A 288,358-nucleotide genomic window follows, 5' to 3' on the forward strand; every position below is an offset into this window, starting at 1 on the left:
AATAATACAGAATCTTAATAGATATACTATTTTGTAACTTGCTTTTTCATTTACCATCCTGTAAACATCTTTCCATGTAAAATTACCTCCAAAACCATAATTTTAAATGGCTCCTTAGAACCGCATATGCGGATGGAGAATAACCGACTTCTCTGGTCCTTAAGCTCCATACATGTGATGGAAAGCTGGTGTGTGGGAGGAGTACTGAGCGGGGTGGATGATCTTTGAAGTGCTGGCTGGTGTTTAGGCCGGATCCCTAGGAAGAAGGCTTGGGAGAAAAGTGCTCACTTTTTTGGGAAACTTGTTTCTTGAGTCTTTCACTGTGCATTGTTATGTTGAACAGCAGAGGAGATTGGAAGATTGGGAGAAAGGAGACAGAGCTTCATTGCTTTGCATTATAAAGGAATTTGGGAGGCATTGTCTGCCTGCAATGCAGCTCCTGAGCTCTGGGAGGTGGTTGGGCTAATGGAGGGCGCACAGGGTCCAGCCACCTGGAGGAGGCCCAGGGCGGGCCAGCTAAGGCTGCAGACCTTGGTGGGTGGCATGGTGGCATTTAGTGACTCCCCTGAGTCCTGCTCTGCTCTGTCCAAGACGCCCCACCTCAAACCTTCAGGGCCTACTATGCACCCTGATCTCGGGGAAATGGTATCTAGTACTCAGTGCACCACAGTCCTGGAAGTGCCTAGTCCACAGGGGTCAGGAAGCTTGGACTGACTGTGCAAGCGAGGCTCTAGGGATCCTCAGGAATCTTTGCCGGAGGCACAGCAAATCCAGCTATTTTGCTTAGATACTGTAGAAAGCCCCAGAACTTGGAAGCACAGAGACTTGATGCATTAGATGGATTTACATCTGCACTCTACTAAACTGTGCTCAGGAAAGCTGAATCAGGCACATCTTCCCCAACCCTCGCCAGCCCCGATTCATTTTCTTACATCCTCTCATGTGTGAGAAGTGAAAATGCTCTTTCTTGTTTAAATACATTTATATGATTACAGGTGAGGTTGAGCATCTTTCACCTATTTGTTAGTCTTCTGTTTCTTTGTGACTGTCCTGTGTGTTTCCTTTGCACATGAGAAAAAAAATTGCTCCATTTGTCTTTTTCTTGTAGATTTGTAAGAATGCTTTACATATTAAAGATACTAACCCTTTGTGATAAACGGTGTCCTGTTTGTCTTTTAACTACTTTTCCCCTAAGTCCTTATTTTGAGAATGTTTCAAAGGCACAGAAATGTTGAAGGGTTAATAACCACATCTGCGACCCCTTCCCCTAGTCTCACAGGTGGGATTCTGGCTCAGATGGAGACTGGTGATGGGCAGGAAGTTTTTTAGGCATTACCTGGGCAGAGAGTGCTGACTTGGGATGCAGTCTGCAATCATGGCAGAGGCCCCAGCCCTTTGCAGGGGGAGCTCTGGAGCTGGCATGGCCCTTCCAAGTCGTCCTGAATTGGCAGGAGGTGGGGGTGGGCCTTTTACACTCCACATTGACCAGTCACTGGATGTAGGCTACCTGACCTTGGGTGCTACACCTCCCTGTCTTCAGAGAGGGTAAGCAGGGCTGCAGGCTGCCAGCTTTCTCAGCAGCTGCAGAGTAAGTAAGCACTTAGTCCCTGAGCATCCCACCCTCGACCCCAGAGGGCAGCTGGGTTGTACACCACAGATGCCCGGCACAGCTGTGAACACTCTGCCACCTTTGTTTTACCCTCTCTCTCGTTCTCTGTTTCTGTGTTTTTTCCTTGAAACATTTAAGAGTTAGTTGTAGATATCATGATCCTTCATTCTGAATACTTCAGCATGTACCTCCTTCGAATGAGAGCATTCTCCTACTGTATTAGTCCGTTTCACACTGCTATAAAGATGTACCCAAGACTGAGTAATTTATAAAGGAAAGAGGTTTAATTGACTCACAGTTCAGCATGGCTGGGGAGGCCTCAGGGAACTTACAATCATGGCAGAAGCTGAAAGGGAAGCAAGGAACCTTTTTCACAAGGCAGCAGGAAGAAGTGCCAAGAGAAGGGGGAAAAGCCCCTTACAAAAACATCAGATCTCATGAGAACTCACTCATTATCACGAGAACAGCATGGGAAAAACTGTCTCATGATTCAGTTACCTCCACCTGGTGTCTCCCTTGACATGTGGGAATGATGAGGATTACAATTCAAGATGAGATTTGGGTGGGGACACAAAGCCTAACCATATCACCTCCATAACCACAATGCAATGATCATGCTCAGGAAAGTTGCCATTGATACAACAGTCTAATATACCATCTGTGTTCCAATTTCTCCATTCGTCCAAACAATGTCTTTACTAACAACTGCTCCCCATACCTTCCCATCCCTACATCCCACCCCCAATGAGGACTCTAACTGAAAATCCTGCATTGCATTTAATTATCACATTCTTTTAGTCTCCTTTATTCTAAAATGGGCTTTTTCATCTTTCCTGACATTGACATCTTTGAAGAGTTTAGGTCAGTGGTTCAGAATATGCCTCTGTTTGGATTTGTCTAATTGTTGCTCACGGTTACGTGCAGATGAACCTTTGGCAGAAGTGCCACACTGAGGAATCACTTTCAAGAGCACGTGATGCCAATTTCCCCCATGATTAGTGACGTTAAGTTTGATGATTTGGTTAAGGTCAATTCTGTTTTTTGAATTTTCTTACAAGCATGTTTTAAGATTTTTATGAAGTTCCAACCATCGACATAATTTTTGCTGGTTTCTACAATGAACTCATACTTCGAAAAGCATCCCTTACACAGACCGTATAAATATTTACATATTTTCTCCAAATACGCTTATAATAGTTTCATTTTCTACAATAAAATCTTTGATTCACTAGGAATTCATTTTGGTTTATGTCACAAGAGTCCATTTCCCCCTCTAAATACTTAATCGAACATCTAGTGTCATTCGCTGGTAAGTTTTATTAAACAATTCATTCTTTTCCCTTACTGGAATTGTCACTATTTTTCTACATATTTTCAAACATTGTTATTTGTTTCTGGATTCTGTTCTGTTCCCATGATCTGTCAATCCTCCTTCCAGTGCTATATGGAAATTGGTTTATTTTGATATCTGATAATGAAGATCTCCAAGGAGGATTTATTGTTTTACGATGTGAAATGTGAGTAAAAGCAGAAAGAAGAAAGAGAGAGTCCCAAGGAGGTTTGAGGGCTGGGGTGGCAGGGCAGTGACAGGTGGACAGAAACACATCCATCCGCGTGCCTTTGGCTTGGGTGTGAACGACTGAAAATCAACCCTTTGCCCCACTTCTCTACTCTGCCCACCCCGTGTTTCAGTGTAATATACCATGGCATCTTTCCAAGTTATGCATGTGGATCTAACTCAGTCTCACACTGGGGGAATCATAATTCACTGTAAGGGTGTGTTATAATTTTGTCCTTACTAGATTAGGTATCATCTACTCCACTTTTCATTATTACCTCAGTTTTAAACCTTGTATGTTTATCTTCACGTATGCAAGTATAGCTATAAATGAAACCAAATTTCTCCAAGTGAAAAGTGAAAGTGCTGAATCAAAGCATTTCCTTCTTTAAAATGTTGATGCTAACAGTTCTTGAAAAATCTTTTTTTTTTTTTTTAAATTTATATAGCCTGTACTTCACAACCCATGTTCTTGAAAAATCTCTACGAACTTACATTCCTGCAAAGGTATATGTAGGTGTGCCCACTTGCCCATCCTTTCGCCAATAACGGGTTTTATATTTTTCAGTTTTGCTAGCTTTAGAGAGGAAAAAAGTGCTATCTCATTATTCTTTCAATTTTGCAGTGATTTGCTAACGACTTTTTGGATGTTGATTCTGTAACCCAATGTTTTTACTAACTTCCAGATTTGTGTCCCCAGCAATGAGGAGAAGCATTTTGATTAGCGTCCTCTAGCTCCTCATTCAAGCCAGGAATGAAGTCTTGGAGGACAGAACCTAGCTGGGCTCTGTTTCAGTTGCCCTAAATTAACACATTATTAAGGATGGATCCGCTACCTAGTGAGGGTGAGAGGGCACATGGGGGAGTCATAGCCTAGGGCCAGGTCCCCAGTTTTGTAGGTGCCCCCTTCTTTGCAGGGCAGCGTCAGAGACTGCCTCCTGCAGACAAATCTCACAGACACCTTTGCTATGTGGACCAGAAGAGCTGAGATAGCCAGTCCCCAGACATCAGGATCCGGTCAGCCCTGTGATCCTCCTGGCCAACACTCTGTTTCAGGAACCGGGGGATCACTTGTTCCCAGTATTCTCATCCTCAGGGGTGGCTGCAAGCTCTCACGTCCTAGATCATGGACACATCTTCTGGTTCCTCCAACTCTGTTCCTGTCAGCTCCTATCTTCCCAGGCTGCAGATAATTTGGTTCCTCTAATCATTGTGGGCCTAGAACAGAAACGCTGGGCTCTATCTAAGCAAGATTGGAGTGCTGGGCATTCCAAATTATTGCACAAAGAGTCAGCAGCTTTTATTCCAAAAGTAGTTTTTTGTTTGTTTTGTTTTGTTTTTTTGTTGTTGTTTTTTAATCTCATGTGTCCACAAAGGTCTCCAAGAAAACCTGCTGGACACACAACTGCAGAGCATTCAGAACACTGAAATCCATGGTGAGCAAGTCACAGAGGGGAAATGCTGCCAAGACAGTGGCCACACCCAGAGACTGAACGGACAAGCTAGATGAACCGGCCTTCCAACTGGTTAAACCAGGACTTACCCAGATAGCACAAAATGCCATTTTTTTTTTTTTTTACTGAGGCAGCACTGGGGTAAGGACTTTCCCTACTTGATTTAATCTACTCTTTGGCACACCCCTTATAAGTAGGCAACTCTGTCCCTGTTTAAAGACAAGGAGACAGAAGATGACAGAGATTAATTAGGGTCGCAAAGCTCGAACACAGCAAAAGTGGATTGGAAGCCAGGTCTTTACCATGACCCTATACTGTAGTCTTTTTCCTGAGTCAATGGAAGCGTATGGTCCTTGCCCCCAGGACACCTTACAGCCCCAGGAGAGCTTGTTCACCTGCAGAGGCCCAGAGCACTGGTTCCTGAGCCTCCCCTCGCAGTAGGTAGGAAGTTCCTCAACACTGCACTGCTGTTACAACAAGTGACCAGCAGATGGCAATGTCCACCAGTCCTCCCTGATTTGTCCCAAACCCAAAGGGCTCTGAGATGTCCCTTTTGGAAGGCTTCTGGGAAAGAAGCTACCTTTCTCCCTTCTTCTCTGTTGCCTCTCCTCCCCCTCCCAGTGGCCTGGGGCACAGGGGCAGGCCACGCCCAGCGGCCTGGGGCCAGAGCTGTGGCTGACCCCAGTGTGGATGCCAGAGCTGTTGCTCTGAGTAACCTGGGGCCGGGTAGCACCAATCGAGCCTGGGAAATTCCTCTAGCTTCAGGAAGCCCAGCCCTGGGCATCCTACGGGGCTGAGCCAGAGCCTGTTGGAATCTTCCCACCTCGCTGTCCCAGGTCTTTCTATGGGAGACATTTGCAGCAGATCTCTGGACTGAGAGGAGTCCAGCATCACCAGACCCAGAGAGGGTAGATGGCTCTGCAGGCTGTTGTCATCAACTTCTGTCCTTTGCCTTCCCTGGGAGACCTAACCCAGGGCCCTATCTCCTCACCTCCAACCCTTTCTCCAGCCGTGAGTCAAAAGGCCCAGAGGCTATGGTGGGTCCAGACGGAGGACAGGCTCCTGGCTGGGTCCCAGGCAGTGGACCCATCTCACACTCTCCCTGTCTTTCACTGCAAATCCAGTGGACGTCTGATTGTCAGCCTCACTGCACATCTGGGGCCAAAGCCAGGAAGGGCGAGGAACTTGCAGTCCAAGGTTATAGGCACGATTTGAATTGAGATCTCTTGACTTCCAGGATGATCAGTTTTATGTTCCAAATGAGTGCACCCAGCATCCCCAGCAGAGGAGAGGGCAGGGGAGAGGCTGACCCTCATCATGCTGCACCCACAGGGTGCCCTAAGCAGAGGTGAGTCAAGACCCTCTGGGCTGCAATGGGGAACAAAGGCCCCTGATCACAGGATAGCAGATGGCTGTGATGCCAAATGAAGGCTACTGATCACGCCCCCTTGTTGGGGACTTGGCTTCTGCATGTGGACAATGTAAAGTAGGTCACCTCTAAGGGATCTTTCAGTTGTCTTGTCATCAGACATGGGGCCAGGTGTCTCGGTGTGGCAGGAGACCCTGGGCAAGGCTGAGTAGGTGACAGCTGGGGCTTGCCCAAGTTCCCATGCCTAACAGTCACCTCAACGTGGCTCTAGCTGGGGGATCCAAGACTAACTCCCTAAGTGGTATCAGTGTTCCCAGATGACAGGCAAACTCCCCACAGCAAAGGTACCTTCGAGAGATGTGGCTCTCCTAGGAGTAGCAGAGAGGACTTCCTCACAACCAGGTGCAGGAAAGCACAAATACAATCCCAGAACTTTGGGAGACCAAGTCTGGGCTCAAGAGGATCCTTTGAGGCCACCTTGCCAACACAGCAAGACCCCATCTCTACAAAATATTTTGTAAAATTTGCTGGGTGTGGTGGCATGTGCTTGTAGTCCCAGCTACTAGGGAGGCTGAGGTAGGAAGATCACTTGAGCCCAGGAATTTGAGTTACCGTAAGCCATGATTCTGCCACTGCACTTCGGTCTGGGCCACAGAGGGAGACCCTATCTCTTAAAACAAAACAAAACAAAACAAACTTCCTCCCATTCACAGCTATCAGAGGCTGCCTTGGATAGGGAGTTCCCCACCTCTGCAGGCATGCAAGCGCAGCCCAGGAAGCAGTTTGTTATGATTCAGGCATGTATGGCAAGTTGGCTTAAATAATAACCCAAAAGTTATTTTCAGCTCCTTGGGTTCTATGACTGAGTCAGGGATGTGGTGCTGAGAGAAAGTAAGAACAGCTTCTGCAAGGGGCGGAAGAGCAGCAAAGTGCTCTGGGATAAGGATGTGGGAACTGGGGTGGGGATGTGGGAACTGCCCCTCCTTACCCCCCAAGTTGTGAAACATCGCCCCAAGCAGGCTGCTTTTTCCCTCCTTCCTCTGTTGGAGTCAATCTCACCTTCTCTCTCTGAGGAGGACTCACCTGGAGCCTGGAGGTCTGGGGTTTGGGGGTGATCAGATGGATGAAGAACTAAAGTTAGGGCTTTCAGACCCCAGTTTTCTCCCAACCTCCTCTGACCTTTGCTCCTGACATCTGCCTCTGGGTCTCATCTGCTCTCCAGCGATGGCTGGGGCAACACAGAGGAAGGAGGTTTTCATTCTTAAGGCTCTTAGTGCAGTTAGCATGTGGCGCACAGCTTCAAGGGCTCCAGGCTGTGTGCACTAGCTCTCTCATGCCCAGCCCATCGACCTAAGATCCCTCGCATCCCCCAAGAGGAAGTCCCAACTGGGCGGGCACCTGGAGACCTGGGTCATGGGCAGGTCCTGCTGCTGGTGTGACGGACTATTTTCCATGGCAAGTGTTTTCCGTTTCCAGTTGCAAGCAGTGGCAGGCAAGAGGCCCCTGGGTAACACTTTCATAGTCTTCACCTGGACTGGAGAGGTCCTTTCTTTGCCAAGAATTTTCTAGAAAGCCAGAGAGGAAAGGCAGGCATACTCTGCCTCTCCACGGGGTCTGGGGAGCAGGGCGGCAGAACAAAGCCCCTCACATTCCCATCCCCCAGCCCCAAGCCAAGGGTTGAGCAAGGACAGATGATGACTCCAGGCTCTGCCACTCCCCAGGTGCCACTACACAAGGTGTTGAATTCTTTAGTTCAACTTTCCTTTTCTATAGAATGGGAAGAATACCCATCTCACAGCATAGAGTAGTTGTGAGAATGAAATGGCATGAGGTGTGTGGAGCAGCAGGCAAGGTGCCTGGCATTCAAGAGATAACGAATGGGCACTATCATTATTTACTGGGAGCAAGGGAGACAGGCATGGCCCACGCATCCTCTCTGCCTCCTCCTTCTGGGCCCTGCTCCAATGTGTCCTCCGCTGATCACAGAGATCCCCAGCCCATCACTTTACTCGGAACCACTGGACAGCACACTGGGCATTTATGCGCTTCCTGTTGGCTGTCTCCTGCATCCATCCTAAAGTTCCATGTGCTTGCCCTGCGCATTGCTCAATACACAATGTACCGAAGGCTACCTGGCCGTGAGCATTTACATCAAAGAAGAAATGAATGGAGGGACGGCTAAATAAATGAATGACTATGCCTTCACTATACAGAACAAGAAGCACAGGTGGGAACACGGGTTCCGGGTTGGAACACACGCAGCGGGAGGACAGTGGCTCCAGCAGCATCAGCCCACCCCGGTTGTGTCCTCCAAAGCCCTCCAGGTGCATAGAAGCTGCTTCTCTCTCTGCCATGATCACCCCTGGCACTGGGAACACACTGGAGGTTGGGGGGCAAGACTACGTCACCTCCTCTGTGCCGGCCTGTTATGCCAACCACACACAGGATGAGTTGAGAATCCGCTCATTTTATAGATGAGGAAATTCGGTCTCCAAGAAGCTAAGTGGCCTACTCCCACAAGGACAGCAAGGTGCAGGGATTCCAACCCATCCCTCATTCCTAAGCCCCAACGTGGCAGGGGTGTCACGTAATCAACAAACGTTTATTTGTAACTGGCTGTGCCAAGAATGTGCTAGGACCCCTCCGCTCTCTGCTCTACACAGCCGGGTAAACTGAAGCCAAGACAAGGCAAGCGACTTGCTGTCACCCAGGACTCCCCGCGCCTTTGCACAAATCTTAGCAGAGGGCGCATGGCTGTAGGGGGAAAGAAGCCAAGTAACATAGTAGGACCCAGCATCGCGTCAGGGAGAGACGGGGGGCTGGCAGGGTGGGGGCGGCGGTGTTTGTCACCGACTCTCCAACCCCAGTCCCGAAGGCAGGGTGGACTATCCAAGCTCGGTTATCCCAGATCCCCCAGGTTCTTGCTACGAGAAGTCCCTCAGCGCCGGCAGCGCTGACCCTGGCCTGGGGGTCTGCCCTTCCCGGCAATGTCAGGCCTTTCTCCTTGGCATCCATCGACCTTGGGGTCTGCGAGGACTGAACCTCACTAGGCCTCTCTCTCCCACCTGCAAACGTTCTCTAGTGTTATGCGGCTCAAAGCCCCAAGCTGAGCAGGCGCCGCGTCTCCGCGGTGGCCGAGAGGGCGATGGCCGAGGAGTTCGTTTGGGACGAAGCAGCGGAGTAGGGGAACTGGGGAGCCTGGGCCGGAGTCGGCCCAGTAACTCCATAGGCCGGGCCTCTCTGTGGGTCCCAGCGCAGCGCAGCCAGGCGGGCGTCGGGACCCACGCGGCTTTGGATTCGGCGAGCGACCTTGCTTTGAAGCTGATCACCCGCTCAAGGTGATCACGACGTGCCCACCCGGTCTAGATTTTGAGTTCTGCAGCAAATGCAATTTTAAAGGAAAAGGACCCGCCTGTCCTTCTCCGGCAGTTCGTTTGGCCCAGGCCTTCGATCTGCTGAAAGTTTCCGATCTAGGGGGATGTCCAGGCTGCCGGCGGAGCAGAGCCGATAACCCTCCCTTCCGGCGCGTTCCCCTGAGACTTGGCCTCCGCAACCTGTCCTGCCAGCCGCGGAGCAAAGTGCTCTGCCGCCCGCGCGAGTGCGCCCCGGGGCCTCGCAGCTGCCGGGCGTCCCAGCCATCCACCCCGGGCCCCACGCCATCACCGCGGCGAGGGAAGAAGCTCGGAGGCACCATCCCGGGGCTCTGCGCCGTCCGCTCTCCGGGATCCTGGCCGCTCACGGACAAAGCCGGTAGCTGGTTTCCGTTAGCTGCTGCCCTCACCCCGAAGGCGGGCGGAAGGTCGCCAGTTGGACGCACAGCCAAACTCTCAGCGCACTCCCGCGCGAGATCCCATATCACCCGGGAGTGCCGTCCCCATTCCGAGCTCCTTCTAGAGCTTGGCTCCCGCTGAAGCGCAACTTCCGCGCCCAAACCTTGCTTTTCCGACGGGCCGTCCGCGTCCAGCCGTCTCTTTCCGGCCTGCCCTTTCAGCCCCTCGCCCCCCCTTCCTCCCCTATCGGCCCCCTCCCCTGCTCTGGCCGCCCGCTGCGATCCTTTGGTGGCTGTGGCTAAGTGGGGAACCGCCGACCCGCGATCCGAAACGCGCCTTTGCGGCCGCCGGGCGCATCCTGTGGCCTCTTGCGCGGCCACCGGGACGCGGCGCGAAGCGGTCTGGAGGGCGAGTCCTTCTGCGGTCCCACCTCTGCCGCCCCGTCCCTGACACTGGGAACCAGAGCGGGGAGGGGCGGGTGTTTCTCTGTGGGGGAGTAGGGAAGAAGCTAGGCGGGTACGCGCGGTGCCCCAAGCCTGGAACCAAGGAGTGCGCGTTGGTCTTGGGCCCCGCGCGGGTGGAGGGGGGTCGCCCTGCCGCGGGGAGGGGAGGCGGGGCACCGGGGCGTGTCGGGAGGCTGGGGCCGGTGACACTCGCTTGGCGAGGGTGGGGGCGAAGCGCTGCGGTAGTGGGGGGAGGCTCCGGCCCTGGTCTCCACTCTAGGCCCTGGTGGGGGGCGCATCGCGGTCGCCGGAGCTTTCAGCAGGGGGCGCTGCTCCGGGCGTTGGGCGGGGGTGGGGTGGGCCAGGAGGGGGGGCCGCGGCTGGCCGCGCACACTTCCCCCATTATTAAACACTATGTTCAAAAGGCGCCGGGGGACTTCCCGGAGCCACGGAGCCCGCGCCGCCCGCCCTCCCGGCCCACGGAGCCCATGGACCTGAGTGCCGCCGCCGCGCTGTGCCTCTGGCTGCTGAGTGCCTGCCGCCCCCGCGACGGGCTGGAAGCGGCCGCCGTGCTACGAGCGGCGGGGGCTGGGCCGGTCCGGAGCCCGGGGGGCGGCGGCGGCGGCGGGCGGACTCTTGCCGAGGCTGCGGGCGCCGCGGCTGTCCCGGCCGCCGCGGTTTCCCGGGCCCGCGCCCCGCGCCGCGCCGCGGGCTCCGGCTTCAGGAACGGCTCGGTGGTGCCGCACCACTTCATGATGTCGCTTTACTGGAGCCTGGCCGGGAGGGCTCCGGCCGGGGCAGCCGCTGTCTCCGCCTCGGGCCATGGTCGCGCGGACACGATCACCGGCTTCACAGACCAGGCGACCCAAGGTACTTACACCTCTTATGTGCCCGCCCATCCAGTCAGGTCCTGGGCTGAGACCAGCCCCGCAGCCATGCCGCCGCTCCGTTACATTTGGGGCCGCGGCCCACCCTCAGGTGATAGAAACTTCGCTGAGGCCAACACTTTCCAGCCCGCTGCACCTGGACTGTGGCGAGAGTCGCGGCAGCTCCCGGGGCCCGGTCCCGGAGGGCTGACTGGTCCCTCTCCCAGGTCGCCCTGGCCTTGCAAGCCGGCGGGTCACTCTCGAGGCGGCAGGCAGAGGCTAAGATTCGCTTCTTGGGGAAGGGTCTGGAGTGGCCTCGGGCTTAGAGCCCTCGGAGAAGAAAGGAGGGCAAGAGTTGTGTTCCCTGGAGTCACACCGAGAGGAGACTGCACAGTGGTGAGGGTGATGGCTGCTTCCTTGCAGCAATTTCTGCAGCTTCCAGCCTCCTGGAGGCCACACAAATTGGGGGAAGCCCAGGGAAAACTAGGGCAGAGGCAGGTATCAGACTAAAGTAAATCGCCCTGGAGAGGCTGGTGGCATCACCAGGTATGAGGAGTGCCCTGCTCAGCAGGTTGGTTTGGGTGGTCATGGCTTGTATGTGTGTGACGTGTGTAGCTATGGGTGTCTGTGTCTGGTGCTGGGCCCCTGGGAGAACCAGAGGTCAAGGATTCTGGTGGTGCGGGGAGGAGAGGCCTGCTGGGGACCCTGCAGGAATGCAGGCCTCTCTTAGACAAGCACCCCACCTTGTTCTGCCCTGGGCCTTCCAAAGGTAGGATGTAGGTGAGGCTGTGGTGTGGCTGCTGTATGTCATCTGGATTTTATTAATCTCCATTGAAATCACTAAAGCAGACAGATAGAGAAAATTTAACTAATTTCAGGCGGAAATGCAAGTAATTTCGGCTTTAATTCTATCCAGCCAGAGACCCAGCATGGAGGGCAGGAGGGAAAGAAAGGCGAATAGGGTTGGGAAGTGAGCGGGTGGGGCTGAGGCTCCCTGCTTGGGAGCCACTGAGTCAGTACACCTCAGATCCTAGCCTGGGAAGGCAGGCAGAGGCCTTGCAGTGACCAGGTCATCCATCCCCGCCAGCACATGCCCAGTGCCTAGCACAGACTGCTTTATTTTGGGTACCTGGACATCCTGGTACTCAATCTCCAAATGGCCCTATGGTTCGGTTAGAACTATCAAGGCTTCTCTGACGGCCTGAGGTGGTCCCTGGGCTGGATGCTGGGATACTTACAGGAAGCCCTAGTTCTGGTGCACAGGGACAGGGAATACTCTAGACTGAAAGGTGCCCTGTAGGCTCCCAGGCTGCAGAAGGGAGAGTGCTGGGCTCTAAGCGGGCACAGGCACCAGAGTCTTCTTAAGGTTGAGCTAGTTCTAGCATGGTCTCAGATAGGAGATAAATCCTTTCTGGGGAGCTCAGCTTGGCTGGTTGAGCCTGAGAGGCCTCCTCTCCCTCCTCCCTCTTGGGGGAAATGGAGTGGCAGGGCTGGTGAACAGGGAGAGGCAGAGGATCTGCAGGGAATCTCAGAGAAAGTGCTCCTTGTGTGGCCCCAAGTGTGCTTCTCCAGCTTCCCTCTCCACCCTGAGTCTCAACTTGGAGCAGGGATGCTTGAGGTCCTCAGAAGCCATTGACAGGGACAGAACCAAGACCTCAGGGCCTGACATTCGTGGCTGGTGAGCAAATCCCCAGTGGTGGGGGGAGTCTGCACAGTCTCTCCGAGTTTAGGGGCAAAACGAAACCATATGACCTCCTTCAAAGGGAGCTCCTTATCTGCTGCGTGGTGGAATTTTAAATTTTTTTTTTTTTCTGAGCCCAAAAAGGAAAAAAAAAGGAGTGTCCACATTGGAAATAAAACCCCTAAGCCCGAGATAAGTCACTACGGAGGGAAGAATGAGCTCGCGAAGGGACAGACAGGCGGCTCCTGGAAGCGAGACCTCATTCGGGACGCTGCCCTCACTGCAGCAAGGTCATTCGGGGATGCCCCGCACCCCGCCGGGAGGTTCCTTTGCCGCCTTTGCCCCTCTTTCGGAGGCCGCGGGAGCACCGAGAGGAGGTGCGTTTGGGATTGCGGTCGCGAGCAGCAGCTCCCATTGCTGTAAGACCTGAGACCTTGGGCGAGTCTGGCCCCTACCTAGGCCTCGGTTCCCCTTCGGCAGAGCGAGGTTGGACTAGAGGGTTTTTGTGGCCGTGCAGACGAATTCTCCTGGACGAATCGCCGATCTCCAGCCTGCATGGGAGACCGAGGCCAGCGGTGATGTCCAGGCTGGGTTGGGGGAACAGTGGTAGCGGAAGAGTTTTCAGGAGACAAGAATTTTCCGTTTTCGCACAGCTGGGACTTTCGGCTCTCCTGGGGGATCAGCAGGGCAATAACGATAAGTCTCCTTAAGGCCCAGGACCTCAGGAGTGGGCGCACGACTTCTTTTCACCACCGGAACTCTGATCTCGGATTCTGGCCCCGCAAATCCATGGCTCTGGGTCAGGCCGCGGAACTGTAGCCACCTTCAGTCCTGGTCTTGGGTGTAGGGGTGCGCTCCTGGTCCCGCGGCTCAGGGATATGCAGTGATGTGGGTTGTTGGGGTGACGGGACTTTTGGCTTCCTAAACCAAAGCCCGGTTCCGATAGCCTGGGCGAAGGCGTCTGCTGCTCTGGGCCAGGCTGGCAGCGTTCAGGCTGGGGCAGAGACGCGGGGTTGGGCGCTGGCTCCAACAGGCCTCGCTCCCATATCGAGGGCAGCTGGGCCATTTGCTGTTAGGAGGCCCCGCGCCGACAGTGTGCAGTATTCGCTCTTACTCAGCTCTTTCTCTCTGTCCCTGCCGGTCCCTCGCAGACGAATCTGCAGCCGAAACAGGCCAGAGCTTCCTGTTCGACGTGTCCAGCCTTAACGACGCAGACGAGGTGGTGGGTGCAGAGCTGCGCGTGCTGCGCCGGGGATCTCCAGAGCCGGGTCCAGGCAGCTCGACTTCCCCGCCGCTGCTGCTGCTGTCCACGTGCCCAGGCGCCGCCCGAGCGCCACGCCTGCTGTACTCGCGGGCAGCTGAGCCCCTGGTCGGTCAGCGATGGGAGGTGTTCGACGTGGCGGACGCCATGAGGCGCCACCGTCGTGAACCGCGCCCCCCCCGCGCGTTCTGCCTCTTGCTTCGCGCAGTGACAGGCCCTGTGCGGAGCCCTTTGGCACTGCGGCGTTTGGGCTTCGGCTGGCCGGGCGGAGGGGGCTCTGCGCCAGAGGAGCGCGCGCTGCTAGTCGTCTCCTCCCGCACGCAGAGGAAGGAGAGCTTGTTCCGGGAGATGCGCGCCCAGGCCCGCGCACTCGGGGCCGCTCTGGCGGCACAGCCGCCGCCAGACCCAGGAACCGGCACCGGGTCGCCAAGGGCAGTCACTGCGGGCCGCAGACGGAGGAGGACGGCTTTGGCCGGCACGCGGACAGCGCAAGGCAGCGGCGGGGGCGCGGGCCGGGGCCACGGACGCAGGGGCCGGAGCCGCTGCAGCCGTAAGCCGCTGCACGTGGACTTCAAGGAGCTCGGCTGGGACGACTGGATCATTGCGCCGCTAGACTACGAAGCGTACCACTGCGAGGGCGTTTGCGACTTCCCTCTGCGCTCGCACCTCGAGCCCACCAACCACGCAATCATTCAGACGCTGCTCAACTCCATGGCGCCAGACGCGGCGCCGGCCTCCTGCTGTGTGCCCGCGCGCCTCAGCCCCATCAGCATCCTCTACATCGACGCCGCCAACAATGTTGTCTACAAGCAATACGAGGACATGGTGGTGGAGGCCTGCGGCTGCAGGTAGCGCGCGGGCCGGGGACGGGGCAGCCGCGCGGCCGAGGACCCCCAGCTGATGAGCAGCAGAGGGCCAGCCTGTCACCGAGCGTGGGTGCAAGTCCGATGTGACCCAGCGCCCTCTCGGAGGAGGGAGAGCACACGTTCACACTGACACACACTCGTGCAGTCACACACACATTTACTGGGGACAGCATGTGAAAGCCTTGAGAAGAGATGCCCTGCCGGTACCGAATGTCAGAGCCTTGTGTATTTTGCAAACAGATAACCGTGGCGCCCACTGCCTCCATTTGGGGAGAGGAAGGTGTTTGTGCTTACGTTGCAGTAACAGGCACGAAAATCAGGTAGAAACAGGTTAGGAAATTGGAAGCTCCAGAATGGGAGAACCAAAGGGGTACTCGAGCATGTTTTATCTCACCCCTTCTTGTCTCCGGCCCGACGTGGGGGCATCGCTTCCCTGGGTGGCTGAGCGCTGCGTGGTGCACTCCGTGATCCACTGCAAGGCTGTAATGCCCTTTCCGAGGGTTTGTGTTGCATGGGGCCGTTTGCTCTGGAACTGTTGCAAAAAGCATCTTTTTTTTTTCTTTTTTAACTTTTAAAATTTAACGTGCCCCTGCTTCATTTTTGAAAGGGAAGTTTTGTCTGAAAGAAGGTGTTGTGGAGCTTCCCAGATTTGTGCAAAGGTCGGTACCGCCCCGCCCCCCCCGCCTTTTTTTTTTTTTTTTTTTTTTTATTCCAATTGGAAATGTTCTGGAAAGTGGAAAGGATATTTTTCTTTTTGTGGGGAAGTGAAATGGGGGAGGGGTTGAAACGGCTGAGTCTGATCTAACAGGATATTGGGGTGGGATAGGATCTGCCAAGTTCAGAAGCTCCCCAGCTGGTCAGGGGGAGATGGTACCCATGCTTTGGGTGGCTTAGGAGGAAGTTAGTGCAATGGCTGGGAATGGGGAAGGTGGGGATGGGGGAGGGGAGCTACTGCTTTTCCTAGAGACCTGCCAGGAGGTTTTCCTAAGAAGCCGGGGAAGAGGCTCTCAGGGCTTGAGAGGCAGGGAGGTGTCCTGGGTCCCACTCCAGCCGAGGACTCTGCCACGTAGGTGCAAGCTCCCAGGGGCCGACCCGGGCTTGTGCTAGTTATCAAGTAAGTCGGCCTCTGCTTTTTACCTGCATTCGCTATGTTGTTGCTGTAGTTTTTGGCAGTGCGATAGTAACGGGAAGTGAAGCCACACAAAAGTGCTTTTGTCAGACTTCAGCTCACAACCCAGATCTTTAGAGCAGGGGGAAGGTCTGCCCCTTCCCCTCATCAGCTCCTTGGCTTGGCTGCTGTGCCCTTGGAAGGGCAGGGCCTTGGTGTAGGGGAGCAGAGGTGGAAGCCTATCCCCCAGTTGCCAGATTTTGCCCCGAAGAGTCTTATCGATGGGAGGATTTTCTAGGCATGTAAAAGTGAGTTCGAACATTCAGCCTTCACTGTTTGGTTTGATTTGTTTATGCCTGGGAATCCTTTGTGGCTTTTTGTCAGTAGGCTGGGAGAGGGAAACTAGTTGGACTCCACCTGTCTGGGGTGAGGGCTTCTTAGAATAGCCCCGCAGCCCTCCCAGTGCATCTGTGTGATGTGCAGGACTTTCCCCTTCAGAGTCCTGGGGAGCATTAATTCCACCCTGTGTTGGATGCAGGACAATTCATACACATTTTGATTCTCAGTGATTACACTCTTGAGAGAGAGAAGACAGACATAGGATTTAGATACAGCTAATTTACTTATGGGCCCCACCTGAAGCAATTGGTTTTCATCCTGTAAAATTCTCCCAAAAGAAAAAAAAAGCACGTGTTACTCTTAAAATTAAGATGTCCCCCTTCCTACTATGTGAATTTATATTCTGTGGCTGTATGAGTAGCTATAAATAACCAGAAAATGAACAGTGTCTTCAGGTTAAAAATTTGAAAAATATCCCAAAGTGGCTGCGCTGGTACAATTCCACCTTATTTTAGTGACTGGGCAAAGATTGTCCCTAAATTTGTGGATTTTGCCAGAGACGCCTCACTCTCGTTTTCTAAACGAAGCTTGTCATAATGAAGAATTATATAAAAATATAGCACTAAAGTGTTAAAAGTTGTAGTATTAGAAGGTTTAGAAAGGAAGTTAATGACAAAGTGCAGTTAAATGTTATTTTGAAGAAAGTCTAGGGTATTTAATATCTTTGAATAAAAGCAAACATTTTGATAGTTTTTTAGTGACTAGGAAAAACAATTTTTTGGGCAGAAATGTCTTTAGCCTGGCTTTTTTATGGTAGGGAAAAGAACTGTCAATTTCCCCTCATTCCTTCTGATGACCTCCTTCTAACGAGATGTGTTGTGAGTGGTGTGGGAAGTAGGTACCTTCCTGCATCCTGAGTTCAGGTGGCACCAGGGGGAGGGGTGTTGTCCTTGGACAATGACCGTTCCTTCCATGGCCCCATACCCTCAGTGTGCTCTTTGTTTACTGGATAAAAGGAATGCTTCCCAGATTTCTCTGGAGCAGGTGAAGCCCCCAGGGGCCACTCTGCCCAACCCTCTGGCATCTCAGTCCATTCACTAGGTGAATGCAGAGGATCCATTTCACTTTGTAAAAATGACAACAAAGGGCCAACACATGTGGGACAGACGGCTTTTTGCTGCTAAGATGTGGTTTAACTAGCATTGCCAAGATGTGGAGAAAAGCGTTCTGCCAACACAGTTGGTAGTAGCACCCTGAGCTCTCTTCTAGGTAGTGGGGGACAGGCCTGGGTGACTGGCGTGAACTCAGCTTCTCTGTTGCAACCCCCAGCTGGAATCTCCAGTCACTATGGATGGGAGAACTGACAGGCAGAGAGAAAGCATGTCAAGACTGTGAGTAAAGGCTGTCCCCTCAACCCCAGTCTGAGCTCACCAAAGTCTCCCTCCTAAAGTAAACAGAATTTTCCATTTCGTTGGGAGAATTGTGCACTACTAGTTGACATCATTTGAACCATGATTTCCAGGTGGTGAGTAGGATTTGGTATCCCTTAGGGAGCTCGGGGCAGGCCAGCTGGGGCCCAAGGGGGACTGGTGCTGGGTCTGTCAAACACGAAGATAGTCTGGTCACTGCTGCTTGAAGCCAAGGCTTTCGTGTTAAGGAGGATCACCCACACTGGCAGGCGGGCATTTCCACTGATGCCCAAACACACTTGCCTTGTTGAATCCTGACTTTCCAAGCAGCTGCGCTGGGTCTTCCAGAGAAGGTGGCAGGCTTTGCCGTCTTAGCTTGGGGAAGTCAGGCTGGAGCTGTGCTAAGTCATTGTATCCATGCTCCCCTTCACCGTACCCTCCTGGCAACAATATGAGGTGTGGATTTTGTGATAGGAGAATCCAGACTCCACGAAGCCCAGGGCAGTCTCTTCTCCCTGGCAGCTCTCATGATGTCGGCAGGAGTGGGCGCCTCACCTCGGGTACTGAAGAGAATACCGATAATCCCGTGGATGGAACAGGACGGAGTGTAATTCAGTCCCTACACATTGTATATGCTGTCGTCAATTTCATTTAAACCCACAGCAGAAAACAACTAGGATTTGTAGACTGATTTTCTTCTTAGAGCAGGGAGAAAAATGACGTTCTTTCCAAAAGCAGCTAGTGCAGAGATAAAGTCAGGCTCTTCCTGTGCTTGAATCTGGTCTCCAGGAAATCCAGTGGCAGGAAGAGAGTGTCCTGCGGCTGCCTCTGGGTGCACAGCATCACTGGGCCTCGCTGATTCTCATGAGAACCTGTCATCTCAGGGAGACAGACCTCCCCCTGGCCCTCAGTGGGCCATAGGCCAAGAGGCCTGAGTCAGATCGCGCAGTGAGCCGGAGGGAGCAAGGCTCTGAAAGCGGCAGTCTAGCAGAGGGAGCTTGGGCCTGCGCTTGCCCCTCAGAAAGTGTCTGGATTGGGAAGGGAAGAGAAGAGAAGCTGCCGCCGAGTGAACCCAACAGCCAAACTTTGGGCGAGTGGAAAGTAACTAGATCCCTCTGGGGGACGGTACATCTGAGCTGCACCAGAGTCAGAGCCCACTGTGGGCTTCCGAGTGCCCAGAGGCAGCTGCTCCCACAGCATGGCCTGCGCCCGCCTCAGGGGAGGCCACTTGGGCCAGGGCACCACAGGGCGTCTCCTGAGAGAGGTCTGAGGCTAGTTATGGGCAGTCACCTCCCTGCTGGAGCTTCATCTTCTGTCCTGTAAAATGATGCCCTCTCCAGTTCCAAGGTTCTAGGATTTTACCTTGCCCTAAAACCCACTCAGACAGCTTGAAGGCAGAGCAAATGTGACGGCTCCTGGAGAAGGTCCTCTCCCAATCCCAGTCCCAGAGCCATGTCTTACAGGTTTCGCAGCTCTTGCCTGTGCGTGTGCATGTGTGTGTGTGTGTCCATTTTACTCCTATCCTCAGTAGGTGCCTCATGGATGTGCTTTGAATTCCCCTGGGCTGAGGCAGGTGCGGGGAAGGCCCGCACCTTGAGGGTGGGGTTCAGCTACCCAGAGCCAGGAGCTGGCTGAGGGCACTGCCCACCCAGCTGCAGTTCCTCCTGTGCTCAGTGGGGTGCGTACAGCCACACTCAAGCTGAGACTCTGAGAGAGCTAGTGCTGGGAAGGGCTCTACCTGCTGCCGGGGCCTCTGCAGGCAGAAGAGGAAAGGCAAGGCTCTGCCTGGTTGGTCACCCAGACAGGGACCTGGGACTGTCCCAGAAGCCCTGGACGAGGCAGGCAGGACTGTCCCAGAATGGACTCCTTGGGTCCCCACCCCCTCCTCACCACCATGCCCATGTCTGGCTCTTAGGTCCCCTTGCAGCTTCCCAGGAGAGTGACCCTGGGGTAGCATCAGACAAGCTTATCTCTCTCTTCCTTTTTATGATCTGGAAAATGGTGGGAGAGATTAACATAAAGAAGCACCAGAAGGGAGGACCGAAAAAGATGTTTATTTCTAAGTTTTCAGACAGCCTGGCATCTTGTACCTGGAACCTCCTGACCATATAGACTGGAGCAGAGCTGTCTTCCTCCCTCTGTGCTTTTATGGGCTTTAATCTGTGTGCACAGCTTAGTACATCACAAATAGTAACTCAGAGTGAGGCTGTAGTGAAAGAAGCCTATTTTTTTTTTTTTCAGGAGGGCCACCGTCCTAGCCTGAGGAGACACCTGGTGGACACAGACTGCAGGGAGAGGGTTGAGAGTTGGCCTAGTGAATCACAGGGGTGACTGAGGGCCCAGAAGTTGCCACATGAGCTCTGATCATCATTCATGGGTGCTGTCTGCCCATCACCTGCAGGTACCCACCTTAACCAGAGCTTGGCTTGTGGCCTGCAACTTGGCGACAGGCCTTTGGCTGGGCAAAGTTTGGGCTGGTGCTTCATAGTGGCAGGAGCAATTACAGCAGAGCAACCCAGGATGGGTGGTCATTGAAAAATGGGTGTGAAGTCACTGAAAAATCAGACCGAGTTTCAAGTTATGCTCACAGTTGCTGAAAAAGCAAAAATATGCCCTTAGAGCAGCAGAGCAGCAGAGCAGCGTGCGGCGGTCCACTTCCTCCTCCTGTGCAGAGCTTGCAGGCCCCTTCTAGCATCTGTGCATGGTGCGCATGTGTCTGTGACAACAGAAAGGGCTGGTTTCTCTCACACATTTCCCTGACAATGGCAGGGGGGCTGCAGCGGTCACAGAAACTTCCGGAGAGACATGTTTCTGTACAGTCAGGTGAATTTGTTGGCAGGACAGCTCGGTGACGATATAAGAAGTACCGTTTCACTTTTTTTGTCAGATGAACTTCCTTCTGCTAGTTTAGAAATGCTTCACTCCAGAGAGGGCCACCTGGTAGAAGCTGTATTACAGAAACTTTTAATCCCTTTTCTATGTCAGGGGATGCTGAGATAAACTGTCTAGAAAAACAAGGAGAAGCTTCTGACTGTCACACCCAGGCCACTTCCGGCAGAGTGGTACAGAGCTGCCAGGGCGTGGCCAGCTGCTTTGCATCTGCATTCCTGTTTCATGACCTTTTGTGTTGTGGGCCAACAGGAGTGCCACGTAGTGGGGGTTGGAGATTTGGCCTGGCAGGAGGTGGGCACATAGCTGTCTTCTCTGCAGAATACCTGCACTGCTCCATCTGACCAGCAGTGGCAACAGCCACACCCAGTTCTGCATCTAGCTCCTGCCCAGACCTTTGGCTGCCAGAATCTAGAACCATGGCTGACCAAAGCGAGACTTCCGAGTAAGGTTAGTTCACAGGCATCCTGCTGAATTAGGAGACAGGAACTAATCCGAAGTACACGGGGCTAAACTTCCCTCGAGGACATTTCCTGAGCTGCAAGATGGGAAGGGACAGCACTGAAGCTGGTGAGCTGGTGCAACTGCACACACCTTTTCTCTGTTTTTCAGTACTCACAGGTCATCCTGGGGAGATCTCTCATGGGCCATGGGCAGCCCATGCCTGGATTTTTTGGTGAATGAGTCCAAAAAGCAGTGACCAGGTGGGGCTGAGGGCCTCCCCTTACTTGCGCCTTTTTATCTCTGAGTGACTGAGGGCTGCCAAGGCCAGACAATGCACATGTGTCCTGCATCCTCCCCTGGCCTGGGGCAGCAGCAGCCGGGCTTGGGGTGAGTAGGCTGGCTTGAGGAAGGGGATGCCCACAAGCAGGGCTCATTTCCTGGGTCAGGGCCTGTCAGACTCAAAGTCAGCCCTCTAGCATTCTGTTTAAAAAATGATGACGCAGTTCAGTGAGAAAGAAAGCTCAGGATAAAATGTGTTTTCTGGCGGGGAAATACTCACGTGTTCTAAGCCAGGAACAGAGACTCTCAAGAGAGGCATTCTCTGGCATTCTCTGCCTTGGATAAATCATGGATTAAACATGAGCATCCTTAGAATAATTTTATTTTTGTATTTCACTTTACACTGTAATGCAAACAGCTTTTATGTTTTCTTTGACAAAGAATCATAATTGAGTCACTTTCGGTCTTTTAGCTAGAAGCATTTCACCCTAAATGAAAAGTTAATGCATTTTTTACAAGGATTAACATGCTAACTACAACTTGCTCTTTCAGCAGATGACAATAGGGGTTCTGAAAAGTTTGGACAAAGTCTTTTTCTTTTTGCATACAAATAAAGCAGCAGATCATTTCTCTGAAGGTTGTTGCAGAGTTCCCGTACCAGCTTACAAAATGATGCTGTTTAAGTAGGCCTTGGGTGGGCAGCAGAATTCTGCACGTGACGAGTGGCCTGCAGCTTAAAAAGCAAATTTCATCTGATTCCAGTACTGTGATTTTAAGGAAATGGTAAAACTCAAAGTGCTGGTAATGCCATCAAGGCTCAACACGCCATTTCCTCAGCAGCTAAAGACAAAAATAATTATTTTGGTGAGGGGATAGAAGTCCTTTCGCTTTGCAGTGACACCCACTTTTTCTTAGCTTGGCTTGGGAGTAATGAGATTGGGGTGGGGGGGGACATTAAAAACTCATTTAAGGCAAACTGAAATTTCCTTCGTCAGCATTCTTCCTGCTGGTGTAGCCAGAGCAGAACTCCGAGGCTTGCAGGCTGGGCTGTCTCCTTGCTGCCTGGCCTGGGTGTTTATTTGGGCAATGCAAGCTGACGTCGTGAGGTGTTGCCGATGCCTAGGCCAGCTAGCAGGGAGCCCTCCCAGGGCTGGTAGAAACCTATGTGTATATGTATTCTCAAATTTAAATAGATTGTACATAGTGAAATGTAAATGACATGTAAAACAGCAATCTCTATTTTTCTTATTATATAGCAGTATATATTTGTTAAACGTGCTTGTATACTCTTCATTAACCATTTTAATATTTTGTACATTTAAGTTGATTAAATATTTGATTCATAAAACCGCTCATGACTGGTCTCTAAAGGAAAACATTTTTAGCTTTTGTTACTCAGCCTTTCTGTGTTACTGTAGTCCTCAACTCATTAATAGAATAGCGGCCAGCTATTGAGGCATTAGGACTGACTGCATTTTAACAGTGGGAGTGACATAGCAGGCCTGGCTCTACTTGCCTTTGTGCCGATCATTCCCTGCGATCATTCTCCTGTGTTGTCAGATCAGGTGTAAGGCTGGGGCCTTCTGGCATGGGGGGCCGCACCCTGGGTCTTGGTTACTGGTACGAAACTGCATAGGATGCTGCTGCACACAGCCTCACATGGCATGAAGTCACTGCACAGCAAGGTAAAAAACATCAAGCCTGGGTTCAGGAAAGGAGGCCAAAATACAGTGGAAAACATTTTCTCTTTGGGAAGTGAGCATGATAATGTGTAGAGTGAGCGCTGTCATTCCAAATGCAGTTTGAGTGGACAGGTTTTCTGTGTTTATACATCTCAGGCTGCTGCAGGACCTGTCTCACTCCAGAAAGCATGAGCCCTCCCCTCCTGGAGGCTGCACAGTTAAGTCTCTGAAATCCCAAGGCATAAAGTCCCATGGAAGCCGCTTCCTCTGCAAGGCCAATTACATACTTCACAGAACCCAATAAGGTCCTACAGCAAATCTGACAGGGCCTTTTTTGCCCAGTACTCTTCGAGACAAGTACAAAAGCCTGTGCTCGGTGACACCACGAAGAATGCAGCAGGACAGGATCAACCACACAGCATCTGTTGCTATCCCAGCTCTTGCACCTGACTTTTGCCTACAGATGAAGGAGAAATCTATTTAATGTGTTACTTAAATATTTCTGGGAGAAGACTAATGACAGAGCAGCAACTGTAGGAAGTTGACAAGGACTTGGCCTTATTAGTGACTTGTTACCAGGATTACCTCTTTTGGGATATGGAGCCTGCTGGATATCCAGCAGCCCATGTTCATGGTGAATCCAATAGCCCACAGTTTGTTAATGCAGGTTCCTATGGTCATGTGACTTTCTGGTGAAAGATCAAGAAAGCCTGCTTTCTTTTCACTACTCCATTTCATATTACTAAATAAAGGAATCTCTTTCTTTGGAAGAAAAATTGTGTTCCCCTTTCAACTAACTCATTTGGCAGGTAAAATAAATGTGTAAGTTCTACGACCGTGTCATTGAAAACTGGAAGGTCTTGTCATGCTTTGTTTATAAGCATCTTTTTTCATTTTCTTATTTTTCAGTCTCCATTTGACCTACCACAGCATTCTGTGGTTAGAGTACACATTCAGTAGAGTAGTAGTCACAGAGAGAAAGGAAAGTCGGGGATGGCATTTAAAATTTTATCTAATTTCCCAGACACTGATAAGAGCACATCTAAAAGGCCTGTCCATGACTAATGGTGAAGGCGGCTAAGACTGACTTCTCCACTCCTTCCCTGGTCCTGTCAGGTCCTGGATCTGCCTCTGATACCTGCTCATTTCCAAGCAGGCCAAGGCAGAGATGCCTCCAACTGCTGTTCCATTGATGGTGGTGCCCAACATGGTCATGGATGCATGTGTTCTTGTGCCCTAGGAACCCTGTGACTATCTGCTCAGAAGGGACAATGATCTGGGGAGAAACTTGTCCACTGCGATGTGCCACCAGCATGCAGCCCTATAGGCTGTGGGTGTTTGCCGAGTCCTAATCACATGCAGGTGCGCAGCCCTTTGCAGTGGCCAGTAGTAGGAGGAAGCCCAGATGTTCTGCAGAGCCTGAGCTGGGTGGATTTGCAGAGGCGGGATTCTAGTCCCTCTGTGAGGGAGGGAGACCCTGCAGGTGCACCGCGCCCCCTGACTGTAATGGGCGCCCAGTCACAGGGTCACATTCTCATCCCAGGGAAGAGGAATTTTCCCATAGACTTACGCAGCAAGGAAATCTATCCCTGTGTGGGGAGGTCAGCACAGGCCCCTTTGCCAGAATGTTTGAGGAATGCAACACAAAATGAAAATGCTCGATTATCCCAGAGCACAGTCGTGTGTATTGTTGCTGTAATTCCCATTTGGGGTGCTGCGCAGGGTTAGTGCTCAACGAATAATAAACTACATATTTGGTAGTTGCTAATACCCAAACTCCAGAGGTTTTCTAATTGTAGAAGAATGGAAGTAACAGTTGCAGCCGTATCAGACAAGATGAATGGGACACAAGGGATAGTGGCCTTGCTTCCTTGCAGTCCCCCAGTGCCAGACACAAACAGTCTGCAAGGATTCAGACATCCTTGAATCTATCTGACCCAGTTGTGCACAGCTCTGCTGGGGAAACTCTTAAGGGACGAAAGAGCAAATGTCCATGTCTGCACTCCCACTGATGTGTCAGTTTTAAGATGAAGAGGCCCTGAGATGCGATTTCCTGGTAGTCTGATCCAATGTGAGAATTGCACTTTTTCATAGCTTGCCTATTAGGCATGGTATAAACTTTTTATTAATTTAGATAACAAAATTTATAGACTACCCTGAATAGCAGGGTATGCCATTCAGGAGGGAAGGGCCCTCATTACTCAGACACTTCCCATTAGGACCCATATTCGATATGCCCTGACAGTACAGAGATGACTAAGACAGAAGGCCATCTTCTAGGACTCTCCTGAGGGAAGGGGTGTTGGTGGAAGCAGGGAGGAACAGACTTCAGAGACACAATTCCCGCAGCAATGATAAGTCATTCAGTAGACATAGGCCAGGCCAGGGGTCATGAAGGCTGGCAGGGCATGGGAGGGTGGGAAGGACTGCTCCGGGAGGCAGGAGCAGTTGGTATTTTGGGCCATGTCTCATGGGGTGGGGTAGAGGATGGGTGTTATCAAAGCTGGAACAGTGATTCCTGTACAGGGGAGCCCACAGGAAGCTCCCATGCCTAGCATGAGACCAGGTGGCTATGGAAGAGTTGCAGAGGTGCCGGCCATGTGACTGCAGCCACAGCACTGACTCCCAGTATGTGGGCTTGCTTTTTCTCAATCCACTGCCTTATGCATTTTTTTGCCCTTTGAAAACTGGTCTCTGTTATAGCTTTCATTCTTTTAAAACTACTCATTTATTACCAACTATCTACTCTTCACTTCCTCTGTCAATCGGGTCCTCATTTGCCCTTTGCGTGGCTCTCTTTGCTGGCTCTCCACTTTTGCTAGGCTTGCCCCCTGTGGCCTCCAGGAGGCAGCATGATGCAGTGGAAAGAGGGGATGAAGTGGTGGCTCTGGAGTAGAGGCCTGAATTGGAATATGGCTTAGTTCATTTTCTGTTGCTATAATGGAGTACCAGAGACTGGGTAATTTATAAAGAAGAGATTTATTTCTTACAGTTCTGGAGGCTGGAAAGTCCAAGATTGAGGGGCTGCCATCTGGTGAGGACCTTTGTGCTGCATCCTCCCTGGCAGAAGGTGGAAGGGCAAGAGAGCATGATAGAACAACAGATCATACTCGCAGCCTAAGAGCATGCCTTTTATTACTGGCATTAAACCATTCAGGAGGGAAGGGCCCTCATGATTCAGACACTTCCCATTAGGACCCACCTCCCAGCAGTTGCCTTGGGGATTACGTTTCTAACACATGAACTTTGGAGGACACATGCAACTACAGCAGAATCCCAGCTCTGTCATCTACTAGCTGTGAGGTTCTTAGCAAGGCACCTCAGTGGTGATGTGTATAATGGGCATAGTGAGAACATCACAGGATTGGGAGGCCTAACTGAGACACTGTAAAGGTGTAGGGGTGAGCAGCGGGGGTAAGAGATAATCCTTATCTGGATTAGCTCTCATCCACTCCAAACCACCTATCCAAGTTCTACCTGTTCTAGGACTAGGGGCAACCTCATCCTCTTCTCTTTTCCAAGAGCTTTCTCTTTATAGAACCGTAGAACCACCCAGAGCTTTCTCTGTCTCTCACTCATGCTCTGAGGATGCTCACCCAGCATCACACTCAGTGACACCAGTCTTGCTATAGAGATGCCTTCAGCCTGGTGGGAAGGACCAGACCCATGTCCTACAGATACTCCTCACCTGGGCCAGTATGATCACTTACCCATGTCTGTATGGGGCACAGGCAGGAATTTCAGTCCTCTTAAAAAGTGATTAGAAGAACACTCATATGAGCTTCGCTGTCCTCAGCATTCCTGCAGAAGAGCTTCATTCAAGGCCCTACAGATGCATTTGTTCACAGAGCACACTCAGTCCCAGCCTCCAACCTCTCCTTAAGGCCCACCCCCAAGGGAAGGAGCAGCCCAAATATATCCTTGCCCCTTCTCTTCTGCAAGAGAAGGCCAGGCACAGAGATGTCTCATGCCACCTAAGAAATGCTTTGCTTCCCACATCTGTTTTTTTTTTTTTTTTTTTTTTTGAGACGGAGTCTTGCTCTGTTGCCCAGGCTGGAGTGCAGCGGCCGGATCTCAGCTCACTGCAAGCTCCGCCTCCCGGGTTTACGCCATTCTCCTGCCTCAGCCTCTGGAGTAGCTGGGACTACAGGTGCCCGCCACCTCGCCCGGCTAGTTTTTTGTATTTTTTAGTAGAGATGGGGTTTCACCGTGTTAGCCAGGATGGTCTCGATCTCCTGACCTCGTGATCCGCCTGTCTCGGCCTCCCAAAGTGCTGGGATTACAGGCTTGAGCCACCGCGCCTGGCCTACTTCCCACATCTTTTCTAAATCGACGTTAGAACATCCTGGGCTGTGTGCAGGGAGGCCTACATGGGCTGAGGCCAGAAAGCTAAGCCAGGTGAGCAAGTGTTATCCCTGCATAAGAGCCAAAATGCTGACTGCTGGAATCAAGTTACAAGCCTGGTGAAACAGTGCAGGGACTGAGATACCACAGGGTCCTCCGCTATACTAAAGAGAAGAGAAATGAAAGGAAAAAGGAAAAACACGTTTGCTGTCCTCCTTTAGGTAACATTTTATAAAGCATCTACCATATGCCAGGCAACATACTAAATGCTATATGCATGACCTCATTTTATCTCCCTTAAAAAAAATGAGGAGCAGGGAGGTGAAGTCTTATGTCACAAACCTAACAAATGACAGATCTGGGATTTGAACCCAGGTCTTCATTTACTGTGTACAAGAGGAAATAGCCTTTCTGGAAAAGAAGCAATGAGACACCAATGCAGGAGATAGCATGGTGGGATTTTAAAATAATTATTTTTACAAATTCTAAAACATCTCAAACTTCCAAAAAATCTGCAAGTACAAAGAACATTATTTTCCCCTCAACCATCTGACAGTAAACAGACATGATGCCCTCACCCCCAGATACTTGCGTGTCTCCAGTACAAACAAGGACACTCTCTTACTTCTCCCCAGTACAACCACTGAAATCAGAAAATTAACAGTGGCATCTTACTCCCAACTAATCTTCAGACCTCATTCAAGTTGTGCAAATTGTCCCAACAATGTCTTTTATAACAAAAACATCCAATTCACAATCAGATGTTGTGTCCAATTGTCACGTCTCTTTAGTCTCCTTTAATCTGAAATTTTTTTTTTTTTTGCTCTTTTTAAAAAATTATTTTAGACACAGAGGCCTTGTTTTTTACACAGGCTGGTCTCAAACTCCTAGCCTCAAGCGACCTTCCCAGCTTGTCCTCCCAAAGTGCTGGGATCACAGGTGTGAGCTACGGCACCCAGCCTGGTTTTGTTTTAAATATAATGTAGGATGAAGAAAAATCAAGCCTTTGGTGGTCCCTGTCTCTCCAAAGGTTGAGTGGAGAAGCGTATGGTGAGAGGCCCTTGGTGGCCATGGACATCAGGCCACACAAGCCACAGAGGGCTTGTGGAGATTCTGATGGCTCAGAACAGACTAGGAACAAACATGGGCATGGTCAAGGCTCAATCGCTGAGCACTAGGTAACTCTGCAGGAAGTTAAAACTTTCACAAAGACCATCTATGTGGTTGACTGGGACATACAGCCAGAGCTGCTTCTGGAAAATGGATTTCATCCACTGTCCATTTTAGTCTAATCCCTAATGAAACAGAATGAACTTCAGTCTCTTGAAATCTGATTCTTCCACCTATGAAAAAAGCAATGAGAAAGGTGGCTTTTCATTTTAAAAGAGAGACTTTGAGCTGAGTCTAACTCAGGAGAACTGCTCAAATTGTACCCTCTCTTCCCAACCCAGAGATCAGGCCAGATGAGATCAGAAATGCTGGTAAAACATTTATTTCAAAAATTAATTTGGTGCTCAGATGATAAATACAAATTAAGAACCAGTATCTTTCTTAGGCTCTAAAAACCAGAAATAAGACACAATTTCATACATGCAGACTTTTGAAACATGGAGTAATGTTTAAAATAACAGCTAAAAGAAAAGCTCTGAATGTTACTCTTTATTCTGGTAGGTATGATTTACCCAGTATTGTTTATGTGCCTTGATTTAGTATTAGTGAGTATCTCCTGTATGCAAGGCACTCAGAGCCATGATTCCTAGTTTCTAATATCCAATTTCTAGGCCTCTCATGCAGATGCCAATAAAGGCTCTGTGTGCAGCCCTGTGCTTATGGCCTGTGTATCTATTAGCTCTTCCCCTTGGGCTAATAGCACTCCTTGTCTAGAGCTTGGCTTTTCCCCTCTGAGAAGTTACTTGCTGTGATGTAGAAGCTATGCCAAAGCACAGTAACTCATTCAGCACTTAGCAGTAAGTTGGCAGCAAATCAGAGCTGAATCTTTCATCAGGGGGCTTTAGGTTTTGAGGGGAGGGACATCTCATTGTCCTTAGGGAATGATAATGCCATGAGGGATTTCCTCTAGGAGAAAAAGGAATATTTCTGATACATCATCAACTGTCACTGCAGTATGTGTTTCTCAAGATTGAGTCAATTTAGGGGAGGCAGCAATATTGTCAGCCCAGGCCAGGGAACACGTGTCTTCTCTGCCAGACCTCAATGTGTCTAGAGAAGGTGAATTCACATAACTTAATGGCTGAGTTTGGTTCATTAACAAAATTTCTTTCCAGCAAGTGAAGTTAATGCAGAAATAGAGAACTAATGTATGGTAATGCTTTACTCAGCAGTTTAAAAGATGCTTTTAAAAATTATTCACTAGAAGATTTCCAGAAGAAAAGAATCATTAAGTAGCTAAGAACTCTATCCTTGATGGCTAGCACACTATTTGGCTCACTGATGGTCTTTAATAGAGTTTTAGTACAAGAATTACAGAAGGAGCAACTGCATGTTGGCACATCCAAACCTGCTTCGGGACAGCCCAGTGCCTCACCATCCTGGCTCTGGAGAGGAGGAGCCTGCAGGGAGCTTACAACCTGGCAGGCTAAAGCTCACCATAGAACTTGCTGGTTGTCTTGTGGCAGGAGGCACAGTTGGGGTCCTTCAACAACTCTATCTGGTTAGCTGACCACGGTAATGTCTGGTGAACCTTATTCTCTGTCTAGTGCAGGTACATTAGACGTCACACTGATAATCTCAGCCAAGATCTATGCTAAGTTAGTCTGGGCTCATCTTCATCTTCTGTCTTAAAGGAGACCCAGGTTCACTTCCTGCTCCTGGAATGTGAGTGTATCCTTGTCATAATCACATACACTTCACATGTCTAACTATACTCTTAACATTCACTGATTTCTTTTACATTTTCTAGTAGGTATTTCATAATTTCCTCCAGAAGAGCCTATTCTACAATGTAATTCAATTAAAATCAAGTACATGTAGACTTTTTTTTCATCTGCAAAGATCCCGCCTACCAAAATAAACCATATGGTGCCACTGGGCATCTCGTGCAAACATGAGACTCTGTGTAGATCACTGTGTTCCCTGAGTCTTGGAAAATGTATGGTTAAACCTATGGAATGATTCATCAACTGTGTTTACTTGAGCCTGTAACATGGCGAGCTGAGAGATGGTTTGTAAGACAAGGGTTCTCACTTTCTTCATTTCTAGTAGCAGTCTTCAAAATTAAACATTTACCTACTAAGTCTAGTACACTGACTGCCTCCATGTACGGGCAGTGGGGGCTTGTTCCTCAGGCCAATTTACATTTTGGACAGGTCATCCTTTAGGGAGTCAGCAATCATGTTTGCCACTTCCTGGTTAAAATGGGTGATGAAAGCATGAGGTATGTTTTTCTCACAGAGTCGAATGTCTCCTTCTGGAAAATCCTTCTTAATGTCTTCATAGTATTCTTTTGGACACCAGGGATCTATAGTACCATAATAAAATGTAAGCTGAAAGACAAGACAAAAACATTTTATTAGAAAACACATTCCTTTCCTGACACAGATATGACACCAGCAGCCGGCAGTGCTCTGAGGACAGCACCTATGCCTGGCCCTGGGAGCTAGTCCCTAAGCGCTCTCCAGAGTGTGGCTCTCTCAAGGTAGCAAGGCTTCGCAATGTACAGGGGTGCACTTAGAAGAATTTGGTGGGAAGATACCCATGCTGGGAGACTCTTGTGTGATAGATCCCTCATAATTCACTGAAAGGACTTACCAGGAAAGTTTTGTGTACTGAGGTTGGGATGGACACTGGAATGAAGGCCGGTGAGGATGACGAAGAGAGTTATTGAGACACAGTCACCAAATGACTAATGACCAGTTAATAAACTTAGTTGTTTCCAAATAGCCACATGGTAGTCATATGGGATATATTTGTTGAATGAATACAAACATGGATCAGATAGACTCAGGCTTTCCAATGTAGCTGATGAAATGTGATCAGAATCCTAAGAAAAGGTTCTATGCAGCCTGTATGTTGATTCAGTGGCGAAGTGCAATAATCATACTTTAGTTGACAGCAAGCAGCTGAATGGAGACAGAGCCTCCTCTGTGGCATTACTAAGACCCTGAATGGATATCTACCTAAACCTGCATGTGATATGTGTGTATACATTGCTCTAGGCTGCTGTGTTTCACTGAAAAACTGCTATGTTCTAGTTCTGTTAGTTCTAAAAATAAAGGCGAAAAAGCAATATCTTATATTCCGAAGGATAGATAGTGGCAATTTCTACAAAAACCAAGAACTAAATCTTAAAGATCCTTTGACCTCTGTTATCACTGAAAGAAAGAGTTGTGCCCAGCTCCAGCTCCTAGCTGGCCAGCTGTAGTCACTTGCAGCTTCCCTAATATACCAAATGTGCTCCCTCACTCACTGAATTGCTTACTCATTCCTTGGATCAGCAAATACACATGGAACACCCACTTTGTATTAGGAACCTGGAACATAGAGATAAGACAGTCTTGGGGGAGGGGAGAAGGGGACCCCATGTACACAAAACAATTTGAGAGCTCAGGTGAGGCGCAGCTGGTCAGAAGTGGTGGGCAGGAAAGATTCCCCAGAGTTGATGCCAGAGTTGAGTCTTCAAGCTGGGGAAGCACACTGTGGGGAGAAGATCAAGCAAACCAAAGCCTGAAAGAGCATGGCATGTGTGGGGAACTAGAATTCCACATGGCTGGAATATAGGGTGGTGGGAGATAACACTGGAGGGGCGGAGAGGGATGAGGTCATGGACAGCATTTTCTATGCATGCCAAGGAGGTTGCACTTTATCCTGAAGTCCACAAGCAAAAAAAGACTGCACAATGAGGTGACATGCTCAGGTCCCTATGTCAGGAAAACCGCTCTGGCCACAACAGGAAGAGGGATTGGAGGGGATCAAGTGGTGGGGGAGGAGGGTGCGGGGAAACAGGCGTTATTGCTTACTGGATAGTTTTAGTGTATCAATTATTAAATCCATGACCTGAATATGGGACAGATGAGACTGATCTTACAAAAACAATGGCCTTTATTACAATAGCATGATGTCTTAACCAATATTTAAAGACAGAGTTCGTTAAAAACACTTTATAGAGGAAAAAATTTACTCCAGAGAGTAAATTATGAACAAGTAAACCTCAAGTAGCAGACTTACTGTGAATTGCTTCATGGAGGTTTCCTTTTTTTAAAATTATATTTCAAATTCTGGGGTACATGTGCAGAGCGTGCAGGTTTGTGGCATAGGTATACATGTGCCATGGTGGTTTGCTGTACCCATCAACCCGTCATCTTCATTAGGTATTTCTCCTAATGGTATCCCTCCCCTAGCCCCCTACCCCTCGACAGGCCCTGGTATGTGATGTTCCCCTCCCTGTGTCCATGTGTTCTTATTGTTCAACTCCCACTTATGAGTGAGAACATGCCATGTTTGGTTTTCTGTTCCTGTGTTAGTTTGCTGAAAATGATGGTTTCCAGCTTCATCCATGTCCCTGCAAAGGCCATGAACTCATTCTTTTTTATGACTGCACAGTATTCCAGCTTCATGGAGGTTTTCTTGGTTGTTACCTGGGGTTCCAGTTTTGCACGCTGCAGAGGGCCTGCAACTTACAGATTTATCACTTAATTCATTCTTCACATTCTCCTACTTTTCCTTACTGCAACCATTTCCGGGCATTCCAAAGCCCCTAAAGCCAAAATTCATTTTGCCATGGTTCTTAGCAGAGTAAGAACTTCTTTTGTTTCCTGGAGAGTGTGAGAGCCTAGCAGTTGCCTGGTTCTTCCTCCTGGTCTCAGCTCTTTCTATAGCTCTAAAATGCTGCAACCTCACAAACACTGGGAGACTATCCTGTCCAGTAGTAGAAAAACAAGTTTCTCAGGATCTCTCAGCAACTACCCTACTATAGCTTTGCCTTGAAATACTATCAAGAGTACAAACTATTTGCAGGTATCAATTATCTACCAATAGTGCTGATAACATTAGGCTCTCTCTAAGCTACTCCCTACACTTACCACCAGCAATCTTTTCTATTGTATTCAGGAAATAGGATAAGGAACAGTCGCTATGCAGTTAACTCAGCACTTCCTCAGAACAGGGAACACTGCTGAGAAATCTGGAAAGTCAGACTTGGGTTCATGCCCATCAGGTCTGTTCCTCTGCTCCAGGGCATGCTCTCGCCTCAAAATCTCTGGACCTTGAGGCAGCTACTCTAGGACCCTCACTCCAGTACAAGCTACAGTGTGAAGTCCTATGATAATGGCAGTCAGCTTAAAGGAAAGCCAGATAGAAAAGACCTCATCTAATACAGTCTCCTCGACAAGAAGAGCGTCACTGTACACACCACTGTTGCTTTCTGCCTGACATTTCAGACTGTTTCCATGAAGAACGTACCATTTACTTTTCTGTGATGCAATTACAACTTGAAATGCTTCCAATGAGAAGTCCAGCTTGATGAGCCCTCAGCACTGAGCATCCCTGTGCATGCAGTTAAAGCAGTGATTTGAGCAGGGGTGATCAACATGGATTAAGGGACCTGACACCCACCTTGGGGTATCAAGAGACAAATATGTCCAAGTAATTATGGGGCACATGTCCAAGGCATGTGCTGGGAACCTCAACAAAGAGTGGTGTCAGTGTTCAAGACAGCAGAACAGTGAGGAGTCTAGACCTCCCGTATGCTTATCTGATTTTATTTCTCAATTCTCTACAATTGTTAACCGTTTGAAGTGGGCCCCATTCGGTTAAACGCCCAACTGATGATGGTGGGCTCACATTTTTTAAAATTTTGTTTTCTTTTACTAGTTCTTTTTCAGGCTATATTCTCTAAAGGGCTTCCTATGAAAGTCTTGGCTTACAAGTAAAACACGTGGTTATCTAATGCCTTTACGTACACTGGCTTGAGATACTTCCTTTTCCCTATAAATTATAAATCACAGGCAATAGATCTGACCAGAGGACTCTGCACCTGCAGCCCTGGACAGGAAAATGAGAAAGTATGGAGTGTGTGGTGGCACTGGCGGGGGATGGGGGAGGAGGGGTGAAGTAGAAAGAAAGAGAAACAACTGGACACCAAAAACATAGTGGTTAACAGTGCATACTCTTATTTAATGGTATGTAAAAATGAATCGCAATGCAACATGATGAACCGATGGGCTGAGAGTAATGGCCAGGCTCTGTGCTAAGTAAGCACTTTATATGTATTATCTTGTTGTATCCTCCCAACAATACTCTAAGGAAAGTACTGTATCCATATTTTACAGAAAAGGAAACTGAGGCTTAGCAAGATTAACCTGCTTATTTCAAGCAATTCTGCATTGAAGAGCTGGGCTACAAATCCACAGACAACATTCCTAACCTGTACCTTTTGCTACTATTTACAATTCCAGTAAATAGACCCATGTTATAAAAACACAAAACCTGACAACTGACAGGTCTTAAACTGGATATGAAAACTAACAGAGTGTGAGAGTTGTCAACAGGAGCTAACCCAGCCATCTTTATTTTTATTTACTTATTTATTTTGAGGCAAAGTCTTACTCTGGGCCCAGCCTAGAGTGCAGTGGTGTGATCTCAGCTCACTGGAGCCTTGATCTCCTGAGCGCAAGTGACCCTCACACCTCAGCTTCCAGGGTAGCTGGAACCACAAGTGCATGCCACCATGCTCAGCTAATTTTTAAATTTTTTTTGTAAAGACGAGATCTCCCTATGCTTCCCAGGCTGGTCTCCAACTCCTGGGCTCAAGTGATCCACCTACCTCAGCCTCACAAAGTACTTAAATTACAGGCATGAGCCACAGCACCCAGCCTTCCCAACTAACTACCTTTATTTAAAGCCTTCTCACAGTCTATGTAGCTCTTCTGAGGTACTGTGTGTCATGGGGGTGATAACCGCTGTGAAAGTACTGGTATTGTTAACAAAGAATCACAGGCAATCAGCAGGATGTTTACATTCAAAGGTTTAGAAGAAAATAAATTATTTCCTGTAGTGTATTTCTCCTTAGCACTTGTTTTGGTACTCATGAGAGTTGATAAAAAGTATACATCATTGTGATAGAAACTTTTCTGTTTCCAAATTGTCATGTTAAGTAACCCATTGTTTTCTATTAAGCACAAAATGTAACTTTTTCAGTTCTAAATTTTGATTCCCCAGAACCACGCTTTAGCTTTTCCTCCTGTGTTTTCTGCAGGAAAGTGGATTTATGGTTACTATGGTCTCTTTGCTCATAGATGAACTTCCCTTTAACTCTTTAGTGTGTGCCTAAGGAGACACGTCCCTCCTAAAATATCCCTGCAGGTTGCTACAGCTTGTCCCCATGTTTGTCCTTTCTCCTCCGTGCTTTCTCTTTCTTCCACTTTTTGGGGGTCTACAAGTGGGTACTTTTGGACAGTGAATTACTTAAGCTGATAGATTAAAATGAGTTGCACCAAAAATGACTCTGAATCTATCCCATATCTGGTACTGGGCTAAGTGGCTGACATTCAGAAGTGTGTAAGACGGTCTCTGCCCTGGAGCAGCTCACAGACTGGGTGAGAGAACAGGCCTGTATAAACTGGCTCTCAAACACAACAGGCAGACAGAGGTATGGACAAAGCCCTACGGGACCCCAAAGCATGAAAACCCAAATTCTGCCCTGAGGGAGTGAACGTGAACAAAGCTTTGTTTTAGTATAATGTGGAGTTGTGAGCTTTTATGCATTACTAATAGCGGACTTATAGTACGAACAAAGAAATATTAGAAAGCATCTTATGACTTAGCTAATAACTAACAAAACTCACTTTCAGTGACATAGCAACATCTTAAAATAATAAAAATTTTAAAAGCCACAAATAAAAATATCTATCTGAATTATTTCTGTCTATTCAATAGGACAGTAGGACTACAGGCATTACAGGAATAAAAGGGCTAATAAAATGAAAGTTTTACATATATATTTGCATATATATTTGTTTTGCATATATATTTATATATAGAAAAATATATATATAGTTGTTGTTAACCTTATGGATAAACTGAATTTTAGAAGCTCTTTAAGTCATAATTCATCACAAAGTCTAGTTTGGTACAAATGAGATCTCATCAATACAACTTGAAATGTTTCCAATGAGAAATTCCGTTTGATGAGCCCTTGGCACAGACTACTTCGGGTAGTCAATTTGTGGGCTGCCTGTTTTGTAATACAGTGCAGGCCTGAGCAGGGTGGTAAATGGCATTTCTGGGGGTGTCACGTTGAGAGTGAAAGGGCTTCTCATAATGTCTTTATATCACAGTGTGGTAAAGTAATTTTATTATATTATTCTAAAGTAATTTATGAAAATACTCAAGCTCCTTATGCAGCCAGAAGAGCGTAGTGCAGTGAGTGCAGTGTTAAGACTGTACGGGTCACTGAGCCATATCCACCTGGACTGGAATCTTGGTTCTGCCATTTATTGGTGCTGTGACCCTGGACCAGTTACTTAGCCTCCCTGTGCCTGTTTACTCATCTGTAAAGTAAGACAGAACTAGTTACCAGTGGGCTAGTTCTGAGGACTGGAAAACAAAGTATATCAAGTGCTTTACACATAGTGGGAACTCTTAAAGGCTGCTGCTTTACAGGTGAGGACAAAGGGAGCTCCTCGACACAGACTGGGCAATAGTGGGGTGGGCTGGCATGGGAGCTGTGCCCTGGTCAAGGAAAAAGAATCCACATGACCTTAAATCAGCCTTCGAGAAAAGATATTCTATTCTGATAAGTTGCTTTTGACATAGTCAGGCTCAGAAAATACATGAGTATTAAACATTTTTTACAATCTAAAGCAAAGTTGTTTTACCATATACTTACCCATTTTCTAAAAAATGTATATGTCGTATTCCCCAGACATGATTGCAGAGAAAGACAGATGGGGTCGAAGGTAAGTCACCAACCAAATAAACAGTGAAGCACATCCCTGTTGGCAAGCCACCACTAACAGTCAGCTCCTGGAGTGGATTCTCTGCTTCTACTTTTATAATAAAACCTACTTTTCCTCATAAAGGAGACCTAGAGCCTAAGCTATAGTGCCCTTTGGCTATCCTTGGTTGAGCATCTTCCAAATGAAGGAAGACACATTCTGGGAGTTACTTTTCTTCCTGGTGGGCTCACAGGGTGAGCCTGTGGGTTCCTGCAGCAGTGAAGGTAATGCCCACTGCTTTTCTGAGCAATGCAAGGCTTTCTGTTAGCACTTCATAAACAGCTGTAGCTCCCTGGCAGCTTACACTGCACGGCAGGGCAACCAGGAAGCCAGCACCAGAGACAGTGACCAAAGAGGAGTGACGCAGATGCTCAGAGAGATCTATCTTCTCGCCTTTCTTCCAGAGGTCTAAGAAAAACATGTCATTCCTGCTTTCTCCAGGTTTTCTTTCCTTCTTTGAAATAATTCCCACTAGAACGGGTTTTTTGTTTGTTTCATTGTTTGTGAAAAAAGCAAAAGGTCAGATATAAAGCAGTCGGTTGCATACCAAGGGATCAAATTAGTACCTACACATATAGGCCCCCTACTTCTCAGCTAGGGCCCCCTACCAGCCTTTATCTTCTGTTTTCATCCCCTTGCAGCTTTCCCGGGCTCAGGATATAAACTATTAGGTCCTCCAATGCATGCCCATTTCTGGGGAGAGTCCAGATAGTCTGGATGACAGCAGCAGGTTTCTACCTCTCCCCTCCCTTCAGAGTCAAAGACATGTAAGCCCCAATCTTGCAATGTTAAAGGAAACCAATTCTGTGATATAAGCATCTCCTTTCAGTTACTTAAAAATCTTATCCCTGTTGGGAACACAGGCAGTTGCAAAGTGTCAACATTTCACTGCAGTCTTTCTGAGCCCCTGTTTTTAGGAACTTGCAGAACTGCTAAAGAAAGGGAGATGGTTTAGGGACTTCATTTTTTCCAGTTACCTTGTTTCCTCTCTTCCGTTTATTCCTAACTGGCTCAATTACCATTCGTGAGAAAATGAGAACGGAAATCTCCAAAGATTTTTAAAAAGTGGCTGAGGATGGAGGTGAAAACACAAATGCTTCCGGCCCACGAACCCTGCTTCTCTCTGAGGGGAGCAGCAGGAATAGGAGCGCCAAAGGAGGAGTAGGTCCCATGGGGCACTGTGTGGCTCACTCTCCAATAGCTGGAACAACCATCTGTGTATACAGTGGTGTGCAGAGCAGCACTCTCCTTTCTGTGTGGCTAAGATGTAAAGGGCCAGGATCCTCTCCCTCCCACATACAAGCCACGAGGCCATTGAGTGACTGGCTTGTCTCTTTCTCATGTGAGACTGCAGTGAGACGCTAACCCAGGGCCTCTGCTTTCCTCTGGCGAGGCCCTCTGGCAAAGTAAGAGGCCCTGGGCGCCAGTCTCCTCCTGTGTTTCTGTCTTTCCCTGGATCTGTGCCCCAAGAAGGGGGCAGATATACTGGAATGGTTTTACTCAACTAACTGAGAGAAAGGCCAAGTCCAGTTCATCAGACTTCTCTGGACTAGAATAATGGGCCCAAGTCTTGGTAAAAATCAAGTACTATTGTGTTTTCCCTCATTATGGTTCCTATACAACAGCTCCTTGAGGCATCTTATGCAGAGTGGTGGCTGTTATTTAGAATGGCATTGGGCATTCTGGGGTCTCTTGGCCACATACTCAGCATCACTAACACCTTTCCTTAACACAATGAAAATATCTGAAAAGGGGATGTGAGAGGAGGAACAGTTAGGCAAATAATCTTTTTAAAGTACTCAGAAGCATAACTAGGCTATAATTAACTTTGTAATAGTAATAAAAACATTTATTTAATGCTTAGTACATTCCAGATACTCTTTCTTTTTTTTTTTTTTTTGAGATGGAGTCTCGCTCTGTCGCCCACGCAGTGGCATGATCTCGGCTCACTGCAACCTCTGCCTCCCAGGTTCAAGCAATTCTTCTGCCTCAGCCTCCCAAGTAGCTGGGACTACAAGCATGCACCACCATGCTCGGCTAATATTTGTATTTTTAGTAGAGATGGGGTTTCACCATGTTGGCCAGGCTGGTCTTGAACTCCTGACCTCATGATCCACCCACCTCGGCCTCCCAAAGTGCTGGGATTACAGGTGTGAGCCACTGTGCCCAGCATGGATACTCTTATAAGGTCTGAATTACAAGGTCTGAATTATAGCATATTTTTGGAATAACTGTATGAGGCTAGATACTATTATTAAACCATTGTATTGATGAACAAAGGAGGCACAGTGAGGTCCAGTAACTTACGCAGGGTCATGAGCAAGGGTGGATTTGGTGTTTGAAGCTCGGCTGAGACTCTGGGAGCCCGGCTCTCCAGCACGTTTGCCTTCCCTCAGTCACCAGGCTCCACTGGAGAACCGCAGGGTGTGTTAACAGAATTGCCCAAATAAAGCTTTCAAGGTCAAAATACTGAGATAAAAACAAACCTATCTATTTTCAGGATGATTAGGACATTCTGGACAGGCTTCAAATTAAACAGGCAGAACTAACACAATCCGTTTCAGAACACCGAGGCTTGGCGGAAAGGCAGTCCTGGTGAGCCGGTCCAGGGAGCACTTCCTATGCTGCACCCGGCAGGACGTGTACATGTCAGAAGGATTTGCATGCCCCAGTCTGCAAACAACTACACAAGGTTTGCTCCCAAAGGCAACATACATCTCTGGGCTAAGGCAGGCTACGAAGAATGGGGAGAGAGCAATAGCAGAGGAGTTCCTGTTCTTGAGGACACTTGCCCCTTTCCCAAGCCACACTGTAGGCCTAGCCTGGCCTTCTGGGGATAGGGGCAGCACCACCTTGCAGGCAGCCCCTCCACCACTGCCTAACGTCATCTGAAAGCTGCACTCCATGTGTTCTCTTTGGAACAATTTCAGATTCCTACTTACTGATAGTGATGCTCAGATTCAGTCTGGCAGTAGCACACAACAGCTGTTTCCATAAGCCTGGGCCAAACGTGGTCATGGCAGTTTAGAATTTCCCCCCTAAGTGAGTTTGAATTGAAAACTTCAAGTTTATAAACCAAACATGAGTTCACTTTTCAATGAATGAGACATGCATCCCTTATGGCTTAGAACAGTGACAGAACAAGGCAGTGCTGACCTCTTACTTGCCTCCAACACACCAGGTGCCTCATAAAACAGAGAATACTCCAGAGGCTTCCAGACAAACTGGGACTGGGGTGGCGAAAACGCACAGTTGATTCTCTTCCTTTGGTTTATTTCATCCTGGTTCTCATTCCCACCCTTGTTACCTCCCCTCCCATCCTATTCATTCATTGGCTCCTTGTCTTCCTCCCAACCCTTAAGCTGGGTTCCCCAACGATCAATCATTAGAAGTCCTCTCTCCTTATTCTGTATACTTCTTTAGGCTGCTATTACCCATGTTCCTGGCTTTAACTACAGCCTCATCACTCCCCAATCAAAAGTCAGCCCCAAATACCTTTCTAAGCTTTCTAAGCTTTATACCCATACATCCAGGGCCTGCCAGACACAGATCCACTTGCATGTCCCACTGGCATCTCAAATACAAGTACTAAAATGAACCACTTGTTAAGCCATCTCCCATAACTTGCTGCTGCTTCTCCTCCCATATTCCCTATCTTATTACCAAGTCCAGATACAGAGAAATAATCTTAGATTCCTCCTCTCCATTCCCCGATATCCTGTGAGTACTCAATACCTTTGATTCTATCTCCTAAATCTTTCCATTCTCAATCCCAATGCCTTAGTTCTTATAAAAGCCTTGTAAACAGGCTCCCCAACTCATATTTCATCCTTTTCCAGTATTATACCACACATTTTCCCTCAAAATAATCCCTCTCATTTGTTAGTCTCACTAGGGCTAACTGATATGAACTAGTGCCCCTGAACTGGCTGTTCATAGCTGGCATACATTCTGATTGGTCAATGCCTATATCACATGGTTGTCAAATGTTTTGACTGTCCCCCTGTTACCCCCACACTTAGATCCTTCTATAGCTCCCCAAAACAGTCTCTTTAGTGTGGCATATCATGACTTCTTGTTCTCAGGCCAGTGCCTAAGCCACAACATCATGCTACCTAACCCTTTCTAGTTTCTCTAATGCAGGGCTTCTTTGCTTGCGGTGTACAGGTGCAGGGGTTTGCAGGAGGGGTTATGTGAACTTGGGAAACATTTACACGTTTAGTTTTGTTAATCTCTAACCAAAATTTAGTATTTCTTTCAATTATGAATACAGGCAACAAGCCATAATATTAGTAATGCCTATATTTTGTCATCTATAAAAATGGTAAGTATTTTCAAATCACACTAACTTGCTCAAGGTAACTAAAAAATTATTTATACTCATCATTACAAATTTAAAAAAAGTAATTCTGACTGCTATTATATCTCATTATCCAACAACTTCTTTCTTTTGTAATCTTGTATATTTTATGCACTTAAGAACATCATTGTGAGTAGAATCCAAAAACTTTATGAGAGAGTGAAAGAGATGCATGGCACAAAAAAGATTTAGAATCCACACTCTAATTAATGGCTTCCCCAACCATCCATCTCTCTAGCACATATTTATTGACTGTTTACCAGGTATGAATTATGCTAGGCCCTAGGGGATGTAAAGATGAAGAAGACACAGTTCCTTACCTCAAAGTGGGGAAAGGTGAAGGCTGATCGTTTAAAAACTGTGTGATAAATGCAATGTAACTTTACATAGGAAGTGACATCTAACCAAAACCAAGGACCGGGAAGGCCTCTTGGGGATGACACTGGACAAGCAGGATTTAGTTAAATGACAAAATAACCTATAGGCTGGGCTCAGTGGCTCATGTCCGTAATCCCAGCACCTTGGGAGCCCGAGGTGGGTGAATCACAAGGTCAGGAGTTTGAGACCAGCCTGAACAACATGGTGAAACCCTCTCTCTAGTAAAAATACAAAAAATTAGCTGGGTGTGGTGGCGGGCACCTGCAATCCCAGCTACTCGGGAGGCTGAGGCAAAAGAATTGCTTGAACCTGGTAAGTGGAGGTTGCAGTGAGCTGAGATCATGCCACTGTACTCTAGTCCGGGTGACAGTGCGAGACTCTGTCTCAAAAAAACAAAAAAAGGAAAAAGAAATAACCTATGATGCCATAAACCATGGTATACTCCTTTGGAAACAACTATGAGTCTGTTATATTTGCTCCAGGAAAGAAAAATTATTTTAATAAAATAAATAACTTTATGACCAATACTGTGTATAAAGTCACTGGACCTCAGAAGGAGGATAATCAGCCCAACAGATCTTTTAGAGCTAAAAATGCCCATTTTCCTCAAGCATATAAAAAGCTCTCTTCTTGTGTCAAATGGAAATCCAGTGGTAGAAAATTTGGATTTAGAACCAAAGCCTGCAGATTATGGTATGATAGTTCTCTTGGGGAGGAGAAAGAAGTAGAAAACTGTCTGCATGATACAGTAGAAAGCTTATTCTTAGACTAACTTTCCTATGACATTCTGGCTGGATGGCACAAAGATGTACTTTTCAGAACTATTTTTAGTTGAATACTGAGATATAGGAAATGATTTTTCAACAAATGTGTGGCTCGACGACTATTCACACTGGACAGTCCTGGATAGTTCTGCAGTTTCTGAATGCCTTTGTTTGGGTGGAAATGGGAACTAATATCCTTGATTAAGACACCTAAATAGGAATATTTCTAATCCTGGACATTGGTTTTAGTTTGACTAGTTATTGGGGGTGTTTGGAAGGTAGGAGGCAATGCCCATTATCTTCCTAGAACTATGTGCACTTTTAAGTTTCCTTATTTTCTCAAGCAGATTGGGACATATGTTGATTCAACTTCTACCAATATTAAATTACAGCATGTTTCCTCTTTTTATTACAGAAACAAAAAGTTGCAATAAACTTCCTGTCTCTCTGTACCTAGTTTCACTTAGGAGCTGTAATTGTATTATTCTAGCGGAGGGCTTGAATTTTGCTGGTGGAAAGGATAATGAATTAACTGCAAGGTAGTTTTGCGTGATTAAATGAAACAATGCTTTGTTTCCCCATATTCTACAAGTACATTTAACGCTATCTCAAAAACAAAACTATTGCCTGGAGTTGAAAAAGTTTAGTCCTATGACTGTGTGTTAATACTAACCTTGAAATGTCTACCATCTACCATTATACCCCCATATCTACCCCATAAAATTTCAGTAAACTTACAGTCCTGACATAATTACCACGAACAGTCCTCTATCTGGGAATGATTACACTTGCATATGGATTTCACTTAGGACAGGAATAAGTTAGCACCTTTCTTTGACCTTTTTCTGAGCACAACACACAAGCTGAATCCAGAAATGATGAGTATTTTATAGCAGCTGGCTTCCACAGGTGGTAAGGCAGGCTCTGACCCATGATGGGTCTAGTCGTTCAGCAAGTGTGAATTTTGGAAGTGAGCATCTGCCAGTCTTATTATTAACTGAGAGTTGAGCTATTTTTATGAACTCCCAACCTGGAAGAACTTAAATGCATTTTTGAAACAGATTCACTTATAGTTTAAATGAAAAATAAAATACTGTTTTTCTTGTATTTTCACATCGCTCAATGACTGGAAGTAGCTGAAAGCCCCGGAGAGAGGGCCCCCCTGAAGCCCCAGCACACTCCCTTCGGCTAGTGAGAGCTTCCTTCTGGTTTCCAAATTTCAATCTCTAGCCAGTTGCTATTTTAGAAATATGATGACTACTATGGCCATGAGACAAAAACACATTGGCATTTTCAAAAGTCCTCTACGGGTGAATATTTTAAATATTCTAAAAAAAAATTTTAAGAACATATACATTTCTTGTTTTAAGATAATTGTATTGGGAGGTTATGGAATTAAGAATTAACAAGGTAGAAAAGTTTAAGTCAAATGTATCAAGGTTTATAAAGACATTCTAAGTCCAGTGGGTTGTCTCGTATTTCAGTTGTGGATTGCTCCTGAGTCCTGTGAGAGTTTGCCACTCAGCAGGGATCATTTCAGCAGGTGTCATAGTTCAGCACCAATTGTAAAGTTCAAGGTTAGTGCTGTCCAACAGAAGTCTAAAGAAAGGTACATATGCAATTTTAGAATTTCCTAGTTACAATGTTTAAAAAAGTATAAAGGAATGGGTGAAATTATTTTTAATAATATGTTTTACTTAATCCACTATATCTAAGGTAGTATCATTTCAGCAGGTAATCAATATAAAATTAATGAAATATTTTGCTTTTGGGGGAACTAAACTTTTGAAATCCAATGTGTGTTTTACACTTATGGCACATCTCAATTAAGGCTAGCCACAAATAACCACATGTGGCTAGTGGCTATAGTATTAGTACAGCTCTGTCCTACTCAGAATGGACAGCCAGACAAATGATGCCACAGGAGTACCACAGTCATTCAAATTCTAGGGTGACCTTAGACATATATACTAAACCCTAGTCTTATAGTTTCAGAGACTGGTGCTTCCAAATGTGTGTGTATTTGCAGAATAACTCCCAAATGTTGAATATTTCACAAAACTGATCTTAGGGTCAGAGCAGGACATTCCTACTCCAATACATTAGAGAATAAGAAAGGCTCACTAGTCATGAGGTCATATAACATATAATGTATTTTCTACTGTTTCATTTTATTCTAACATAATTCATTTATTCTATAAATATTATGGAGTTTTCTCAGTAGAAGGCCTAGAGAGGCTAAAATATATTGACAAAATAGAGAAGTATTGATTCTAAAATTAGTTCAACAAAAACAGGTGATAAAAAAATATTTAAGTTACTATGCAATCAGCTTTACTACTCTCTACGCAACCTTCAAGGATAATTTCAATTTTAACTGGAAGTAGAACTCTGTGTCATTCTACAAACCCTTAAAGTCTTACAGATTCTAACTAGTTCTAGTCCTTTGCCCTCATAAATATATCTGCCCATCTACTTCTTATCTATCCCCTTACAGCACTAAAGTGATTACCTTACATAAATGCTCCTTTATGGTTTCGTCATCTCTCTTCACCACCTCCATCATTTCTTGGCCCCCAAGGTAGGCGGCATTAGCTACATTTAAAAAATAAAAAGTCAAACATTTAGAATATATAGAACAAACACAAATTTCAAGTTAATTTTAGTAAATTCATGTTCCTCCTTTCTTTTGGCATGTGCTATCTGATGAGAGATACGGGTGAGGCCAACAGAGGAATGTGAGTCAGGCAACATGCACACAGTCTCTGGAAACAAGAGCATTTCATTTAAAAGAACCTTCTTCCAACCTCATCTAGCTTCTCCATAGCAAAAGTTTAACAGTTCCACAGCCCAATGTCAGATACCACAGCAGATGATGTGTGCAATTGTACCAGATCAATATGTGCTATTTCGATTTAAGGCTTAGAAGCACAAATTGTTACCAATAAATGATGTATGCCAAGAAAATGCAAACAGTTACTAACATGAAAATATCCTGGCTTTTTTTTTTTTTTTTTTTAAAGGAAACAAAAGGATTATTTATTTTTAAAAATACATTTAAAGATCTCTAGGAGTTTTCAATAAGGGTTAGTCCCATTATACTGGCTGCAAAATAAGCAAAGTGATGCTCACATGCTCACTTTCAAGATGTCAAATACCTAGGAAAGAGGAAGAAAGTCAGAGATAACATGAATGTATGTGGCTTTCTTGTACTGGTAAGAACATTTGCATTCAATGCTTTGTACCTTCAATTCCATTTTGACTGGGATTATTATTGTTATCTTGCTTTCTTTTTTTGCCAGCATCTCTCCTTCCCTTCATTTTCAATCTTTTGTCATTTTGTTTCAAGTATGTCTCTTGAAATCATGTAAGCGAACTTCTTTAAAAATGCAGTTTGAAAGTCTCTGTTTCTTAAATAGAGGGACTAAACATATTCACATATATTGAGATCAAAGCTATTTGGTCTGACTCCAGTCATCTTGCTTTATATATCCTATGCTTTCTTGTTATTTCTGACTCTTATCTTTAGCGTGAATGATGAATTTTCCTCCCCACCCAGGATTTAACAAATTTATTTTCATTAACAATCTGAAAGTATAAATTCCATTTTTATTCATCTAGTGGTAAGCCTTACCTAAGAACTGCAAACTTACTTTTTATTTTCTCTTGCTGTCCGGAATTACTCATCTAAACAAGGCATGACCTTAGCATACTTGCACTTTCCCCGTGCCTTCCTCCCATCCTGCCTCCATCCCTGTGGCTTCAACCATCTGTAATTTTAGTTCCAGATTATTATTATTTTTTTTTTAAACAGAGTTTCGCTCTTTATTGCCCGGGCTGGAGTGCAATGGCACGATCTTGGCTCACTGCAACCTCCACCTCCCGGGTTCAAGCAATTCTCCTACCTCAGCCTCCAGAGTAGCTGGGATTATAGGCATGTGCCACCACGCTCAGCTAATTTTGTATTTTTAGTAGAGACAGGGTTTTGCCATGTTGGTCAGGCTGGTCTTGAACTCCTGACCTCAGATGATCTGCCCGCCTTGGCCTCTCAAAGTGCTAGGATTACAGATGTGAGCCACCATGCCCAATCCCCAGATTATTAATTTTTACATTTTGCCTCTACTTTCCTTGTTTAAAGTTTTATCAAGGTAACACACACACATATATAGTTTCATATCAAATATCACAGAAATGGTTCTAGTGCAAAACCATAGTTTCCTTTTCCATCATTTCCCATTTCTAGACCCGTTTCCTAGAGGAAGCCTCTCTTAACTCTTTTAGCTGTCCTTCCACTAGTTATCTTCAAACATCTAAACACTTAACGATCATCTTGCCATTTCTTGATAACTTATTTGTTACCCTTGCTGAGTTGCTGTGAGAGATGAGGATTTAGCTCACTTTTACAGCCCTACCATTCCTTCCTGCCATCTTCTCAACATGTTTATATCTTATTTTGAATTATTCTATTCTTACTTAAATAATATACTTACACTTTTACTTCTAAATATTGTTCACTGCTGAGCCAACTGGTATCTAGAACGACACTTCCATTTTTACAAGTCTCTGTCTTCCAATATTTGTTTTTGTTACAGTTACCTTTTTTTCCCCCCTAACTCTACTCAATATTTTTCTGAGTCAATTATTCCTGGAGACCTCCTTTCCAGGACCCTTAGACCTTCTGCTCTAATCTGCACTACTGTCGACTTAGAATTTCCCTTCCCTGCCTTCTTGGGTTGCTCCCATTGTTTTCTAAGTCCCAGTTAATTAACTCATTCATTTGTTTGTTCATTCAAAGATGACTGAACACCTACTTACTTTATGCCAGGCATTATTTTAGGTGCCAGAGATGGAGCAACAAACAAGACAGAAAAGCTATTCTTGAGATACAGCTTTTGGGATGATAGATGATAGATGGTGAGAAAGTGCTATGGAGAAAAATAAAATCAGCTTAGGAGATAAGTCTGCGCAGTGACAGAGGTGGCCTATTTTATGTAAAGTTCACTGAAAAGACCTTCCTGATAAGGGCTTGTGTGAACAGAGAACTTGAATGAAATGAGAAAATGGACCCAGCAGACACTTGGGTTAGCAGCACTCTAGACAGAGAACAGGGTAGGAGATGCTCCCTTAAATATAGCCATGATGTAATCCTAAAAAGTAGCACTTTAATCATTCTTGTCTGTCTGTGATATTAGCATGAATACATATAGGAGTAAATATTCTGCATTTTCTTGGCCTAATCTCCTAAATCAGGACAGGATATTTAGTCGCAGTTATACACTAAGAAGCTGGACTTTATAAGTCCTGGTTCCAAAACCAGAGCTGTCTTTGTTTTACTGTATTTCGGGGAATTTATAAGGACCAACTAAATTAAAGCAACAGGGATTTGATTAATACTTATGGCTTATTCACTAAATTAATTATTCTATAACCTATTATCCTGCAGAATATATAATGTCAAATACATATTTAAAAATAATAGTAACTGACAAAAAGCAAACCATGAAATAGTACAGTATGATCCCACTATTGTAAAGATACATGTGTATGGTACAGATTTATTTGAAAAGATAAACAATAAAATAATAACACATTATCTCTGGTTCATGGAATCCCAGGTGATCTGCTTGTCCTTTCTTCCCTCTCACTTCCCTGCCTCCCTTTCAATAGGTTATAGTTTCTTTCTTTGTACATCATTTTGTCTCTCCTAGAATTATTTATTGCATTTGATTTTCTTTTTTCATGGGTAGACAATGAAAATTCTCTCCTTTCTTCAAAAATGCATCAGATTTTATTCCCAAATGTGCAAACACATCCAATAATTCATTTATTCTGTCCCTCCCCCCACAGAGCCTTCCATTGTTTTGATCCAATCTTGGACGGGTCGCTCTCCAGGCCTGCTGCATAGCTGTCATCCTTGGACTTCCCTTTGCCACTTCTCTGGACTGAATTCCCTGTTTTATGGATTCTGTTCATGACTTTCTCATTCTTGGTTTATTCCCTTACTTTACTGAAGCACATTTTCCAGTAACTAATAAAAAGATACACAGGAATTTTTATAAATGTTTACATGTCTAATTTTTGTTTCTTTTCCCACATGAATAGCATAGTTTGGCTCTATATAGAATTTTAAGCTGAAAGGGGCTTACCCTCCAATTCATTATCTTCCAGCATCCAAGGTTAATGATTTTAATTTTAGTTTCTTGGAATGTGACTACTTCCCTTTGCCCTGCCCCTATCCCATCTCCTTATCCTCAAACTCAGCTCCCTTAGCTCTGGAATCCTGAAGTTTCACAGGAATATGCCCTAATACAAGTCTTCTATTCGGTAATTAGACTGGAAATCCAGTGGGCCCACTCACTGTTTGGACTTAGCAACTTTCTTTCTGGAAATTTTTCTTTTATTATTTCTTTGATAATTTCTTCCCCTGTTTTCTCCATCCCCTCTTTCTGGAACTCCTACTAGTAGGATATTGGATCTCTCAGATTAATCCTCTAAGTCATTTTTCTTCAATAGCCCTTCTCTTTTTCAATTTGTATTACTTTCTAAGAGATTTCAACTTTCCCTTCTGTGTTGAATTCTCTATTGAATTTTTATTTTGGCTGTGAAAATTTCAATTTCCAAGAACATTTTCTTGTTCTCTTTCCTTTTTTACAGCATTCTGTTTTTTGTTTTACAGATGTTATATCATCTTTCTGAGATTACAGGGCTGTTTTATAAGAAAGATTTTTTTTCTTTTTCCTGTCATTTTATTATTCATTTCCTGACCTCCCCTTCCCGCAGTCTGTTTTTCTGGTTTGGTCTCTCTCTCATGTTGAGGAAATGTCTGATACACTTGCATTGTATAAAGCCATGTGCTCTAAAAGTTATGTCTGATGACCTCATCTGTATTTGTTAGCTGTGAACTCATGAAGAAAGGTTGTCATGCCAATTTGAAAAGTTTTCATTTAAGATACTTGTCAGAGGAAGGGCCATGTTTTCCTATTAGGATATTTGTTTTCTATTTTATTTTTGACAAACTGGGCTTCTATATCCCATTATTTCCCCTACAAATATAAGAGCTATAAAGTTCAGGAAAATAATTTCTTCATGCTTCCTCCTTTAGCCTTGACTTTTCAGGATTCTTTGTCCCTGGACATGAGATACCCTGTTTGCTTATGGGTAGAAGAATGTTTTTCCTTTTAGATGCAGTCAGAGTGACCTGCTTCTTTCCTGTTACAGCAGCCCCTGATAAACAGCCACACACTTACCAGCTTTCCTGTGTAATGTGGCTATTACTGAGTATCATATGAACAAGCTAGCCCCAGCTAAGATTCTAATTTCTTGACACAGTGTTTCAAAGACACTTTATTTGCAGTGTAGCCAAGATTGGTGGACAAGACTTATTTTCTCACACTCCCTGCAGACAGACCAGGTTTGAGTTTCTCTCTTGTTGCCATGAGGCTGAGTACTATGCCCCAAGGAGTGAAAGCACAAGTGCCTTCTTGTACATGACAGAAGAACCCCAAGCGGCAGGCCTCATTATGTGCAAGAATGACTCATGTGGTCCATGTTGCCTTAGTTGGATCTTTCTCATTGTAATTCAGAGCACCTGAAATTCAACACAGAACACTCTGATCATCAATAAAGCATTATTCTGTAATTGTAAAGAGTAGATTTACCTTTCCAGATTCCTTTACAGAGATTTCAGTTGTAAATTACGTTCATAATCAAGGTATCTCAATTTCTGTTTCTTTTCTATATATATTAATTATAATAGAAACACAAAATGTCCATAGAACAACACAATCCTACTTAGTCCTTCTATAAAAATGCCATTATATGGCCATACTGCCCAAGGTAATTTATAGATTCAATGCCATCCCCATTAAGCTACCAATGACTTTCTTCACAGAATTGGAAAAAACTACTTTAAAGCTCATATAGAACCAAAAAAGAGCCCGCATTCCCAAGACAATCCTAAGCAAAAAGAACAAAGCTGGAGGCATCACACTGACATCAAACTATACTACAAGGCTACAGTAACCAAAACAGCATGGTACTGGTACCAAAACAGAGATATAGACCAATGGAACAGAACAGAGTCCTCAGAAATAATACCACACATCTACAATCATCTGATTTTTTACAAACCTGACAAAAACAAGAAATGGGGAAAGGATTCCCTATTTAATGAGTGGTGCTGGGAAAACTGGCTAGCCATAAGTAGAAAGCTAAAACTGGATCCCTTCTTCACACCTTATACAAAAATTAATTCAAGATGGATTAGAGACTTAAATGTTAGACCTGAAACCATAAAAACCCTAGAAGAAAACCTAGGCAATACCATTCAGAACATAGGCATGGGCAAGGACTTCATGTCTAAAACAATAAAAGCAATGGCAACAAAAGTCAAAATTGACAAATGGGATCTAATTAAACTAAAGAGCTTCTGCACAGCAAAAGAAACTACCATCAGAGTGAACAGGCAACCTACAGAAGGGGAGAAAATTTTTGCAATCTACTCATCTGACAAAGGGCTCATATCCAGATCCTACAAAGAACTCAAACAAATTTACAAGAAAAAAACAACCCCATCAAAAAGTGCGCAAAGGATATGAACAGACACTTCTCAAAAGAAGACATTTATGCAGCCAACAGACACATGAAAAAATGCTCATCATCACTGGCCATCAGAGAAATGCAAATCAAAACCACAGTGAGATACCGTTTCACACCAGTTAGAATGGCGATCATTAAAAAGTCAGGAAACAACAGGTTCTGGAGAGGATGTGGAGAAATAGGAATACTTTGGTGGGACTGTAAACTAGTTTAACCACTGTGGAAGACAGTGTGGATATTCCTCAAGGATCTAGAACTAGAAATACCATTTGACCCAGCCATCCCATTACTGGGTATATACCCAAAGGATTACAAATCATGCTGCTATAAAGACACATGCACACGTATGTTTATTGCGGCACTATTCACAATAGCAAAGATAGCAAAGACTTGGAACAAACCCAAATGTCCATCAGTGATAGACTGGATTAAGAAAATGTGGCACATATACACCATGGAATACTATGCAGCCATGAAAAAGGATGAGTTCACATCCTTTGTAGGGACATGGATGCAGCTGGAAACCATCATTCTCAGCAAACCATCGCAAGAGCAGAAAACCAAACACCTCATGTTCTCACTCATAGGTGGGAATTGAACAATGAGAACACTTGGACACAGGAAGGGGAACATCACACACTGGGGCCTGTTGTGGCGTCGGGGGAGGGAGGAGGGATAGCATTAGGAGATATACCTAATGTAAATGATGAGTTAATGGGTGCAGCACACCAACATGGCACATGTATACATACGTAACAAACCTGCACGTTGTGCACATGTACCCTAAAACATAAAGTATAATAAAAAAAATGTCATTATAGACAGTCTAGAACTACAAAAGTTGCAGAAGTTCAACTCTAGACCACTTGTGTTGAATTTGTTACTTGTTTCACCATGGAAACAATACTGATGAGATGACAAGCTTGCCTGGGTTCTTTAAAGGGAGCTAGCTGAATGAATTTGGTATGCAGGAGTGTAAGATGCACAGGAATGATGTGGTGATGCCTGAGAATGAAATGGCAGGTTACCAGATCATGAAGGACTGTGAATGTCAGAATCATGAGTCTGCTGCAAATTTTTCCTCGGGCACTGGTGACCTACTGAGAGTTTTTGAGTAGGAAAATGAAAACTAATCTGTGATTCAGGATATAATTTTAGTAACAGATACCAAGATAACTACCAGCAGAGCAAGGCTAGAGGCAGATGACTAGTTAAAATACTATTATATTGTCTAGTGGGGAGAGAATGAGGTTTAAAGTGCTTATAGTACGAACAAGAATAAATTACCGAAGACATAATTTTTCTTACTATAAACATGTGCTCTGTATACAAAACACAGAAATTATATGAATAGAAGAAATGATTAGCAAGAGCTTAGTGAAAAATAATCAATATTGCTATTTTGATCACTTCTTTTAAATCTTTAAAATTTTATTGTTAAGTCTTAGTTTTCACATAGTTATACTGCATATGAAATTTAAAATTTTGCCTCTGAGCACATTCTAGAGTAGTGCTATGCAACCTAATTTTCTGTGATGGTGGAAATGTTCCTTGTGCTGTCCAACCAATACAACGGCCCTTGGACAGATGTGCCTCTTGAACACCTGAAATGTGGCCAGGACAATAAGGAACTGAAATTTCAATTTTATTTAATTCATTTACATTTAAATAGCCACATATGGCTAATGTCTGCCTTATTGAACAGTGAAGTTCTACAGCTACAAATAAGGTAGACCTTACAGAGCTAATGGATTAGATACTAGGAGAAAGTGAAGGAATGAAAAATGAATATTAATGACGGCTTAGGAGAAAAAAAAGTTTGGGGAACACCATGAGGAAAATACAGATTTTATGGAAAGAGAAATTCTCGTTTTCTTTATACTTCCCATTAGCCTTCTCTACAAAATCTGATCCCAACCTATGCTGAAGCTTGGCTCCATTTAAAGACTGCATGCTTTCCAGTGAATGTGAGCTACTTATCCTCTAAACACACATAAAATTTGCATCCTCAACCATTTGGTTCATGGCATTCTGTCTACTTGAAGTCTTCCCATCCATCCTTTGTCTTAGCTTAGATGCTCTGTCTTCTCTCTACCTTGCTCTACCACTCCAATCTGTTAATAAAGACTGCTGAATTATCAATATAGAAGCCAAACCTGTTTACTGTTATTGGTTCCCAAAAATCTCAACTGAATTTTAATTTCAAATGTAAATGATATTCCACAGTTCTACTTCTGAACAAGATGGAGTAAGAGGGACTGGATTTATCCTCCTACCTAAAATCCCGAAACAACTGAAAAAAAAAAAAGACAAAATACATGAAGAAAAAAGTTTTCAAGACACTGGGTATTGGGCAACAAAAAGACAGCAATCCCTGAGAAACGAATGAGAGGAATCTTATGACTGTCTCAGCTTATAATCTGAAAAGTTGTCAGTCTACAGTGCAAGAAGGAGAAGTACAAGCAGAGCTTGGTAATCTCCCTGAGTTGATAAGTGCATTAATCATATTTTATTTTCTTCATTTTATGATGCTTTGACATCTTGGAGGCCTTGCTTGTCGGGGAGAGGCTGCCCCTCCCATGACTAGCTAATTCTTAGAGATAGCAAATGATTCCCTGGTGAACATTTCTTTCATTTGCAAACAACCAATCCAAAGGCCATACCCACCAACCACCTCCTTTAGAAAACTCCCACACAACAAGCCAAATACTCTAAATCACTCTAAATCCTGCTGGAAATCATTTCAGGACCAGACACAAGACATCCAGGAACTACCCCTATAGCTCAAAGCCCACCAAAATTTTTCATACCAGCCAATCCTAACTAAACCTGCTCAGCTGCCTAACCTGCCTCATCCCTTCCTTTCCATGGTGACCACAATGAAGGCTGTGGGCCATGCTCTCCTCTGCTCCTTCTGCCTCCTTCCCCAACCGGGTGCTTCCCATGAGGCCCTGCCTAGTGTGGAATGCCCTCTCCTCTCAAGAACTGTAAGTAACTCTTCTTTAAAAGGCAGTTGTCTCCATGCTTGTCATGTTAACATACCTGATTAAAAGAATACATTTGTAATTAAGGAGATAGAGGTGATAGTTTGGGGAGGCTACTGCAGTGGTTTTTGGCAGGGCAGAGTTGTAGAAGGAGAAATCTGTAGTGAGTGAGAGAAAGCTCCAGAGATCTGCAGACGGGACTCCCTGAATTTCAGCTAGGTACTGATCAGCTCAATTGTATGAAAAACTTTGAGAAGCTGGGGGAAGGAATCATCTGAAAGAATTAGAGGGAATAATCCCTGAATGACAATAGTTACTGTCTCTACCAGTCCAACGCAGAACCTCATAACTAACAATGCATCAACTAGAGCAGCACCAGTACTGGGCCACACAGCAGGAGGTGAGCAGCAGGCAAGCAAGTGAGGCTTTATCTGTATTTACAGGCATTCCCCTTTGCTTACATTACTGCCTAAGCTCCGCCTCCTGTCAGATCACTGGCAGCATTAGATTCTCAGAGGAATGCGAACCATATTGTGAACTGCGCATGCAAGGGATCTAGGTTATGTGCTCCTGATGATAATCTAATGCCTGACCGTCTGTCACTGTCTCCCATCACCCTCAGATGGGATTGTCTAGCAGGAGGAAAAGAAGCTCTGGGCTCCCTCCCACTTTTCTACATTATGGTGAGTTGTATAATTACTTCATTATATATTAAAATTTAATAATAATGGAAATAAAGTACACAATAAATATAATGTGTTTGAATCATCCCCAAACCATACCCCCAGCCTGGTCCAGGGAAAAAGTGTCTTCCACAAATCTGGTCCCTGGTTCCAAAAAGGTTGGGGACTGCTAACTAGAGAACTCAGAGAAGTTTTTGCCTTGGTGGTGGAGTAAAATTAGCCCTAAACCAAATGCCACTCTGGTACCATCTAACAGCTTAGAAGCAAGACCAGAAAGTATCAAACCATCTCCAAATAACAAAACTGTGTTCCATAATAGAGCTCAATAATATTTATAGAAATACAAAAATATCCAGCATCCGACAAGGTAAAATTCAGAATGTAAGCTATCCAATAAAAAATTATCACGCATGCAATGCAAGAAAATATAACCCAAATGAGGAGAAAAACTGATCAGTCAAAACTGATGCAGAAATGACAAAGATAATAAAATTAATAAACATTGAACAACTGGAACTTGGACAAGTGGATATACATATGCAAAAGAAGGAAGCTGGATCACTACCTCACATGACATAGAAAATAAATTCAGAATGGATCATAGCCCTAAATGTAACAACTACATCTATAAAACTCTCAGTAGGAAAGAGAAATAAATCTTTGTGACCTTAGATTACACAATGGTTTGTAACTATGACACCAAAAGCACAAGTGACAAAAATAAAATAAGTAAAATAAATTGGACTTCATCAAAACTAACACCTTTTGCGCTTTAAACGACACCATCAAGAAAGTAAAAAAGACAATCTACAGAATGGGAAAAGATCATATGTCTGATAAAGATCTCTAGCCATAATATATAAAGAACTCTTACAAATCAATAATAAAGACAATCTGATTGAAAATGGGCAAAGGATTGCAATGGACATTTCTAAATATATTCTAAAGAAGATATACAGATTGAGTATACCTAATGTAAAAACACAAAATCTGAAATCTTCCAAAATTCAACTTTTTGAGTGCCAACATGATGCTACAAGTGGAAAATTTCACACATGACTTTATGTAATGGGTTGCAGTCAAAACTTTTTTCATGCACAAAATTAAAAATATTGTGCAAAGTTACCTTCAGGCTATGTGTATGAGGTGTATATAAAATATAAGTAAATTCTGTGTTTAGACTTGGGTCCCATTCCCAAAATATCTCAGTATGTGTATGCAAATATTTCCAAATCCAAAAAAAATCCCAAATCCTAAACACTTCTGTTCCCAAGCATTTCAGATAGGGGATATTCAATCTGTACAAATGGCCAATAAGCTTGTGAAAAGATGTTCAACATCATTAGTCATCAAGGAAATATAATCAAAACCACAATGAGATACTACTTCACTAGGATGGCTATAATAAAAAAAACAAACAACCAGTGTTAAGATGTGGAGAAACTGTAACTCTCATATCTTGTTGGTGGAATTATAAATTGGTACAGGAACTTTGGAAAACTGTTTGGCAGTTCCCTAAAATGTTAAATATAGAGTTACCATATACCCAGCAATTCCACCTGTAGACAAGAGAATTAGAAACATACGCCAACAAAAAACTTGTACATGAATGTTTACAGCAATATTATTCATAATAGCCAAAGAGTGCAAACCATCTGAATGTCCATCAATTGATGAATGGAAAGACAAAACATGGTAAAGTCATGCAATGAAATATTATTCATCTATAAAAAGTAATGAAGCACTGACACATGCTAAAACATGAATAAACCCTGAAAATGTGCTAAGTGAAAGAAGCAAGTCACAACCCAATATATCAAACTTTGTGGGACAGGGCCAAAGCAGTAGTTAAAGAGAAATTTATAACACTAAAAACTTACATTACAAAATCAATTATTTCAGTTTCCATTGCAAGAAACTAGAAAGAGAAGAGCAATTAACTCTGAAGTAGGCAGGAAGTAAAGTTCACACTAGAAATTAATGAAATTGAAGCCAATAGAATAATCAAGAAAATAAATGGAACTAAAAGCTGGTTCTTCAATAAGACGATAAAATTGATAAGTCTTTAGCCAGACTGATCAGAGAAAAAAATGTGAGAAGACAAAAGATATTAAGATACCACCAGAGTGGGAGGAGGAAGGGGAGCAGAAGAACTATTGGGTACTAGGCTTTGCATCTGGGTGACTAAATAAGACATACAACAAACCCCTGTGACACAAGTTTACCTGTATAACAAACTTGCACATGTACCCCCAAACCTAAAAGTTAAAGTAAAATTATATGTTTTTTTTTCCTAAAAAAAAAAAAGGTATTACCAATATCAGGAAAGAGAGAGGTGACATCTCTACAGATTCCAGATATCAAAAGGATAATCACATAATTTTGTGAACAACTTTATGTCATGAATGTAGACACCTTGGACAAAATGGACAAAGTCTGCACAAAGACAAAAATGTTAAACTTACTCAAAAAGAAATAGATACCCTGAATAGTCTTACATATATTAAAGAAATGGAATTTGTAATTTAAAATCTCTTCACAAAGGAAACCCCAGGCCAAGATGATTTCATTGGTCAATTCGATGAACAATTAAGGAAGAAATATTGATTCTACATAAACTCTTTCCAGAAATGACTATATATATGACTATTTGGTTTTTGGTATAGGTAGCACTTCAAAACAGTGGTAAAAAGATGGTTTGTGGGAAGCAGAATTCTAAGATGTCTCTCAAATATTTGACCCTGTGAATATGAAGTATTACTCCTATGATTAGGTCATGTTATCTGGCAGAGTTGACTTTAAGAAGGGAGGATTATCCTGGTGGGCCCAGCCTAACCTATTCACATGTGTGCTTTAAAATCTGAGTTTTCTCTGGCTGGTTGCAGAAAGGAAGTCACAGATTTGGAGCACTAGAAGGATTAAATGCACCATAGTAGGTATGAAGATGGAGCTCACATGGAAAGGACCTGAGCGTGGCCTTTAAAGAGGGGAGAAGTGGTTCGTTCCAAGATGGCGGAATAGGAACAGCATCGGTCTGCAGCTCCCAGTGTGACTGACACAGAAGACGGGTGATTTCTGCATTTCGAACTAAGGTACCTGGTTCATCTCACTGGGACTGGTTGGACAGTGGGTGCAGCCCATGGAGGGTGAACCGAAGCAGGGCGGGGTATTGCCTTACCCAGGAAGTGCAAAGGGTTGGGGGATTTCCCTTTCCTAGCCAAGAGAAGCTGTGACAGACTGTACCTGGAAAAATGGGACACTCGCTCAAATACTGCACTTTTCCAATGGTCTCAGCAAACTGCACACCAGGAGATTATATCCTGTGCCTGGCTTAGCAGGATCGACACCCACAGAGCCTTTCTCACTGCTAGTACAGCAGTCTGAGATTAACCTGCAAGGCAGCAGCCCAGCAGGGGGAGGGGCATGGGCCATTGCAGAGGCTTGAGTAGGTAAACAAAGCAGCTGGGAAGCTCGAACTGGGAGGAGCCCACCACAGCACCTCAAGACTTGCTGCCTCTATAGACTCCACCTTTGGGGGCAGGGCATAGCTGAACAAAAGTCAGCAGAAACTTCTGCAGACTTAAACGTCCTTGTCTGACAGCTCCAAAGAGAGCAGTGGTTCTCCCAGCATGGTGTTTGAGCTCTGAGAATGGACAAACTGCCTCCTCAAGTGGGTGCCTGACCCCTGTATGGCCTAACTGGGAGACACCTCCCAGTAGGGGCTGACAGACATCTCATACAGGCATGTGCCCCTCTGGAACAAAGCTTCCAGAGGAAGGATCAGGCAGCAATATTTGCTGTTCTGCAGCCTCCACTGGTGATACCCAGGCAAGCAGGGTCTGGAGTGGACCTCCAACAAACTCCAACAGACCTGCAGCTGAGGGACCTGACTGTTAGAAGGAAAACTAACAAATAGAAAGGAATAGTATCAACATCAACCAAAAGGACATCCACACCAAAACCCCATCTGTAAGTCACCAACATCAAAGACCAAAGGTAGATAAAACCACAAAGATGGGGAGAAACCAGAGCAGAAAAGCTGAAAATTCTAAAAACCAGAGCACCTCTTCTACTCCAAAGGATCGCAGCTCCTCGCCAGCAATAGAACAAAGCTGGACAGAGAATGACTTTGATGAGTTGACAGAAGTAGGCTTCAGAAGGTCAGTGATAACAAACTTCTCCGAGCTAAAGAAGGATGTTTGAACCCATCGCAAGGAAGCTAAAAACTTTGAAAAAAGATTAGATGAATGGCTAACTAGAATAAACAGTGTAGAGAAGACCTTAAATGACCTGATGGAGCTGAAAACCATGGCACAAGAACTATGTGATGCATGCACAAGCTTCAACAGCCAATTCAATCAAGTGGAAGAAAGGGTATCGGTGACTGAAGATCAAATTAATGAAATAAAGTGAGAAGAGAAGTTTAGAGAAAAAGAGTAAAAAGAAATGAACAAAGCCTCCAAGAAATATGGGACTATGTGAAAAGACCAAATCTATGTTTCATTGGTGTACCTGAAAGAGACGGGGAGAATGAAAACAAGTTGGTAAACACTCTTCAGGATATTACCCAGGAGAACTTTCCCAACCTAGCCAGGCAGGCCAACATGCAAATTCAGGAAATACAGAAAACACCACAAAGATACTCCTCGAGAAGAGCAACCCCAAGTCACATAATTGTCAGATTCACCAAGGTTGAAATGAAGGGAAAAATGTTAAGGGCAGCCAGAAAGAAAGGTCGGGTTACCCACAAAGGGAAGCCCATCAGACTAACGGTGGATCTCTCGGCAGAAACTCTACAAGCAGAAGAGAGTAGGGGCCAATATTCAACATTCTTAAAGAAAAGAATTTTTAACCCAGAATTTCATATCCAGCCAAACTAAGCTTCATAAGTGAAGGAGAAATAAAATCCTTTACAGACAAACAAATGCTGAGAGATGTTGTCCACCAGGCCTGCTTTACAAGACATCCTGAAGGAAGCAATAAATATGGAAAGGAACAACCAGTAACAGCCACTGCAAAAACATGCCAAATTGTAAAGACCATCAATGCTAGGAAGAAACTGCATTAAGTAATGGGCAAAATAACCAGCTAACATCATAATGACAAGATCAAATTCCAACATAACAATATTAACCTTAAATGTAAATGGACTAAATGCCCCAATTAAAAGACAAAGACAAGCAAATTGGATAGAGTCAAGACCCACAAGTGTGCTGTATTCAGGAGACCCATCTCCCGTGCAGAAACACACATAGGCTCAAAATAAAGGGATGGAGGAAGATCTACCAAGCAAATGGAAAGCAAAAAAAAAAAGCAGGGGTTGCAATCCTACTCTCTGATAAAACAGACTTTAAACCAACAAAGATCAAAAGAGACAAAGAAGGCCATTACAAAATGGTAAAGGGATCAATTCAACAAGAAGCGCTAACTATCCTAAATACATATGCACCCAATACAGGAGCACCCAGATTCATACAGCAAGTCCTTAGAGACCTGCAAAGAGACTTAAGAGTCCCACACAATAAAAATGGGAGTCTTTAACACCCCACTGTCAATATTAGACAAATCAATGAGCCAGAAAGTTAACAAGGATATCCAGTACTTGAACTCAGTTCTGCACCACACTGACCTAATAGACATCTACAGAACTCTCCACCCCAAATCAACAGAATATACAATCTTCTCAGCACCCCATGGCACTTATTCCAAAACTGACCACATAGTTGGAAGTAAAGCACTCCTCAGCAAATGTAAAAGAACAGAAATCACAACAAACTGTCTCGCAGACCACAGTGCAATCAAATTAGAACTCAGGATTAAGAAACTCACTCAAAATCACACAAGTGCATGGAAACTGAACAACCTGCTCCTGAATGACTACTCGGTAAATAACAAAATGAAGACAGAAATAAAGATGTTCTTTGAAACCAATGAGAACAAAGATAGAATGTACCAGGATCTCTGGGACACATTTAAAGCGGTGCGTAGAGGGAAATTTATAACACTAAATGTCCACAACAGAAAGTAGGAAAGATCTAAAATTGACACCCTAACATCACAATTAAAAGAACTAGAGAACCAAGAGCAAACACATTCAAAAGCCAGCAGAAGGCAAGAAATAACTATGATCAGAGCAGAACTGAAGAAGGTAGAGACACAAAAACCCTTCAAAAAATCAATGAATCCAGGAGCTGGATTTTAGAAAAGATAAACAAAATTGATAGACTGCTAGCAAGACTAGTAAAGAAGAAAAGAGAGAAGAATCAAATAGATGCAATAAAAAATGATAAAGGGGATATCGCCACCTATTCCACAGAAATACAAACTACCATCAGAGAATACTATAAACACCTCTACGCAAATCAACTAGAAAATCTAGAAGAAATGGATAAATTCCTGGACGCATACACCCTCCCAAGATTAAATCAGGAAGAAGAATAATCTCTGAATAAACCAATAACAGGCTCTGAAATTGAGGCAATAATTAATAGCCTACCAAAAAAAGTCCAGGACCAGATGGATTCACTGCCAAATTCTACCAGAGGTAAAAAGAGGAGCTGCTACCATTCCTTCTGAAACTATTCCAATCAATAGAGAAAGAGGGAATCCTCCCTAACTCATTTTATAAGGCCAGCATCATCCTGATACCACAGCCTGGCAGAGACACAACAAAAAAAAATTTTAGAGCAATATCCCTGATGAACATCGATGCGAAAATCCTCAATAAAATACTGGCAAACCAAATCCAGCAGCACATCAAAAAGCTTATCCACCACAATCAAGTTGGCTTCATCCCTGGGATGTGAGGCTGGTTCAACATATGCAAATCAATAAACATAATCCATTGCATAAACAGAACCAATGACAAAACCACATGATTATCTGAATAAATGCAGAAAAGGCCTTTGACAAAATTCAACAGTCCTTCATGCTAAAAACTCTCAATAAAGTAGGTATTGATGGAACATATCTCAAAATAATAAGAGCTACTTATGACAAACCCACAGTCAATATCACACTGAATGGGCAAAAACTGGAAGCATTCCCTTTGCAAACCGGCACAAGACAGGGATGCCCTCTCTCACCACTCCTATTCAACATAGTGTTGGAAGTTCTGGCCAGGGCAATAAGGCAGGAGAAAGAAATAAAGTGTATTCAGTTAGGAAAAGAGGAAGTCAAATTGTCCCTGTTTAAAGATGACATGATTGTATATTTAGAAAACCCCATTGTCTCAGCCCAAAATCTCCTTAAGTTGAGAAGCAACTTCAGCAAGGTTTCAGGATACAAAATCAATGTGCAAAAATCACATGCATTCCTATACACCAATAACAGAGAGCCAAATCATGAGTGAACTCCCATTTCCAATTGCTACAAAAGAGAATAAAATACCTAGGAACCCAACTTAAAAGGGATGTGAAGGACCTCCTCAACAAGAATTACAAACCATTGCTCAATGACATAAAAGGACACAAACAAATGGAAGAACATTCCATGCTCGTGGATAGGAAGAATCAGTATCATGAAAATGGCCATACTGCACAAGGTAATTTATAGATTCAATGCCATCCCCATTAAGCTACCAATGACTTTCTTCACAGAATTGGAAAAAACTACTTTAAAGTTCATATGGAACCAAAAAAGAGCCCGCATTGCCAAAACAATCCTAAGCAAGAAGAACAAAGCTGGAAGCATCACACTACCTGACTTCAAACTATACTATAAGGCTACAGGAACCAAAACAGCATGGCACTGGTACCAAAACAGAGATATAGACCAATGGAACAGAACACAGTCCTCAGAAATAATACTACACATCTACAATCATCTGATCTTTGACAAACCTGACAAAAACAAGAAATGGGGAAAGGATTCCCTATTTAATGAGTGGTGCTGGGAAAACTGGCTAGCCATAAGTAGAAAGCTGAAACTGGATCCCTTCCTTACACCTTATACAAAAATTAATTCAAGATGGATTAGAGACTTAAACGTTAGACCTGAAACCATAAAAACCCTAGAAGAAAACTTAGGCAATACCATTCAGGACATAGACATGGGCAAGGACTTCATGACTAAAACACCAAAAGCAATGGCAACAAAAGCCGAAATTGACAAATGGGATCTAATTAAACTAAAGAGTTTCCATGCAGCAAAAGAGTGAACAGGCAACCTACAGAATGAGAGAAAATTTTTGCAATCTACCCATCTGACAAAGGGCTAATACCCAGAATCTACAAAGAACTTAAACAAATTTTCAAAAAAAAAACCCCAAAAAAACAATGCCATCAAAAAGTGGGCAAAGGATATGGACAGACACTTCTCAAAAGAAGACATTTATGCAGCCAATGGACACATGAAAAAATGTTCATCATCACTGGTCATCAGAGAAAAGGATATAAAAACCACAATGAGATACCATCTCACACTAGTTAGAATGACGATCATTAAAAAGTCAGGAAACAATAGATGCTGGAGAGTATGTGAAGAAACAGGAACGCTTTTACACTGTTGGTGGGAGTGTAAATTAATTCAACCATTGTGGAAGACAGTGTGGCGACTCCTCAAGGATCTAGAACTAGAAATACCATTTGACCCAGCAATCCCATTACTGGGTATATACCCAAAGGATTATAAATCATGCTGCTATAAAGACACATGCAGATGTATGTTTATTGCGGCACTACTCACAGTAGCAAAGACTTGGAGCCAACCCAAATGTCCATCAATGATAGACTGGATTAAGAAAATGTGGCACATATACACCATAGAATACTATGTAGCCATAAAAAAGGATGAATTAATGTCCTTTGTAGGGACATGGATGAAGCTGGAAACCATCATTCTGAGCAAACTATCACAAGGAAAGAAAACCAAACACCACATGTTCTCACTCACAAGTGGGAACTGAACAATGAGAACACCTGCAACCAGGGAGGGAGGGGAACATCACACACTGGGGCCTGTCGTGGGGTGGGGGCTGGAGGAGGGATAGCATTAGGAGAAATTCCCAATGTAAATGACAAGTTATTGGGTGCAGCAAACCAACATGACACATGTATACCTGTGTAACAAACCTGCATGTTGTGTACATGTACCCTAGAACTTAAAGTATATATATAGTAGAGAAGCACCCTTGCTGACAGCCAGCAAGAAAACAGGGACCTCAGTCTAAAGCCACACCAAGTGGATGTCCTGCCAACAATGTGAGCAAGTTCAGAAGTGGATTTTTTTCCCAGAGCCTCCAGACAAGAAGAGCCTGGCTGACAACTTGATTTCAGCATGAACTTCTTACCTACATACTGTGAGTTAATAAAAGGGTGTTGTTTTTAGATACTAAGCTTGTGTTGATTTTTTACACAGCAATAAAAAATTAATAAATGGTCTTTTCACTAAATGATGATGCATCAACTGGATATTCCTATGGAGAAGGAAACACAAACTTGATTTCTACCTTCATCTTTCCATAAAAATCAATTGTAGGTGGGCTGTAGATCACAACATAAAAGGCAAAAGAATTAAATTTCTAGAAGATAATACAGGAGAATATTTCACGATTTTGGGGTAGGAAAAGATTCCTCTAGTGGGACACTACAACACTATCCACAAAAGATTGTTAAATTACATTAAAATTAGAATTTTTTTTCCACAAAAAGACCATATTAAGAGAGTAAAGAGACAATCCACAGAGTGGAAGAAGATATGTGCCATATGTCAAAGGTACTGGCATCTGGAATTTATCTTAAAACTTCTACAAACCAGTAAGAAAAAGGCTGGCAGCCAAACATCAAGATGGGCAATAGACAAGAGCAGAAATATCAGAGTTAGTCAAATTATGAAAGGGTACTCACCCTCATGGAAATGTAAATTTAAAAATCTGAAACTCTTCCAATATACATGCTGGAGTGCCAAATGGACTCACAGACAAATTGACTACCACGAGAACAGGCTAATCTTTGATTTATATGCTTTTCTGCCTCTATAAAATAAAACATTATCAAATTTAAAAGTAAATCATTTTATTATTTTTTGTGACATCAGAAATTCAAAATGTAGGGGGAGAAGGGAGTTAATGTGTACATTTTTCTAAATTTGTTTCTTTTCTCTTGTTTTTGTGATCAAAGTTAGGTTGCTATCAGTGCGTGTGTGTGTGTGTGTGTTTGAGACAAGGTCTCACTCTCTCACCCAAGCTGGAGTGCAGTGGTGCAATCACAGATCACTGCAGCCTTGACCTGCTGGGCTCCAGCAATCTTCCCACCTTTGCCTTCAATTAGCTGGGACTACAGGAGTATTTACAAAAACATTAGATTAGCTGGCTAATCTCAGTTACAAATAACTTCTTATAACCATAAAATCTTTTTGTAAGCATCATAGTAACCCAAAGCAAAAACCTAAAATATAATAAAAATCAAAAGCAATGAATTAAATCACACTACCAGCGAAAATCACAACCATAAATGAAGAGACTAAGAAAGGAAGAGAGGCTTACAAAACCACAAGAAAACAAGTAAAATGATAGTACTAAGTCCTTACCTATCAATAATAACATTGAATGTAAATCAACTGAATTCTCCAATTAAGACATAGAATGGCTGAATGGATTAAAAAACAAGACCCAACTATATGCTGCCTACAAGAAACTTATCTCATGTATAAAGATACCCATAGAATAAAAGTGAAGAGATGGAAAAAGATACCAAATGGAACTTTAAAAAGAGTAGGAGTAGTTACATTTATAGCACATAAAATAGACTTTAAGTCAAAAACTATAAAAAGAGATGAAGAAGGCCATTATATAATGATAAAGGGATCAATTCAGCAAGAGGATATTACATTAATAAATATGTATATACCTAACACAAGAACACCCAAATATACAAAACAAACATTAATAGACATAAAGGGAGACGTAGACTGCAATACAGTAATAGTAAGGGACTTCAACACCTCACTTTTGGCAATAGATAGATTATCCAGGCAGAAAATTAACAAAGAAACATTGCAGTTAAACTACACTCTAGACCAAATGGACCTAACAGACATTTACTAGCATTTCATCCAACTACTGCAGAACACACATTTTTCTCATCAGTGCATGGAACATTCTCCAGCATAGGGCATATGTTAGGTCACCAAAAAGTCTCAACAAATTTAAAAGAATAGAAATTATATTAAGTATCTTTTCTGACCACAATGGAATAAAACTAGAATATTTGCAGAGGAACTTTGAAAACTGTACAAATACACGGAAATTAAACAACATGCTCCCAAATGACCAATGGGTCAATGAAGAAATTATGAGAGAAAATTTTTAAAAACTCTTAAAACAAATGAAAATGGAAACACAACATACCAGAACCTATGGGATACAGCAAAAGTAGTACTAAGACGGGAGTTTATAGCAATGAATGCCTATGTCAAAAAAATATGAAGACTTCAAATAAATAACCTAATGATACACTTCCAGGAACTAGAAAAGAACAAACCAAACCTAAAATTTGTAGAATAAAAGAAATAATAAAGATCAGAATGGAAATAAATAAAATGGAGACTAAAAAACCACAAAAGATCAATAAAATGAAAAGGCCTTTTTTTTTTTTTAAAAAAGATAGACAATACCAACACACTGGAAAACCCAAATAAATAAAATCAAAGACAAAAAAGGAAACATTACAACTGGTACCACAAAAATAGAAAGGATCACTAGAGACTACTATGAACAGCTACATGCCAACGAATTGGAAAACCTATAAGTAATGGATAAATTCCTGGAAAAATACAATCTACTAAAATTGAAACATAAAGAAATAGAAAAACAGGCAAATAATGAGTAAGAAGATCTAAGTAACAATAAGAAGTCTCCCATGAAAGAAAAGCACAGGACCTGATGGAAACACTGCTGAATTCTACCAAACATCTGAGGAAGAACTAATACCAATTCTACTCAAACTACTTTAAGAAAATTGAAGAGGAGGGAATATTTCCAAACTCATTCTATGAGGCCAGCATTACCATGATACCAAGACCAGACAAGAACATAACGGAAAAATACAGGCCAATATACCTGATGAATATAAATGCAAAAACCCTCAACAAAATACTAGCAAACTGAATTCAATAACACATTAAAAAGATCACCATGATCACGTAGAATTCATACCAGGGAGGCAAGGATGGTTCAGCATACACAAATCAATAAACATGATACATCACATCAATAGAATCAAGAACAGAAGCCATATGATTGTTTCAATACGTGCTGGAAAAGTGTTTGATAAAATTCAACATCCCTCCATAATAAAAACTCTCAACAAACTGAGTATAGAAAGAACATACCTCAATACCATAAGGGCAATATATGACAGACTCACAGCTAATATCACACTGAACAGTGAACAAAGTATTTCCACTAACATCTAACAAGACAAGAATGCCCATTTTCACCACTTCAACTCAACATAGTATTAGAAATCCTAGATAGAGCAATTAGGCAAGAGAAAGAAACAAAGAGTATCCAACTTGGAAAGGAAGAAGTCAAATTAACCTTGTTTGCAGATGACATGATCTTATATTTAGCAAAACCTAAAGACTCCATCAAAAAACTCTCAGAACTGATAAAGTCAGTAAAGTTGCAGGATACAAAGTCAACATACAAAAATCAGCAGTGTTTATATATGTTTATAGTGATCAATCTAAAAAAGTAATCAAGAAGGCAATCCTATTTACAATAGCTACTAAAAAATACCTAGGAATAAACCTAACAAAAGAAGTGAATTTAATAAAAGAAGTTTTTCTTTATAAGGAAAACTATAAAACACCGATGAAAGAAATTGAAAGGACACACACAAAAATGAAAAGATATCCCATGCTCATGGATTGGAAGGGTTAATATTGTTGAAATGTCTATATCACCCAAAGCAATCTACAGATTCACTGCAATCTCTATCAAAATACTAATGGCATGCTTCACAGAAATGGAAAAAACAATCCTAAAATTTGTATGGAATCCCAAAAGATGCCAAATTGCTAAGGAATCCCAAGGAGAAAAAACAAAACAAAACAAAACAAACAAACAAACAAACAAAACAAAGCTGGAAGCATCATACTACCTGACTTTAAATCATGCTACAAAGCTACAGTAATTAAATCAACATGATACTGGCATAAAAGTAGACAAAAGACCAATGGAATGGAATAGAAAACTCAGAAATAAATCCATATACTTAGAGCCAACTTGTTTTCAACAAAGGCACTAAGAACATACATTGGGGAAAGGATAGTCTCTCTAATAAACATTATTGAAACTACATATCCATATGCAGAACAATGAAGCTAGATGGATCCTATCTTTTACCATATACAAAAATCAACTCAAATGGACTAAAGACTTAAATAAGACATGAAACTACTACAAGAAAACATTAGGGGGGATGCTACAGGACATTGGTCTGGGGAAATATTTTTTTTCGGGTAAGACCTCAAAAACACAGGCAACAAAACCAAAAAATAGACAAATAGGATTACACCAAGCTAAAAAGCTGCACATAGAAAAGGAAACACTCAACAAAGTGAAGAAACAGTCTACAGCATGGGAGAAAATATTTGCAAACTATCCATCTGACAAGTGATTAATAACCAGAATATTTAAGGAACTCAAACAACTCAATAGCATGACGACAAATAATCTGAATAAAACATGGACCAAAGACCTGAAAAGACATTTCTCAAAGGAAGACATACAAATGGCCAACAAGTACATAACAAATGCCCAGCATCACTATCAGGAAAATGCAAATCAAAACCAAGACTACAAATTAAGTTTACGGGATACTCCTCAGGTGATGGGTGCACCAAAATCTCACAAATCACCACTAAAGAACTTACTCATGTAACCAAATACCACCTGTTCCCCAAAACCTATGGAAATAAAAAATTAAAAACAAACAAACAAAAAACCCACAATTAGGTATCATCTCAGCCCAGTTACAGTGGTTATTAAGAAAACGACAAAAAAATAACAAACGTTGGTGAGGATACAGAGAAAGGGGCATACGTGTAAACTGCTGGGAATGAAAAGTAGTACAGCCATTATGGAAAACAGTACAGAGTTTCCTCAAAAAACTAAAACTAGAACTACCACATAGTTCAGCAATCCCACTGATGGGTATATATCGAAAAGAAAGGAAATCAGTGTATCAAAGAGATACTTGCATTTCCACATTTATTTCAGTGCTGTTCACAGTACCCAAGACACTAATGAATCTAAGTGCCCATCAACAGGTGAATGGATAAAGAAAATGTGGTATATACACATAATGGAATATTATTCAGCCATAAAAAGAATGAAATCCTGTCACATGCAGCAAAATGGATCGGATTGGAGGTTATTATGTTAAGTGAAAACCAGGCACAGAAAGACAAATATTGCATGTTTTCATTCCTATGTGGGAGCTAAAAAGTGAATCTTATGGCCGGTCGCGGTGGCTCACGCCTGTAATCCCAGCACTTTGGGAGGCCAAGGTGGGCGGATCCCCTGAGGTCAGGAGTTCGAGACCAGCCTGGCCAACATGGTGAAATCCCGTCTCTACTAAAAATGCAAAAATTAGCTGAGCATGGTGGTGTGCACCTGCAATCCTGGCTACTGGTGGTGGGGAGGGCAGAGAGGAGAATTGCTTAAACCTGGGAGGCAAGGTATGCAGTGAGCCAAGACTGCACCACTACACTCCAGCCTGGGCAACAGAATGAGACTCAGTCTCAAAAAAAAAAAAAAAGAAGTGAATCTCACAGAGGTAGACAGTAGAATGGTCACTACCAGAGGCTTGGAAAAGAAGCGGGGTGGAACAGATAAAGAGAAATTCGTTAAGGGGTACAAAAATAGAATCAGATATAAGAAATAAGTTCCTATATTTGATAATGCAGTGGGAAAATTATAGTTAACAATAATTTATTGTATATTTTAAAATAGCTAGAAGAGAAGAATTGTAATGTTCTGAAAACAAAGATAAATATTTGAAGTGATGGATACCCCATTTACCCTGATCTGATCATCACACAGTGTACACAGGTATTCAAATGTCACATGTACACTAAAATATGTACAACTATTATGTAATCAATGAAAAAGAACCATCTCAAAATATTTTTTGAAAAACCTTAATACAATCAGATGGCACTATATACCTATTAGATTGACCAAAATTACAAAACATAGCAAAAATGAAAAATACAGACAATACCAACTGTTGGTGAGCAAATGAAGCAACATAAACTCATATATTGCTGGTGGAAGTACACATTGGTACAAACACTTTGGAAACCATTTGGTCTTCTGAAGCTAAACATATGCATACCATATGAACTCTGCATTTCCTCTCTGGATGGACCCAAGAGAAATATGTGCATAAGTTCACTGAAAGGCGAGCATAAAAATGCTCTTGACAGTATGATTTTTAGTAGTACCACATTGGAAACAACCCAAGTATTCATCAATCATGATAACTGATTAAATAAATACACTGTAGTGCATTCATCCAGTGGAAAAGTATTTAGTAATACAAATGAAGTAATCAAAGCTGCATGCAACATCACATATACAATACTGACTGAGAGAAGTCAGACACAAACAAGTATACATTATATAATTTCAGTTATGTAAAGTCCAAAACCAGGTACATCTAGATGTTAGTAGTAGTTACATTTGGGAAAATGGAGTAAGTGAGATGGGCAGAAGCACAAGGGAGTCTTCTGAGACTCAGGCAATGGTGATTCTTTTTTTTTTTTTTTTGAGACAGAGTCTTGCTCTGTCGCCCAGGCTGGAGTGCAGTGAGTGGTGTGATCTCGGCTCAGTACAAGCTCCGCCTCCCAGGTTCATGCCATTCTCCTGCCTCAGACTCCCAAGTAGCTGGTACTACAGGAGCCCACCACCACGCCCAGCTAATTTTTTGTATTTTTAGTAGAGACGGGGTTTCACCGTGTTAGCCAAGATGGTCTCGATCTCCTGACTTTGTGATCCACCCGCCTCGGCCTCCCAAAGTGTTGGTATTACAGGCGTGAGCCACCGCACTCGGCCGGGCAATGGTGATTCTTGAGTGGATGGCAGTTAATAGAAGTTTGTTTTGTGATAATTCATGAAGGGATACATTTATGTTTTAAGTACTTTTTTGTCATTCTTAAATTTAAATAAACTTAAAAATTCAAATAATTTGTAAGGAGTCCTATTTTCTGAAAGTAAATTTTTCATCAGGGAATGTACTCCATCCCACCTTTATTCCTACCCTTATTTATTCCTTGGTAATTTCCTATCTAAGTATACTTTTTTATTTTTTTTTTAATAGAACACCAGCTTCTTTTCCAGTAATTGCTCCAAGGAAGCCATCTTTGTCATTCCTCAGAAATGCTCATAATACAACATAGTGGTCAGAAATAATAATACCAAATAGAAGTGTAATTTCCTAAGTGGAAAACACATTTCTCTTGGCAATGACTGTCAACAGCATTCCTGGAAATCCAGCAGAACTCAGAGTTTCAAGCACTACAGTGAAGGAAATGTCTAGTAGCACTAGTAATGGAAACAAAAACATGAAGGAAAGAGAATGATTTGGAAGAATGTTAATTCTTTACTTTTGCTCCATTATAAATCTAAATACAGGTATAAAAAAGACTCATCAAAGAGTTTAACGTTATTTACTAACATTATTTTCTAAGATTTGCTTAGTGTCCAAATATTACTACAGAACTTTAACTTAGGCTGGCTAAAAGGTTTGAAATAGCCGAGGGCTCAAGCTGGAAGACCAAGAGGGCATTCATCTCACAAGTCAAATGTTATCACCCAATTCTCCAAGTACACATAATCCATAACAGAAGACTGCCTTCTAATTGCCTATCCTGGTGCCATTTTGTCTGTCTGGAAAAATCCCAACTCATCTTCAAGTCCAAATTTATTCATCTTCTCCTCTATTACTTACCTAGGTATTAATAGAACTGATCTCCTTTCTCATTACCATCCATACCTTGTATCTGATTTATGATAGCCCTTACTATCACATATTAACATCCTTCGTATTTTTTCTCTCCTACCCCACTGTAAGTAACTTAAGGGCAGGAACTATATTTCATTCATTATTCTCCCCAGCGCTTATGTGAACAGTTAGCTCACGGCAGGTATCAGTAAGGAAGGGTTGTTAAATGAAATAAATGGGAAGAGACTGAGAGAGAAGGTTACTTAGTAGTGTTTTGGAAAGCGGGGTGGGGAGGAAGTGGTCCAAGAGCTGACATCATGATGGAGGCCAGAACTAGAGGCTGAAGCACACTGACACTGGTAAGCCAAGTTGGCAGGTACTGGTATAAAAGTGAGATGAATAATTGAAGGCCACAGTACAAGTCTAACAGCTCCTGTTGGGACTAGCCAGAAACTAGGCCACGTACACACTAGTCATAACAGCCAGAGACAAGGTAGAGGCAATTTAAACCACAACTAATGATAAAATGAAAGGTGATGCATAAATAGTTTTCTAAGGTAGAACTGCAAGGTGGCAAGCCAAGTTGTCCTGCTGTTTGGGTGGTACGTGGCCTAGTATATGATTCACATTAGAATGCCCTAGTTTGTTTGGCTTTGCCATTATTGAGGAGAGAGACTTGCTGGTACTGAAGCAAGGGGAATTACAGGAGGCGGGCATGGTTTCATTAGGACAGGTGAATATGGGAGGTAGGAAATCAACCATTGTGGGTGTCTATACTGCAATATATATGTGATTTTTACTCTTGGTCTATGGTGACTGAGATACTACTTCTAGTCACTTTGATCTTATTTAAAAGGTCTACAGATTCTACATGTCCAAAATATACCAGCATATTTACAAGGAAAAATCAATTTCTTAAGAGTACTCATGAAAAGGTTTGACAGGTTAGGAAAAGGCTTTGATAGATTCACCTCTATGATGGGGGGTGGCTGAGAAGAATAGTCTTTAGTAAGCCCATTAACACTGGTGAAATGCCAAACATTTAAAACCTCCCTTTAAAATAAAAAATACAATAATCTTGGGAGCTGAGATGAGCTCTACTGTGGATGGGTACTTATTTAGACAAGATTTGAAGAAGACCTGTCACAATTAAGAAATAAACGGTAGACCTCAGTGTGAGCTTATCTTGCCAAGGGTTACAACGCCTGAAGGCATTCTGCAGGAACATGGCAACGATGGATTTTAGTTATGGTGCACTGACTGTCTTACCTCAATGTTTGGTAGGTGGCCTATTCTGTGATTAAGTCCATGGATGTTGAATCTCAAGACCATCTTGCAGTTGGGATGTAGTAGATACAATGTAACTACCTAAGAGCCAACAAAAATTTTCATTTCCCTTGATTGCCTCTACTGAGACATGGGGAAATCGAAACATATGGCTTTTCTCTATTCCTTATAGTAAGGGATATTTTGACTACTAATCTAAAAGTTCCTGGGGGGGACACTCTCTTTTTAAATAAGCCAAAGCCTAATCAGGAGTAGGCCTTTTGCCTTTCTTCCCTTTCCCTTTCTTTCTCGCTGAATGTTAGACGTGAGTCCTAGAGATGCAGGAGCCATGATGTGACCATGAGATGATGACCACAAGGATAAAGGTTTATGTGATATGCAAAGGACAACAAGAGTAGAAACATAGGATCCATGTCCCTGATGGCACTGTTGAGATGTTACTTATCTCTGGACTGCCTATGCCTGGATTTCTTGGCACATGAGGAAAATAGATCCCTATCTAGTTTAGGCCACTGTAATTTGGTTTTCTGTTATCTATAGTCAAACTCAATCCCAGATGATAAAAGTGAATAGAAATAGGGCCTTTAAATATTCTGGATGTTTTTGGTCACAGCACATGGGTTGACGTGCTTAACTGCCTATCAGGTTCTGGTACTTGAGTGGGGGAGAAAGTGGCATCTGGACATACCCAGGGCTTGCCTAAGAGGAGGCAGGGTGGGAGCTGACTGAAAAAGAGCCTTTCTCAGGAAAGCCCCTCCTAGCACATCTTCTGACCATTCCTGAGGCTGGCAAGATGTGCTGAGTGTAGGGAAGTTAGGAAGGTTCAAGCCAAGCAGGGCTGTGTGGGAGCAAAATTTAGGGTTGAGGACAGGCTTCGAGACTAGAAGATTCTGGAGACATGAGCAACCCCAAATGCCAACAGAGCTGTAGGCAGAGAAAGGCTGGACACTCAGAAAGGCTACACTAGCAGGTTTGTCAAAAGGTTAAGTAGGACCTGATAGTCTCAGAAACCCAGATGAAGCCTTCTTACAAGGGAAAATTCTTCAGCAGTTATTTATTTCCAGGTTGTTTTCCACCTTTCCAATGGTGCCAAGTTGTAACAAAGTGAAAATCAGACCTAAAAAAATAATTCTCCCATCCTAAACTTTCTGCATAATTTGGAGAAATGTTTACTAGTCAACATAGTTAATTATTATGTGTTTCTCTGTAAGCCAGGACTGTGGTCATTACGATAATCAATTTAGTCTGCAAACAGATAATCTTTCCTAAGTGACACTGAGTTCACCAAAATGAAAAGCAACTGGAGGTATTGTATGACTTTAAAAAATAATGCAACTTTTTAGACTGGCATTAATTTTTAAATATAAAATTTCTTTAGAAAAAATAATAAGATATTCATTGGGCTATTTACTTCTAAACCAGAGATTATATCCTAATATCACACTAATCACCTCTTGTTCTAAATCCTAATACTGACTGAAAAACAAAAAACAAAAAAACAAAAACAAAAACAAACAAAAAAAACTTTTCCGTCGTTCCTGAATTTTAGGTTACACTTGCATGAATCACTAAAAGCTACAGTTGGGGCCAGGCATGACGGCTCACCCTGTAATCTCAGCACTGTGGGAAGCCAAGGCGGGAGAACTGCTTAAGGCCTGGAGTTTGAGACTAGCTTGGCCAACATAGCAAGACCCTGTCTCTAATATAAATAAATAAATAAATAAAAGCCCCAGTTGGGTTTTATAAATGGATTTTCATAAGCTGCTCAGAAAGAACAGGTAACATAAGAGTCTGGTTTTGTCTTACTCAAAAATTATTCTGGGCTGAGTTAAAAATCTAGAAGAAATTTGTGATTCTTTAGTGATGCATATGCTTATGTTGTCATCTTATTTAATAGTTCATTTTATATCTTAAAAGTTAATTCCATATTTAGGAAAGAAAAAACTATGAAAATTTATTTTACAAGAATATATTCAACAAAGTAATGTAATCTACCAGAAATTCCCTATGTCTCTGTGCTATGTTTTTCTAGTTAGGTAACTGAAAGGAATTAAAATATCAATTTGGCCTAACTAATGAAAAGACCCTAGAATATTTTTCAAAGTTAATTATTTTGACCTGTTACACTGCTGAACTAAGACATATTGTCTTTCAGCTTTGATCAGAAAATCAATTTAGGTGTCTCAGTGAAAAGCCTATTTTTCATGAAGTGGAAGAACATCTAAAGAAAATACAGAGTAGCAAACATTCCAGAATTAAAACTGAAGAAAAAAATCCATATATGTTCTTTAAAAACAACATTTAATACAACCTAGTTAACAAAATGACATTGATGAACACGGTGGTAAAGTTTATAATGTATGCTAACTGATGTAGGGCTACTCTGCTCTGAATGCTGGATAGGAAATGACATTTCACTCACTCATGATGGAGAAGAATGCTAATGCCACAGAACTCAAGCCTACAGGAAAGGATGTGCCATCTTTGCCAAAAGGGCAGCAGGATTTGAAATATTTGAATATTTTGGTTCCTAGAATTTTTCAGAGCTTACAACAACAACAACAAAAATGTGTGTATAAACTAAAGGATACAGAAAACCAGTTTCTATCTAGATAGGGCAGGATTTATTATCCACTGCTTGGACTAGCAAACTTCCTCCATTTGTTTCCGTATGATTTCTACTGAAGTACAGACATTACATAATGTGCAAACACTGCAAAGCCTCCTAAAAGGCATGCTGGCAGGTTAAAAGGTCGTCGTCTGGATGACAGTCAAGCCACAGAGAAACAGGTCTATGGGGGCCAGGGGGAAATATCCAGCTGGACCAGATTCTCAGCTGGGAATGATCTCTGACCTGATCTTCTTTTCCCTTGATAACCCCTCTTTTCATGTAACCACGAAAATTATGCCGATTCAAGTAGCTGGTATGAACATTAGTTATGTCCACTATTCATGCAGCGTAAACTCTAGCAGAGCCCACTAATCATCTCCCAAAGTTAGGGTCTTCTGTTGGGTGTTGCTCTCAGTTGGAACCTTCTGTTTGTAGGAAGCAAGGTACTAGGAATCACCAAAGTGATGGTGAGGGCAAGCCTGGGCAAAGGCAGTTTCGTTACTGCAAGAGGAGGCAGGGGTGGCACTGCAGATCTAGAGGGAAGAGGCTGGCTAGGATATCTGAGATGCTTCCTTAATGATCAGCCAAGTCACTACTAGGAAGTGAACTATGAATTCAAGTAGGGAATGAACCAATAACCCAAAGAAGAAGGAAGACACGTAAACTATTGCCTCATTTTCCTTTACCTGAGGTTACACAGACGGGGTAGGTTATGGGGGGGAAAAAAATCAGAGACCATTGAAGTAGTGGTTATTTGGCTATCAGAAGGCCAGATTAGAGCCAAGGGATTAAAAGATCAGAAAAGGAAAGGATGTGAGAAATAGGAGGGCTGTGCTCCAAAAGTTTGTTTGCTAGTTTGTTATTTAGAACAGAAATGACGAAATGTAGCTGAATGTTCAGTCTGATTTTCAAAATGTATTTCATATATCAGGGTTGTGTGAGAAAGGAAGCCCAGGGTTCCTCAAGCAACAATGTAGTATAAAGCTCTGGTTGCCTTGGATTGAGGAGGGAAATATGGCTTATGCCTAAACTGTCCTGCTCCCTGCTGCCTAAACTTGGGTCTCCTGGAAGATGCAGCAGGAGGTCAATTATTGCAACTAAAAGGAAGAGTCCTTTCTTCAAGTGCAGCTTTTGGAGCCTACTTTTCCTGAAGTATGTATAACTCTGATGCAGAAAATGTGGAAAAATACCTTTACATAATGTCCTGTTTTAATTAAAAACATTAAACACTTGATTATATGTTTATATTATGTATTCACTAAATATACCGTTAAGAATAATTTGTCATAGCTAGACTTTTCATATATAAATTTAAAAAATGTATAAAATTTATATCCCATGTCCTGATTTGGATTTAGAAAATATTTCTAAAGAGGCATAAGTACAGCTGCATATCTAATGGTGTCCTCAGCCCTGGGGCTCTGGGTCCTCAACCTTCTCAATGTCTCAAGGACAAGAAGCTCCTAATTCATGCAGTCAGGATGAGGGCAACACCTATCCCAGGGAGGAAAGTGGTATCCCTAGCTGGAGAATGCTTTTTGTTTTAAGATAGCTTTTATTTTAAGATAGTTGTAGATTTACATGCAGGTGTAAGAAATAATATAGAGAAATCCATGTATTTTTTACCCAGTTTCTCCCATGGTAATATCTTACAAAACCACAGCATAATATTACAGCCAGGATATGTATATATATATTTTAAAGAGACAGGGTCTTCCTCTGTTGCCCAGGCTGAAGTGCAGTGGTGCAATCACAGCTCACTGTAACCTTGAACTCCTAGGCTCAAGCAATTCTCCTACCTCAACCTTCCAAGTAGCCAGGACTACAGGTGTGTGCCACCATGCCTAGCTAATTTTTTTTTTTTTTTTTTTTTTTGAGACAGAGTCTCGCTCTGTCACCCAGGCTGGAGTGCAGTGGCACCATCTCGGCTCACTGCAACCTCCGCCTCCCGGGCTCATGCCATTCTCCTGCCTCAGCCTCCCAAGCAGCTGGGACTACAGGAGCCCACCACCATGCCCGGCTAATTTTTTTGTATTTTTAGTAGAGACGGGGTTTCACTGTGTTCGCCAGGAATGGTCTTGATCTCCTGACCTCGTGATCCGCCCGCCTCGGCCTCCCAAAGGGCTGGGATTACAGGCGTGAGCCACCGCGCCCGGCCTAAATTTTTATCTTTAATTTTTAACCCCTGGCAACCACTAATCTGTTCTTCATTTCTATAATGTTATCATTTCAAGAATGCTATATAAATGGAATCATACAGTATGTAATCCTTAAGGGTTGCTTTTTTTTCACTGAGCATAATTCTCTGGAGATGGACACAGGTTGCCGTGTATATTAAAAGTCTGTTCCTTTTTATTATCAAGTAGAATTCCATGGTATGGGTTGATCACAGTCTGTTTAATAATTTACCTACGGAAACTACCTCTGGGTTGTTTCCAGTTTTTGGCGATTATGAATAAAACTACAATAAACATTCATATATTTAGGTTTTTCTGTGACACCAGTTTTCATATATCAGGGATGAATGCTGAGGAGTGTAACTGCTGGGTCATAGGGTAGTTGCATGTTGAGGTTTTTAACTGTCAAACTGCTTTCCAGAGTGGGTGCACCATTTTACATTGTCAGCAGTAATGTATGAGTGATCCAGTTTCTCTGCATCCTTACCAGCATTTGAGGTTGCTATTTTTTTTTTTTATTTTAGCCATTCTGATAGGTGTGTAATGACATTTCACTGTGATCACACTCAGCTAGTCTTTGCCTAGTCCCAGATTCTGATCCTGAATATTTTCTCCCTTTTTTCTAAAAGGATTGTAGTTTTACAATTTATATTTAAATTCATGACTCATTTAGAGTTAACTTTTTTATAAGGTGTAAGGTTTAGAGTTTAGGTCAAGGTTCATTTCCTTTCCTTCCTTTCTTTCTTCTTCTTTTTTCTTTTCTTTTGGCCTAAGGAGAGCCAAGTGCTCCAGCAAAATTGTTGAAATGGCAATTCCTCTTTTATCAAATTGCTTTTGCCCCTTGTCAAAAACCAGTTGGGCACATTTGTGTGGGTCTATTTCTAGGTTCTCTTCTCTGTTCTATTGATCTATGTATTAATCCCTTTAGCAATATCACAAAGTTTTGATTACTATAGCTACGTAATAAATCTTGCAACCAGACAGACTCACTCCTTCCACTTTATTCTTTTACAAAACTGTTTTAGTAATTCTTATTCCTTTGCCTTTCCAAATATATTTTAGAATAATCATGTCAATAGCTACAAAAAAATCTTACTTGGATTTTGACAGCAACTATGTTTAATATGCATATCAATTTAGGAAGAATTGATATCTGATATGGTTTGGATTTGTGTCCTCACCCAAATCTCATGTCCTCAATGTAATCCCCAATGTTGGAGGTGGGACCTGGTGAGAGGTAACTGAATCATGGGGATGGTTTCTCATGATTTAACACCATCCCCCTTGGTGCTGTTATAGCAATAATGATTGAGTTATCTCAAGATCTGGTTGTTTAAAGTGTGTAGAACCTCCCCCACCACTCTCTCTCAGTCCTGCTCCTGCCATGTTAGACACCTGCTCCCAGTTTGCCTTCTGCCATGAGTAAAAGCTACTTGAGGCCTCTGCAGAAGTGGATGCTGACATGCTTCCTGTACAGCCTGTGGAACTGTGAGCCAATTAAACCTCTTTTCTTTATAAATTACCCAGTGTTGAGAGTACATTAATACATGTTTACTACGTTGAGTCTTCCAATCCATGAACATGGTATGTCTCTCCATTTACTTAGGTCTGCTTTTGTTTCTTTATTAATAGGCTTCATTTTCAGCATATAATTCTGTATACGTTTTTCTAAATTTATGCTTAACCATTTAGTTTTTTTGACTGGCTATAAATGGTATTATATTTTAAATTTTGGTTTCTATTGCTAGTGTATGCAAATCATATTGACTTTTGTGCTTATCTTGTATCCTGTGACATTGTTGAACTTGTAGTAATTCTCAAAGTTTGTTTTTGGTAGATTCCTTGGGATTGTCATTTTTTTTCTTTTCTTTTCTTTTTTTTTTTTATCATTTGATAAATTTTTATTCCCTGGCAGAGCCACAGAACCATCCTTGGGATTTTCTCTACAGACAATCATGCCATCTACAAACAAGAGATTAATTTCTTCTCTTCTGATCTGTATATCTTTTATTTCCTTGCCTTGCCTTACTGGACTGACTAGAACTTCCAGCACTATGTTGAATAAGAGTGCTGAGAGCAGACATCTTTGTCTTGTTTCTAGTCTTAGAAGAAAAGCATTCAAAATATTTTTTTTCTGCATCAGTTGATAGAATCATATGGTTTATCTTCTTTAGCCTGTTAATATGCTAGATTATATTCATGGATTTTTGAATACTATACTAGCCTTGCATCCCTGGAATAAATCACATTTGGTAATAGAATAGTATATAATTCTTTTTATATATTGCTGAATTCTATTTGCTAATATTTTATTAGAGATGTTTGTCTCTATACTCATAGGGGATACTGGCCTGTATTTTCTTCTTTTTTTGTATTATTTTTCTCTGGTTTTGATATTAGATAATACTAGCTTCAAAAAGTGAATTGGGATGTGTTTCCTCCTATTTTCTATTTAAAAAAATAGGTAGAATTGTGTTAATATTTCTTTAAACATTTGGTATAATTCTCCAGTGAAATCATCTGGGCCTCTAAATGTCTTTTCTGGAAGTTTTAAAATTACAAATTGAATTTCCTTCCAAGTTATAGGGCTCTTGAAATGATCGATTTCATCTTGGATGAGTTGTGGTAGTGTGTCAACATTTGAAGAATTGGTTTATTTCATCCCAGTTGTCAAATTTATGTGTGTACAGTTGTTCACAGTAGCCTTTACTACCCTTTTGATGTGTGCAGGCTCTATAGTGGATATTTTCTATTTCATTTCTGATATTGGTAATTTGTGTCTTCACCTGTTTTTTCTTTGTCAGTCTTGCTAGGGGTTTGTCAATTTTATTACTCTTTCAAAGTAGCTACTTTCTCGTTTCATTGATTTTCTCTATTGTTTTTATTTTCAACTTTTTTGGTAGAGACAGGGTCTCACTATATTGCCTAGGCTGGTCTCGAACTCCTGGCCTTAAGCAAACCTCCTGCCTCAGCCTTCCAAAGTGCTGGCATTCTAGATGTGAGCAACTGCTCCTAACCCTAATTTATATTCTTGCTATTTCTTTCCTTTTCATCCTTTTGGGATTACTTTGCTCTTCTTTTTCTAGGTTCTTGAGGTTGAAGCTTAGGTTACTAGGACTTTTCTCCTTTTCTAATGTAGTCATTTCTCACAACAACATACATTTTTGTCTCATCACTGTTTTAGCTGTGTCCCACAAATTTTAATATGCTGTATTTCCATTTTAATTCAGTTTTATTATTAATTATTACTAATTTTTTTTTTTTTTTTTTTTTTTGAGCTGCTTTCACTCTGTTACCCAGGCTGGAGTTCAGTGGCATGATCATAGCTTACCGCAGCCGTGGTCTCCTGGGCTCAAGTGATCCTTCCAACTTAGCCTGCCCAAGAAGCTGAGATTACAGGCCTATACCTCCATGCCTGGCTAATTTTTCTTTTTCTTTTTTTTTTTTTTTTTGAGACAGGATCTCACTTGGTCAACCAAGCTGGAGTGCAGTGGCACGATCTCGGCTCACTGCAGCCTTGACTTCCCAGGCTCGAGGGATCCTCCTGCCTCAGCCCCCAAGTAGCTAGGACCTGTTACAGGTGTGTGCCACCATGCCCATCTAATTTTTGCATTTTTAGTAGAGATGGGGTTTCATCACATTGCCCAGGCTGGTCTTGAACTCCTGGACTCCAGTGATCTGCCCCCTTTGGCTTCTCAAAGTGTTGGGATTACATGCATGAGCCACAGTGACTGGCCAATTTTTAAATTTTTTATAGAGACAGGGTCTCACTGTGTTGCCCTGGCTGGTCTAGAACTCCTGGGCTCAAACGATCCTCCTACCTCAGACCCCCAAAGTGCTAGGATTACAATTGTAAGCCATAGTTTTATTATTTACATGTAGTATTATTTGAATTTCTTTGTAATTTCCATTTTTTGACTCATGAGTTGTTTAGAAGTATGTGGTTTACTTTCCAAGTATTTAAAGATCTAACTTTCGTTATTCTGTTGTTGATTTCTAGTTTGATTCCATTGTGGTCACTGAACATGCTCTGTATGGTTTCAATGATATTAACATGTTGATATCAATTCTGTTTTGGGTGGAGTGTTCTACAAATGCCTATTAGGTAATTTTCTTTGCACTGAAATATACTATATCTGATATTAGTAAAGCTATTACTGGTTTCCTTTGCTTATAAATGTTTGCATAATATATCTTTTCCCATCCTTTTGCTTTCAACCTACTTATATTGTTATATTTAAACTAAGAGTTTTGAGGACAGCATACAATTGAGTCATGTTTTCTAATCTACCCTGCCAATTTCTTTTAATTGTATATTTAGATCATTTACATTCAATATAATCATGGACAATCATTCTATTATTTGTTTTCTGTTTGTTCTCTGTCATGTCTCTGAGTTCTTTTTCTGGCCTTCCAATCAATGTGTTTCTAAATATAGAATTCCATCTTGATCTATTCATGGTGATTTTGAGTATCTGTTTTGAATAGCATTTGAAACGGCTGTTCTAGGTGCTACATTACATATATACATGACTTATTACCATCTACATGTGGTTGCATCTCACAGTTCAAGTAAAGTGTAGAAACCTTACTTGCCATTATGTCCTTGTGCCCTCCCCCATATATAAAATCGTTGCCCTAAATATTTCCTCTGTGTACATTTAGAACCATAAGATATGGTGCTATAATTTTTGCTTTAACTGTTAAACATAATTTAGAAATCTCAAGACAAGAAGAAAGTTGTATTTGTCCACATTTTAACTTATTCACTGTTCTTTCTTTTTGATGTTCCCAGATTCCTTCTTTTATCATTTCCTCTCTGTTGAGAGAACTTCCTGCAGTTATTCTTTTAGGATAGATCTAACGGTGACAAGTTCTTTTGGTTTTTCAACATTTGAGAATGCTAAATTTCCCCTTCTTTCCTGAAAGATACTTTTGCTAGATATAGAATTTTGGATTGACAGTTATTTTTGTTTTGCATTTTGCGATTTTCCTTTGGGTCTCCATGGATTCTGATGAAAAACTAGCTGTCCTTCAAACAGACTTTCTTCCATGAATAATGCATCGCTTTGCTCTTCTGGCTGCTTTCAAGAGATTTTCTTTGTTTTAGTTTTCAAAAGCTTGGTTATGATGTGTTTTAGTGTAGATTTCTTTGGGTTTATTCTGTTTTAAGTTCATTCAGCTTCTTGAATCTGTAAATTCATATCTTTTGCAAAATTTGGGGGTTTTTAACCACTATTTGTTTGAATACTTTTTCAGACCTACTCTCTATTTCTAGGACTGGTGTTATCACAAATGTTAGATCTTTTTTTTTTTTTTTTTTTTTTTGAGACAGTCTTGCTCTGTTGCCCAGGCTGGAGTGCAGTGGCGTGATCTCAGCTCACTGCAAGCTCCGCCTCCCAGGTTCACGCCATTCTCCTGCCTCAGCCTCCCAAGTAGCTGGGATTACAGGCACCCGCCACCATGCCCGGTTAATATTTTTTTTGTATTTTTAGTAGAGACGGGGTTTCATCATGTTAGCCAGGATGGTCTCGATCTCCTGATCTTGTGATCCACCTGCCTCAACCTCCCAAAGTGCTGGGATTACAGGCGTGAAAATGTTGGATCTTTCGTTGTAGTCCAACAGGTCCCTGAGGTTCTGTTTCTTTTTTTCCCCTTTTTAGTCTATTTTCTCTCTGTTGGGTAATTCCTATTGATCTAATCTCACATTCACTGATTCTTTCCTCTGTCCCCTCATTTTATTGTTGGGTCTAGCCATTGAGATTTTAAATTTGTTCTAAAATTTCCATTCAGTTTTTTTTTTTCAATCTTCTCTTTCCTAAGATTTTCTATCTTCTCATGAGTTTCAAACATGTTTATTAATTGATCATTAAATAATTTTTATAATGGCTGCTTTAAAGTCATTGTCAGATAATTCCAGTATCTCTGTCATTTTGGTGTTGCCATTGATTTTTTTTTTTCCAGTCAAGTTGAGATTTTATTAGACAAGTGATTTTCAACTACAACATGGACAGTTTGAGTAGTATGTTATGAGATTCTGGATCTTATTTAAACGTTATGTTTTAGATGTTTTTTTCATTATGGCCAGGTAGGGTAGACTCTAAGTTACCCATCTGACTTCTGTTGATAAGGAAGGAGACCACCCCTTATATTGTCTTAGGCCCAATTTCTGCCTCCAAAGAAAGAAAAAGTAAAAATGAAAAGGCAGAAATGAAATCCACAAGCAGACAGCTTGGCGCCACACCCTGGGCCTGGTAGTTAAAGATCGACCCCTAACCTAATTGGTTATGTTATTATCTATAGATTACAGACATTGTATAGAAAAGCACTGTCCTGTTTTGTTCCGATCTAATTACTGGTGCATGCAGCCCCCAGTCATGTACCCACCCCCTGCTTGCTCAATCGATCACGACCCTCTCATGCACACCCCCTTAGAGTCGTGAGCCCTTAAAAGGGATGGGACTTGCTCACTCAGGGAGCTCAGCTCGTGAGACAGGAGTCTTGCAGATGCCCCTGGCCGAATAAACCCCTTCCTTCTTTAACTCAGTGTCTGAGGAGTTTTGTCTGTGGCTTGTCCTGCCACATTTCTTGGTTCCCTGACTGGGAAGCGAGGTGAATGACGGATGGTGGAGGCAGCTCCTTAGGTGGCTTAAGCCTGCCCTGTGGAACATCCCTGCAGGGGACTCCAACCAGCCCAAGCAACACGGATCCTGAGAGCGCTCCCGGGTAGGCATTTGCCCTGGTGGGATGCCTCGCCAGAACAGTGTGTGGCAGGCCCCCGTGGAGGATCAACACAGTGGCTGCACACCGGGAAGGAATGGGCACTTGGAGTCTGGACATCTAAAACTTGGTAAGACTAGTCTTTGAAACTTGCCTACTCTGTTTGAGTGGAAGCGTGGCCTGATCACCCATGGTGTGCCTTTATCGGCACTTTGGTTTTGGTTTTGACTTGGTTTGAATTGCTTGACAGGACCGGTCTTGGGAACTTGTCCACTCCATTTGAGTGGAAGCATGGCCTGATCACCCACGGTGTGCCTGTACTGGCACTTTGGTTTTTGTTTTTGACTTGACTTGGATTGCTTGATAATTTGGTTTTGTTTTTGACCTGGCTTAGATTTCTGGATATTCTGATTTTGGTTTGGTGCAAACGGCAAAAGTGTGTGTATGTCCTTTATACCTGTTCTTTGTTTTGTGGTGTGTGTGTGGTGTCAGCGTGGTGTTTTGTCTCGAAGAAGCAGAGGTCAGGCACAAATAAGCCCACCCTACTAGGAACTATGTTGAAAAAATTTCAAAAAAGAATTTAAAGGAGACTATGGAGTACTGTGACACTAGGAAAACTTAAAACTTCGTGTAAGATAGATTGGCCAGCATTAGAGGTAGGTTGGCCCTTAGAAGGAATCCTGGACAGGTCCCTTGTTTCAAAGGTATGGCACAAGGTAACCTGTAAGTCAGGGAACCCAGACCAGTTCCGTATATAGACACTTGGTTACAGCTGGTTTTAGATCCCCGTCCCCAACACACAGTGGTTGAGATAACAGCAGCATAAGTGGCTGGCAGAGGCAAGGAAAGACAAGCAGAGAGAGAGAAAGGAAAGAGACAGAGAGGAAAAGAGGCAAAGAGAGAGAGGAAGAGACAGACAAAGAGGGAGTCAAGGAGAGAGAGAAAGAGAGAGGCAGAGAGAGAGAAGAGACAGAGGTAAAAGGAAAGTTAAAGAGAGAGACAAAGTCAAAGAGAGAAAGAAAGAGATATACGAGTAGTTAAGAAAAAAAAAGTGTACCCTATTCCTTTAAAAGCCAAGGTAAATTTAAAACCTATAATTGATAATTGAAGGTATTCTCTGTAACCCTATAACACCCCAATACCACTTTGTTGTCAGTGTAAACAAGGGCGTATCTGAAAGCACTGAGGCCTTCCAATCCAACATTCTTAACCCAGTAACCCACGGATGGCCCAAATGCATTCAATCCGTAGTGGCAACTGCTTTGCTAACAACAACAACAACAAAGTAAAAAAAAACAAAAAAATTTTAGAGGAAACCTCATTGTGAGCACACCTCATCAGTTTAGAAGTATCCTAAGGAAAAAAAAGCCGGGGGGCAGAATTTAAATAAAAAGAGTATTATATGGTAAATTCTTGTCCTGAAATAAATTAATTGGTTGTTTAAAGAACGAAATATTTGTTGTAAGTCAGAAAGTTGAGGCATGTCGAAGAACTGTCTGCAAAAGTCATGAAACAGAAAAATGTTACAAAAAAGAATTTATGCAAAAAATATTGTATAATTTAAAAGTAACTAGGCCTCCTGAATGTAAAACTACTGAAAAAAAAAAAAGTTTATGTGCAAGGTGTATAAGAAAAGTAAAATATACCTTTGGTGAAAAGATTATAAGGAGGCATAAGAATGTATATTTTTACTTACATTAAAAAGTTTAAAAAAATATTGTTTTGAAGGTTTAAGCAAGTTTTAAAATGTTAATTGTAAAGAAAATTCTGTGTGTAAACATATTAGCTAAAGTTAAAGAAGTACCATCCAGTTTTTCTGTGAACTGGACATTAAAGTAAAAGCATAACAGGTGTTTCTTAAAGCACCAACCTGCTCTTTAACAAAAATTATAAAAGTTTAAAAAGAGTCTATAAAATCTTACCTTATGGTCAAACATTAAAAATTAGATAAATATGTCTACAAGGTTTTATTAAAATTAGGTTTAACATTAATAACACATTAATATAAAGATAAAATTTAGTTTATCTGGTATAAAAATCATACGAGAAGCATTGTTAAATATAAAATAGTATTTGGCTTTCTTTAGTTTAAAAACTAATAAAAAGAGGTGCTAAAGGAAAATTCTCAGTAAAAAGGCACTAAGGACTACAAAGTCCACTGCCAAGGTCCCCATATTTAAAACAAAAGGTCAGTTTCTTAAAAATTATATACTTGGTTTATCTTCCACTTTCCTTTCTCAAAAACTAAAAGTCTTTTAGCACATGCACCATCCCTAGAATTTCTGGTAAACCAGCACCAACCTGAAGATCATGTTCTCATCAAAGGGTGGAAAGAAGAAAAACTTAAGCCAGCCTGGGAAGGACCCTACCTTGTGCTGCTAACCACCAAGACTGCTGTTCGTACAAGAAAAAAAAAAAAAGAAGAATGGACTCATCACACCCAAGTCAAGAAAGTGCCAACCCCTCCAGAGTCATGGGCCACAGTCCCGGGGAAAACCCTACCAAACTAAAGCTAAGAAAAATTTAACCCTTTTCATCTATTCTATTACTCTTTTTCCTTTCCTCGTTCTATTGCTGACCATCTAGTTACTAACATAACCAAGTCAATTTTGCCTCAAACTATTGCATTTAATGCTTCCCTTGTTAGTATCCATGAAGACTTGCCAAGTCAAAGACAGCTTTCTACTTCAGAAAAGTACTTCTGTCCCTTCTGACTCTCCTCAGACTGGGCATTAGTAAACTAGGACCATTTAATCCAGGGAGATTTCGATAAAGACCCCAGCGCCAACCAGGAGTCTTGCCCCCCAACGTAGAGCTTACATGCCATAGTTGGTCCAACGTTCTGTGGACCACTAAAAAGCAAGGATGGACTGCCCCAACCGGTTTCTGTAATTTCCTAAAACCATACATTCATTTTACTAGAAGATCATAGAAGTTAAAGGCTTAAAACAAACTTTAGCAATTAAAACAGGATACCAAGATGCAAATGCATGGTTAAAACAGATCAAATATTCCATCTGCATGTTAAACAAAAGCAATTGTTATGCTTGTGCACATGGCAGGCCAGAGGCCCAGACTGTCCCCTTTCCACTAAGGTGGTCCTCCAGTCGACCAGGTGTGGGCGGCATGGTAGCTCTTTTCCAGGATTCTACAGCCTGGAGTAATAAGTTGTGCCAAGCTCTCTCTGCCATATCCCAAAGTCTGGCACCCTGCAGGTCAGCCCCCAAGGGCCATCCAGCTTCTGTCTCCCAACACTAAGTTCACTTCGTGTCTCTCATGACAGGGAGGAAACTTAGTATTCCTTGGAGACCTGAAAGGATGCAGTGAGCTTAAGAATTTTCAAGAGCTTATCAATCAGTCAGCCCTTCTTCATCCCTGAGCGGATGTGTGGTGGTATTGTGGTGGACCTTTACTGGGCACTCTGCTGAATAAGTGGCATGGCACTTGTACTTTAGTCCAATTGGCTATCCCTTTCACCCTGGCATTTCATCAACCAGAAGGAAAAAAAATAAGACATCATAAAGCAAGAGAAGCCCCTTATAAGTCTTTCGACTCTCATGTCTATTTAGATGCAACTGGAGTCCCACGAGGAATACCAGATCAATTTAAAGCTTGAAATCAAATAGCTGCAGGATTTGAGTCAATATTTTAGTAGGTGACAGTTAATAAAAATGTAGATTAGATACACTACATCTATTACAACCAACAGAAATAAGCTTTTCATGAGTTAAAAGAAAAACTCATGTCGGCCCCAGCCCTGAGGCTACCTGACCTGACAAAACTCTTTACACTCTATGTGTCAGAAAGAGAAAAAATGGCAGTTGGAGTTTTAACCCAGACTGTGAGGTCCTGGCCAAGGCCAGTGGCCTATCTCTCAAAACAACTAGATAGGATTTCCAAAGGCTGGCCCCCAGATCTAACGGCCCTAGCAGCAACAGCCCTGTTAGCACACGAAGCAAATAAACTAACCCTTAGACAAAACCTGAATATAAAGGCCCCCCATGCTGTGGTAACTTTAATGACTATCAAAGGACATCATCAGTTAACAAATGCTAGATTAACCAAGTACCAAAGCTTGCTATGTGAAAATCCCCACATAACCACTGAAGTTTGCAACACCCTAAACCCCACCACCTTGCTCCCGGTATCAGAGAGCCCAGTTAAACATAACTGTGTAGAGGTGTTGGACTCAGTTTATTCTAGCAGGCCCAACGTGCGAAACCATCCTGAAATATCAGTAGACTGTGAGCAGTACATGGACAGGAGCAGCTTCGCCAACCCCTGCAAAGTGACTGTGAAGAGGACGACAAACCCTGCTCCAGTCACACGCAGAAGCTGACTGGTCCATGCACAGCCGAAGCATGAGAAAACTCATCTCAGGACTCATTTTCCTTAAAATTTGGACTTTTATAGTAAGGACTTCAACTGACCTCAGACTGAGGACTGTTCCCAGTGTATATATCAAGTCACTGAGGTAGGACAAAAGTTTGCTATGGTCCTATTATTTTACGGTTATTTTAAGTGTACTGGAACTCTAAAAAGAACTTGTTTGTATAATGTTATTCTACACAAGGTATGTAGCCCACGAAATGACCAACCTGATGTGTGTTATGCCCCATCTGAGCCTCCCATGACCACAGTTTTTTTAAAATAAGATTAAGGACTGAGGACTGGTGGAGGCTCATAAATGATACGAGTAAAGTGTTAGCAAAAACAGAAGAAAAAGAGGTGCCCAAACAAGTCACCTTAAAATTTGATGCCTGTGCTGTTAATAAGTTAGGAATAAGGTGTAGTTCTCTTAATTAGAAAAGAGGCTATATGGCAGAAAATAAGTACATCTGTCATAAATTAGGACTGTGTGGAAATAAATGTAAATACTGGTCTTGTGTCATTTAGGCCACTTAGATTAAAAAAAAATGAAAAGGATCCAGTCCACCTTCAGAAAGGAAAAAATGACCCTTCCTGTACTAAAGGACAATGTAACCCCTTAGAGCTAGTAATAACCAATCCCCTTGATCCTTGCTGGAAAAAAGAGGAGTGTGTGATCTTAGGAATTGATGGGGCTGGACTGAATCCTCAAGTAAATATCTTGGTTTGAGAAGAAGTTTATAAACGCTTTCCTAAGCCAGTGTTTCAAACTCTCTATGATGAACTAAATGTGCCAGTACCAGAAATTAGAGGAAAAAAAAGAAATTTGTTTTTGCAATTAGCTGAGCATGGAGCCCAGTCTCTCAATGTCACTTCATGTTATGTATGTGGAGAAACTGTAATAGGAGATCAACGGCCATGGGAAGCCCGATAATGAGTACCTACAGATCCAGTTCCTGATGAATTCCCAGCTCAAAAGAATCACCCTGATAATTTCTAGGTCCCAAAAGCCTCAATTATTGGACAATATTGCATAGCTAGAGAAAGAAAAGAATTCACTCACCCTGTAGGATGACTTAGTTGTCTGAAACAGAAACTGTATAATGGTACCACAAAAACAGTCACTTGGTGGAGTTCAAATCACACAGAGAGAAATCCATTTAGTAAATTCCCAAAGTTGCAAACTGTGTGGACCCACCCGGAGTCCCACCAAGACTGGACAGCCCCCACTAGATTATACTAGATGTGCAGGCGTACAGCTTATGCCAAATTACCTGACCAGTAGGCAGGTAGTTGTGCTATTGACACTATTAAACTATCTTTCTTCCTCCTGCCCATAAAAACAGGTGAATTCCTAGGCTTCCCTGTCTATGCTTCCCGCGAAAAGAGAAGCATAGCTATAGGAAATTGAAAAAATGATAAATGGCCCTCTGAGAGAATCATACAATATTACAGGCCTGCTACTTAGGCACAAGATGGCTCGTGAGGATACCAGACCCCCATTTACATGATCAACCAAATCATACGGTTACAAGCTGTCTTAAAAATAATCACTAATAAAACTGGCAGAGCCTTGACTATTCTGGCCCGGCAAGAAGCTCAGATGAGAAATGCTATCTATCAAAATAGATTAGCTCTTGACTGCTTGCTAGCAGCTGAAGGAGAGGTCTGTAGGAAATTTAACCTTACTAATTGCTGCCTACACATAGATAATTAAGGGCAAGTAGTTTAAGACATAAAGATACGACAAAATTGGCACATGTGCCCATGCAAGTGTGCCATGGATTTGATCCTGGGGTCATGTTTAGAAAACGGTTCCCAGTGCTAGGAGGATTTAAAACTCTTATAATAAGAGTTATAATAGTAATAGGAACCTGCTTACTGCTCCCTTGTTTGCTATCTGTACTTCTTCAAATGATAAAAAGCTTCATCGCTACCTTAGTTCACCAAAATGCTTCAGCACAAGTGTACTATATGAATCACTATCGATCTGTCTTGCAAGAAGACTTAGGTAGTAAAAATGAAAGTGAGAACTCCCACTATTGAGTGAGAGTCTCAAAGGCGGGGAGTAAAGGAGGAAACCATCCCTCATATTGTCTTAGGCCCAATTTCTGCCTCCAAAGAAAGAAAAAGTAAAAACTAAAAGGCAGAACTGAAATCCACAAGCAGACAGCCCAGTCCCACACCCTAGGTCTGGTAGTTAAAGATCGACCCCTGACCTAATCGGTTATGTTATCTATAGATTACAGACATTGGATAGAAAAGCACTGTGAAAATCCCTATCCTGTTTTGTTCCAATCTAATTACCGGTGCATGCAGCTCCCAGTCACGTACCCCCTGCTTGCTCAATCGATCACGACCCTCTCACGCTCACCCCCTTAGAGTTGTGAGCTCTTAAAATGGACAGGAATTGCTCACTCGGGGAGCTCGGCTCTTGAAACAGGAGTCTTGCCGATGTCGCTGGCCGAATAAACCCCTTCCTTCTTTAACTCAGTGTCTGAGGAGTTTTGTCTGAGGCTCGTCCTGCTACATTGACACCCAAGGGATGAAGGGGCTCCTTATAGCTGCTGGGTAGGGAAAGCAATTCTGACTCTGTACTAGGCTTCCACTGTTACCATCTTGGCTGGGACAAGTGGGAGTCCCTTGTTACTTCTCCCACATGACCTTTACTGATAACATGGGGGTAGTGGCGATGGTAGTCCCATTACTGCAGGGCAGTGATGAAAGTCTTTGCTCTCTACTCAGCCTCTTCTGGGACAGTACCCGAGAGCAGAGAAAGAGAGGGGGTGCTTCATTACTGCTGGGGAGAGGGTAAAGTCCACTCAATCTCTGCAAGCATGGCTGGAGATGGCTGGAGTAGAGTAGAGCAGTTACTGTCTAAAAGTTTCTTTTAGAAAGTATTAAAGACCAGAGGCCAGTTGTGGTGACTTGTGCCTATAATCCCAGCATTTTGGAAAGTCAAGGTGGGTGGATCACCTCAGGTTAGGAGTTTGAGACCAGCCTGGCCAATATGGTGAAACCCCCTCTCTACTAAAAATACAAAAATTTGCTGGGAGTTGTGGCGGGCACTTGTAGTTCCAGCTACTTGGGAGGCTGAGGCAGGAGAACTGCTTGAACCCAGGAGGCAGAGGTTGCAGTGAGCCGAGATTGAGCCACTGCACCCCAGCCTGGGTGGCAGAGTGAGACTCTGTCTCAAAAAATATATAATAATAATAAAGAAAGAAAATATTGAAGATCAGAATATACTGCCGCAAAATGACTGTAGGGGACCCAAAATATACCATTCCTAAAGATGCCTCTTGGGCAAAAAGATTATTTTAAACTGAGTATTTTGAGAAACTGGAGACACAGGAGAAGCTCTAAAAATGGAGAAGTTCCCTTTTTAAAGGGAAATTCACATCTATAAAGGACATTTCCACTCGAATCGGTGTTTTCCTCTCTGTACCATGAAGGATGACTCTAAATCACCAGGGACTCTATTATCAATGCAAAGGGCACCAACCTAAATCTGCATAAGAAACTTTTGTCTTGTGTACAGTGCTTTTTTGGTTACCTCCCATTACTGACTTCTTTTCTTTGTTTTAGTTGAAGTATTTAGTATTTAAGTCTGAACTCAGAAGCCACCTCTTTGAGATTTATTCATTTCTCTGGGTATCTCCCATGTACATATGAAATATAATGTTAATAAATTTATATATTTTTCTTGTTAATCTGTCTTTTGTAACAAAGATCTGCTCCAAGTAAGAACTATACAAGGTAGGGAGAAGACTGTTTTTTCCTGCTCTATGAAACATTGCTCCTTTCCCGGTCTTTGGGCTAGAGAGAGTAGGCTTTTGCTGGGGCCTTTAAAAGTCTCTACTCTTTGGTGTTTCTGGGTTGCTGGCTCCACACCTAGGATATATGTGATAAAAAGAAAACCTACGGAACTCACCACTGTGTTTGTTGCTTGGGTCCCAAAGTCCCTACATAGCCTGCTTTCTATTCTCTACTTTGTATAGTCTTCTTAATGTTGTTTTATAGATAATATCCAGGGTTTTTTGTACTTAGCAGGAGAAATAGTGGAAAGTCCATTTACCCTATCTTCCTGGAAGCAGAAATCCCAGAAGGAAAATGGAATCCATAACTGAAGAATGCTTTATAAAATCCATTCTACAAGGCAAAAAGAAAATGACAAAGAGCAACAAGGGGCTAGGAGGGACAAACAAACCTGTAAAGAGAAGTAAAATGATCTTATCAAAGTATATGTGGAGAATTTTACATATATTTGCCAGAATTTCAAATGCTGATTCCATTGGGTCTCAAGTAATTTCCAAAGGTAGACTGGCTCTAACTCTTGATTTAATCAACATTTGAAAATCAATGAGGGGAAGGAACTAAATGGAAGCCACAGAGTGACTCTAGGACAGAACCAAAATGAGAGTTGAGGGTTTCTGACTTCCTGTCAGTATCATTTTCACCAGTAGGCATCTGTTCCATAATATTGTCAGAGGCATTTGAACCAGAGAGACTTCATGTTGAGTGTGGGCTAGGAAAATGAGGCTGAAACTTGCTGGACTGTATTCTCAGAAAGTAAGGCATTCCGAGCCTCTAGATGTTTAAAGTTAAGGGAACAAATTAATAATGTTTACCAAAACAGACTCAGACTTGGGAGTGTCCAGATATCCTGATATCTGGAGAACAAAGGCATTCCTAATTTTGCTTCAAAGATAGTAATATCGATTCTTGGGCTGGGTGCAGTGGCTCACGCCTGTAATCCCAGCACTTTGGGAGGCTGAGATGGGTGGATCACGAGGTCAGGAGATTGAGACCAGCCTGGCCAGCATGGTGAAACTCTGTCTCTAAAAAAAATACAAAAATTAGCTGGGCACAGTGGTGCTTGCCTGTAGTCCTAGCTACTCAGGAGGCTGAGGCAGGAGAATCACTTGAACCTGGGAAGCGGAGGTTGCAGTAAGCCGAGATCGTGCCACTGCACTCCAGCCTGGGTGACAGAGTGAGACTCCATCTCAAAATAATAATAATAATAATAATAATAATATCGAATCTTACAAAATATAGTAATTAAGAAAATTAATCCTTTATCACAAACTTGTAGCAGAACACATCTCCCTATATATACAAGCATTGTACCTGGGGTGGGTACATCCCTCCTCTTATTTTCAGGAATATCCTACTCTGTCTACGGAGGAGCTATTCTTTCACCACTTTACTCACTTAATAAACTTGCTTTTGCTTTGCACTGGAGGCTCACCCTGAATTCTTTCTTGCACGAGATCCAAGAACCCTCTCTCAGGGTGTGGATCGGGACTCCTTTTCTGTAACAATATGGTGGACAGATGAAGAGTTGGACCAAATGGTCTTTAAGGGATATTTCCAACTTCAACCTCTGGCAATTTCCATGACTGTCCTTAGCCCTTGCTTCCCCTCTTCCTATCTCATCTTTTTTAACCACTATGCTAAGGCTATATTAAAGAATGGAAATTGGGGGGAAAATGGAAGGGGGAAAAATCTATCAATAGGATAAATATACTGAATTTTGTATTTGTGAGGACTGCTTCTTGTTACATATTTAGAAAAATACCTCCCATATGAACTGCAGCTGTACAATTGAACAGGCAGGGCTGTTAACTTGTTTCTAGTTCATTACGCATGTGACCTTATGGCATTCTTAATACAGCTGAGCATGGAAAACTTTATTCAGGAGTCCTGCTGTTATCATTAACTAGGGCAACAGCAGCAGCTATGGTGAAAGGAAATGCAATACAGCAGCAGAATGCCTGGGCTTCAACACTACATACTAGTTGTATAACTCGGGGCAATCATGTAACCTCTTTGTACCTCAGTTGCTTCATTTAAAAGGGGGACGACAGCAATACTAAACCTTATTAGTTCTTTTGAGGATCACAGGTAAAAGCTTAGAAAGTGCCATTAGCTACTGCTGCAACTAATTGTTACATCATTCATTGGAGGTCTGTTATAAATAAAATACCAGATAGAAGCTTTGCATATTTTATCACATCTAACACTAGAATAACATTTGAAGTATGGGGTATTGTTATCCCCACCTTATAGATTAAGAAACTAGGATTAGTTTATTATGAAAGTCATTTATAAATATAGTATAAAATAGTATGATCTAAAACGATAAATTACATTTTAAAACAACTTTTGAAGCCAAAAAGTAAAGTCACAAAAACATTTCCTAGCATATTCATAAAATACAATTAGCAAAGCACCCAGTATTAAAATACATTACCATAACAACTATTTATTACTTCTATGATTTAAATTCTCCCAAAACATTTAAAGCAGGAAAATAAAAACAAACTGTTAACTCTACAAGAGTATTAGGCTTTGTGTCCTTCTGCTGTTTTTTGTAAAGTACTCCCACTGAGCTAACAGGCATACCCAGGATTCCTGTAGGGACTCCGTATATACTATGTACTATGTGCAGAAGAAGTGTTTCTCACCATCCTGCAGCTAGAGTGAAGAATCGGAAACGCAAGATAAAATTAAAACTTGATGAGGCTTTTCCGTCTAATTTCTCATGTAAAAATTCCCTCATTCTATTTCCAATTTTATTTATTTCTAGTTTTAAACTTTTGGAAGAGAAAAATAAAAAACTAGTAAATAATTGCTTGCTTGATATTTGTCCACTGTCAGAGAGTATTGTGTAAACACTTTGCGATACAAGAATAAACATATACATTTTAAAATCTGTGCTTACCAAGGCAGAATGGTTCTAATACATTCAATGGCGAAAATTCATTCTCCAGGTTCATTAATTGAAGGCACCTTCTGATTAGCAAGGACTTGATTTTCTCAGGACATGGTTTCAATAATAAGTAGCCAGTAACATAGAGAACATATCGAAACCAGCACAAAAGTGGAGTGGCAATTCTGCCATTGGGTGACTCAGACATTCGTTCAATTGTTGGAAACAGCAGAAAGGCGCGAATTACCTACAATAAAGAAGCATACTTTGATGAGGGGTTTTCTTAAGGGATAGGTCCATTACTTATTGTTTCTTCTGTACAGTAATGACAAATGACTGGGTTTTAGGATGACTAGAGATCTGTTCAGACTGAGAAGAACCACCACTCACCACCCTCTCAGCCCATAACGAGGCAAAATCACAGCTCACTGCAGACTTGACATCCTGAGTGCAAGTGATCCTTCCACCTCGGCCTCCCAAGTAACTGGGACTACAGGTGTGCCCCACCATGCCTGGTTCATTTTTTATATTTTTATAGAGACAGGGTCTCCCTATGTTGCCCAGGCTGGTCTTGAACTCCTGGGATCAAATGATCCTCCTGCCTTGGCCTCCCAAAGTGCTGGGATTACACACGTGACCCACCATGTCCAGGTCCCCTCATTTCTTTTTAATGCTAAAAAATATTCTATCATCTGAATGTACCATAGTGTATTTATTCATTCACCTACTGAAGGAAATACTGGTTGCCTGTAAGTTTTGGCAATTATGAATAAAGCTGCTATAAATGTCCGTGTGCACTAAGTTTTCAACTTCTTTGGGTAGATATCTAAGAGCACAATTGCTGGAACACATGGTAAGAATATATTTAGTTTTGTATGAAATCACTAAATTGTCTTCCAGGTGGTTGGACTATTTGACTCCCACCAGTAATGAATGAGAGGTGCTCCATATCCTGCTGTTTCTATATCCTTTTCAGTATTTATTGTCAGTGTTCTGAATTTTGGCCATTCTAACAGGTATGGCGTTATCTCATTGTCTTTAATTTACATTTCCTTGATGCCATATGATGTGGAGCATCTTCTCATGTTTATTTGTCATCTGTATATCTTCTTTGGTGAGGTGTCTGTTAAGGTTTTTGACCCATTTTTAAATAGGTTTTATATTTTTCTTATTTTGAGTTTTCTGAGTTCCTTGTACATTTTTGATTTGTCTTTTATCAGATGTGTCTTTTCAAATATTTTCTCTCAGTCTATTACTTATCTTTTTATTCTCTTGACCCTGCTTTCTGTAGAAGCTTTTAATTTTAATGAAGTTCAGCTTATCTGTTATTTCTTTCATTGATTGTACCTTTGGTTTGTATCTAAAAAGTCATCATCATATCCAAGGTCATCTAGGTTTTCTCCTATGTTATCTTCTAGTCATTTTATAGTTGTTTCATATTTAGATCTATAACCCATTTTGAGTTAGTTTTTGTGATAAGTATAAGGTCTATGTCTAGATTCATTTTCTTGCACGTGGATGTTCAGTTGTTCCAGTATCATTTGTTATAAAGACTGTTTTTGCTATACTTACTATGCTGTGCAATGTATCCCAAAGGAAAAAACTGTATTCCTCCTAATTGAGGCTTTGTACCCTCTGACCATCCTCTCCTCCTTCTCCCACTGCCCACCACCCCAGACTCTAGTAACCACCATTCCACTCCCTGCTCTGTAAGTTCTATTGTTTCAGATTCCACATATAAGTGAGGACATGTGGTATTTGTCTTCCTGTGTCTGGTTTATTTCACTTAACATAATATTCTCCAGCTCCATCTACATTGTTGCACGTGACAAAACTTCTTTTTAAGGCTGAGCAGTATTCCATTGTGTACACACACATTTTCTTTATCCATTCATCTGCTGATGGACACTTAGGTTGATTCTGTTAACTTTGCTATTGTGAAGGGTGTTCCAATGGACATGGAGTACATACATCTCTGATATATTAATTTTATTTTATGGCATGGTCCTGGCTCATTGCAGCATCTCATAAATTTTGATAAGTTCTGTTTTCATTTTCATTTAGTTCAAAATTATTTCTTAATTTATCTTGAAATTTCTTTTCTAATCCATGTTTAATCTCCATGTATTTGGGGACTTTCCAGTTATCTTTCCTTTATTGGTTTCTAAATTCCACTGTGGTCTGAGAGCAGGCATTATATAATTTCTATTCTAAATTTGTTAATGTGTGCTTTACGGACCATAATGTGGTCTATCTTGGTGAATGTTCCATGTGATCTTGAGAAGAATGTGTATTCTGCTCTTGTTGGATGAAGTAGTCTATAGATGTCAATTATACAAGTTGATTGATGGTGTTGTTGGATTCAACTATGTCTTTACCCATTTACTGCCTGCTGGATCTGTCCATTTCTGATAAAGGGGTGTTAAAATCTCCAACTATGATAGTGGATGCATATATTTATGCTCGTAGTTCTATCAGTTTTTGCCTCACAGTTTTATGCTTTGCTGCTAGGCACACGCATGTAAAGGACTGTTATGTCTTCTTGGAGGACTGACCTCTTTATCATTATGTAATGACCTTTTTTATCCTGGATAACTTTCTTTGCTTTGAAAGTCTGCCTTGTCTGAAATGTAGCTACTCCTGTTTTCTTTTGATTAGTGTTAGCTTGGTATATTTTTCTCCATCCATTTACTTTTCATCTACATGTATCTTTATATTTAAAGTGGGCTTCTTCTAAACAACATATAGTTGAGTCTTGTTTTTTGATTCACTCTAACAATCTTGTAATTAGTGCTTTTCTTTTTTTCTTTTTTTTTTTTTGAGACAGGATCTCACTCTGTCACTGCAGCCTTGACCTCCCAGGCTTGAGGAGATCCTCCCACCTCAGCCTTCTGAGTAGCTGGGACTACAGGCACATACCACCATGCCTGGCTAATTTTTCAAATTTTTTGTAGAGATGGTCTCTCTCCCTATGTTGCGCAGGCTGGTCTTGAACTCCTGGGCCCAAGTGATCTTCCTGCCTCAGCCTCCCAAAGTGCTGGGATTATAGGTGTGAGCCACCACGCCAGGTCTATTTGGTGCATTTAGACCACTGATGTTTAAAGTGATTATTGGTAGTTAAATTAATATCAACTATATTTGTCATTATTTTCTCTGTTGTTCTTATTCCTATTTTCATCTTCCACATATTTTCTGCCTTTTGTGGTTTTAACTGAGCATTTTATGTGATTCAATTTTTTCTCCTTTCTTAGCATGTCAGTTTTACTTAAAAAAAAACAAAAACAAAAACAAAAAAAAACTTCCAGTGATTGCCCTAGGGTTTGCAACATCCATTTACAACTAGTCCAAGTTCACTTTTAAACAACATTACACCACTTTACAAGTAGTATATCTTACAAAAACAAAATAATCCTAAGTCTTCCCTCCTGCTCTTTGTGTTGTTGCATTCATTTCACTTATATGTAAGCATACATATAACATATAAACATACATAATCGAAAGCACTGTTGCTATTATTATTTTGAACAAACTTATCAGTTAGATAAATTAAGAATAAGAAAAATAAACATTTTTGTTTTATCTTTGTTTATTTCCTCTTTGATGCTCTTCTTTTCTTTATGGAGATCAGAGTTTCAAGCCCCTATTATTTTCTTTCTGAGTCTCCTGGATCTGAAGTTTGATGTCTGACATTAATTTAAGAAATGTCTGTCATTATTGTTTGAAATGTTTCTTTCTCTCTTTCTTTTTCCATCTAGTATTCCCCTTATGCATATGTTTCACCTTTTGTAGTTGTCCTGCAGTCCTTATTCTTTTTTTTTTTTTTCTTTTCTCAGCCTTTTTCTTTGCTTTTCAGTTTTGGAGGTTTATGTTGAGATATTCTTAGGCTCAGAGACTCTTTCTTCAGCCACTTTCAATCTACTGATAAGCCCATCAAAGGCATTCTTTATTTTATAGTGTTTTTACTCTCTAGTATTTCTCTTTGCTTTTTCCTTAGGATTTCCATCTCTCTTCTTACATTGTCTACCTATTCTTGAATGATGCCTTCTTTATCTGTTATAGGCATTAGTATATTAATCATAGCGGATTTAAATTCCTCATCTGATAATTCCAGAATCGCTACCGGTCTGGGTCTGAAGCTTGCTCTATTCTCCTCAGATTGTTTTTCTTTTCTTTTCTTTCTTTTTTTTTTTTTTTTTTGAATTTGGTATGCCTAGTAATTTTTTCTTGATAGTTGGACATGATGTACCAGGTAAAAGGAACTTCTGTAAATCAGGTTTTAGTAATGCAGTAGTTAGGTGGGGGAAAGGGGAGGAGAGACATTCTATCATCCTATGATTAAGTCTCAGTCTTTTAGTAAGCATATGCCTCTGGTCTACAAACTTCTAAGTGTTTCCTCAGTATTCTTCTCCCCTCTTTGGCAGGACAGGATGGCTAGAGTTGTCTGGAGTTTAGTATTTCCCTTCTCTGATGCAGAAGGTTAGAGCTGACAAGAGTTAGGTATTTCCCTTCCCTTGGGTCAGGCTCTAATAATACCCCAGCAGGTCAGGATTTAGCTAACTAATTTCTCCTGGGGGCAGACCTTGTTAAGAAGAGCACAGTGCTCTGGCATATTTCAAAATGGTTCATTTCATCCTCCCCCTGCCAGAAGCACATAGGGATTTTTCTGCAATATTTACTTGGAGAATCTAATTTAGCTCATGTAGGTAAGTCTAACAAAATAGTAGGGTTTCCCCATGAGTGGGTCCCCCTGGAGTTTTAAACTTTTAGAGTTGTTCATACTGAACCTCCTATAATTCATCAATTACAGCTCAGGTTTTTCTACCAAGGCACTGCTTCCTGTGGGGGTTTCTATTTGTGACTGCATGTTCTGTAGTAACTTGTGGCTCTCAGTATTTGCCAGTCTGTCTCTCTAGTCTTTTGGGGACAGTGGGTTTCCCTGTGTCTTCCCCTATCCTGGGTCCAATAAGAGTTGATTTATCAGTTTGCTCAGCTTTTTACTTGTTAGGGTTGGAATGGCAACTTCTAAGCTCCCTACATGTGGAACTGGAAACCAGAAGTCCTATTAACATTTTTGTATATGTCTTTTGGTGCATGTATGCATGTATTTCTGTTGGCTACATCACTTCAAAGTAGAAATACTGGGTCATATAGTAGGCATATATTCATCTTTAGTAGATAATTACAAAGAGTTTTCCAAAGTAGTTCTACCAATGCTCTTGCAACAGTGTACAAGGTGTACAAAGATTTCTATTTCTCTACATCCTTGTCAACACTTGTTATATTTTGTTTTTCTAATAGACATCCTTACAGGTGTTAGGTGATATATCATTGTGGTTCTGATTTGCATTTCTCTGATAATTAGTGATATTGAGCACCTTTTCATATACCTGTTGGTCATTTGTATTTTTTTTTTTTTTGAAGAAATGTCTATTCAAGTCCTTTGCCCATTTTTAAATTGCTAAGATAGTAGAATAGATTTTAAGTGTTCTTACCACAAAAAAAGATAAGCATGTAAGGTACTGCATAAGTATTACACTTAGCTTGATTTAGTCATTCCACAATATATGCTTATTTCCAAACACCATATTGCACCAATCTATACACTTTCTATTTGTCAATTAAAAATATATATTAAAAAATAAAATATAATTGAGGCTAACAACTAATCAAGTAAATGACTGAGCATAATATGTATATTAATTAGCCATAAGTGATTTATAATGATTATAACAATTTAAGCAATAAATAATAATTGAATCAGATATGTATAATGGTAGTAAGTCACAAGTCCTATGAGGGAGCAGATAAAATAATAAAAGAGGACTAGAAACTGTGAGGGGTAGTGGGATAGCTTTAAATAGGGTGTTTAGTAAAGGCTTTGATGAAAGGTGACATTTGTGCAAAGGCAGTTAGGGAGTAAGCTAAGAGATGCTTGGAAAAATAAATTTTGTAGGGAGGGAAGAGCATGTGTAGAGGCCATAGAAAGCTAATGTGGTGTGTTTGGGTAAGAGCCAGGTGAACCGTATTGCTGGAGCAGGGTACATGAAGAACAGAGCAGTTCAAGTGTTTATTAAAATGTCCTCGATGATTTAAAGGATATAAATGGCTAATTCAGTTAACACCCAACTAAAATGAGAATGTCCCACACAGATTCCATACTGGTTATGTAACTCATAGTACATAATGAACTTTAGATTGATCAAATCAGCTGGCAGAAACAGGAAACAATCCATTACTTTTATAAATGATCCTTTACTGTGACCCATGTTAAGCAAAACTGCATGTAAGGGAAACTCTAAAAATATATAAGCAACCACAGGGTAATATTTGGTTGATCTATATCAATAACAAATTGAGAATTAAAATGCACTCCGAAATAATGGGAACAGACCAAAACAATAAGGAAGTTCTAATATGTACACTGAATGCATCATTGCCTTGTAAAAACATAAGAAGACCAAAGACCTTATCACAACTAATACTTAGCTGATGAGACTGGTTTTCCTCTCTTGCCTTTGGAGAACAATTATTACCTGCTGGGTGAAACTTTTCCTAGATATTATAATGATAATTTCAATGAAATTTATAGTCAAAATTTGATAGGATAAGTCACAGTAACAAAAATTTTTCATTCTTCATATTGTTAAAAAAAAAAAATCACCTAGGTCAAGGAAGTATGCCTAATTTGATAACACAGCTGTGCGGTGAAGGTTTCCAAATCTGTGTACATGACCAAACATTTTCTTAGGTTACTATCTCATTAAAAAAAGAACTCCCATGTTAGCCAATTCATTCTATCCTAAGAAAACATTTTCACATATTTCACATTCTCTTCTGCTATCTACCAGAATCAACTTTTGATAATGAAGCACAACCGTGTTTTCTTGAACAGTACAGGAAGGTAAATATGCACACTGGGACTTTTTACACTGGCTACATTTGCGGGGGTTAGAGGAAAGTATTTTGATGCTTATTTTTCTTGAATTTATTATTATTGTTGTTAATCATTTTTCAGAAAAGAAGCTAAGAAACAATTTGAGGTATGGCCACAAGGTAAGAAGTATGGTGCTCAGGTGTGGATTGTGTGCAATCTGTTTCATTAAATAGGCTTAAAAAAAACAGTAAATCTTAAAAATCCTTAAAAGACTTCATCTGTTTATATAGCTTATTACAGATGCATCCATTTTTTTCTGGGAGAGCAGCAATGATGCCTATGTGTTATTTACTAAGTGAAGCTGCAACAAATAGTACTTCAACATCTTCAAAAGAACATTATCACTGGCACTCTGCCTATTTATTTATTAGTTTAACCCACCTGATGTAGTTATGGCAGGGGGTTTCCCCACTGTACAAGCAGGAAACAAACAAACAAAAAATAGCATACAGTTTCTCTTTTTATATGACTGCAACATTTGTAAGGAATGTCTTAGCCAACATGTAATGTCAACCAGACAGCCTTCAAAGATAAACTTGCTAGCTGTCAAAACATAGGTCTAGAAGTAATCCTAGTTTTGTTTATCTCCTCTTAAGGCCATATGTTCCTCTCCTTAGGATCACACTGGAAACACAAGCCTAGTCAGCTTATTTAATAAGTATGCAGTTTATAAACTGCAAATGCCATTATATTTTAATCAAGAGCTTGCTTTTTGAGATTTTCTACTCTGTCTTAAAAACTTTGTATGTCAGAAATATAAGAATATGCCTCGCAGGGAAGTAGTTGGATTAACAGTAGTAGAGACAGCTTACTATTTTCCATGTGCTACACTTATGCACTTTATATATATTATTTCATTTAATATACATAAAAACCTTATGAAGTTCCCTCATTCCACTGAAGAGATAACTGAGGTTCAGCCAGAAAGTGACAGAGATATGAATTCAAGCAGGATGACTTCTGAATCCATGCCATTAATGTTTATATATACTATACATTTACATACGAAATCAGTTATTTGTAATTGTTATTGTTTGGAGGCAATTTTCTTAGGGTTGAACCAATTACTACTATTATTGTCAGATACGGGCTAATCTTTACAAATGTCTCAAATCATTTAGCTCCAGAAATAATTAAACTCATATCCTAAGAAGTAAAGCACGAGATCTTTCAACTACTGATTACTGAACCAAAATTATGCCATTTTAGTATGTTTCAGTTAAGATGCCACTCAAGAAACTAACCACTTTTGCCATTTTCCATTCATGTGAATTATATTCAGACCTTCTGGGGCAGAGATTTTTCTACACTTTAATTACCTGAATGTGGAAAAAAAAAAAAAAGCAGCCATTTCATACGTTTGATTTTCATGTCAGGGTTGTTAATTATAAGGAATGTTTGCATATTTGCAGAGGTCTTTACATAACTTATAACTACACAAACATCTGAAACTTAGCTTCAATATCTTCCTATAGCCCATTCTTCTCAGGCTTTTATCATTTTATATTCTCTTCACTTATTTTATTTTGAATGCAAAATGCTGTTCTCCTCAGCTTGAACTCATGGAAACCACTTCGTTTTGGGCTGTTCCGATTCAGAATCACTGAGAACTCATTCAGAAAACAATGATGCTCACAGGCTCACTGCAAATTATTCTTTACCTGCTGCTCTACAGTACAACTGTCTCTTAGGGAACATCTGTTATTTTGAATTAAACACTGTTCTCCAGGTAGCCTCAGAATTCAGTGAATAGTGAATAGCAAACCTTAAGGTCTATAGTTACAAAATTCTCACATGACTACTATGGCCTTTGGTAGTATCAGGCCTTTCTCATGGTTCCTGGAGGTAAAGCTACACAGAATGTGACAGGATGGCTCTGCTGATCAAGAAACTGCTACTTGGCATAAACTTGGAGCTGGAGTGCTATGTATCGGTCAGGAAGCACACACATACCCAACCAATATGTTTGGCAGTGGCACTGGGACTGTTCTAAGTTAAAAACCCCAATATTTAAAAGTGCAGGTCTAGCATGACTGGGAGGGGGAGCCATTCGTTAGATTTACTGGTTGTTCATTGGTTTGTTCATTTGTTAATTCATGAAGATATACTGAGTACCTACAGTATGCCTGGTGCTGTGCTGAGTGCTGGAGACACAGGGGTGACAAGACAAAGCCCTTGCCTTCAGAGAACATAAATTCTAGTGGGAGAGATACTTAGAGAGGTATGAGGACATGGGAAATGAAGAGTAAAATAGAAACATACAAAATGGGCACTCAAAATTTCTTCTCTATAAGGGTCCAGGAACTCAGCAGCTCAGAAAGAAATTTTCTTGACAAACACTGAGTATCTACATAAGCAAAGTGCTGCTCATAGAATACAGGGTTATTCAGTGAAACCGTAAAAAAATTATACCCTATTTAACTTTACTGAAAGATACTGTGAAACATGTATACTTCAGTTCCATACACTAAAATGCCATTTTTATACCAGTACTAAGATGAGGCAAAGGTATCCGTGACAGGATTTCAGGCCAAGGATGAATAACACAATGCAAAGGGCCATAGCCAGAGGCATGTATAGGGCACACAGCACAGCTCCAGCCACAAGGGATTTCTGCCACAGAAGCTGCCCCAGGACACTCTCAGCTTCTAGGAAGTCAACTGGAAGGCAAAGAGGGCAGCTTTCTTGTTCAATTTTATGTGGTATGAAGCAAATCCATCAGTTAGGGCAGCTAAGACCCCATGAGACAGAGACTAAACCTTGGGAATATAAGCAGTTAATTCACAGACAAAAGGTTAGGCCCAAATGGCTAAAGAAGTGTGTAAGTCCCCATATCAGCTTTGATAACGGAACAGGTTAGGATCTGTCCTGCTTAGTTCAGGAAAGAAGACATATCTGATACTTATTTCTTCCTCACAGGTCTCTGAAGGGGGTTTCCTCTTCCCGTTTACTCCCAGACGGAACAGGTTCATAAGGGTAGCATCCCTCCCGGTAGTACCATGGTATCTCCCAGATAACCGAAATTTAGTTACTGATTTCTACCTCTGCCTTACTAAACTTTTTTGTTTGTTTGTTTTTTGGGACAAAATCTCATTCTGTTGCCCAGACTGGAGTGCCATGGTACAATCTCGGCTCACTGCAACCACCGCCTCCTGGGTTCAGGCAATTCTTCCACCTCATTCTCCCTAATAGCTGGGATTGCAGGCACGTCCCACCACACCCAGCTGACTTTTGTACTTTTAGTAGAGATGGGGTTTCACTACATAGGCTAGGCTGGTTTCGAACTCCTGACCTCAGGTGATCCACCCGCCTCAGCCTCCCAAAGTGGTGGGATTACAGGTGTGAGCCACTGCGCCCAGCCTGCCTTACTAAACTTCTGAGATCTCAGCTTCTGCAGAGCTTAGAGAAAGGACAACTGACTCTGGGGAGACTTAACTTCCCTAATGGGACTGAAGAGCATTGCTGATAGCCTTTGTCCATCAAAAGTGCCCCCACGATATCTGAAAATGCTCTGTGATGAAACTGGGGATCATGTACTCTGTGTTAGTCAGTAACCAAGAAATTCACCTAACTCAATGGCTCTAGACAGTTGTTCAGTAAATACAACTAATATTTCCAATTGATAGAATTAACCGATGCTTTTCAAATGCACACAGCAAAAGTTTGCATTAAGTTATTAAGCACATTTGTCACCATTAAATCAAAGACTAATTTTGTCATTCTACCAAAAAGACACATGCACTTATGTTCATTGTTGCACTATTCACAATAACAAAGGCATGGAAACAACCCACATGCCCACCAGTGGTAGACTGGATAAAGAAAATATTGTGCATATACTTCATGGACTACTATGCAGCCATAAAAAAGAATGAAATCATGTCCTTTGCAGCAACATGGATGGAGCTGGAGGCCATTATCCTAAGCAAATTAATGCAGGAACAGAAAACCAAATGCCGCATGTTCTCACTTGTAAAAGGAAGTTAAACATTGAGCACATATGGACATAAATATGGGAACAATAAACACTGTGGACTACTTGAGGATGGGGGAATTGAAAAACTACCTATTGGGTACTATGCTCACTACCTGGGTCACAGGATCTGTACTGCAAACCTCAGCATCATGCAATATTCCCACCGGACAACCCTGCACATGTACCCCTGCATCTAAAATAAAAGTGAAGTTTTTTTTTAAAAAAAGCAGTTTGATTTTGAAATAATTCTATAATATTCTCAATTAAGTTTCACTCTTCTTTTTAAAGGTAAAAATCATAGCTTTTATTTTCAACATTGTAAAACCTTTATGTAAAGGAATATAGTTTCCACTAGTAAAGTATAATTACTGCATGAAAGATGCACATTCTGTTAGGGACACTACCCTGTGAGTGCTTCCGTTAGTCCTCCTAGCGCTCACCATAAAATAGTGGTTTCAGACTTTTATTGTAAGGTAAAAATGTTTCCTTCCTTCTTTTGAAAAATTACTCCAAACCAATGAGGAGACTGTGAAACAAATGTAACCTCTATCTTCAATGACTCTAGGAGACAGTTATAACAACAAGCCACAACACACTCTCCCTCAGTCTTAGGAGGGTAAATGCCCTGCAAACACATTTATTCTATTTACACATTTTTAACTTATTCTAATAAGTTAAAAATATAATTCCCATTCATCTATTGATTTCAGGGGGAAAAAACTTCCTTAATATAAATAAAAAACAACGGATTGACAGATATTAGGTAAAGCCTCTCACATGAAAGACAGCACAATAAATATAAAAGAAACTCAGAGGAAAAGACAATGAAGAATCAGAAGAAATTGTAATTTGCTTAGAGCTAAGAGAAAATACTGTATCAATGATGAGTGGGATATAAAAGAAACACTCAGTAAACAAGTGGCATCCTTTTTTAATTTTTTAATTTTTGTATTTTTCTTTTATTATTATACTTTAAGTTCTAGGGTACATGTGTACAACAAGCAGGTTTGTTACACAGGTATACATGTGCCATGTTGGTGTGCTGCACCCGTTAACTTGTCATTTACATTAGGTATATCTCCTAATGCTATCCCTCTCCTGGCACCACACCCCACGACAGGCCCCGGTGTGTGATGTTCCTCACCCCGTGTCCAAGTGTTCTCATTGTTCAATTCTCACCTATGAGTGAGAACATGCAGTGTTTGGTTTTCTGTCCTTGTGACAGTTTGCTCATAATGATGGTTTCCAGCTTCATCCATGTCCCAACAAAGGACATGAATTCATCCTATTTTATGGCTGCATAGTATTCCATGGTATATATGTGACACATTTTCTTAATCCAGTCTATCATTGATGGACATTTGGGTTGGTTCCAACTCTTTGCTATTGTGAATAGTGCCGTAATAAATATACGTGTGCATGTGTCTTTATAGCAGCATGACTTATAATCCTTTGGGTATATCCCCAGTAATGGGATGGCTGGCTCAAATGGTATTTCTAGTTCTAGATCCTTGAGGAATCACCACACTGTTTTCCACAATAGTTGAACTAGTTTACAGTCCCAACAACAGTGTAAAAATGTTCCAATTTCTCCACATCCTCTCCAGCACCTGTTGTTTCCTGATTTTTTAATGATTGCCATTCTAACTGGTGTGAGATGGTATCTCATTGTGGTTTTGATGTGCATTTCTCTGATGGCAAGTGATGATGAGCATTTTTTCATGTGTCTGTTGGCTGTATAGAATGTCTCCTTTTGAGAACTGTCTGTTCATATCCTTTGCCCACTTTTTGATGGGGTTGTTTGTTTTTTTCTTGTAAATTTGATTGAGTTCTTTTTTTTTTTTTTTTTTTTGAGATGGAGTCTCGCTCTGTCGCCCAGGCTGGAGTGCAGTGGCCGGATCTCAGCTCACTGCAAGCTCTGCCTCCCAGGTTTACGCCATTCTCCTGCCTCAGCCTCCCGAGTAGCTGGGACTACAGGCACCCACCACCTCGCCCAGCTAGTTTTTTGTATTTTTTAGTAGAGACGGGGTTTTACATTGTTAGCCAGGATGGTCTTGATCTCCTGACCTCGTGATCCACCTGTCTTGGCCTCCCAAAAAGCTGGGATTACAGGCTTGAGCCACTGCACCCGGCCTGATTGAGTTCTTTATAGGTTCTGGATATTAGCCCTTTGTCAGATGAGTAGGTTGCAAAACTTTTCTCCCATTCTGTACGTTGCCTGTTCACTCTGATGGTAGTTTCTTTTGCTGTGCAGAAGCTCTTTAGTTTAATTTGATCCCATTTGTCAATTTTGGCTTTTGTTGCCATTGCTTTTGGTGTTTTAGACATGAAGTCCTTGCCCATGACTATGTCCTGAATGGTATTACCTAGGTTTTCTTCTAGGGTTTTTACGGTTTTAGGTCTAACATTTAAGTCTTTAATGCATCTTGAATTAATTTTCGTATAAGGAGTAAGGAAAGGATCCAGTTTCAGCTTTCTACTTATGGCTAGCCAATTTTCCCAGCACCATTTATTAAATAGGGAATCCTTTCCCCATTTCTTGTTTTTTTCAGGTTTGTCAAAGATCACATGGCTGTAGATGTGTGGTATTATTTCTGAGGGCTCTGTTCTGTTCCATTGGTCTATATCTCTGTTTTGGTACCAGTTCCATGCTGTTCTGGTTACTGTAGCCTTGTAGTATAGTTTGAAGTCAGGTAGTGTGATGCCTCCAGCTTTGTTCTTTTTGCTTAGGCTTGTCTTGGCAATGCGGGCTCTTTTTTGGTTCCATATGAACTTTAAAGCAGTTTTTTCCAATTCTGTGAAGAAAGTCATTGGTAGCTTAATGGGGATGGCATTGAATCTATAAATTACCTTGGGCAGTATGGCCATGTTCACAATATTGATTCTTCCTATCCATGAGTATGGTATGTTCTTCCATTGGTTTGTGTCCTCTTTTATTTCACTGGGCAGTGGTTTGTAGTTCTCCTTGAAGAGGTCCTTTACATCCATTGTAAGTTGGATTCCTAGGTATTTTATTCTCTTTGAAGCTATTGTGAATGGGAGTTCATTCATGATTTGGCTCTCTGTTTGTCTGTTACTGGTGTATAAGAATGCTTGTGATTTTTTGTACATTGATTTTGTATCCTGAGACTTTGCTGAAATTTCTTATCAGCTTAAGGAGATTTTGGGCTGAGACAATGGGGTTTTCTAAATATACAATCATATCATCTGCAAACAGGGACAATTTGACTTCTTCTTTTCCTAACTGAATACCCTTTATTTCTTTCTCTTGCTTGATTGCCCTCGCCAGAACTTCCAACACTATGTTGAATAGGAGTGGTGAGACAGGGCATCCCTGTGCCAGTTTTCAAAGGGAATGATTGTGATGTTTGGGTGTCAATTTTAGATCTTTCCTGTCCTGTCTTCTCTTGTGGGCATTTAGTGCTATAAATTTCCCTCTACATACTGCTTTAAGTGTGTCCCAGAGATTCTGGTATGTTGTTTCTTTGTTCTCATTGGTTTCAAAGAACATTTTTATTGCTGCTGCCTTTGTTTTGTTATGTACCTAGTAGTTATTCAGGAGAAGGTTGTTCCATTTCCATGCAGTTCAGCGGTTTTGAGTGAGTTTCTTAATCCTGAGTTCTAGTTTGATTGTGGTCTGAGAGACAGTTTGTTATAATAATTTCTGTTCTTCTACATTTGCTGAGAAGTGCTTTACTTCCAACTATGTGGTCAATTTTAGAATAAGTGTGATGTGGTGCTGAGAAGAATGTATATTCTGTTGATTTGGGGAGGAGAGTTCTGTAGATGTCTATTAGGTCAGCTTGGTGCAGAGCTGAGTTCAATTCCTGGATATCTTTGTTAACTTTCTGTCTCGTTGATCTGTCTAATGTTGACAGTGGGGTGTCAAAGTCTCCCATTATTATTGTGTGGGAGTCTAAGTCTCTTTGTAGGTCTCTAAGGACTTGCTTTATCAATCTGGTTGCTCCTGTATTGGGTGCATATGTATGTAGGATAGTTAGCTCTTCTTGTTGAATTGATCCCTTTACCATTATGTAATGGCCTTCTTTGTCTCTTTTGATCTTTGTTGGTTTAAAGTCTGTTTTATCAGAGACTAGGATTGCAACCCCTGCTTTTTTTGTTTTACATTTGTTTTGTAGATCTTCCTCCATCCCTTTATTTTGAGCCTATGTGTGTCTCTGCGTGTGAGATGGGTCTCCTGAATACAGCACACTGATGGGTCTTGACTCTTTATCCAATTTGCCTGTCTATGTCTTTTAATTGGATCATTTAGCCCATTTACAAGTAAGGTTAATATTGTTATGTGTGAATTTGATCCTGTCATTATGATGTTAGCTGGTTATTTTGCTCTTTAGTTGATGTAGTTTCTTCCTAGCATCTATGGTCTTTATGATTTGGCATGTTTTTGCAGTGGCTGGTACCGGTTGTTCCTTTCCATGTTTAGTGCTTCCTTCAGGATCTCCTGTAAGGCAGGTCTGGTGGTGACAAATTCTCTCAGCATTTGCTTGTCTGTGAAGGATTTTATTTCTCCTTCACTTATGAAGCTTAGTTTGGCTGGATATGAAATTCTGGGTTAAAAATTCTTTTCTTTAAGAATGTTGAATATTGGCCCCCAGTCTCTTCTGGCTTGTAGAGTTGCTGCTGAGAGATCTGCTGTTAGTCTGATGGGCTTCCCATTGTGGGTAAGCTGACCTTTCTCTCTGGCTGCCCTTAACGTTTTTTACTTCATTTCAACTTTGGTGAATCTGACAATTATGTGTCTTGGGGTTGCTCTTCTCAAGGAGTATCTTTGTGGTGTTTTCTGTATTTCCTGAATTTGAATGTTGGCCTGCCTCACTATGTTGGGGAAGTTCTCCTGGATAATATCCTGAAGAGTGTTTTCCAACTGGCTTCCATTCTCCCCGTGACCTTCAGGTACACCAATCATATGTAGATTTGGTCTTTTCACATAGTCCCGTATTTCTTGGAGGCTTTGTTCATTTCTTTTACTCTTTTTTCTCTAAACTTCTCTTCTCTCTTCATTTCATTCATTTGATCTTCAATCACTGATACCCTTTCTTTCACTCGATCATATTGGCTACCGAAGCTTGTGCATGTGTCCCGTAGTTCTCTTGCCATGGTTTTCAGCTCCATCAGGTCATTTGAGGTCTTCTCCACACTGTTTATTCTAGTTAGCCATTCATCTAATTTTTTTTAAGGTTTTTAGCTTCTTTGCAATTGGTTCAAACATCCTCCTTTAGCTCAGACAAGTTTGTTATTACTGATCGTCTGAAGCCTTATTCTCTCAATTCGTCAAAGTCATTCTCCTTCCAGCTTTGTTCCATTGCTGGCAAGGAGCTGCATTCCTTTGGAGGAGAAGAGGCGCTCTGAGTTTTAGAATTTTCAGCTTTTCTACTCTGGTTTCTCCCCATCTTTGTGGTTTTATCTACCTTTGGTCTTTGCTGATGGTGATGTACAGATGAGGTTTGGGTGTGGATGTCCTTTCTGTTAGTTAGTTTTCCCTCTAACAGTCAGGACCCTCAGATGCAGGTCTGTTGGAGTTTGTTGGAGGTCCACTCCAGACACCATTTGCCTGGGTATCACCAGCAGAAGCTGCAGAACAGCAAATATTGCAGAACGGCAAATGTTGAGCCTGATCCTTCCTCTGGAAGCTTCATCTTAGAGAGGCAACCAGCTGTATGAGATGTCAGTTGGCCCCTACTGGGAGGTGTCTCCCAGTTAGTCTACTCAGGGGTTAGGGACCCACTTGAGGAGGCAGTCTGTCCATTCTCAGATCTCAAACTCTATGGTGGGAGAACTACTACTCTCTTCAGAGCTGTCAGACAGGGACGTTTAAGTCTGCAGAAGTTTCTGCTGCCTTTTGTTCAGCTCTGCCCTGCCCCCAGAGGTGGAGTCTACAGAGGCAGGCCGACTTTCTTCATTTGTGGTGGGCTCCACCCAGTTTGAGCTTCCAGGCTGCTTTGTTTACCTACTCAAGTCTCAGCAATGGCGGACACCCCTCCCCCCGCCTTGCTGCCACCTTGCAGTTCGATCTCAGACTGCTGTGCTAGCAGTGAGCAAGGCTCTGTGGGCATGGGACCCTCTGAGCCAGGCATGGGATATAATCTCCTGGTGTGCCGTTTGCTAAGGCCATTGGAAAACACAGTATTAGGGTGGGAGTGTCCCGATTTTCCAGGTACCATCTGTCACGGCTTCTCTTGCTAGGAAAGGGAATTCCCCGACCCCTTGCGCTTCCCAGGTGAGGCGATGCCTCACCCTGCTCCATGGGCTTCACCCACTGTCTGACAAGCCCCAGTGAGATGAACCTGCTACCTCAGTTGGAAATGCAGAAATCACCCAACTTCTGTGTCGCTCACGATGGGAACTGCAGGCTGGAGCTGTTCCTATTCGGCCATCTTCCTCCTTTTTTTTTTTTTTTTTTTAATGTATTTAGTTTTATAGAGACAAGCTCTTGCTCTGTTGCCCAGGCTGGTGTGCAGTGGCATGATCATAGCTCATAGCATCTTCAACTTCCTGGACTCAAGTGATTCTCCTGTCTCAGCCTCCTAAGTAGCTAGAACTACAGGCATGTGCCACCACACCAGGCTAATTTTTGTATTTTTTGTAGGGACAGGGTCTCATTATGTTGCCAAGGCTGGTCTTGAACTGTTGACTTCAAGAAATCTTCCACTTTGGCTTCCCAAAGTGCTGGAATTACAGGCTTGAGCCACTGTGCCTGGTAAAGACAGTAGTATTAAAAAAAATTTATACTTCAATTAAAAAAAATCAATGAAAATGTTAGAAGATTGAGTGGAAAGAAATTCCAATGAAAGCATAGAGATGAGCAGGTGGAAAGAAAATCAGACACCCAATCCAGGAAAACTAATGTCCTATTAAATGAGTTATAGAAAGAAAAGACAGGGAAGGAGGGAAGGAAACATGACAGAAATAATGCATGAAAGTTTCCCCCAAACTGAACAAGACAGATACACAGGTCTTCATATTGAAGTAGCTATCAAGTGTCAATGGCAATGTGTTAGTTTCCAGCAGCTGCTGTAACAAATTGCTACAAATGAGTGGCTTCAAATAACAAAAATTTACTCTCTGGCAGTTTTGGAGGCCAAATCAGTATCACTGGGCTGAAACAAAGATGCCTTGGCTGCACTGTGTCAAGAAGCTCCAAGGGAGAATCCATTCCTAGATTCTTGCAGCTTCTCATGGTTGCTGATACTCCTTGACTTATGGCCTCATCATGCCCCAAGAGTCTCACTTTCTGATAACTTAGAAATTCACCAAGCTGATAGTTACAGCTACATGATTTGAACTTGGCCTCACTCATTCTAAGCTGTATTCGTTGTAGAGAAAACAACAACAACAACAAACCAGGCACCTTCAATGTGAAACTCATAAACACTCACATGCATCAGGTCAATCTGGTTCTCCACCTTAAACTCTAGTTTCACTGTACAGTAATAGCCCATGTTTCCAGCCTAATAATGTGAGAAGCTAATAAGTGCATGCCACTGTCTGCTACTTCTCTGTGTCTATTATTTCTCTGACACATGTATAAATTAATAAAAGCTCCAACTTTATATTTTCTTATCTTTTTTTAACAAAAGAAACATTTTCATCTTCACTTTATTTTTTTAACCAATGATTTAAAATGTGAAATCCAAACTTTTAGTAGGTTGACTTGGCCCCTGTCTCCCTTTTCTAATTATTGTCAGATCCTGTATAATTGTTCAAATACAGGTGACTGGAATAATCTCCATGGAAATATAACTATCACTGGCTGACGGGATACATTTTCAAAAAGTACACATCTATATGTAGCTATCTGGATTTTACAATATACAAAATAAATTCAAGAAGTTGACTTAATGGCAGGTTTTACTTCTTTATTTGTTGGTGGGTATAAGGGTGTATTTAATGTTTCTTCTGGACCACAGGATACAGAAGAAGATTGTGGGGAGGGCAAATGCAATGAAGGTTTCCCTGTCTTATTACTTCACACCTTAGTCACTTTACTTCAGTCACACTGGCCTTGCTGTTTCTCAAACAGGCATACTCGCGGCCTCAAAGCCTTTGTAATAACTATCCTGCTGTTTAGAACCCTTGTACCCTAGATAGCCATGTGGCTAACTCTACCTCCAGCAGGTCACTTCTATGATGCCTAATAAACATCTTGCTTAAAATTGCAGTTACAATAGGAGCCAGACTTAAGTGGCTCCCAGTGGCCAAATATGGAACAATTTTATCACCAAAATCAATATAGTAATGAATCATATACCTTTAATACATCCAAAATTCATAAGTCCATGCTGATAAATACATACATACATACAAATTATACATACATAAGAAGGAAGGTTCTTGCTTATAATAGAATATTGAGTTCTAATGGGTTTATGTGGAGAAAGTACTACAGTTAGGAAATCTTCATAAAGATTGAATCAGGCAAGGATAAACAATCGATGTTGAATCTAGGAGAAAATTTTGTTAAAGAGCAGGATATTGACATGAAAAAAAAAAGTGCCTCCCCACAGACTGTTTATTCTTGGCTAAGAAAAAGTAAAGTATGCAGGCCAGGCGCGGTGGCTCACACCTGTAATCCTAGCACTCTGGAGGGCTGAGGCAGGCAGATGGCCTGAGCTCAGGAGTTTGAAACCAGCCTGGGCAACACGGTGAAACCCCGCCTCTACTAAAAAAGATACAAAAAAATTAGCCAGACATGGCAGCGGGCGCCTATAGTCCTAGATACTCGGGAGGCTGAGGCAGGAGAATTGCTTAAACCCGGGAGGCGGAGTTTGCAGTGAGCCGAGATCGCACTACTGCACTCCAGCCTGGGTGACAGAGCAAGATTCCATCTCCCAAAAAAAAAAAAAAAAAAAAAGGAAAAGAAAAAGTAAAGTATGCAGTGGAGAAATTTTGGATAACATCTCAATTAGGTGATTGAAATTAATATCACCAATGAAGAACAGCTGGATGTCATGTGCCTACAGGTGACCTACTCTGAGAAGGACATAGCATCACCTATGAGGTATTATTTTATAGTTAAGAATGCAAAACCTCAATCTAGTCAAAAGAAAACATGAGACAAACATAAATTAAGGACACTCTCTTTTTTAAAAGGAATTATATTCTTCAAAATGTCAGTTTATGAAAAAACAAAGGAATACTCTTGAGATGTTTCATACTAAAGGAGAATAAAGAAACATGAGAATTCAAGGTAATACCTGATTCTCCAGACCACAGTGGAGAGGGGAAAATGCTATCAAGGACATTAGTGGGCCAAATGACAAAATGGGAATATGCAAGGTAGATTAAAGTATTACATCAATATTACATTTACTGACATTGATAACCGTTCTGTGGTTGATTAAGAGAATATTCTTATTCTTAAGAACATCTTAAGGAGGTCTTTAGGGTTAAGGGGCAATAATATATTCAATTTACCCTCAAATGGTTCAAGAAGAAATATTGTGTGTGTTGTGTGTGTGTGTGTGTATGTGTGTGTGTGTGTGTGTGTAGGGGAGCAAATAAAGCAAATGAGGTAAAATATTAACAACAGGTAAATCTGGTAAAAGTGTTTCTTGTATTGTCGCACTATTCTTAGTCTTACAACTCTTCTGTAAGTTTGAAATTATTTCCAAATAAAAAGTTTTAAAAATCACTTGTAGTCCACCACTGCCCTCTATCCCCCAGTCATGGTGCTTCCAATCCCCTTTATCTTGCTCCACTCTTTATATCAAGGCAGTAGCACCTTTGAACATATTAATTTACTCATTTTTATGCTTATTACCATCTCTCCTTAGTAAACAGTAAATTCAGCATAAGTAGAGTTTGTTTTTTGTTTCTTTTCCTATTTTGTTCACAGATGGATTCAAGACCATGACAGGCGCCAGTAAAACAGTGCAGGGCACAGAGCAGACTCGATGAATGAAAGGCTGGCTGAGAGGCAGCCAGTCCCCTAGGACACTTGCCTCATCCAATACCCTCAAGCAACTCCTCCACAACCCCATCATGGCCTGGAGGTTTATTCTGTGTAGAAATAAAAGAAAGAGGCTCCTGACTTGGAGACACAGGACATAGAAAAAGGCAGGGGAAAAGGAATATCATAAAAATGATATAAGTGAAAGCCAAAACACTAAATGCTAAGACATTATCACATGCAAACTCCAGCTCCTTGGGCTGATTGCTTCACAATGCTGTGTGTTAGATAAGTGGTTTGAAAATGTTTTTCTGAAGAGACTTAATGGCTCCAGAAAAAATATGTACACTGGAGAATACCACACCAAAAAAGTTGGATACCTGGCCAATTACCTTGTAGTACAGCTGACCGGCTGACCAAACCCACACCCATACAAAACCTCTTGATAGTTTTGGTGCCTCATTCTTTTTTTCTTTTTTTTTTTTTTGAGATGGAGTCTCACTCTGTCACCCAGGCTAGAGTGCAGTGGTGCAATCTTGGCTCCCTGCAGCCTCCTCTGCCTCCCGGGTTCAAGCAATTCTCCTGTCTCAGCCTCCCGAGCAGCTGGGACTACAGGTGCGTGCCACCATGCTCGGCTAAGTTTTGTATTTTTAGTAGAGACAGGGTTTCACCATATTGGTTAGGCTGGTCTCGAACTCCTGACCTCAGGTGATCCACCCACGTCAGCCTTCCAAAGTGCTGGGATTACAGGAGTGAGCTACCGCGCCCAGCCTGGTGCCTCATTCTTAAATACCAATGGATAATGAATAAGTACCAGACATTTGAGGAAAGCTTCACTTACAAGAGACAGATCAATATTTTTTAAAAAGCTTGAAGAAAGCAACTCAGAATAAATACAGACAATGGAAGAGCCCAAAAATTCTAAAAAATGTGTTTTCCTGAGAGAGACCCATGAAATAAAAATAAAAATATTACAAAAAGGAAGAAAAGAACAAGAAATTCCTTAGAAACTATTTGCATAGACGCCAAAATCAAAAGTTTAATTAGATGAATTGGAAGATAAAGTTGGGAAAATAACCCATATTTCTCATTGTAAAAAACTAAAAATCCAAAGAAATGCATAATGGAAAAGAAAATAAATCAAGAAAATCTTTCCTGAAAGTATAACACATGAAAAATGAGAAAACAAGAAGAGAAAAAAAATACAAGGGTTTTCATTGTGTAAGTATGCCAGTTTCTGGATTAAAAAGGATAAATAGTCCAAGGAATATCATCATAAAATATAACACCAAGAATAAAGTGAATATTCTAAAACTTTCCAGAAGAAGAAAACAGTTCACAAAAATAATTAAAAACTTGAAATGACATATTTCTCAATAGCAGAGCTGGAAGATCTTAAAGCTCAGCACCAGCTGCTAATGGTGTTGATGGGAGGTGAAGATGGCAGGCTATCTTGCTGGAGAGCAATCTTCTTGCCAAGAACAATTAGAAACGCTGGGGAAAATTTTTAAAGTCCCCTTGAAGGCATCACAGGCAGAGGAGATTTGAAGGCTAAAATGTTAGGGAAAAAGAAACTTCAGAGAGGAGTGCTGAAGTAGCTTTTCTTTGTTATTTGCTGATTTGTAAGCAGTAGCTAAGAAGCCAAGAAGCTGAAGAGAGTTTCTGAAAAATCTTGTGGGCTTGAGGGAAAAACTTGGGAGTTCTGTGCCCATTAAAGAGAAGGCACTGTAGGCTTTCAGTGGAAACTATTAAAGGACTATACCCTAGAAGTAACAATGAACTGGAAATAAGCCAGCCACTCCAAAGATAACTTTGATTCAGCCCAATTTCCAATGGCATCAAAGTGACCTACCCTAAGTATAACTGCAGAAACAAAGGTAAATCCTCCCTGGAGGAAGAAAAGATTCTAATATTGTTTTAATAATTTTTCACATATAATGTCAGGCATTCAGTTTAAAAAATACTTACCAAGCTGTGATGGTCAATTTTATATGTCAGCTTGACTGGGCCACAGGGTGCCCAGATATTTGGTCAAACAATTTGGATGTGTGAGGGTGTTTCTGGCTGATTAACATTTGAACGGTGCACTGAGTAAAGCATATTGCCCTCCCTACTGTGAGTGAGCCTTATCCAATCAGCTGAAGGTCTGAATGGAACCAAAAGGTTTAATAAAAGAGAATTCCATCTGCCTGACCACCTTCAAGCTGGGACTGTTTTTTTTTTTTTTTCCTGTCTTCAGACTCAAACTGAAACATCAGCTCTTCCTGGGTCTTAAGCCTGCCAGCCTTTGGATTGGAATTAAACCATCAGAAATTCTGGCTCTCAGACCTTTGGGCTGAAACTAGAATTACATCATTGGCTTTCCTAGGTCTGCAGTTTGCTGACTACAGATCTTGGGATTTGTCAACCTCCATAAACATGTGAGCCAATTCCTTATAATAAACCTCTTTCCATGTACATACATCCCATTGGTTCTGTTTCTCTGGTAAACCTGGACTAATATACAAGCATATGGATAGACAAGATAATATAACCAAAGCAAAGAAGGAAAAAGCAGAAGTAGGAATGCAACCACATGAGACTTAGATGTTGGAATTATCAGACACAGTCTTTATTTTCATGTCAAATATATGATCGCTGAACTTTTATAAAGGTAATGATACTTTTAAAAATTGTTGATGGTAGAAAGGAGAATAAAGTCAGATAGGGAGTTTAAAATAACTATATGATCAAGATATTAAATGACAAGATGGAGATTTGCAGGAATTAGTAATTGTAACAATAAAATGGAAATTTTATAGGCAAAAAAAAGAATAACTAAAATTAAGGATATAACAGATGAGTTTAAAGGTGCTTATACATAGCTCAAGTGAGGATTAGTGAAGTAGAATGTTAAGTCAGAAGAAATATCTAGAATGAGGCAGGGAGACAAACAAAAGAATTACCGTATGTAGATTATGCTCTAGTTAAAAGGAAAGCTGAAAAAACTAACAGGAAAAATCAAAGACATATGCAATGCCTATAATACAGGGTGGAATATAGAAGAATTATGAGAAAAAGTGTCACCAAAGGAAGGACAGAGTAAAAATGGCTAGGATCAGGAAAGAGTTCACACAGGAGCTCATGTTTGAGATGATTTTCCAAAAGAACAGGAGGCATCAGTTAGATGGTGTAGGACAAAGCAGAAAGGAAGTAGCTCAACAAAGGCACACAGATAGGAAAATATATATCTAGACAATGAGAAATTATAAAGTCAGGATGGAGCCCTAAGTACAGGGACTGTAAGGCAAACACAGAAACTATGAATGGAAGTAAACAAGGGCCTTAAGGAGAACCCTCCTAGTACCCAGATAACCAGAATATGTCCCTAAGTTTTTATGAAATGTCTTCGGAAAAAATGTCAATTGACATTAATACAATATTACTGAAGCTCTCAGAGACTTTCTCCTTTGTAAGAGGGTATAAGAAGCTCCTTAGCGTCTTCCTGAGGGTAGTAGATTATGAAAGCGGAAAGGCTGAATCTCTAACACTCAATTTGGCTTTTTGCAGAAGCTCCCATAACACTAGTGAGGGGAGAAATTATTTGTTGAAATGGAGTTTCTAGACTGTGTCTTCATTCATGCATGCTCCCTCTGGTCTCTATATAACTGATCCTGGGAAATGATTTACTATCTGGTTTCTTAGGGAGAGGTTTGCTGTATGACGCTGGCTTCTGTCTTTTATGTATCGATACACCTTCCTGATACTTGACAATCTTACTTCTTCCCAAACACACACAATTAGTCTGAAATGGCCTGGAATGTGAGATCTCAAAGCAAGCACATTTTATTCTTGTGAAGCATCTTTCATTTAGTGCCTAGCTTTCATTTAGTGCCCGCTAGGCTTTTTCCATTTCAGGAAATTTTTTGTGGCCTACATTGCATATTGTTCACAGATTTTCCATACAAGCAAGAAGTGAGTGTAAAACAACCTCATACATTCTGGTTAACCGTATTAGAGAGCTTTTTCCTTTCTTAAAGATCACAATCATACTTCTCATCTCCACAAACCTAGAAAGAAGCTTCTATCTGAACTAAACAAAAGCCAAAAAGAGGCATTTCACAGAATGTTGTTCATCTGTTTCCACTCCCCTTCCTGTTATGTCTTCTCTGATAGTTATAGTCTGTCTACTGAGGCTCTATGAATGTGCTCTTCTATGAACAAGGCTTCAGTGTGGCCAGGTACAAGCGATATTTTTCAGACCTGTATCTACCCAAATGCAAGGGAATTCACAAAAGTGTCACCTCTGCCTTAGCATGGGCCACTCTCTCATACCGCAGGTCCTGGGGCTCTCAATATCCTACCACTATTAACCTCTTGGTCAGATGAGATTTGAATATGGCCATACTTTCAAATAAGATCTGCTTCAACCTAGAATAGGATGAATGATGCTAATCCCAACCTGTGATTTTGTTAATACATCAAATAATAATCACCAGGCAAGCTATCAAAAGGCACGCTTATCAACAACCCAAATTATTTTTTTTTTTTGAGGTGGGGAGAGAAGTAATGTTAATAAAAAAATTGCAAGGAAGGCCAAAAGTCTAGGTAATTGAATGGAGTAGGAAGAGTGGGTAAGATAGCATAAAAGCAGGGAAAAGTGGCAGGGGAAAAAGCAAGGCTAGCTGCTACTGCTACAAGGCTGATACTAACTTTGGGCTACTACTGGTCTTAGAGGTGGGTTTTCCTGCAAAGAAAACAAGGAGTTGATATTACCCTTTTACTTTCCTCTTGATTTGTTATCTATTGCTATGTAATAAATTACTAAAACTTTGCAGCTTAAAACAATACAAACTTGATATTGCACAGTTTCTGCACACCAGGAGTCCAGGCCTAGCTTAGCTGGGTTCTCTGCTTAGCATCTTACCAGGCTGCAATCAAGGTGTCAGCTAGGGCTGCAGTCTCATCTGAAGCTTGACTGGGGAAGGATACAAATCACTAAGGTTGTGGACAGGATTCAGTTCTTTGTAGTACAGGATCAAGGATTTCAGTTTTTTTGTTGGATGTTGGCTGAAGGCTGCTTTCAGCTTCTAGTGGCCCCTTGCAACTCCTTGCCATAGAGGCCGCTCAACATAGACAACCCACAACATGGCAGTTTGCTTTTAAAGACAGCATGGGAGAGAGACTTCTGCAAGACAGGCCCTACAATCTTAGGTATGTAAATCACATACACATAATCATGTGCTTCCTGTCTGTCACCTTTATCATATTTTGTTGGTCAGACGAAAGTCATCAGTCATATCCACTTATGAAGAGGATTACGTGTAGGAACAAACATTAGGAGGTGAGGATCATGGGGCGCCACCCACCCTAAAGTCTGTCCACCACACCCCTAAGCTCTTTCCTTTCACGTACAGCAGTATTTTGCACAAACATTTGTGCTGTCCAATTTAAGAAATCTTCAACTATTCTGAGATAATAATACTCTTCAATTCTATCTTATAGAAGCTGATTTAGTATTGCTCCTTTGGATGCATATAGCTGCTACCTCTTGCTGCTGATCTGTACTCTCTTTCACTGTCAAACAAGACAATTAAGGTCAATGCAGTGGTTAATCTATATGAACAGAAGAAGTCAGTGGCACTTATGAACCAAGTGAGGATTTTACCAGCAGAAACTGCTGATGTAACTTTCATATAGTTTAATTTAATTAAATGAAAAAAATGGATGTCTTCCTTTTGGGATGTGTAAAACCCTATGCTAGAACTTGCAAGGATACAAAGAAGAGAACGAGCCAGCTCTTGCTCTTGTGGCTACAAAAAAAATTACACTTAAGCTACAAGCCACAACAGAAAAGCTAATAGGAGACAATATGATTGGCCCAAAAGTAGCAGAAGTTATATTCTATCAGAGCAATCAGCAAAGTTTTCATGCAGGCAGTGACATTTGGCTAATGACTTATTTGTTCTTTCGTCTATTTATAAACTATCTTGTACTCAGAAGGACTTAAGAAGGTTGGTATTTAATATGGGCCTTGTAGGATAATTTGACTGAGCCCTAAGAAGGACTGCAGTGAACTTGACAATATACAAAGCGAACATAATTAATACCTATTGGGTACAATGTTCACTATTTGGGTAACTGGTACACTAGAAGCCCAACCCCCCACCCTGCACCATTACATAATATACTCATGTAATAAACATACACATGTACCCTATGAATCTGAAATTAAATTAAATTTAAAAAGAAAGATCTCTCCTGGAACAACTTTCTGCTATAAAGTAACATGAACAAATCACCTTAAAAGAGAAAAAAGAGAAAAATGCATGACCATTAAATGACTATCATAGTGAATAAATATGTGCTATTACAGAAAATTCAAAAGGAAGAAATAGGAAAAAAAACCCACCCAAACTCACCACTTAAATACAACCACTAAATTCATTTTATAATTTTATTATCAAGCTTTTCCATGTGTGATTTTTATATAGTTGTATTCACATATTCTCTATGTATTCTGACATCCTTAATATTCTATAATTAACTTTTATGTATTATAATGTCTTTTGCAAATATAATTTTAATGGCTGTACATTCCACACTCTACCTAACCTTGCCTTTAAGGTTAGACATTAGGATGTTTCCAATTTTTTTGTTAGATAATATTTTTGCACATGATTTTTTTCTATCTTTGTCTGTTTTCTTAATATACATTCCAAAGAAAAGAATTAGTAGGTTCAAAGGGTATGAATACTTTTTTTAATGGAAATTATTTTTTTCTGATAATACATGGTCATTACAAAGAAAAGCAGAAACAATGTAGAGTTTTCACTCCAATACAACTTTTACCCCTAACCAACACAGAAAACTACTATAAGCCGCCTGGTATTTACCTGTTCAAACTTTCTAAAAATGTATATCGAAGTATATACATACACAACACAACTTTTCTTTTAGACTATGTAATAGTAATAGTTAATTTTGATAACTGTTGAGGTTCATTCATCAAATCAACATTAGCAAATACTACCATACTCAATATAAACAGACATCATTAAGTATACTACTATATACTAATTCATAAAACACTGTATCACACATTGTGGTAGGCACACACTTTTTGATATGTTAGCTAGTTCTTCGGTGAATTATCTGTTCACATACTTTGCATCTTTATTTGAGAACTTGCTGTCCTTTTTATGAATTTCTACAAATAATTTATAGTAAGAAATTAACCTAGCCTAAAAGGATTAGCTAAAGGCCCACATACTACAGACTAGTGACTTCCATCACCAGGGTAATATTTTCAACACTTGTTACAGTGGCACATAAACAACTACTTCAGTGCCCGAAGACACAAAAATATAGACCGTGGATTTGCTGAAATGCAGAGGGCTACGGCAAAGCGTCAGATTGAGAACTTACACACCAAAGAGCAGAGCTTCAGTCAACTTCCACTGACAGATCTGATACCATCTTATAACTTAACAGATTTCAAAGAAATAAGAAAGAAATTTATAGTCCCATTCCAGTTTTGACCCTAATAATTCAAGAAAATGAGAAAATACATCTTGGTAGTGCTGTTACCCTGAACAAGCTGATATCAGCACGTTTACTCAAGGGAGTCTCTGTGCTTATGGACAACATCATAGGTGGAAAGAGCTAGAGCACATTAATACAGAAGACCTTTCCTTCAGAGAATTTGATTCGTATTCCTCCTGCTTCCAAAGGACATGAGAAGACAGAGCTGACATCACAGAAAGACCAAGGACAGATTGAATTGTCCACAGCGTTTCAATGCGTTCTGTTCCAAGCTTTTGGAAAGCTTAGGTAGGTGGTTCTCAAACTTAAGCATGTATCAGAATTACCTGCAGTGCTAGCTAAATGCTGGTTGGTGAGCCCCACCCCTTGGGAGTGAAGAGGGGCAAGAATTTGCTTGTCTAATTTGCTTGTCGCAGGTGCTGTTGATACTACTTTGAGACATATTGGCTTATTCAAATTAGTGCCACGTCATCTATTGTATTTTACTTACAATTACAGTACTCCTGGGCCAAGAAGAGGTAGTGATAAAATGTGTTGGGCAGTAAATATATGGCTTTCTCTGGCTAGCAGCCACTTAACTTCATTTGCCCTACCTGTCATTTTAAACACATCTCACTAATTCCGAAGCTATTGGACATCTGAGAGGATGGGGGAACTTTTTGATATCTGAAAATATATCATGGGTACACAAATATTAAAATGGCTCAATATTTAAATCTGAAAAGTGTTCAGAAATTCTCAGATGAAATGCATTAGATAAAGTACTAAGTATTAACACGCATGAAGAATGTTCTATTATAAACCCCTGTTTTCACTTTCTTGCAGCTTTCCAAAAAATTAGCCCTTTGTGGTGAAATTTTCCATGCTTGGTTTCAGCCCAAAGGTGATTTTTTTTTTTTTTTGCAAAGTTTGAGAAAAACATATTAAGTCGTTTTTGAGTTATGAAAAGATGAAAAAAGCCCACACAATTTTTCCACTTTGAAAGCAATTTCAGGATTTAAAAAAATACGCAGATAACTAAAAATGGCTGAAGTTGAAAAGTTGAAACTGTCCATGTGTCTAGTTTTTAGCAAAGTATTCTGGGTAATTCAGAAAAGACAATGTGTGTGTGCGCACAAATATGCAGATACATATATATTTAAATGAATGCATAAGTGATTGGAAAAATAGCATTTCATTATCTACAATACAAACTTAGAGTAAGAGACTTACTGTTTTCTGAAATGGAAAATCTTTCACAAATCAGAGTAGTTAGGTGCTGATTGTCTAAGCCTGTGTTTTTCACACAGCAGGATTTATTAATGGGTCACACAGAGGTAACTGTCAAACTACTATGCACTATGTTTGCAGAATCCTCTAATTTCCTTCATACTCCTTCTGTTCCCAGCTCAATTCTAGGACTCTGATTTACTATCTTTTCGGTTGAATTTCTGCCCTTGGCCCAGGCCTCAACAGTCTCTTTATCTCCTATGCTCCAGAGCACTCACACATGCTGTCATTTCTCTCAGTTCTCTCCAAACTCCTCCCAACGCATTCACCTGCTTCCTACTCACTCACTCACTCACTGTGTATTTGAAGAACTCAAATATTAAAAAAGCAAAAATAGAAATCTTAAGTTTAGGCCAAATAGTTTGGTCATCTGTGAAAGGAACTTAGTCTAACCATCTGTAATCATCACCTTTCTAATTAACTCACCTAGAAAACAGATAATGAGAAAGTTAGAAAATAGAATACAGAGTCCCAGCTCTGCTACTTTCTACTAGTTGACATATGGGTTGGATACATGACTCCTTGGCACTTCAGTCTCATCTTTAAGACAGGAAAAATCAGACTGTTAAAATACCTTGTTACATGTGAACATGTTTTATAAATTTCAAATGAATGTTAGGTATAATCACTGTTAGTAATGACGATAACATCTATTTTAAAAATTGAGCTAGACTTTTTCTAGACAGAAAAGGAGAACTAAATATGTAATATATGTTTCCCCTACACCCCAGGGAAGGGGGAAACCACTTTTGCAAAGACACAAATATTAAGAAAAATTCCATTTTCCAAGTTTTCAAGTATGGAGACTAAAAGACAAATGGAAGGAAACCTGTTCCAACGAAAGTTCCTATTTGTCTTTCACTTTCGACATCTTTCTGTGCTTGGGCTGTTCCCTTCAGCATATGTTAAATTCTCCCCACTTACAGGAAAAGAAGTTCCCTTGACCGTCTTCTTCCTTAAATTATCATGTGTTCTTCTCCTTCACTGGCCAGTGGAATCACTATCCATTTCTCACTTAACTTCCTGCAACCACCTTGTCCATTATTTCACTAAAAAGTCTGTCTTCAAGGACATCAAGAACCTTTTACTCTAGAAGCCTGAAGCCTTCAACATTTGTTACATTCAACCCTGTTACCCTGTTTAAATTATCTACTGCTATATAACACAGCATCTCTAGACTTATGGTTTAAAATCACAATGATTTTGCTATCTCACAATTCTGTGGGTCAGGAATTCAAATAGGGCTCAGTTGGATGGTTCTTTTGCTCCATGTGGTGTGGGCTGGGGTCACTCATTTGGCTGCACTCAGTGGTGGATGGGCTGGGCTGAGATGGGCTGGAAGGCCCTAGAAGGTTTCACTCAGGCCTGGTGCCTCATGATCCTCCTAGTTAGCTTGGGCTTTCTCTCAGCCTCGTGGTCTCAGGGCAGTCGACCTTCTTACACAGCAGCTGGCTTCTGAGAGGGAGAAAATAGAAGCTCCCAGTCCTCTTAAGGCCTGGACTTGAAGGTACCAGAAGTACATTACTTCCACCGTATCTTATTGGTGAAAGTAAGTCACATGCTCGGCCTAAATTTAAACGGGAAGGGAAACAGGTTTCATTTCTTGAAAGGAATGACAAAAAAATCTGTGGCCATCCGTAATCCTCCATGTATCTACCCCTTTCTTGACATTCTTGCTGTGTTCTTAGCTACTATGGTGTACTCTAGTCCAGATGAATGGTTTTCAAACTTTTTTTTTTTTACCTTAACTCACAGTAAGATATACATTTGACATTGTAATCTATGTTATCAACACACATACAAAGTGAAACAAAAGTTTCATAATACATGCCTTTACTGCAATATATTTTTATTCTATTCTATTTTACTCTATTTTATTATACATTGTTTAAAAACACTGTTTTATCGGTCACAAACATATGCTTCCATTCTCTGGGGAGGACTGTACTTCACAGCCTTATTGATGGCTGACTTGGTCATATGATTTGCTCTGTCCAATAAAATCTGAGGAGTGAAAATTTTCACTTCCAGGCAGAGGTTTTAAAATGTAGGTATGGTTCACTATTCACTTTATATCCTCTGCCATGGGACTTGAATATTCCAGATAGAGGCTACTCTATCAGTCTGGATTCTGGAGAAAGCTTGCATAGACAGATCTTCATAGGGGAAGCCTACCCTCAAAGGATTTGTATCATGAACAAGAAACAAACCTTTGTTGTTAAAAGCCACTGACATTGTGTTATTGTAGCACAGTCTACTCTCTCTTGACTGATCCACTGGTTGCAACCCACTGAAGTGATTTTGGGATCCATTAATGGATTGCAGCCAATAGTTTGGAAAATTATTATATCTTCTGCCTCTTTCTGTGACTTCCACCTCTTCCTCCTCCTGATGGCAGCAGCGGGCTGTCCACAGTGGGGAGGCATGGGCGGTGGCAGCAGGAGTGGCTACAGGAGCAGCAATGGCAGTGGTGGGTCCCCTGTGCTCCATGTTCCTGAGGCATCTGACTGTGACGCCTGCTTTGGGGACCGGCCAGCAGCGCAGGGTTCCTGCGCCTCAGGAGGGGGCTCTGCACAGGGCCGCCCAGGGTTCTGTCACCGGGGTCTGCCCTGCATCAGGGTGACCATCAGGTCTGACACTCCTGGTGGCCAGGCCAGGGCCTGCAATCCACTCCTGGAGGTGCGCACTGGGCAGGGCCACAATCTGGGCAAGGGGGAGCTCCTGACTGCCCCTGAATGCCAGGGTCACTGGGGGAGCTCATGGAGATGTTGCCCCTACCCTGACACCGGCCTAGGCCCAGCAAGTACCTAGAGCCCCTGCCCCAAGCTGTGAGGGGGTGCAGCTGGGCTTCATGCTTCACGGAGTCACGAGAGCCAGAAGCAGGCAGCAGCCCAAGTAAGAGCTGTGGACCCATGCCTCTCTGTGCCCTTGGGGGCCTGGGAAGGCCCCCTTCCTGGCCCTTGAAGGCTTGGAGAGGCCTGCTCCCACTCCCTGGCCTCTTCCCGCTCCTGGCGCCTGCTCTGATCTTGGAGTAGGGTTGGGGCCAAGCCTGGGCACTGTCACAGCCCAGTTGGGTGTGTGTACACTTGAGGCAGCACTGACATGCCAGCTCCCTGCCACCTCAGCCCCCTCTGGATTTTGGGTGCTGACAAGCATGAGGGGAAATTGAGGAGGGGTGTTGAGGGTGGCTCGGCACTGGCCTGCAGATGCCCCTTGGCACAAGCAACCTGGGTGCCACAGATGCTGGCAGGAGGCAGATGGGCCACTGGGCAGAAGCGGGAGGGTCTCCGGTGAGGCCCCACCTGCAGGTCAGGGAGGGTCTGAAGGCTACAGGCCAGGCTGCCAGTCCCATGGACCAGAGTAGGAGACTTGTGGTGCCCTTTCTGGGCCTACCCATGGCTGCCCATGGACCAATCAGTGGGCACTTCCTCCTCTCTGAGGCCTGTAAAAGCCCTGGGCTCAGCCACAGCAGAGGACAGAGAGACAATGGGACGACCTGCTGCAGAATGGAGCTACTATCTCTACCAAGAGATTCAGACAAAGGGATGACCTGCCTGCACAGAGGAGCCACCTACTATAGGGCCTCTTCTCTGCTCAGAGCTGCAGGATGGGATGACCAGCTGCAGAGAGGAGCTACCCTTTCTGCTGATAGCTAAACACTTGTCAGGACGACCAGCTGCAGAGAGGAGCTACCCTCTCTGCTGGGAGCTGAACACTCATTGGGCTACATAGAAGAGCTGTCCACTGTGGGTCTTCTCTGAGCTGTTTTATTGCTCAATAAAGCTCCTCTCTGTCTTGCTCACCCTCTGCTTGTCTGCAAACCTCATTCTTCCTTGTCGCAGGACAAGAACTCGGGACCTGAAGAGTGGCGAGGCTAAAAGAGCTGCTGTAACACAAACAGAGCCGAAACATGCCCCCTGCTCTCCATGTTGCGAGTGACGAGAAGGAGAGAAAATCTTCAGCACTTCAGGGAGCCCAGACCTGCGAGCTCCCTGAGCCAGAGCTGTGACTCCCTCTTTGGGGCCCTGTGGTTCCTGGCGTCTCTAAGCTTCTGGGTGCCACTGCATTCCCTGGTGCCACCTGATCTAACAAGCTATTCTAATTCTCCTAGTAAACTTTTGCAAGCTTCTCAGCTGTAGTTATATGTTGAGTCTCTAAAAGTTTGAGTATTTAAAATGCCCCAAAACATTCTTTTTGAGGATCTCAAAAGAAGAGAAAAAACAGCTGAGTGATAACAATGCCCACACATTTAATGCTGTCAGTTTTTCTCCTTTATCTATTTAGGACCTGTTCATTCCTACTGAAAAAAAAATTATAATGTAGTTATTGGTTTTCTCTGCCTATAGCAAATTAGTAGCAATAAATTAGAAGTAGGGAAGAGAAGAGGTACTTAACACTGAGCGAGGAGATAGAAAAACTAACATAGACATACATGAAACATTTTTTTTAATGAAAAAGCATTATCACCTAAGAAATTTCAGGACACAGGCACATTCCTTTTGATTACATTTTATTCTAGTATAACACTATCAAAATAATAGTGTTATTACCACTGCCCTTAAATCACTAAGAAAAAACTTCCTCTATACTCAATATGCATTGCTGAAGAAGGCAGATAAGTAAGTAATATACTTTAGACAAATTTTTATCCTGTTGGATAAAATAGTCTGGTACTTAAGAGAGTGAGTTTAAGTAATCTGGAAATTTCATTCAGAGAGAAGACAGTTTTGCCAACCAGACAGACAAAGGAAACTCTATGTTATTGTGCACAGGAAGGCCAAATAATATAAAAAATTAAGCTTGTGAAGGATCTGATATCCCTGGAAGAGGAGAACATGTTATCATTAAAGGTTATATAAATTCTTAGAGGAAAATTAAAGTTATATTAATTGATGTTCACCCCAAGACTCAGTGAAGAATCGAGGGCTTTCAACTCAACTCCCAAACTTGAACTTTATGAAAAAGATTTTTTTTTTTAATAATTGTATTTGTTTTATTAAGAAAAAATTTTTTTAATCTTATTTTTATTTATTTATTTATTTATTTTATTATTATTTTTTAATTTATTTATTATTATTATACTGTAAGTTGTAGGGTACATGTGCATAACGTGCAGGTTTGTTACATATGTATACTTGTGCCTTGTTGGTGTGCTGCACCCATCAACTCGTCATTTACATCAGGTATAACTCCCAGTGCAATCCCTCCCCCCTCCCCCCTCCCCATGATAGGCCCCGGTGTGTGATGTTCCCCTTCCTGAGTCCAAGTGATCTCATTGTTCAGTTCCCACCTATGAGTGAGAACATGCGGTGTTTGGTTTTCTGTTCTTGTGATAGTTTGCTAAGAATGATGGATTCCAGCTGCATCCATGTCCCTACAAAGGACACAAACTCATCCTTTTTTATGGCTGCATAGTATTCCATGGTGTATATGTGCCACATTTTCTTAATCCAATCTGTCACTGATGGACATTTGGGTTGATTCCAAGTCTTTGCTATTGTGAATAGTGCTGCAATAAACATACGTGTGCATGTGTCTTTATAGCAGCATAATTTATAATCCTTTGGGTATATACCCAGTAATGGGATGGCTGGGTCATATGGTACATCTAGTTCTAGATCCTTGAGGAATCGCCATACTGTTTTCCATAATGGTTGAACTAGTTTACAATCCCACCAACAGTGTAAAAGTGTTCCTAGAAAAAGATTTACTGGCAAAATCAGGTGACACATTTTTAACATACAGACGGTTGATAAGAGAAAGAAGATTCTAGATAGTGGAGACAAAATTACTACTTTTTTGCTTCTGATTATTCTCCCCCTACGGCAACACACAATCCTGAAATTGCTAGAGCATTTATGGGGTTTCCTACTCCTGGAGCACCAACAAAATGAGTCACACAAACCTAGCAGTTGTGTACAGTGCAAGGCACACTGTAATAGCTATAGTCTCTGCTATCATCCACAGGTTGGAGGAGCCATCAATACCTTCTTGGATTCTTTTTATACTCACAGCTAATATCAGTATGCTCCACCCCAGATTCAGGCAGAGCCAAGGCTGAATCCTGGCAAGGGACCTTTCTCTCACTTCCCACTGATAAAATGAAAGATGGGGCCAGATTGTCTCTAAAGCCTATCTCAGTTCTAAGATCCTACGAACCTAAAAACAATTATGTTTATTATTTTAAGTCATGATAGCTACAATTTAACAGTCTTCCAATTACCCATTTGCTCAAGTTTCTCTTTAAATTCCCTATACTGAGCATTACTTTAAAAATATATGAAGAATATCTCTAATTCTATGTGTGGAATTTGTTTAGATAAACAAATAATTTTAAATACCAGATTTTTTTAAAGCAGCAACTTTTTTTTAGTATATTAAAATACAGGTCAGACAATGTATCTGACATATACAATAAGTCTCTTAAAATGATTTAAGACCAAGTTGCCTATAATTAGTTATGAAAATATTGCAAAGAGCTGAACCAAAATAAAACTAAATAAGCCAGCTAGCTACTAAACTACACATATGTCCTCAAAATCTTACGAGAGTCAAATATTCCAGTAAAAAATAACAGAAGAGATGGAAACACAAGTTTCTTATTATCACACTTCATATGTTATAAAACATAATAGCTAACTTATTTTTGGCAAAATGATTAAGGATTGTAACATTCTGGCTTACACAAACATATTTGTCAAATGCATCTCAAATGGAGCATGTCATGCTAACTTCAGGCATGCAGCACTGCAGTGTCTTAGAGTAGCCCAGAGACACTGAAATTTCAACACTTTGGCAGGGATCACACCACCAATATTCACTGACCCAGGTGTTTAATGGGGGCTGGGGATGGGGTAGGGAATTTCAACAATGTAGTTAATTGAAACCAGATAAAGCTTCTGAATAATAATTTAAAAATCATACAGATGTTCACTGCCCCTCCCACCCCCCAAAAGAGGTGACCTTTTGGACAATTTATTGCACACATTATTTTCTAGCCTACGCCCTTTTTAAGAAGATAAAACACTGCTTCACATGTCTTTCTGAAAACTCTATAATCAGTTTGAGTTATGTCTCCACAAATAAAGTAGGTTAAGCTCAAGTTTCATCTTTGTTTCCCCTTTTCACCACTATTCCTATAAAAGCAAGGACACCTGAAAGCAGGACAATAATTAGAAAGTTATGATGCTGAACAAGCTATAAGAAAGCGCACTAAATTTGAGATGCATTCTACTTCTTTCCCAACAGACATTGTGAGTATGAGCCCAAAAAGAGAGAAGGGTTCAAGACAATGTGTTGAACAATCATTTTCAAATACACAAAAGAGAAACCACACATCACACGCAGAATAGATCCGGAGAAAACACAAAAACCATAACAGATATGTGATTAAGTTAATAATAGCCTGTGATGAGCTCCGAAATGAATATTTTCTTGCCTATGTTTACAGAACAGTAATGCTATTATTTCAAATGTGCAAGTATCTTTTTTAATGTTTTAAAAGTGTTTAAGACACCCAGAACAACTAACAACAAATAATTATATTTCATGTCAGTTTGCTACATTTTATTTGACAGGTCCAATCACTGCCTATACCAGTAAATAAATGCAGTAATTTAATTTATGTACATCCTATGTCCATGTGCTTGACTGCACAACACACAAGTGAAATCCTAATTTTAGAGTGGTGGGGTACGCAGTTCTGACACAGCTCCCAATGACCTTCACCTCCTAGTATTCATGCCCTTGTGTAATTATCTCCCCTTGAGTGTGGGCTAGATGTAGTAACTTGATTCTAACAAGAATACAGGAAACGTGATGGGATGTCACTTTGTAACTGGGTTACAGCCTGTGACTTTCATCTGCTAGCAGCCTGTCTCCCTGGCTCTTCTTTCAGGCGTGCTCTAATGAAGTAAGCTAGACAGGCCGACATGTTAGAGAAGGTGGCCTCTACCCAACTGCCACCACTGAATGAAGGCCCTCTGTCTAACAACACTCAAGGAATGGGATCCTGTCAAAAACTACATGAGTGAGCCTGGATGCAGATCCATCTCAACTAAAGCCTTCAGATAAGACTGCAGCCCTGGAAGACATGTTGGTTAAAATCTTGGCAGAGACCCTGAAGCAGAGAACCCAGCTAAGCTGTGGCCAGACTTCTGACCAGAAACTATGAGTGAAGAAATGTATATTGTTTTACACTGCTAAATTTTGGGGCAATTTGATACACAGCAGTAGATACCTAATACAACAGTTAACCTAATGACTGAGAAATGACTAGAGTTATTTCCCTAATAATAATAATAGCTAATACTTATTTGGAACTTTAAAGTTCCAGATATCATTCTTGATGCTTTATATAATTCCTCACAAAAATCCTTTGAAGAACATATTATTATACCCATTTTATAAATGAGGAAACTGAGGTTGAGACTCAAAACTGAGGTAGAGACTTAATAACTTGTCTAAGATCAGACAGACTAAAAAAAAAAAAAAAAAAAAGACAATAAATATTGGAACCTAGGTGTCCTGGTTCTAGAGCCAGAACTCACAGCAACTGTACAAGTAGAACCACTAAGAGGCAGGGCTGGACACCATAAAGATGGCAACCACATGACACAGTATGAGAGGAGACTTCAAAGGCACAAAAGACATTAGAAGCTGTGCAAAATGCTAAAAGCAAGAATAAAGCCTGCATTCTGATTAAGACATCTTATTTAGGGGAAAAAGAAACCAACACAGTAGACAGTAATACAGAGAACAGAGTACAATCTTGAATTTATTGAATTCACACTTAGAAATGAAAAACACATTTTCTTATACCCAATAATAATTTAAAACCTCCATTTATTATTAAAAACCATAGCAAGGGAGGCTATAGCTGTACATTTCCCAAGGGCAATTATGAGTAAGAAGTAAGTAGGTGAAGCTGGTGAGAAAAGGAGCGAGTGCTTAGTAAGCTCTGAGACCCCACTGAAGATACTTTATCCCATGGAGTGAGAAACAGTCAAAATCCTAGCACAAAGTGGCCATGAAGCGATCATGTCCTATCTTGGCTTCAGATTACTAGGTTTATCAGCACTCCATGCTCCCACACCCCCTGAACTTAAACAAGACAGCAGGTATCACATCTACTGGTTAGACTGTCTCCTCAAGCAGACTCCAGGCTCTCCTACTTCAAAGACTGTCTTACTCACTGGGATGTCCTCAAAACATAGCACAGGATCTGACACATGGAAAGGGCTTAATATATGTTTGTTGAATAAAGAAGAAATGAATTATCTTGTGAATTGCATCCATTCAGTGAGTTATTTCAATGGTATATGTCAGTGGAAGTACAATGTTTTGTTTGGTTTTATATCTCTTATAGTTCACTCGCTTTCCTGGGCACTTTAAATAGGTCTTTATGTCTCTAGCACCTCACTTAATATCTGGCACATAGTGGTACCCAATAAATATTTGCGAGTATTTGTGAGTATGTGTCTCAAAAAGGCCACCAAGATACAGAACAGGTAAGGATCTGGACTTATGACTTAATAAAGATGTAGTGCTCCATAAAGACAGCGTCTGCCTATCAGTGATGATGATGACACATTTCTTCCTTCTGAAAAAGGCAAGAATATTTACAAAATACCTTCCCACAAAAGACAGATTCTTGTCTAGGTCTTACCTAGTGACTACTCTTAAATATTTCTTTATAAAAAACAGCAAATAATGCGTAACATAAGAACTCCAGATAACCCTAGATTCAAAGGCATTCTTTCAGAAACTTCCTATCTCCCTCAGCATTATTCTTTGAAACATTATGAACATACATTCACATAAGTCCATCATAATATGGAGATAAGGATAAAGGCAGCAAGCACATATCCCTCTCTCTGTTCTATTTATCAACCAAACAAGAGACAAAAGAACATAGGAAAGGTGAGGAGGATTTGTGCAGGCCCACAGTCCAGCACCCACAGTCACCTCTGGAGATGTACTTACCAGGAGCTCAGGGACTCGCTTCAGCATCTGAAGAGTGAAATAGCTGCCTATCGAATGGCCAATGAGCACAAGTTTCATGTCCTTTGGCACATGAGTTCTCAGGAAAGCTAGTTTGTGCTCTATTTGTCCATTAAGTCCATAGATGTCCTTAATTTCTTGAGCATTTGAATCTAAAAGCAAATTATGGGCATGTTTTCATTCAGTAAGTAAAAGTAATCACTGAAAAATGATCAAGAAAAAGATAACAATCATGATAAAAAGCAGTTACCATTTATCAAAGCCTACAGTGTGCCAGTGATAATATTAGGCATTCATCATATTAACCAATTTTCACAACAATTTTCGGAAGGAAACATTATAACCTTCACCTGATAGGTGAAAATCCCAATGCTCATAGATATTAGGTGACAGATTAACAGTCACAAACTTATTAAGTGGGAGAGGTGAGATTTAAATTCAGGTCTCCAAATCCTCAGAGCCCATGAACTTTCAATAATTCCGTGTATTACTGTTAGCTTAGGCCAGTGGTTCTCAAACTTGAGCATACATCAGAATCCCCTTGAAGTCTTGTTAAAACATATGGCTGGGCTCCACACCCCAGGGTTTCTGTTTCAGCAGGTCTAGGCTGGGGCCTGAGAAGCTGCATTTCCAAGTTTCCAGAGGATGTTGATGCACTAGGTCCCAGCACCACACATTGAGTACCAGCTGCTTAGGCTAATTTACATTACTAACAGACAACTAAGAAAGTCCATGATATGACTTAATTATTTTAGATAATCTTTATTTATTTAAGGAATCCAGATGGAAAAACTTAAGTAGAAATGTTAAAAACTGTCCCCCTTTTTTTTTCTTTTATGCTTTAAGTTCTAGGGTACATGTGCACAACGTGCAGGTTTGTTACATATGTACACATGTGCCATGTTGGTGTGCTGCACCCATTAACTCATCATTTACATTAGGTGTATCTCCTAATGCTATCCCTACCTCCTACCCCCTCCCCACAATAGGACCCGGTGTGTGATGATCCCCTTCATCACACAATGAGTGTCCAAGTGATCTCATTGTTCAATTCCCACCTATGAGTGAGAACATGCGGTATTTGGTGTTCTGTTCTGGCAACAGTTTGCTGAGAATGATGGTTTCCAGCTGCATCCATGTCCCTACAAAGGACACGAACTCATCCTTTTTTATGGCTGCATAGTATTCCATGGTGTATATGTGCCACATTTTCTTAATCCAGTCTGTCACTGATGGACATTTGGGTTGATTCCAAGTCTTTGCTACTGTGAATAGTGCCGCAATAAACATACGTGTGCATGTGTCTTTATAGCAGCATTACTTATCCTTTGGGTATATCCCCAGTAATGGGATGGCTGGGTCAAACGGAAAACTGTCCCTTTTAAATAACCAGCATAGTCCTGACCTGAAATATCCTCCCTCTCTGTCACAAATGAACTACTTTTCTAGGTTCTTCAAGACCTAATTAAAACTTTACCTAGCTAATCCTCAAGAAAAATTAATGAGCTCTCTTCTGTGCTTAATCAGTACCTCTTTTATTATAGCACTTTATCAAACTTGCATATTGTCTGTCTGTATGTTTTTTTCCCCTCTTAGGCTGTGAGTTCCTTGAAGGCAAGGTCCATCTTTTCATCTGTGTCCTATGACTAGTACACAGCAAATGTTATTGTTGAATGAAAATTGGAACTGACTAGATGATCTCTGAGGATGCTGGCCGCTCTAATATTCTATGAGTAGAATAAGCTTTCCCTATGAACATATATGTAACCCAATGACAGGGTGTAATATTTCCAAATATCATAAGACAGTCAACTGCTTCCTAAAATTTGAATGACTGAACACTGAATTTCTTGCTCTTATGACTTGCAAGGCATTGAGGGGAATTATAATCGGTATAGTTCATTCAAAAGGCACCCCAAACTCAGAAAAACTACTCTTCTGTTTTGTTTGTACAGGTTTTTGTTTGTTTGTTTTTAGTGCTTATCTCCACTTTTAGTCTAAGTCCTGTTTATCCTACAAACTTGAAACAAGCATTATCTCCTCTGAGAGACCTTTTTATGATTCATTATGTGAGGAGTAAAGTGGCTGTCTTTTCAGTTTCCACAACATCCCTGTTTATTTATCTCCCTATACTACTCCTAATTCACTCTTAGTTTACAATTCAGGTCTTGCTTAGCACTGCTCCCCAAAGTCCAGCATACAGTTATTGAAAAGCTTTTTCTTGACTCAATGAGGCTTACTTCCCTATTTCCATAGTACTATTAATCTCCCAGGTAAAACATGTTATGCTCTCACTCTTTTTCCCAGGTCAGCTTACAATTCATTCTCTACTTAACAAGAAAGTTAAGCATGAAACAGAACTGGGAAGACAGAGAATCTGGAACCTGACTTTGGTAGGACTTCTAATGGCTCCAAATCCACCTTTTTATGCATGAAATATTACATTTAGGTTTGAATAGTTCATACCCTGCTTCTCTAATCACTCTACCTAAAAGTGATCATATCATTCTTTCATATGAAAACACCACAATAATATTAATATTTGCATCCCAAGTTCTTTTTCAAAATATGCAGCATTTGGAAATATCCAAGTTTTCCTTTTGTTGGGACAGTAGGTGCAGTACAAAGATAAACAGGCTCCGGAGATGAGATAAATCTGGGTTTAAATCTCAGCTCAGCATCTCCCTAACTGTGTGACTTGAGCAAATCCTTTAACCTAGGCTTCAGTTTCCTCATACACAAAATAGAGATAATAATGCTAGCTTCCAATGGCTGTTGTTTAAGTGCCTGGCATAAACAGATAAATAAAAGCTATGACTGCCATCATTTCAATTCCTGTTATTTAAGTCCTCCTTCAAATAATACCAAGAACATTTACATGGTTAGAGCAAAGAGAAAGAAAATGAATTAAATATTCTAAAATTTCATTGACATCATAAATAAGGTCCTAAAACATTGTATTTCAGATAAACTTTAAAGGACATTATAAATCAGAATATTTCAGAGGTAGATCTGGCTTTACCTCTGGGAACTACTCAGTAGATTTTCAAGAAGAACACACTACGAGTTAGTGTTTGCCGAAGTGGTAAGATTAATGGGGAAAGTACTTTCTAAAAATGAACAATGATTGAAAATTTTAATGTGCTATCTTTTAAAATTTATTTTTATTTTATTTATTTATTTTTGAGATGGAGTCTCACTCTGTTGCCCAGGCTGGAATGCAGTGGCACAATCTCAGCTCACTGCAACCTCTGCCTCCCGGGTTCAAACAATTCTCATGACTCCCAGGTAGCTCGGATTACAGACGCACACCACCAGGCCTGGTGAATTTTTGTAGAGATGAGGTTTCACCATGTTGGCCAGGCTGGTCTCAAACTCCTGACCTTAGGTGATCCACCCACCTTGGCCTCCCAAAGTGCTGAGATTACAGGTGTAAGCCATACTCCCAGCCTGTCTTTTTTCATGTTACTAATAAATAAAATTCTAGATATTATTTTACTAGCAGAAAATGAAAGGTTAAAAGACTATATACTTGATTACATATTTTTATTCCTATTATTTTACTAGTAATATAATCTGAGAAAATGCTAGTAATTATTAACTTACTCTCCAAAAAATGCAGAAAAAATTACATTCAGTTGTATTGAAACCAGAAGAATGCTAATATGGAAATCATTTATACCATTCTTTCTATGAGGAAACTGTACTCCAAGTTATAATCAACGAAGCACATTTGGAACATAATCTGTTTCTAAATTGAGAACTGCCTGAGTTGGTGGATGACAATACAATCCACCATATTGTTACTAATAAATGGTCCTAAGTATCATATTGATAATTTTCTCTTAGAACCTAAGCCTATTTCTTAGACCCATCTCTATTAGATATCACTTCACAGCTCACCTATCGGTTCTACAGTTTATTTCAAAAGGTATACACAACTTGTTCTGAAATAGTTAGTAGAGAAATTAAATAAAATCAGTACTTCACATTAACTTTTTGTCTAATTGCTCAAATTTGCTGGTCCAGTCATTAAAGTTATTAAGCAGTCATTAAAAGTGCTTTCAATTTTAAATTCCCTTACAGCCTCAGAACACAGATAAATCTCATGATTATTATTTTCTTCATTTTACATGAACTGAATTGACTACTCTGACAGAAAACAGTGACTAATTGGCCCTTGGTATTATTGAAAGTACAGACATAAATAAAATATACTACCTTTGCCTTTCAGGAGATCATAATCTACTAAGAGGAAACAGACATAGATAAAAACGCAATTATTAAATGCCAAAGTTAAGTATCTCAAGCATTTGCTTGAGAAAAGAACAGGGTTTATTGGATCACAATAGAAGGGTAATGGCCCTTTGATTCATAAAAAGTACTGTACCTTTTCCCACTCTACCCAAGATAAATAACTAGAAGATATTCTTTATTACATGTATGTTACTATAAACGTATGCATTTAACTATGTATCTGAATCCAAGCAAAACAGTTTAAATTTAACTGCCATTCATATATATGGCTATATACTGAATAAAAATGTGTAAGTTCAACTATTTATTTTCATGCAAACAGCATTTATAGGTCATCTCTGACCATAGAACAGACAAGACTAGAGATTAGCACTACACATGCCTTTGGTAGGACTGAGTCTGCATACTGTAACTACATCTCACACCAGAATTTGCTCAGCTACTAAACTCTTCCATCCTGCCCCCAATCATTACTCCAAAGCTGTATCTTAATAACTTTAATTAAACAACCTACATGTAAAAATTCAAGGGCTAAAAATAATATTTCATATTTTAAAGAATTCTTTGATCAAGATGAAAATACAGTTTCCTTGTGATGCATGTTCTCACCCATAAGTGGAAGTTGACCATTGAGAACACACAGTCACAGAGAGGGGAACAACACATACTAGGGCCGTTGTGGGGTACGGGGTGAGGGGAGGGAACTTAGAGGATAGGTCAATAGGTAGAGCAAACTACCATGGCACATGTATAACTATGTAGTTAGAAGAAATTAAAAAAAAAAAAACCAGTTTCCTCTTCAGGTAATTTTTTCAAATATATAAAAAATCATATGTTGTTCACCATACTATACAAATATATATATATAAACTAAAAATATAAAAAGATACATGAAGTATTTACTCTAAATTCATGATAGAACTAGAGATGGGATACAAAGAACAAAACTTTTTCTGTATTGTTTTATTTCACTTATTTTGTTAACAAAAATATTTATGTAATTATGGCAATGTTAACTGTCAATTGTGAGTAATAGAATCTTTGATTGTTATACAACTGTGTTTTTCTATGTTTTAAAAAATTTCTCAAAATAAATTAAAAAAAAAGAATGCACTGACGTGCTATTGTTCCTAGGTATCTTACTCCCATTTTGTAGGGAAAATCACCATTCATTCCTTTCTCACACGAATACAGAAGCCCCCAAGGATTTTATGGGTTCGTACTGATTATCAGTGAACTGGCTCAATGAGAACTGTGGTCCCTAATTCTGTATGCTTACCGAGTTCATCGATCCATAAGGCCTTCCTTTCAAAACTGTCCTGAGGTTACTAGGCTGAAGTGAGAGTACGCTCTCATCAAACCCCAGCTCCCTCCCGAAGTATTCTGTCAGCTCCTTATATCTAAACACTGATACAACTCTGTTGGCTCTTAAAGTATGCATCACAGTGAGGGGATGGGAGATGATTATTCTATTTAACACTGCTATCTTATTTAGAAAACAAATTTTAAGATTTGTAAACCCCAAGCATATGTTTTATAAAATAATTTTTTATTATTATTCTCCAAACAGAAGGTGAAAACCACAGTCATCAAATTATGCGTTCCACTTGACTAAAACCAATTATCTGCTAAGGACTTCAACAGTCCTTAGCAGGAAACAGAAGAGAGATTCAGCAAGGAGAACATAATGTTATAGACTTAGCAAACAATAAAAGCAAAACGCATAAAAAGTGTGTTACTTTTTATTGTAAAGTGCTATTTTGGAAACAGCCATGTTTCCATGGCTGTTACTTGGAAAAAGCTGTGAGTTCTGTGGCTATATGTGGTTATAGGGAAAGGTGAAGCATAAGGTTAAAAAGGAAAGTTGGGTCTAGATGAAGTAGGAAACTGAACTTCACAGCAAGGAGTTTGGACTCGGTTCTGTGATCAATGAGAAGATACCTATAGATTGCCAAGAGAGGAGCGCACAATCTGGTCTGTGTTATGGATATTAACTGCAATGCTCACTCTCCCTACTTCTTCTGTCTGTCCTGGGACTCTAACAATTTGCTTGATTCCTAACTTCTTTCTCTTGCTCTGCACTTTGGCTTTTTGCTCTTCTGACCCACAGATTTACCTGCTTTCATTTCTAGGGACCGTGAGCCCTGAGAGTTGATTGATTAGTTGTTCCTGCCTTGCGCTCATCTAGTCATTCCATCTCACCTCCTTGTTGCCCTGCCACTCCCAGTCCTGGCAAGAGAGAAAGCTCCACTGGGTTTTCTCTCTTTCTTCCTAGTTGGGGGACTGCAGTGAGAGTAGTTTATTGTTTCTTTGGATAAGCATGACTCAAATTCATCGTTAGTTGCAAGATTGTGTAACTTTTTTGGTTATGTTTTTATCTGCTAAAACGAAAGCAGCATGATTTCTAGCTTTCTTTTCGTACTTTCTAAACAATGACTTGAAATAGTTGATAATGAATTTCCCATCATGTATGCTGACTCTATAGCAAATCAAATCCAGAAAACAGTTTATACTCCTAACTCCTCAAATTTTCTTTTCACACTTTTTTTTTCCCCCTCGAATCATCCCCTTCTGACATTGGTGAACATCTGTTCTTCCAATTGTATTCAACTTATGATTGTGCTAATGTGGTCCACTAGAATATTATTTCCAACTGTTCATAATTTCAACAAGTGCTAATATGAAGCAAGACATACTTTCAACATTTGATGTGTGGTTATAGCTTATGCCCTTTTTCTCAATGATTACATATTTTTCACACTATATTTTGCATGCCAGAAAACCAGTACCTTAGGACAATCTTGGACAGCAAATAATGTATCTGTGCTGCCTATCCAAAGCAACTATAGCATACATTTGCAAACATAATCTCCAATGTGTACAACAGATGAGAGCAGACCTGTTCTAGCTGAATGGGGGGCTGGTAAGGCCCAGAGCCCTACTCAGCCTTCACAGAACTTTTGAGTTACTCGGAATATAGAAAGTCACGAACCTAAAAGGTGGAGACTGGCAAGCAATTCTAACTCTTTGTATACCCCTGTAGCATGACAGTTAATAACCCAGTAGGTTGTCAATAAGTGCTTAATGATAGTGAGTTGCCCTTTCACTCTCTCCAGAAACCACAGCTTCCTTTGGCCCTACGGTGGCCCTTTGGGCTAATGCCTCTAGATGGCACTGTTCTCATTAGGTAGCAAAGAACCCAGGCTCTAATTACTAAGTTATTAACTCAATAGTACACAAGCAGGCCAAACAGAGATAAACATATTCAAAGTAAAGTTATAAATAATAAGATGTCAATTTACAATAAGAATTAAAGCTGTTTCCTAAAAATTCAGACACATGACAGATATTTTCTACTGGTTTTCCTCATCAGTGTTTATTGGTGAACATCTAGGGCAGTGGTTCTGAAAATGTGGTCCCAGGACCAGCAGCATCAATATTACCTGGGAACTTGTTAGAAATGCAAATTCTCAGGTCCCACCCCACATCTACTGAATCAACAACTCAGAGGGTAGCACCTGTGTTTTAATAAACCCTCCAGGTGATTTTGATGCATGCCAAAGTTTGTGAACACCTGATCAAGGGTGATCCTTTGAATCTGTTTTCAACTTTCAAAGTTGCCATTCATGTTCTCTTCAAATGTTTGCTTCTGTCTTTAGTATGACTTAAGATAGCTCACTTGATCATGACCATATCCTTTTAATGTGATGTTGAATTCAGTTTGCTGGTATTCTGTTGAGAATTTTTGCATGTATGTCCCTCAAGGATATTGATCTATACTTTTCTTGTTTTGTCCTTATTCAGCTTTGGTGAATTTGTTTAATTTCTTTAACAGATATAGTCTATTCAGATTATCTATTTTTCCTTGTGTGAGTTTTGGGAGCTTATATCTTTCAATAAATTGGTCCATTTTATCTAAGTTAAGTTTATTGTCCTTTTATTATCTAAGGGATCAGCAGCAATGAATCTTTTCTTTCTGAATATTTGTAATTTGTGTCTTCTCTTTTTCCCCCCTTGCTTAGCCTGGCTACAGGTTTATTAATTTTATTAGTCTTTTAAATAACTAGCTTTTGGTTTGTTGATTTTTTCTAATAACTTCTTGTTTTCAACTTCATTGATTTGTGTTCCCATTTTTATCATCTTTTCTTCTCTTTGCTTTAGGCTTAAATTGTTCTTTCTCTAGTGTCCTAAGGCAGAAACTTAGGTAATTGACTTTAGATCTTCCTTCTTTTCTAATATATGAGTCAATGCTATAAATTTCCTTCTAAGCACTAGTTTTGCTATATCCTACACATTTTTATAAGTCGTATTGCCACTTTTATTTAGTTCAAAGTATTTTTATGTTCCTCTTGAGACTTCACTGACCCATGTGTTATTTAAAAGTGTGTTGTTTGACTTCTAAATATAATGGGATTTCCTAGTTATATTTCTGTTGTTGATTTCTAGTTTAATTCCACTGTGGTCTAAGAGCATACCTTGTATAATTTATACTCTTTTAAGTTTGTTAAGGTATGTTTTATCTTGGTGAATGCTCCATGAATGCTTGAGAAAAGTATGTTGTTAGATGAAGTAGTCTATAAATGTCAATTAAATAAAGTTGACTGAAGGTGCAATTCAGTTCAACTATATCTTTACTACCTTTCTGTTTTCTGGATCTATTAATTACAGAAAAAGGATTGCTGATGTTTCCACTTATAATAGTGCAGTCTATCAGTTTTGCCTCCTGCATTCTGACCTTTGTTGTTAGGTACATATTTGTTAAGGATTGTTATGTTTCCTTGAAGAACTGGTGGTATTATCATTATGCAATGCCCCTCTTTATCCCTGACATTTTCCTTGTTCTGAAGCCTGCTTTGTCTAAAATTAAAATAGCTACTCCAGTTTTCTTTTGACTAGTGCTACCATGGTATATCTCTGTATATCCCTTTACTTGCAACATATCTGTGTCTTTATATTTAAAGTTTTTGTTGGTTTGTTTTAAAATGTTTGTTTGTTTTAAAGACAGGGTCTCACTCTGTCACCCAGACTGGAGTGCAGCAGCATGATTCAGCTCACTGCAGCCTCAGCCTCTCGAGTTCAAGTGATCTGCCCACCTCAGCCTCCTGAGCAGGCTGGACCACAGGTGCATGCCAGCATGCCTAAGTTTTGTATTTTTCTGCAGAGATGGAGTTTCACCATGTTGCCCAGGCTGGTCTCAAACTCCCCTGGGCTCAAGCAATCTGTTCACCTCATCCTCCCAAAGTGCTGGAATTACAGGTGTGTATAACTGTGCCTGGTCCTAAAGTGGTTTCTTGTAGACAACATATAGTTGAATCTCCTCCCACCACTCCAACAATCTGTGTATTTTAATTGGTATATTTAGACCATTCACATTTAAAGTGATTACTGAGGCTGGGCATGGTGGCTCATGCCTGTAATCCCAGCACTTTAGGAGGCTAGGACAGGTAGATCACTTGAGCCCAGGAGTTCAAGACCAGCCCAGGCAACGTGGCAAAACCCTGTCCCTATAAAAAAAATACAAAAATTAGCCAGGCATGCTGGCACACACTTGTGGTCTCAGTTACTTGGGAGGCTGAGGTGGGATGATCACTTGAGCCCGGGAGTTTCAGGCTACAGTTAGTCTCTATGGCACCACTGCACTCCAGCCTGGATGACTGCACTCCACCCTATCTCCAGTGGTTGCCCTAGAATTTGCCATATATACTAAATCTAAGTTCATCTGAAGTAACACTATACCACTATACCACTTCACCTTTAGTCCAGGTATGTTACAACTGAGTATTCCCAATTCCTCTCTTCCATCCCTTATAACATTACTGACACTCATTTCATTTATCAATGTTGTAATCACCCAACGTACTGTTACTTTTATTACTTTGAATTAACAGCTATCTACCAGATCAATTTAGAATAAGAAAAATAAACTTTTTAAACTTTTATTCCTTCTTCCATGCTCTTCTTTATACAGATTTGAGTTTCTGATCTCTATCACTTTCCTTTCCCCTAAAGAACTTCTTTTAATATTTCTTGCATAGCATGTCTCCAGCAACTAATTTCCTCAGCTGCTATTGGTCTGAAAAAGTCTTTATTCTCCTTTACTTTTGAAGGATGATTTCACTAGATAGATAAATCCAGGTAAGTGCTATTTTTCATTCCACACTAAATATTTCGCTCCATTCTCCTCTTTGTTGAATGGTTTCTGACAAGAAGTTCCCTGTAATTCTCATCTTTGTTCTTCTATAGGTAAGGCGCTTTTTCCTCTGCCTATTTTCAAGATTTTGTCTTTGGTTTTCCGCAACTTAAGTATGACATATGTAGGTGTAGATCCTAAGTATTGACCCTGCTTAGTGTGCTTTGAGATTCCTAGACCTGTGTTTTGTCATCTGGCATTAAGTACTTCAACTCTTACCTTCTCCATTTTCTCTTCCTTCTTGATCTGGTATTCCAATTATGCATACGTTATACCTTTTGAAATTGTCCCACAACTCTTGGATGTGCTGTACTTTTATAAGTTATTGTTTTTTCTCTTTGCATTTCAGTTAGGAAAGTTTCTATTAACCTATTTTTCCAGCCCACTGATTCTTTCCTCAGCTGCATCCAGCCTGCTGGCGAGTCCATCAAAGGCATTTTGCATTTTTGTTACAGTGTTTTCTAATATTTCCTTTTGATTCTTTCTTAAGAGTTCCCTACTGTCTGCTTGCATTACCCATCTGTTCTTGCATGCTACTTCTTCCATTAGAGTCCTCAACGTAGTAATCATGATTACTTTAAATTCCTGATCTGATATTTCTAAAACTGGAAAAAGTATATATCTGACTCTGGTTCTGATGCTTGCTTTGTCTCTTCGGACTGTTTTTTTCTTGCCTTTTACAATGCCTTCTAATTTTATTTTTTGCTTAAAGCTGGACATGATATATTGAGTAATAGGAATGAGGTAAATAGATCTTTTATGTGAGGCTATATGTTAATGTGGCTAGAAGCTGGGCTATGCTTTGTTTTTTAAGACAGGGTCTCACTCTGTTGTCCTGGCTGGAGTGCAGTGGCACTATCTTGGCTCACTGCAATCTCTGCCTCCTGGGTTCAAGCAATTCTCCCACCTCAACCTCCTAAGTAGCTAGGAGTACAGGCTTGTACCACCATGCCTAGCTAATTTTTGTATTTTTAGTAGAGACGGGGTTTCATCATGTTGGCCAGGTTGGTTCAAGCAATTCTCCTGAGTTCAAGCAATTCTCCCGCCTCAACCTCCCAAGTAGCTAGGAGTACAGGCTTGTACCACCATGCCTAGCTAATTTTTGTATTTTTAGTAGAGACGGGGTTTCATCATTTTGGCCAGGTTGGTCAAGCACTCCTCACCTCAAGTGATCTGCCTGCCTTAGCCTCCCAAAGTGCTGGGATTACAGGCATGAGCCACCGCACCTGGGCAGGGCTATGCTTACTGTTTTCTGTAGCTACAGGTATCAGAAACTTCAGTTTCCTTTAATGTTCTTGCTTTTTTTTTTCTCCGTTGTCTTTGGTTTTCCCTAAGAAATCCTTCTTAAATAGAGTTTGTGTCTTGTAGCTCCTATAGTTATAATGTACTATTATTAAGGTAGAGGCCTATAGACATGGTGGTAAAATGAGGAGGGAAGCATCCTTTAACGTAAAGATTAAACCTCAGTCTTTCAGTGGGCCTGAATGCCTGTGCTGTGATCTTCAAAAGTGTTTGTCATCTTTTTTTCTTCTCCTGCATGTGAGACAGGAAGGCTAGGGGAAGATGGAGTTGGCTAACTGCCTTTCCCCCAGGTTGGATAAAGTTCTGGAACTCTTTTTCCCTTGGAAAGTAAGCCATGTTATTGAGAATATTCTGGACATACTGCAAAATGCTTACTTCTCTTCTACCCTTAACAAAAACCATAGGGGACATTTCTCAAATTTTCACAAAAGAACCTGATAAGATTCCTAGAGGTAATACCCATGAAAGTGAGGAAGTCCCCCAAGAATAGGCTTGCAGAAGTTTGTTACTCTTAAAATAGTCTGTACTTTACCCCCAGCAATTCATCAAAATCACCATTTATGTATTCTACATCAATGGCACTAGTGTCTTCTGCTTCACATAAGCTGATCTTCATTGTATTTCCTTGTCTCTCTAGATTTCAGGTGACAATTTGTCCTGTGACCTCAATTCTCTGACAGGTCTAAGAAAAATGAGTTTTAGTTTTGTTCAGCTTTTTTTCTTTTTTTTTTTTTTCTTTTTTGAGACAGAGTCTCACTCTGTCACCTAGGCTGGAGTGTAGTGGCACAATCTTGGCTCATTGCAACCTCTGCCTCCCAGGTTCAAGCAATTCTCATGTCTCAGTCTCCAGAGTAGCTGGGATTACAGGCGAGCACCACCACGCCTGGCAATTTTTGTACTTTTAGTAGAGGTGTAGTTTTGCCATGTTGGCCAAGCTGGTCTCAAATTCCTGGCCTCACTTGATCCACCTGCCTTGGCCTCCCAAAGTGCTGGGATTACAGGCATGAGCCACCACACTCAGCCTCAGCTTTTTTCTTATTGCAATGAGAGAAGTGACAAATTCCAAGTTCTACATGTCAGAGCTGAAACTGGAAGTCCACTATTTATTTAAAAAACATTCTATGCTAAATATTTTCTTAATGTATAACATATGCCACCTACAAGTTTTAAACAAGTAATAAGTAAATAAATGTTGAAAAAAATACCCTCAAAACCTAAATGTAACTATTTCACTAACATTTAAGATACACACTTCATCATGATATTGTCATAGGTGAAAAAGCACTAAAAATATGGTCCCTGGTGCTGCTATTTCTAGATGCTTACTTCAGCTAGAAAATATCTGAGCTATTACACAAAGTATTATTCATTGAAAAATCTCATCTCTTAGTGCCAAGGTGCTAATGTCTGTTAGGCTTTAGGTTGAAAATGTTTAAGCATAATTAAAACAAAACATTGTGAAGTTTTAGTATTTCTTTTCAACCTTTAACTTATAGGATGCTGATTTTTTATTTTCTTATTCAGTTTTCCATACTAAATTTTTTAATAAGCACATATAACTTTTTAATCTAAAAATACAATAAAGGAAGGTAATCCATTTTGAAAATAAATAGAAAATTATACAACATGCTCCCTGCCGCTAAACGGTCAGCTGCAAATACAAGGTTTTTTGCAGACTCCACAGAGTCTCTCCTAACCCACACTGTGGTTTCTCCTTTGTTTACTCCTTAGGTGTCTACATGATTAGCAGGCCACGGTTTATCACTTAATTATTCTCTAAATATGAGAGAAAAAGCTTCTTTAAAGTAAAGAACATGGTTTATAAAAGGGGTTCCCAACCCCCGTCTGTGACCTGGCCACACAGATAAAGGTGTGCGATGGGCGAGCGAGCATTATCACCTGAGCTCTGCCTCCTGTCAGATCAGCGGCAGCATTAGATTCTCATAGGAGGACCCTACTGTGAACTGTGCATGTGAGATCCAGGTTGCACACCTGATAATCTGAGGTGGAACAGTTTCATTTCAAAACCACTCACCCCTCCCCAGTCTGTTGAAAAACTGTCTTCCCCAAAACTGGTTCCCAGATGCCAAAAAGGTTGGGGACTGCTTTTTCCCCACCATTCCTCCTAGTACAACCCTGGGAAAATAATACATGATCAAAAAACACACAATTGATTACTAATTGGTAAATAAAGAAGGCAAGTCATAGATTGCTGTATCTACCCATATTCTTACAGAAAACTACCTAAAGAGTTAAAATGTCTCTAAAAATCCTAAGTTTACCAAAATATGGAACCACAGGCCTAACGCCACAAGCAGGTTTCCACTGGTGTAACTCTTAACCTTAGCAGGCTTGCTAGAAACATGACCCTCCACTTACTGTAAAGGAAAGTAGATATTAACAAGGACATACCCTCTGATGTTGTAAGAATCTTCTTGTCTTTGGGAGCCAACGCATGCCCAGCATGACTGATAGTCCAAACTGGAAAGCGTCTGTTTGTCAAAGAGTATAAAGCCTTTGCAAATGGCACATAAAAGGCAGAAAAACCTGGGTTACCTAAGAAAAGAAACACAGACCTTAGATTAATCAAAGTAATAAATATGTATAAGATGACACGCAGACTAGAAAAGATGGGTCTGTTTCTTTTCACACTTTCCTCTGAATTCTTCAGAGTACCCAAGAGAGATTATCTTCAAACTTCCATTAAAATCACAGCAGTACCCTATTTAAACACCCTTCAGGGTCTTCCAGATAAAGTCATCTGGAAAAAGTCTAAAATTAGTAATACTGCATATAAGGCACTTTAAGATTTGGTCATGCTCAGTTAACAAGGTGCATGAAAACCAGAGAAACAAGCCAGCCAAAATAGTGTAAGAAGCATGCACAGGGAGAGCTTTAAGGAGTCTACTGTTTCCTTGTCACTTATCCCTAATAGTACAATTATAAACAGGTGTACAGCTTGATCTTTTGGGGAAACAAATGTCCACAAGTACATGTAGATTTTTCTTATGTGTGTGCAGAAGGTATTTTTGACATGAGTTTGCTATAAAGAAACAGAATACATAAATGATCTTTTTAAAAACATTCAATCTGATAGGGGGAAATCACAACGAAATGGGATTTTCATCTTGTAATCATCATCTATATAAAGTCTTCACAGCTACTAGTCCATTTCCATCAGTATATACTTCTCTGATCAGTTTATCTATTTCTTCATGTCGTTAGGCTTTCTGGTCTCTGCAATTACATGACATGGTTCTGGAGCACTGATGTAAATAACCACGGTCATCCTTGTCAAATTTCACTGATTTCTACTCAATTGTTTATGTCTTTCAGTTTGCTACATAAGCAGTGTAATAAAGTGATTAAGAGCATAGACTCTGGAGCCAGACTACCTGGGTTGGAATCTTGGCTTTGCCACTTACCAACTGTGTGAGCTTTGACCAAGCTATTTAACCTCTCTGTGCCTTGGTTTCCTCATCCACAAAATGTGCAATAATGGTACTACCTCATTTGAAGAGTAAGTGAATCAATATATGTAAAGCATTGTAACACTGCCTGAAACATAGTAAGTATTATATAAATGTTAGGTATTCAAACTTGTACAACAATGTCTAGCTTTAATGGTATTATACAATGGCCTTGGCATCCACATTATTTTGCTTCTGTTGCATTCTGACCTAGTGACCCAAGTTCCAAATTCGTTTTTGTGATGGTGCTTTTGGCTTCTTTGTCAAATAGGATGAAAACTTCTTCAAATGCAGAAATATGTTCTTTGGTCAGTTTATTGGCCACTGCATAGCTAAGGAAGAAAGAAGGGAGGAAGGGCATAACAGCACTGGGGCTGTAACATCTATGGAAGCTGTGGGTGGCACTGTTTCATGTTTTATGCATTTAAGTCTTCAGTAAGTTTAGAATATTTTTTAGTATAAAAGACTAAGTAGCAATCCAACTCTTTTCCAACTGACTGGCCAATTGTTCCAAGACCATTTATTATATAATCCATTCTTTCTGCACTGATTTGAAATATCTTCTGACCCAATACTACCTTTTTACATTCGCTTGCTAATTCCTATACCAAATAATTCAGTTTATTTTTCCTTTTCTCCTCTGCCAGGCCATACTGTCTTAATTACATTTTTTTTTTTGATATGTTAACCGGTAGGGCAAATTCCTTCCCTTTATTTTTCTTTTTCTAAATTTTCTAAGCTGGTCTCATAAACTTTAGGGTTATTTTTAGTAGTTTCAATTTTTAAAAATCTCTTTGAGATTGTGACTAAAATTTCATCTCATTAATATATTAATTTATAAAAATTGTATATTTTTATATTACTGAGTATAACCTTCTAGGAATGTGTTATACCTCATATTCACATGTTTTATGTTGCTCATAGATTTCTTCATATGGCTAGAAAATAATAATAGCTAATATTTTTAGGTGCTATAATTTACTACATGCCAGGCAGTGTTTAGGTGCTTTACATGTATTGTTTAATTATCATATGAGGTAGCACTATCATTACTTCCATTTTATGGATAAGGAAACTAAGTACAGTGAGGTTAAATAACCTAGCCAACATCACATATATGGCAAGTGATAAATAACTATTTGATGACTGGAAGTATATACAAAAGAAAATCATAAGACTGAATTTTTAAAAAATATCAGTAATCTGGTGTAGGATCTTCTGCATTCCTTGTTTTAGTTAGTCTTACAATATCTCTATAAAGTAGTTAGCATTTTTCATTAGAAATAACGAATGGATAGCCACTAGAACAAAACTTGGTATATGGTAGGGGCTGCATAAATGGCAGCTATTAATACTACAGCTATTATAACAACTAAAAATTGGTATAACATTAAGGAGACATCAAAGATAACCCCATGATTTAGATGTAAGTTACAATGACAGGATATACAAAAAACAGTGAGTACTAGACAATGGATACTTAATGCATGAGGGCATTAAAACCTAGATGATGGGTTGATTGGTGCAGCAAACCACCATGGCACATGTATACCTATGTAACAAACCTGCACATTCTGCACATGTATCCCAGAACTTAACGTATTTTTTTAAATGAGGAAGAATAAATAAATGAATAAAACAAAGTTTTCTCCCTATCTCTGGGTTTAAGTCTGAGTTCTTAAGCTTTCTGATCCACAATTTTATCATCTTCAAGTAAATGATGATGCCAATTACTTATATTCATTCATTCTATTCAGAATTACAGCTTCTTTTAGCCCTCAATTATTTATTGAGCACTTACTGTATGAAAGTCACTATGTCAGGCAAAAGACAGATAAGGGCCTTTTTGGAATTTATGTACTAATGGGAGAACATAACATATACAGCATATAACTAAATGGGTGAGATAATTAAAGAGTGTGAGAACTCCTATAAAAGGAATAAATAGGGTCACATGATAGAGAGGGGAAGAGAATACAGTGAAAAAAAGGTCTGAGGAGGTGACATTTACCCAAGACCCCAAAATGGCAAGAAATAAGCCTTGTGAAAATTTGAGGGAAGAGAATAAATACTAAGGAGGGAGAAGGTCCTCAAGAAATAAAGATCTTAGCTCTTGAAGAAATGGGAGACAGTCCATAATCCTTGGTTCCTCCCTTTGCATCTAATCTATCAGTGTGGCTAAAGCATAACGAGAGATATCAAATCTTGTATGAGATCAGGTTGAAGAGAAAGAAAAATACAATCATTTGATACCTTTTGGGCCATGATAAGTAATTTGGCTTTTAATCTAATTAACATTAAAAGAGTTTGAGCAGGGTTAAGGTATAATTAGATTTAAATTAAAAAAAAATTTTCTATCTTAAAAGAGTAATTAGGAAAAATACGAAAATTTTCATAGCAATACATTTAGCAACTTAGATAAAATAGACAAACTTCTAGAAAGACAGAAACTATCAAAGTTCACTCAAGAGAAACAGATAACCTAAGTACCCCTAAATTGATTAGATTAATTGGAATTTAAGTTAAAAATCTTCCCACAAAGAAAATCCAGGCCCACACAGCTTCGCTGGTGAATTCTATCAAACATTTAAGGAAGAAAAATGCCCAATCTATACAAACTCTTTCAGAAAATAGAAGAGAAATGTATTAGTCTGTTTTCATGCTGCTGATAAAGACATACCCGAAACTGGGCAATTCACACACAAAAGAGGTTTAATGGACTCACAGTTCCACATGGCTGAAGACGCCTCACAATCATGGTGGAAGGCAAGGAGTAAGTAGCAAGTCACGTCTTACATGGATGGTAGCAGGCAAAAAGAAAGAGTGTGTGCAGGGGAACTCCTCTTTATAAAACCATCAGATTTCATAAGACTTATTCACTATCACAAGAACAGCATGAGAAAGACCCGCCCCCATGATTCAATCACCTCTCACTGAGCCCCTCCCACAACACGTGGAAATTATGGGAGTTACAATTCAAGATGAGATTTGGGTGGGAACACAGCCAAACCATATCAAGAAAGAAATATATTCTAACTCATTCTATGAGGCCAGCATCACCCTCATACCAAAACCACATAAAGACACTGCAAAAAGAAAAAGAAAAAAGAAAACTACAGACCACTATCCCTTGTGAACAAAGATGGAAAAATTCTAAACAAATTTTAGCAAACTGAGTCCATCAAAATGTTGAAAGTATAATATATCATGACCAAGTGGGATTTATCACAGGAATGCTGGATTGGTTTAACATTCAAAAATTAACATTATCCACCACATTAACCAACTGTAAAAGAAAAATCATATGATCCTCAACAGATGCAGAAAAAATGGAAGTTTTATCCTGTCAGAAATATACTTAATATTGTAGCATGTATAACATACCAAACTTGTAAGTTTAACTTCTTTAAAAGTAGCCATCATTTGCTATAGTTCCCTGTATCCAGTGGCACCAAGCAGCACTAGATTGGGCACATGGCACTCACATACAATAAATCCTTTCAATCTGAATGCATAGCAAGTAACGTAAAGGTCTAACTCATAACAGAGACAGAAGTGGAAAATGCAATGCAAAATGCTTAAATACCATTGCATACAGTACTTCATACTTCACCACTTAAACCTCCTTGTTAAAAAACCACAAAGAAAATTAAAAGGTCCATGTTTATGCAACTAAACAAGACACACACATGGAGGGGTACAGGGGAGATCCAGGTGTAAGGATGTTGGAAAACATTCCAGTGCAGACATGCAAGTAAAATATTTAATCAAAAGTTTACATCAAAATGTGTTATAAACACACACTTGAACATGCTCGTAACAGTCAAATCAGTCAAATACCCATGCAATGTATAACAGAAGTTGTAGGGATCATCTCTAGGCCCTGACTGCTAATAAACTCCAACTATACAACACTGCAAGTATAGACTTATGCCTTCCAGTTAATTTTGTAGGGAAGGGAATGAAAACTGCCACGTATCAAGTTAATATGGCACAGTATCTATATAATAGATTGCCATGTAGACAGACCTATTGGACTCATTCATGGAGCCTTATCTGCTGGATCTCCAACCACTGTACTCACAGCACTTGATACTTCACATGATTCTTTTATCTCCACATGACCTCCTAAGAATTATGATTCAATGTACTCTATGGTGAGTTCTCAATTTGATTCCCTTTGTTCATTTCACTACTTAAAGGAAGTCCAAGGACAATATTACTTTACAGAAATCCAAGATCTAAAATTCATTGGAAAAAAATGAAACTAAATTAAAAGTTCTTCAATCTGATCACTCACTCACCATTATCATTACCAACTTAGAAGTGAAGAATTAATTTTGCTAGCTGCAAAAGCAATGTGATTTAAAATGAAATGTTATGCCAATCTATCAGAGATGGACATAACATGGTGTGATAATGGCTTCACAATCCTTGAAATACTGTTATCCTGATTATTCCCACAGTGTAAATAGATTAGCTCCTCAAAAACCTGCCAAAAAAGAAAATACAATTCTAAATCCCACAAACTAATGAACAGGGCAAACATAAAAGAACACTAGGAAATGAAATGTGATCTGGAAATGTCAAAGCACTATAAACAATGAGACTGTCAAACCACAAATGTTTTATGCTTCCCTCCATCCTCAGTGTCTTCACTGAATGCTCCCTTTATCTCCTGACCTATCTGAAATCTGGCTCTCCCCTGTAATGGGCTGTTTTCCTTTCAATCCTCTTCATCAGAGACCTCAGTCACTCTTCTCTAACACCACATATAACTCAATCAGAGAAAAGACTTAATGCAACACAGCATTCCTAGCACCTGGGATAAAAGAGTGAGTGAATAAATACTATCCCCAAGTGGGGAAGTGGGTGGGTTGTCTGTCCCACTTACTATTTCACCTCACTATTACAACAACCTCTTCTCCTTTAAGACTCAAGCCATCCATTTCCATCTATCAACTTTTTAGTCACTCACACATTGCCTGAAAGCCTTGACCCTTAAATGACAGTTTCACTTGTCATGTCACGTCAGGGCATTTCAAAATCCAGTTAGACTGACTGAGTCAAAAACTTTGTCCCATGATCATTATTATGATCAAATCCAAAGAACTTCACCTACATTAAACTTAAACAACTCATTCCCATGACTCCACCCTGGATCAGGTATGCATATCACAGTCCCCTGGAGGGCTTGCTGAAACACTGATTGCCCAACCCCCAGACTTTCTGGTTCAGAAGGTCAGGGATAGGGCCCAGGAACTGCATTTTTAAAGTTCTCAAGCAATACTTCTGATCCTGACACCAACTTTAAGAATAACAGGCCTAGATCTTTTCATGAGCTAGAAATGATTAGCATTCAAAACATGATCTTAACTGTCAACAGAGAAAACAGTGGTCAGGAAGCAGGAGACTTCATTTCCCTCTGATATGCCTTTACACTTCTTCATTTTAGTAACCAATTTCACCTCCTCCTTTCTAGCCTTAGAAGGATATCCCCTCGCGAGTTGAAGATAATGTTTCTACTTATTTTCTCTATCCTATGCTATATGCTATTCCAATCTCTGCTCCATCAAACCAGCACTTGCCATGCCTATAATTTCAAACTCTCCTTTACTACTGGAAAAGTACGTGTATTTTTATTTAATAGATGCTGCTGGACTGACTTCCAGAAAGACTGTTACATCCTGGCAGAAGAATAGTTTATTCCCAGAAGTGGTTAAAACAAAGAGAAATTCTGGATCAGGAATCTTAGTCCAGCTAAGAATGGAAGTACCATACTGAGAAGAGGTTGGACTAGGCATAATCAAACACTGAAACTCCCAACACCTCCTTTCCCCTGTTCCTTTCTGAACATTAACAGATAGGTTTCCATTCCTCAAACAGGAGCCTGAAAGACTCCTCCCCAGGAAAACTGAACAATAAAAGAAAGAGCTTTCAGACACTCAAAGTTGGAAATCCCTTAATGAAATGCTGGGTCCTTACTCGATCACCTTAGAATGAGGCCCACCTAGGGTGACCAACCCCTCTGTTTTGCCTGAGACTGTCATGGTTTTAGTACTGAAAGTCTTATGTCCGAGAAAACCTCTTGGTCCTCGGCAAGCTAGGATGGCAAATTACCCTAGACACACCTCTGGATAAGCCCCAGCTCTGAGTACAAAGCTTCCATTTTGTTTTTTGTCTTCCTCTTAAACATGAATGGATAGTCAAGGATTGCCAGGCATTTGAGGAAAACTAAAGACTAATGCAAACAAACAAACAAAAAGGAACACAGTGAAAATTCTTAAAATGCAAAAAAAAAAAAAAAGAAAAAAGAAAAGAAAATGATATTGCATCCATTAAACATGAGACTACAAAAAAGAAAAGAAAAACAAAGAGCTATTAGAATGAAATGAGTTTCTGGCTTAAAAGGGCCCACCAAAACCCAAGTACATTGTATGAAAAAACACTCACACCAATGTGCTTCACTGATAAATTTCAGAATCTCAGAACAAAAAAAGGTCTCCAAAATGTGGGTAGAGAAGCTTCACATACAAAAGGCGAAAATCAGAAAATGATACCAATACTTCTTATAAGCAACTCTGAGTGTTGGAAAACAATGATTAATGCCCTCTATTTAACGCCCTCCATTTTCCTCCTATAGAAAAATTATTTCCAACCTAGAGGCTAAGACACTTTCCAGCATGCCGTGTTACTTCTCTTGTACCTCTTCTAAGGAAGCTACTAGAAGATGCATGCTCTACCAAAAACAAGAGAATAAACTAAGAAAGATAAAAATGTGGGATTTGAGAAACGGGAGATCCAAGCCGGGAGAAAGTGACAGAAGTCCCCAGGATGGCAACTGTACAGCAGGCCTGGGGAGCAATCAGTCCAGACAGGAGCCAAAGGACAGAGCATTCCGAAAACTGACTGATGACTCAAATGCATTGAAAGGAATTTTTTTTCACTTCTAGAGAATAGTTCTAGGATAAATGAGTGATTGAAGCACAAAAAACTAAGCAAAAAAAAAAAAAAAACAGAACATCATTAACCCAGGGAAAACAAACAAAAATATATAAGAAAGGAAAAGCATGCATAATTCCCTATAGGCTTAGCTATGTATAATATGATACAATACAATATACATAATATAATACATAGTCATAATAATAAAAACACTGAATATTGACCTAACAAAAAACTGCAATATTCCCATACTAGGAAGATAGAGAAGGAGGGGTATATGACTGTGTATGGAGAAGGGAAAATATAAGAAAGCTAACCTTTTTCTTTCATGGAAGAAGATAACAGATAATATCTAATATTAAAAAACTCAGGGAAATTGCTTGAACCCAGGAGGCGGAGGTTGCAGTGAGCTGAGATCACACCACTGCACTCCAACCTAAATGACAGAGACTCCATCTCAAAACAAAACAAAAAACAACTCAAGAAGAAGAAATACAAGTATTTCATTTAGAAATGAGTAAAGGCCACACACGATGGCTCACGCCTATAATCCCAGCACTTCGGGAGGCTGGCGTAGACAGATCACTTGAGATCAGGAGTTCGAGACATGGCTGGCCAACATGGTAAAGCCCTGTCTCTACTAAAACTACAAAAATTAGCCAGGCATGGTGGCAGGCACCTGTAATCCCAGCTACTCATGAGGCTGATACAGGAGAATTGCTTGAACCCAGGAGGTAGAGGGTTGCAGTGAGCTGAGATCGTACCACTGTACTCCAGTCTGGGCAAAAGAGTGAGGCTCTGTCTCAAAAAATAAATAAATAAATAAATAAATAAATAAATAAATAAATAAAACATAAAGGAATGTGGAGTAAATATCACAGGAATATACCAGTGTTCAAAGTGATTGCCTCTGAGAACATCTGTTGGAACTAGAAAAGCTGATGTTTTTGGTTATTATTTATTTTTTAAATATATTGATATTTATGTTATATATTCATGGGGTACATGTGATATTTTATTACCTGTATAGAACATGTAAAAATCATGTCTGGGTGTTTTAGTACATTCACTTTGAGTATTTATCATTTCTATGTGTTGAGAAAAATCCAAGGCCTCTCTTCTAGCTACTTTATACCAATACAAGACACTACTGTTAACTATAGTCAGTCTACTCTGCTGACTATGCCAATTCTGTTGGTATAAATAAGTTCCAACAATAGAACTTATACCTTTCATCTAACTTGTATGTTTGTACCTGTTTACCTACCTCTTCATCCCTCCTCCCAGCCCTGCACCCTTCCCAGTCTCTAGTATCTATCATTCTACTCTCTGTCTTTATGAGATCAATTTTAGGAAAGTTGACTTTAAAGATCATTTAAGCTTTTTTTTTTCCTCCTAATGAAGCCAAAAAATATATTCTGCAGCCAAAAGAAAAGAAGCTAAAGAATATTCTGGAAAAGAATAAAAATGAACAAGTTCCAAAACATATGTAAAAGTATCATAAAACTGCAGCTACTAAAAAACATGAAGAACACATGAAGAGGTAAAAAACATGGAAAGAGACTCCCAGCCACAGGATAACCTACTTTACGACACAGCATTGTAAGCCAGTAGGAGAAAGGCAGATTATATAATAAATGGTTGTGGACCATGCAATAAGCCATCAAAGGAGAGGGAGAAGAAAACTAGATCCCTTCCTTAGTCCCTGCCCTTAAAATCTAGATGCATCAATTTCAAGATCACAAATGAAACTGTAAAAACACTAGAAGATATGGCAGAATTGTTTTATAATCTTGGAGTAGGAAAGCCAACTTTCCTTCTTAGAGAGGAAAGTTCCTCTCTAAGAAACTCATAAAACCCTGAAGTCTTAAAGGAAGAGACTTAGCATTTTGGCCACATAACAATGATACTTTATATACAACCAAATAAACATTGTAAATGATGTCAAAAGACAAACCAGGAAAGATTCTTGTCATGTATGACAGATATAACACAATTTTACAGTTGTGTAAGAATCAACTGAAAATCAATAAGGAAAACATTGAAAACACAATTGAAAAATGGGCAAGGGTTTCAAACTGACAATTCACAGAATAAGAATAAACATGTATGTTCAAACTCACAATTTAAAATGCATTTCGAATACCTGCCATTGCTCAAGCATCTGTCCCTAACATTCTATTGACAGTGATCTAGCAAAAGTTACTCAGCTGCCAAACATCAGAATAAATATTCTAATTTTTAATTTTTACTTTTTAAAAATTTTTATTTTTTTAAATGTTTTTTTGAGACGGAGTCTTGCTCTGTTGCCCAGGCTGGAGTATGGTGGCGTGATCTCGGCTCACTGCAACCTCTGCCTCCCAGGTTCAATCAATTCTCCTGCCTCAGCCTCCCAAGTAGCTGGGACTACAGGCATGTGTCACCAGGCCCAGCTAATTTTTTGTTTTTTAGTAGAGACAGGGTTTCACCACATTAGCCAGGATGGTCTCTCCTGACCTCGGCATCTGCCCATCTTGGCCTCCCAAAGTGCTGGGATTACAGGCGTGAGCCACCGCACCCAGCCAAATATTCTATAATAAACATATAATCATGTTGAAATGAGACAGAAAAAGTTTAGAAAACTGGCAAAAATATTGATGAAGTTTTAAATATTAAGAAATGCTTTAAAAACCACATTGCAAAACTGCGTATCTTGTATATACTTCCAACTGTGACACAAACACACACACAAATACACACACACATAACAGACAACATAATGTAAATACATAGAAGAAAAACACAAAGTCCAGCCATCAAAATATTAAGGGTGGTTGTTAACAATGGGCCGAGCGATTTTAATTCCTTCTTCAAGGTTTTCTATATTTACCAAATTCTCTATACTTTAAAATCAGACATAGTTATGAGTATCTACAAAATGTCTCCTCATCCAGACTTTTATACTCACCAGGAATAATGAAAATAAGCAGCTTAGGCCTTTTGACACTTTGATCATTAAAGAGGTCAGTCCAGGGCCCACATTTTAGAACCTGGGTTTCGACTCCACCACACAAAATGAATTCCTCATGCACAGGAATTTCTTCCTTGAGTTCTGAGTCCATTTCTAAATAAGGGGAGAAAAGTAGTATGAAGAGTCAGTAAAATGTAAAACCTTGAGCCAAGGACAAAATTCAAGAATAAAAAAGGGCAAATTTCAATATACCTAGAAGGAAATGCCACAAGGACATCTGGGAAACTTTAAGACCATTCAGTGATGCTGGATTATAAGATTGCAAGACAAGCAAAACAAACCACAAGAGTATTTAGAAAGGAGGAGACATATCCTTGGCAAAATAAAAGACTACAGAGGCGTTTGAGTTAAAACCGTAACTTCCACTTTCCCTCTGCTGGAATTCTCTTTTAGCTCTGTGCATTACCATGAGACATGTTCCCCTACTTTCACCCGGTGAGAAAGTGCAGAGGTTCTGGCTTGCCCTTGCATTCTCCCCATAGAAGAGTAAGAGGGACAATGAACTCCCTATAGTCTCTTATTTCCTCGTATTACTCTTCTCTTGTCCCAAATTCTGTGTGTGTGTGGATATGTGTGTGTGTATGTATGTATATATATGTATATATACATATCCGTGTGTGTGTGTGTGTGTGTGTGTGTATATATATATATATATTTTTTTTTTGAGACGGAGTCTCCCTCTGTCACCCAGGCTGGAGTTCAGTGGCATGATCTTGGCTCACTGCAAACTCTGCCTCCCAGGTTCAAGTAATTCTCCTGTCTTAGCCTCCTGGGTAGCTGGGACTACAGGCATGTACCACCATGCCTGGCTAATTTTTGTATTTTCAATAGAGATGGGGTTTTGCCACGTTGGCCAGGTCAGTCTCGAATTCCCGATCTCAGGTAATCCACCCGCCTCGGCCTCCCAAAGTGCTGGGATTACAGGCATGAGCCATCACGTCCGGCCCCAATAAGCATATTTTATGTATTAAAGCACTACATTAAATTATGAAATGGATAAGTGGAAAAAAAAAAAACCCAGGATATACTATCACAAACCATTTCCTGAGTAATCTGTTATGTGCAAAAATGTAGGCCCCAATTATTTCCATCACTCCTCCACTGCTGCCTCTGCCTTCCTTCTCTATTGACAGCACCAAATCTCAAACCTTCATTGGTCTTTGTCTTTCTCTTCCCCTCTCCTCCACTCACTCAAAGCACGCCAGAGTTAAGATTCCAAGGGCCCTTCTAGCTTATTCTCCTCTTACCACTTTACATCAGCCTTGTACTTTAGTCTTCTTGTCCTTGAATTTCCCTAGTGCCCCTATGCTTTTCTGCTTCTACAACTTTGCTCATATTTAATTCTCCAACCATATTTAATTCTATAACTGCACTTTGTACAGTTGTCAGTTTATTGCCTCTCTACTCCAAATTCATCCTTCATTGTCTTATCTGGAAAAGTGGATCTGGGCCTTTAAAATATTTTTCCTTTGCCAGTTGACATGATGCTAAGCTCTGTCAATAGAGTGCACTGGAGAGGCTTTGCAGAAGGAAGTTTTCTCAGCAGGTTTCTGGAGAGCTTATATTTTACCCCTCCACTGTTCCACCGCTGTGAGATTTCTCTATTGCAGTGGTTCACAACTAGAGACAATTTGCCCTCAGAGGACATATGGCAATATTTGGAGCTATTTTCCATTGTCACAACTTGGGGAACTACTGGAATACAGTGAATAGAGGCCAAGGATACTGCTAAATATCCTACAATACACAGTACAGCTCCCCACAACAAATAATTATCCAGCCCTGAAGGTCAATAATGCCAAGGCTGAAAAACAACACTGCTCTAGTACTAGGTGCCTACAGGGGAAAGCTTTCTCCAGCATCTGGCTAGCTGCTGTGTGCTTTCTTTCTCCAGCTCTCTACTCAGGCAGCAGCAGCACTATATCCAGGAGCCCCAGACCAAGTGGCTACTCCCCATCCCCTCTCCTCAGCCCACATGCACCAGCTTGGCCAGTCAGCCACCTGACCTTTGTTCCACACAGCAGCTTGGTATATTGCCCTGCCCCAAGCTGTACACAGCAGTGCTCTAGATTGCTACACAGGAAGGCCTCTCCAATTTGTAATTCCAGTGGTATCTAAAGTGGTGCTCCAACTCCTTCTACTCACTAGCCAACCTCAACTCACTTGCACCCCAAGGGTTGTTACTGTGGCCCTGCTGCACTGCCCTGATTCCCTCTGCATGCTGTCCTATCAGTCTTAACTCACCCGCTGACACTGTGTGCACCAGCTTTGGCTCAGACAACCCAGCAAACTTCTCTACCATCCAATGGGCTATAGCCACACTTTCAATGAGGTCTGAATCTCATTTCAATTCCATCCTTCACTGGGTACTTTTCCTCAGCCCTAGGGTACCTTTTGGAGTTCTCTGTATAGAGTGACTTCATAGTTTTTCTCCTATCATACCCTAATAATTCTTTAAGTTAAACTAACAATTTTAGTTACTATGTGGCTTCTGTCTTCTGGTTTGATCCAGATTGATACACCTCTCATGTGTCTGTACAAATTTTTCTTTATAAATCTTTCCCTCATTATACACAGCTCAAATTCTACTTGTTACATGAATCCTTCCTTGAGCACCCCAGGTAAATAAGGGAAATCACCTCTTCCTCTAAATTCACAGCATCTGTCTTTATTATAAGGTGGCAGTGGTAAAGGCACACAGCTAAGCTCCACTTGGTAAAATTTGTCATCTCATGTCATGCCACACTTTCTCACAGCACCCCAGACAAGCAATTGATGCAAGGGCTATGTGTCCCTTCCCAGATTGAACATCCTAAGGCAAATGCAATGCTGGCTAGGAAGTAGTGAAATGGGAAATTCCACACATTGATGGTAATAATAAAAATGGCTTTGCAAAGCAATCTGGCAGCATGGATCAATACTCATAAAAGGTATAAACTTTGATTCAGTCATTCCATTCTGGAAAAAACCCAAAATATTTTAAGACTGATACATGGAATGCTAATTGTAACAGTGAAAAGCTGAAAAAACTAAATGGTAATTGATAGATGAATGGTTAATTATGATAACCCATTATTAGACACTAAAAAAATTATATGTATGAGTCAATATTAAGGAATAATTAAATAAATTGTAACTCAATATAATGATCAAATATTAAGTTCCATCAAAACTGCTCTAAGTTGGTTATAATTTATGCATTTCTTTTCTAACATTTCTAAAATTTCACTTCTCTAGCCTGATGTTATATTGCCTCTTCCATTCTCTTTATTCCTTTATTGTTTATTCTGTCAATTTAGTGAATTTAGGAAGAAATAAACATATTTATTCTAACCTCTATGTTTAACCAGAAGTCCAAAACTGATTCTCTTAAGAATACTTAGAAAAATGAAAAATCCTCACTTAGAAAGTGGAGACCACTGTCCATTAAAAATATATGGACTAAATAAAGTATCACTTCATCTTTTCTTATGGACTGATCTTTTACTTCACTAATAAATGCCACTGTAGCCCAATCTCCAAAACTATCACAAACTACAGTATATTTATATAAGTTCTGACCTTTATAATGTGTTAGAAACAATATTAGATTTAGCAGTAAACACTGTATTAAATTAGAGCACTGACTGAGAAGACACTGGCCAAACTGAATACTTTCACCAGAAGAGAATTTAAAGTTATTAACTATAAAGTTGTTAAATATATTCAAATCATAAATATCAATACTTAACTTCAAGTAAATGACATCTTGGGAGACTGATTAGCCACAAAATCAATGAGAATTCAAGTAGATATGAAAATCAAGCTCAGTCTATAAACATTAGAAAACAAAAAAGTACAACTCTAACACCTCAAATAAAATACAGCTGAGAAACATCGAATTAAAATGCTGGCTAGCTGCTGTGTAGCTTCCCCTGCAGGCACCTAATTCCATGTATTTATAAAGCATCTTTTATTTTACTTCACTCTCATATTTCTGAATCTCACACACCCATGTAAAAGCAGCAATGGAAAATCTGAGGCACTAAAATTAAAACTCTTTCTTACCTAAGAATCCAAGGTAGTTCAGTTCTTCAAATAAGTGTCAGATTAACAAAGGACGGCATGTTGTAATTATATATTGGTAAAGGATAATGGCACGCCTTCAGCCTCAGCCTATAAGCAATCTTTAATAAAATCAATTTTGGTAAGCAGCAAGACTTGTGCTGGATAACAACCAAGCGTGGATACAATTTGTACACCTTAGGCAAGACTATTTTCCTAAATATAGGTTTTAATTTGCTTAATGGGTTTCTAGGGTTTTTTTCCAATTAAATCTCATACAAATCTAGATAATTTGACTAGTGTAAATTTTAGAGGTTCAAATTTATAATATTTGTTATAGTATTTATAATATAAACATATAAAGTCATGGGCTGATTTATTTATATTTATATGTTTAAATATATACTTAATATACACTAAGTGATTCTATGTAGTTAAATACTTACAATATTTATTATAAAGTTAGCCATTGAGAACAGTAAGACTGTACTAATAAATAAAATATTTGAAAGTGGAGTTATAAATAATACATCTTAATCAGCTTCAGCATACAGTAAAATGTCTGCATTTTACTTTGGCTACTTGGTAAGAATACTGCTTTATTCATGTAAGAATTGTAGATTATAATTTTTTTAAAGTTTGTGTTGCAGTGTCCAAATAGTTTTCAATTAAATGTCCAATCTTTCAATAAAACTTGAAAAAGAGGTAATAAGATGGTTTTCTTTCAAAGTTAAAGTACCAACAATATCTAATCATACCTTACATTATTTATTACATATGTAAGATGAACAGGAAGCTTCTAAAACTTCCTCAAATGCCAAAAACTTTATACCTAATATTCTCAAATGTGGACAACTTTGTGGACTGTTATTGTCCCACAATGCCACACAGCAGAACTTCCTCAAATGCCAAAAACTTTAAACATAATAATATCAAATGTGGACAATTTTGTGGACTCTGTTATTGTGCCACAATGACATACAGCAGAGCATATACTTTGCATGTGTCTGAACCTTCATTAGTGCTATTCCTAGGCACTAGTATTAAACCTACTTGGAAAATATATGGTGACTGGTCAAGTGCAGGTTTGACTTTTAAAGGCCCAGGGCAGAAATACAAAATTTTTAATTGGTATCAGAAGTTTTATTTGGTCATTTTAAAAAATTGGCCTACAAGCCAACAGAAACATGCTGGTGATCTGTATATCCCAAATAATCTTCCATTGAGAACAATTAGAAAAGCCAGAAAAACTTTTTAAAAATCTGTTAAAAAAATCCGTAACCACTGAAAGAATTTACAAGACTGTGAAACGAACTAATAAAATATAGAAAATAATTAATATAGAAATAAGCAGAGAGCAGAGAAGCAATAGAGAATAGAAAATATGACACAAAATGTATGAAACGCAGATAAAGATATGAATGCAGGAAAATTCAAAGTTTTGAAATGCATACATTAGAAAACAAGGCTGCAAATAAAAGAACCATTTGGCTTAAGGAATTAGAAAAAAAAATAAATGAATCCAAATAAAGAAAATAGAAAAAAGATAATAATGTAGATATTAATGAAATAGGAAAAAAAGTTTACATTAGAGAGGATTAGCAAACCCAAAAGTTTTTACTTTGAAAACACCTATAAATAAGCAAACCCTTGACTTCTCAAGAAAAGAGATGGCACAATCAATCAGTATCAGAAGTGAAAAAAGGATATCACTCCAGATTCTACAGACATCAAAAAATAATAAACAAATACTATGAAGAAATGTATGCCAATAAACTTGACATGGACAAATTCCAAAACAAACAAACAAACAAACAAACAAACCGAACCCAGCAGATACAAAAACAAAAAAGACTAGAAGACTCTTAATAGACTTATACCTTAAGACAAAATTCTTGGTCCAGATGAAATTAACACCTAAGGAAGGAATAATACCAATTTTACATAGAGTTGTCCAGAGAATAGAAAAAGAGGGACACCTCCCAACTCTTTTTATGAAATCAGCAATTCTTTGTAATTTTTAGTTTAAAATGTACATTATAATTAAGGTTGAGATAGATGCAAAAACTATTCAGAATATTAGCAGACCAAATCTAGCGCTATATAAAAGGGTAATAGATGACAATCCAATTGTGTATATACCAGAAATGAAAAGTTGTTTAAATATTCAAAATTTAATCAGTTTAAGTTACCACATTAACAGGGTAAAGAAAACTTATATAATCATCTCAATTGATAGAGAAAATATTTTATAAAATCCAAGAGTCATGAAAAAATTCTTAAAAAGTGAGAAATAAAGAAATCTTTCATAAAATATAAACATGAAATACATATTTTTTCATATAATACAAGTATTAAAAATCTTCAGTAAATGTTTTACTACGGGTAAAATATTGAAACCCTCTCTGAGTTTGGGATCAAGCTATGGAGGTCTGCTATCAACACTTCTATACTTGAAGTCTTAGCCAATGCAATAAGAAACCAAAAAAAGCTATAAATGTATTTAGATTGGATAGGAAATGTGATTATGCACAAACATGATGATATACATAGAAAATGCAAAAAAATCCTTACATATACTAATTGAATTAATAAGTGAATGCAACATGGTCATTAGCTAAAAGGTCAATATATGAAAATCAAATATATTTCTATATACCAACAACAAACAATTTGGAAATAAAATTTTTAAAAAAGAGACCACTTACAACAGCATCAAAAAAATCAAATACTTAGGAATAAATCTAACAAATGATGTGTAAGACCTCTACACAGAAAGCTAAATGGTTTGCTGGATATTACTGAGACAAATTAAATAATGAGGGGACAAACCATATTCATGAACTGGAAGACTCACTAGTATAAACTCCAAATTAATTCTTAGATTTGTAAAATTCTAATCCAAATCAGGTTTTTTTCCCTTTCCTTTTTTTTAAAAATGGAAATTGGAAAGCTAATTCTAATATGTATGTGGAAGTGTAAAAAGTCAAGAATAGCCAAGACAAGGCCAGGTGTGGTGGCTCACGCCTGTAATCCCAGCACTTTGGGAGGCTGAGGCAGGTGGATCACGAGGTCAGGAGATCGAGACCATCCTGGCTAACACAGTGAAACCCCGTCTCCAATAAAAAGACAAAAAATTAGCTGGGCATGGGGGCGGGCACCTGAGGTCCCAGTTACTCAAGAGGCTGAAGCAGGAGAATCACTTGAACCCAGGAGGCGGAGCTTGCAGTGAGCAGAGATCGTGCTACTGCACTCCAGCCTGGGCGACAGAGCGAGATTCCATCTCATAATAATAATAATAATAATAATAATAGCCAAGACAAGTTTGAAGAACAACCACAAAGTTGGAGGACTTTACCCTATATCCAGGTTTAATAAAAACATACCATTATTAAATACAAAGACAGACAAAATAGACAAAACAGTGGACAAGAACAGGGAATCCAGAAACAAATCCAAACATGTATCTTCATGATTTATGACAATGGTGTTCTTGCAGAGGAGTAAGGAAAAGAAGGTCCTTCAAATAAATCATGCTGGTTCAACTGGATGCGGAAAATAAATGAATCTTGACTCCTTTCTCACATCATAGACAAAATATAGTACTAGGTATATTATAGATCTAAATGTGAAAGGTGAATAATAAAGCTTCCAAAAGATAACATTGGAACATACCTTTATGAGCCTAGGGTGGCCAAAGGTTTCTTAAACAAGGTAATAGTAAACATTAGCCATAAAGGAAAAGACTGCCGGGCGTGGTGGCTCACACCTGTAATCCCAGCACTTTAAGAGGCTGAGGAGGGTGGATCACAAGATCAGGAGATGGAGACCATCCTAACCAATATCATGAAACCACATCTCTACTAAAAATACAACAACAACAAAAAAATTAGCTGGGCTTGGTGGCACGTGCCTGTAATCCCAGCTTCTCAGGAAGCTGAGGCAGAAGAATTACTTGAACCAGGGAGTTGGACGTTGCAGTGAGCCAAGATCGTGCCACTGCACTCCAGCCTGGTGGCAGAGTAAGACTTAAGACTTCATCTAAAAAAAAAAAAAAAAAAAAAAAAAAAAAGGAAAATACTTTCAAATTCCATCCTCCACTAGAATTAAGAAATTGTATTTAGCAAAAGACACTATTAAGAGAGTCAGAAGGCAAGTTACAGAGTGGGAGAACACTATACATATACACACACACATATATACACATATGTATAGTATTCTGAATACGAGCCTGTTGTTGGGAAATATATATATACACATAGGATATAAAATATAGATTTTTCTCCCAACATGCACATATCCAGAATTTACAAAGAACTTCTACAAATCAGTAAGAGACAACTCAATAGAAAAATGGGCAAAATATTTGAACAGGCACTTTACAAAAGAGACTATCAAATAGCAGCTGAACATAAGGGCTTTCTAGAAGAGTAAAATAATACTGATACAGAAACTATAAATAAAATACCATTCAGGGAGGAGACTGATTTGCTGGATATGCACAGGCCAATACTGAAGCTGTCCTACTGTTCACTATGAAGGCCTTGAATGGCAAGCTAAAAATTTAGAAAACCAGTAATTCCACAAACAGTTTTTCCAAGGAACATGTATCACAAGCTATTAGTTACCACACTTCAGAAAATAAACTATTCTCAGGAAACATTGGGTGTTCCAGTTACTCTCACTACCTAAAATATTACTCTAAAACTTAGTGGCTTAAGACAACCATTTACTATGCTTACGGATTCTGTGGGTCAGGAATTCAGAAAGGGCACAACAAAGATAGCCTATCTCTGATCCAAAGTCTGGGGCCTTGGTTGAGAAAACTCAGCAACTGGGTGTGACCTGATCACTGGGGGCAGGAGTCATCTGGAAGTATCTTTATTCATATGCCTGGTGACTGATGCTATTGTCACATAGGCTGTTGGCCTGGAACACCTGCAAGTGCCTTCTCCATTTGGCCTGCCAATATGGGCTGCTTTAGGCTTCTTCAGAAAATGGTGGCTGGGTTCCAAGAGCAAATGTCTCAAGAGTACCAGATTGAAGTTGTATCCTTTTATGACCTACCCTCAAAAGTCACATAGCATCACTTCCATGTTAGACAGAAGCCCATCAATATTCAAAGACAGCATGTTCTTTGTACAATATGACTTTGACATTTCTACTGCGAGGGGTCAGTAGAAGTGTCAAAGTCATATTGTAAAAAGAACACGTGGTATGGGAGTTACTATTGTGGCCTTCCTTGGAAAACACAATCTGCAAAGTTAAGTTAAACACAAAGGCACGTAAGCTTTACTTCTGAGGAACTTTTTCAAAGCACATCGATAGGAACTGTGAATGCTGAAGCTGGGGACATAGTATACAACAGGGGTCCACAACTCCCGGGCCATGGACTGGAACTGGTTAGGAACCGGGCCACATAGCAGGAGATAAGCGGCAAGTAAGCATTACTGCCTGAGCTCCGCCTCATGTTAGATCAATGGAGGCATTAAATTCTCACAGGAACACAAAACCTATTGTGAACTGTGCATGCAAAGGATCTAGGTTGTGTGCTCCTTATGAGAATCTACTGCCCGATGATCTGAGATGGAACAGTTTCATCCCAAAACCATCACCCTCACTCCCCACCATTTGTGGAAAAATTGTCTTCCACAAAAGTGGTCCCTGGTGCCAAAAAGGTATACGACCTTCTAAAATCTGATTTGACTATATTTCATTAATGGTGATCCTACTAATCTCTCTCATTAACACCTCATCTCCTTCCTCAGAACAGTTTGGGAAAATGTTGTAGGAAAGAGAATCTGGTGGATTTAAAAGGGAGAGGGACTGGATTAAACTAGTTTTTTTTAAAGAGGACTATGAAAGACAGAAAAAACAGAAGATTACACTAGAGTTTGGAAGCTATCAAAATAATCTTTAGATTATTTCAAAAGAATCTTCTTTAGATTATTTTGATAATAATCAGTCAAATGTAGGCAAGAGTAGGAATGAAAAAGGAGTGAATGGGAGTCTAAAGTCTTGGTAATGATATGGAGAACCAGGGACGGGAAAGGGGCAGGGATGACAGATTTTGATGCCAACGATGAGAGGAATGAAAGCGCTACTCACATACATATAGGGGAAATATAAAAGAAGGGAAATTAGTGGGAGGAAAGGAAGCTGGGATTAGTTTAAAATGTAGTTTAAGTTTCAAGAAAATAAGGAACAAGGCCAGAAGACAATGTGAGCCACAGAACTAAAGCTCAAGACAGAACAAAGTAGACATACAGTTTCTCCAGCTGCTTCTTAAAGAACTTCTCTATCTTGGCTTCTATGCCACCTCCCAGTCCTCATTGAGAACCTTTTCCTCCCCTATTCCCTTTCCCAAAGTTTCTGCCCTGGGTTCACTTCTCTATATGCTCTCCCTCGGAGATTACATCCACTTCGAGAATTAGCCATGTGGGAGAATTCTTTATATCTACTCCTTAAGTTCCTGTCAAGTTTTTCCAGCTATTGAACATTTTCATCTGGATGCCTCATTGATGCATAAAAATGGCAAATATCAAAATCATCTTGTTTTAAAAATCAACCCTATAAACCCTACATCATGACTTCTCTGCTGCCATATATAGAACCACTATTCTCCCAGTCACCCTAATTCAAAAGCTTCTTTGGTTAACTCCTGCTATATTTTGGGAGCAATATCCATAGGTAAGGAAAAAAGACATCAGCAAAATAAAAAAGGAACAACTAGAAATAGGCATTAACTAAGACATGTAAAGTAATGTAAGCCAGTGAAGAGTGTCTCAAGAAAGTTGCAGGATGGTGATAAAGTTTTAAAAATAGATATTAACAAATGTCCAAGAGCGTAAGAACCAAGGCAACAGTAAGAATAACTGAGAGTGCTTTCTGTAAGCCAGGTACTGTGCTAAGCACTTCACAGATGCCATCTAAATTTAATCCTGATGACGACCCTATGAGATGGGTACTATTATTTCATCCTCCCACCCCAAGAAAATATGAGAAAATTGATTGAAAGACATTAAGCAATTTGCCTAAGTCACACAGTTAGTAAGTTGTAAAGTGGCAGAGTCAGAATTTGAACCCATAAATGTCTGAAAGATCCAGAGCTCATGTTATTTTTAAAATTTTCTTATATGCATATATATAATTTCACTTATATGGATAAATGAGATACAATGCATGCTGTGATTTTTCTAAACAATTTTTTAACCTTTTGCATCATGCCTCCATTCTACCTCTCCTCCTTACCATCCATATCTCTCCCAAACCCATGTTACTTAGTATAGTCTTCCATATTCTTCTAAAATTATACACAAGTATATGTTAAGCATTTATGCATTTTTTCATGAATGAGTTGCCAGTGTTTGACAAATAGTAGCATATTATATACACTTCTATGCATTTTGCTTTCATACTTAATAACATATGGATATCCTGCCAAGTCAAAGAGTTTATATAAGTAATTCATTTTTAATGGTTCCATAATGTGGATATACCACAATTTATATGACCGTCTCCCTGTTGCCAAGCACTCAATTAGTTCCCAGTTTTTTCAGAACAACGCTGCAATAAGTACCCTTAAATACCTATGTTCTTACATATATTCATATCTACAAGTGCTTTTGTTTTTATAGGCCAGATTGCCAAGTGTGAAATTACTGGTTGAATTTTAATAGATGTTGCCAGATTATTCTCAAAAAAAGAATGTAATTCTTTTAGCGATGTAGAAAGTTATCTTTCCCTCTACAACCCTATCATCACTAAGCGATACCACTGTTTGTAAGTCTTACAGTCTTTGGATGTAAAATACCTCATTCTTTAAATTGCATTTTACTGACTACAAGCATGTTTAAGCATTTTTTCATGTTTGTTAGCTTTTTAGACTATCTTTTCCACAAATTGTCTCTTCATATCATTTGCCTAGGTTCCAAGTGAGTTATTTATCATTTTCTTATCAGCCTGTAAGAAAACTTTGTATAATGCAGATGCTAATGCTTTTCTGGGCTTCCATATTTTACATATTGTTTCCCAGATGTTTAATTTTTATTAATCTCTACTTCTAAACCTTTAATCCACTATATAAGGATCCTATTTTCTTTCAGATGGAAAGCTACTTGTGCTAATACCACTGTAATACAGAAACTATCTTTTCCCCCACTAAATTAACATATATTCTTTTTCATGCATTAACTTTTCATACTTACTGAGAAAGAGCTTTTTAATCACAATGTTATACTGTCAGTGAGCCTGACAATGGGGGGGGTCCATGGTTTATTTTTAATTATATCGTAGGGATAGGAATCAAACTGATAAACCTCAGCAGTCAATATAACCTAAATCTCAAGTATGGCCACTGAAAGTTACCCATTCTACTTAATTTTTGTTTTTTCTTACATTTACCTTATTTGTCAACTATGTAAAATCTTCAGTATTCTTCAAGGGAAAAGAAGGAAAGGAGAAATAACTTTTTGGTTTTTTATTTATTTTTATTATTTCTTTTGAGATAGGATCTCACTTTGTCACCCAGGCTGGAATACAGGGGCACAATCTTGGCTCATTGCAGCCTCAACCTTCTCGGCTCAAGCGATCCTCCGGCCTCCACCCCACAAGTAGCTGAGACTATAGGCACACACCACCATGCCTGGCTAACTTTTTGTATTTTTGGTAGAGAAGGGGTTTCACCATGTTGCCTAGGCTGGAAGAAAGAGCTTTTTAAATCTGAAACTATATGACAACTTTAAAAGTTTTAATGAAGTAAATATAAATGTTTCATTCCATCTTAATTCCTGGTTCCTTTTCTCTAGAGTTTCAAAATTCCTACTTTACCTGTCAGCGAGACACTACAGACGATTTTCAATTTGCCAAGGCCTAAATTCTCTTCTCCATTTCCTTCCCCATTTCCCTTTTATTAGGGCCTTTAACAAGGAATTACCTGAGACAGAGAGAAAAAAATTATATACGTTCATGCTTCATCTGCTAATTACAGAGGTAATTTTGCAGAGAAGGTTTAAAATCTTGAGTAACATTAGTTCATATATACAAATAACCTAAAACTGTTATGTTTTTCCAAGAAATTCCATGTATATTGAAAGTAGCTCTCCTTGCAAGATGAAATGTTTTTAAAAGTAAGAACCAAAAATAATTATAAAATTGAAAAAATACTAATTAAAATTAAAAACTTGCTGGATGGGCTCAATAGTAGAGTGGAATTGACAGAGAACAAGATCAGTGAACTTGAAAACAGATCAACAGAATTTACTCAGTCTGATCAGAGAAAAACAGACAAAGAAACAAGAAGGGCATCAGGGACTTGTAGGACAATAACAAATGACCTAACATTCATCCAATCAGAGTTTTAGAGGAAGAAAAGAAAGTATGGCACTGAAAAAAATAATCAAAGATATAATAGCTGAAAACTTCTCAATTTGACAAAAGACATAAATCTACAGAGTCAAGAAGCTGAGAAAACCTTAAGTAGGAAAAAATAAAAATACAAGATACATCATAAGTCAAAGTTTAGAAAACTAAAAACAAAGAAAAAAATCTTCTGGCCGGGCACGGTGACTCAAGTCTGTAATCCCAGCACTTTGGGAGGCTGAGGCGGGTGGATCACAAGGTCAGGAGATCGAGACCATCCTGGCTAACATGGTGAAACCCTGTATCTACTAAAAAAAAATACAAAAAACTAGCCACGTGAGGTGGCGGGCGCCTGTAGTCCCAGCTACTCCAGAGGCTGAGGCAGGAGAATGGCATAAACACGGGAGGCGGAGCTTGCAGTGAGCTCAGATCCGGCCACTGCACTCCAGCCTGGGTGACAGAGCACGACTCCATCTCAAAAAAATAAAAATAAAAAATCTCCAAAGCAGCCAGAGAGAAATGGCACATTACCTTTAAGGGGAACAATAATTTGAATGCCATCAGATTTCTCATCAGAAATCATGGAAGACAGAAAGAAATGGCACATTTTTCAAATATTAAAGTAAAAGAACTGTCAAGGCCAAATTTCATATAGGTCAAAACCACCCTTCTGGAACAAAGGGGAACAACATTCTCAGATGATGGAAACTAATTTGTCATTAACAGACATATCTTTAGGAAGTTCTCCTAAAAGAAGTTCCTCAAACAAAAAGGAAATGATGTATCAATAAGATTTAATTTGAGTAAAGGAAGAACACTGGAATGAGTAATAGTCATGGTAAATATAAAATGAACTATTCTTCATCTCATGAGTTTCTTAAATAATATTTGATAGTTGAAGTAAACGTTATAACAACATTTGATGTGGTGTTCAAGGTGTATAGAGAAAATACAACTATTAAATTTTAAAAAGGGAAAAAGAAAAAGGACCTTAATGGAAGTAAGGTCTCTACACTTCAACTGGCAAAAGGCAATAAAAGTATCCCTTGTGATAAGTTGTTACATCTATTGTTATACCTAAAGCACAATAAAAAAGGTTAACTTGGCCAGATACTCAAAAATACTATAAACACGTCAAATAGAATTCTGAAAATATTCAAGAAACCTACAGAAACAGAAGAGGAACAAATATGAAAAACAGGAAATAAACAGAAAACAAGTAACAAAATGGCTGGCTTAAGCCCTACCATATCAATTACCTTTAAGTGTAAATGATATAACTATACTAGCTAAAAGACAGAGTTTGGCAGAGTAGTTTCTTTTTTTAAAGGACCCAAGCATATAGTGTCTACAAGAAATTCACTAAAACATAATGACACTGGTAGGTTGAAAATAGAAGTATGGAAAAGATATGCCATGCTAACTACCCTTTTTTAAGTAGTGATGGCTACACTACCATCAGATAAAGTAGACGTCAGAGCAAAGAAAATTATTGTATAAAGATACAACAATTAATTCATCAAGAAAACATCTTAAATGTATATGCACCAAACAATGGATATTTAAAATACATGAAGCCAAACCAACGGAGCTAAAAGGAAAAACGAGACATTTGTAATTATAGTTGGGATCTTCAGCAACAAAAATAACTATTAGACAATCAAGAAGACACAGAAGAACAGAACACCATGAATGAACAGGACATAACTGACACGTATCGAACACTGCAACCAACAATAGCAGAATACACATGCTTTTCAAGCATACATGGAACATCCACCAAGATACACCATACCCGCAGTCATAAAACAAACTTAAAAATTAAAAATTACACAGCTTATGTTTTCTGATCATTGTGGAAAAAACTAGAAATCAACAACAGAAAAACAATGGGTAAATCACCAAAAACTTGGAAACTAAATGACACACTCCCAAATATTTTCATGGGTCAAGCAAACTTCTAAGGAAAAATTTAAAATATATAGAACTGGATGGAAATGAAAATACAAGACAGCAAAATCTGTGAGATGCAACTAAAGCAATGCCAAGAGGGAAATTACAGCAATAAATGCTTACTTTAGAAACAAAGAAAGATCTTAAACTAATAATCACAGCACTAGACAAGGAGAAGCAAAATAATCCTAAAGTGAGAAGGAAGAAAATAATAAAAGAGCAGAAATCAATGACATTAAAAATAGACAAAGATGAAATAAAGAGCTAGTTCTTTGAAAAAGGTCACTGTAATCAGCAAATCACCACTGAAAAAGATAAAACTACACAAATTACTAATACAGCAGCAATAATGAAACAAGGGTTATCACTAAAAACCATGTAGAATACTATTTCTCTACCAAAGCCTGGCAAAGGCAGTACAAAACAAACAAGCAAAAAACTACAACACATCTCTCATACCTACACCTTAACCTCTCATACCTCTGTACTTATACCTTAACAAAATATTAGCAAACAGAATATGGAAATATACAATTATATACTATAACCAAGTGAGATTTATACCAGTTATGTTCAACATTTTAAAATCAATGTAACTCACCATATCAACAAGCTAAACAAGTATTAATTCACTAAACATACACTTACCATATGATTTAGTAATTGTACTCTTGGGCATTTATCCCAGAAAGGGAAAAATGTATGTTCACTCAAAAACCTTCACACAAAAGTTCATAGAAGCTCTATTTATAATAGCGTGACCCAAATGTCCTTCAATGAATGAATGGTTAAACAAACTGCAGCATAGCCATCCCATGGACTACTACTCAGCAATAAAGGAATGCATGATACACACAATTTGGATGGATCTCAAAAAGTTACATATGGTATGAGTCCATCTACACAATATCCTTGAAGTAACAAAATTATAGAGATAGAGCAGTGGTTGCCACAGGTTAGGGATAGAGCTGGGACAAGACAGTTTGACTATAAGGAGGCAGCATCAGGGGGCCTTGTGGTGATGGAATAATTCTTTATCTTGATTATGGTAGTTATAAGAAGCTACACATAGACCGGTGTACACACACAAATTAGTCCTTATAAAGTTGGTGAAATGGAAATACACTCTGTGAACTGCATCAATGCCAATTTCCCAGTTTTAACATTGTGCCACAGTTATCCAAGATGTTACCATCGAGAGAGGCAGTCTTAAGGGTACACAGGGACTTCCCCGTAAAGTTTTTTGCAACTTCCTGTGACTATGTAATTATCTCAAAACGAAAAGGTTTTTTAAAAAGTTATTAATAATTATATATGTATTTAATTGCAATTGGTATAAGTGGTATGAAAGGGGAAAATTGGGAATCTTAGCACATAGCCCTATATAAACTTGCAAACATACAGGTGAAAGTCAACATATAAACAGATGATGCATAAACAGAATTTTTTTTACAGTCTGCTGTAACTATGGGTATCCATCTCATCTTTCTCCAGAATAACATGTAATAACAAATAATTGTTTTCTATATCCCGACTTGATCACCATCTAGCCCCTTGCAATAAAACCACTGCTTTTTTTTTTTTAACTTCTTTTCATTTGCAAATTATATTCTCTTCCTTTCTCATCAGACCTTAAGAAGACCTAAAAAGCAGGCAATTAATAGAACAAGAAATTAAAGGTCAAAGATGTTTACATTTTTTGTTCAAGGACATAAGCATTTAAATGGCAAAATAAATTCTACAGTCCTCTGATACCTATTCCAATATTTCCCAGTCACATATAACTTTGAAATATTGTATAACACTAAAGAATCCAAAAAACAAACTGCAAAATATTGTAGGAGAAAGTCCAAGTGGTAATGACTGTATGTTATACCAAGATTCTGTGTAGTTGTCTTTGCTCCTGCTTGATATGGTTGCGACATGAGCAATTTCACAATTCTTTTTTTAATGACTTGTACATTTCACCTACTTTTGCTATATTTGCTATCTGAATCACTGCACACTAACCCCAGTGAGAATCTTCTTAAATCTGTGCAAGTGGGCCAGAAAATCAAGCTTAAATGAAGATAAAATCCATGACTACTGCTGAGGACATATTAAAAACTAAAGCACACATTACACTCAAGATGAACTTGCTGAATCATCTTTACTAGAAAAAGGCAATTTGTTTTGCACAACTCCTTTGCTATGTCTAAGGTGGCAACTATGACATCAAACTTTCTTGTAATCACACACACACACTTTTTAAATGTGCCAGAGAGCAGCTTTCAGCTTCTGGACATCAATTAATGCCAAGAATTTCATAAGTGTACAAACTACTTACCTATATTAAATACACTCATTAGAAATAATATACTAATTTCCCTTTGGTTGAAGTATACTTAAAGTGACTTCAGAATTAAGTGCTTAATCTTAAATATATCATGGTAATACTACAAGGGAGAAAATGCTGAAAGTAGAGCAACATTTTAACAAAGAAAAAGTCCTCCAGTCTGAAGGCATTAAGTTATCAAAAAGCAAAATATTAAAATGCAAAATTTTAGATGGGCACCATTGTGTTGCCTTGATTGTGCCCTAGAATGCTACATGCTGAAAAGACGGGCCTTAGCAGGTTTCCAAGCCTTTCACCTTTAGGTGGAAAAATGGGAAAACACACAACAGAGACACTCCTATTTATAGTTTCATAAAGAAGTTTAATTAAAAAACAGCTTTTGAGAATAAACATTCTGGAGATGCTTCTAAATCTTCTGGGTTTCTTTTGGTTGTATCTCTTTCTCCAAACAGATTTGTTCTTTCAACTAAAGGACTATCAACTTTTTTTTTTTTTTTTTTTTGAGACAGAGTCTCATTCTGTCGCCCAGGCTAGAGTGCAGTGGAGCGATCTCGGCTCACTGCAAGCTCCACCTCCTGGGTTCATGCCATTCTCCTGCCTCAGCCTCCCTAGAAGCTGGGACTACAGGCGCCCGCCACCACGCCAGGCTATTTTTATTTTTTTTTTTATTTTATTTTTTTTAGTAGAGATGGGGTTTCACCGTGTTAGCCAGGATGGTCTCCATCTCCTGACCTCGTGATCCGCCCGCCTCGGGGTCCCAAAGTGCTGGGATTACAGGCGTGAGAGCCACCGCGCCCGGCCAGGACTATCAACGTCTTGTGTTTGGTACACAGGACACAAAGCAGTTGCCCGGTAACTACTTGCGAGAGAAGACACGAATTAATTAATCAAGGAATAAAGTGCTCCAATCTGCATCCTGTCTTGCGTGGGGAAGAAAACCAAACTAAGACCCCAGGGTGAGAGTTTACGGTAAAGGTCTTCACCGTGAATAAAAGGCGGCGTGAGCACTAAACGCTGGGGACAAAGAACACTCATGGCCCAGAGTTTGACCCCTCCTAGCCACTTCTTCCCGGCCGGTTGCCCAACCTTTTGGCCTCTACTCCTCCACGGGGGAGCCGTAAGATTCCCTCACAGGTGGGCTGCACTTAGGGGTTCAAATGCTGCATTCCTGCGCTCGGGTGAGCGACTGCCCGGCCTGCAGCTCAAAGGACACCCAGGCCAAGTGGCTCCTAACTAGCGAGCTGTCGGAACAGTATTATTTTCGCTGCTACGGGCCATCTGGCCCAGGGCAACAGGGGCTCTGCGAGGAACCACACAGAAGAGGCGCCAGATCCCGCGTGCCTGCCCACCCGTCCTTCCTTTGGGCAGTCACCCTGAGCTCGTGAAGCTGTACCTCACCTGTCCGCCTGGAAGGCGGCCGGCTCTCCCTGAGGGTCCTGGGAAGGCGGCACAAGACCGGAAGTGCTCCCTTCAGGTGACGTCACAGTACCGCGCCGCGAGCTGATCCTGGAAGCCGATGTCAGCCGGACGCGCGGCGCACAAGCTGTCTGGGAGATTTCTGTTTGGGGCTTGGAGCCGGTGGTCCAGATTCAGGGAGACCTCTTGGAGGGTGTTGGGGTTTTCCTTTCTTTTTCGTTTGAATTTTATCCGCCTTTTATTTTCTGTCATCCTTGATATACTTATGGCTTCCCTTTCCTTCTCTCTCATTTGTTCCATGTCTGCCCCTCTTTTCTCCCTCTTCCCATTTCCCTCTTTCTACATTACTAGTTGCATATCTTCCCCACATACACAGGAAAGTTGATTCTCATTTGATCATGTTCATAAGCATGATCAATAAAGTATTTTTTAATTAAGGTGTTGCCAACTTTAAGAAAATTCAGAAAATAATATTAAGTATGGAGTTGATTTGGGCTCAGTGCTTGAGAATGGCCAATCAGGAGCTTAGATTCAAGTTGCCTTGAATATACATTCCAATTAGCAAGCAGTCAGAGTAGGTTTTTAAGGAAAAGAGAGGAGGCAGATCTTAACTTGTTTACCAAGAATTTATATTTTAAAAACTTAAGCTATTGACTGGCTATGCTTTCTTCTGTGTATCACAAATTCCAGGAACATAAAGATAATGGGCGAGGCTGGTAAAGAACAAAATGCCTTTAACAATTACCCTTAGACGTGGGAAGGCGTGATGGAAGCCAGTATTCATGTCTGTCCGGGCCTAATAAATTTTGCATACCTCACATAACTCAGACAGCTCTGAGCTATTTTTCTTAGTATGTACATTTTTTTAGACATAATACTGTTGTACACAATAATCTACAGTACAATGTAAGCATAACTTTTATATGCACTGGGAAACCAAAAACATTGTGTGAACTGCTTTATTGTGATGTTTGCTTTGTTGTGGTAGTATGGAACTGAAGCCCCAATATCTTCAAGGTATGCTTGGATTTAAAAAAGAGGTTTATTTAGCTCATGGTTCTGCACGTTGGAAAGCTCAAGGGGCATGGAGTGAGCATCTGCTCAAGTTCTGATTACAGTTTTTTGTGCAGTGTCACAACATGGTAGAAGGTCAAAGGGGAAGCTGATACATGTGAAAAGGGACCAAACAGGAGGTGGAAGCACACTGTTTAACAACCCACTCTCTCAGGGACACTCTCTTTTCCAATCTCTCAAGAGCTGTTATCAAACCAAATGGGTTCAATCGCCCTGTGCAGCAAGACCAAACACTGACATCAGGATTATAGTGAAAGAAAGTGAGGCATTTATTGTAGGGTCCCAAGCAAGGAGAATTGGTCAGGTAGTGCTTAAGACTTGAACTCCCCAATTGTTTATAGGTAAGGGTTTTTAAAGGCAGGGGTGTCAGAGATTATAAGCAAAGTCATAAATCAATATATGGAGGTTATATATTGGCTTAACCTAAAAATGCAGTGAGTAGGATGCAGGACTTGGACACCAGACCAAATTGAGGACTAGCTACAACAGGGCCAGGGAGGAAGCTGCTTTCCATATTAATGCCCCTTTCCATGGCAACAACCTGACAACCCAGAGGTTGCCACCCTTTTCCTAGAAATTTCTGCATAATCCACCCCTTAATTTGCCTGTAATTAAAAGTGACTATAAATATGACACAAGAACAGCCTTTGAGATGCTACTCTGGACACACTGCCTATGGGGTGGCCCTGCTCTGCAAGGAGCAGTATCTCTGCTGCTTCTGGACACTACTACTTCAATAAAAGTTGCTATTTAACACCACCAGCTCACCCTTGAATTCTTTCTTGGCGAAGCCAAGAACTCTACTGGGCAAATCCCCAATTTGGGGCTTCCCTGCCATGCATTGGCAGGGCATCTCAAAGTAGGGGAGCCTACAGGTGATAGTTGAAATTTAAAGATTTTCTGACTTGTGATTTGTTAAGAAGGTGAAACTGTCTAAAAATTTGACATCAGCAGAAAAGGATGTTAACTTGGGCTCATGGGCATGGCCTCCTTTAGGCTCATCAAGAAGAAATTTAGAACAAAGAATAGTAGTCAGAGTTTAGTCTTCAGTTCTCCCTTATTTGAGGCCTATGTGCCAGTGGGTCCATTTAGTGGGGATCTGGGTTTCTGAAAAACAACTTAGGACATACGTTAAGATGTTACCTTTAGTTTTTACAGGGAATAAAATATCCTATAACATTAATTTTTTGGCTATTGTTTTAAACTATTATTATCTTCTTGCTTTTAAGTTTTTTGTTTTGTTTTTGTTTTTGTTTTTTAGGACTAGCTAGATGTCTGGAATTTTCTTTAAGGAAGTCAAGCTTTTTTTATTTTAATCTTTTGGTGGAGGGTGCCCCACAAGACCTTAAGAGGGGTCTCTGCTCTGTATCAGAACAAGAACTGACTTTGGCGAGAACAGCAACGATCTCTTCATGAGGGATCCACCCCATGACCCAAACACCTCCCTCTAGGCCCCACTTCTCAACATCACCACATTGGGGATCAAATTTCAGCATGAGATTTCTTGGGGACAAACTATATCCAAACCACAGCAACACATATTGTGATAAGAAACAAACCTTTGTTGCTTAAGGCTCTGGAGGTTGTTGCTGTTGTTTCTTAACACAGTGCAACACAGCTTGTCCAGATTGATGCAGAGGGACAGCCACTCAGAGATTCTTTTTTCTCCGTCTGTTGACTTTAATTCCTAATACCCAGGGGAGAATTTCTGATTGGCTCAGCTCAGGTCTTGTCCTAGTCCATTTTCTGTTGCTTATAGTAGAATACCAGAAACTGGCTAATTTATAAAGAAAAAAAATATTTCTTACAGTTATGGAGGCTAGGAAGTCCCAGGTCGAGGGGCTATACCTGGTGAAAGCAGGCGGAGACTCTCTGAAGAGTCTTGAGGCAGCACAGGGCCTCACTTGTCCATGGGGCTGAGTGTGCTAGCTCAGGTTTCTCTTTCTCTTCTTGTAAAGCCACCAGTTCCCCTCACGGGATACCCAATAATCTAATTCAGTAACCTATTGATCCATTAATCTATGAATGAATTAATCTATCCATGAGGGCAGAGCCCTCATGATTTAATCACACCATAAAGGTCCCATCTTTTAATATTCCCCATTGGGGATTAAATTTTGACATGACCTCGTAAATACATACACCTACTATGTACCCACAAAAATAAAAAACAAAACAAGTATTTAAAACAAGAAGAAATAAATTTCAACATGAATGCTATGGTTTGGATATGGTTTCTTTGGCCCCCACCAAGTCTCAGATTCAAATGTGGTCCCCAGTGTTGGAGATGGGGCCTGGTGGGTAGTGTCTGGGTTGTGGGTTGTGGGTTGTGGATGTGGATCCCTCGTAATGGCTTGGTGCCATGCTCCCAGGAGTGAATGAGTTCTTACTCTGTTAGTTCCAATGAGAGCTGGCTGTTAAAAAGAGCCTGGAACCTCCTCCCTTCTCTCTCTTGCTTTCTACTGCTGGTGCGGTCTCTACATACCAGTTTTCCTTCATTTTCCACCATAAGTAGAAGCAGTCTGAGGTTCTCACCAGATGTGCATGCCAGCACCATGCTTCTGGTACAGCCTACAGAGGTATGAGCCAAACAAACGTATTTTCTTTATAAATTGCATAACCTCAGGTATTCCTTTATAGCAACACAAACAGACTACAATAATGAGTTTTGGGGGGGACAAATATTCAGACCCAGTACCAATTTTCTGTCTTAGCCCCTTTTCTGTTGCTTGTAATAGAATACCTAAAACTGGGAAATTTATACGTTTTATTTCATTTCATTTTCATTTTTCACTGTAACCTTGAACTCCTGGGCTCAAGCTACCTTCCTGCCTCAGCCTCCTGAAGAGCTCGGACTATAGGCATATGCCATTATGCCTGGCTAATTTTTATATATTTATATCAGTCTGCAGTGGTGTGTATACACACACACACACACACACACACACGCATATATTTAGAGATGAGGTCTTGCCATGTTGCCTAGGTGTGAGTTACTGTATCTGGCCTGAAACTGGGTAATTTATTTTAAAAACAAATTTATTGGGCCAGGCATATTGGCTTACGCTTGTAATCCCAGTTCTTTGGGAGGCCGAGGTAGGTGGATCGCGAGGTCAGGAGATGGAGACAATCCTGGCTAACACAGTGAAACCCCATCTCTACTAAAAATACAAAAACAAAGTTAGCGAGGCATGGTGGGTCGCACCTGTAGTCCCAGCTACTGGGGAGGCTGAGGCAGGAGAATGGCGTGAGCCCAGGAGGTGGAGCTTGCAGTAAGCTGAGATGGTGCCACTGCACTCCAGCCTGGGTGACACAGCGAGACTCCATCTCAAAAATAAATACATAAATAAATAAATAAATAAATAAATATAAAAACAAATTTATTTCTTACAGTTCCAGAGGCTGAGAAGACGAAGGTGAAGAGACTGAATCTGGTGACAGCCTTCTCGCCAGTCCCACTCCTATGATAACCCATTAATCTATTAGCCCATTAATCTTAGTCCATGAATGGATTAATCCATTCATAATGGCAGATCCCTCATGATCCAGTCACCAACATAGCAGATCTGGTGTCCAGCAATCACCCAATGGTCAATGGCAAGTGCTTGCGGTCATATTGACTTTTTGCCGTAAGTAAGAGGATCATAGTGAATGGGGCAGACATTCCACAAATATGTCTACTGTAATCACAAATGGCCATAAAGTCAGACCACTGTACACTGATTTAAAAACAGTAAATGAAAAGCTATCATCTCTTGGATAAAAATTTTAGACTCTCATTACTCATCCATTTTTTATTGACTATCTGTTACATTCCAAACACTCTTCCAGGCTGGGAATACAAAGGCAACTCAAAGAGAAATGTCATTGTTCTCACAGACACAATAAACAAACTAAAGAAATTAATATATAATGACAGTACAAGGGGAATTAAAAGGCAGGGTTAGAAACATAGAGCAAGGAGTGCATTAGTTATCTCTTTATCCAATTGCACCAAAATATATCAGCTTAAAACATAAAACATTTATTACCTTACACAATTTCAAAGGGTCAGGACACAAGTAGCAGCCTAGCTGAGAGGTTCTATCCAAGTCTTTCATGAGGTTCCTGTTAAGCCAGTTGCTCAGGGTTACAGCATCTCAAGCCTTGACTGGGGCTGAAGAAGCAAGACTAGATTATTTGGTTGTTGGCAGGTCACACTTCCTCACTGGCTCTATGCCACAGTTCTTCACCATGAGGACCTCTCCACAGTGCTGTTTGAAATATGGCAGCTTTCTTCCATCAGAGGAAGAGACAGAGAATACAGAGAGCGCCCCCAAGATGAAAGCCATAGTCTTTTATAATCTAATCTCAGAATTGGCATACTGCATCATTCCCTCAGTGAAATGAATCGCTTATCACTTCTATATGCTATTTATGTAGATATGTGAATTCTGAAAGGCTGGGGTCATTTTGGAGATGTGCTGCCACAGTGGTGCATTACTTTATACTGTGCAGGGAGGAAAAATTCTGTCTTAGGTAATGTTGAGAAGAGAGCTGCATGAAACTAGGAAATAAATGTGGGATAAGGAGAATGGGAGAATCCTTAAATACTCTAATCTCACATGCCTCTTGCTTTCATTCTGAACTCAAGGCTCATATTTTCTAAATTATCATAAGATAATGATATGCTCCCTTGATACTCTCTCTGTAGTATTATTTTGAATTGTTATTTAATACCTACATGGAAATTTAAAGTATTTTATTCATTTATTTATTTTTGGTTTTTATTTTTTGAGGCAGAGTCTCATTCCTGTTTCCCAGGCTGGAGAGCAGTAGTTCGATCACAGCTGACTGCAGCTTTGACTTCCTGGGCTCAAGTGATCCTCCCACCTCAGCTTCTCGAGTAGCTGGGACTACAGGCACACACCACTACACCCAGATAATTTGTTCTATCTTTAGTATAAATAGGGTTTTGCACTGTGGCCCGGGTTGGTCTCAAACTGCTGGGCTCAACTTGTCCGCCGCCTCAGCTGCCCAAAGTGCTGGGATTACAGGTATGAACCACCACACCTGGCTGGAATTTTTAAGCATCTTAAAGTTTTCTCGAAAACTGTAAATTTTAGGAAATGCTGCTAATTTTAGGAGTAAAAACCATGCAGTTAAATTAGTTGCTCTAATTCATTATTGATTTGTATTCAACTCAAAATACTGGTTTATTATTATAATTGTTATTCCTAATACTAAATAAATCTATTGAAATTGAATATAGATCTTAGTGTAAGGCGCTGATAGGGTTTGGCTCTGACTTCCCACCCAAATCTCATTTTGAATTCTAATCTCCACGTGTCGAGGGAGGGACGTGGTGGGAGGTGATTGGATCATGGGGTGGCTTCCCCCACGCTGTTCTCCTGATAGTGAGTGAGTTCTTACAAGATCTGATGCTTTCAAGGGGTTTGGCAGCTTCCCCCGTCCTCTCTCTCTCTCTCCCTCTCATTCCTGCCACGTAAGATGTGCCTTGCTTCCTCTTCACCCTCCACCGTGATTGTAAGTTTCCTGAGGCCTCCACAGCCATGTGAAACTGTGAGTCAATTAAACCCCTTTCCTTCATAAATTACCCAGTCTCTGGTAGTATTTTTATAGCAGTGTGAGAATGGACTAATACAGGCACATAGAGAAATGTGTAATCCTGTATGGTGTATTTGGTTGGATAGCAAAGCTAAGCATAGTTCCAGCTAAGAAATGGAATAGAAAGTAACATTTTGGCTGATAGTATGGCATTTGAATAAATAAAACTGAAGCAATGGGTGACATGGTGGACATTTTTTTTTTCCTGTTGTTTAATTATCTATTCCCACCCTACCTCTCCTTTTTTTTTTTTTTTTTTTTTTTTTTTTTTGAGACAATGTCTCTTTCTGTCATCCAGGCTGGAGTGCAGTGGCATAATCATGGCTCACTGAAGCCTCCAATTCTTGGGCTCAAGGAATCCTCCCACCTCAGCCTTCTGAATAACTAGGACTACAGGTGCAAGCAACCAAGGCTGGATAATTTGTTTTCTCTTAGAGATAAGGTCTCACTATGTTTCCCAGGTTGATCTCAAACTCTTGGGCTCAAACAGTCCTCCTGTCTTGACCTCCCAAAGTGTTGGGATTACAGGTGTGAGCCATTGTGCCTGGCCCTCTTATTCCTTTCTAATAATACTTATTTTTTCTCCCAAGAAGCTCATGTGTTTAGCTCTGGGACAGCCTTTGATTGGCTTAATCAGTTATCATATTCCCCTTCCCTGGACTTACTCACTAGTTCCTGGCTTGATCTATAACCTAAGCCCATTCTGTCAGGGTGAAGCGTGGGATGTCAGCAAAGTTGTGTTCTTTGTCTTTCCAGATAATGTGCTGTATGAATATGATGCCTAAAATTGCTGCAGACATTTTGTCTCCATGATGCAAAGTTAAAATAGGGAGAAGTAAGACATGGAGAGAATCACAGAGAAGTGGAGGCAGGGTTCTGATCATCTGCTACTCTCTGGACATTCTAGTTTCGTGAGCCAAGAAAGCCCTATTTTTAAGTCAGTTTCAGTTGTGTTGTTTTATTTCCAGCAGAGAGCCTCCTGATACATCCTTACCTACTCCAGGGGTATCTGAGGACTCATTATAAAAGCCATGAAGGGCTGACTGCCCGTTTCATTTGGTTTAGTAGTGGCCACAAAAAGATGCAATGAAGGGTTTCCTGATTATTTAACTTCATAATTGGGTGATAGGAAATAAGTTATGGAAAGGAAGCTCCACAATGTAAATTGAGACATATAAAATAGGCTAATTATGAAATGTTAAGGAATGTGCAAATGACCAGAAGGAGAGACTTCTGTCAGATAATAATATCTGCTGCATATCAAGTTCTGTGACTTGACAGAGAAATGGCAAAATGGTTTACAAGGGTCTAGAAGGGGCAAAGAAGTTTGAGGGCAAGTTGAGGATGATGGTCTCAGATATAAACGGCCCCTCTTTGCCCAATCCATATGGACTCACGTCTGAGTCCTGTGGAGAGAAAGCTCTAGCAGCAAGAAGAAAGAAATAATTTTTCCTCAAAGTCTAGGAGAGATTTTGGGATCCCAAGGCAATCCTCTGTGACAGGAACCACTGTGACAGGTTTTGGTACCAAGGAATATAGCAGAAGGGAGAAAGCTGCCTGTTGTAGAACAGAGAAATCCAGTAAAGTGTCCCGCAAACATGAAACGATTTCAGAGGTCTATCAACCACCAACCACGCGCAGCACTTACAGGGAGGGAGTTACAGTGGAGATAGTACAGAACCTTTTGGCATTTCATGAGCAATTTCATTGAGAAGAAAGAGAGGAAAAATGCCGCATTCCTCATATGTCTGAGATCAACTATGGAGAGACCCTTGAAGGAAACTCCTAGGAACTGCCACAATTGCTGGAGAACATTATTGGGGGTGAGGGATTAGTCAGGGACACTTCATAGCAAGGCTGATGATGTCACAATAACAGCAATCCAGAGAAATGGGTAATATTCAGATCTTCATGGTAGGAGAGAATAATCTGGTGGATATTAGAATGCTAGAAGGACCTGTGCTCATTAATCAAAAATGTTCCCCTCTTCCTTATTATTCCATTCCACAGAAAGTGGAGACTCCTGGTTTAGATATCTGTTGAATTAGTATGTGTGGTTGATGATTATATGAAAGGCAGAAAGAGGAAGAAAAAGGAAAGAAAGAACAAAGAGATGAGAGAAAAAAATAAAAATCTTTTTTCGAAGTATAGAAGACAAAGATTTCTCTTCAGTGTGTACTTTAGACATCAGACCACGAGTCATAAATGTTAATGAATTTTGAATTATGGTTTCCCACTGGCTCTAATACTGAATTTTCTTATTTATACATTTATAAATAGGGATAATTATAAATTCTTTGAAACATATGATTATTTAACGCAGCCCTCCACAAAATGGTACTGGCATACCCTGAGATCCACATTAATTCTTTTTTCAAACACTTTGAGTCAGAAAACAGATCACATAATGATTCATCTTAAGCATAAACTAAAAATCAAAATCCATTCTTTTTTAAATTTATAAATGTGTATTATTTTAGTCTTTAAAAATCTGCACAGAATAGAGATAATAGCTAAAAATTGACAAAGCCATATTTAACTCCCATATTATAGCTAAGCTGTTCCTCCTGGTATTTAATTATGCTAAGACTCAAAGAGATAGATGGTCCTGAAAGCCAGCACACTTGAGCTGTGGGACTTGGAGATTCGTGTTGGCAGACTATTCACTGATAGTACTGCCTTCATACATGCACTTGGCTTGTAAAATGAATAAGAAAACCTGGCAAACATCAACATTTAGATGTTCCTGCCATCAAAAATTATACACTATATATGTATATACTCACATACATTTGTATATATGTGTTTACATATATTATAGAGAGACACTAAAATCGTATTTTTAAGACTTTCAAGGTAATTCACCATTTAGTATAACTGCAACACCAAATGTTTTGTATTAATCCATGATATGACCCATTAGCCCTCCTCAATGAAACCACATCATAAAGAAGCTTTTAGTGGCAGGACGGGGTAGGGTGAGGATAAGAAAAATACGGGAGATGTAGTTCAACTATCTCTATAAATTAAAAACAAAGTAGAGATTTGTAGGACTAGCTGCAGATGAATATCCCTTTAGAGTACAGTATGTTCCCATTTTATTGGATTCCTTGGGAACTTATTGTCAATTCAACAAAGCTTTTGTGGGTTAATAATACTGTTATAGGACTTTTCACAAATCATTCCTTTTTATTTTTTAATGGAGACTTTATATTCCCCAGTAAAATAAGAATGGAATTTTTCATAGACAAAACACCTTTCCATACCATCCACCTATCTAACTGTGGTAGACTGAGTAATGACACCCCAAAGATGTCCAAGTCCTAATCCCTGGAACCTGTGCTGCTGCCTTATGTGACAAAAAAGATTCTGCAGATGTGATTAAGAAGTGTTAAGGATCTTGAAAAGGAGAGGTTATCCAAGATTTTCTAAGTTGGCCTAATATAACTAGAAGGGTTTGTGAAAGAGGGACACAGGAGAGTCAGATTCAGAGATGATACTGTGGTGTTGGAAGCATGGTGAGAGAAGGAGATGTGGTGGTGGAGGCAGCTGTCAGTCAAAGAGAGGGATTGGAAGATACTATGTTGTTGGCTATAAGGTGGAGGAAGGGGTCACAGACCAAGGAATGCAGGCAGCCAATTGCTGGAAAAAGCAAGGAAGTGAATGTTCCTCTAGAACTTCCGGAAGGAGCACAGGCCCATCAACATCTTGATTTTAGCCCATTAAAACCATTTTTGAAGTTCTGACCTCCAGAGCTGTCTGTAAGATAATACATTAGTGTTATCTTAAGGGTTAAATTTGTGATAATTTGTTGCAGCAACCATAGGGAACTAATAAATCAACTAAATGAAGGCTCAGACCATTTCTGTTTTGAAAACAAGTGAATGATATTAGCTAGAGAATCCCAAGCTTCAGAGCACTAGCTGTTGCCAAAATACTATTATGGTTTCTCTGTTACACTTTTGCTTTCTTGAATTTAGATACCTTTGAAACGGTCACATGTTTGCCTGCCTTTTCACAGTCAGTTTGTAATCACCAAAATATAGGCACACTGTAGCACAGGGTTCAAATCCATTCTTAGATTCCATTTTCATTCATGGTTTGCTTTAGAATTCTTAGCTGAAATTCACAGAGTTAAACTAAAATCTTTTTAAAATGTGAATTTCTAATATTATTAAAATTTTGGAGTCATTCCTTTTGTGTAACATTTCAGGGAAATGGGGAAGCACATTCATTCCCTGCCCTCCCTCTCCCTCTCCCCTGCCCTTCCCCTCCTCCTCCCCTCCTCTTCCCCTCCCTCCCTCCCCTCCCCTCCCTCCCTCCGTCCCTCCCTCCCTCCCTCCCTCCCTTCCTTCCTTCCTTCCTTCCTTCCTTCCTTCCTTCCTTCCTTCCTTCCTTCCTTCCTTCCTTCCTTCTGTTTCTTTCTTTTCCCAAGATGGTGAGGTTGATATATCAGCTTCAAAGAGTGTCTGTGGCAACTGAGTAGGTACATTAACTTTTTGGCGGCCCATGTGTGGATGTGGTTCTCTTCCTGTTTGGAAAATGCCCCTATGTGATGAGTCCTATAACATCCTAAGCATTGTGCTAGGCTTGGTTTGCGAAAACTCCTTCTAGTCAAGAAGGTATTAGCCCACGTAAAACTGTGCTCATTCTATTGACCAGCTCATCACAAAGAACTATATTGACGAGCACACTTGTAAAAGTCAGAAGAATGAGAGTCCAGCGAACTATAAATGGCTAAGAAGGGCTTTTGACTGGGACCGGGCATGGTGGCTCACGCCTGTGATCCCAGTACTTTGGGAGGCCGAGGTGGGCGGATCACGAGGTCAAGAGATCGAGATCATCCTGAATAACACGGTGAAACCCTGTCTCTACTAAAATACAAAAAATTAGCCAGGCGCAGTGGCGGGCGCCTGTAGTCCCAGCTACTCGGGAGGCTGAGGCAGGAGAATGCGGGAACCCGGGAGGCGGAGCTTGCAGTGAGCGGAGATCATGCCTCTTCACTCCAGCCTGGGCAACACAGCGAGACTCTGTCTCAAAAAAAAAAGAAGGGCTTTTGACTGAGGAACATTCTTGAACTCTGCCTTGAAAGACAGTATTTGCATAAAGGAGAGAAAATTGCATTTTAGATGAAGAGATTAATTTAACGAATACATAAAATAGTCTGAAAAAGCATGAGCCAGTGAAGAAAACTGGACTTGTCCCAACTCTGTACAATCACGACTAATAACACTTTTATCTCAAATGTTTTTAGTAGGGTTGCACACAGTTTCTGCCACAGAATTGCCCTGAGCTCTGTTTTGTCTGTTTCAATATTCTTTTCCAAACCTCTGTACCCTTACATAACCTATGCTGTCTGCCTAGAGTACTATTCTTTTCCATGATTACCCTACCCCTTTTAGCCCAGAAAGTTCCTACACATATTTTAATCCTCAAATATCACTGTCCTAAGTTTCCTTAGCAGACTTAGGCTCTTGGAATCTCAAGATAATTTACTTACTACATCTGCAGTATGTTCACATCACTATTTTTTGTTTGTTTGCTGGAATATTTAAAAGCAAAATTCAGATATCATATTATTTTAACTTTAGATACATCAGTATGAATCTTAAACAGATAAGGACTTTAAAAAGTAGGACAACAATACCATTGTCACACTTCACAAAATTAACAATAACTCTGATACCTTCTAATATCCAGTAGATATTCAACCTCTTAAAAACGGATTTGGCTGACTGCATCCTCATGGTTCCAATCTGAAGTTTCCAGGGCACAATAAGTGTTTACATTTTACTAAGGGAGTACCTTGACGTTGTCATTTAATCTCATTGCAGAAGCTCTGATAGGTTATTTGAGATAACACAGCAAGGACAAAATTTAAAATGGACAACAAAATGGGTAATAAAATTCCAGTCTTGAGCACAGGATGACCTTGGATTTATCAAATATGTGTTCTGAGCCAGTTCATAGCCTTCGGGGGCAATAGCCATCTTGCCCATCAGCAGTTCCTGAAGGACACCCACAGGACAGTTCTTGGTATGGAGTCTGCGGAGGGTAGGGGCAGGACTCTCCTGAGGAGTCTGTCTTTTGACAGATATAGACCATAGGGTAATGGTTAAACCAAGTGAGCTTTTTAAAAAGAAAGAAAGAAAAAAAAAACTAACAAGCTGGACTATATTTTCCATCCTCAGTGTTTCTTTTTTTGTTTTCTGGAGACTGATTATCACTCTGTACTGGGCTAGAGTGCAGTGGCATGATCATATCTCACTGTATAGCCTCTAACTCCTAGATTCAAGAGATCCTCCCACCTCAGCCCCTTAAGTTGCTGAGACTACAGGTATGCACCAGTACACCCAGATAATTTCTAACTTTTTTGTAGAGACAGGATCTTGCTGTTTTCTGGGCTGGTCTCAAACTCCTGCCTCAGCCTCCCGAGATGCTGGGATTACAGGTGTGAAACAGTACACCTGATCTCCAATGTTTCTTTCTATGGTGAGTGACTTCAGTTAGTGGGACAATCTTGGCTTCAATCCCTTCCTTACCCTGCCCCAGGGAAAATGGAGTGACTTGTCTGGTATCTAAAGTTTGGAAGAATAACTGCGAGTGCTTAAATCATCTGGTGTCTTCTTGGAGCTCGCTTCCCCCAGGGGGTGGGAGGTCTTCGTTTACCCAGCATCTGAGAATAACCCAGGAAAGTCTCCAACTCAGGAGAACATTGTCTGTGACTGCCTATGGTAAGTGTGTCTAATTCTGAGGTTTTCTTTGCAGGCCCTTTTGACTCTCATTCTAGCTATGGACCGTAATATAGCCTTTATCAGAAAGAAAGGGACATTTTGGTCTCCAGATGCTTTATTCCTAGGCTGATGATTCAGTTTTTGTTTTTTTTCAGAACTCAGGAATGAAGGGTACTTATTTTGGGGGCCCCTAAAAAAATATAAAAATGACAAAATGTTATTTTAATATGGCTCTATATTCTATTTGCTAATATTTTATATAGGTTTTTATACTGATATTTTAAAGTAAGATATATTTGTGGCTTTCTTTTAGGATTTTTGTTACCAATATTATACTAGCTTCATATAAATAATTTAGAAGTTTCCCTTCTTTTATATTCTGTGCTTTGGAAAAATTTAAATAATATTGGGATTATTGGCAGTTTATATTTTCTTAAAAATCACCCTTTTAATTCAGGTTCTCAAATTTATTTGCTTAGAGTTGAGCAAAATAGTTGTTTTTGAATCTTTCAATTTTTAAATATATTTGTGGTTACTCCATTAGCATTTCCAACTTTTGTGCTTTTGTGATGTCACCTATTTCCCCACTTGATAAGATTAAATAATGATTTATGTTTGTATACATTTTTATTTTAAAAACTTTTTTTAATTTTTTTGAGACGAAGTCTCACTCTGTCAGCAGGCTGGAGTACATGGTGTGATCTTGGCTGACTGCAAACTCCGCCTCCTGGGTTCAAGCAATTCTCCTGCCTCAGCCTCCCAAGTAGCTGGGATTACAGGCATGCACCACCACACCCAGCTAAGTTTTGTGTTTTTAGTAGAGACAGGGTTTCACCATGTTGGCCAGGATGGTCTTGATCTCTTGACCTCATGATCTGCCCACCTTGGCCTCCCAAAGTGCTGGGATTACAGGCGTGTGCCCAGCCATGTTTGTATATTTTTAAGATTTTCAGTAGAAACAGTTTTTGAATTTACATATTAGTTCTATAAGCTTCTCTTATTAAATTTAATACTGATTTTTAAAAAAATGTATGATTCTTCTCTTCACCTTTCCTTGGGATTCTTTTTTTCTAACCTGGGTCCTATTTGCAAATATAAGTCTTCCAGTGGTGAATGTTCCTTTGAGCTTTGCTTTGATTATATCCCATTTTCTGATGTACTTATGAGTAAACAGTCATTTGATAAGCAAGCACATTTGTTCAGTTGAATGACCGTTGTCCTGTGGAGATAATTGGGTGATCTGTCCTTTGGATAACTATGTTTTCAGGAAGTCTCTTAAACAATAAAATTACTCCCAGTAATTTTCTGTCCTTCCCAGTGAGACATTGTATTTTGTGCACCATTGACATCAAGCTTGGCCTTGTGGCTTGTTATAGACAATGGAATGTTAACAGATGGTCCATTGTGGGATTCTGCCATTGTGGAATTCTGCCATTCCTCTTTTCTCTCTGCCTCAAGATCAGCATGTCCCAGATTGGGGTGTTCCTTTGTCTTGAGTCCCAGAATGAAGAAGATGCAGAGTAGAGGTGCAGCCAACCTGGGAAGGACATGTAATGGGAGCAAGAAATAAATCTTTGTTGTTGTAAATTGTTGAGATTTCGGGATTTTTTTTTATTGCAGCAAAACCTAGCAAAAGTGCCTAATACAGGACATATCAAATATATAGGTATATATCCTTTGTATGTACCTTTAAATATTATATTATATATAGCATACAACATATAATTAATAATGTACATCTGAATATGATATAGTAACATCTTTTGAACAAATAATGTGTAAGTACATTTTATGCAACTGGAAACACAATTTTTGTTATTTAAATTATTATTGTAAAGATTTATAGCTGTGCCTTTGCTATATGCAAAATCTGCTATTTGTTATATGACAAATTTTGCAGACAGTCATGATTCATTTGATGTCAAGTCTTTGGTCAAAAAAATTTCTCTATTACAGCTCTGTTTCTTTGAGGAAATCCCATTGCTTTATACCCATCAGCTTTGGGACATAGTTCTAGAAATTCATTAATATAAAAAAAGACATTTTTTTTCTGGTTTGACATTTTCAAATTCTAATTTTATCAGTCCTTAAAACAGATAAAAATAACTGGTAAGGAGAATGACATCATATGTCTTTATAAATATCTCTCAAAAACAATAAATATTTTGAGGATGTGGAGAAAAGGAAAGGCTAATACACTGTTCATGGGAATGAAAATTAGTACAGCCTCTATGGAAAATAGTATGGAGATTTCTCAAAGAACTAAAAATAGAACTACCATTCAACCCAGCAATCTCACTACTGGGCATCTACCCAAAAGAAAAGAAGTCAATATATCAAAAAGATATCTGCACTTATGTGTTTATTGATACACTGCAAAATAGCAAAGATATGGAATCAACCTAAGTTACATCAACAGATGAATGGATAAGAAAATGTGGTGTATATACACAATGGAATATTATGCAGGCATAAAAACGAAATCATGTCATTTGCAGCAACACTGATGAAATTGGATTTCATTAGCATAAGTGAAACAAGACAGACATAGAAAGACAAATACTGCACATTATCACTCATAATTGGGTGCTAAAAATTTGTTCACATTGTTGTAAATAGCGGAATGATAGATAATAGAAACTTGGAAGAGTCCGAAGGTGAGAAAAGGGAGGATGATGAAGAGTTGGTTAATGGATATAATGTATGTTATTTGAGTGATGGATACCCTAAAAGTGCTGACTTGACCACTACACAATCTATGCACATAACAAACTTGCACATATACCCCATACATTTGTACAAATAAAAAGGAAAAGAAAAATAAGTGTTGTTTCAGTGTCACTGATCATTACATTAATGCAAATGAAAACTACCATGATTTACTTCTTGGTAAATCTGATAAATCTTGGTAAAACAACCTGAGCTAGTTGTTTTATGTAAAAAACTACAATGAGATAGCATCTCAACCCAATTAAAATGAATCTTATCCAAAAGATAGGCAATAACAAATGCTGGCAAGGATGTGGAGAAAAGGAAACCCTCATACAATCTTGGTGGGAATATAAATAAATTAGTGCAAACACTACAGAGAATAGTTTGGAGGTTCCTCAAAAAACTAAAAATAAAAGTACCATGTAATCCAGCAATCCCAATGCTAGGTATATACCCAAAAGGAAGGAAATCAGTATATTGAAGAGATCTCTGCCCTCCTATGTTTATTTCTCTACTATTCACAATAGCCAATATTTGGAAGCAACCTAAGTGTCCATCTACAGACAATTGAATAAAGAAAATGTGGTGCCATATACACAGTGGGGTACTATTCAGCCATACAAAGAATGAGATCCTGTCATTTGCAACATTATGGATGGAACTGGAGGTCATTATGTTAAGTGAAATTAGCCAGGCACAGGAAGGCAAACTTTGCATGTTCTCACTTCCTTGTGGGAACTAAACATTAAAACAATGGAACTTATGGAGATAGAGAGTAAAAGGATGGTTACCAGAGTCTGAGAAAGGTAGTAGGTGGTGGATGGGAGAGGGAGGAAGAAGGTTGGTAAATGAGTACAAAAATATAAATAGATAGAGTAAATAAGTTCTAGTATTTAATAGCACAACAGGATGTCTACAGTCAACAATAATGTATTGTACACTTAAAAATGACTGAAAGAGTATAATTGGATTGCTTGTAACAAAGAAATAATGAATGTTTGTGATGATGGACCCCACTTACCATGATATGATTATTACACATCATATGCCTGTATCAAAATAGCTCATGTACCCCATAAATATATACACCTACTATATGGCCATGAAAGTCAAAGATAAATAATTTTTTAAAATAAAATAAGATAACTTTTAAAAATAAAAATTTCTACCAAGCTTTTTTTTTTTTTTAAAGTGTTTCTTACAGAGGAGAAAGATAGTTTCCATGACCTAATAGATATACAAACAGTATGAGATATAAATATAATTTTTAAAATTCTTCTAAATAGGGAAAAAAATCTAACTTTTTCTTGAAAATGTAGTTAAGAAGTTAAAGATTCCAAAGTGAGCATTATATTTTTTACATCAAAGATTGAGTTGTGCCTTTGATTTAACAAGTACTCATGTAATGTTATAATTGTTTTCACATTTCTTATAGATAGATCTAAGCAAAAACATATCAAATGCCAAAACTATCTGAAAAGAGTGTTTTTTGTTTAATGCCACCTGCATTACATTGCCATTATTTTACATGGGGAAACTGGCATAAGTGAAAATTCGGTGAATGCTCTAATTTTGTTCTTTTAAACCCCAATTCTCTATCTGTTAGTACAAATCTGAGATTTGTTTCTAATCTCAGAGGAATCAAATATGCCTAGAAAAAAATAATCTATAGGGGAACTGCAACTATGGATCATATGATTTACATTATTAGTACTTTCTGTGTAATAATTCTACACATTGTTACCATTAGCAACACGATTTCAATCATGAATATCACGAAGTTCAGAAGAAATAATTTCTGAATTGTCTCTATTAGACCATGATCAAGAGGAAAAAATACAAGACTGAGGTTTTCTTTAGTGTTGTATCTGACATTTTTAAATAGACTCATTTTCTGTGGTTTCATGTGACCTATTACATTTGTCACTGGATGGCAAGGAGGCCTGTCTCTCATTAGCACTTCCGGTAGTACTTGAGAAAAATATCCCACAAGAAAAAAGATTCCATTTCCTTCCCCCCTGGATTTGGAGGCACTTGATTTTTTGCGAATTTCAGTGAATATCATCTCTAATTTTAGTTGAATACTCCTCACCATATGATGTTACAAGATATAATTAATATACTACCCGCCTAGAAATATGTTTCTCTTTGATCCTAAAAATTGCTTTTGACTAAAAAATTGGCTCTCCATTATGTTAAGGGTGAGATAGGATTTAAGTGTGTGTGGGCAGGCAGGGGTAGAAGACTGATCTACAAAAGACAGAACAAAAGAATAGATCAGAGTTAAATTGTTACTTTTTAAAATCCGTCTCTTAATCTTTTCCCTTTTTTAGTTTATTCAAGCCCCAATGTTTACCGTTAGACCTCTGAAGATTTGGAGTGTGTCTAAACTGGGTTTGTTTGGTGTGTGTGTGTGTGTGTGTGTGTGTGTGTGTGTTCTATTTCCAAGGGAGTCCCAGTTATTTGCCTTGCTCCTCTTTCCTTTTTCTGTCACCACCAGAGATGTTCTTAGCATCTATTAGTGGCTCTTTATTGGCGTGACCCATTTGGGATGAGACAGAATTCCCCTTGCATCTCTCACTGATAGATGCATCCTAGAGTAGGTGGTGAAAGATCTTTTAGTTGTAAAAATCAGACAGTGTCAGTCTCCTGCTGAAAATTGCTAATCAGCTCCCTCTTATCTGCAAGATGAAACCCATGCTTCTCTCTCCAGCTTATGGGATCTTCATCATCTGGTCCTAATCTCCCCTTCTGGTCTTATCTCCCTCCTCCAAGAGTCTAAACTACCTAGAGTTTCCCTACAAGCTACATTCTGACCTCTCTGTCTTTACCACACTCTATTTGTGTGGCCAGGGATGTTCTTTGTGAACTGAGGAGGCTAATTAGTTCTTTTTGTTTTAGCTCAAATGCTTCCTTTTCAGTGAGTCCTTTTCTGCCTGTCCCAGGCACCCTCTTGTGTTCTCACTGTACTTTGTATACACTTGCTGAGGCAGAGACGGCAAATTGACAGACAATCCAACAACCATTCTCTCCTGTTTCCCCACTAAAATATTCCTGCTACTATCTGGAGTGCCAGTGTGCCCAATTTCCAACCTTCTTGTGTCTAAGCATCCAAGCTCTGACCAACAAAATCCAAATAGATGCTGAACGGGACTTCTGAGAAATCTCAAAAGGAGGACAGGTATCTGGCTCTGACTCTTTTTGTCTTTCTGCCTCCCCTTTTTTCACACTGCCTGGAATGTGGATATGTTGGCTGGAGCTCTACCATCCAAATTAGTTACTATTTGTAGCTATGAATAATGGATGCCCTTGTAAATTTGATCTGCATTACAGGTGGTGGGGCAGAAAGAACAATCCCAAGACTGACACTATGAGGCTGCCATACCAGCCTTGGACTATGTACTTTGGAGCTTCTTTTACTTGAGGGATAGAGGTTTATTAATTTTGTTTATCCTACCCTTATTTTGGTTTTCTCTTACATGTACCAACTCTAATCTTGGCTAATACATCTCAATTAGAGCAATTACCCCAGTGTATAAGTTGGTCCATTTTTGTTTTTTGAGGGAGGGTCTGGCTCTGCTTCCCAGGCTGGAGTGCAGTGGCAAGATATTGGCTCACTGCGACCTCTACTCCCTGGGCTAAAGCCATCCTCCCACCTTAGCCTCCCAGGTAGCTGGGACTACAGGCACACACCACCATGCCCAGTTAATTTTTGTATTTGTTTGTGGGGCAGTAGAGACAGGGTTTTGATAGGTTGCCCAAGCTGTTCTCAAAATCCTGAGTTCAACTGATCTGCCTGCCTCAGCCTCTCAAAGTGCTGAGATTAAAGGTGTAAGCCACCATGCCCATTAGTCCATTTTCTTATATATATTTCTCACTGTATTATTTCATTACAAGAGTGCTGGGGTTGCTGTGTTTTCTTCTAATATAATATGGCTATCATGTGAGTCCTCCTAGGGCATGACTCTTGAACTGGTGGTTTGGGAGTGGGGAAGTGAGTCTAAGGTCTTCCAAATGGCCATTCCTGGTATCTTTCATCTCAAGAAGAGGCAAAGTCTTCAGATAGGACCAGAACACTATAAGTTGGGCCTAACTTGATTGGGCGTTTCTTACTCTCTCTGAGCCTGAGTTTTGAGGATTCTGTGTTTCCCTAAGGACACTTTTAGGTGAGACATGCTCAAGACTGCCTTTTTATCCCTAGAGGCAGATAGAGGCCTAATCTGAGTGGGATCAGTGTGGTGAATCACAAAGTAAGAATAAGTCAGCTTATAAGCCAGTTTATTCTACATGTGTGCAACCTACTCTGTGTATTTCCATTTTAAATATTTCAGCTTTATCGAACTGTTGTTTGGGAGAGCCAAGGCAAGGGCTTGTGTTCACCTTGGGTGTGAGAGTATTCAGAATCCTTCTGAAGTCATCATGATGGTAGCAGTGGGAATCAACCAGGGGCCACAAGAGTAAGGGAAACTCAAGAGGAAAGGATAAGTCGAAGGCCAGTAATCCCTTGTACCAGGAGTGCTTGTGTCCAGCACAAGATCCTCCATTAATGAATGCTGACTTTCCCTTCAATCATGAACATATGTGATCATTCTGAAAGAACATGTAGAAATCATTTAGTCCAATCCTCCCATTTTACAGATGAGGAACCAAGATCTATTGAGTTTACATGAACTTTTCTGTATCAGTAGCAGAACAAAATTAATTTCAATGAAATAAAATAAATTTTAAAAATTATGCATTTGTGCATTTTTATGGAGTAGACATTGTTTGTTGTTTTAAAATCAAATTTACAAGGACATCCATTATTCATAGCTACAAATAGTAACTATGGCTGGGATTGGCAGTTTTCATCACAACTTCACCTGTTTTTCCAAACCCTTGAGGATGAAATTCAAACAAGAAAGCCCCCAGTTCCACCTACCAACCAGTTTTCTACTGAAGAAAAGTACCTTTTGTTCTCCTTTCTTCTTTGATGTTCCCCTTGCTTGTACTTAAGGCTCTGAAGGAAAAATGCCTTTACAAAAGTAGATACTTAGTTCAGAGGCATATGCCTCTGATCCAACCTGCATAAAGATGAAAGTTTGTTTTCATCACGATTGCTTGCTTTGAAAGACCTAGTGTTCTTTTGTCAGTTCTGATATTTTGTTTGTTCTTCACAAGTATTTGCTCAATTCAAACTAACAATTGAACTTGGATACTAGCTCATCCACTATGATTTCTGACCTATGTGGACTCTGAATATTATGTTTGTTTCCAAAGTGATTTTCTAAAGTTTGTTATTTGATATTTTATGCATAATATTTTCTTCATTCAAAGTAATTAACCAACTTAATACAATTTCAAAATGCCAACATCATTGGTGAGTGACTGAATGAGTAAATGAATGAATGAACAGCATCTTAAAGAAGAAGCATCTGCTCTAAATGTAGCTGCAGATGGAGGCCACTAAGTTGCCAGTCATCTTGACTGTGTTAGTGGTGTCTCACAGCTGCTCCATGCTTTTGACATCACATGTGAAGCATAATGTTTCTGGTGTGTTCTTATGGCCCTTCTCTTCCCAGTGAAGTAGGCATTCCACATTCCCTGCAGCAAAGGAGGAAACAGAACAAAACAGAAAGAAGGCAATCCTTGCTTTTGTGTCTGAAAACTCTAAGCCTCAGTGAAAGGGGAGGAAATAAAATGAGTAGGTTATGGATTTAGAAGGCTATATGGGTAAGAGAGAAGCTTAGGAAAGTTCCTTGGGCTGGGAGGGCTGACAGAGAATGGAAGAAGATCCAGCTAACTAGGGAGGAGCGTGGTGGAACTGGGACAGATCATGGGGAAAGAAAAAGAGATGGCATTGGAGAGCATTTGGTGTCCCACTCGAGTAAAGAGGCAAGAATATTCACTACCCATGAGTCATAAAGGAGTTAAGCCAGTGCACCCAGGTGTCTGGTCTCCCTTGGAATACTCCCTGGGTTAAAGAGCTATGCTACTTTTCTTGGGTTTAGCTGCCTAATGAGAAGTTTCCTGGGCAGTGGTCAGCATGCCATCTATGTTCCTCAGCAGGAGTACTGCTGACATTCCTCAGAGCTTTTGATTGGCTTCTACTGAACCTACTCTGTGTGGGACAACCTCTCACTTGATATCTTAAGACAGCCATAATCCCTCCAAAGTGGAAGCAGCATCCTAATCTGGAAGTCTGGTGGTGAGTGTGAGTCAAAGTCTTATGACCTTAGGTTTAGGTTGAATGGAATACAATGAGCTCAAAAATCTCCACCACATCTCGGGCTGTGGTAAAGCATGTCTTGGTGATCTGATTGTGTTGGGAAGTTCTTATGGAGTTGCAAATAGGAATCAGGGTTATTGTTGGCAGTGACAGAAAGGTCCTAGAATCAAGGGATTGAACATGAAGCTGCCATAAGTTGGTGGAGGTTCACCTGTGCCCATCCATGGCACATTAGTTGGGCATCAGTTTTTTCAGCTTTAACTCTGCCCCCTTTTCCCCATTCTGTAGCCATAGCTCATCCAACTAGAGACCACTCCTGCTTACTTTTCCCCCATAAGTAATGTTCCCCATTGGGATCATCAGTAAAAATCATCCAAGACATGGAAATGGGCAAAAGAGATTAATGTATCTCCTATCAGTGGAGGCCTGGGTTTTATCACTTATACACTAGGGGAATTGTCTGATTGTAAACAGGTGTGCTCCTTTGACTGCCTTTTCATCAACTTTCTGTGGGAGTAGAAGTTAACCTGTAATGCATATGATCACTGTCCATAGCAATGCAAATTAATTTTGTTTTGTAGAGATAAAATTGATTTCTGTATTGTAGAAAAGAGGAGAATAACTCACTGAACTTTAGAAGATTAATCGGTTTTATATCTATTAGCAAATTGATTTAAGCATTCTAAAGGTATTTTCAGCTATATGAATTCCATGTATACTTACATATATGGAAAATTTTGTAAACATTTTTTATCGCTCTAAATAGCCATAACATTAGATGTAAATGGAAAGGAATTTGTGCCGCATGTACCATTTTTTTTAAAATCATAGGACATTTATGTTCAAATGGCTTTTATCCTTTTTGGCTTAGTATTATGGAACAAGGTATACTTATAAATCTAACTAAGTAATTTGCCTAGATTCATGTGTACAGAGAGGCTGGACATTACTGAATGTTGATGAAACTAGCATTATTATGAGAGCAGACTAAATATCTCTTCCTTTTTCTAATGATTCTGCCTGAGATGAGCCCTATAAATCACATTAAACATTTTTATTAGTATAGAATAGGGCAAGGGCCATCCAGGATTAAAAAACATAGTATAAGAAAAGTATTGGAGGTCATGAGCATCGGAATGATAAAAAATGAAGAAACACTACTGCTTGGTCAGAAAATTCTAAGCGGGAGAGGTGGAAGATAAGGCTGGATAAGTTGAATGAAGGCCTTTGAAATTTGTCCTACAGGAAATCGAGGAGATATTGGTAATTCTGGAGTAGGAATTTAAACATACATGGCTTAGGAAGAGCACTATGACAGTAATGTGTCAGAAAGATTGGATTTGGGCCGGGCGCGGTGGCTCAAGCCTGTAATCCCAGCACTTTGGGAGGCCGAGGCGGGTGGATCACGAGGTCAGGAGATTGAGACCATCCTGGCTAACATGGTGAAACACCGTCTCTACTAAAAATACAAAAAACTAGCCGGGCGTGGTGGCGGGCGCCTGTAGTCCCAGCTACTCGGAGGCTGAGGCGGGAGAATGGCGTGAACCCGGGAGGTGGAGCTTGCAGTGAGCCGAGATCGCGCCACTGCACTCCAGCCTGGGCGACAGAGCGAGACTCCGTCTCAAAAAAAAAAAAAAACTGGAAAAAAAAAGAAAAGAAAGATTGGATTTGGAGGTGGTTGGCCAGGGGAGGGGGCCAAATTAAAGACAATCTTGGAAAGTGGAAAAAGGATAAGGAAGTTTTGAAAGGTTTAGTGACCTCTCTGGGCTCTTGGTTCTGCTGTCTGAGCCACTTTTCCTTTTCCATAAGAAATGGCTCGTACTTAAAACTGAGTAGTTTTCTTTTCTTTTTTCTCCCTTCTCCCCACAAGCTGATTAGTTTTCTAAGACTGTTAGCTGCCCATTGTAGTTTGGGAATTCAAAAAAAAGCCTCTTTTCATTTTGTGCCATCCCTTGTTTTCAGTGTAAATTGATAAAATTCCTTTGAAAATGTTGTGAGCTTTTTGTGTTTCAATGTATAATCCTCTCCATTAGGCAAACGTCACACTCGAAAATCTCTAGATAAGCCCCTCTCTTTTGTAGGCTTTGGAAGACTACACTGGGACAATGCTTGCACGATTCTTCGAAGCCCTGTGTTGCATTTGCGTTGTTTGTTTTTATACTCTTTTAAAAACATTTTATTTGGAAATAACTTTCAAACTTACAAGAAGTTGCAAAAAATAAAAATAGTACAAGGTACACCCTGTATAAACTTCACTCACTCAGACTTGCCTTTTATATTAATTTCCTAGGGTTGCTATAACAAATTACCACAAATTGGGGAGCTTAAAGCAACATAAATTTATTCTCTCACAATTGTCTAGGCTAGATGTCCAAAATCAAGGTGCTGTTGGGGCCATGCTGTTTCTGAAGACTCCAAAGGAAAATCTGCTCTGTGCTCTCTTAGTTTCTGATGTTGCCAGCAATTCTTGGGATTCCTTGGCTTGTGGTCATGTCTCTGATCTCTACCTCCTTCATCACATGTTCTTGTATGTCTTTTCACATTATCTTCCCTCTGTGTATGTCTGTCTCCGTGTCTCCTCTTCTTTCCTTATAAGGATACCAGTCATATTGCATTAAGAGTCCACTCTAGCCAGGTGTGATCACTTACACGTGTAATCCTAGCACTCTTTGGAGGCCAAGGTGGGAGGATCTCTTGAGCCAGGAGTTTTTTCCCCTAATTCTGTGAAGAATGCAATTGGTAGCTTGATAGGAATAGCATTTAATCTGTAAATTGCTTTGGGCAGTATGGTCATTGTGACAATATTGATTTTTCCTATCCATGAGTATGGAATATTTTTCCATTTGTTTGTGTTATCTCTGAGGCAGTGTTTTGTAATTCTTATTATAGAGGTCTTTCACCTTCTTGGTTAACTGTATTCCCAGGTATTTTATTCTTTTTGTGGTTATTAGGAATGGGATTGCATTCTTGATTTGTTTCTCAACTTGGATGTTGTTGGTTTACAGGAATGCTACTGATTTTTGTACATTAATTTTGCATCCTGAAACTTTGCTGAATTTGTGTATCAGATCAAGGAGCTTATGGGCAGAGACTATTGAGTTTTCTAGCTATAGAATTATATCATCTGCAAACAGAGATACTTTGACTTCCTCTTTTTCAATTTGGATGCCTCTTATTTCTTTCACTTGCCCGATTCCTCTGTCCAGGATTCCTAGTACTGTGTTGAATAGGAGTGGTGAAAGACGGCATCCTTGTCTTGTTTCAGTTTTCAAGAGGAAGGCTTCCAGCTTTTGTCCATTCAGTATGATGTTGGCTGCTCCATTCCTATTCTTATTAACTTATTTTTATTCTTATATTTGAAGAATGATGACATGCTTTCAAAAGTCAAAGAAGTTTCATTCCCTTTCTTCCCATTTACACTCCATTTTTCATACCTCTGACTGGTTACTATTTTCTGGTTAATCCATCTTGTATTTCTTTTTTGTAATGATAAGTAGTTATATGTACCTTTTCTTATTTTCCTTTCATCTTTTCACAAAACTATATAGCATACTATATATAGTCTTATATATATCTACTCCAGATATAAGTATATGCTGGTATAATCTAGGCATACTATATGTACTCCTTAGCACTTTGCTTTTTTAAGTTATTGTTTCCTAAAAGTCACTCTATAACATTTCATAGATATCATCCTTATTCCTTTTTCATAGCTGCACAGTACTGTGTTGTGTGTATGCAACTAATCTCCTATGCTTTGACATGTAGGTAGTTTCCAACAGTTTTCAATTATAAATGATGTTACCAAGGGTAGCATTGTGCATATAAATTTCTGTATCATTGGAGATATATCCCCTAGGTAAATTTCTAGCAAAGGTATTTCTGAGTTGAAGAATAAGCACATATGCAGTTTTGTTAGAACTTGCCAAATTCCCCTCCATATGGGATCTATCCCATTTTGCAGATCCACCAGCAAAGTACAAAACGTCCTGTTTCCCACAGTCTTACCAACAGAGTGTATGTCACGCTTTTGAATGTTTGCCAATCTATTGAGTAAGAAATGATATCTCGGTATAGTTTTAATTTGCATTTCTCTTACTATGAGTGAGGGTAAACATCCTTTCTTATGGTTTAAGGTCATTTTCATAGCTCTGTGAATTGTCTGTGTTTTGCCCATTTTTCTAAGACTTTTTGGTCTTTTTTTTTCTCTCAACGTTTGAATATTTTTTTAAAGCTAGAGATATTACTCCTTTATCTGTGATACTTTTTACAAATATTTTCTCCTACTTTTATTGCCTTTGAATTTCAGGTCATAGTTAGAAAAACTTTCCCTACACTGAAGTTAAAGTGAAAGTCACCCATGTTTTCTTCTCGTACTTATGTGATTTTCTTTAGCCAACTTTGGTATTCACTTATTTCCCAAGGTGTTTTTGTTTTTGTTTTCCTCCGAAGATCTCTGGCTTTTTTGTTAGTTCAGCTATTCATTTTGAAAAAGTCATGGGTGTTGATAAATGTGTTAATTAATTTGATTGTGGTAATTATTACACAATGTATACATATATCAAATCATTATGTTGTACACCTTGGAAAGATTCAATCTTTGTCAATTAAATATTTTTAAATAAAAATTATGCGAAATAAAATAAAATAAGCTTGGAAATAAATAAAGTATTTTGTCTAGCTGTTTCAGTGGTATTTATAGGGAGAATCACTCAGGGTGTTGAGTCTGTCTTGCTGCTGGAAATATAAATAAGCTAATCTTTTCTCTGTAGCCCTACAAGAAGATCATATAGTTTAACCATCCAATTCTTAAACCCATATTCTTACAACAACATGCTAATCCTTTTAGAAATATGCTTTTGGATCATCATACTATTTTATTTTAAAGGTATTGAAAATAAAAATGACCATTACACTGTAATAGGTAAACTACACTTAACTCACTAGCATTGCTAAAACCAGGTCCATAAAGTGGTAAGGATTATTCTTGAAGAGGTATGGATTAGCTGCCTTACAAATTTACTTATAACATCAGCAGGTTGCTTTTCTCTCCCATCTTTTACTTTTCTTGTTGATTTTTTGAGTGAACTATTATATGTAAAATCGGATTTATCAAAGAAAAAAATTAATTTTATGTTGTGGAATGGTGTATAACTTTTCTAAAAGATGCTTTCTGTATTTGCTTGAAATAAAATATAGATTTAGATTAAATACCTAAATATAGATTACTTAGCTGAATGTGTATGTTTTAGAGGAAAGACTTTAAGCAAAAGCAAGTTTAATTTGAAAATATGGTGCTTGAATTCTTTCTGTCACTAGCAAAATATTAAGACAATTCAAACTTTTCTCAAGATGAGAACCCAAACACAAGCATGCTATTCAGGAACAGTGATATTAGTTTAACAGAGAAATGAAATTCAAATAATCTTAATAATTAATTAGAAATTATAAATAGTCCTTATCAATGCACAAACGTACTTTATTAGGAGGGTATTAACCATTATAAGGTACCCACATGGCTTTCTCTGTTCTTTAGACTTGATAAAGCATGATAGCTCATACTGTATACATGGCTTTTTATAGCCAAAAAAATGCCAGAGTTTCACATAGTAGCATTTCCATTTGTCAGCAATATTATAGATAAAAATGAAACTCAGATCTTTAGAAAATCCCTCTTTCTAGTCCCAATATCTGTTCCTGGACTTGATCTAGGGCAGTTGTTATTTCTGGCACTTGGAGCTTTTGAAGTCAGTTCCACAGATATTGCTCTGAGCAGGTCTATACATAAGTGCAGAGATTTTATGCAGGCTCTATCCAAGGAAACTTCAGTTTTCTATCAGTTGATTTTGGGTTCCCTACCCTCCAAACTTCACTGTAAATTCTCGTATCTTCTGGATTTGGCAAAATGTTTTAGATGAACTGTTGGTTAAAGGAAAAAGCTGATGGTTTACCAGACAAAACATAATCTCCACTGCCAAAGATACATTTTGAAAATCATTGTAATTTTTAATAATTAAGTGTGAAACTCTGAAAACATATTTTGCTTAAAATTTTTTTCCCACAAAATCCTCCTAGAATTCACATTGTATAAGATGTACTCCTTCTTGATTTCCTAGTTTCTAGCTACTTCCAAGTGTCTCTGTAGCTGGAACCTTTGCTTAATAAATATTTGTGGACTGAAAGAATAATCAGATTATAATAGACAGTGTATGAGGACATGGCAAATCTCTTAGATCTAAAATGGTTCAGATGATGGTCTGATACTATATAATTTATAATTTAAGTAGATTATAATATGGAGCTATAGCCATGTAAGTCTTTAGTTCTCAGGTGAGAAAGTTATTGTCTTCATAGTTGGCTGTGGATATGGTAGGGCACATAGGCAGCAGCGCCAGGTTATTATTAAATTAAGAATGTGAAATATTTGAGGGCCAAGGCTATGGATAATATCAAAGAAAACTAAGTATGCTGAAACTACATGATGTCTGATATGAAATATCTATAGAAAATTGGAAACTTCCTTCCTTTGCTCTGGCTCATGGTGGCTTTTAGGCTGCATTCACCGACCTGATTCCTGTCTGAAACTCACAACAATCTTATGGGGCAGGAGGCTCAGAATGTCCCTGTCTTTTTGAGGGGTGAAGAATTTTAACTTCAGGAGGGTTTGTTGACCTTCTAAGGTTTTCCAACATTATTGGCAGGTTTTGGACTGAAACTCAGACTTCTAGACTCTTCATCAAGTGTTCATTCTCATTCTAACATCAAGAGAAAAGAAAACAAAGCATAAGAAGAAAGAAAAAGAAAAAAGTTTAATTTCACAGGTTGTTACAAATGACAGGCTTATATTAAAAAGTATTTTAAAATGTAATAAAAATGGTGAACTTTGTAATAGATTTCCTGGGAAAAGTTTCTAATGGTTCAATGCATTTACACATGTCAGTCTTCAAGATCCAGCCCTTCTCAGGTCTTTGGAGGCAGAAGAGGATAAAGAGAAGGCACCTGGGCCTAAAGCTCCCTGTTCAGGCATATTTCCATGTTTGATTCCAATGTCTGCACTAGCAGCCAGAACAGTCTTCCCAAAACACAAATCCAATCATGCCACAATCATTTAAAACCCTTCTGGTGTTCTGCCCCAGCTTCATCTCCCACCTTTCAAACAGTCCACACTGAGGCTCTTTTATGCTTCTTCATCTTCGCTTATGTGGCCCCTTCTACCTGGAAAAACAAAGAAGCAAAGAAACAAACCTATTTAGCCTTCAAGGCTCTGTTTTCATATCTTTTCTTCTATGAAGACTTCCATGATCTTCCACTCTTACCTGTGCTTCTAAGACAGAATTAGGCCCACTCTTCTGAGTGTATCCACAGAACACAGTGTTTACTTGCAGATTACATCGCAATTGTGATGCAGGTCTATACATAAGTGCAGAAATTTTATGCAGGCTCTATCCAAGGAAACCTTAGTTTTCTGTCAGTTGATCTTGAGTTCCCAAAATGTGGGCACACACACATTCGAACTATATTTTGAGCTTCTCGCTGGCTGAGCCTTGTCTTCTTTCCACATGTTGCACAGTGCCAGCTCTTAGAAAATGATGAATTAATAAACTAAAGAAACAACTGCAACTATTCCAGACAAACCACAAGGTTTCTGGTTATATGGGAGTTCTCTTTATGGAAGAGAATGTGAAGAGTGTCCCAAGTTCAGAGGAGTTTCATTTTGCTCTGACGTCTTATGTGGTGATTAAACACAAAAACGTTGAGGGCAGGGAAAAGTCCAAAGGAAGGCATGAGAGTTGTGGACATTGCAAAAGCTGAGGTCACTATAAACCTGGACTTTAAAGTTTTGTAAAGCTTTGGGTGACATTATTTTATTCTCTTAAAGGAGAAACCACAAGTAAAGTGAGTACCTGGCAGATAATTGATGCTCAACATAAGTAAGGTCCCATCTCTGCGTACTTGTCTGATGAAATGCAAACTACATTCTCCTTAAACTTATTAATTCTATTACTCAGCACATGTTTATTGAATATATGCTCTCTGCCAGGCCTGTGCTAGGCTCTTTTGCAAGAAGAATGTATGGAAGAGAACAAAGACAAGAGCAAATCCTTGGGAGATGTTCGCTGTCTAGTTCTGTTGTCTTCATTTATTTTGGGGGTTTCATCTATATGTTAAACACTGACCATTTTATCTCTCTCCCAGATCTCTCACTTGATTTGTATATCCAATGCCAATTAGCCATCTCTACCCACAAATCCAACATGCCGATGGCTGACCCTGTTGTCTTCCTCACAATGCCTGATATTTTCCTCTTATCCCAGGAAATAACATCACCAGTCACTTATGCTCCAAACCCTGGAATCACAAACTTCAAGGAATATTTGTTAAGTGTCTCCCTTGGACCTTGCACTAAGAGAATATTTTGATAAACATTGCCTGATCTTTGTTTTTTTTCTTCTTTATACCAGTCCTTCACTCCCACTTTCCCATATCCAGCCTACTTGAATTTGATTTGTTTGATTCCTACAAAGTTTCTTTTCCCTCCTCTTCTTCTCCATAGCCAGTGTCCTGATTAAAGTTTACAAAACCTCTCACTTTTACCATTGGAATATCTTCCTCTCCTCAATGCTTCTAGAGTATTTTCTGAAGTCTCTGATGGCTCCTCTTTCTTACAGAATGAAGTCTACCCTCAGTTTGCCATCCAGAATCCTAAATGATCTGCTGATGACCCACCTACCTAGCCTTATCCTTCTGTGCCTTTCTCCACCCCAGAACCTTGATCTCCAGCAACATGATTAACTTATTTTTTTAAAAAAATAGGCCCCAATACTTTCGACTATAGCATCTTGCTTGAGATGTTGATCTCCTTGGAGGGCCTTTTCTCCCTTTGAAATCTTACCTAGCTTTAAAGGTTCAGCTTCATCTCCTGTCTTTCCTGTTTTTCAATATCTCCTTAGACTATAGTAATGTTTCCTTCCCTTCTACTTCCAGAGGGCTTCCTTTGTATCATGGTAGTCAGTCACCCAGGAGAGCTCAGTGTGAGTGCTAGAGAAGACAGGCTCTATCTACAGTTCATCCATCTGGTTCCACTTCTAATTTCAAATGGGACATTATATAACTGATCATAATCCTTATGATCTTAGGTTATTATGTTCTGAATTTGTGAAGAGAGAACATCCCAAACCAATGACTCTCCAGGTGCTTTGCTGCTTGATTTAGTTAAAAAGGAAAAAGTTATTTGGAACACATAAATGTCCTGTGAAAAAAAAAACAAAGCCAAACCTTGTATGAAGTATGGTAGAATCATCGTGGGAGTTTAAAGGAAAAGGGCAGGGAGTCGCTAACTAGGTTAGGGAGGTTTAGCTGGAGAGAATAATAAAATGAAATGACTAGAGCAGTGATAACATCAAGGCAGGTTCTTAAGCAATTTTCATGCCGTTTGTTGGGGTACATTAGGTAACTGTCCTACTTTGTCCCAGCTGGTGTGAAGCGAAATAACTTGGCAATGATTATTGCACAAAAACATAATGACATAAAGGCAATAGAGGCTGTAGGTAGTGTTAGAACTTCATCTGGAGTTACAGGAGGTTTGATCCAGGGTAAAAATCAACAGACTGAAAAAATATAGGACATAGAGGATAATTTGATTCTCTCTATAGAATCTATTATTTTCCATATATAGAAAATAGGGCAAAAAAATAACAAAAACTATGTTTTCTCATTTATAGTTTACCTCTTGGGATACATAGAAAATCACTTCAAAACTTTGGTTTTCTAGTAAAGCAGCGCACACTAAAGTAACTGACACTTGAAGTCATTCAGACAGTGGAAAATTAAACCATCCACTGAAAACTTGTGGTGCCATTGAAACAAGCAAATATGTTTACCTGAAGATGATATTGAGTTATGAAGCTAGGTAATATCTGCTCTGTATAGCTGCTTCTGTCCTGTGTCCCCTGCCACCCTACCCAGGTAGTCTCTTTCTTCTCTGGCCTCTCACAGTCTCATGGGCATATATCAATTATAACATTTTCCAGACTGCCTTTAATTGTGTTGTTTCTTCTCTAGACTGAGTATTCCTCAGGGATCTTAGGGCCATTTCTCAAATGTTTTCGCATTTCCTCCAACAATGAAATTCCAAGTTTTGTTTTGCCTTTTTATAATTACCTTTACTTAATGAGGAAAGAGGGCAGAACAAGAACTTGGAGGAAAAATGTGAGCTGTTTCAACTGGAGTCCTCCCATGCCAGAAAGGAATGAGATGAAATATAAACATCAAACAAATACAGCTTGATGGTCCATTATAAAGGGATGAGCATCTGTTGAGGATCTTTCTTAGGAAGGAAGAAGCTGACTGTATCATTATAAGTCAGGGTTTAATGAGGAGGAGCTGTTCAGGACTCAGAACTGCAGCAAATAATACAGCTCCAAAGGCCATGAGACCGGAGGGGAAATAGAACAATGCCTTCCCCCAAATGGGGTACAGGGTTTCTCTTCTGGGTCACTGACTGCCTTTTTGTGAAAACAGAAGAGGGCTGTACATGTGAGGAGGAGACGGAGGTGCACTGCAAGAGTCTGCATTCCCCCAGCAGACAGGACCTCTTTACTGAGGAGACGGGGCTTGGCATCTGAAGCCCAGTTTTACATGCAGGTACCACCAGCAACCAACCGGGTAACCTGGAGCTCTGAGCCTGTTTCACCATCATTCTAAGGTGGCATGGAAATCTCCTGTGCCTCAGTCTTAGAGGGAAGCTCTGAAAGCTAATGAAGTAAAGGATGGAAAAGTGCTTTGTATTATCATGTCTTACGCTCCACAGGAGCTTGTTATGGGCAGCTTTGCCTGAAAGGGGTCTAAACTTATTATCAGTCATTAACTTTTTGAGTTGTTCCTGAGTGACTCTCTCTGGCAATGGGGTTTAAAGGGAAGATGAAAAGAAGTGAGTCTTGAGGTCCAGTGGTCTGAAGGAGGAGTGAGGGAAGAGAGAAGAGGGAGACACTGTGAAGCACGGTGTGAGAAAGACCGACGGAAAGGGATGGAACATCCTCCCTCAGTTGGCTCCTAAGCTAGCCTTGGCCTGGAGAACCAGGAGATTGAGCCAGAGACACAGCCTGCTCGGCCTGACATGGGGGCCTCGCCCAGTCACTGGGTCTGGGAGCAAGGACACAACCTGAGGCAATCATGGCCTTTCTCTTCACTGAGGGCTGGAGTCAAGTTCATAAAGAGAGTTGGTGGATGAGGGACTGTGCCAGAGAAAACAGGTGAACGAAACAGAGCCTCACCCGAGACTTCAGGCGGAGAAAAGGAACATAGGAGCATAGATTTCTTTCTGAAACAGGTGTGTGGGTATACATGGCAAAACATGCAGATGCCCTATTTGGGAAAGACAGTGTACGAAGAAGACCAGTCCCTTCAAGGTCAGTGTTTGTCTTGGAAGCACACTCTATTTTTACCTCTTCAAACAAGCAGCCCTGCCAGGTGCGGTGGCAAGCACTTGCAATCCCACAGCTACTTGGGAGGTTGAGGTGGGAGGATCTCTTGAACTCAGGAGAGTTTGAGACCAGCCCAGGCAACATAGGAAGACTCCATCTCAAAACAAAAAAAGAAAAATAAGCTGCCCTTAAAACAGGATTTCTCAATCTCAGCATTATCGACATTTTGGGGCCAGAAAGTTCTTTCTTGTGGGGTTGTCCTATGCATTGTACAGTGTTTACCAGGACCCCTGGCCTCTACCTATGAGCACCCTCTCCCCACTTGTGACACCCAAAAATGTGTCCGTGTTCAGTGGGAGTGTAAAATTGTCCCCAGCTGAGATCTATTGGCTTAAATGTTCTAAAGGAGGAGGTTTCTTTGTTGGTTTGTTCAACTATTTTCTTATCTCAGGTTTTCCTTTTTTCCTCACTGGAATAAGTTGTTAAATCCTGCTTTACATAATTAATTAATTTGCTCATTCATTTAACCAAGTTTCCTCCTCATTAAGGTGATAATGGTAATAAGCAATGATATTTTGGAGGTTAAAATGAGACAGTGTTTGAGCAAATGGTAGATAAACCGTGTCTTATTTAACTAATTAGAAAGTATAATTAGCACATTTGCAAAATTATTGAGGGAAGCAGTGTAGAGCTCTTAATTGGAACACCGAATTTGGAGTCAGAAACCCTGTTGTCAAGTCTTTGCCCACATGTGTAGGCTATGGCAACGCAAGCCTAGAGCCTTAAGATTCCAATGGGTTTAATGTGGTCATGTGGTACATTACTATGGTAATACCATTTTATTTTTCTACTTTTATGAACCTAAGAGCAAAAAGCTGTCACTAGGAAGTTTTCTGTAGTTGTTTGCCGTAGCCAAAATAGTCATCTTATGAATTGCATCAAACACGAGTGGGACTAATTTGTATTGATGAACCCATAGAGATATGTAGGTATGGAAAAAACAAAGAAAACAGTAAAAGAGAGGTAAGAAATCGCCAAAGGAACTAACTTGATGAATTAAATTGATCAGTGAATCCGTAACCATTGAATCAATATATGAATAACGGCATAAATTCTTGATAAAAATAGGAAAATAAAACAGAAATACTTTTAACAAGGGACTAAATCAGAAAAACACACGAGAGGCTGAAACTGATCTGCTTCATAGGAGATGTTTTGAAGGTGAAACCTTAAGAGAAAGGTAAGTGAAAGCAGCTTATGGCAAATAGACCATGAGCAAGTTGGCTATATGCAAATTGATTTTAAAGACATTAATTTTAGGCCCATTGGCTTTAGTTAAGCTGCTTTCTTAGAAAACTGCACTGCTCTGTTGATTCTGAGGTTAGAAGGTCAGTTTTTGGAGTATAAAGAAAAAAAATGTATAGGCAGATACAGGAAAAGTGAAATAAGGCAGACTGAAAGCACAGATTTCTGTCAAGAGACTATATCCTGTAGTTCTGGCACCAGATGATGGAGACATGGTTGAGGCTTACCCCCAGCTAAGGTCCCCTTAGCTGAGATACCTTCCCACCTTCCCAACCAATCTTTCCACCTGTCTCTCATCAGCTCCTCATCCCGCCTTATTTGTTTCTCACAGTATTTGTCATGTCCTGAGTTACATATTTATTTGTCTATTTGCTTATTATCAATCTCCTGTACCACCTCAACCGCCTGCAGACACACACACACACACTTGTGCACACATACATGCACACACATGTGCAGGAATGTAAAGTCTTTAGTTACTACTGTCTTCTGCAGGGCTTTTCCTTATTTGTCAGGATACTTAGGCATTAAAATTATTATTAAATTATTAATATGAATTGTAAGTATTTCTTAATGTAAAAACTATTCAATTGTAATCAATATTTGTTTATTTAGCCACTGGCTGCTGGGCCTCTTATGCCCTGATCCCTGATCCTCACAATAGCTTTGCAAAGCGTGGATCGTGTCACATCTTCAAGAAACTCACAGGTTTAGCCGGGCAGGTTAAATGTATTCACAGTAAGTATTTGTTTGTTTGTTCAGAACGGTTTAGAAACAAACCTAAGATCACACAGGTAGTAATTAGCTTAGCTAGTATTTAAAGTTGGGTTAACTAAAGTCTTTCCAAAATGCCATAGTGCCCCAAAAGAGCAATGAGCGTCAGACAAAGAAAGGGCTTTCTTTCTGTTCTAAAGTATCCTTAAAATTCCACTGGTTTATCTTGTGATCTTTTGGTCTGTTCCATGCTCAGGTGCACATCAGAGTGCTGGAAGACACTTGGAAGGTCACTTGGTTCAAGTGAGTGACCTGGCCCAGGCGGGAGACACCTATGCAAGGCCACCAGCTCGAAACTCTAGAACCTTTTAGAGATGATGCTAAAGTAGCACTTTCCAGTAGAAATACAATGTGAATCACAAATCATTAAAAGTATTCTAACAGTCACATTAAAAAAGGCCAAATTAATTTTAATAATATATTTTGTTTAACACAATATATCTAAAATATTATCATGTCACTATCCACTCCATATAAAAATGAGTGATGATGTATTTTACAGTAATTCTAACATTAGATTAATTAAAATAAGCCAAAATGTAAAATTCTCTTTCTCCGTTGCTCCAGCCACATTTCCAGTGCTTGACAGCTCCGTGTGGCTGGTGATGGCTTTCATGACAAGCGAGATGTCAGAGAAACACTTGGTGCTGGCCAATCGGATGGACGAGCTTCCTCATGGGTCCTTTGTGTAATATCTTCCTGAGGATTTTGGAGTCTCTCCAGCACGGCCGCTCTGGGTGAACAGCCTGCTTACCCAATGGCTCTGTGTTCCAACAAACAAGGCAGAAACTTCATACCTTTCACAATCCTCAAAAATCACGTTGTGCCACTTCTTCTGTGCCCTGGTGTTTAAAGCAGACGCAAAGTCACCCAGATTCATAGGGAGAGGCCATAGGCGCCCCCCTACTTTGATGGAAAGAACTATCAAATAATTTGGGGCTATGTTTTAAAACTACCACTTCCCTTTAGTGGGTTGATTTGTGTCCTGTAAAATATGTCCAAGTCTTAAATTCTAGTACTATCAATGTGACCTTATTTGGAAATAGGGTCTTTGCAGATCTAATTAAGTTAAAGATCTCAATATGAGATCATCCTGGATTTAGGGTAGGTACTGAATCTGATAACTGGTGGGTTTTTGTGGGGGACGGAGTCTCTATGGCCCAGGCTGGAGTGCAGTGGCGCTATCTTGGCTCATTGCCAACCTCCTGGGTTCAAGAGATTCTCATGCCTCAGCTCCTGAGTAGCTGGGACTACAGGCATTACAGGCATGCACCATCACAAGTAGTGTTTTTTTTTTTTTTTTTAGTAGAGATAGGGTTTGGTCATGTTGCCCAGGCTGGTCTCAAACTCCTGACTTTAGGTGATCTACCATGTTGCCCTCCTAAAATACTGTGATTACAGGCATGAGCCACCACAGTCAGCCGAGATAACTGGTGTTTTTTATTGAAGAAAGAAAGAAAAGGGGCATTTGAGACACGCAGACATAGAAACCTAGGAAAAGCATGTGAAGATGGAGCAGAAACTAGAGTGATATGTCCACAAGCCAAGGAATGCCTGAACCACTGAAGCTGGAAGGAGCGAGGAAGTCTTCTTCCCTAGAGCCTTTGGAGGGAATACGCTCTTGCTGATATCTGAATTTTGGATTTTTGGTCTCCAGAACTGTAAAAGAATAAATTTCTGTTGTTTTAAGTTACCAAGCATGTGGTAATTTGTATAGAAGACCAAAGAAATGAATATACCCTTCAAAGGATTACAGGGTCGTGGGAATGGGTGAGTTTCCTGCTTTTATTTTTTCCAGCCAGTAGAGATTGGGGGGTGCAGGTGGTGCACAGTACATCTCTCTCCTCCATCCTTCTTACAATAATATGGCTGGATACAGCCCTGTCATCCTTGACTGTCCTTAGTGTCAATTTATGTTCAACAGCACCTCTGCCATTACTGTGCTCATGGAATTCCTATTGCTCCCAGTAAGGACTTGATTTTGCCTCCAAGGATGGGCTGTCCTCTTTGGAGGACTGTTCTCTGCCACCTTTCTCTGAGATGTCCGGACACAAGCACCATCTCTTGTTTTCTCCCATGACCCTGTTTGATCTCCACTGCATTCCTCGTAGACTGGCTCAAGGTTACAGATATTTTCTCTTTTATTGAAGACAGAGCTTATATGTCAGTCTGATTTTTGTTCTCTTTGTTGCTTTGAGGTGATTTCCAAGACAAGAAGATAGCAACATCTTAACTTTATCTAACATCTAAAACTGGGAGTCCACATCGTGCCATCCAAAATTTTGATATTCCACAGCAAGGGTTGACAAACTTTTCCTCTCAAGGGCCAGATAGTAAATATTTTTGTTTGTTTGTTTGTTTGTTTGTTTTTGCTGCAACTACTCAACTCTGCCATCATAATATAAAAGCAGCTGTAGACAACTTACAAACAAATGAGCGTGGCTGCGTTTTTATAAAACTTTGTTTAAGGACACTGAGTTTTGAATTTCATGTAATTTTTCTGTGTCACAAAATATTATTCTCCTTTTGATTTTTTTCCCTAAACATCAAAACATGTGAAAACCATTCATTTCTTTTTTTTTTTTTCTTTTTGAGACAGGGTCTCACTCTGTCACCCAGGCTGGAGTGCAATGGCACAATTTCTCCTCATGGCAGCCTCGACCTCCCAGGCTCAGATGATCCTCCTGAATAGCTGGGATTACAGGTGTGCGCCACCATGCCTGGCTAATGTTTTGTACTTTTTGTAGAGACCGGAGTTGCTATCCAGGAGGGTCTCAAACTTCTCGGCTCAAGTGATCCTCCAAAGTCTTAGGATTACAGGTATGAGCCACTGTGCCTGGCCTAAAATCCATTCTTTTTTTTTTTTTTCTCCTGAGACAACGTTCGGCTCTGTAACCTAGGCTGGAGTGCAGTGGCACAATCTCGGCTCACTGCAACCTCCGCCTCCTGGGTTCAAGCAATTCTCCTGCCTCAGACTCCCCAGTAGCTGGGATTACAGGCACCCGCCACCACACCCAGCTAATGTTTGCATTTTTAGTAGAGGCGGGGTTTCACCATGTTGGCCAGGCTGATTCTGAACCCCTGACCTCATGATCCCCCTGCCTTGGCATCCCAAAGTGCTGACATTACAGGTCTGAGCCACTGCGCCTGGTCCTGAAAACCATTCTTAACTCATAACCCATGTAACATTAGCAGTGAGCTGGATTTGGCCCATGGCTACAGTTTGGTAGCCTCTGTCCTGCAGGATTTCCCTCCACCTTTTGAGAGAAGCTCCCCTAGAGGCAGCGGTCAATATCCCTGGTACATTGTAGGAAGAGCAGGTGGAAGTGGCAGGGTCAGGGTCAGACAGCCGTGGTTGTGGATTCCTCCCACCTGGCCCCTCCTTCCAGGATCCTGAAGACTCTGAGAGGCCTTTGAGTGCATTTGGGGTGATTTGACTCACACTGAGGAGGATGAATTGAGAAAGGGAGAGGCCAGAGGCATAAAGATGGTTTATGTGGCTACTAATATGGAGGTAGCCAGGTGAGAGACAAAGAAGTCTAAACTAGGATGAGGCCCCAAGAATGGGAGCAGATTTGAGAGATACTCTTCATCGCTTCAAATGCATAAATTATTTACAGTGCTCTCTTCTGGAGTCTTATCATCTTGTTTCACAATTGCTTGAGTCTTTTTTCGTATCACCTATAAAAGTAACCAGAATGCTGGACAGTTAGGCATCAGTAATGCTATGAAGATACCTGGTCTGCTAAGTGTTAGTGTTAAAAAAAATTACAGACGTGTATGTATACATGATATATATGTATATATGTATATATGTGTATATATTATAGGTAGATCTATATGTATCTATAAATTATGTGTGTATACACATACACATACCTACATATATACACACACTATCTATATATACACATAAAATTTGCTATTTTAATCATTTTAGATGTACAACTCAGTGACATTAATTACATTCACAATGCTATGCAACCATCACCACTATTATTTCTTAAACTTTTTCATTGCCCCAAACTAAAACTGTACCCATTGAGCAATAACTGATTTCTCCTGCCCCCAGCCTTGAATAATCTTAAATCTTCTTCCAGTCTCTGTGAATTTGCCTATTCTAGATATTTCATGTAAGCATAATCATAGAATGTTTGTCATTTTGCATCTGGCTGATTTCACCTAGCATAGTGTTGTCAAGGTTCATTCATGCGGCAGCATGTGTCAGAGCTGCAGTATTTTTATGGTAGAATAATATTTCATTACATGCGCATTCTACATTTTGTTTATGCGTTCATCTATCGATAGACACTAGGGTTGTTTTCACCTTTTGCTTATTGTGAATAATGCTACTCTGGACATTGACATACAACTATCTGTTTCAGTCCCCATTTTTAATTCTTTTGTGATATATACCTGAGAGTGGAATTGCTGGATCAGTGGTGGTAATTCCCTGTTTAATTTTCTTCAGGAACCACCAGTTTTCTAGAGTTCTAGCACCATTTTACATTCCTACCAGCAATGAATAAGAGTTTTAGTTTCTCTCCATTCTCACAGATGCTTGTTATGTTATTTTTCTTAATGTTATAGCCATCCTAGTAGGGGTGAAGTGTTATCTCATTGTGATTTGGATTTGTATTTTCCTGATGACTAATGTTGCTGAGCATATTTTCATGTACTGATTGGCCATTTGTGTATCTTCTTTGGAGAAATGTCTATTCAGGTTCTATGCTCATTTTTTCATTGATGTGTTTGTCTTCTTATTGTTGAGTTGTAGGAGTTCTTCATGTGTTCCAAAAATTAATCCCCTGTTAGATATATAATTTGTAAATATTTTCTCTCATTTTGTGCATTGTCTTTTCGTTCTGTGGATAGTGTCCTTTGATGCACAAAAGTTTTAACTTTTAATGAGGTTCAATATATCTACTTTTCTTTTGTTGCCTGTGTGAGCCTTGGTTTTGATCTTTAGTATGACTGTTTGTTGATGTTGGATAAGCAGTGTGGGTTTGTGTTGCTCAACATTTAAATCTTTGAGTACCTCTGTTCCCATGGCTAGTCTAGAAAAACCTGTTTTCTGGAGGTGGATCCAGGGTACAGATATCCGCTCTGGGTGGCAGAGGAAGTCTGCAGAGAGAGCTCAGATGTCTCTTTGGTCTCATCAAGAAATGCTCTTTGGAAACATTATATGTTTAATCAGAGTCCCAGATGGTCTCAGTTTATCTAGGTGGCTGACCAAATTATAAGAGAAAATTATATTCGGCCTGTTTTAAATCTCTTTGGATATTCCCTCTTACTCTCTGCTTTTTACCTTCTCAGAGATACACGTGCCCAAAGAGAATGAAAATGGCTGGTTTCTCTTTTACTCTTCATGAGTTAAATGTAATCTTCCAACCACCTTAACTTCAACTAAAACTACTGCTTTCTGTATCATCAAGAGGGCATCATGTGGATTGTATAACCAGTGATGTCTTGTCAGCTGAATTGTCCTTACCATTCTAATGCCTATGAAATGCATAGCATCACCAGTTATACATACCATTATGGTTAGTTTTTCTTCCCAGATATAAACTTTGTGTTTCTGTTATTTTTCATCTTTTGCTCTTCGGGGATTATAAGTGTGGACCATAAAGCACAGAAATTGTGTGCCTGTATGTAGGGGTGTGGGTGTGTGTGTGTGTGTATGTATGTGTGCATTCAGGAGAAAGCATTTTAACTTTGTAGATGCAGGTGGATTCTCCAAGTAACCCAGATACCAAAAGACATCTTTCTCCTTTCTGGACTTAAAATACAATTTCTTGCCATGCTAGGAAGCAAAAGCATACACCTAGAGTACATCCAAACACCTATGAAAAGATCTACGGGCCAATTCCAAGTACTCTTCCTTTCAGAGTAGATTTAAAGCTGTTGGAAACTGCCAGTCTAGTGACTTAATCAATATAAAAGTTAAAAGGCAAACTTGATAATATCCTCATGATTTCACTACATTCATATTCCTACACAAGTGACATTAGCATGGAAGAAATGGTCTGAAAGAGCACAGTTGGGAAAATATTTAAATAAGTCATCAGTCCTGCCACCTCAACACTGTGGCATCTTGACTGAATATTTGGAAGGACAAGAAACAAGTCATAAACCTCTGTACCCTGGGCATGAATAACAGCTGACACAAGAAGATACAGGGCAGCCACACCAAGCCACCACAGCTGCGTCTAAGGGTGTGTTTCCAGCCTCTCTGGGAGGAGGATATATGGAGCCTGAGGAGCCTGTGCAGACATTTATCAACAGGAAAGGAACAGCAAATGGGAAAAGATGAGTACAGGAGTAAAATGCTGCCAATCACAGCTTTGTTCAAGGTGGGGTCTGATGAAGAAAGAAAAAGAAGGAAGAATATTACTTTTCTTTCTAGAGTCACCAAGCTAAAAATGAATGTGGATGTAAGTCATTGGAGTGGGAGAACTCACAAATTCTGCTCTATACCGCTTCAGTTTTACATGTGTTTAGGAATATCCTGGGGGTTTTGTTAATATGTGGATTCTGACAAAGTTAATCTGGGATGGGATGGAGATGCTGCATTACTAACAAGTTCCCAGGTGATACAATGCTGTCGAACCCCACTTTAGGTATTAAGGCTATAAATGGAAGATCAGGTAGTAAAAGAATGAAGGAGGAAATGAGGGTGCATGGAGGGTTGTAAACCCCAGTACTCTCCATGCCGTTCATGCCCTGGGACCACTTCCATGGAGGGATACTTTGGATTCTTCCACAACTAAATCTCTTTAAGTGGGATCCATGACAGAATTCCCTCTTATAAGAATGTTAGTGGGGAGGTTCCAAGATGGCTGAATAGGAACAGCTCTAGCCTACAGCTCCCAGTGTGAGCAATGCAGAAGATGGGTGATTTCTGCATTTCCAACTGAACTTTGAAGAGAGCTGTGGTTCTCCCAGCACAGAGTTTGAGATCTGAGAACAGACAGACTGCCTCCTCAAGTGGGTCCCTGACCCCTGAGTAGCCTTAATGGGACTGACACCTAATATGGCTGGGTGCCCTTCTGAGATGAAGCTTCCAGAGGAAGGATCAGGTAGCAACATTTGCCATTCTGCAATATTGGCTGTTCTGCAGCCTCCGCTGGTGATACCCAGGCAAGCAGGGTTGGGAGTGGACCTCCAGCAAACTCCAACAGACCTGCAGCTGAGGGTCCTGATAGTTAGAAGGAAAACTAACAAATAGAAAGGACATCCACACCAAAACCCCATCTGTATGTTACCATCATCAAAGACCAAAGGTAGATAAAATCACAAAGATGGGGAGAAACCACAGCAGAAAAGCTGAAAATTCTAAAACTCAGAGCGCCTCTTCTCCTCCAAAGGAATGCAGCTCCTCGCTAGTAATGGAACAAAGCTGAACGGAGAATGACTTTGATGAGTTGAGAGAGTAAGGCTTCAGAGGAACTGTAATAACAAACTTCTCTGAGCTAAAGGAGGATGTTCAAACCCATCGCAAAGAAGCTAAAAACCTTGAAAAAAGATTAGATGAATGGCTAACTAGAATAAACAGCATAGAGGAGACCTTAAATGACCTGATGGAGCTGAAAACCATGGCATGAAAACTATGTGACACATGTACAAGCTTCAGTAGTTGATTCAATCAAGTGGAAGAAAGGGTATTAGTGATTGAAGATGAAATGAATAAAATGAAGTGAGAAGAGAAGTTTAGAGAAAAAAGAGTAAAAAGAAATGAACAAAGCCTCCAAGAAATATGGGACTATGTGAAAAGACCAAATCTATGTCTGAATGGTGTGCCTGAAAGAGACGAGGAGAATGGAACCAAGTTGGAAAACACTCTTCAGGATATTATCCAGGAGAACTTCTCCAACCTAGCAAGGCAGGCCAACATTCAAATTCAGGAAATACAGAGAATGCCACAAAGATACTCCTCGAGAAGAGCAGCTCTAAGACACGTAATTGTCAGATTCACCAAAGTTGAAATGAGGGAAAAAATGTTAAGGGTAGCCAGAGAGAAAGGTCGGGTTACCCACAAAGGGAAGCCCATCAGACTAACAGCAGATCTCTCAGCAGATACTCTACAAGCCAGTAGAGGGTGGAGGCCAATATTCAACATTCTTAAAGAAAAGAATTTTCAACCCAGAATTTCATATCCCGCCAAACTAAGCTTCATAAGAGAAGGAGAAATAAAATCCTTTACAGACAAACAAATGCTGAGAGATTTTGTCACCATCAGGCCTGCCTTACAAGAGCTCCTGAAGGAAGTACTAAACATGGAAAGGAACAACTAGTACCAGCCACTGCAAAAACATGCCAAATCTTAAAGAACATCGATGCTAGGAAGAAACTGCATCAACTAATGAGCAAAATAACCAGCTAACATCATAATGACAGGATCAAATTAACACATAATAATATTAACCTTAAAAGTAAATGGGCTAAATGCTCCAATTAAAAGACACAAACTGGCAAATTGGACAAAGAGTCAAGACCCATCAGTGTGCTGTATTCAGGAGACCCATCTCACGTGCAGAGACACACATAGGCTCAAAATAAAGGGATGGATGAAGATCTACCAAGCAAAAGGAAAACAAAAAAAAAGTAGGGGTTGCAATCTTAGTCTCTGATAAAACAGACTTTAAACCAACAAAGATCAAAAGAGACAAAGAAGGCCATTACATAATGGTAAAGGGATCAATTCAACAAGAAGACCTGACTATCCTAAATATATACGCACCCAATACAGGAGCACTCAGATTCATAAAGCAAGTCCTTAGAGACCAACAAAGACTTAGATTCCCACACAACAATAATGGGAGACTTTAACATCCTACTGTCAACATTAGACAGATCAACAAGATAGAAAGTCAACAAGGATATCTAGGAATTGAACTCAGCTCTGCATCAAGCAGACCTAATAGACATCTACAGAACTCTCCACCCCAAATCAACAGAATATACATTCTCAGCACCACATCACACTTATTCCAAAATTGACCACGTAGTTGGAAGTAAAGCACTCCTCAGCAAATGTAAAACAACAGAAATTATAACAAACTGTCTCTCAGACCACAGTGCAATCAAACTACAACTCAGGATTAAGAAACTCACTCAAAACTGCTCAACTACATGGAAATGGAACAACCTGCTCCTGAATGACTACTGGGTGCATAATGAAATGAAGGCAGCAATAAAAATGTTCTTTGAAACCAATGAGAACAAAGAAACAACATACCAGAATCTCTGGGACACATTTAAAGCAGTGTATAGAGGGAAATTTACAGCACTAAATGCCCACAAGAGAAAGCAGGAAAGATCTAAAATTGACACTTTAACATCACAATTAAAAGAACCAGAGAAGCAAGAGCAAACACATTCAAAAGCTGGCAGAAGGCAAAACATAACTAAGATCAGAGCAGAACTGAAGGCGATAGAGACATAAAAAAACTCTTCAAAAAATCAATGAATCCAGGAGCTGATTTTTTGAAAGGAAAAACAAAATTGTTAGACAGCTAGCAAGACTAATAAAGAAGAAAAGAGAGAAAAATCAAAGAGACACAATAAAAAATGATAAAGGGGATCTCACCACCAATCCCACAGAAATACAAACTACCCTCAGGGAATACTGTAAACACCTCTACACAAATAAACCAGAAAATCTAGAAGAAATGGATAAATTCCTGGACACATACACCCTCCGAAGACTGAACCAGGAAGAAGCTGAATCCCTGAATAGACCAATAACAGGCTCTGAAATTGAGGCAATAATTAATGGCCTACCAAGCAAAAAAAGTCCAGGACCAGATGATTCACAGCCGAATTCTACCAGAGGTACAAAGAGGAGTTGGGAGCATTCCTTCTGAAACTATTCCAATCAATAGAAAAGGAGGGAATCCTCCCTAACTCATTTTATGAGGCCAGCATCATCCTAATACCAAAGCCTGGCAGAGACACAACATAAAAAGAGAATTTTAGACCAATATCCCTGATTAACATCAGTGCAAAAATCCTCAATAAAATACTGACAAACCGAATCCAGCAGCACATTGAAAAGCTTATCCACCACGATCAAGTTGGCTTCATCCCTGGGATGCAAGGCTGGTTCAACATATGCAAATCAATAAATGTAATCCATCATATAAACAGAACCAAAAACAAAAACCACATGATTATCTCAATAGATGCAGAAAAGGCCTTAGATAAAATTCATCAGTCCTTCATGCTAAAAACTCTCAATAAACTAGGTATTGATGAGATGTATCGCAAAATAATAAGAGCTATTTATTACAAATCCACAGCCAATATCATCCTGAATGCACGAAAACTGGAAGCATTTCCTTTGAAAACCGGCACAAGACAGGGATGCCCTCTCTCACCACTCCTATTCAACATAGTGTTGGAAGTTCTGGCCAGAGCAATCAGGCAGGAGAAAGAAAGAAACGGTATTCAATTAGGAAAAGAGGAAGTCAAATTGTCCCTGTTTGCAGATGACATGATTGTATATTTAGAAAACCCCATCATCTCAGCCCAAAATCTCCTTAAGCTGATAAGCAACTTCAGCAAAGTCTCAGGATACAAAATCAATGTGCAAAAATCACAAACATTCCTCTATACCAATAACAGACACACAGAGAGCCAAATCATGAGTGAACTCCCATTCACAATAGCTTCAAAGAGAATAAAATACCTAGGAATCCAACTTACAAGGGATGTGAAGGACCTCTTCAAGGAGAACTACAAACCACTTCTCAATGAAATAAAAGAGGACACAAACAAATGGAAGAACATTCTATGCTCGTGGATAGGAAGAATGAATATCATGAAAATGGCCATACTGGCCAAGGTAATTTATAGATTCAATGCCATTCCCACCAAGCTACCAATGACTTTCTTCACAGAATTGGAAAAAAACTGCTTTAAAGTTCATGTGGAACCAAAAAAGACCCCACATTGTCAAGACAATCCTAAGCCAAAGGAACAAAGCTGGAGGCATCACACTACCTGATTTCAAACTATACGACAAGGCTACAGTAACCAAAACAGGATGGTACTGGTACCAAAACAGAGATGTAGACCAATGGGACAGAACAGAGCCCTCAGAAATAATACCACACATCTACAATCATCTGATCTTTGACAAACCTGACAAAAACAAGAAATGGAGAAAAGATTCCCTGTTTAATAAATGGTGCTGGGAAAACTGGCTAGCCATATGCAGAAAGCTGAAACTGGATCCTTTCCTTACACCTTATACAAACATTAATTCAAGATGGATTAAAGACAAATGTTAGACCTAAAACCACAAAAACCCTAGAAGAAAACCTAGGCAGTGCCATTCAGGACATAGGAATGGTCAAGGACTTCATGACTAAAATACCAAAATCTATGGCAACAAAAGCCAAAACTGACAAATGGGATCTAATTAAACTAAAGAGCTTCTGCACAGCAAAAGAAACTACCATCAGAGTGAACAGGCAACCTACAGAATGGGAGAAAATTTTTACAATCTACCCATCTGACAAAGGTCTAATATCCAGAATCTACAAAGAACTTAAACAAATTTACAAGAAAAAATCAAACAACCCCATCAAAAAGTGGGCAAAGGATATGAACAGACACTTCTTAAAAGAAGACATTTATGCAGCCCACAGACACATGAAAAAATGCTCCTTATCACTGGCCATCAGAGAAATGCAAATCAAAACCACAGTGAGATACCATCTCACACCAGTTAGAATGGCGATCATTAAAAAGTCAGGAAACAACAGGTTCTGGAGAGGATGTGGAGAAATAGGAACACTTTTACACTGTTGATGGGACTGTAAACTAGTTCAACCATTGTGGAAGACAGTGAGGCAATTCCTCAAGGATCTAGAACTAGAAATACCATTTGACCCAGCCATCTCATTACTGGGTATATATCCAAATGATTATAAATCATGGTGCTATAAAGGCACATGCACATGTATTTTTATTGTGGCACTATTCACAATAGCAAAGACTTGGAACCAACACAAATGTCCATCAGTGATAGACTGGATTAATAAAATGTGGCACATATACACCATGGGATACTATGCAGCCATAAAAAAGGATGAGTTCATGTCCTCTGTAGGAACATGGATGAAGCTGGAAACCATCATTCTCAGGGAACTATCGCAAGGACCAAAATCCAAACACCGCATATTCTCACTTAGGTGGGAATTGAACAATGAGAACACTTGGACACAGGGTGGGGAACATCATACACTGGGGCCTGTATGGGGTGCAGGGAGGGAGAAGGGATAGCATTAGAAGATACACCTAATGTAAATGACGAGTTAATGGGTGCAGCACACCAACATGGCACATGTATAAATATGTAACAAACCTGCACGTTGTGCACATGTACCCTAGAACTTAAAGTATAATATAAAAAAAGAAAAAAAAAGAATGTTAGAGATTTACTTTTCTCAAATCTGTGTGACAAACAGTGACACAGAGTGTTGGAGTCATTCATTCTCCCCATTTTGTGGAGGGAAACACCATGTCTTCATGGTTGTAAAACCCTCGCATCAGAGAAAGCATTTCTGTTCCAAAGGCCGGAAACAGGAGAGGCTGCATGAAATCTAAGTGGATAACAGCATAGATGAGATATCCCTGGGAATGCCTAGAAATGTCTATATTTTTGGTGAAACTGACAGGAGTTAGAGAAATACGTGGCCCTTCCAGGAACCACATGTGTACTGCTTAGGAGAGCCAGCATTGTGTCTCTTGCCTGCTCCAACAACCCGCAGTGGGAGGTGCCACATGACTCCTCCTTTTCCTCCCTCTCCGGCCACCCTGCTGCTGGAGAAGCCAAAAGAGGGCAGCTGTGTGAAAACCAGACTATCCCCTTGCTCTCTTTCTCTTCCTTTACTCTTACACATTCACTGCTTTTAAAGCATGTTTTAATGCATATTTTTCTTTTACTGTGAGCTTGTATGTTCACAACTTTTGCCAAGTTTTTCTACTGTTTTGTGTTTTATTATTGATTTATAAGAGCTCTTTATATATGTACATTAATAGAATTATGATATATGCTATATACTATAATATATAAACTAGAGACACATGGCCTTCAAAGATGCAGATACTACTTCTTCTCTTTGGGCAGTGGTTCTGCAAAGTGTGAGTGTCCTGTGGGTCACAGTGACCCCCCAATACTATTGCTGCAAAACAAAGCACTCCAAATTAAGTGGTGGGTTGAGAGAAAGTGGAGGTTAAATGGGTACCATCACCAGGTGGATATTCAAATATCTCATCAATGTTTAGAGCCTCATGAAAATTCGATGCATCACATGCCCCATGAATAGTGAGTTCCTCCTTGGTCCTTCTGTCTATTCCAGTCCATGCTTTGCACATGTATGCTCTACTTCTTTCTTGTCTAATATATCCCCCATGATACCTACCTCTATGCTTAGTTTCATCTGTCCTTATTTATTTGTTTCTCTAATATTTTATTGTAGAATTGAATAATCTTAAAACAAAATCTCAAACATTCATTACTTTTTCCAAGGCAGTTTGCAAAACTTTTGAGATGCAACCTAGGAGGCACACCAGGTGCAACCAAAAGGCTCTTTTCTTACTGAGGTTTCTTTCCCAATCTTGACTGCATCATGGTTTTGGGCTTCAGAGAGCATGGCAGGAAAAACCAGCAGCATTCTTTCCTGTCAAGGCTGGGTAAAGTCCACATGTTGGACTGTCAGGAGAGTTTGCACGCTCTGGCGGCAAGATGGGGGTCATTCTGGTGCAATCCTCACTGGAAAGCATAATTGCTCAGATATTGGAGCACGGCTGTGAAGGACACCAGATTCTTACTGAACACACCTGTACTCTGGAGGATGACGGAGGGGTGGATGGTGCACCCCTTAGTTATGTGCTAATTCTGTACAAAGCTGTAACTGCAATTGAGATCAAAATTGGAAATAAATCCCATCTTCCAACATTTGCAACATTCCCATATAATTAATGGACAAAAGTGAAAACTTTAAATTGACCTCATAAAATGAAAGTAGTTGCTGGAGTAAACTTTATTCCCTCCATTTAATGAGAATCATTAGGCTTTTATTTTACATGGAAAATGGGATCAAAGGCATTAAAGAGCAATTATTTAAAATCAAAACAATGTTTTATTGGGTTTTCATGAATTAAAATAGGTCAAGAACTTTTCAAAGTTCAGAAACAAAGTGAATAAATTTAAGAAGAGAATGTAGCATGGAAGGGAAGAAAGTTAAAATACCAGAAGTTCTATACCTAAATAATAATCTTTATCCTCTTCCAACTCTTATGTTTGATAGAAAAATAGAGATGAATCATTTTCATTAGCTTAGCATATTCTAACGTTCTATTAGCTAAATGAAAATCTTACTATAGTCCCTGGTGGAATAATTTAAGCTAGTATTCTTTATGTGGCTCTACATATAATTATCTAACTTCAGAGATTTAACCAAGGTCCAAATCAAACAAAATTTGTTAATTTCATCTTTCAGTAAGACATTGTTCAACTAACATGCAGGTGTACTCTTTGGAAAGAAGCCAACCAGAAAATACTTGAAACTGAGTACAGATAAATTGTCAGAATTTACTAAAGACCATAGGTTATAGTTTTAATTACTTAAAGAGCAATGTATTCGAATATCCAGGAGGGGTTTTAATCTTAGGCAAAATGTTTGAGTAGGTTCCAGTTTACTTTCTCCTTATTCTAGAATTGAAATCATTTTGGGTTTTATTTCCTCCCCAAAGTACCATACTGCTTTTTGAGCCATGCCAATAAATACAAAGTTCTTATTAGTTGAAATATGGGCAAACAAGAAATATTCACTCAATGTCTCGGTATCCTTGATTCATGTCTAAAGTACTGAGGATAAATTATACCCATGCCTCTTTGTTCTGCAAAGAGAGTCAAAAATCTCCAAAGATTAGATTTTCTTGCAGAGTTTCCAATAATAATACTTGATTACACAAGGAATTGATGTAGTAATAGTTTCAGATACTAATAATGCTTAGTACTTAAGCATTTGTTGTCTTCAAAGTGCTTAACTGTTTAATCTTCATAAAACCTCTGTGGAGTTGAGAAAGTCAGCAAGCAGTACATTATTCTCACTGCATAATCTTGAACTCTAACCACAGACATGTGTTTGTCTCCTCCTTGGAACCAGCTGGGTTGGACGAATTGTGAAACATTCTTCCTTCACCATGTTGTCTCACATAAATCATGAAGCTGGCAGAGAGATGCTCTGTTTTTTAAATTGTTATCAGTATTTTATATTGTAAACATTAGCTCCATTACCTTAACTTTACAAAATTACCTTAGCTTTACAAAAATATCTGGTGAATTCCTTCTGTGACACAAATGAAACACAACTCCAAATCTTCTGCCTTCTAATTCTGGAACACTATATTTGGGATGTCCTTATTCGTTATTACAGAAAGTCCCATTGCTTGAAGGATAGTCTAAAAATAAGTGGAACTTTGAAGACTTAAAAGCATTTCAAGAAGGATGGTTGCGACAGGCTGGGGAGGGTAATGTCAGGGTGAGGAGGAGGTGGGGATGGTTAATGGGTACAAAAAAAATAGTTGAAATGAGTGATTAAGGCATGGTATTTGATAGCACAACAGGATGGCATTGGTTGATGATAATTTTATTGTACGTTTTAAAATAACTGGGAGAGTATAACAGGATTGTTTGTGGCCCAGAGGATAAATGCTTGGGGGGTTGGTACCCCATCTTCCATGATGTGACTATTACACATTGCATGACTTTATCAAAACATCTCATGTATCCCCATAAATATATATATATATATGTTATGTACCCACAAAAATTAAAAATTAAACAAATTCCAGAGGGAAATAAAAACTAAACAGGAAATGGAAAAGAAAAGCATGTCGCCCTCATACAGATTCAAGAGTGTGGAATTATATGAAAAGTACTTTTTTTTTTTTTTTTTTTTTTAGATTTAAGAGAGTAATTGAAAGTTATTAGCTGATTTTTAAAAATCCATTTGAGAAAAGAATAATAGAATGCAATTACTGCTCCTAAAACCTGCTACTCTTGACTCTGATCTTAGAGCTGTAGTCGAGGTTTGGTTTAGATAGTTCCAAGGAATAGTTACTACATCAGTCAGGATAAGTTTTGCTGTGATAACAAATTAATTATGATATCCAGTGGCTTAGCACAGCAAAGGTGTAGCCCTTATGCTACTGTCACATGATCCTTAGGCTGTCACTTTTCCAGCCAAAAACCTCTGTAACTGGTGCAGCCTTTGCCTGAGTTTTGCTCAGGCCCACTGGGCTCATTCTGCCCACTTGGCCTGGCAGGCAGACTGAGCTCGGCTAGCACTACCAGACTGGATCCCATGCCTGCCGTGGGCGAGCCAGGCACAGAGTGGCAAGAGGTGTGTGAGAAAGCGAGCATGGGGTCTGGCCACTGTGCACAGCCAAGCATGCCAGCTGTGTCAGGGTGGGCAGCTCCAGACACTGGTACAAGTGCCAGCTGCATGCAAGACTGTGGCTGAACCAGGCCTACCACAAGCAGCTTCCATTGTGGGCACTGGGGAACATGGTGGCCCCCAGAAGCTTGGAGACACCAGGAATCACAGCACCCCAAAGAGGGTGTCACAGCCCTGGCTTTGGGAGCCCCTAAGTCTGGGGTTCCCAAAGGGCGACGTCTGTTCTCTCCTTGTCATCATCCACAATGTGGTGAGCAGGCGGTGTGTTTCAGCTCTGTGCTACAGCTCTTTCAGTCCCACCATTCAGCAGGTCCCAAGTTCTTGTCCCACATCCAGGAAGAATGAAGCAGACAGGCAACTGGAGGGTGAGCAAGGTGGAGAGCTTCATTGAGGGACAGACCAGCTCTCAGGAGACCCAAAGAGGATTGCTCCTTTCAGCAGCTGGTAGTCGTGACCTCTGTGAGTTTGGCTGAGTTCTGGATTTTAATAGGCTCAGAAAGGAGGAAGTGTGTGCTGATTGGTCCATGGGTGGCCATGGGTGGGCCTGGAAAAAGGACCATCTTTTTGGCTGAACCGTCAGTAATGTAGTCTTTTCTTCACGCCCTGGACTTCGCCTGGAACTGGCAGGCCAAACCCCAGGCTTCAGGCCGTTCCTGGCTTGAAGGTGGGGTTTCAGCGGGGACCCACCCCTTTCCATCCAGGAACCTGTCTGCCTCCTATCATCAATATGCCCTCCACGGTGCCCAGGCTCTTCCTGCCGAGGGGCACCTGCAGGCCCATGCGGAGCTGTCCTCGGCTCCCCCAACTCCCACCTTTCTCCTGTGCTTGTCAGCGTCCAAAGTCTGGAGGGGGCTGAGGTGACAGGGATCTGGCATGTCAATGCAGCCAGGAGCATGTGCACACCTGGCCAGGTCAGGACAGCATCTGGGCTTGGCCACAACTGTCCTCCACAGTGGAGTGGGCACTGGGAGCAGGGAGAAGTTTGGAGTGGGAGCAGGCATTTCTGAGTGTGCAGGGCCAGAGGGCGCTTCCTGGGCCCCCAGAGCTCAGGGATTCCCAGAGCCCTGGCTGGGTGGCTGCAGCTATGCCAAGGAGCACAGGGCTCCTGCCCTGCCAACTCGATAGGGGGCAGGGCTCCTGCCAGTTCCCACCCTAACGGTTTGCAAAGCATGCAGCCCCAGCTCCACCTCCCTGGCTGCAGCCAGCATCTTGGCAGTGGCTGCTCCAGATGGGCCACCACTGCCATCACTACCTGTCCCTTGTGGGTCAGCAAAGGGATGGGGTGGGAGAAGGGCTTTTGCTCCAGAGATCCAGTTGATGGATGTTCCACTATCGTGTGTAGCTACATCCACTTAGAACACTCCACATTTATTGAGGCAGAAGAAAGGGGCATAGAGAAATTAGAGCTGCCCTTCTATGGTTGGGTCTGAAAGCAACAATATCATTTTTGACCAGAGTCCATTGGGCAGAAGTAAGCAAGAATAAGAGCAAATGGATCCTATGGTGAGCACTGCTACCACAATTACAATGTGATCTTTGTAATATTTTATACACACATAATATTTTATGTATAATATATAACATATTTTTATATAAATTACATTATGTAACATGTGGTATTTTATATACACATAGTACACATTACATGTATATTGACTTTATTCTACATATATTTCTTTTAAAAAATTGAATGCAGCATAAAAATGTGCATTTCCCATTTAATTTCCATGTTCATCACAATGGAGAAATCCCACTGGGAAGTGATTTGCTCTACAAAAAATACGAAGAACAGTAAAGAACTGAGTTTAATGTTTGCTCTGTAGAACCCTTTGTCCTCATCACTGTAAGCCTATTGAATGAAGAACTTATCCCATATTATTTTCGTGCTCAACCAAAACCCATAACTGCGCACTACACCACTGAGGTAATTCTAACTATGGAGCTTAAGTGATAGTGATGCTGGAGCACAGAGGGGAATGGCCATGTTCTAGCTGTTCACTGTGTTCAATGGAGAGACAAACCCAGATTCACTCACACTCTGGCTTCAGCATGCCATTTCACAGGCTCAGAGTCCCACCTCAAGGGGGCTGAACACTAAAGCAATAAACTAAACGTTATGTAATGGTGATGGGGGCTGGGGGAAGTGGGATCTATTTTCAGGCCATTTTAGGGCTTGTCAAACCACTGTATGGAAGCTAAGCTGGACCTCTATAGATGTTAACTGGCCTTTGCCTAGTTTTCAAGTTCACTCTAACTTTTGAGTGTCTTTGACATTTTGCTTCAGGAAACATAATTAAATGCAAGACATCAAAATGAGTAAGTAGGATGATCACATTTTTGAGAATTTATGATATGTTAGGTATATTATTAATAGTATGTGTTTATCACGTCGTCTTATTTAATGCAGATTTCTCAACAAATATATGAGGTAATAGTAAATCTATTTTATTGAAGAAGAAACTAAGATCCAGATAGTTTATATAAACTTGGCCAAAGTCACAAGGCTGTAAGTTGCAGAAATATGACATGAACCCACATACACTTATTAACCAAATGAATGGAATGGTCTAATATGGTGGAATCCAGTTAGATTTGACTCCATCCTTACCGCTTAATGTCACAAAACTTCCTCAAGTGCACGTGCTTGGGGAATCCTGTTGCCTCTCTTCACTCATGACCTGTTAAATAGGCTTAGATCTCAGAGAAACCCTCAGAGTGTTTCTTTTTTCGCCCCCCCACCCCCGCCTTTTTAAGTGGAGACAGAATCTCACTATGTTGTCAGGGTTTGTCTTGAACTTGGCTCAAGCAATCCTCCCACCTCAGCCTCCCAAAATGCTGGGATTGCAACACCCGGCCATAATTATTTCTTTATTCCTGAAGGAAATGCAAATTAGAGACTAGATATTCTCCAAAGACATAGCTCATTGTTCTTAGCATCTTCATGTAATTTCTATTCATTTTAAATATCTTGCTTGTATTTTTTATTCTTTTGCCACTTCTTCCTTCTGATCTTACATTTCTATACTGTTCATATAGAAGTCTATTCTTCTCATTCCTAAGTCAGTTTTTCCCTTAAGAAATCAATTTCTGTTCCTTTTTGGGATATCAGAATGACATTCATCTACTTCCAGGATGGGACTAGGGTCTCTTCTCCAGCTTCCCCAGCCTTGTCCACTTCTCCTCTCACAGCATACGTAAGAGCTCCCAGGAGATCAAGAGCTTCTCTGAAAACATGGTGTCCTGGCCCTTGGGTTTTGCCTGGATCCTTCCTCTAGGAAAGATGAGCACAAACTGGGTTAGAAGGGCAAGGATCTGTGCAACAACAGGCTTGATTTCCTCTCTTTTCATTTCTGCAGACTTGGTGATTTCAATCCATTCTCTTAAGTACAGACAATGGGAATACCCAACTCCTAAGATAACCAGGGATTGCGGCTGTCCTAGGAGCCATCCTGGAGGAGCACGTAAAAGAGAATTGCAGAATGAAGTAAAGCTGGAAGAACATATACTTTCTAACCAGGGCTCTCTGGGTTGGAATCCAGATTCTAAGAGACACTCATCACAGCCTCTGGAAATTTAGAGTTGAAAGTGGTCTTTAAACGCCTTCTGGAGATCGTTATGAAGTCCAAGGAATGTTGCCTATGAGCAGTGTCAAGGCGTTTATCCTGTCTGAGTTCCCAATCCACCACTCTACCACCACATACCCCCAGTTCTCTTCCTGCTGTCATCTGAATGTTTGTGTCTCCTCAGTATTCCTATGTTGAAACCCAGCTTCCAAGGTAATTGCTTTAGGAGATGGGGACTTTGGGAGGTGATTAGTTCATATGCACAAAGCTCTCATGAATGGGATCGGTACCTTTAGGAAAGAGACCTCAGAGAGCTTAGGTAACCCCTGCCATTTTCTGAGAACACAGCAAGAAGGCACCATCTGTGAACCAGAAAATGGATCCTCACCAGACGCTGAATCTGCCAGCACCTTGATCTTGGACTTCAGCTTCCAGAACTGTAAGAAATAAATTTTTGTTGCTTATAAGCTGCCCAGTTTACAGTATTTTATTATAGCAGCCCAATGGGATGAAGACACTGCCTATCAGAGAACTGAAACTCATTCATAGTGTGAATACCATTTCTAATAGAGTAAAATTTTACTCAGAATAAAATCCTTCAGAGGCCTTGTGTTTTAAGCAGGTGCATGTGAGAATTTGATAAATGTGTTTTCTCAAAGAAATGAATGTTTCCAACAGGGAATTATTCCACAAAAAGAGACTTTCAGCACAGCAGGCCTTGTTAGGGTGAGGTGGGTTTGGAGTAGAGTGTCTTTGTTGTCTTGGACTTCCAGCTTCAGAACTCCAGCCACGAAGTGCATCAGTTCTGCCAGAAGCCCCAGGGATACCGCCATAATTCCAAAGAGAAATGCGGGGAGTAGGGTGGGGGCACATAGTGTTCATTTTTCTAGGGGCTTATTTCTGCTGGTCAAACCCAGACCATGATGATGGGTTTTGCTTTTTGATTTCTTCCCCCTTCACACCTCTCTTAGGCTAGCACAAATGCCTGTAGCCTGCAAATGATGGTGAGGTTCACCTTAAGCCAGGCCCGGCCCACTTCCCAACACTAGCCCCTATTTCCTCCATTGGTGCAGGGCCCTTATCCTTCCCTTTTCTCTTGCCTCTTGGGTTTTCTTGTCCCTCAGAGTCTTGCCTGAGGTCTGGGATTTGAGCAACGTTGACGCTGAGCAGCAAAGTTTAGGATCCCATGGCTGCAGGCCTGAGAAGCTATGAGAGGCTTCTCCAACCACCTGCCTGTCAGTCTTTCCAATCCTCTGCCATCTGCATCCCAGAAGCATCTTCTCCACTGTGGGTGGCAAACCACACAGGGTGCCGAAGGTAGTCAAGTGGGCCTGAGGAAGCCCTCAGACCTCAGCTGGTTTTAATCCTATAAAGCTGAAACTTAATATACGAGGCAGGCTAGATAAAAATGCTTTTATGCTGCATCTATGTTCTGTGTTGGACTCCACATCCCATGGGGTTGAATTCAACTACAGTGATAATGGTGATGATAACTGTAATAATAGCAATCATGACAACCATGTGATGATAAAAGAGGAAAAGCAGAAATCAAAAGGAGAATCCTGACACTGGTCTTGCCCAGCCTGATGTGTGTATATTGTCTTTGTTGATTAAACAGCAAGCCCAAGTTATGGGGCCCAGTGACTGCAAGCCTCCTGGTCTCAGCAGCTCTGCTGGATGTGCTGCCAAGGTTGCTCCTGCGATTGTCCTCACACCTGTGTCTGGTGGCCCAGAGCTTAGCCTGGGAGTCCAGTCTGAATTTTGTTGATGACTCTAGCTAAGTCAGCCTGGAGGCTCCTGGAGACACTGGCCTAACGGGTGGAGGAACATTTGCCCAGGTTTTCTGCGGAGGAGACTCTGGCAGCTGGAATCAGGACAATTAATTCACAGCTGAGAGCAAGTGACCAAGAAAAGATAGAAAGACTCATCAGAAAAGACTCACCAGAAGAAGCATTTCCTCATTGCCCTTTGCTACTTGATAAAGTCAGTACAAAAAAATCAGGGCCTTTTACATATTGGTGAGTGATCACCTTATCCAGCCCCACAGTGGTGGTTTCAGCCTTGTCTGCCCCACCAACCCCCTTACTGCTGCCACAGCCCACTAAGATCAGAAGCCCAGCCTTCCTTCTCCCCTCTCCTCCACGCCTCAGTGTCTGCATCTCTCCTGCTCCACATCCTCCCCGCTTCCCCTTTGATTTTGGAAGATGACACAAATACAGTTCCTTTCTAAGATCAGTCACTCTACTTTGTCCTTGGTTCATTTTCCCCATTTCCTTCTTTTGGACCATCAAGTCCTCTGTCATGTGTGTTTAGCAACTCCCCCTGTCTTGGCCTATGAACTTGCTCAAGTTGCTCCCTCCCTAAAGCAAAATAGAAATTTATGACCAAATCGCATCCATCTTCTTTCTTTCTAGCTCTCTTCTTTCCCTATGTCCCATCAGTCTCTCTCTGTCTCTCTTTTGACCACTTTCTAGTCTTGTGTGTGTGTGTGTGGTTAAATGTATATAGCATGAAATTTACTATTTTAACCATTTTAGGTGTACATTTCAGCAGCATTAAGAAAATCCCATTGTTGTGCAACCATCACCCCCGCCATTCACTCTCTGTGTTATTCCCTGCAACCAGGCTGCCACCTCCACCGCTTCACTAGAACTGCTCTTGTGGAGCTCATCAGCAGCCTCCCAATTTCTCAAGGATTCAGGTCTTGCTTAACTGACCTTTTTGTGGCATCTGACACTTGGTGCCGCTGCTCCCTTGTGGAGAGACTGCCTTGTCACCCTTCACTCCTTTAATTCCCCCGCAACCATCTGGCTACATCCACTCTCCACTGTGGGATCCTTTTCCTCTGCCTTAGATATCACAGTTCCTTGGAAATCTACCTGCATATCCCTGTTCTTCAGTCCACCTGCCAATTATCCCCTGGGGATTTGGCCAGGTCTCTGTAGGAAAGGGTATAACAAGACACCCATGTCCTGAGAGTGAATGTCCTGAGCTAGAGGCCTATTGCAGTTGAGAGGAACTCCAGAAAACATTATGCAACCAGCTTCCCCTCTAAGGAGCGTCTCAAGTATTTGTATCCAACAGCTACAGGTAAATGAAGTGTCTGTTGGTAGAGGACCTTAGCAAGTTGGAAGATTTGGTGACTGACAGCACAGATTAGGGATAAATTAATTTTGAAGTTCTTATGAAGCAAAGAAGGAATACCCAACCAACTATGGGCAAAACAGATGGCCTCCCCCATATGTGGGAAAATATATTGTTATCCCATCTTTGCACCATCCTCAAAATGTTCACTCCTATAAGCTGGAAGAGCCTTGGTCTTCTAGCTGTCAGCCTCGTAATTTATTATATTAGAAAACAAGGTGTGGGGTGAGGGGAGACACTGTGTTCAGGGAAATTCAGCGTGAAAGTGAGGGCTTTCACCACCTGATATGATTTGGCTGTGTCCCCTCCCAAATTTCATCTTGAATTGTAATCCCCATGATATGGTTTGACTGTGTCCCCATCCAGGTCTCATCTTGAATTCCCACATGTTGTGAGAGCGACCCGGTGGGAGGTTGAGTCATGGAGGCAGGTCTTTCCCATGCTGTTCTTGTGGCAGTGAATAAGTCTCACGAGATCTTATGGCTTTATAGGCAGAGTTTCCCTGCATAAGCTCTCTCTCTCTGCCTGCTACCATCCATGTATGATGTGACTTGCTCCTCCTTGCCTTCAACGTGATTGTGAGGCCTCCCCAGCCACTTGGAACTGTAAGCCCATTAAACCTCTTCCTTTTTTAAATTGCCCAGTCTTAGGTATGTCTTTACCAGCATGTGAAAACAGACTAATACACCACACAATCCCCACGTGTCATGGCAGGGACCTGGTGGGAGGTAATTGAATGATGGGGGCGGTTTTCCCAAGCTGGTCTCATGATAATGACTTCTCATGAGATCTAATGGTTTTATAAGCATCTGGCATTTCCTTTGCTTGCACTTATTCTCCCTCCTGCTGCCCTGTGAAGAGGTGCCTTCTGCCATGATTGTAATTTTCCTGAGACCTCCCTAGCCATGCAGAACTATGAGTCAATTAAACCTCTTTTCTTTATAACTTACCCATTCTTGGTATTTCTTCATAGCAGCATGAGAATGGACTAACATACCACCCTGAAGGGGAAAGAAAAGAGGCCTAAGGACAGGCATGGGCAAGCATAGGTGCTGGTGAAAGGCCCCTAGAGACCCACTTGCTTCTTTTCTTAATTGAACAATAAGTGAGATTAACACAGCCGTATACTAACTGAGAATACACAGGCCCTGTCTCACACTGAGTGCTCAGAGATCTTTCTAGAATGAGATGGGCCTGGGGAATGAGATGGACTCTCCTGGGGTCGACTGACTCAGGGTCTGGTACTTACAGAAAAAGCAACAGCCACCCAATGCCAGAGCATTGTAGCTACAAGCAGCCAACCCTGGTGGTAACTCTCAGCCTCTTAGGGAAACTTGAGGGTTTAATATAGTTAATTATAAACTGGTGTATGGTCAGGTTCCACAAAGAATAGGAAAATCAAAACTCTGAAAACGGTTAATGATCGTCACAAGAGAACACCCTTTAAATTATCTCTCTCAGCAATTCCTACCCATTTTTTAAGACACAGCTTAAGTGCTTTGACCTCTGTGAGGTCTTCCCATCCCTGGCAGACTGAATTTCACAGCCCTTCCTCTGTGCTCCCTGTGTCTGACCTTTGGTCAAATAATATTGCTGTTTCATCTACTGGACTGCACACTCCCTGAGGGCAGCACACCTATTTCTGATGTTTATCGTCATGCCTGTCATACAGAAAGCCCTTAGGAAATTTTGGATGAATTAGTCCATGAGTGACGGATGAATGAATGAATGGATGGTTGAATAAATGAAGATTTGAAGTAACTGGTTCTCAGAGCCGGATTAGGAAGTCACTTTCTAATAATGGAAACACATTGCTCTGTGTGTGTGTGTGTGTGTGTGTGTGTGTGTGACGCCTTAGAGGCTTAGGAGCATCAGACAGGTGCCAACCAGGAGACATATAGGGGATTGTGTAGTTGAGACCTCCCAGAATAAGCACACATTATTTCACCAGATGTTCTCTGTGAAATATCAAGATAAAATATTGGGCACTCCATGGTGAGAGTCTTTCCGATGAACGGGCTCAGAAACACCTAACAATTGAGCTGGACGGGGTGACTTGTGCTTATTTCTTCCCCAAATAGACTGATGGCCTTAAGGAGAACATCTCTGGTAAAAGCATCCTTATAACCCGCTGAACACTACAAAACATTGAGAAGTGAAGTATAAGTCTTTGTCAATGATGTGGCCAATATAAGTTCATTTGTCCTGGTGAAGACCATTAGCCTGTCTGAGGCTGGGCCCAGAATTGCCCCTGAAATATCCCCATAGTGCCAGAGGGTCAGAGTGTTGGCCTATGGATTTGAACAAACCCTAGGCCTTTCCATTATTAAATTTGTTTTATACTTAAAAAAATAAAACCCTTTCTCATAACCCTTTCAGTGACAGGGGAGTTGGACACTTTTCTGTATAAAAGAAGGAGGCCCCAGCAGAGAAAAGAAAGCATTCATGTTCTGCATGTGTTGGGGAAGAATGAGAAACACATTGGTGGAGAAAAAGGCAAAGTGTCCACTGAAGTGAATTCCTATCATCCTGACTCTGAGGGTTGAAGGTTTGTCCCAGAGCAGTAGAAAGAAATAGATTCTGGATCTCTCAAGCCTGGTCGGCTGCTTAGCACCCTGAGTTGGCAGATCTAGGGCTGGGACATCGTCAACACTTTTGTATTATTTTATTAGGTTGCTGACAAACACATGGAAACAATTCACAGTTGGGCACTGATTACATTTTCCTTCAAAGGCATGCCAGGCCCTGTGTCTCCTGTGAAAAATTATCTTAATTCTTCATTGACATTTAATTCACCCGCATAGTTTCCAAAATTTCTTTTTTTTTTTTTTTGAGACGGAGTCTCGCACTGTGTCACCCAGGCTGGAGTGCAGTGGCGCGATCTCGGCTCACTGCAAGCTCCGCCTCCCAGGTTCACGCCATTCTCCTGCCTCAGCCTCCGAGTAGCTGGGACTACAGGCGCCCGCCAGCACGCCCGGCTAGTTTTTTGTATTTTTAGTAGAGACGGGGTTTCACCATGTTAGCCAGGATGGTCTCGATCTCCTGACCTCGTGATCCACCCGCCTCGGCCTCCCAAAGTGCTGGGATTACAGGCTTGAGCCACCGCGCCCGGCCTCCAAAATTTCTTAATCACGCTTTTCAGGTTTTTTTTTCCCCCAACTTTTATTTCAAATTTATGGCAGTACATTTGCAGATTTGTTACATGGGAATATTGTGTGACATTGAGGTTTGGAGTATGGATCCTGTCACCCAGGTAGTGAGCATAGTACCCAATAGGTAGTTTTTAAACCCAGCCCCTCTCCACTATCCTCAAGTAGTCTACAATGTGTATTGTTCTCATATTTATGTCCATATGTGCTCAATGTTTAGTTCCCACTTATAAGTGAGAACATGCAATTTTGGTTTTCTGTTCTTGCATTAATTTGCTTAGGATTATGGCCTCCAGCTTCAACCATGTTGCTGCAAAGGACATTTCGTTCTTTTTCATGGCTGTGTAGTATTCCATGGTGTATACATATCACATTTTCTTTATCTACCCTGCCACTAATGGGCACCTGAGTTGACTCATATGGAACAACAACAACAAAAAGCCCAAATAGCCAAAGTAATTCTAAGCAAGAAAAACAAAGCCAGAGGCATCACATTAGTCAACTTCAAACTATAGTATATAGCCACAGTAACCAAAACAGCATGATACTGTTACAAAAATAGATACATAGACCAATGGAATGGATAGAAAACTCAGAAATAAAGCTGCACACCTACAACTATTTCATCTTTGACAAGATAGATAAAAGCAATGGAAAAAGGACTCCTTATTCAATAAATGGTGCTGGGATCATTGGCTAGCCATATGCAGAAAATTGAAGCTGGATCCCTATCTTTCACAATCTACAAAAACTAGCTCAAAATGCTTTAACGATTTAAATGTAATAAGGAAACTAAAAATCCTAGAAGAAAAACTAGGAAGTACTCTTCTTTACATCAGCCCTTGGCAAATAATTTATTGCTAAGTCCTCAAAAGCAACTGCCACAAAAACAAAAATTGACAAGTTGGACCTAACTAAAGAACTTCTGCACAGCAAAAGAAACCATCAACAGAGTAAACAGACAACATACAGGATGGGAGAAAATATTTGAAAACCTGTCCTAGGACAAGTTAAAACCAGTTGTTTCTGTTTTAAAAGTTGTCGGAACATGTAGTCCAAGCTATCAACATCTTGCAACAGAGCTATGGCAATGACCTTAAGTGGTCTTCCTGTTTTTACTCTCTCTCTCTCTCCTGGTGTCTATTTGCACACATAGCCAGAGTGATTCTGTTAAAACCTAAGATAGGTCTCGTCAACTCTGCACAAAATCCTCTAATGTACTCATTTAACGAACATTTGTTGGCTATTTTGTGCTAGGCATTATTCCAAGTGCTGTTTTAATGGGGGAAGGTAGACAATAAAGAAAAGAAGTACTAAACTATATAGGAGATATAAATACATACAATATATTATGTATGGCAAGGGGAGGACACATTGAAAGGTGAAATTAGAGCAGGTAGAAAGGAAGCCAGAAGGGTATCTAAGGATGGTGATTCCAGAAGAGGAAAGAGCAAGCGAAAAGGCCATAAAGCATAGTATGTCTTTTTTTTTTTTTTTTGAGATATAATTGACATGTCATAAAGTCTACAAATTAGTGGTTTCTAGTATATTCACAAAGTCACCACTACCTAATTTCAGTATATTTTCTTCATTCCAAAAAAAACCCTGTATCCGCATCATTCATACTAGTCAAAAAGCAGAAATGATCCACGTGTCCATCAACTAATGAATAGATAAAATGTGGTATGTTCATACAATGGAATGTTATTTGGCAATAAGAAGAAAGGAAGTACTGATACATGCTACAACATGGATGAACATTGAAGATATTACACTGAGTTAAAGAAGCCAGTCAGAAAGGACCACATATTGTATGATTTTATTTATATAAAATGTCCAGAAGAGGTAAATCCATAAAGACAGAACATAGACTAGTGGTTACCTAGGACTATAAAGGAAGGGGAATTGGGTGGTGATGGCTAAAGGGTGTAGTGTTTCTTTTTGGAATATTAAGATGCTCTAAAATTGATCATAGTGATGGATGCACAACTCTGAAATATATACTAAAAACCATTGAATTGTACACTTCGGGTGAATTGTATAAAATGTGAATGATTATATCTTTTTTTTTTTTTTTTTTTTTTTTTTAAGACAGAGCCTCATTCGGTCACTCAGGCTGGAGTGCAGTGGCTAGATCTTGGCTCACTGCAACCTCTGCCTCCTGAATTCAAGCAATTCTCATGCCTCAGCCTCCTGTGTAGCTGGAATTACAGGTACGCGCTACCACACCAAGCTAATTTTTGTATTTTTAGTAGAGACGTGGTTTCACCATGTTGACCAGGCTGGTGTGGAACTCCTGACCTCAGAGGATCTGCCCGCCAGAGCCTCTCAAAGTGCTGGGATTACAGGTGTGAGCCACCACCCCAGGCCTTATTATTGATTATTATCTCAATAAAGATATATCTTTATATCTCAAAAAATATATAATCATTATTATCTCAATAAAGATATTTTTAAAATATTTTAAAAAATGTTTTGATAAAAGAAACTCCATGCCATTGTCAGTCACTCTCCATTCTCTCACCTTCTCGCAGTCCCTGGCAACCACTAATGTACTTTCAAAAACAAATATTTTAATTTTGATAAAGTCCAATTTACTTATATTTTCTTTGGTTTCTTCTGCATTAGGTATCATATCTAAGAAACCACTGACTAATCCAAGGTCATGAAGATTTATACCTGTATTTCCTTTGAAGAGTTTTAGAGTTTTTGCTCTTAAATTTAGGTCTTTAATACATTTTGAGCTAATTTTCGTAAATGTGTGAAGCAGGGATATGAATTCATTCTTTTATATGTGGATATCCACTTGACCAAATACCATTTGTTGAAAAGATTGTCAAGCATTCTTGTCTTAAATTAATTACTAGTAGAATATATGAGCTTATTTCTGGATTCTTCATTCTATTTGATTTTTCTATATATATATCCTAATGTCAATTCTACATAGTCGTGATTACTATAGCTTGGTAGTAGGTTTTGATATAGTGAATTGTGAGTCCTCTAACTTTGCTCTTATTTTCCAAAGATTGTGCTGGTTATTCTGAGTCCCTTGCATTTCCATATGAATTTTGGAATCTGTTTGTCAATTTCTGCAAAAAATTGAGCTGGAGTTTTGACAGAGATTGCTTTGCATCTGTAGATCAATTTAGGGAGTACAGCTGCCTTAACAATATCAAATCTTCCTTCTAGGAACACAGGATATCTTCTCAATTATTTAGGTCTTTAATTTCTTTTAATGATATTTTCAGTGTGCAAATCCTGCACATCTTTGTTATTTTATTCTTTTTGATGCTTTAAAAATGGAATTGTTTTCTTAATTTACTTTTGGATTGTTCATTGGTACTGTAGAAATACACTTGATTTTTGGTATGCGTATTTTATGTTTTGTGTATTGATTTTACATCTTTCAACCTTTTGAACCTGTTTATTAGTTCTGATAGTTCATGTGTGTGCATATGTATGTGTGTGTGTATTATTATATTCAGTACCATCTACAAATATAAATGTTTTCTCTCCTTTTTTTCAAATATGGTTGCTTTTTATTTCATTTTCTTTCCTAATAGTCCTGGTGTGAGGTACAATGCTGAATATAAGCGATAAGCAAGGGCATCCTTTTCTCATTCCTGATCTTCAGGGGAAAGTTTTTATTCTTTCATCATTAAGTATAAAGTTAGCTTTAGGTTTCTTTTCTCTTTTTTTTTTTTGTGGATGTACTTTAACAGGTTGAAAAAGTTTATGTGTATTCTTAGTTTGTTGAGTTTTTTTTTTATTACTATGAAAGGGCTTTAGATTTTGTCAAATGAGATGATTATGCATTTTTGTCCTTTACTATATTAACATGGTGTATTGTACTGTTGAATTTTCATATATTGAACCAATGTTTCATTCCTGGGATAAAACTCACTTGGTCTTTTTTACATGTTACTAGATTTGGTCTTCTAGAATTTTGTTGAGGATATTTGAATCTATATTCATGAGAGATTTTTTTCTGTAGTTTTCTTGTGATGTCTGTGGTTGGTATTAGAGAAATACTGACCTCATAGAATGAGTTGGGAAGCTCTTCTTCCTCTTCTGTGTTTTGAAAAAATTTGTGAAGGATTGGTATTAACTCTTCTTTAAATGTTTGGTAGAACTCAACACTGAAGACATCTGATTCTGGGGTTTTCTTTGAGGAAAGTGCCTTGATTACCTATTCAAACTATTTTTCATAGGACTGTCAGATTTTCTATTTTTTTCTTGAGATTTCAGTAGTTTGCGTCTTTCTATGAATTTTTCTATTTTATCTAGGTTATCTAATTTGCTGTGATACAATTGTTTATAATATTCCCCTATATTTCCTTTTATTTCCATAAAGCATTTCATTCGTGAGTTTAGTAATTGAGTCTTCTGCCTTTGTTTTTATTGGTCAGACTTTTTTGTTGTGTTGTGTTTATATTTTCACACATCTCAAAGTATTTTATAATTTCCTTTGTAATTTCTAATTTGTTTTGTTGGTTATTTAGGAGTGTGTTTAATTTTTACATATGTGTGAACTCACTACATTTTCTCTTTCATTGGTTATAATTTCATTCCATATAGTGAAAGAAAATACTTTTTATTATTTTAATCATTTAAAAATGATTGAGACTTGTTTTGTGTTTTAATATATGATCTATCTTTAAGTATATTCCGTGAGCACTTGAGAAGAACATATTCTGCTGTTGAGTGAAGTCCTCTATAGATACCTGTTAAATCTAGTTGGTTAATAGTGCTGTTCAGGTCTTATCAGTCGTGTATATTTTTGATGTTTTCATATGCTATCTAGTTGCTCTTTTCATTATTAAAAGTGGGATGTGGGAGTCTCAAAATATTATTTTTAAATGGTTTATTTACCTCTTTATTTCTGTCAGTTTTTGCTTCATGTCTTATGGGGCTTCATTGTTAGATTTTATTAACGTTGTCTGTTTATCATTGAAATATTCTTACTTGTCTTTATTAACATTTTTTTTTGCCTTAAACTCTCTGGTCTCATACTCTAGTTACCTTTGGCATTTCAAAAATTCTTTAATTTTCAACCTATTTTCATTTTTGAATCCAAAGTGTAACTCTTGATAGGACTAGTATTGAATCTATAAATCACTTTGGGCAGTGTGGTCATCTTAAAGATACTGATTCTTCCAATCTATAAAGATAGGATGTTTTTCCATTTATTTGCATCATCTTTGATTTCTTTCAGCAGTGTTTTGTAGTTCTTCTTGTAGAGATCATTCACTTCCTTGATTAGCTGTATCTCTACATATTTTATTTTCTTTGTGGCTTTTGTAAATGGAACTGTGTTCTTGTTTGACTCTCAGCTTGGACATTATTGATGTATAGAAATGCTACTGATTTTTGAACATTGATTTTATATCCTGAAAGCTTTCTAAAATTATTTATGAATTCTAGTCACGCTACTCAACTTCAAATTTTACTATAAGGCTACAGTAACCAAAACAGCATGGTAAGCAGACACACAGATGAATGGAATAGAATACAGAACCTAGAAACAAAGCTGCTCATCTACAATCATCCTATCTTTGACAAGGCTGACAAAAACAAGCAATGGGGAAAGGACTCCCTATTCAATAAATGGTGCTGGGATAAATGGGTAGCCATAGGCAGAAGAATGAAACTATATGTTTACCTTTCATCATACTAAAATTTTAACTCAAAATCTGTTAAAGATTTACATGAAATACTTCAAACTATAAATATTCTAGAAGGAAACCTAGGAAATAGCCTTCTTGACATTGGCCTTGGCAAATAATTTTTGGCTAAGTCTTCAAAAGCAGCTGCAACATAAAAATGGACAAATGGAATCTAATTAAACTAAAGAGTTTTTGCACAGTAAAAGAAACCATCAACAGAGCAAACAGACAACCTACAGAATAGGAGCAAAAATTCACTAATTATGCATCCAACAAAGATTTAATATCCATAATCTGTAAGGAACTTAAATGAACAAGCAAGAAACAGACACTTCACAAAAGACATACAAACAGCTAACAAACATGAACAAATACTCCTCATCACTAATCATCAGAGAAATGCAAATCAAAACCACAATGAGATACCATCTCATACTAGTCAGAATGGCTATTACTGAAAAGGCAAAAAACAACAGATGCTGGTGAAGCTGCAGAGAAAAGGGAATACTTATATACTGTTAATGGGAATGTAAATGAGTTTAGCCACTGTGGAAAGCAGTTTGGAGACTCCTCAAAGAACTTACAACAGAATTACCATTCAACTCAGCAATCCCATTACTGAATATATACCTAAAGGAAAATAGATCATTATCCCAAAAACACACATGCACTTGTACGTTCATTGCTGTGCTATTCGCAACAGCAAAGACATGGAATCAACCTAGGTGCCCATCAGTAGTGGATTGGAGAAGAAAAATGTGGTACATATACACTATGAAATACTAGGCAGCCATAAAAAAGAATGAAATCATGTCCTTTGCAGCAGCATGGATGCAGCGGGAGGCCATAATCCTAAGCGAATTAATGCAGGAACAGAAAGCTATCACGTGTTTTTACTTCTAAGTGGAAGCTGAATATTGAGTACACATGGATATAAACATAGGAACAATAGATACTGAAGAATATTAGAGGAATGAGTGGATTGAAAAACTAACTATTTGGTACTATGCTCCCTACCTGGGTGCAATATACCCATGTAACAAACCTGTACATGTACTCTCTGTATCTAAAATAAAAGATGGCTTTAAAAAAAAAAAAAAAAGGTGTAACTCTTGTAGAGAGCATATATTTGGATCCTTTTAAAAAATCTGACATCCTTTGCCTTTGGAATGTTTAATATATTTACATCTAATATAACTTACTCCCATGTTGGGAATTACCTCTGTCATTTTATTATTTGTTTTCTCTATGTCTTAAGTTTTTTGTCTTCCTATATTCTTCCATCGCTGTGTTCTTTGATGTTAAATAGATACTTTCTACTGTTTCATTTTAATTCCCTGCAGTTTCTTTACAAATAGTTCCTTTTATTTCTGTAAAGCATTTTATTCTTGTATATATTCATGTCTTCTTCTTCTTCTTCTTCTTCTTCTTCTTCTTCTTCTTTTTCTTTTTTTTTTTTTTTTTTGAGATGGAGTCTCACTCTATCACTCAGGCTGGAGTGCAATAGCACAATCTTGGCTCACTGCAACCTCCATCTCCTGGGTTCAAGCAATTCTTCTGCCTCAGCCTCCCAAGTAGCTGGGATTACAAGTGCGTACCACCACACCCAGCTAATTTTTTGTATTTTTAGTAGAGACAGGGTTTCACCATGTTGGTCAGAACTCCTGACCTCAAGTGATCCGTCCACCTTGGCCTCCCAAAGTGCTGGGATTATTACTTATTTTCTTAGTAGCTGTCCTGGTGATTACAATTAATATTTTTAACTTATAATAAACTAGTTTGAATAATATGAACTTAGTTTCAAAAGTATGTACTGTATTCCTATACAAAGCCTCCATTTTATATAGTTATCATCACAGATTACATCTTTATACATTGTGTGCCCATTAACATAGATTTTTAATTATGATTTTGCCATTTAAATCATATAGAAAATTAGAGGTATTTTAAAGCAAATGATACTGGCTTTTATATTGACCTGTGCAACTACTGTGTAACTTTTACTAGTGTTCTTTATCTCTTCATATGGCTCTGAGTTTCTATGTCTTTTCATTTTGACCTGAAGAACTCCTTTTAGCGTTTCTTATAGATTAAGCCTACTAGAAACAAAATATCTTATCTTTTGTTTATCTAGGAGTATCTTAAGTTTTCTTCATTCTTGATGTTTAATTTAGTTAGCTATAGAATTCTTGGTTGACTTTTCCTTTCAGCATTTTAAATAGTTCATTCAGGATTGGGCATGGTGGCTCATGCCTGTAATCCAAGCACTTCGAGAGGCTGAGGTGGGTGGATTGCTTGAACCTGGGAGTTCAAGACCACTTGAGTAACATGACAAGACCCTATCTCTACAAAAAATATGAAATTTTCACGGGTGTGGTGGTGTGCACCTGTAGTCCTAGCTATTTGAGAGACTAACGTGTGAGGATCACTTGACCCCAGAATGTTGAGGCTGCAGTGAGCTATGATCACACCACTGCACTCCAGCCTGGTCAGGAGAGCAAGACCTTGTCTAAAAACAAAATATTTCATCCCACTGCTTTCTGGCTTCCATGGTTTCTGATGAGAAATCAGCTGTGGATATTATTGAGGGTCCCTTGTACATGGTGAGTCACTTTTTTCTTGCTGCTTATGAAATTCTCTATCTTTGGTTTTTGATAATTTGGCTACAATGTAACTAAGTGTCTGTTTGAGTTTATCATGCCTGGAGTTCTTGAAACTTCTTGAATGTGCAGATTCATGTATTTCATCAAATTTGGAAAGCGTTTAGCCATTATTTCTTCAAATTTTTTTTTCTGCCCATGTCAAGCATATGTTAGTATGCCTGGCAGTGTTTCACATGTACTTGAAGAACTGTTCATTTTTCTTCATTCATTTATTTTTCTGTTTCTCAGATTGAGTAATCTCAATGGTCCTATCTTCAAGTTTGCTGATTCTTTCTTAGGTCTGCTCAGATTTTTTATTGAGCCCTTTTAGTGAATTTTAAAATTAATTATTACACTTTTTACTTCCAGATTCTCCAGTTGGCTCCTCTTTAATAATTTCTATCTCTATTGATATTGTTTATTTTAGGCAATATCTTTCTTATACTTTCTTTTAATTCTTAAGATGTGGTTTCTTTTAGTTCTTCTAACTCATTTGTAATAATTAAAGTGGTAGTCTAGTAAGTACAATGCTTGGATTTCCTCTATTGGCTGCTTCCCCACTCCCTTACCCCTGTATAGGATATACTTTTTCTAGTTGCTTTGTATCTCTCATAATATTTTATTAATAACCAGACAAATTAGGCTGGGTGCGGTGGCTCATGCCTGTAATCCCAGCACATTGGGAGGCCGAGGCGGGTGGATCATGAGGTCAGGAGATCGAGACCATTCTGGCTGACATGGTAAAACTAAAAATACTCTCTACTAAAAATACAAAAAATTAGCCGGGTGTGGCGGTGGGCATCTGTAGTCTCAGCTACTTGGGAGGCTGAGGCAGGAGAATGGTGTGAACCCGGGAGGCAGAGCTTGCAGTGAGCCGAGATCATGCCACTGCACTCCAGCCTGGGCAGCAGAGCGAGGCTCCGTCTCAAAAAAAAAAAAAAAACAAAACAAAACAAACAAAAAAAAAACCAGACAAATTAAATAATACAATGTGGCAACTCTAGAAATCAGGTTATCTCCCCTTCCTCTGGCTTGTTGCTGTTTCTTTTTGTGATTGTTTCTTTAGAGACTTTTCTGAACTAATTCTTTAAAGTCTGTATTCTTTGTTGTGTATGAACACTGATGTCTCTGCTTGGTTAGCTTAAATGTCAGCTAATTATTGGATGGAGATTTTCTTAAATGTAACCAATAATTCTTCCAGTCTTTGCCTGGGGGCTCTGCGTGTGTGTTGGTGTGTGTCTCCAAAACTCAGTCAGATCATTGACGACTCTGTCTTTGCCCTCACTTCATGCTTGCCCAGAGCCCAAGGTCAGCCCACAGAGAGAGTTTAGGGCTTTCTCAGATCTTTACTGAGCATGTGCACAGCCCTACACATGCATATGACCTTCTAGAATCCGAGGTATATGTCATAACTTTTGAAATCCTCTATGGATAGTTCCTTCCCCAGCTTTTCTTTTTAAGCTTTTTTGATTAGTATGTTGTTTCCCCCAACTGTTTCCACTGCCTCAAAGCTGCAAAGTTAATCAATTGCCTCTAATTTGTTTTGGCAAACATTTCTAGGGAAAAGGATTTTCGTAGCTGGTAAATTATGAATTAGGTCAAATAAAGACAGCCTTGTAGATGGGGTCTTCCAGGGAAGCACCACACGTCCAGGTGAGGTAATGGTAGTTGTCTGGGAATTAGGCTTTGAGGGAACTCCATCGCCAATCTACCCCTCCAGGGGCTGCCAGGCTGATGGTTTTTAGTGTGATTTAAGGCTGTTGGTTTTCAAGGTTTCCATGGAGATGGAGCTGGAGCAAGAGTGATGGAAAAAGGGCAGGTTAAAATGCCTAAAATCACTCTGTTCTTTTCAAAATTCAACTTTTTTTTCACATAAATACTATCCTGATTGGTGCCAGTGTTTAGTTCATTTCCAAAGTTATGAAAAAACTGATTTTGACAAATTTTGCCAGTTTTCCCAATTGCTTCTAAGGCAGAGAATTTTCAGAGGTCTTTGCCATTTTTGCTGATGTCACTTTTTTTCTTTTATTTTAATTTGAGGAATAGCCAGGGGGCACCATGGCCAAGGCAGAGTGGGAGAATGTTGAGGTCAGAGAGGCAACGGGGGCCAGAGCACGTAGGAAGGGCTGACCTTGAGGCCACTGTGAGGACTGTGAATTTTACTCTGATGTGAAGATGCAGCGGGGACTTTGAGCAGATAGGTGATACAATATGACTTGGGTTGAAACAGAGTCATTCTGGCTGCTGGGTACAAACTGAAACAGGTAATTTGAAGTGGGAAAGAACAGAACCAACTTTCTCTCAGAGAAAACCAAAATCCTTTCCCTGGCCTGCAAGGTGCTGCAGGGTATACCTCTGGCCAGCCCTCTGACCCCATATGTTAGCACTTGGCCCCTTTTTGACTCTGCTGCAGCTACACTGGATGACTTAATTTTCCTCAAATTCTGCCCTTGCCCCAGAGCCTTTGCACCTGTTGTTCCTTCTGCCTGGAACCCCTTTCCCACAGGTATTCACATGGCTTATGCTCTTCCATATTATATTTGTCCAAATGCCACTTTATCAGAGGGACTACCTTGACTGTTTTGTATAAAATGGTAATTACCTTCCTTCTGCTCTTTATCCCATTACCCTATGTTATGTTTCTTCAGAGCCTCTATCAACACCTCACATGTTACTTATACATTTGTTATCGGTCTGGCAATATAAACCGATTTATTCCAAGTTGCCTTTTTAGCCTCTAGGAAAAGGAGGAAGTGAAAAAAGAATTTCCCGGACAGAAGAACACATATTTTTCTCATTTTCTGAAAGCCTCCTTCTCAGGAAGGCCCTCCTAATGGAAACCTGCTCTTCACCCCTGTAGTCTATCAAGTCCTGGGGCATTCTTGGGGTTGAATGAAAGCGTGTTGAAAGAAGGGCCAGGTGTAAAGAAGAGCTGGTTAACTTTTGGTTCTAATGATCTCAGAAAGCCATTGGATTAGTCAACATCACCTTCTCTAACTTTATAACAAGGGATCCTGCAGACTCAGATGCTTCACACAGGACAGATTTCCTTCCTTCCTTCCTTCCTTCCTTCCTTCCTTCCTTCCTTCCTTCCTTCCTTCCTTCCTTCCTTCCTTCNTTCTTTCTTTCTTTCTTTCTTTCTTTCTTTCTTTCTTTCTTTCTTTCTTTCTTTCTTCTCTCTTTCTTTCTCTCTTGATGGAGTTTTGTTCTTGTCACTCAGGCTGGAGTGCGGCAGTGCAATCTTGGCTCACTGTAGCTTCCGCCTCCCAGATTCAAGTTATTTTGCCACCTCAGCCTCCCGAGTAGCTGGGATTACAGGTGCCCGCTGCCACGTCCGGCTAATTTTTGTATTTTTAGTAGAGACAGGGTTTCATCATGTTGGCCAAGGTGCTCTTAAAAGTCTGACCTCAGGTGATCCACCTGCCTTGGCCTCCCAAAGTGCTGGGATTACAGGTGTGAGTCACTGTGCCCAACCAGGAAAGTTTTATTTCTTACTCCCAAAGTCGGATGTGGATTAAATGGGCTCTTCCTGGCCATAGTCCCCCATGCAGTAACTCAGAAATCCTGGCTCCTTTAACTCATGATGTTGCAATCTTAAATATGTGGGCTCTGAAAGGAAAGAGAGAAACCCTGATGAAGGCACACTGGCCTTTAACTGTCTTAACACAGATGTGCCACTTGTCACTTCTGCTTGTATTCCACTGGACAAACTCAGCCACATGCCTCTTCCTCACTGCAGGGGAGGCTGGAAAGTGCTGCAGCTTGTATGTGGCAGACACAGTGGTGTTCCTCTGCCACAGTCACCTTGAGAATGCAGATGGACAGCTCTTCCCAGTGTCTGCTCAGGAGCCAGCTGGAGGTAAGGGAAGAAGTTGTTGGCTGCAAAGGACAGGTTCTTGAGAGCGACTGACTAACCAGGGAACCCTTCGTGGATTTGGGATGAGATTGAGAGCTCTGGCCCAGATAGCCTCTCACCTGTAAGCCAACTATCTTCTGGACATATGAATTCCGGAGAGCTTCAAACTTGAGCCCTCAATGACGTTCCCCACTGGGCATTTCCTTGACAGTGTCCAGCATCCTGAGGCCATGTCACCAGTGCCTCTCTGAGCCGATGCTAGAAAGCTTCTCAGGTAGAATAGTTTGTTTTCACAGTGTGAACAGTAGCCTGAAATCAGGTTAGCATGGCAACTTGCACAACAACTTTGCACTGGATTGTGATGAGCAGGGGCAGGAAGCGTTTCTTGGAGGTTGATTAATCCATACGTGTTATGCAGGCTTTCCTTAGAGAGCACCTCCTCATCCTGACAGTCAGTGTATGCACAGGCCTCCTAATGCACGAGTTAAAATGTCCAATGTGGAAAGTATTATAACAGCTATGCAACCAACCCTGATTGGAAGCAGCTTTTGCTTCAGATATGATCTGTGTTACCAGAAAATTGGGCATGTGCAGGGGCTGGCTTAATTTCTTTATTCTTTTCCCTTCTCTTGTTTATCATTTTTTAACCTTGGGAGGTGAATTGTAAAACTCTGTGGTCCCTGTAGGGTGTCCCATGACATTTACATTGAGGAGCAGAGATACATAGGCACAAGAAAACCATTTAGGCTAGCAAGGAAGCTTTTGAGTGTGGGATTTTTCTTGAGTAGTTCATTCTCAGGCTTTGGCATATTACTTGAGAGGTGGAGATTCCTTTAACCAAAACAACAAACCAAAACTAGGTACTCAGGTGCAGAGCCAATGCCTGATTGCCTTGTTGTTTTGGGTTTTGAGTTCCCTAACTACCCATGATTATTGAATATGGAACCAAGGCCCTCCTGCAGGTTCCCTTGTAATCTTATCTAAAATACAACCTGGTTTTGTAATGAAAGGGAGCTGTGTTCCCACTTAGGGTCATTCAGTTTGTGTGAGGCATAACAGCGTTTGGCTGAGGGGGCTTGTCGGGCTGGAACGCAGCCCTTCCCCTGCTTGCTAGGCCCTGCTCTTTGGTCCTGAGTTGTGTCAGGCCAGAGGACAGGACATCTTTTTGTAATTTGAAATCTCAAAGGGGCACCCTCTTGCCCAGAGGTGCTGCACAACATGTGCTAGCAGCCCCTGCAGGGCCACCATGCCACTTACCATGTCCGGTGTCTTCAGTGCCCTGAGCCTCCAGGTGATTCCCAGAATTCTCCACTGCTACTCAAGAACAAAAGACCAGAGATGGATGAATTTCTCCTCTAGGGCCACTTCTCCCAAGTCTCTGATCTCTATTTATTCTCAGCCTCTTTTGTGACATCCCTGCTTGCAGATATTCAGCACACATGAGGAATTTTATTGCACATCCAAACACTGTAAGAATTCTGAAATATAGCACGACAACATTTTGCTACATTAACTTATGTAGTATTCCTCCCCCCAACCATAGTTATATATTTTCCTCTTCTCCCTCCACTCAGCCAATTTAAGTGACCAGGCCATTTGATGCTCAGTCCCCCAGAACAGATATGGGAGAAGTAGGAAGCAGAGAAAACAAAGAGTTATCTTGACAGGCATTTCCAGAAACTGATATTCTCAAGGGAGTGGAAAGGACTCCATGTGCATACAAGATGGGAGAGACATCCTGAGTGACAGCAGAAGCTGAGAGAATAGTTGGATCTAAAGGGTCTTATGCCTGGAATGAGGGCTGCCCTCCTGGGGACTGCTATGGACTAAAAGCTGAGGAGCAGGTGGGACAATGGGCACCTCAGCAGTGCTGCGTGGGCATGATGCTACCTCGCTTCCCTGGCCCTCAGTACTAGGAGCTTCCCAGAAGACAGACACAATCCTGAGGAAACCAGAGGTGCCATAAGGAATGCTTGAGTTTAAACCTCTACCGTCCCCCAAATACACACAAAGTTATAGAAAGACAGATGAATTGCACACATCCGTGTTGGACAGTGGGTTTGGGAAGTTTGGCGAGGGAGGTATAAAACAGGTCCGTTTCTCACCTTTCCCTTCTACTCCACCCCCCAACCCTCCCTCTAGCCTCCTTTCTGAGAGTCTACCTGTGAAAGAAGCCAGTCAGTGCTGTGGGGCTGCTGGGTGGGGTGAGGGCTACAGATCTGAGGCCAGGTGTCATTGAACTTAAAACTAGCTGGAGGGTCAGCTCAGTTTAGGGCTTCACATATTCCTTCACCTCGTGGTCCAGGACAAGACGTGGGTCTGCCATTTTAACATGCAGCAAGGATTTCTCCAGCCTGTGTCACCTCCAGTGTCTGCTCCGTGGAGTCTCAAGCCCTGTCTCCAGAGTTTGGATGAGGCTTCTTTGCTTCCTGGAATCCAGGGCCACTGCTCTAGCTTCTGAATGAAGGTGACTCCACACAGCCAGGCTTCATGGCCGTTGGGGCTGGTACACACCAGCTGTCACTGAGACTGTAAGGAAGTGGGCTCAGGGCTGGGGGCAGAGATTCTGGTCCTGGCTCTAGCACCAGCTTGCAATGTGCCACAACACATTCCCAAACCTCTTCAAATCCTTGGTGCTTCCTTGGGAAATGAGGGGATTGGCCTAGAATAATTTATTAGGTTTCATTCAGCCCTTCGATGTCTGTAACTCTGTGACAATGTTTGATGTTTATTCTTTTGGGATGTTTCTTTTATACACTTATAGCTTTTGATGGGTTTCATCCCCTTCCCCTAATAATGACAACAGCAACATCTCCCACGTGAAGAGGGCTTTCCAGCTTAAAATGACATCTCCCTGTCAATGAGCCCGTGTGAGTCCCAGCATTCAGGACCTGCCATCGTGGAGCCCCTTTTCTCCTTTCTTTAGGGATTGCCTTTCTAATTCCTTCTTTCTCCCTTGGAGGCTTCAGAGTTTGCGCAGGGCCAGCCCTTGGCCCCGCTGCACACCGTCACCCTGTCCCCTCTCAGCTGTCCTCTAAGAGCTCTCTCATGCACATTTCCAGGCACATTTGTAGGGACCAAAGCGAATGACTTTGACCACACTTTAAGCATCACTCCATGCCTTCACATAGATGAAGAATTTTTGCTATTCTTCTAATTACAAATGTCTTAGAGCGTATATTTATGCAAAATACAGGTATATTAGAATGCTTCTCATAGGTAGTGCTACCACCAAGAAAGAGGGTTTGGTACACACACTGCCAACTTTTTCTGCATGCGAATGTGGGCTCTTCCTTCCCACCCCCTTTTCTTTAAGCCTGATGCCTTCTAAGATTGATAGAGTAAAATGTTTTTTTGTGCAATCTGACTCAAGGGTAGGCAAGAGACAGACTGCTTCCATAATAAGGAATAGGAGACAAGCTAGCAGGAAATTAACCTTTTCTATGCACTTTTCAGTACTTTTAGCTCCTCTCCTCCTCTCACTATTGATACTTCTCTGTGGCCCCATCAAGTTGCAGACACAGATGAAGAGGAGTTTGACACTGACCCGGTCCTATGTCCAGACAGTAGGACATCGGGATCTGAGTGGCAGTGGGATGGGCACATCGGTAAGTAGTTATTCTTCTAAGAGACATGTCAGTTCATGGGGAAAGTCCAGTATCATGCAGATCTATAATTGGAAAAGGAAGGAGTGTTTTACTAATCTTTTCAGATAATCGTGGATATTCTTCTGTGGTACTTATACCAGACTCAGTCGGTACCTAGGAGTTACACTGTGAAATCGGAAACCATATTAATGAACTTTTTTAGTCTGTTACACTAAGATCTGTCGGTTTATCTTGCTTTAAATAGAAATCTTATGCATGTATATTTGGTACCGTACTTAGGTTATTTTGAAAATATTGGTTCACTGAGTTATGTGGATTTCCAAATGTTGATCAAGATATTTTATTAATATAAAATAATCACATTCATTAATACTGCTACCCATTTGTGATGGTTAATACTTAGTATCAACTTGATTGGATTGAAGGATACAAAATATTAATCCTGGGTGTGTCTGTGAGGATGTTGCCAAAGGAGATTAACATTTGAGTCAGTGGGCTGGGAAAGGCAGATCCATCCTTAATCTGGGTGGGCATAATCTGATCAGCTGCCAGTTTGCTAGAATACAAGCAGGCAGGAAAATGTAAAAAGAGAGACTGGCCTAGCCTCCCAGCCTACATCTTTCTCCTGTGCTGGATGCTTCCCGCCCTTGAACATGGACTCCAAATTCTTCAGTTTTGGAACTTGGACTGGCTCCACTTGCACCTCAGCCTGCAGTCAGCCTATTGTGGGATGGCACCTTGTGATTGTGTAAATAAATCTTGTAAATAAATACTTAATAAACTCCCCTTTATATATATATATATATATATATATATATATATATATATATATATATATGTATATGAGATGGTGTATTAGTCAGGGTTCTCTAGAGGGATAGAACTAATGGAATATATATATATACACACACTAATGGAATATACATATATATACACTAATGGAATGAATATATATATATATATATATATATATATTTTTTTTTTTTTCCTAGCCCAGGATACTCCTTGCCATATCCGAAAGAAGAGGGGGCAGTCAGAGAGCTGCTAATCTCTTACTAGTAGGCTCCCTTGATAGAAAAGCAGGCTTTGATTTGGGGGTACTATATATATATTCCATTAGTTCTGTTCCTCTAGAGAACCCTGACTAATACACCATCTAATCAGAAAAGTAAGTATTGGAAAGATGCCAAACCCATAGTAACTGGTACAAGTTTTCCAAATTCTTATTTTTCACTTAAAAGTTTGAATTTTATCAGTAGCAACAAAACCATTCATTTTTTCTTGAAATGATGGGCTTACTTTATTCATTTTCAAAGAAATATCTGCCAAAAACCTAAATTTGAATAACCATCGTCAGTTTTTCGGCCGAGTAAAGGTAGTTCTCCATGATAAAAGACAAGAAAAGAAAAAGGCCTGTTCAGTTTGCAACTCAAACAATGGTATAAGTGCTTTCTCGTGAGCCAACCGTAGTCCTGGGGGACATAGTAGAAGTGCAAGGTAAGTATCTCTCATTTCATCACACAGAATATTAAAAAATTGGCTTCAATAAAATTGATAACTTTTATGGTTTCATCAGGAACATTGTTTTTTAAGATAACATATTCTATTTAACCCAGTATATTCAAAATATTATTTCAACATATGATCAATAGTCATTATTAATGAGATATTTGACATTCTTTTCTTGTGTTGTCTTTGAAATCTGTTATGCATTTTGCTCTCATAGCGCTGCTAAATTCAGACTAGAAAAAATGTACAACAGCCACATAGGACTACTGTATTAGATAGCCCGGAAAATAGGGCTTTTCAAGAACATTCTTAATTCAAGCTATCTTTTTTTTAAAAAAATTCCTGCGAATGTGTGGAGGTGAAGAATTTGACTGTCCTGTACATCACTGATACAAATGTCAGGACAGAGAAAGGTAAATACTGTCTTGGTATTACTGTGAAAATCAGTCTTGACCTCCTGGATTCCCTGAAAGGGTCTTGGGGATCCTAGAGCCCCATAGACCACACTTTAGAAACTGTTGGGCTAGAATTAAGTAGGATTAGACTCTAGCGTCTTGGCTTTGGTGTTTTGCTGCTTATGCGAATGAAACACAATCTGGAACTGCATATTTGAAGAATAACGTACACATTAATTCATTTTGGACACATCTAAGTGTGAGTTACGTCTGTGACCCTGTAGAAAAAAAAAATGAACCAGGCCACTTCCAGAGATCAACCTCTGAGGGTTGATTTCAACGACAGGTTTGTTTTATGGCATCTCTGCACATCCCATCGAGGGGAAACACCACGGAGCTGGCCAAGGGGTTCCGGAAACAATTAGGAACATTGCTGAGGCTTCCACATCAAAGCAGATAGTAGGACAAATGTCTGTCAGTGCTATTGCCAGTGAGATCAGCCAATAGCTGGAGGGTCAGTGGGAGGTGTCCTCTGAGGCAAATGTGGCCATGCGGTTGGAGCAGGGTGGTTGCAGTTGACTAAAAGTTGGGTGAAGGGGGAACCTGGGTCCCGTCTGATCAACAGCAGAACCAGCCTCTCTTCCCTCAGTCTTGTCCCTGTCAAAGTTTCTGAAGAGTCCCAACTGAGACTTGGAGTCCTAGCCTCAGTTTCCATGAGAATCTCACACAGGGCAGATTGCGGTGGCTGCCTGGACTGCGTTTGTCCAGGGCTTCGTACTTCTAGGTTACTTCCCATTCATTATCCAGTTGAATTTTTCACCCAATTTTGAAAGCTAAGCAAGGCAGACTTTATTCTCATTTGCCAGGAAATAGAGGCTTGGAAGGGAAGAGCCTTTCCCCAAGGCCACATAGTGTGGGTCTTGTAGTAACCTGTCCAAGGACACAGACAGCGGTGGGTGTGGAACTGCAGTGTAGACTCTTCCAGATTTCAGGTCTCTGAAGGCTGTCTCCACTGTACCAGGTGTGTGTGCTCTGAGGGTTCCCTAGGCCAGGATTGCATATGTGTGTGTGTGTGTGTGTGTGTGTGTGAGAGAGAGAGAGAGAGAGAGAGAGAGAGAGAGAGAGAGAGGAGACAGAAGAGTGCTACCTTTTCAGTTCTGCACAGAAAGACTTTCTCTGGGCCTCTGGAGGGCTTTCTAGCCCAGGATACTCCTTGCCATATCTGAAAGAAGAGGGTGCAGTCAGAGAGCTACTAATCTCTGACTAGTGGGCTCCTTTGATAAAAAAGCAGGCTTTGATTTGGGGGTGCTATCTATAGCTGCAGCAGTCTAACCTGGGTTTCCTGCTGGATTTCAGAAGAGTGATATGGCATCTCAGAGGACACACGGCCTCCTGCTATCCCCCCACCCCACCTCCCACCCTAGTGACACAGGCCAGCGTGAAGTATCTGTAGTTGCTGATCTCACTCTTGTCCCTGTCAAAGTTTCTGAAAAGTTCCAATGTCTAGAAGCTTCATAATTATAACTTGCCTCATTATATTTTATTAGGTGTCCAGGTCTTCACACTGCTCCCTCTGGACACCAGAAGGTAACTACCGTTTTTCCCAGGGGAAGGTGTCTGAGTGACAGAGAAAACAAGCTCTTAGCCCTGCTGCATCCCCTATCAGCCCCTGCCTCCAGCTCTTGTCCCGCTCTGCTCTCACTCAGAGCAGCCTGTCTCACCACCCAATTGGCTTAGCTCAGCCATTAAACTCTGTTTGAAGTTTTATTTCCCTCTATTCTTGCTATCTCAATGGGCAATCGCTCCCAGGACATTTTGTAACAAAGAGCATTTTCTGTTCCACGAGAACACAGATCCCTGGCCTGCAGCCTGGTTGTATCTGAAAGCCTAGTCTGTCCCTTCCCCCAACCTGAACCTCATTCTTTCTCCCTTTTTATAATTAAAAAAATAGTATTGTTACTTCTGAGGGCCTCAAGTGTATAGAATGAGGTCCCATAACACTAACATCAAGATCTGTCTGCTGGAGAGGATGTGGAGAAATAGGAACACTTTTACACTGTTGGTGGGACTGTAAACTAGTTCAACCATTGTGGAAGACAGTGTGGTGATTCCTCAAGGATCTAGAACTAGAAATACCATTTGAGCCAGCCATCCCATTACTGGGTATATACCCAAATGATTATAAATCATGTTGGTATAAGGACACATGCACACGTATGTTTATTGCGGCACTATTCACAATAGCAAAGACTTGGAACCAACCCAAATGCCCATCAATGACAGACTGGATTAAGAAAATGTGGCACATATGCACCATGGAATACTATACAGCCATAAGAAAGGATGAGTTCATATCCTTTGCAGGGACATGGACACAGCTAGAAACCATCATTCTCAGCAAACTCGCAAGAACAGAAAACCAAACACCGCATGTTCTCACTCATAGGTGGGAACTGAACAATGAGAACACTTGGACACAGGAAGGGGAACATCACACACCGGGGCCTGTTGTGGGGTAGTGGGAGGGGGGAGGGATAGCATTAGGAGATAAACCTAATGTAATTGACGAGTTAATGGGTGCAGTACACCAACATGGCACATGTATACATATGTAACAAACCTGAACATTGTGCACATGTACCCTAGAACATAAAATATATAAAAAAAGACCTGTCTTTTGTTTTGTTTTATTTTGTCTCCATCTCTGTCCCATTCTCTCTTTCCATAGGAACCCACTTGTAAGGTCCCACATCAACAGCTTTGAGCCTCACAGGCCCCTGAGACTTAGTTGTGAGCTCGCCTGCCCTTGCCAAATATGCTCCCACCCAGCGAGAAATGCTCCCTGCCTAGCTAGATCCCCTATCAACTGTGCCAGTTGCGCCCCACCCAATCCCCAGCCCAAGGGGTTTCACCTCCCTGCCAGCCCAAGAAATTATTCAAACAAGCCAACCACATCCTCCTGGGTAACTAGGGGGCACCCCAGCCTCCTATTACTACAAAGCTGCCCCTTCTAGGTCACTCAGCTTCCAAGTGCAACCTCCATGTGGCCCTGCATAGTGTGCCATGTCCTCTTCTCCCAGCTGTGAGTGTAGGTGACTAAGCTGCTGTCAGTATCACCTGTCTGATGTTGGGAATCCCTTCTTCACCAAGGGCCTGAATGGTAGGTGATCAGAGCACTACTCTAGGGTGCTAATGTATGCACTTCCAGACCATCTTCCATACTTTCTTTAGACATCTGTGTAGCCATTTAAAATACATCAAGTGCTTGCACCTTGCCAGAAGTTCTGTGCTTTGTATCTCACTGTTGCTTATCTGAGCGCTGCTCTCAGGGCTGCATCCATATTCCTTTGTCACTCACTGCTCCTGGATGTGCCAGTGGCTTTTACTGTGTGCTCCTATAAGTCTTTGAGGGCTCTCTCTGGTGGTGAGAGACAAGTAGGCTGGAAGTGCAGGGCAATTAACGCCCTGGGAGTGGCCCTCAATCAACGTGGTGAGAATACCCAGCTCTCCACCAGCGCTTCCAGAGATCACTGCCTGAGCAAATGAGTTGCACTCCAATCCTTGTCTTGCATTCTGATCTTGAGTTCTCTTGTACTTGAGAACTCCACATGTTGCTCTATGCAGACACATTTTCAGTGTGTCTGACTGTCACATGGAATCCCAACATGTGCTCATCACTACATCCAACATACCTATATCTCTGGCAACAGATGCCGAGATTGCCCAAGCCTGTCTACTATCAGACACAACGCTGAGCCAGCCATGCTTGGCCGCCTCTCTGTGTGGGCAGGTGAGGGGGGTGAGCTAGGCTCTCTGGGGCATACACCCGGGCGTGGGATTGCTGGGCTTTAGAGAGTATGCACACTTCATCTCACTAGGTGTTGTCAGACTTCTCTCTAAAGTGCCTGCACCAGCTTATTCTCCCACCAGCAATGTGTGAGCATTGACTCCCACTGGTTCGCAGGTTGGGTTCTCCAGAGACACTGAGAGGGTGTTTGGTGAACAAAAAGCTGATTATAAGGGATCGGCACCTAAGAGGAAAAGTGGCAGGAAGTGAGACTGAGTAGTAGAAGAAGCTGAACTATGAAGTGGGCACAGCAAAGCCTCAGCTGACCCTGCGGAGCCCTGGAGTGAGCACTGCTGAGATGGCCAGGCCGTCATAGTACATCTTTCCTCTGCAGTTGGGGCCAACCCGCAGCGAGGCTGTTTGCTGACTGCATGCCTTGTGCTCCCTTCCTTGAATGGGCATCTGGGGGATATCTCCCTTCCAATCTGACCTGTGAAAGTGGGAACTCATTGCTATTTTCATTTGCATTTCCCCAATCATGGGTGAGCTTCAACATCTCTTTATGTGCTCATTAGTAAAGCTGATATCAGCCAGCAGGAACCAGCTGTTGAAATAGCCTTTGTCTGAGCCCCCAGATGCTCCTCCGCACTGGCTTCCCCAACGCAGCCGCTCCACTGGGACCCCTGCTCCAGGGCCTCCCCATAATCCGGTATTGACAGGGATGCCTGGACCTGAGGGGCACTCCCACGACCCTGCAACAATGCTGGAGCCTGAGCCTGTGTGGATTGGTCAGCGTCTGTGCCATATGTGCTGTGAACTACTCAGAAAATCACAGGGAGTATCAGCTACTGATGCTTCCTTTCTGTGAATTGCCTGTTTATGACTTGTTCCCATCTTTGATTGGGGTGTCAAAAGCTCACTCTCAAGTCGCCCAGGAGGTTGCTGTTTCAGGTTTCTGGATCTTGTTAAAGGTGGGTGTGGAGTGGGGAGGGAGGGGAAGTGAGGGCTGGGGAGGAAGGTCCCTAGGCTTGCATCCCACAAGAATCAGTAGGCCTTCAGGCCACAGACCAAACAGATCCAAGGCCTAGAAGGTTGAAATGAGGCGACTGGGTTCCGTGGGCACAGGAGAGAAGGAGCCTGCTCCCGGGGAGGCTGGGAGCCCAGGTGATCAGCACAATTCCTCAGCATTGCTCCTGCACACCTCCTGTGCAGTGTTCCTGGCATGTGGGGAGGTGCCCTGCACTGCCTCCACCCAGGCTCAAGCCGCCTGACTCCATTACTCTAGCAAGGTCCCACTGGCCTCTCTGCCAGCTCCAGGATCTCTCACAAATGCCCTTATTTGCACGGAATCACCAGTAGCCGTCATTTCGAAAATCCAAATCTGAACACATCCCTTGAATTTTTAAAGCCTTTCAAAAATTTCTCCTTATCTATAGCATAAGAGCTCTTGGCCCAGCACACAAGATCCTCCCTAATCTGGTTTCAAATTCTCATCCCTGCCCCATCTCCTGTGCCCTGCCCATCTATTTCTGCCTTTCTCCATCCACAAATAGCTCTAGTGCTCTGTACCCTGTGCCTTTGCTAATAGGCTTCCTTCTGCCTTGAATGCCTCCCCATCCTTCCCTCCTGGACAGTTCTGGCTCTTGGGTCCATGTCACCTTATCTGTGAGGTTTCTCTGACTCGTAGTGGTCAAAATGAGTGGCCTTCTCCACAGGGCTTTCCCATGGTATGAGTCCTGGGATCAAAGTTAAATAATTAACCAGGTGAAGATAAAGAACAAAAAGGTGTATTCCAGGCAGAGGGAACAGCAAGAGCAAAACCTGGGGTAGGAGAGAACGTGGAAGATTTGTGCCCAAGAAGGTGGTAGCTCAGGAGGGCTGAATGGTAAAGTGTGTGAGTCGTGCATGTGTTAGGGGCCAGGTAGGAGCAGCCAGAAATGAAATCCAAGAGAGGCAGAAGCCGTGCGGTGGAAGTGTGACTTCCCTGCTGGTGACAGGGCGCCACAGAGTGAGTTATGCAGGAAGAAGCCTGGCCAGCTTGTCACTGGGTTCACGTGCCTCCTATAGGGCTGGCCCTGCTCAGCAGATTACAGAGCTGGAGCTTTTCCCAGAATCCTCCAACATGAGGAGCTCCCACTGACACTGGGCACAGGCACTGGCCTTCCTCAGCTCCTGGAAACTTGCTGCTTTGTGAGTAGTTTTGTTCCAAGGGTCCCGAGACTTCTGGTTGAAGGATAGCTGAACCCAGGTAAACTCTGGACTCACTCCTGAGGCTTCAGCTCCTATTAAAGTTGCCCCCTCGTCTTAGTGGGATATTTCTGAGAGGCAGCCAGTGGACCTGGAGACCCTCCAGCTTCACTGTTGGCTTCACTGTGGCTGGAGGGCTCCATGCCTTTTGTGTTTTTGACCAGATGGACTGTTTGCTTCAAACAGCTTTCAGAACTTAGGCTCCAACCAAGAGGACGTGGCTGCTATTAGGATGGAAGTAAAGGACAGTGCCCCAGCCTGAGCCCAAAGACACCCCCTCCCCCGGGGAAGAGCTTGTGCTGTGGCGGCCCCACAGAAGCCTGTGTTTTCATTACGAAGCAACTTTAGGAGGAGTGTGTTTGGGGGGAGAAAAAGACGGTGGGGTAATAAGTCTGCAATAATGGGTGCCATGTGGAGGAAAGGCAAAGTTACCCAGTAAAGGAATAGAAAACATGGTTTATATTTTCAACAGTTGGAGAAAGAAATGAAAACTGAATATTTGCTGCACCTGTGAAAACATATTTGATCATGACGGCAAGCCCAGCATTCTTAGTGTGGGATTCATATTTCATAACTCGTGTTCAAACAAGAAAAATGATTATAATGTTAAGTATTTCCTGAGTTTATTTTGATGGATGACAGAATAAGTACTGTATCTTTCACTCATTAAAATACAGATTGGTGTAATTTAATAAATGAACTTAATACACAGATGTTCCAGGCTGTTTTAGCAGGGTGTATATTAATCAACTTCTTTATATATGATCCTCTTTTATATTTTTGAAGAAACTTGCAGGAGCCAAGAATTTATTAGATTTGCATGCTGTAGGACGAGTATCAGATATCAGGTACATGCAGGAGTGTATTAAGATGAAACGGAGCCAGATCCACAGAGCAGCCCGGCCCCAACAAGGGTCGTCTCTGGGCTCCCGGCTGGCTCTCTGCGTTGTCTCAAAGAAGTCCCGATTCCCTGCTGAACTCGCCTGCTGCCACTGCCTCACAGTCACTCAGAGATGCCTCTGGAGACCTGGGTGGGAATAGTGGCCTTGTATACTTTGGTGGCCCAGATTGGGCAGTGGCTCTGTTGTGGGTAGAGTCCTGCAGCCCAGCAGGGGCCTCAAAGGCCCTTCTCAGGTTCCCTGGCCTCTCCCGGAGGCCTCTCAACCCAATGCTGCTATCCCTTTTCTCACTCCCTCTCGGCAGCACACTCGGGGCTGACGCTTTGTTCAGTCTGAGCTTGTTTGACAGGATGGAAGCTTGTCTTACTAACAAGAGCACAAACTCTGAAGGCAGGGGCTGTGCCTTCTTCATCTCCCACAGCCCCTGCTCCACGAATGTGGCTCATTTGTCCCCTGTCCTGGATCCATCAGAGAGCCAAGCCCAGTCTCCTGCTGGACCTGGCTTTGGAAGGGGAAACAGAAAGCTCAGCTTGGGCATCCTGGAGGGCTCTGGCTGGGAGTGGTCATCAGGGTGAGGACACTGTGCTCACTTAGCTCTCTGGCTGTGGACTGGCCCTGTGGAGGAGAGAGAAAGCATCAGAATGGGGACCTCACTTCAGCCACCCTCTCCTCTCCTTTGCAGATCCCGTTGAAAAGCGATATGGGGTCTTAGGAAAGTCTGTCTCTGGCTAGCAGCGGTTGCGTGCAGGGCTAGGAAGAAGGTCCTAGGCCAGATAACACATTTCTTGCGGTTGCTCTGTCCACACAGAACACATAGTTTTCTCTCAGAGCACCTTGCACACTCCTCATAGCTCCAAAACTGCAGTTATCCTACCCAATGCACGCACAAATACAGACCCCTCCAGGGCCATCTCACCCATTTCCGCACCTCATTCCTCATTAGTGTTTGACCCAGGCCCCCATGTCCTCCTGTCGTCGCCTGGGTAGATTGTGCAGGTTGGCTGGTACGGCTTTTGTGAGATGAGCTGCAGCCCAGAACACAGCCGCTGGCGTCACTCTGGCCCCCCCAAGGATGGGTGCCCACCGGTGGCTGCAGCTTGAGCTACCCCTTTTTCCCTGCAGCCCCCTGCACACCTCTGTGGCTCATCAATCACATGGGCAGGTCCTGCGGGTGGGTAGTGGCTCTGCTGTCACATGCCTGTTTGCAATAAGCTCCGGTCATAATCATTAATCATTCATTGAGGCTGTGGTTAGCGGCTCTCAGTCAAGGGAATGGTTTCAGGTTTTCCAGGCTAAGTGCCCCTCCAGCAAGCATCCTCAGTCCTTTCATGTCCAGTCATGTGATGTTTTGGGCACACTGAGCTGGCCACCAAGGTCAGGCTTTGTTCTGGAGGGCTGCTCTGAATGCTTCCCTCAGGGCGGGTGGAAGAGAGTTCTGGGCCCCAGCTCCAGTTCAATTGGGTTCAACAAATATTCAAACATTTCCTGAGCACCTCCTAGATGCTAGGACCTCTGCCATTGGGAAAGGATACATCCTGAAATTGAGAAGAGTTGGAGCATATTATACTCAGGGCTATGCCCAGCTCCACGAGGGTCCTGCCAGGCTTCAAGGGTGGGGATTCCAGTGTCTGAAGCTATAAGAGTTAGGGCAGGGGCTGAGAGTCTGGGTGCGGAGCTTGTTGGCCTGCTAACTGGATTGTGAAGATGGCCTGAAGATGTTGCTGAGGCTGAGGCTGCAGACTCTATTTCAGTATCTTTCCCCAATAATTTTTCTTGCCAAGACAACACATTCACTGTGTGATCATCCACTGAGGCTCAACTTTGATCTAATATTAGAACTCTGGGTCTTCAAAGGCAAGAGATCTCACCTGGTTGAGGGAATCAGGTGTGGAAAGCTATGGATAAGAGGAGGGATTTGGCTGGGCTGGGACCTCAGCAAAGACTTCCCCAGGCAGAAGTGGGCAAGGGAAGGCTCTCTAGGTGGACAGAGCAGTGGGAACAAAGGCATAGAGGACAGTCTGAGTCACTGGTGGCCAGGGTCCTTGTGCCAGGGCAGTGGAAAGTGAGGGTGGGAGACCAGGGCGGTGCGGAGGCACAGAATACTGGGCTGAGTCTCTAGCACTGAGGACCCCAGCTGTCACCACCCTGCCTGCCTGGTCCCTGTGTTCTCACCCACACTTCTCATTCCTGCCACACAAGATGCTTTGCGTGTGTGTGCCAGCTGAACAGCCATTCTCCCAAAACTTTTCTGTTTTTCTCACATTGTTTCCATCACCTGGAAGATTTTTTCTCTCTTTCCCTCCTGGAGAATTTCTACTCATCCTTCAAGATCGAGCTCAGATGCCACTGTTCCTTGCAGCCTTCCCTGACTGCCAGGGTCTGCATAATGGCCTTCCCTTTGGACTCCACACTGGGGAGTGTGCAATGCTGTTTACCAGTCACCTGGAGCTTACTTTTGGTGGGGAGTGTGGATAGTGATGACCTGAGACCTGCTTCTGCCACCCACTGCCTGTGTAACCACCTCCATCACTTCTTCTGTAAGAGGCAAACAATATTGCAAAGAATTGTGAGTAGCAATAAATAGAATTTTTAAAATGGCACGTGTAATATGCCCACTATGAAGCCTGGCACGGAAGAGGTGCTCAGACAAGGTTAGGCTGCCTCCCTTCCTGAGCACATTTTTCCTTGTATCACCATCCACATTGGCAGGTAAGTCTCTCCCACTAGGCTGGGTGAGCCCTCCAGGGAGTCTATGTTTCTGGCACCTTCTGCATCTAGCACAGTAACCGACTGGTTCAGAGCATGGGCTCATGCCAGGGCCACCTTCAACTCCTTCACAAGGAGAAGGAGCAGCGCTGAGCAGGGCAAGCTGTAGCTGTGGGGACCAAGTTTGTTGGTTTGCTTTTCTTACGAATGCTCTGATTAAGCTAGAAACTTCCTGAAGTCATACAATTCTTCTATCCCCAGAGAAAGATTTGAATAAAGTATCCTCTTGTGGGAAGGAAAATAGGAGGTAATTAGTTCAGTGGTTTTCAGACTTTGTAAAAGACTGGAACCACTTTTTCAAATGAAATTTTATATGGAATCTTAAGCTCCAAAAACAGACAGAGCATTATTTTATGAAGATATGCATATTTATTATTATTTATATTAATCATCGACTAATAAATTATCATGTCGACAAATATATTTATTATTATCTCAAACCTGTGACAAACAGAAAAGCACAATGAAGCTGTTTTAATCAGCACCAAAATTAGAAATTGGGCATTTTTGGGGATCCATGTCTTAGTTCAGTTTCAGAATCCAATTTACTTTCATATTTTATTTTGTTTTGACAGCTTAGAGAACATCCTACTTTTTAGTGCTGGGTAGATGCAAATGATTATTGTTCTGTGACAGTCTGTCTTGCGACCTCAGAGCCCTACAATTAATCAGACAAGTGGCAGGAGGAGCTCTGTGATGAGATTTCAAAAAAAAAAAAAAAAAAAGAGTTCACCAGGTCACACAGTGTTTTAGTTGTTCATTTGCACAGTGTTAGGACTGGTTATCTTATCGATTATATTAAATCACAGCGTTATCAATGACAAAAAACATTTTTTTTTGTATTAAGTTTTGAAATGAAATATTTCTGAAATCCGTAAAGTAGCTTCATGGGTGTTTGGGATCCGAAGCACATGATATGAAAACACTGAATGAGTCTACCCGTGTACACTACAGATGAGTAAACTGAGGCCTGGAATGTGACAAGGACACATCCAGGCCACACAGAGAATTGTTGGTGGGTTGGGATGAGAACTTAGGCCTCCTGCATCCCACCCCAGGCCTCCCTCAACTGTATTCTCTACCTCTTTTTCCTAATTTATGCCAATAAAAAAGTGTTTTGCTATTTTAAAAAATAAGTTAGACATCCAAACTCTGTCGTTTGGTTCATAGCTGAGGCCTTCTTACATTCCAGCAAGGGAGCGTGAAACAGGCTGCTTACTGGGGTCAAGAGTACAATCCGGAAACCTCCATCAGTGTCTTTCCATCTCACCAGGAGAATTCTGCCCTGGTGATAGATAATTGAAATGGATTTGGCCAGTAAGGCCTATATAAAATGATGATTTTATGTTTGTTCATCTGTCAGAAAAGTAGAAAGCAAAGCTGGTAATTTGTGTTAACTAAGCACCTTCATTATAAGAACTCAAGGGAAAGGGTGGGGAACAGAACTTTTTTTCGTCCAGCTGTCCCGGATCCTGAGGATGATTTGTGTCTTTAAGAAGAAATTCTAATAATGTTGAGCGTATGGAAAAGTTTAAGCCAAACACGACAGGTCATTTTCTAAGTGTTCAACTTGAATATCAAGAGCTGTGCAGCTTCCTTTCCCAAACTCCTGCTTTTCCCGGCTGGGCCATCTCATATTGTGCCTCCTGCAGGCTGCAGAAGTGGCCTCCATGAATCCTCAGCCCACAGACGGCATCTACCCAGTGAGCCACGACCTGGGACAGAATGTCACAGAGGGACCCACTCTGCCCACTTTTCACCTAAGGAGGCAAGAAAAGGCCTTGCTCTTGGGTGTGTTGGGATGCTCACTCATGGCTGCTGCAGTCTTCTCTTCACCCGCTCCCTCCTGACTGCAGGTTCCATCTGGAGAGTGCTCAGCACCCAATTCCAGACAACACTTTAAGGGTGACCCCTCTTGCATTAAGGCAGCCCTTTCTGGGGTTGTTCTTATGTATAGGGAGAATAGACTAATGGTCCCCAGCAGACTCCTCCATCCTCAGACATTCTTCCTCCACTTGATCTTCCTATGAACCTGGAAATCCCTTCTCAGAAGACAACCTTTCCTGTCCTGGCTAGAATTCAGGGTAGGAATGAATACCCCAGAAGATGGAGACTGACTCTCTTGTTGGGGTAAGTGGCTGGCATTGCTTTGTCTTTCAGAGCAGACATTTCTACAGGGTACAGAAAGCAAGAGGGCCCTGGGAGGCTGCAGTTGTAGAATAGGACCCCTGAGAAGAGAGGAGAGGAAACAGAGGAAGTTTGAAGTGCTCGGATGGACTGGGCTGTCTGATCTATTTTATCCTAGGAGAAAGAAAGCAAAGAAAGAGTCAATCAGGCGGGACATTTTGAGGTGGGGTTGTCTCGTACCCCTTGGGAAAAGGAAAGCTCTTTGTCTGACCAGCCTTAACTATTAAAGGTGATGAGTGATTCTTCAACTTGCAACAGAGATCCTCTCTTTGTAAAAAGGCTGAGAGCTAAGCTTTCCTATAGAACAAATTTCAAATAGGATTTGATTCAACTACACAGAAAGCGATTTACCCTCATACCTTCAAGAGCATGTTTGTTATGCAAAGCGAAATTGTAATTGGGCTTCAAAAGTAATCAAACAAAAATAAAGAGGTTTTTTTTTCTTTATTAGAAAAAATAAGGTGTCCCTGCCATACAAATAATGTTTGCTAATTCTGAAGGGTGTTGCTGTAGAGAAAGGAGAGAGAGAGAGACATGGATGTTTGTGGTCTTCAACTTGAGGCACCCCATGTGGCCTTGAGTTTCAGGTGGTCTACTACGGCTAAAACTACAATGTGGAGTGACACACTGTAACTAAACTTGGATGAAAACCATATCCTTTGAGACCAACACGTGCATCAGCACAGCTGCTCCTGACTGCAGCTGCAGAAGATAGACCCCTCCCCCACCCCCCACAATTTCCTTGGCTAATTAGGAACATCTTCCCTGGATGGCCACCTCTCTCAGGAATTTGGACACAAGGGCACAGCTGAATGCCTCTGCCTTTACTGAATTCAGAACCTTTTTTCTGAGAAAGTTGTACACTGAAGCGTTAAAGGCAGACCTGACAAAATAAGTATCAAAATGTTGCCAATGAGTTTTTTTTTATTGCTTTTTCTTTTGGAGCCTTGGTTGACCTTTATGTGTGAGGGGGTAGAAGTGTCCCCAGGAAATCTTAAAAACCTCAGAGGAAGCTGTTGACAGACTTCCAGAGAACTGGGTTTTTGTTTGTGTTCTGTAGGCAGAGAATAGCAGATGGACTTTGACGTACTCCAGACATATGAGCATAGTCCTAAAAACGCAGGTTTCTTACTTTTAGGCAATGTTTCCTCTTTGGCAGCATTACAACCCTGGAATAAAGAGTTTCATGGCACTACGGTAGGGTCCTGGTTTGATGGCAGTTTTTGAAACATTATAAAGAGCAGTCACCTGGAGGCAGAAGCCCTGTTTGTCAGGCAAGTCACCCAAGTGTCATCCATGGTTTCCTCATTTGTAAGTCTGGATAATGAAAAAGCTCTACATATACCCCTGAGCTGTTGTGAAGATTGGATGGGCTGCTGGAGAAACGTGAAACACTTTGTAAGCAAATAGAAGGCTGCAAATGCAGGAGCAGGATAGGGTGGAGGGGATGCAGCCATGCAGGGTGAGATCTGAGGGAAGAGAGAAGAGGAGTAGAGGAATGCTTGAATTAATTCCAGAGACAGACATTTTCTCAGTCTCCACAGAGATACACGATCTTCACCTGGAGACCTGAGCCTTGCTTCTATTCTATCTCAGAGGATTCTAGTCCAATAGGAATAAAAGGTCACTGCTGAGACGACCCAGTGTATTAATCTCCTTAGAATTCCCTGAGCATGTGACCAGAGGAAACATCCAAAAATGGGTAAGGCCCTGCTGCATTGACCCAGAGGTCCCTTAAGTTCCTGCTGTCCAGTTTATTCTGTGGTGCTGGAGTAGGAGTTGCTGGTGCATCCACAGTGAGAGCAGAAGAAGTGGGACCTACTATATGGAGCACAGAAAGGGAAAGATGCGTAACATTGAAGGTGGCTAGCCTTTCCATGGGCACTTACCCTGAAATGAAATCATAAAAGCTGATGACTCCTGGGCAGCCTGGGCCCAGAATCCTAGTCTTTAGTGTTAAACTGGCTTAGCCAGGACTCAGGATCATAACCACCAGCCACTCGTGGACCACTTAAACAGAGACTGTGGAGCCTCCAAAACCCAAGTTGGGACCATTAGTATTTTTGAGATCCCTAAAATCACTGAGCTGAGTGTCTGGTTAATGGAGGTGCTCAGCCTCAGCCCTTTTCTTTTTCCCATCCCCCACTACTTCTAGAAGAATCCAGGATTCTGGTCCAGTCAGCTCCCCAACAGAGGGCAGAGCTGGAGCTCTCCAAGGTGCTGATGGCCAGACCAACTCCCCCAGAGGGCACATTACAATGCAATTATGCCTTGAAGCCCATCCAGGCTACCTGGGGACCTTTCTTTGCCTCCCTTCTTGTGACAAAGAGGACACTCTGATAGGCTTGAGTGAAAGAAGAGGCTGGTTAGAAATTACAGGTTGGTATAAGAAGACTGACCAAAGCTTCTGAGCACACCTGAGAATGTAAGGATCATGCCCCAAAATGATGCCTGAAGGAGCCTGGCTTGGGAAAAGCCTTGGAAGTAGCTACCCTATGGCCAGCTATGTCCACACCAGTACATTCTCATTACCTGTGAGAAGTAGAAAAATGACACTTTTGGCAAGACTCTAAACCTGGGCAGAGGGTGGTGGGTACTTGGGGCATCCTCTCGATAGACTATAGACAAGACCAGTGAAGCCAGCTGAAGGTTGTTTGAGCAGTTCAAGCCAGAGCAAGCACTCTATTAGGGACAGTGACCTTATCACTTGGAGAATCCTAACAGCCCATCCTAGCAGGGCTTAGTGATCATGGGATGTGGCAGTGGGAGGGAGAGAGAGAAATGATCTTTTACTTTCAAGTTAATGGCTTGGGAAACTGGACAGATGATAATACCATTCAGCAGGAGAAGGAGCAGGTTTGGGAGTGGAATGATAAATGCAATTTACAACTGTTGAGTGTGAGGTGCCAGTGGTACTTCCAGATGGATTGTCCAATTGGAGTTGAGTATTCAGTTATGGAGCTCAGCAGAGCGGCCTAGGCTAGTGTTATAGACTTGGGAATCATCAGAAAAGAGGATATGGTTTAAGTGATAGGAGAAAGATCAAGCAGGGAAAATGTGTTGAGTGAAAGGAGAAGAGGGTGGAGAACAGGATTGTGATGCGATATCTCCATTTGCTGGGTGTCGTAAGGTTCTGAGACTGTCACAGGGCTGTCATCATCTGCTCACTGACAACTTTGCCAACCTCACACCATTCCAATCACTTCCTTTTCACTCTCCTCTGGCCACAGAAACCTTACTTTCCCAACACACCAAGCTTGTTCCTACCTCAGGGCCTTTGCGTTTGTTATTTCCTCTGCCAGGAAAGCTTTTACTGCATTGCTTCCTATAGCTGGGTCTTTCTCATTATTCAAGTATCAGCTCAAATAAAAACTCCCTGAAAAACTTATCTATATAGTATTAATTCTTCTAAGTCCCTCTCTACCTCAGCAACCCTGCTTTATTTACTCTGCAGCACTTACTATTATTGAAAGATTGTATTCTGTAATTGTGTACTTCTTACCATCAGTTTTCCCCAACAAAGGTATAAGCCTCTGGAGGTAAGGATCTCATTTGTCTTATTTGCTATTATATCCTCACCTTCTTCAACAGTACCTGCTACATAACAGCTACTTAATAAATAGTTGTCAAATGAATGAAAGAATTGTATTATAGGGGAAATGAAAACCAGAAAACTGTGAGATTCAGTTCAATAAATACTTATAGAGCACCTATTCTGTGTCATGAATTGGAGTACATGACAGAGGCACAAATAAATAACCATGATCTCTATAAGTTTGGAGATTATATAACTATAATCCCAAGGGGGAGATAGAAATATGAATACATACTTTTGAAAAGAGACATTCTACTAGAGAAATGAATGCCGGAAATTGTGGGAATTCAGAAGAGATGTACTTTGTAGAACCTGGAGGTCATGGAAGGCTTCCTGTAGGAAGCTGAGCCTTGGGTGAAGAGCCAGAGTTAGCCAGGTGGACAGGTATGAAGGGGGAATAAAGAAAAATCAAGTGAGGGAAGTTCTGGAGAAGATGAAAAGAGGGTAAGTCAAGAGTACTGTGATATCTTTGAAAAGGAGGAGGGAGCCATTTTCCTTGGAGATTAAAGAGAGGAAGATTAAAATGAAGGTAAATATTGATACATTGTAGGTATGTATGAAGCGGAAGATGTTGGTGTGGTTCTCTCCTGGTAGTCAGGATTCTGTGGGCATGAAAGTCACCTCAGCACCCATTTGTCCACGAATTCCAGGGCCAGTAAGAGGAGCTCAGATTTTGGCTCAACAGAACAAAGAACTTCCATGGTATATTAGTCCATTCTCATGCTGATATGAAGGAATACCCAGGACTGGGTAATTCATAAAGAAAAGAGGTTTAATTGACTCACAGTTTCACATGGCTTGGGAGGCTTCAGGAAACTTACAATCATGGTTGAAGGCACCTCTTCATAGGGTGGCAGGAGAGAAAGAGTACCAGCAGAGGAAATGCCAGACACTTATAAAACCACCAGACCTCATGTGAATGCACTCATTATCATAAGAACAGCATGGAGGAAACCGCCCCCATGATTTAATTACCACCCACCAGGTCTCTGTCTCTCAACACACTGGGATTATGGGGATTACAATTCAAGATGAGATTTGGGTGGAGACACAGCCAAACCATATCATTCCACCCCTGGCCTCTCACAAATCTCATGTTCTCACATTTCAAAACACAGTCATGCTTTCTCAACATTTTCCCAAAGTATTAACTCATTCCAGCATTAACCCAAAAGTCAAAGTCGAAAGTCTCATCTGAGACACAGCAAGTCCCTTCTGCCTATGAGCCTGTAAAATCAAAGCAAGTTAGTTACTTCTTGGATACAATGGGGGTTCAGATGTTGGGTAAATACATCCATTCCAAATGGAAGAAATCGGCCAAAATGAAGGGGCTACAGGCCCTATGTAAGTCTGAAGTCCAGTAGGGCAGTCATTAAACCTTAAAGTTCCTAAATGATCTCCTTTGATTCCATGTCTCACATGATGCAAGTCTCACATGATGCAAGAGGATGGTTCCCATGGCTTTGGGCAGCTCCACCCCTGTGGCTTTGCAGGATACAGCGCCCCTCCTGGCTGCTCTCAAGGCTGGTGTTGAGTGTCTGTGGCTTTTCCAGGCATACAGTGCAAACTGTCAGTTGATCTACCATTCTGGGATCTGGAGGTTGGTGACCCTCTTCTCACAGCTCCACTAGGTAGTACCCCTGAAGGGACTCTGTCTGGGGGTTCCAACCCCACATTTCCCTTTTGCTCTGCCCTAGCAGAGGTTCTTCATGAGAGCTCCACCCCTGCAGCAGACTTCTACCTGGACGTCCAGACATATCCATTACATCCTCTGAAATCCAGGCAGAGATTCCCAAACCTCAATTCTTGTCTTCTGTGCATCCATAGGACCGACACCACATGGAAGCTGCCAAGGCTTGGGGATTACAGCCTCTACAGCAATGGCCTAAGCTGTACCTTGGCCCCTTTTAGCCATGGCTGTAGCCTCTGTGACACAGGGCACCAAGTCTCGAGGTTGCACACAGTTGGTGCCCTGGACCCAGCCTGGGAAACCACTTTTCCCTCCTAGGCCTCTGGGCCTGTGATGGGAGGTGCTGCCACGAAGGTCTCTGACATGCCCTGGAGATGTTTTCCCCATTTTCTTGGTGATTATCATTTGGCTCCTCATCACTTATGCAAATTTTTGTGGCTGGCTTGAATTTCTCCCCAGAAAATGGATTTTTCTTTTGTACTGCATCCTCAGACTGCAAATTTTCTAAACTTTTATGCTCTGTCACCTCTTGAATGCTTTGCTGCTTAGAAATTTCTTCCACCAGATACCCTAAACGATCTCTCTCAAGTTCAAAGTTCCACAGTTATCTAGGGAAGGAGCAAAATGCCACCAGTCTCTTTGCTAAAGCATAGCAAGGGTAATCTTTACTCCAGTTTCCAACAAGTTTCTCATCTCCATCTGATACCACCTCAGCCTGGACTTCATTGTCCATATCATTCTCAGCATTTTGGTGAAAGCCATTCAACAAGTCTCTAGGAAGTTCCAAACTTTCCTATATTTTCCTGTCTTCTTCTGAGCCCTCCAAACTGTTCCAGCCTCTGCCTGTTACCCAGTTCCAAAGTTGCTTTCACATTTTTGGGTATCCTTATAGCACACCCCACTCCTGGTACCAATGTACTGTTTTAGTTTGTTCTCATGGTGCTATGAAGAAACACCTGAGACTGGGTAATTTATAAAGAAAAGAGGTTTAATTGACTCACAGTTCTGCATGGCTTGGGAGGCCTCAGGAAACTTACAATCATGGTGGAGGGCACCTCTTCACAGGGTGGCAGGAGAGAGAAAGTGCCAGCAGGGGAAATGCCAGATGCTTATAAAACCATCAGATCTCATGAGAACTCACTCACTATCACAAGAACAGCATGTGGGAAATCACCTCCATGATTCAATTACTCCCCAGTGGGTCCCTCCCACAACATGTTGGGATTATGGGGATTACAATTCAAGATGAAATTTGGGTGGGGGCACAGGCAAAGCATATCACATGATAAGAGCTGCCCCAAAATGGAAAGTGCTGCCGCTGGAGTCAGTGAGCTCCTCATCCCTTGCTGTGTCTGAGCAGGACCATTGCAGGACTTGGGCTTTGGATTGGGCAGTGTAGTCTACTGCCTTTTGGTCCTTCCTCCACATTATGGAGGGTAATTTGCTTTACTCAAAGTCTATTGATTAAAGTGTTTGTTTTCTTTTGAAACAGGGTCTTGCTCTGTCACCCAGGTGGAGTGCAGTGGCATGATCTTGGCTTACTGTAACCTCTGCCTCCCAGGCTCAACCAATCCTCCCACTTGAGCCTCCTGAATAGCTGGGACCACAGGTGTGTGCCACCATGCCTGGCTAGGTTTTGTATTTTTTGCAGAGATGGGGATCTTGCTATATTTCCCAGGGTGGTCTCCAACTCCTGAACTCAAGCAATCTAACCACCTCAGCCTTCCAAAGTGCTAGGATTATAGATGTGGGTCACTGTGCCTGGCCTACTGATTTACAAGCTAATCACATCTAAAAAATACCTTCATAATCACATCTAGACTAGTGCTTGACCAAATATCTGTATACTATGGCCCAGCCAAGTTAACACATAAAATTAACCATCCACATTTGGGACACCTGCTGTGAGCCTGTTCACAACCATGTCAGCTGTGGGCAAATAATTTCGCAGGTTATTTAAGGGCCAAGGTGTCCCTCCTTCTTATTCTGCTCATCACAGACATGCACTCGGGGATGGAAGAACAGGGAATGTTGGTGCCCTTCTCAGGAATTTGCTCACATTCCTACCCAATCATATTTGCTCCTTCCATCCTGGTCCTTCCAGATTCTCCAGTCCAAATCTCACTTCAAACCCCTTTCCCCTGACATTACATTTTGGACAGTCGTCATTCTCTCCCTGGGAATTCTCCCTCACATTTGATGCCAGTATGGAACACATTGACCCTTTCAGCAGATAATAGATTCTTCAGCTCCCACACTGTCCTTCATAGGTATGGGAAAGTTACGATACAGAAAAATTCTCATTTCCATTTTGAAGTTGGAAAATTTCCAATGGAAAGGAATCATATTACCTGCCCCCAAAATCTTTCAAAGCAAGTCTCGTGCTGCCAACAGTGGGGTTTTCTGCATAGCCACACTGTTCCCCATCTGTGTCAGAATCCTCAGTGCATTTTTCAAGCTTAGTGCCCCAGACATCTCCAGCCTAATAAGAATAAGGTGCCCTGGGCTGGTTCCCAGCCAGGGAGGGAGTGAGCAGACACACATTCCTTTGAAGCCTGTTTCAGATTCTGGAATGCTTTACTGGAAACCACACAATCTCAGGAGAGATTCATCACCTCTCGGTGCTGCCTTTGGACTAGGTCAGGACAGGGGCCCCGAACCCCTGAATGAGACAGTGTCTGCCCTGATTAGTGGCTTCCTGTGTCGTGGCTGCAGGAGTTATTCAGACCTAGCCTAGGCAGATCTGGCTGAAATTCAGAGTGAACTCCCCACCTTATCTCCTCTCTCCCCATCCCTCCTCTTTCCTCATCCCATAGTTAGCTCCTACATATGCATGGCTGAGAGATGCTCACAGAGGGTGAGGATTCAGTCTTTGGAAATCTGGACAGAAACCCCAGGGCCAGAAGCACAAGCAGAGAAAAGCATCTCTGGGCTTGGACCTGGAAACATTCTTCTGCCCAGCAACTGGGGATAGGGTTTGCATATTGAGGTGGAGGTGTTCCAGGCAGGCAGCTGTGGGGATAGTCATGTGAGCTCTGGATGTGAAGTCAAGTGCCTTGAGACCCTGTGCTGATTTTTCAGTTCCCTTCATGGTGACCTCAGGCAAGTCACATAGTCAGAGAATAGTGATTGCCAGATGTCCCCATGGGAATCATCTTTCTACCTCTCCTACTTTAGAATTGGGGAACCTCCAGGAATCCACAGGACTGACTTAAGGTCTCACAGTGAGGTGGCGTCAGAGGCAAAACTAAAAGCAAAGTATCCCAACCTATTTGTTTCCCAATCATTGCCTCAATTCCTCCTTAATTTCTCTAGACTTCAGATTTTTTCCACTGCCAAATGAGGGCCAGTAATATCTCCCTCCAAGGACCCCTGTCAGAATCAAAGACGATCATAAAGATTCTACAAAGGTGACAATGCTGGGTTCTCAGAGGCCTCTTGGAGCCTTAGTGGCACCTACTTACATGTCCTGACCTGGGAGCAGCTGTAGGTTGCTGTCCTATATTTGATCCATGGGTGTGAATTGCAGGTTTGGGGATGCCAGGGTTGATGCCCAGCTGGTGCTCAGGACTATGTCTGTAACCGTTGTTAAAAACTGCAACACTTGCTGCCCCAAACTCTCTGAGTGCCCTTCTGCCACCTTGGCCCCTCCCCCAGTAATTGTTGGACCCTCTCACAATCCAGAAATTAAAGGAGAAATATCTGAGAGAGCAGGAGTTCTCTAAGGACCCTGCTCTAGGCCCATTGCTCCTCAGGATGGTCAGTACTCCATCATATAATATGTTTTGAATATCCCTGTTTTGGTTATCTCTTTTTATGCAAAAAACTGCCCTGAAACTTTTTATTTATTATTTGTGATTATCTTTCAAAGGTCTGTGGGTTGACCAGGCTCACCTGGCTGACTCCCCATAGGGATCCCTCATGTGATTGCAGTCAGATGGTCATTGGAACTGAAGTTTATCTGAAGGCTCAACTGAGCTGGACATCTGAGAGCTTGTTTATGTCATTAGCTGTTGGTGGTGGCTGTCAGTGGGAGCTCAGTGGGGCTGTCAACTGGAACATCTATGCTTGTCCTTTCCAAGTAGCTTTGGCTTCTCACAGCAGGGTGCCTGATTTTCCAGAGAGAGAACGAGAGCATCCCAAGAACCAGCATGTCAAAGGCAGGAAGCAGAACTGGTCCTGTGTTATTTCTACTGTGCTCTACTTGTCAAAGTGGTCAAGAGCCCTCCTAGATTCAAGGGCATGGGAGGATGCCAAGGTCACATTGTAGAAGAGCATATCAGGTGGGAGATATTCATTTTTGGATATCTGTCACTCCTGGAAAACCTCACCAGACTTGAAATCAGGCTGTCTGAAGTCCCCTCCCTTTCCTTCCCAGGCGGGCCTTCATCAACTAGGGTACAAGAGTCTCCTCCCTTCCCTGAAGTTCCCTGTCCTTCCTTTTTACCTCTCTATCCAAGAAAAGAGCTGCAAGCAGTTTTTCACACTCTTACACCAAAGGTCTCCACAGACACTTCAGCCAGATTTGCATCAACTACATGTAACATGGCATGTCATTTCTTGGCCAGAACAAAGGGTGACATGAACCTCAGAGGTGTGAAGGAGACCAGTGTGGAATTTCTTTTTCTGTATGTGGGTTGGGGAGAGGGGGAGTGTGGCAGGAAGCATTGTTGTCAGAAGTTTTGGGGCAAACTTTGGTCCCTGCCAGAGAAATGGGTCTGAGATAATGATGGAATACAGTATGTCATGAAATAGTTATCTGAAAAGACTTTGCATTCCCTAAGCAAGTCAAAGCTCCATATCTTTGTAATTAAATTCTCACTCCTACCTGCAGGTTCCTGCCCACCTAAGTTGTATTCTGAGAAGTGCCTGTCCAGCTCCTATTGGTGCTCAGAAAGACTGTACCCTCATGTTGCATGAGCCAGTGGAGGGATTGGGGTCATCGTCAACCATCATTAGTATCTACAGCCATTGCACTGGTCTCATTCTCCCCTTTCAGTGTAAAGTATGGATATATCTGAAATCCATGTCCCTGCCATGCACTCCCTAGCACCTCTCCCTGTCCAACCCTTGCCAAGCTGTCTTAGAGAGAAGAATTTGCATGCCCTTCTGTTCAACGCAGGAAAAACGAAGTGACTTTTTGACTCCATTCATCCAACCCCCAATGCACTTTGTAACTGAGGGAAAATCTGTTATTCATAAAGAAAAACAAAGGATGATAAATTATATGACCTTATAAAATATATTAACATGAATCCACACCTTCTTCTGGATAATTGAATTTAGGGTGACACCAGCCAGAATCTACTGCTTCTGCAGGAATGCCAGTCTCCCTCTCTTGATTTTCATTCTTTTAGTACAATCTCACAAAGACCTGGCTAAGTCCAAGGGCCTCCATTGTCTCCAGGCCAGCACGTGTTATAATCTTGTCCACAATTTCATTGCTCAGTCTGAGTTAGGAGCTTCATTAAAATGATATGTCTTTCTCAGAGGTGTAAATGACAAGCGACCTTCTAACAAAATGTGGCCTCATTAGATGACAGGAAGAATTAAATGTCACAACGCAGGATGGCAAGGTTTTGGTATTTATGAAGGTCAAATCAAGGGTGAGTAATATAACAGAGTATTCCATTTAAAGTCAGACCAGTGTTCCTGGGAAACATTGTTGCTGCTGCTCTTTGGTGCTGTAAGAAATGGGTTTTCTGTAGGCTTTGCTTGCAGTGTGAGTCTGTGGGCTGTTTATGGTTTGCATGAAACAACCACCATATTTTAATTATAACTGGATGACTGGTTTGGGAAAACAAGCTGGAAAATGTCCAGAAATAACTCATTTCTGCCAATGGTTTTAATCTTCCATTCTAACCAATTATTCATTGGTGAACCGGCATTTTGCCAAAGACGAGGCTTCAGGAGACAGGCTGCTTTGCTCATCTGAGAATCCCAGTGATTTGGCTCTGTTGGACATCCTGTCTTTGCAGATCTTGTCTTTATCTCTTCAAGTAATAGAACGAATCTGATTTTTAAAGCTAAGATCAGTGCAATTCACTGCACTGGGGCTAGTCAGTGTAATGACGAAAGGACTTAGGGTTTATAGGAATTGGCATTCTGATTGAACCGATCCTAAGATCTGGAGGCTGTTGAAGCAAGAAGCAAGGGAGAATTGCGAGGATGAAGAATGTTGAGACACACAGCGTGGTCCATTTCAGGTGGAAGGAGTTTGTCTTCTTAAGCCCCCATCTTCTTGGGGACCCAGGAACATGGCCGCCATATATGATTGTGTAGGTTATACACAAGTGCACCCAGTCAAAGGGATGAGTTGTGGGCAAGTTTTCACCTGTGCTCCAGTTGCTAAGCCCTGGGGCTAGGCTGTATCTATGCAGGGCTGGGCTTGGCAAACTGTGACCCATGAGTCAAATCAGGTCCACCACCTGGTTTTGAAAATAAAAAATATTTTAGAACTCAGGCCCATTTATTGATGTGTTGCCTGTGGCAGCTTTTGTGCTACAGTGGCACAGTTGAGTAGTTGTGAAAGAGATCTTATAGTCCCCAAGGTCTAAAGTATTTACTATCTGACCCTTAACAGAAAAAGTTTGCAGATAACTGAACGAGAGGTAGGGGCATCTTTTTTTTAATTTGCAAAAGGCACTCTCTTCCTGCCAATTCCTGCCAATTCAGAGTTGGATCTTAAAGAGAGGGTTGCATTTTTCTAATTTGCACAAAGGTGCCTCATGGGTTAGCATGGCCTTATGGAGGAGATCCCAGGCATGTCCCTCACAGGGTGGAAGCCTCAGAGTAGTCAGGGCGGCTTGCATGGCCTCACCCCAGCCCACTGCAGGCTATTGCTGGACTCTGGAGCTGGTTCCAGGCAGTAGAAGAGCCACAGGCCTGTTGCTCAGAGAGGCTGTTAGGGGAGCCAGGGGCTGGTTGCTGCTGCTCCCAGAGGTAAAACAAAATGCTTTCCTTGTTCATTTTCCATATAACTGTAAAAGAGAAGGTTTGTTTTTGGATCTTTGTCGCTGGCCACTTCATAAAGAAATGCGAACTGTCTCAAGACTTATCATCAGCCACTTGTTTACACAGCAGGGCTGATTGACACGGTTTATTTTTCTGCGGTTTTTCTTCTAATCTAAAGTGAAATGTGAACTAGTGAATTCATGGAGTTCGCTTCACCTTTTGCAACCCAGAACCTGCAAGGGAGGTGCTGTTGGTCCTTATTGCTGCCCGGTGACTGTTTTTACATGTGTTAACATTATATGTCCTACTTAGATCTAGTTGCACCCACCTGAAAGGTCTGGCCAACAGTATCTGAAAACTCCAAGATCCCTTGTCCTCCCCAGGGAATCAATGGACCAAACAGGACCAGTGCTTTGTAGAACATGCACCTGGAAGGGAATTCAGAGTTGTCCTGTCTTTTGGAAGCTCTGGAATCCCTCCCTGGGTTCAGATAGGAGTCAGCCCTAGTGAGGTACAGCAGCTTTCCCAAGGCCTCACAGAACTTGGTGGTACCTCCTCTGCTCAACCGTCTGTGGGCAGGACTTGGAGTCCAGGCAGAGTTTTGTGGCAGGAAAGAGATCCCATGGTGGCCCGGATCTCAGGGAGTAGGGGCCTGGTGGGAATAATGTTGTCTACACTTTCAGCATGCCCAACACATGTAATCCCATTGGGTAGCCCCAACATCCTCTGAGGCTGACACTGCTTCCTCATATTCCATTAGTTGTTGTATATATTTTACAGATCATTTCAAATATGTCTATCTGGATGGAAGGGAATGATAAATCTAATGGCCTGTACATGTTAAAGGGACATTATAATGGGAAAACAGCAAGCATAACAACAAAACCTCTAGTCTCATTAATGCCATACCCTATTTTTAAAAAGTTGACTATGAGAAATCACAACAGAAATGTGCTGGGTACAGACAAGGTCATGAGGACAGATCTAGGAGTCTGAGGTTTGGGGGAGCCTGAATCAGGGATGAGAAGGTTCTTCTTAGAAAATAGTGCCACAAGGGGCTGCCTCGCATGGGACAAAAGCCCAAAGCTGTTAGTTGCCTCTCCTTGGAGGAGAGAGACATCAAGATGGGCAGCATCCAGAATCCACAAGGTATTTTCAGGCCACTTCTAAGGGCTGCAGCCACTCTCACCAGACCCCAAGAAGACAGGTTTGTCCTTTCCCTTCCTCCTGGTCTTGTGGCACCAGCCTGTTGTCCACAAGGTTGCGGGAGCCCTAGAGCTTGGCCTGGGTGTGTTATGCAGAACATGCACAGTACCAAGGTCTGTCTGGAGCCTGCTTTCTGCAGGACTTCATGCCATGTTGCCACCTTGCCTCCCATATCTTCACCCCTCCCCACTCCATACAAATCCACGTTACTCACGGAGACTCTGTATTGGCTACAGGAATCTTTTGTGGGAGGATGGTTGGCTCTTTTTCACTGGGCATCTTCCTCATAACTGAGACACATCAACTAGCCTTGCTCAGCAAACGAACAAATTCCCCCAAAGTAAGTTGGGGGAGTGTCATTGATCTTAGGACACACTGAACTGAGTGCAAGTGTGTGAGCGTGTGTGTGTGCATGCGTGTGACTTCCTCATGGGAACCTTGTTAGCCCTCTCTGCCTTCACTGGGAAGACGTGCATGCAGAAAGCAGGATGAAACATTTCAGATGAAACGAGGCAGGGTTTGAGGCCTGGGAGAGAGTGAGAACCCTCGCACCTCTCCCTGAAGCCATGTCTCATTCTCTGAATCCCAGCTTTGGAAAAGGCTCTCATTTATTTGGGAACGTTTGTTGGGCTCCTGCCTTGCCTAGTGGCACAGGAGGGATTTGATGGTCTGTAAAGGCCTGTTCCTGCTTGCCAGTTTGTGGTTCAGGGACAGGTAGAAGATAACAAAAGTTTCTTACATTCAAGTTATGAAATCTTTATCAGAAGAAATCAAATTCTGTCCTAAGTTGACTTTCTCAGGTCTATATCACCAATCAGAAGCAATTCTTGAAGGAAGACTTGTCTATGCAGGGCCAGCAGTTGATAAGGATCTTAATTTCTCCTCCCTACTTATGCATCTCTCTTCCTGTGAGTTGGATGAATCATCTGGTTTTGGTGGAGACCACTTTGGCCAGGGCTCCACAGCACCAGAGCTGCAGTCTCTAGAGTCTGAGAGACAGAACTGAAGTTCTGTTCCTTTTTGTAAGGGATAGACCCAGTCCTCGGGTTGTACCAGCTAGAAGAAGGAGACTCTCAGGATTAATTTCACCTGAAATCAAAGCCAAGAATTCCAAGAGTGCCATCCTGTGCAGGGAGGGCCGGGCATGAACCCTGGTGCAGGGTGGGAAGGATCAAAACAGACTTTAGTCTTTCAGAGGGGATGGCACAGACTGGAGTCCTGTGTCACGGAGATTAACCTAGCCATGAAAAGCACAGATGTTTGCATGCTCCAAATCTTTTTCTGAGTCAGACCGTTTTACACAATGGATCCATGCTTTTCTCCCTCTGCAAATATGCTGTGAACTGATGAGTAGAGTCTTCCCACTTTTCCACTCTCCAAGCACTGCCTCTTCAGCTTCCCTCCTTTCTCAGGCCTTTTCCTCTTCTGGAAGTCTTCCCTGTCCATCCCAAGCCCTCACTGGTGTAAGCTCTCACCTGTCTGAGTGCCCATCTTGGTGATGGGCATAGGAAATAGCCCAGCTTTGCTCTCAGACTTTTCTTACTGAAGGCCTCCTCTCTCCTAAGCAACTGTCATCTGTAAGCTTGGTCAGTTTGGGGGAAACAAAGGACTTGGACCCAGGAAGTTACCTAGATAGGTGGGGGCCAATAGAAGTGAGGCTGTGTACAAATCGGGACACTTCTTCAGGAACGCAGCACTGACTTGACCAGCTTAATTCAAAAGTGTGGCATGTGCCAGGTCTCAGCTGCTTGATGGATGGGTTCTTCCCAGCCTCGCAGGACCTTCTGTCTTGCCACGGGTATGACAGAAGGTATTTTATTCCCAGGGCTACATCTTTGTTAACATCATTAGTATTTTCAAGAGGTTATTTGTAGCAACTGTTCAGCTTTTCCCCTAAATGACCGGACACTGTGACCACACTTGCTTTTACCCCTGATTTCCTGTAGCCTCCAGGAATTTTGGGGCTGGCCAGAATTTCCAGACACTCAGAGGGCTGTTGAGCACTGATGACTAGCTAGGAGCAAAGGGTTCACAGAGAATATGAGGCGATGGGGGCTGGAGCATTTGTCCTTCCAAAGACCACATACATTTAATATTTAATCTCCAGATTGTGTTTTCTTATGCTATTGGACATCACCAAACATCTTTGAAAGCAAGAGCAAGATAAATATTAATCTCTTGCCATTTGTTATGAAGATTTCTCCCCTTCTTTCTTTGGGTTCAGTATCTTCTGCTTTGGATAATGTCTGTGTAATTGAAGGACATCTGACTAATAAAAGAATGTTTCTCCCTGGAGCCTAGGATCATGAGTTCAAAGATAGTCTTTGCCAAGAGTACATAACTGCTTAATGGCTGGCATAGGTGACAAGTGCTTAGTGGTTTTACTGACAGAGGAACCCATTAGTCCCAGGAAGACGAAAAAGATTTAATTTGGCAAATACTCGTTTGGGTTTCACTCAGACAATGGGAAGGTACCAGGACATATTGCCTGGGGAAAGGATGATTTTGGGGGGACTAGTCATGGTCCTTGGATTTCTTGTAGGGAAGAAGGAGAGCAAATAGAATATGTGGCCCCAGAGGGCAGGAGTAGGACTGATAGGAGACTTGAAGAGAGGCTGATCTATTGCCAATAGAAAGCAGAACTTCCCAATAATCAAAGGGCAGTGATACCTCCAGTCCCGGGGAAAGACAACAGAGGCTGGGGAAATATTCATCAGTGATGTTTCAACAGAGTTTTCCTATAAGGTAAGAGACCTAGAAAGCCAAACGTACAATAAAAACATGCAATCTGTTGACTCTGAGTAAAATAACACACACACACACACACACACACACACCCGGTTTTAAACATTTTAATGGTATTGTTCATTTTTAGTGCAAAAATAATGAAGCAGGAGGATAGAGGAAAGAATGGTACAAATTTAGAAATTTACAAGACATTTGATTATCATGTATCTTGTTAAAGAAGTAATGATTTTTCATCCAAGATTAGAGTAGTCCTGGCAATCTTGGTTAGAACTTGACCCTCTTTCTCAGCTTAAAGGAGAAGAGCTCCCCTTGGAACAGAGTCAAACCAGTCCTGATGGCTCCTGAAAGGCAGGGTTTACAAGCCAGGCCACTCTGGGAGACCAGGAAAGCTGGCTGAGGTCCCCTGTGTACCTGCCACCCACACATGCCTGCTCCGACGTGTATGATGGCAACCAGAAAAAGGGAGCCATCAAGTGCCTCATTGCATGGTAGACCTCAACGGCCATCTCATGTCCTCCATCATTCCCCACCCCACCCCCATCGTGTGTTTCTGCATCTCTTTGAGATAATGCTGGCTGCTGGGTTGCAGTCCCACCCTTTTGCTCCCGCTCAAAGGGCAT

The 288,358-nt window shown here is 40.9% G+C and overlaps 2 protein-coding genes and 1 long non-coding RNA gene across 7 annotated transcripts; 1 reads left to right on the plus strand and 2 right to left on the minus strand.

Annotated features, from left to right (window-relative positions):
* The first annotated feature begins 10,102 nt into the window (after positions 1–10,102).
* GDF7 (growth differentiation factor 7) lies at positions 10,103–14,928 on the plus strand. Its single transcript, XM_025354747.1, has 2 exons — positions 10,103–11,073; positions 13,902–14,928. The coding sequence occupies exons 1-2, from the start codon at positions 10,692–10,694 to the stop codon at positions 14,861–14,863; spliced, it is 1,344 nt and encodes a 447-aa protein (XP_025210532.1). The 5' UTR covers positions 10,103–10,691; the 3' UTR covers positions 14,864–14,928.
* A 12,898-nt stretch (positions 14,929–27,826) lies between these two features.
* Positions 27,827–179,891, minus strand: LDAH (lipid droplet associated hydrolase). Of its 5 annotated transcripts, XM_025354638.1 has the most exons (7): positions 179,798–179,891; positions 160,645–160,800; positions 149,695–149,838; positions 135,516–135,685; positions 95,931–96,165; positions 45,339–45,421; positions 27,827–30,874 (listed from the first exon to the last, which is right to left on the minus strand). In XM_025354638.1, exons 2-7 carry the CDS (start codon positions 160,796–160,798, stop codon positions 30,683–30,685), a joined length of 978 nt encoding a protein of 325 aa, XP_025210423.1. In that variant the 5' UTR covers positions 160,799–160,800; positions 179,798–179,891; the 3' UTR covers positions 27,827–30,682. The 5 variants fall into 5 exon arrangements, 4 of the variants coding, with proteins under 4 accessions (XP_025210423.1, XP_025210425.1, XP_025210424.1 ...); XR_003115341.1 differs by lacking the exon at positions 95,931–96,165 and having other exon boundaries at positions 179,798–179,888; XM_025354640.1 differs by lacking the exon at positions 160,645–160,800.
* A 27,720-nt stretch (positions 179,892–207,611) lies between these two features.
* LOC112636908 lies at positions 207,612–209,486 on the minus strand. The gene is made up of 2 exons (XR_003122349.1): positions 209,300–209,486; positions 207,612–208,905 (listed from the first exon to the last, which is right to left on the minus strand). It is a non-coding gene; the product is annotated as an uncharacterized LOC112636908 (long non-coding RNA).
* Between the last annotated feature and the right edge of the window lie 78,872 nt (positions 209,487–288,358).

Source organism: Theropithecus gelada, chromosome 13 (genome assembly GCF_003255815.1).
Source record: "Theropithecus gelada isolate Dixy chromosome 13, Tgel_1.0, whole genome shotgun sequence".
NCBI classification, from domain to species: Eukaryota; Metazoa; Chordata; class Mammalia; order Primates; family Cercopithecidae; genus Theropithecus; species Theropithecus gelada.

Bases quoted from the DNA above. Each gene is read 5' to 3' on its own strand.
- GDF7 (XM_025354747.1), top strand. From the start codon at position 10,692: ATGGACCTGAGTGCCGCCGCCGCGCTGTGCCTCTGGCTGCTGAGTGCC. The intron at 11,074-13,901 runs GTACTTACACCT...GGTCCCTCGCAG, and splicing joins CACAGACCAGGCGACCCAAG to ACGAATCTGCAGCCGAAACA.
- LDAH (XM_025354638.1), bottom strand. From the start codon at position 160,798: ATGGACTCAGAACTCAAGGAAGAAATTCCTGTGCATGAGGAATTCATT. The intron at 149,839-160,644 runs GTGAGTATAAAA...TTCTTTTCTTAG, and splicing joins GCTTATTTTCATTATTCCTG to GTAACCCAGGTTTTTCTGCC. The intron at 30,875-45,338 runs GTAATCACTTTA...CTTGTCTTTCAG, and splicing joins TAAAGGAGCATTTATGTAAG to CTTACATTTTATTATGGTAC.